The 288358-nt window shown below is 37.7% G+C and overlaps 1 protein-coding gene across 9 annotated transcripts; it reads left to right on the top strand.

Moving 5' to 3' along the window:
- Positions 1–117492: 117492 nt before the first annotated feature.
- SNAP91 (synaptosome associated protein 91) lies at positions 117493–287530 on the top strand. 9 transcript variants are annotated; one of them, XM_049896484.1, is made up of 29 exons: positions 117493–117577; positions 118633–118792; positions 175011–175153; positions 176369–176444; positions 177254–177356; positions 180531–180624; positions 182289–182400; positions 191917–192023; positions 209480–209521; positions 215376–215446; positions 222363–222390; positions 225015–225124; positions 227614–227732; positions 238497–238511; positions 238660–238827; positions 247217–247324; positions 247958–248212; positions 248451–248531; positions 248693–248764; positions 249179–249262; positions 250484–250567; positions 260438–260572; positions 262057–262206; positions 270565–270595; positions 271401–271512; positions 278938–279021; positions 279885–279989; positions 283291–283393; positions 286113–287530. In XM_049896484.1, exons 2-28 carry the CDS (start codon positions 118663–118665, stop codon positions 283381–283383), a joined length of 2712 nt encoding a protein of 903 aa, XP_049752441.1. In that variant the 5' UTR covers positions 117493–117577; positions 118633–118662; the 3' UTR covers positions 283384–283393; positions 286113–287530. The 9 variants fall into 9 exon arrangements, with proteins under 9 accessions (XP_049752441.1, XP_049752431.1, XP_049752459.1 ...); XM_049896474.1 differs by lacking the exon at positions 117493–117577 and adding an exon at positions 117683–117769; XM_049896492.1 differs by lacking the exon at positions 117493–117577 and adding an exon at positions 118159–118171.
- Positions 287531–288358: the final 828 nt, after the last annotated feature.

Here is a 288358-nt window from a genome sequence, read left to right as displayed (position 1 = left end):
CTGGTGGTGGGAGCTTATGTAATCACACTGGCACATTCATTCAGAACAGTAAGGGCAAAATATATTAAAAAAGGTTTAAAAAAGTTAATAAGCTTTTACTCAATTCCAATTCCAAAACCTATCCGAAGGAAATAATCATAGATATGATCAAAAATTTATGTATCATAAATCTCATCACTATGTCATTCATGAGAACAAAAAAGTGAAAACAATCTACATGCCCCCAAATACTGAAATTGTTAAAATTTCAGTATTTAAAATCTTATACTCAAAGAATATTTAATGACACGTTAAAATCTCTTTTAATAAATGATCAGCGAAGCCAAGGGGCAAAGAGTACTTAAAGTATGAGTTCAATTTTGAAAATAAGTAAACATCTAGATATTATACACACATGTTCACATGAACATAGAAAATAGACTGGAAGAGACTAAAATATTAAAATTTAATATGTCAGGAGTAGAATTTCTTTACAATTTTCTACACTTTCCCTTTTTTCAACAACATTACTATATTACATTTATAATCAGAAAAAACAGTAAAGTTGATCTAAGATAATATCAAAAGGGAAAGGGAAAAAACTTACTGTATCTCTTTTGACTAGCGTCCAACAGATAAAGCTATTAAGACAAAAAAAAAAAGAGAGAAACAAAACCCATTGCTGTGGAGTCAATTCCAACCCATAGCGACCCTACAGGACAGAGTAGAACTGCCCCACAGAGTTTCCAAGGACTGCCTGGAGGATTCGAACTGCTGACCTTTTGGTTAGCAGCCATAGCACTTAACCGCTACACCACCAGGGTTTCCAAATAAAGCTGTTAGTCAGGTATATATGGTATGCTACTCTTCCAACAATGTCTACTTGTAATTTTCCATAAGAATATATGTGTGTGTCTATTAACTTGGAATTGCATCGTTCAAATATGCATACAACTGCTTCGAAAGGTCTGTTATTTTGACAACATCCTGGGAGTTCACACAGATTCAGCTGGCTTGTACCTTCCAAATGGCAGACAGTCGTTGATATAAAGACCTTGTTTTGAAAGACCTGTGCTTTCGTGGTCGGGTTCTATCTCTGATTAAACCCTGCACTGGGACAGGGCTTTAAAGCATCTGTATTTCAGATCCAGAGGATAAAAGAGCTCACTCTATCTCGCCACACTCTCCAGGAAACAAATGCTGCAGATATCAGACCTGACACCAGCAAATGCTCCCCAGTTGTTTCCACTAATGCTTCATCTTTACGTAAATATTACCTTTCCCGGTGGTTTTTTAAAATTTAATACAAGAAGAGAAAAATTTTTTAATTATTTATTTGCTTTTAAAAGTATTTCTTAAAAACGTAACCCTGTATACTTTACACAGGTGACATTACATAGATATCATCCCTCATGTATAAATTCCTGCAAATTTCCTCATCTTTCTTTGGGAAACCCAAATAATAGGAAAAAAGACATCCAAGTGAATCTTGCTATCTTATGTCTAGAATTGCTCTGTCCATACTGAAACACATTTAATAAAACAATAAAAACCACAATCAAACTCATTTGGAGACCAGGCAGCCTAGTTCAGATTTCGTAAACATTTATATTTTGCACTTCTTTTAAAGTAAACAGAAGGATCTGGTGTTGGCTGGGGATCTGCTTCTGCGTGCTAATGAAAACACCCCACATGGCCCCGGTGGTATGTGGCAGGGGAGTGTTACTCACACGTGTACCTGGGAAAATGCAGTGCTCCCACATGGTACGGGCAGCAAGCTTTGTCCCTTAACGTGGTTTGTCAAAATATTTTGAAGTTACCCAACACTTAAACCTCTGGTTTCTCTAACTAGTCTTAGTGTGTATTTGATTCTCTTTGTTTCTGATTTACAACGTCATAGCATATATCACATTAATATCATAGAGGGTGGAATATCATAGAGGGTGGAAGATTATTCATTATTTGAAGGCATGTGGGAGGCAACTCACCTGTAAGGGCAGGTCACTCCCAGAGGATGACCTATACACAGGTGGGTCTCACCCCGTTGTTAAATGTGTTGGCCTGAGGGGTTTAGCTTTCACACAGGAAGATATTGGGAACCTCTGTAGGCCACTAAAGGATTTTTCTTCTTCTTTTTTTTTTTTTAACCACGGAGGGCTCCTCCTACTACCACCACCAGCTTCTGTAGAGTGGATTTTGACTCATGGCAACCCCATGTGTAGAACAGTGCTCTGTAGGGTTTTCAGTGGGTAATTTTTTTTTTTCAAGACTAGATCATTATTTTTTTTTAGATTATAGGTCTTTCTTTCAAGGTATCTCTGGCTGGACTTGAACCGCTGACCTTTTGGTTTGCAGTCAAGGATGTTAACCATTTGCACCACTCAGGGAAGAAACTACTATATCTAAGGCTTTTTGTAGGAACTTTGCACATTATTTATCATAATCTCAAATCATGGAATCAATGGCAGAATAATCTGAAGAGGAGGCAGAATAGTTAACCAAGATATGTGTAAAGTCCAATTCCTGACGCTCTGTGGCATGCCTTGTGTGATATGTGCCAGCAAAGACATTCTTATCAGGTCTGTCAAATCAGTCAGTCTGTGGGTTAGGAAAGTACTGACCTTGGGGCATGTGTCTTCTATTCGCTTGTCCTATTCCAAAGCTCTTTGAAACACAGTCTGGATTCTGCTCCTATTGGGTTATGTAAGTCTGATGTCTTCATCTTTTATATTCTGGTTGCAATGTTCCATAGTTAATCAAATAAAATGGCATTTTATAAAACAAATTAGATCTTGATGCAATTATGACAGGCTACTATTATTTATTTATTTTTTTAATGTTGAGAGGCAAAATGGAAATAAAGGCTTCAGTCACATAGAGACCTAGCTGTGTGTGGGTCATCCTCTGGAACTGACCTACCCATACAGGTGAGTTGCCCCCCCACATGTCTTATTTGTAACTGCACAGTCCTTCAAAGTTTTTCTTACCTCAGTTTTTCCAGGCTCTCTTCAGTAACCCAAGTTCATCACTTCCCAGGCTCGTTTCCCCTAGATTCAGAGTGTGAAACCTGTAGATTCGAACCTGACTCTGCCACAACTTTGGACAATTTACTTAACCTTCCTTCTAATGTGTCAGTTTATTTTGCTATAAAATACCTGTCAGGTCTATGATGTCTAAAATGCATCAGTCTACCTATGCGTTTCCAAATTGCGTATATGCTGTATGCACAAATTAATATGCATATACACTATTTGGGAACACATAGGTAGGCTGATCCATTTAGCTACTTATTTTTCTTTTGCTATATATCATCTGTTCAACCTCACAAACCCACCTCACCGTGTCTTTTCATCTAAAATTGCGATTATTTCTTTGATTTGTAGAATTTTACTTTCATAGCTGAGGATTTGCTGGGCTACAGCTTTTCATCTGAATATTTATAAGGCATTTATCTCATCCACCCTGTGATGCTCTTCAGAGGTACTGAGCAGAGAATGTACCAGAGTTTAAACCCAAGGATGGTGTGACCAGGAGCAGCTGTCCTTTTCTTGAGCAGAGGAAATGGCATGGTTGGGTACATGTTAAAAATGCACCCATGCACATGTGGTAACGTGTTACTCCAAACACCCGACAGTCCTGCCCCCAACACCCCCTCACTACACACACAAACCCACATGCTGGCAAATGGCAAACTCAATGCAACCAGATGGGTGAGTGGCCTGAGAGTAACTGAGACCATATGATGCAATTAGAGATTTTACTCGATGGAGATGTTAATTACTTTGTGTTCAGATAAATACTATAATGTGTGGGGAAAGGGACTATTATTTGGAGCTGATTCCTGTTTTAAAGAAGCACGGGGCTTTCAGGAGGCTGCTTTGGTTGGTAGCTTTAGGATCTATACTCAGCAAGGTTTCCTGAAAAGATAATTAAAGGACTCTTAGCTCAGCTGAGCATATTATGTTTATGTCAGGCAGATTGTTAGTAATAAAAAATTTCTCAAAATTTGGATTTGGCTCCCTCTGAGGAACCCTGGTGGCGCAGTGGTTAAGCACTTGGCTGCTAACTGAAAGGTCGGCAGTTTGAACTCACCAGTTGCTCCATGGGAGAAAGATATGGCAGCTGCTTCTGTAAAGATTTATAGCCTTTGAAATCCTATGGGGCAGTTCTACTCTGTCCTATAGAGTTAGAATCAACTCCATTGCAGTTTTTTTTTTTTTTTTTAAAGCTTCTGTAGGCACATATAAAGCACATTAAATTTAAGTGTCTGCTAGCCTGCAGGGAGCCCTGGCAGTGCAGCAAAGTGCTTGGCTGCTAACCGAAAGTTGGGAGTTCAAACCCACCAGCCTCTCTGCTGGAGAAAGATATGACAGCCTGCTTTCATAAAGATTATCAAACCAAAAAAAAAAAAAAAAAAAAAACCATTATTATGAGCGTCTCGATCCTTTCATTTTTTTCTCCCACCATTGATCCCAGCTAAACAAGAAATGAAACACAATCATATTATTGAAGCACAACAAGAAAACCAAAACCCCATTACTGTCAAGTCAATTTCAACTTATCTTGACCCTATAGGACAGAATGGAACTGCCCCATATGGTTTTAAAGGAGTGGCTGGTGGATTCGAACTGCCGATCTTTTGGTTAGAAGCCAAATTCTTAACCACTGCACAACCAGGGCAATTCTACTCTGTCGTATAGATAGGGTCACTATAAGTCAAGGTCAACTCGACACCAATGGATTTGATTTTGTTTTCCTGCGGTGTGCTTGTTGGACCTTTCTTGTTTTCAAAATAGGTAGCTGTTTGTAACTTTGAAATGGACCTAAAATCAAGAGACAAGGTAAGAGCATAGGGAATTCTCCAGGCAGCAGTTAAGATTCAAACAAACACTCAAACGAGCCCACATATATTTTCAAGATTGTTTTGTATATTCCGGAGGCAAAGATCTCATCCCTCCCATCAAGGTGACTATGGTTGACAGTAAAAATGTAAAAGAATGGCTGGTGCGCCCCAAGGTGCCTACCTTAGAGCCTTTTCTCTCTTTTTTCCCCAACAGAATTCCAGTTTTATTTGGGTAGCAATGTGCCCAACCCCAAGTGATGAACTGTCTAAGTCAATCATGGCATCCTTTTTTTTTTTTTTTTTCCCTCAGACACTTCTTTTCCCAGCTTCTCTAGCTAAGATGATACACTTGCCATTAATACTACTTTTCACCTTGGGACACTTATGTGAGGATGTAATGCCTGGAGCTACAGTAGCCATCTTGTGACAGTGAGGTAAAAAACACACTTACAAAAATACAACAGGCTGAGGATGGTGAAACTAAAGGGTAAAAAGACATTTTTGAGCTGTTGAGTAAACCTTAGAAGCACACAATGAATGTCCCTAGGATTTAAACTGCCATTAATGTGGTCTTTTGTGACAAGTAACTGAACAAAAAAAAAAAAAGGCCGTCTTAATTAATACAACACATATTCATAAAGTAATTATTAATCAAACAACAGATAGTGCTAATATCTGTAATGCTGAATCCCAGAGAAAAAAAAACTAAGACTGAAATGTTTTATCAAATACTTCTACGTCCAGGCATTATGCTTGATGTTATAAGATATACACATTGGGAAAACATGACAGACACTACATCTGCTATAGTAGAAGAGGTCAAACTTGAGCTAGGCCCCGAAAAGTAGTTATGATTCAAACAGGTAGAAAGTCATAAAGGGGATTGTTCTAGGCAAGAAGAGCTACATAAGCAAAGATGAGGTGCTATGAAAGTCTTGACTTCTGCAGGAGGCAGAGGGTACTAGGTTGTGCTGAAAGGAGGAGAAATTGAAGTGTTATCAAACAAAAAGAAGTCAAGTCGAGTGGGTAGGGTTTGATGGCTGAAGGTCACGCTAGTCAGCTGGCAGAATTTGGACCTCATCAGCAGGAATTTGGGGACGACTAAAGGCTGAAGAAGATGATTACAAAGTTAAATGCAGGATGGAATGGAGTCTATAGATAGGAAGACCAATTAAAGGACTGTTACAGAAACAATAATACTAAGATGATACTATAATAACAATAGTTAATGTTTACATAGCATTACTGTGTGCCAGCCACTGTTTTAAGTGCTCTACATGTATTAACACATTTAATGCTCGTAGTGACTCTATGAAATAGGTATGAATACTTATTCCTATTTTATAGATGAGGATGTGAGGTACTGAGAGCTTAGGTAACTTGCTGAAGGTAACACAACTAAAACAAAGCGGTGATAAAGTGAGTAGTAACAAGGAAATGGAAGTTTACATTAGGATGATGGATCAGAGAAAAGAAAAAAGTTACTTTAGTGCCCTCAGCAGCTCCCTTGCTTTCCCTAAATTCATCAACCAGAAACTCATAAAAGTTTCTTTGCCCTGCATTTAGTTGCTTCTCAAACTCTTTCTGGACCTTGCCTCTCAAACCTGCTTACTCCATCTTTCTGGCTCTACACTACAAAATCTTCCCCTTACTTCCCATTGTTCGCAAACCTCTCCCACAGACCTGCGGCTTTGACTTCTCACTGATTCATGGAAAGTGATCCCCAGGTCCCTGTGCTCTGATATCACAGCTATAGCCAGCCCTCTTCACCCTCCCATACCCAGCCTGCCTCAGCTCCAGCGACCCCAGGTTTGAGCTTGCTCCGTGGGTAAGGCACACAGAGTGAATATAAAAGATGTTTTTCAGAGGAAGTATTGGTTTGTTGTGATTGCAACAGTAGGCTCAAACATACCTACTATTTTAAGGATAGCATAGGACCGGGCTGCGTTTTACTCTGTTAAACTATGGTTTGGAACTGACCTGACAACACCTAATAAGAACAACATTAGTTTGTTGTTGAATTGCTTTGCTGTCAAATTGCTTTCAATGTATGTATAAAAGGATAACATTACAAACACCATTCTTAGTTTCAAGAGTGAAAGAAGAATATTGCCACCTACAGAAATGAGAAGTGGACAAAGACGATGATAAGATCCGTTTCAATGTAAAACAATAGAACTGTAGCCTAACAGTATCAGAAGGTATTAGAAATTACCTAGCCAAATCCTTTGATGCTGAGTTTGAGGTGAGTGTGGACCATTCAGGCAGAACGGTCCTAGGAAGTTATAGCACAGTATGACGTTTATGGCTCAAGGTGCTAGCTTGGGAATCGAAAGCATAGAGGCTATAGTTACAGGAGTGAAGAGTGAACTCACAGACTCAGTGGTGCAAACAGATTATCTTCAATGGAAGAGTCTTAATACTCAGGGCTCAAGGAACAAAACCCCAAATGGAAGGCACTTGAATAAAGATCCAGAGAACCAGCAATGGAGACTGAGAAAGATTGGAGACTAGGAGGAGAATCTGGAAGTCAGTGCCAAAGCAGCCCAGAGAGGAGAGAGTTTCAAGGAGTTTTTAGCTGAGCCAAAAGTCTCCAAGACATCGAAGCTGGTTTGAAAAAATATTTTCCTAAAAGGGCCTCCAAACTTTTAGAGTTAGAGCCTACTTTAAAATGTAATATTTTCCTAGGATTTGTCCACTGACTTTAAAACCTCTAATTTTATCTTATTCCTACCACTATAACTTTTCTTTTGTGGTCACAAATGGAGTTTGTTTGCTTTTTTCCTCTAGAATGGTGCTGGGCAATATGGTAGCTATTAGCCACATGTGGGTATTTAAATTTAAATTAAATAAAATCTAAATTTCAGTTCCTCAGTTGCATTAGCTACATTCCAAATACCACATGTAGCTAGTGGCTACTGTAATGGACAACACAGATAGAGAACACTTTCCTCATTACAAAAAGTTCTATTGGAAAGTGTTGGTCTATAGACTCAGGGCAATACACTTTTATATGGTAAGAACATGCTCTATTTTCTATCCGCAGATCATAGTGTCCCTACACAATGGCAGAATAATCTGATGATTTTGTTCTTTTGCTCCTGTCATTAATTCACATTTCTACCTAAATGGATAATTGTGAGAAATATTTAAAATAATTTGCCACTATTCCCAGACGTTTCTGGAAATTATGCATGTCTATAAAGTTGCTATTAAAAAAAAAAAAAAAAAAACCCTTGCCATAGATTAGATTTCAACTCATAGCAACCCTACAGGACAGAGCAGAACTGCCCCCTAGGGTTTCCAAGGAGCAGCTGGTGGATTCAAACTGCTGATCTTTTGGTTAGCAGCTGAATGCTTTACCACTGCACCACCAGGGCGCCAACCTTTTCATAATTTTTGTTCATTTTTAATGGTCTGTATTCTCTATGTACTTTTCGAGTCTCAAGCCCTAGTTTGTGATATAAAAGGAGAGCTTGAGTGCTCACAAGGAAATCAAGACCTGGTTCTCATCCTTTTGTCTGATTTGATTGTTTAAGCATGCCATTGAGTCGATTCTGACTCATAGTGAACCTATAGGACAGAGTAGAACTGCCTCATAGGATTTCCAAGGAGCAGCTGGTGGATTTGAACTGCTGACCTTTTGGTTAGCAGTACAGCTCTTAGATGCCTGAATATAAACAGAATAGAGCCTTTGTCTTAAGTACACACCTAGGAGCAAGTGTCTATTGGACCACAGGCAAAATGACATGTAACCAAAAAACCAAGTCGTTTCCATCTGGTTGCCATCAAGTCTATTCCAACTCAAAGCAACCCTGTAGGACAAAGTGGAACTGGCCCATAGGATTTCCAAGGCTATAAATCATTATGGAATCAGACTGCCACATCTTTCTCCAGCAGAGCAGCTGGCAGGTTCAAACTCCAAATAGCAGTCAGGCGCTTAACCACTGCACCACCAGTGATAGGTGGTACAGATCAAATTAACAACAGCATTAAATAAATAATTGAATCGACCTCAATTAACTAACCAAGCAAATAAATAAACCCTAAATTGGAAATATATTCTTGGCAATCCTAAATCCAATCAATGTTTGCTGATTAACAGTATTCTTGATACAGATAAAACAAATTTGTGCATACGTTGTAGCCTAATTTTTTATAGGAATGCATACTATTCTGCCAAGGATGTTTTAGTGTAATGCTTGAATGATACCAAGTTGCAGAGTGCAACATTGATAGCTTTGCTGTAGTTTGCTCTTCTATTGTAATCATCATCTATGTGTTTACATGCTTCACTCCTTTATGATGTTTCTCTCTAAAGATATAAAAGAAGAATATATAACAGGAAGACTAGTTATAAGTACAAGTTTTGTTTTCCTAGTACCATGTCCATACCTTTGTTGTTGTTTTCGTACACTCATACATTCACACAGGCACACACACCCTGGAGTTATAGCTGGTAAGAAAACCTCCCACCACATCCATTTACAATGTTACAGCATCATTTCACATTTCCTAATGAAAAATGTCTGTATTTCCACACTCTTCAGAACATGATGAGGATTATTGAGTGGTAACTGTAGAAAGACATTTTCCACATTCCTCTTATCTCCCTATCTTTCAGGATGCTCAGAAAAAGAGTGCTATGCTTATCTTTCTGTTTAAAAATCACCCAGTGTTTCCTGTGAGTCATCAGCTGGAGGAGTAAAGTGATTCCATCTTATGGCTGAGTAAACACAGACATCTGATTTCAGGCTAGGGACAAATTTCAAAGTGCAAATACAAATCACATAGTTGATCCTTTTTCTTCTTCTTCCAAACAATCCTGCCAGGCATCCAACAAGAGGGTGAAAATCACACTTTTTACTTGAGCACGGGATTTCCCGCTTTTCATCACCTTTTCTTGTTAAAAGCATATTTCTTTTTTTTTTAATGTTTTCTTTTCTCCCTACTTGAGGAATCTTTATAAGTAATGTTTTTAAGCTAACTAATTTTTATTATTAGTGTTTGGATAATGAGTGAGGATGTTTCAGGACAAAGGATCAAGGTGCATTCTAAGGAAAATTTTAATATGGGAATAATTAGGGCAAATTACAAGATACACAACTATATCCACTTTTCTATCTATTCTATTGTATGTGGGTGAATGGCTGAGAGACAGATGAATAAAAACAGGGTACAAGGGCAGGTAGGAACGGTTGAAATGTTCTTTGCATCTTCTAATCCCTTAAGGGTTTATCTCATTACATCATTCACTCCTGAAAAGGGGAATATAACTCATTACCTATAGCTGCAATGGAGCAAAAACCCTAGAGAAGAAAAACATCTATCTGAATTTTGGGCCATTAGGTAAACTTGGGAACTTTTACATGAAAAGAAGGAAAGAACGAGACAAATTCAATGGCAGATAGGAATGGAAATATGTACAATTTAGAGGAGAGTCAGCGAGATAGAGTAGATTTTTTTTTTTTTCCCCAAATCCTGCCATCTTCTTGATGGTGTGGAATCAGTTCTGACCCCAGTTGGGTCGTTAACAGAGTTTATGACCAAGGATAAGCCGCTTGATCTCTCTCTGGACTGCAAATTTCCTTGTCTCAGAAACGAAGGATTTGGAGGCCCAGGGACTTTAGGGTCCCGTATATAGATAAAGTAAAAAGGATAAATGCCTTCCTTAGATGATAATGAGACTCAACACAGGAACAATCATTTTACTTCTTGGGCTAGAAGGGAGGGAGACTTCCCAGAGGGCATATTGATATTCTAGATAAGTGACATACTCTCAGTGTATTTTGCTTCTTGCACACATCTTCTTCCCCCCAACACAAATCCACTATTCCATGCAAGACACTATGTGTTCAATCACTCTTGGCAGCTTCATATGGAGCCTGGATTCTTTAACTGGGCATTGCTTCTGGGGAGCCTTCACACAAACCAACATGATGAAGGAGTCTATTTGTATGATAATATCATCTTTATTTTATAATTTCCAAGAGTAAATGCTGTTTGAATGTAAAGATTTACAGGAAAAACAATGTCCATTAGAGTGAAAGGTAGAATGGAGGAGAGATGCAGCAGATACTGTTGGTACCAGCACACTGGCTGGACTTCCAGCAGCCAGCATCTGCACCGAGGGCTTTCTCTGCCACCGGAGCCCATGCACTCTGTCTCACGTACAGCAGGCCTGACACATGGCAGAATTGTTGTCCCTCTCCAGAGCAGCCCTCATTCAATGACTGAAGCAGTGACTGATGGAAGTTGATGTATAAGTGTCTCAGCTCCCTTACCTTTCAGGGGTACATCGTCTTCATTGGTTTTCTGGGTTTCCTCAGGGGGATTAGGTTCCACTCACTCATGGTTATAAAAAAAAATAGCTGGTTTAATTACATTCCCTTCATTGGCTGCCTTTCCTCATTGCCTCAGTTTCCCACTCTCCTTTGGTGATATCCTTCTCCTCCCAAACAAACAATTTGCCCTTGAATCCTTATCCTAGGTCTGTTTCTGTGGGAGCCCAAACTAAGATAGGAGGTTATTGGAAATTTAGCTTATTATACCTTAGTTTTATTTAAAACGAAGACTTTGAAACATACCATGTGCCAGGTGCTTCCAAGCATTTAACAGACGTAAATCTCACACATCCTTTCAAAACCTTGTGACTTAAGGTATTAAATAAAATTTGTGTATTTGAGGTTTTTTTTAACAGTAGAATATAAATACTTTCGATTTTTTTTCTTTTTCAACAATGAGTTAAATTTATAAAATAGATGAGACACCTTTATATTAAGATACTTAACTTGTAAAACCATATACAATCTGGGATCATTTGGAAGATGTAAATATGTATATGCTGTATTCTTAAGTATGCCAATATTTTACATCAAATCCGAGTTATAGTTCTTTTATGCCTCAGTGTCTTTTATTGAAACTGAAGTGATTGCAATAGTTACCACTCACTTTTCTTGAATTTTAAGTTTTATTGATATCTTAATAAAACGAAATCATATGATTTTGTTTGTGTAGTAACAAAATGACCCAAAATGCATCAACATATAATAAGAATGAAAAGTTCCTTCATTAAGTCATTTTCTCTGGAATCAGGTTGTATGGGTTCAGATGCTGGTTCTGATACTTTCAAGCTGTGTAACCTTGGACAAATTAATTAACCCCTCTCTGTCTTAGTTTCCTTACATGTGCAATCAGGATAATAATTGTTCCTAGTTGACTGGGTTTCTGTGTGGGTCCATGAAAAGATAACTGTATAGCACGTAGAGGTGCCTAACATGTAGTAAGAACTCAATAAATGATAGCTCTTCCTTTCATTGTTATTATTTCCCAGTTTGGGTTATGCGATGTCAGTCCCCAGTTCTTTTCAATACTATGTTTCTTGTTCAAGGCTGAGTTATGCCCTGAGAAAATGTGAACAACCATGGATCAGGGTGTTTCTATTAAGGTATAACCATATTTCTGTGAGTAAATTAGGGATTCTCAATCCTTTCATTTTTTCCTCCACCACTGATCCCAGATAGTCAAGAAACAAAACACAATCACATTATTGAAGAACAACAAGAAAACCAAAAACCCATTGCCGTCGAGTCAATTCTGACTCATAGCAACTCTAAAGGACAGAGTAGAACTGCCCTGTAGGGTTTCCAAGGAGCTGCTGGTGGATTTGAACTGCCCATCTTTTGGTTAGCAGCCGAACGCTTAACTACCATGCCACCAGGGCTCCTATTGAAGCACAACAAGAAGTCTTCCTGAAAATAAACATTTCCTTGACTCTCAGCAACAGTAGGCTGCTGATGATGAGGGAAGAGCATAGTTAGTTTAGTCATCTTCCCCTACATCTTCTTGTCTCGAGCTTGGCAGTGACATGGCAACTGGATAATCACCGCCTGTCCTCCTACTCTCTCTTCTCTTTCTCTCTTCCCCTCCTTCTCCATTCTCACTGCTCTGCCATTGTTTCAGGCTTTATTACTCATTATATAATGTGTTGCCTTTCAGGCTTGTATCCCTTTTGTGAGTCATCAATTGACTTAAGTTTTTTTTTTTTCAATCTTACAGTTCTCCAGATGGCAATGGAAGTGTTTGACAATTTTCCTCATCTTAATGAAGGACCAAACAATTGGAGTATTCTACATATGTCATTGTCTTCATAAACTTTAGAGGTTTTCCCCTTATTTCCTCATGTTTCAAGGTTTCCTGAAAGCTATTAAAATTGTAAAGTCAATTTAAGCAAAATAGGCTGAACATAATTTATTTCCTTATAAGAACTAAATGTATAGAATTTTTTGCAATGTTCTAAAAATATACTTTAATTTTTTAATTTGCATATTTTTAGTGAGTATCATGCAGCAGCATTGTTCTGGAAATTTTAAAGAATGAAGAAGAACAAGACACAGTGCTAATCCTTCATAAGTTTATAGTCTTTGGGTAATACATAATTACCAAAACCAAACCAGTTGCCATGGAGTCATTGCCGACTCATGGCAACCTCATGTGTGTCAGAATAAGAGTGTGCTCCATAGGGTTTTTAATGGTTGACTTTCAGAAGTAGATTGACAGGCCTTTCTTCCAAGGCACCTTTGGAAGGACTCAAACCTTCAACCTTTTGGTTAGTAGCCAATTGCATTAACTATCTGTGCCACCCAGATACTCCAAATACATAGTTAGAGATCAGTAAACAACTAGGTACTACATAATACATTAACTAAATCCCTTCCGCCATTAAGGTTTTGGACTCTAATTATTAAAAGGGTTCCTGCCTTTCCTCAGTTTGTGAGCAGATGCATGAGATCTCCATTAAAAAATCAACTCTCAAAATTCTGATTCTGGTGCTAAATCCCTGGGAAATACCAGGAATCATAACTACTTCTCCTCCTACATTCACATCCTCTCATCTTCAAAAAGTACAGATTAGAAGTGGAGTAGAAATTCTGAAAAGAGTGGTATAACTGAGTTCTATAAGATCCGTGGGCAAGTTCTCCTACATGGGCCTGAAGCCCATGCTAACCAACCAAACAACTGATGATTTTTCCTCTCTGGTGGGAAATGAATGGAATATTAGCCTATTGTTCTTTATGGTACTAAGGATTTCTGGGGGTCTTTCTAGGAAGATAAATTTCAAAAACTGCAATAAATGGAACTAGCAGTATGTGACCCCTGTTTTATTGTCAGAGAATAGAAGGGACCTACAAGGAGCCCTGGCAGCACAGTAGTTAAGTGCTCAGCTGCTAACCGAAAGGACAGCAATTCAAACGTACCAGCTGCTTCACGGGTGAAGATGTGGTCTGTAAAAAGACTACAGCTTTGGAAGCCCTATGAGGCAGTTCTACTCTGTCCTATAGCGTTGCTATGAGTTGGAATTGACTCAATTCCAACAGTTTTTTAAACCATGGGACCACCTCAAATGAGGAAATGGAGTAATACTTGTAGTATAATGGCCTATCATTTTTGTCACATGAGAGATAAGAAAGATAGAATACCTCCCTGTGTGAAGCAGTCAGCTGGGTGTGCATATAGTTCTATGTCCTCGCTCCCCAAGCAGAGGTTCAGATCTACTTGGGCACCTAAAAAAAAAAATCTTACCAACAGAGAAACCAAAAATCTATATGGATAATATCAAAATGTTGTATAATACTGCTCTTAGTAGAGAATAAATAAAAGGATAGTAGAGAAATTGACTAGTCTGGAGGTTTCTTGGCATCCTCAAACTTTTGTCTCAGTGTTTAATTTACAAGAGCCAAAATCAGGCCCAGTTCAGGGAAGGGAGCTGTTCGTGATTTTGGCAAGTAGATAAAGTAAATGTTAATAGGAATATTCAGGAAGGCTTCATGGAAGATGTGGATCATGAGCTAAACTCTGAAGGATGGGTAAGATTTGGGTACTCAAAGGAGAGATAAAAGCATTCTAAGTTACTTTCAGAGCCTACAAAGAGGGGGAAATGGGAATTTATGCAACCAGAGATAAGGAAACATTTTCAAATGAATTTCCTTGGAGACAGCCTGGGATATAAAGTATGACCAAGAGGATCTCATCAAAAGTGACTCCAAAATTTATAGCCTTGAGACCACCGTGGGGTCAGTTTAGGAAGGGTGAGAGAATGAGGTAGGTTTTGAACTTGTGATTTCACTTCATTCTGAGGTAGTGTTGTGGCTTTGAAGAGGACTGTCCTCCAGATGAATGGAAAAATAAAATGGGAGCATGTTAAAAGGTTACGATGGGAGGTAGGAATTTAGAAATCGTTCCTGTAGGGGTCATAGCTAGAACCATGAGAGCAAAGAGTTCCCTCTGAAGTTCACAGGAAGATAAGTATAGAAGGCAGAGAGGAGGGCTTTGGGGATCCATGCAAAGCCAGAGATGGAGGAATAAGATAGCCAGGAAAGGGCAGAAAAAGAACAAACTGAAGGCTAAAGAACAAACCAGGAACTAAGGAGCCACCAAAAAAAAAAAAAAAAAAGAAGGGGGACTTTCAAGGAGTGTGTGATCAATAGCCTAAAATATTATAAGAAGATCAAGTAGCATGAGAATTGAGTGAAAGCTATTGATGATCACAACATTCAAGACAGCAATTGAGTATTATGATGGAGCTGGAAGTCAGCATGTAGAGTTAAAGCAATGAGAGGATAAAAAGCAAGGTGATCAGAGTTTGAATGGAAAAGGAAGGGAAAAGGTGAAAAGAGATAAGAAGCTAAGGCAAATTTACAGTAAAGCCAATGAAGTTTAAACTTAGGACCCTTCACTTACATGGGCCCCTTTCTAGAGCCTGGGAAGGGCTCTAATGGGTTGCCTTCAAGTTGACTCTGACTCACGGTGGCCCCATGGCTGTAAGTGTAAAACTGTGCTCCATAGGGTTTTCTTTCTTCTTATTATTATTTTTTTAATTGTGATTTAGGTCAAAGTTTACAAAGCAAATTAGTTTCTCATTAAAAATTTATACACAAATTGTTTCATGGCCTTGGTGTCAATCCCGCATTATGTCAGCAATCTCCCCCTTTCCCTTTCCACCCTGGGTTCACCATGTCCATTCGTCCAGTTTTCCTGTCCCTTCCTTCCTTCTCATCTTTGTTCCTGGACAGGTATTGCCCATTTGATCTCATATACTTGATTAATCTAAGAAGCATGTTCCTCATGTGTGTTATTGTTTCTCTTACAAGCCTTCCTAATTTGTGGCTGAAAGGTAAACCTCAGGAGTGGCATCAAGTCTGAGTCAGAATAGTGTGGTGGGGGAGAGGGGGCATAGTCTCAAGTGTACCTTCAGTCTCAGACTAGTAAATCTGGTTTTTGTGTTTGTGTGTGTGTGTGTGTGTGTGTGTGAATTTGATCACTTGTTTACATGTTTTCCCCACTCTGTCCAGGAACCCTCTGTTGTAATCCCAATCAGAGCGGTTTGTAGTGGTAGCTGGGCATCATCTAGTTCTTCTGGTCTTGGGGTTCTGTAGGCTGTGGTTCATGTGGTCCTTTTGTCCTTTGGACTAAGTTCTCCCTTGAGTCTTTAATTTTATTCCCTCTCCTTTGCTCCAGACTAGAAGAGACTGACAGTTGTATCTTAGATGGCTGCTTACAAGCTTTTGAGACCACAGACAGTACTCACCAAAGTAGAATGTAGAATATTGTTTTTAGAACTATGCTGTGCCAATTGATGTAGATGTCCTTCAAGTCTATGATCCTTTGCCTTTGAGCCTGGGAACTTCATCCCATGAGATGTTTAGTTATGTCTAGAAGGTTTCCCTAACTGTGCCACTTACGTGCTCTATTGTCTATATTAATATATGAGGAGCACTTACAGTCATGTATTTAGATTTCCACCTCCAAACCTGTATCTGTTGGTGGGTGTGTTCTCTTACCCCCTCCTTCACCCCTTGGCATATCTATCTATCTGTGAATCAATTCATAGATGATTGTCTATAGGGTTTTCAATGGCTGATTTTTCAGAAGTAGATCACCAGGCTTTTCCTCCAAGGTGTCCCAGGTGGACTTGAACCTCCAACCTTTCAGTTAGCAGCCAAACACATTGAGTGTTTGCACCATCCAGGGACCCCAGGAGTGGCCCTACCAATGTGTTATATAGTCATTTGTTTTGTAAAATTTACAAAAGGAAGGCAGTTTAAGTGTAATTGGTTAAAAGACTGTTCTGTTTTCACTTTAACTTCCCCACCTTAGCATGGAGTATAATTAAGGGGAAGTTGAACTGGAGATACATTTAATTGGATTTACTGGACTCATGGTGTATAAAATCACATTAGGGTGTAGTTAAATTACCACTGGCTGACCAGAAGCAGGAACAGCTTCCAAAATACTACTCCTTACTCTATGAAGCATCACGACATGAGGACATCAACAAAAGACTTGTGTGTTTTCAATTATAAGGATATTTAAGATTTGTCATTTAAAGAAAACTTGATATTCCCCCAAATCATGCAATTTCTGTATGAGAAAAACTGGATAAAAGCTTTCCTAAATTTGGCAACAATCCTAAAATTTTACATGCCATTGTTAATAATGTGTTGTGACCGTTAAAAAAAAAAAAACCACAACTTTCCCAGACTATCGAGTATAAAAAATAAAGTTCAGTCAACCACGCTAGGAGAAAATCTGAATTACTTTTCTTGATAGAGAAAGTGCTATTATAAAGTTGTTACGTGAGGAGATGATCAAAGGGTATAATACTTTATTTGGATTTTTTCCAGATTTTTAAAATTTAATAATTTGTTGTCACTTATTTATTCTCCTTTTTAAGTATATGTTACTTTTAAGTAAGTAGTGGTTAACATATACTTAACCACTTAAGTATTTTGCATTCTTAAGTTTCTCATCAGCCAAACTATGATCCAATCATGATGGATTCAACTTTTGTTGTTTTCACAGTGGAGGGTAGGTATGAAGGGAAATAGCAGCTATGGAACACCCACCTAGTCACTAAGTAGGCAAAGATTTTATTTCCTGGTTTCATCCTCATAACAACCATTCCAATTAATTATTATATGTATTGTATAGAAGATGGAACTGAAGCTCGGTTTCCCAGGTCACTCTGCTTGTAAGTGGTGGAGCTGGATTTAAAGGCAGATCTGTCAAATTTCAGATCCTGTGCCCTTTCCATCATAACACACAGTAAACTGAAAACATGTTGATAATTAGAGCAAGAATAAAAAACAAAACCCGTTGCAGGTGAGTTGATTCTGACTCATAGCAACCCTATAGGACAGAGCAGTTCTGCTTGCTCCATAGCATTTTCAGGGAGCAACTGATAGATTTGAACTGCCAATCTTTTAGTTAACAGCTGCGCTCTTAACCACTGCACCACTAGGGTTCCAGAACAAGATTAGGAGTTTTGAACACACAATAAGAAGTAGTGTTGCAGGGGAATGATTATGTACAGAAATGATTATTTCTTTTTTACTAAACCAAAGTCTTAATGATAACTCCCATGCAAGCACACAGGTTTCCCATTCCATCTGAAAAGCAATAGCGTGTGCTTGTAATATTGAAATATTTAGTATTTCTGGCCATATACTATATTGGAGTTCATTTATTGGTATATAATAAAAAAAGATTCTGCATTTATGTAAAAATTACGATTAAGAAATCTCAGAGAAGTGAGCAATAAAATGTGTTAATAAAGTCATAAGGCCTATGTCAAAACTGAAAAATTAGCTGAAAATCTTTTATTTGAGCACATGTTCTGTCTATAGGCATATGAAGTGTGCCAATGTGGACTTCCTGGCTTGTTTCTACTTTTACTTCATAGGCATCTGTCAATTCTCGGTGGTAAGATGTCCATTGGCTGACACCCAGGCTCTTATGTAACAGGAAGAAAACCACACAAGTAAATGCTTGCTCTATTAGAATGAGAATTTCTGTTGCATATAAATATATTTTCCTCCAAGGTCTCCCATTATATTAAATGCATTCACCTCTAGAACGGTACTTTTAGCATTTCATGCATCTGATATTATAACATTTCATTAAAGTGAAGGTGATTATCCTCCCTGGATTGTTTAGTGCTTATAGAAAGAATTAGTTAAAAATCTATGATTAAATTCTATTGTTTTAGCCCGGCCAAATGGCAATAAGCATGCCATAGTGTGCCATTTCTATCTGTGGTTTTATTTATAGAGTCTGAACAAACCTAGATGACAGGAAATGACCTATGACAGATAAGAATTTTATAGGAGGTAATTGTTATTGGATTGTGACCAAGTCTTTCCTGAGATGGACTTCATGTGAATTTCTGGGGAATTGAATCCTCTTATATTATTTTATGCTTCCTGTAGCTAATCTATATAGTATCCATTTTTAGCATAAGTTTGGCAAGTAAGGGTATTTTTGAAAGTTTATCAGCTTTCAAATGATTCATTTCCAACAATATTTTTTATAAGATAGAGGTAATAACTGAAGTACTTCTCTGAGAAATGATCTATATATAGTGTCAATTTGTAGCTAATTAAATGCAGAAATTTTATATGGGTGTGTCTATATGGCAAATTCTTCCACTGCTCTTGGCTTGTAGAACTGTAATGCAGATGATTAAAGCTTCTGTAGTAAACCGAGTGCTGCGTATCTTGACTAAAAAAAAAACTTTTTTTTTCTTTTTTTTCAGGGACATGCATCTTACCAATCTTAGTAGAGTAATACTTCGACAATTTTTTTCATTTGTTTTTTGTGTATAAGAGAAACTGAGGAAATTATACAATGCTATAGCCATGTAAGAAACCCCGGTGCCACAGTGGTTAAGTGCTTGGCTGCTAACCAAAAGGTCATCTGTTCATGAACCTACCAGCTGCCCCATGGGAGAAAGGTGTGGCAATCTGCCTCTGTAAAGATTAAAGCCTTGAACACAACAGAGAATCCCTGATGGTGCAGGGGAAAAGTGGGATGCAGACCTCAAATTCTAGAAAAAAGACGAGGCTTAATGGTCTGACTGAGACTGGAACGACCCCAGAGGTCATGATCCCCGGACTCTCTGTTAGCCCAAAACTAAAACCATTCCCAAAGCCAACTCTTCAAACAAAGATTAGACTGGAGTATAAGACATAAAATGATATTAGTGAGGAGTTTGCTTCTTAGCTCAAGTTAACACACGAGGCTAAATGGGTAGCTTCCGTCTGGAGGCGAGATGAGAAGGCAGAGGAAGACAGGAGCGAGTTGAATGGACACATGAAATACAAGGTGGAGAGAAGGAGTGTGCTGTCACATTGTAAGGAGAGCAACTAGGGTCATAGAACAATGTGTGTGTAAGTTTTTGTATGAGAAACTGACTTGAATTGTAAACTTTCACTTAAAGCACAATAAAAAATATAACAAAATATAAAGCAATATCACAAAAGCAAGCAGGGGAGAAACGAAAATGTACTACTGTAAGATTATTATACTGTATGTGAAACGAAATAATATCATTTGAAGGTTAAAAAAGAAAAAAAGATTACAGCCTTGGAAACCCTACGGGGCAGTTCTACCCCGTTCTATAGGGGTCACCCTGGGTTGGAATCGACCCAACGGCAATGGGTAGTATAGTAATATGCTCGGTTAGGTGTGGTCCAAAATTAGTTTTGATGGTGTTCTTCTGTTTTTCCTTAACTAACTTTGTGCTCAAATTGAATTTTATTTAAATTTTGATTACATGGCATCAGGCAGTAAATTGACTGAATCAAGTGGTTACTTTGGGATCAAGTAGTTAACCACAGAGTTCATTTTGTGAAGTTAGGAGCATTAATAAAACAAAAGCGAGCAAATTTAAGTCTTAAAATAATCACTAGACTGTATCCTTAGTATTTATATGGTGTCCAGCACCTACTAGGCACGCTGTTAGGTGCTGTGGAGTCAGTTCTGACTCATGGCCACCCCATGTGTGCGGAGTAGAACTGTTGCACAGAGTTCTCAGGGCTGTGACCTTTCAGAAGCAGATCACCAGACCTATCTTCCAAGGAGCCTCTGGGTGGGTTTGAACCACAAACCTTTTGGCTAGTAGTTGAGGGCTTAATCGTTTGTATCACCAGGGACTCCTACTAGGCACTAATAACTTATTTAAACAAATGACTAAATGGTGATTACTCAACTACATCTACTTGATAATCATGGTGAGGTAAAAACAGAGAATAAATGGAAATAATACGTATATGGAATCATGATTTTTTTAGCGTAATTTATGTATCCTATGTTACTGAATTTTTCATCCTTTAAGCCCTCATGTTATTAATTCTGGTCCCGACTTTTGCTTCATTTACTAGAATATATGTCTCTTTAATGAGTTTTTAGCAATAACTGAAATTGTCACTCAGAATTCACATACATTTTCAGATGGCTTAACAAAAAATCTCAGGCGTATATAGATATTTAAAATTATATGTTTATTTAATAACAATAATAAATTTAAAAAAACCATTGCCGTCAAGTCAATTCTAAACAAGACTTTTTCTGTCTCTCAGTTAAATGCTCTGACCTGTAAAACTACTGTTATATGGAGTGGTTTGTTAGTACAATTTCATGTACACAAGCCATGCTCTGTAAATATTTGATGATAATGTTTAACATCTATTTGAAACCTTTCCAAAGTAAACACATACATCATTATGTTGCCTGATTCACTTCTCTCCTTCAGATGTACACTAAGTATTGTATATAGTAGAGCTGATTAGAGGCAAAGAATGAGCTGAATAGCTCTGCATTCTTTCTAGATCTATGATTCTTTTGTCAAAAAAAAAAAAATGCTCTCCAGCTTTTTTATCATGAATATTATGCCATAGTATATTCTTAGCTATTTCTCCTTCTCCAAGTCATACCCTACCCTCCCGAAAATGGTAGGTGGGTGCAGGGGAACAGGGTTATTTGTAATTCAAGTAGACCCCATTAGAGCACACCATATGAAACAAAAAGCTAATTTAGCAAGTTTTTAAGTTTCAGAATGGAATGATTTAATCATAACCACATCTAGATGATGGAAACATGTCCCTAATCATCAAAGAACTATTTCTGAGCATTTACCCAAATAAACCCCCAAAAAACCCAAACCCACTGCCGTCAAGTCGATACCAACTCATAGCGACCCTATAGGACAGAGTAGAACTGCCACGTAGAGTTTCCAAGGAGCGCCTGGCGGATTTGAACTGTCGACCTTTTGCTTAGCAGCTGTAGCACTTAACCACTGTGCCACCAGGGTTCCGTTTACCCAAATATGTACATTGAAAAACACTGGCTTGGCTTGTAAAGAATAAGGACACAGAATTTACATTTACTGAACTTTTAAGTATTCTGTGCCATGAGAGTTGGCCTCCAGGGAACTCTAATGTCACCTTTTTCAAAGGTAAAAATCATTTTAATGTTACTGTGACATAATAAACAAGCACAGGCTACTTGCTTGAATGTGACATGCTATAGAATTTTACACTAAGACTTTAATAATGGACATCGGTTTTATGTTCTGATAGAATGGTGACGAGAAGAACATCCATGTTTCAGGCAAAAGAGAAAACAGAATTAAATCCCAGAAAACTTTAGCACTGAAACAGAAATCATGGAAGGCTAAAGCTGGCTGACAAAACACAGCACTAAAGCTCTGTTTGTTGAGTATTGTTATTATTAAACTCATTGCCGTTGAGTCAATTTCAACTGAACAGCCTCATAGGGCTTCCAAGGAGCAGGTGGTGGATTTGAACTGCCAGCCTTGCACTTAGCAGCTGAATGCTTAACCACTGTGACACCATAGTTCCATTGTTGTTATTAGCTGCCATCAAGTCAGTTTCTGATTCATGGTGACCACATACATAATAGAACAAAATTGCAGGAAGAAAATCACCAGGCCTTTCTTCCTAGTTAATCTTAGTCTGGAAGCTCCGCTGAAACCTGTTCAGCACCATAGCAATACACAAGCCTCCAATGACAGACAGGTAATGACTGCACGTGAGTTGCACTGGCCAGTAATCAAACTCATGTCCCCTGCATGGACAGTAAGAATTCTACCACTGAACCGCCAATGTCTCATATTTTGGATATTTTGTTGTTAATTGCCATCGAGTTGATTAACACTCATGGTGACCTCATTGTGCAGAGTAGAACTGCTCCACAAGAAATGAGATCACCAGACCTGTCTTCTGAGGCACCCCTGAGTGGGTTTTAACCACCAACCTTTCAGCTAGTAGCTGAGTTCTTAACCATTCTGTGCCACCCAAGATGGCCTTAAATAAGAAGATAAATACTCCCAGGGCCCTTGGAGGAAAAGAAAAGGAAAATGAAAAACCCATCTGAGCAGACTCTATAGGGAATGTGAGTGATGGCAGGACTCAGGAGGAGCAGGATGACCCTGGATAAAGATGCTGCCCTATGGGCTCTTGGAGCTCTGGTGGTGCAGTGGTTAAGAGCGACAGCTGCTAACTAAAAGGTCAGCAGTTTGAATCCACTAGCTGCTCCTTAAAAACCCTATGGGGCAGTTCTACTCTGTTCTGTCCTATTGGGTCACTATGAAGAAGAATGTATTTGATGGCAATGAGTTTGATTTTCATTTTTTAATGGGCTCTTAGAAACCTGGTGTGGTTCTCAATGTCAACAAAAACTAGAGTTGATATTGGGAAACACATTAGAGTAGGAAAAGGGAGAGAGATTGCTGAGCTTTTAAAGCAAGAAAAGAACTGGCTGCTAAAAAGCCCAACTGAAGAAGTCTTTGCACTGCCCATTCCTATACCAAATCACTGCAATCCTGCTCAGGAGGCAAATCATACATGTCAGGAAGAGATACACTGTGGTCAAGCCTCAGGGGGAGAAAAAGGTGAACTGGGAGCAATGACCCCCTGCCACATCACTCTGAGAAGTATTAGAGAGAACTACGAATGATTCCGTAAATAATTCTTCTCCAATTACGTGGAGTCAACAACTGAATATATAATATGTGGGCAAAATAACAAGAAGGACTTACGAAGAGGATTAGAGAAATCGGAAAGATGAAGATCAAAAGTGTACACCATTATAAAAGAAGTAGCGTGAATGCAGCAGCCATAAACTCCCCTACAAGTTTTAAATTAATTCTTTTTTGTTGTTTTTATTTATTTGCTTTTATTGTGCTTTAGGTGAAAGTTTACAGAGCAAATTAGTTTCTTATTCAACAATTTATACACAGATTGTTTTGTGACGTTGGTTGCAATCCCCACAATGTGTCAACACTCTCCCTTCCGCACCTCAATTCCCCGTTTCTATCTGTCCATTTTTCCTGTCCCTTCCTGTCTTCTTGTCTTTGCTTTTGGGCAGGTGTTACCCTTTTGGTTTCGTATATATGACTGAACTAAGAAGTACGTTCCTTATGTGTCTTATTTTTGTTTTACAGACCTGTCTAATCTTTGACTAAAGGGTGAAATTTAGGAGTGGCTTTGGTTCTGAGTTAAAAGCGTGCCTGGGGGCCGTAGTATCAGGGGTTCTTCCAGTATCTGTCAGACCAGTAAGTCTTGTCTTTTTAATTAGTTCTTGAAGATGGCGGAATAGACAGATGCTTCCGTCATGCCCTCTTTACAAAAAAGACCGAAAAAACAAGTGAAACGAGTATATTTGTGACAAGCTGGGAGCCCTGAGCATCAAAGGCTAGCTTAGACAACGAACTGAGGCGTAGTGGGAGGAAGAGGCCATTCAGAAGTGGAGAAGTGTTCCAGACCTGAATTGCGGGGAGCTCAGGCACCATTCCCGGAGCAGCGGCGGCGGGCTGGTACTAGCGTTCGGCCGCAGTTTTCTCAAGGAAAACCAGCCAACTGCACAGCCTACTCACACCTCTGGAACCTGAGGAGAATGGCGTGCTTGGCAAAAGCTAAGTACTTGCGTATATTTTACCACGCCCCCCCCAAGCCAGCCTCAGCGGCTGAATCCCTGGGCCTGAGATAGACCTTGGTGAGCACCTAGAGCCATCCTTCCAGCCTTGGGGAAGGAAAAAATTTGCAACTGGGGGGAGAAGATAACTTGCTAGCTCCATTAACTGGGGGAGCTCAGGACAGAAGCGGCTCCTGTCTAAGCATAAACCATCTGTGGACCTTGAGCACCTTTCCCTTTTGCATGGAGCTGTGTGGGCCTATTTCAGGAGAATAGGCTCTTGTTGGCAAACTCCAACCATTTCAGCTGTGCGGTGGAGAGGTGGGTGTTTGACATTTGACATTGCTTTGCCTCTTAAACAAGGCCCTCACCTACCCACATCAGGGACTGAAGGACTGGAAGCTCCACTCAGGTCACCCAGCCACATGCGACAGGGGTCCAAAGATAACTGGTACCTCCCAGTCCTTATAACCAAAAACTTTGGGTGCCCATGGTCCCTCTGCAGAACCCACCCACCAGCATGCTCTAGGGAACAGAGACGTGTTTTCTTTAGAGACACTTGGGGGTCAGTTCCCAGGCCCCTGCCTTGTTCAGAGCGTGACCCACTGCTGCAATCAGATACTGGCATATACGCCAATCACCCCTGCCCCTCTAAGACCGTAGGACAGAACCTGTACCACACACTTGATATCACCTACCTGGAAACCTGAGCTGAATTCATACAAGAAAGCTGAATGGACTCCTAGACTGATATACCTGATAACTGCTCTAGCCAGGTGGGAACAGGACACCAGAGCTCCAAAGGTGAAAATAATCAAGCTAGCTCACTCAAGCAACCCATAGGGGTATACCAAAACAAAACAAAGCAAGCAGCTACAATACAGTAAGCAAGCATAAACTAATACAATAACTTACAGATGACGCGGAGACAACAGTCAATATCAAGCCACATAAAGAAAGAGACCATGATCACCTCAACAGGTTCTCAAAACAAAGAATCCAGGGATCTTCTAGATGAAAGTGCATTCCTGGAATTACCAGATGCAGAATATAAAAGTTTAATAAACAGAACCCTTTAAGACAACAGGAAAGAAATGAGGCAATACGCAGAACAAGCCAAGGAACACACAGATAAAACAACTGAAGAAATTAGAAAGATTATTCAGAAACATAATGAAAAGTTTAATAAGTTGGAAAAATCCATAGACAGACAGCAATCAGAAATTCAGAAGATTAACAATAAAATTACAGAATTAGATAACTCAGTAGAAAGTCAGAGGAGCAGAATTGAGCAAGTAGAAGCTAGAATTTCTGAATTTGAAGATAAATCATTTGGCACTAATGTATTTGAAGAAAAATCAGATAAAAGAATTAAAAAAATGAAGAAACCTTAAGAATCATGTGGGACTTTATCAAGTGAAATAACCCACGAGTGATTGGAGTACCAGAACAGGGAGGGATAACAGAAAATACAGAGAAAATTGTTGAAGATTTGCCGGCAGAAAACTTCCCTGATATTGTGAAAGATGAGAAGATATCTATCAAAGATGTTTATCGAACTCCACATAAGGTAGATCTTAAAAGAAAGTCACCAAGACATATTGTAATCAAGCTTGTCAAAACGAAAGTTAAAGAGAGAATTAAAAGAGCAGTGAGGGATAAATAAAAAGTCACCTACAAAGGAGAGCCAATAAGAATAAGCTCGGACTACTTGGCAGAAACCATGCATGCAAAAAGGCAATGGGATGACATATTTTAAATATTGAAGGAAAAAAATTGTCTGCCAAGAATCATATATCCATCAATACTGTCTCTTAAATATGAAGGTGAAATTAAGACCTTTCCAGATAAACACAAGTTGAGGGAATTCATAAAAACCAAACCAAAACTATAAGAAATACTAAAGGGAGTTCTTTAGTTAGAAAATCAATAATATCAGGTATCAACCCAAGACTAGAACACTGGGCACAGCAACCAGAAGTCAACCCAAACAGGGAAATCCAAAAAAACAAAGCAAGACTATTAAAAAAAAAAAAAAAAAAAAAGCCCAAAACAGGGTAACAGCAATGTTATTACATAAGAGGAGACAACATTAAAAAAATAAAGAGGGACTAAGAAATGTAATCATACACCTTCCATATGAAGAGGAAGATACGGGGACACAAAGAAATAAACGTTAGTTTTAAATTTAGAAAAATAGGGGTAAGTAATAAGGTAACCACAAAGGAGACAAACTATCCTATTCATCAAAATAAAATACAAGGGAAAAATACAGACTCAGCAGAAACAAAATCAACAACAACAAATACGAGGAAAGGACGATATATAAAGAAAATCTACTCAGTACATAAAATCAAGTGGGAAAAAGAAACTGTCAACACACAAAAAGAGACATCAAAACGATAGCACTAAACTCATAAAAAAAAAATACCTACCCATAATTATGCTGAATGTAAATGGACTGAATGCACCAATAAAGAGACAGAGTGGCAGGATGGGTAAAAGAACACGATCTGCCTATATGCTGCCTACAAGAGATAAACCTTAGACTTAAAGACACAAACAAACTAAAACTCAAAGGATGGAAAAAAATATATCAAGCACACAGCAATCAGAAAAGAACAAGAGTGGCAATATTAATTTCTGACAAAATAGACTTTAAAGTAAAAACCACCACAAAGGATAAGGAAGGACACTATATAATGATTAAAGGGACAATATACCAGGAGGATATAACCATATTAAATATTTATGCACCAATGACAGGGCTGCAAGATACATAAAACAAACTCTAACGGCACTGAAAAGTGAGATAGACAGCTCCACAATTATAGTAGGAGACTTCAACACACCACTTTCGGTAAAGGACAGAACATCCAGAAAGAAGCTCAATAAAGACATGGAAGATCTAAATGCCACAGTCAACCAACTTGACCTCATAGACATATACAGAACACTCCACCCGACAGCGGCCAAGTATACTTTCTTTTCTAGTGCACATGGAACATTCTCTAGAATAGACCACATATCAGGTCATAAAGCAAGCCTTAGCAGAATCCAAAACATTGAAATATTACAAAGCATCTTCTCTGACCATAAGGCCATAAAAGTGGAAATCAATAACAAGAAAAGCAGGGAAAAGAAATCAAACACTTGGAAACTGAACAATACCCTGCTCAAAAAAGACTGGATTATAGAAGACATTAAGGGTGGAATGAAGAAATTCAGAGAATCCAATGAAAATGAAAACACTTCCTATCGGAACCTTTGGGACACGGCAAAAGCGGTGCTCAGAGGCCAATTTATATCAAATGCACACATACAAAAAGAAGAAAGGGACCAAATCAAAGAATTTTCCCTACAACTTGAATAAATAGAAAGAGAGCAACAAAAGAAACCCACAGGCACCAGAAGAAAACAAATAATCAAAATTAGAGCAGAACTAAATGAAATAGAGAATAGAAAAACTATTGAAAGAATTAACAAGACCAAAAGCTGGTTCTTTGAAAAAATCAACAAAAGTGATAAACCACTGGCTAAACCAACAAAAGAAAAACAGGAGAGGAAGCAAATAACCCCAATAAGAAATGAGAGGGGCAATATTATGACACAACTGAAATTAAAAGAATCATATCAGATTACTGGGAAAAACTATACTCAAACAAATTTGAAAACCTAGAAGAAATGGGTGAATTCCTAGAAACACACTACCTACCTAAACTAGCACAAACAGAGGTAGAACAACTAAATAGACCCATAACAAAAGAAGAGATTGAAAAGGTAATCAAAAAACTCCAAATAAAAAAAAGCCCTGGTCCGGATGGCTTCACTGCAGAGTTCTACCAAACTTTCAGAGAAGAGTTAACACCACTACTACTAAAGGTCTTCCAGAGCATAGAAAAGGATGGAATACTCCCAAACTCATTCTATGAAGCCACCATATCCCTGATACCAAAACCAGGTAAAGACACTGCAAGAAAATAAAATTATAGACCTATATCCCTCATGAATGTAGATGTAAAAATCCTCAACAAAATTCCAGCCAATAGAATCCAACAACATATCAAAAAAATTATTCACCATGACCCAGTGAGATTCATACCAGGTATGCAGGGATGGTTCAACACTAGAAAAACAATTAATGCAATCCACCACATAAATAAAACAAAAGACGAGAATCACATGATTTTATTAATTGATGCAGAAAAGGCATTTGACAAAGTTCAACACTCATTCGCGATAAAAATTCTCAGCAAAATAGGAATAGAAGGAAAATTCCTCAACATAATAAAGGGCATTTATACAAAGCCAACAGCCAACATCACCCTAAATGGAGACAGCAGGGGGGCTAGGGACCATGGTTTCAGGGGACATCTAAGTCAATTGACATGATAAAATCTATTAAGAAAACCTTCTGCATCCCACTTTGAAGAGTGGCGTCTGGGGTCTTAAACGCTAGCAAGCAGCCATCTAAGATGCATCAATTGGTCTCAACCCACCTGGATCAAAGACGAATGAAGAACACCAAGGACACAAGGTGATTACGAGCCCAAGAGACAGAAAGGGCCACATGAACCAGAGACTACATCATCCTAAGTCCAGAACAACTAGATGGTGCCCGGCTACAACCGATGACTGCCCTGACAGGGAACACAACAGAGAACCCCTGAGGGAGCAGGAGAGCAGGAGATGCAGACCGCAAATTCTCATAGGACCAGACTTAATGGTCTGACTGAGACTAGAAGGACCCCAGTGGTCATGGCCCCCAGACCTTCTGTTGGCCCAGGACAGGAACCATTCCCAAAGACAACTCATCAGACATGGATTGGACTGGACAATGGGTTGGAGAGGGATGCTGGTGAGGAGTGAGCTTCTTGGATCAGGTGGACACTTGAGACTATGTTGTCATCTCATGCCTGGAGGTGAGATGAGAGGGTGGGGGGGTTAGAAGCTGGCGAAATGGACACAAAGAGAGAGTGTCAGGAGAGAGTAATTGGGAGTGCGTAGCAAGGTGTATATGGGTTTTTGTGTGAGAGACTGACTTGATTTGTAAACTTTCACCTAAAGCACAATAAAAATTATTAAAAAAAACATTAATTCTTATAAAAAAATTATCTTTGGATGGCTGAACAACATAATTTGTATGACCAAAAGTAATGGCAAATAATAAAATCCTTCTGTTTATTTTTTTAAATAAGATACAGTACTTCACTGCAAGGGAGCTAGGATCAGACATATAAATAAAAAATGAATGTTGTTATCAGGTTTTAACAAGTTGGTTCCAACTCATAGTGACCCTATGTACAACAGAACAAAACACTGCCTGGTCCTGCACCATCCTCATGATCTTTATTGTATTTGAGCCCATTGTTGCAGCCACTATGTCAATTCATCTCCTGAGGGTCTTCCTCTTTTTCACTGACCCTCTATTTTTTCATCATGTCCTTCTTCAGGGAATGGTTCCTCCTGATAACGTGTCCAAAGTACGTAAGACAAAGTCTCGCCATCCTGCATTCGGGCTGTACTTCCTCAAGATAGATTTGTTCGTTCTTTTGGCAGTCCATGATGTATTCACTATTCTTCACTGACGCCACAGTTCGAAGGCAGCAATTTTTCTTTCCACAGTTCGAAGGCAGCAATTTTTCTTCCGTCTTCCTTGTTCATTGTTCAGCTTTCATATGCATATGAGGCGACTGAAAACACCATGGCTTGGTCAGGTGCACCTTAGTCCTCAAGGTGATGTCTTTGCTTTTTAATACTTTAATGAAATGAATAGCCCAGTTTAAATCCTGTAAAGGCAGTAAAGTGATGTGTCACCACTGTTCAATGTGGTCAATCAGCCAGACCAGTCTGGAAACATGGAAACGAAGTTTACATTATGCAAAGAAAACATTTATTTTTTGATAGCTGAAGGATAACTCCCTACATAATAATAAAAAGATAATTTATACAGGAATCTAAACATTCTGGCAATATTTAGGCAGGTGTTAATAGAATTACTAAGAAGCTATAGACATCACATCTATTAGGAAAAGCAATAATGGCATACTGGAAGGTGGGAGGTCTCATGGTCAGGACAGACATCTCCAGAAAAAGGCAAAAAAATAGAAAGGAGGGAGGGAGGTAGAAAGAGAGAAAGAGGGAGGGAGGGAAAAAAGGAGGGAGGAAGGAAAGAAAGAGTGAAAAACTCAGCTCAAGAGGCCTTTTGGTTGGAAACATCTGCAGAGAAACCTCAGAGTAGTGCACCCAACAGAAGGAGACTGACCACATTCAATTGGACTTCATTGCCCTGGAAAAACCAAGAAGTTTAGAATCACATAGTGATTTTGAGAATCACCCTGAGTTACATTACCTGGGCCTGTATTTTCACAGGGTAGATCACCTTCTAGACACTTAGTGCATGTTCCACCCACCGAATGTAATTACAATAGCAATTTATGAACAACAAGTTGAATAAAAATATAAGTTGCAAAAAGTCTGATACAATTTGGGAATTAGGGTGGTTTGTTTTTATTTAAAAATCAGAAAAAAATTGGAGATATATTAAATATTTTGTTTCACTACTACTCTAGTCTTTCAGTTGAAATTCTTTATAAACCAATTGGACTTATCACGAAGCTGTTCAAAACATTCTTTAAAAAAAATCTGTGTCAGATAATTCAGAGGTACTGAATGTATAAAATGAAACAGCTGTCAGATCATTCTAGAAAGGAAAAAAGGGCTTATCTTTAACAGAATCACTTTCTTCTTTAAAAGAAAAATTTGAAAGTGATTCTGTTAAGGATATCCACGACATATTGTTACATGAAAAAAAAGCAAATTGCCAGCAGTATATTCAGCACGACCCCATTAAAAAAGAGATAGGTAGATAGATAGGCACACACATTACATACACATGTATACAGGCCCACGGAGTAAGGCATAGAAAGACATACCAGAATTATTTTATATTAATAATACTTATATATGAGTGGTATGTTTGTAGATAATACTTGCTTTCCTCTTGTTACTTATTTGTATTTTCCTAATTTTCTACAATTACTGTGTATGTTACTTTAAAACAAGAAAATATTTTTAGAAAAGTATTTAAAGAGAAAACAATTCATTTTCATTTAAGTGCCCATTGTTTGGGATGTCAGAATTGATGACTCAGAAGGGTAGCATTGGATCTGACTGCTGTAATTTGAGTTTTTTTTTTTTAAGTGAGTCACAGCAGTTTACGCATAACGAAATAGCGCAGAAGACAAAGGGCAGGCACTTGCTAGTGGAGGTCATCACGTTAGGCTCTTTCCTCACCCTACCCGGATCTTCAAGAGTTCACCAAATCTGTTTAAAGGGGGCCTATTGGCCTGAGTCTCTCATCAGTATGATGTATTTGTGCAGACCCCGTGGTGTGTAAAAATGGAGTGGGGGAGGCGTCAGACCTCTGACTTCGCAAGGGAGAAGGAGAATCAAGATCAACAGCCAAAGGCTGATTTTTCTGAGGTGGAGGTCAAACATACCTCCACCCTCCAACCAATTCTGACACTGGCTGTCATTCCCATGGCACCCTCTAGTTCTCTGCTAGGTTCGATAACTTGTTGCAGTGGCTACACAGAACTCACAAACCGTACTTACAGTTATGGGGTTTATTAGGGAAGAAACAGGTTACAATTTAGGATCAGGGATGACTCAGGATACAGTTCTTCAGTCAGGACAGCCTCTTCTCAGCCATGCCTGCAGGCAGGCCTCTCTCTAGCCCTAGGCCTCTCTCTAGCCCTAGGCCTCTGGGCCCCTTGGCCCCTTGGCCCCTTGGCCTGACCTCTGCCATGCTCAGGTGTTACAAAGCTCTTTAGCTCTGCCAGTAAGTGCCCAGGGGCACCCTACTCTGCCAGCAAGCCTCAGCCTGAAGGCACTCAGCTCTCATGCTCTGTGGGGTGGCACACCCACTGTAAATGCCTTACTCCGTGGGCCAGGAAGCTTACTGTGCCGTCTCATGCTAGTCTCCCGGTTCTGCTGCCGCTGCTTCTCTACCACTGGTTCTCACCATCTTGCACTATCTCTGGTGTTACAGCTCTTTCTCTCTCGCTCTCCTCAGTCTAGGAGGTTATCAGCTCAGGGATCCTGGGGCCAAAGGATGCATCCACTATAAGCTCTTCTTTCTTGGTGATAGTGAGGTTCCCCCTGGCCGCCTCTAGGATGGCTCATTTAAAAGCCTAGTAGGATGGCAAAACTGACTAATCCCCTCATTAGGGTTCTGTACACCTTATTTGCATGGTCCCACCCCCACAAGAGTGTTGCGCACCTTATTTGCATTATTAGCAAGGTATACAATCCCCTTGGTGGGCCACAAGTACCTTATTTGCGTAGTCCTACTCAATCATTTGGTGGAGTTACAAGACCATGGCAAGAAAAGCCATATAAAAGTGATCTATCACACCACACTGTGCGAACAGACCTTGCTCTCCTGTGCCTAATTTGTGTTGACCCCACTTTGTCTAACCGGTTCCCTTTTTCATTCATATCTCTCGCCTAGGCACTCAGTGGCATCACTAAGGTTGTCAACACCCAGTGTGGTAACTCATGGTGTCACCCCCCACCCCCACCTCATGAACTTCCTCCTGTACCAGACCATACAGAATCCTTAATAATATTTTTTTGTGCTAATGTTAACCATAAATTGTAATTCCCATATATTATTAAATGTAATGGCAATAGTAGTGACATAAACAACAAGCAAAATAAAAATTACACCTTTAAATTACAATGTCATATGCACAGCCTAAATGTATTTACCTTTACATAGTTTCATGTGGCTAAAGTGAAAATTCAGTAAAACAATAGAATTTGAAGTAAAAATGTTTAAGAACGACATCAAAATTATGTTCATTTTAACACTAAACTTTACCATTACATGAAATACATTAATGGATTAGGTTTGCATAATCAATAGTGGCCCAAATAATGTAGAAGTTGTAGACAAATGCATATGGAAATACAGTCATAAATGAAATAATATCATAAAAATAAACAAGAATAAATACACCAGCATTTCAGCACTTAGTGAACATCTCGACTAAATCAGAACTTTCCTTTCCTGGCTTTCAAAGCTGCAAACTTGTGAATGACTTCATCGAAATCAATGCCTTTCACCAACTCATTTTTTAATGTGTCACTACTTTTTAAAACCATAATTCAAACTTAAACCCTGAAAATTTAATTAAAGTCAGATATTTATCTGTAAAACTGTGATTTTTTAAAAGGAAATTTAAAAGATTAAAGTAAAAAAAAACCTGAATTGAAGATAGAAGTTATATTTCTGTTCACATATCAAGAAACGGCATTTCCCTTACTTCATGTTTTAAATTTCAATTTCTCTACTTATCGAAGAGTTACATAATCAATAATTGTTTTTATATGTTTATTATCAGTTTTAATCATAGAATAAGAGTTGATAAATATAGTTATAAATTGCTTAAATGTAATATTTCTTAGAGTTTATGAATACTAACAACAAAATTGTTTTATAAAATCTTTCTACATTGAATTACATTATTAGTAACTGAGTAGAAGCTTTTTTTATTTTCTCTTGCTTTTCCTTTAATTACTCCTTCATTCTCAAAAAAGTTATTGATATAGATTCACAAATACTAACTACTACAATATTGCAGCTAAAACTTCAGAAAATTTGACAAAATCAGTGACTACATAAACTGGCAACAACAAAAATAGTAGCGTGTGCTTGTAGTGTGTGCAGAAGAAACCATGTGGCTTAAAGCATCGTTGTAATTGGGTAATAACGACAGTGCTGACTTGAGCACAATAGAAGGTTGAAAAAGTGACTTAGCTTAGAGTTTCAGCCTTGCAAGTCTACTGATGCATATAAGCTGGACTTATGAAAAAAAATTTTTGTTGCTATGACTAACTACAGGGATTTTTTAATGAAAAATAATAAATTTCTGCTGAAACACTGCACAAAAGTTTTTTAGAAAGTCAATTTGGTGTCACCTTTCTGACAGTGTTACCTGGTATGGTCCGCACCCCCTGCACCTGCCTAGTGATGCCACTGTTGGCACCTCCATCTTTGTCTCTCAGGTCATGACTTGTGTCCCTCTGGCTGGCTTGAGCATGATCTGACTGAACACTGTATCCGATATTCCTCTTCTTCTGAAGATTTCTTGAAGGGTCTTTAATGTGGAGAGGGAGTAGGAGTTCAGTTCTTGGCTTGGTTGACCCATTCAGCTCTATTCAGAATTCAAGAACAGTAAGCACTGGGTGGAGGAATATTTTTAGGCTGATTATCCTCAAAGAGGATCTCCCTAACTACCTAGCAATTTATAAATTGTTTAAAAAGTAGTAGGTCTTTTGTACCCATGTCGAATGACCTTTGATAAGGAGTCTTATTATTCCTCCCCCTGGAAAGCTTGTTTGTCATCTTAGAAATGACCTTGCTGAGCATAATGTGCTGGGTTACCCAACAGGCAGCCGTTAGTTTACAGCTTCCAAGAAAGCAGAGGCTCCAAAGATAACAATAAAAAAATTTTTTGAAAGCATTTAATATTGATATTAAAACCAACTCAAAACTCACCAAGAGAACAACCAAAACTCTGTTGAATTTCCTTCTGTTTATTTTATAGTTTAATATTGTTTTTACTATAAATTGGAAGGAAGGAAAGGAAATATAATCTCAATATTTAGAGCCTTGATGATCTAAGTTTGAAAACAGGTGAGTGGTGTTATGATATGATGTCACGATGATCCATATAAGCCCCCTTTCTGCAATATACATACACGCAACCAAATTAAATTGAGAATACAGTTGGGTAAAATTGTATCCATTTAGTTTAACCCTTTCAAGACCCAACTATTTTCTACTTTGAATTTTTTGTTGATGCCATATGTTTTCATTAATGGCAGCATGCTGAATCATTGAGTGTTGTTGAATTTTTGGTAGGCAGTATGGATTTTTTTGTTGTTGTTGTTCTCACCAACAACCCTAACCTCTGAGTCCCAAGGGATATACTTTGTCCCACTAATTCTATCCCTGGAAACCTCCTAGAGTTCTGAGGGTCATACTGTGTCCCAAAGAAAAACTTTCAAAATTTCTGTTTCCTACCAAAAATGCACACACCTCATACAACACCCTGTAGGAACAGTAATTTGAAACACATGCCCTATTTTTTCAGTTCCAGACAATCATAAAGGCCCCTGTCTTGTGGCAGCATGCACTGTCAATGGCCAAACAGCTCCCCAATGATCCTGAGAGGCAGAAGAAGTGGGTGGGCAACCACATATTTCCAACTGTCATGTTAAATATTTGGTCCTTGTAAAAATACAAATACTTGCTAGGATGGATGATAGCATAAAGCCTTGCCCACCATGGATAATGGGAAGTGAGCATAAGGATGCTGGGAAAGAAACTAGGAGGAAGGGGGTGGCTTTCAGGATGAAGTAAGCCCAGAGTCAGGATGTGAGGCCGCAAAGGCAAACATGACCATCTTCATGATTTGTCTGTGACCAATACTGCATCTTTACAGTGAGCTGTATGCTTTCTGCAATCCCTTTTACAAAAAAATGTGCAAATAATTTCACTGGTTTCCCTATGGTTTTCAAAATAATTTTCTCTCAGAGGAAATTAAAATGGATGATAATAAGCACATGATGAACAGTTTCTTGCTGTCTGCAGAAAGAATTATGAGAATTTCCCGTTAGTCATTTAGAAGGATTAAAAAAAATAAGAAGTGCAAATGGGAATATTGCAAGAAGAAAATGATGGAGAACTGGAAAGATAACTGAAATTCAGCATTTTTATATTCAGTTTCCTAATGAAAATCAAGGTTTGTGTGAGTAAGAGCATTCCAGATTTTTTTCCTTCAAGGTTAAATTAATTTAACATATATTAATTAACTAAGAACTATAACTCATTAACAACCTGTTATCAGGAGGGATCAGTCCCCGGAGAAAGACATCATGCTTGGTAAAGTAGAAGGTCAGCGAAAAAGAGGAAGACCTTCAACGAGATGGATTGACACAATCGGCTCAAGCACAGCAACAATTGTGATGATGGCGCAGGACTGGCCAGTGTTTCATTCTGTTGTGTACAGGGTCACTATGAGTTAGAACCAGCTCAATGGTAGCTAACAACAACAACAACAACAATGTATAACTTAGATTTAAATTTCTCTGTATTTTCATTACTTCGAATTAAGGAGTCTCAGCATATTCTAGTCAAATGCAATAAATATTAATAGTTATTGTGGCAGTAAAGGGCCTTGAATGTAAAACATCACTATGAAATTTAGAAAGGGCATCCAACTTTAAAAAGTGTTGAAAGTCACTTTTAGCCAAATATAGATCCTTCAAGGGTAATCGGGAAACACCGTTATTCTTGTAGAACCACCACTAGTAACTGTCAGCTACAACCTCAGACTTTTTGTGAAGGAAACTGGCTTCCTCAAATTCTTGTCCTGCTTTTCAAATTTAAGTACAGGAATTTTGAAGGAGCATATTTTCCAAATGTGTTCAAATGACACAAATTCACAGGAACAAAAGTACACTTTTACTATTTACTCAAGAACAAAAGACTATCTTTCAAATATCTTTTTCAGATGCCAACTTTAAACTCCAACACACCTCTGTGGATATCTTTTCTACAAAATATACATGCCCTTCCACATATTTTTCACCTTGAAAGTTACCACATTCCTCCTACCAGTGTCCTTAGCTCCCTTAACAATTAAAATGGAAACCGTGGTGGCATAGTGGTTAAGAGCTACGGGTGCTAACCAAAAGGTCAGCAGTTCGAATCCACCAGGTACTCCTTGGCAACCCTATGGGGCATTTCTACTCTGTCATATAAAAAATACCTACTCACAGGACTCTCATGAAGATTAACTGAAATTAAATAATATGAAGAAATTAATATCAACTCTTGAACATAATAAAGCTATGTTAGTATTTGCTCTGTAACAAACCACTTCAACACTTAGTGGCTTAAAGCAATCACCATTTATTTAGCTCATAGCTCTGATGGCCAGTAAGTTGTACTGGGCACACCTGGGTATTTATCTGGACCTGGACAAATCTCCATTGGGTTTCCCGCATTCTGCAGCTGGCCACTGGGACAGCTGAGGGCCAACTGTTGGCTGTGGTGCTTGAGTTCTCCTTCACGGGGCCTCTCATCCTCCAGTAGGCTAGACCAGATTTGTTTATACAGCAGTCATAGAGTCCCAAGACAGCATTTGGAAGCAAGCCAAGCCTATTAAAACCAGGCTTGAAACTCACACAATGTTGCATCTGTACCATATTCTATTGGCGAAAGCAAGTCACGAAGTCAGCCTATGTTTAACCTCTTGATGGGAGGAAGTGTAAAGAATTGTGGCCGTTTTTGCAACCTATCACAGCTTTCAATCCATTTCCTTTCATTTTCCTATACCCTACCATGACCACTAAATTATCAAATTGATAAACTAATTTAAAATTTCTTTTCAATTTTATTTCTTTGAAACAGTGCACATTTCTCCAGACCTCTTCCTTTTCCTTCCCACATTAAAAAAAAAAAAAGTTATATTTATATATCACTTTAGTAATTACAAAGTTCTTTCACCATATGGATCACTTCATGTACTTCTCACAATAATCAGTAAGTAGGGAAAGAAGACATTTTAATTGCCATTTTTATGATAAGGAATCTGTGACTCAAATAGGTTAAGTGGGGTGCTGGAGTTGACTCCTGAGAGCCCATTGTTAAATTTTCAGGAACATTGTGAGCTGGCCAAAAACTGAATTTTGTACGGCCCCTAGCCTTGTTCTGATTCATGATATTGAGCTTTTCCACCATCTCTTTCCACAGATGTAGTCAGTTTGATTCCTGTGTATTCCATCTGGTGAGGTGTATAGTCCCGTTTTTGTTGTGGTGAAAAGGTATTTGCAATGAAGAAGTCATTGGTCTTGCAAAATTCTATCATGCGATCTCCAGTGTTTCTATCACCAAGGCCATATTTTCCAACTACCAATCTTTCTTTGTTTCCAACTTCCACATTCCAATCACCATTAATTATCAATGCATCTTGATTGCATGCTTGGTCAAATTTCAGACCACAGAAGTTGGTAAAAATCTTCAATTTCCTCATTTTGGCCTTAGTAGTTGATGTGTAAAATTGAATAATGGTCGTATTAACTGGTCTTCCTTGTAGGTGTATGTGTATCATCCTATCACTGACAGCATTGTACTTCAGGATAGATCTTGAAATGTTCTTTTAGATGATAAATGTGATGCCATTCTTCTTCAAGTTGTCATTTCCAGAATAGTAGACCATATGATTATAAAATTGAAAATGGCCCATACCAGTCCATTTCAGCTCACTAATGCCTAGGATATTGGTTTTTTTTACAATTTCCAATTTTCCTAGACTCATACTTTGTAGATTCCACATTCCAACTATTAATGGATGTTTGCAGCTGTTTCTTCTCATTTTGAGTCACATCACATGAGCAAATGAAGGTCCCAAAAGCTTGACTCCATCCATGTCATTAAAGTCCATTCTACTTTGAGGAGACAGCTCTTCCCTAGTCATCTTTTGAGTGCCTTCCAACCTGAGGGGCTCATCATCCAGCACTATATCAGACAATGTTCTGCTGCTATTCACAAGGTTTTCACTGGCTAGTTCTTTTTCCAAAGTAGACTACAAGGTCCTTCCTAGTCTGTCTTAGTCTGGAAGCTCAGCTGAAACCTATCCACCATGAATGACCCTGATGGCACTTTAATACCAGTGTCATAGTTTCCAGCATCACAGCAACATGCAAGCCACCACGGTACAACAAACTGATAGACTCATGGGGTGAGGATATTTATGTCTGCATTATATCTGTATGGTAGAAATACTACATACTGGTCTACTACTGCAGCCCTGGTGGCGCAGTGATTCAGAGCTATGGTTGTTAACCAAAAGGTCGGCAGTTCAAATTCACCAGCTGCTCCTTGGAAACCCTATGGGGCAGTTCTGTGGGGTTGCTATGAGTGGGGATTGACTTGATGGCAACGAGTTTTGGTCTTCTACTGCACATCTCTTTGCAATTCCATATTCAGTGATATCGTGTTGGTAGGTTTAAATTAGCCATTGTTGGAGTACTTGTAGAAAATGCTACAAATCAATCTTTATGATTTACTGTTTTGTTGATTTCTAGACTTAAGCAAGCGATAGAGAAAATGTTAATAAAACAGATTAAACATAAAAATGTGTCATGTGTATAGACGCTACATTGTAAATAGCAAAAAAATTAAGAAAATATTCTTCTAGAATTCAAAACCTACTATCTGATTTAGCAAACAGTAACATCATTGATGAACAAGTAAAGTTCCAACCTACACCTTCATTGTTTCACTTGGTAATATAAATGAAAACATAAATCAAAATTCATGTCAGAACTACACTTAGAGAACCAGATGTCAAACATTTACCAGACCACGGTCACAAAACTAAGGAGTGTTAAAGTTGAGATGCAAACTCGGGTCATGCACCTCAGACTTATTATTCTTTTCCTCAATTCTCTTGGCCCTCCTCTTCCACCATCACCATTTTCTTTGCTTCTGTTTTCCTCTCAAAGGGAAGTAGGGTAGAGGGATAGCACTATAATTGCTGATTGTAGATAAATGTCTAGTTGCTTTTTTTCCTTTCTTATAGGTTCATTTTTGCTAAAAAAAATTGGGTATCATGGAGTCGGGATGCATTAACATGCAAGACTTTTACATTTTTGTTTTTAGGAGAGAAAGAATCTCAGTCTACTTTTCATCTGTAACTCAAAGAGGCCAGATTGCTTGTTATTAACATCATGGGCTTTAGAGTTGACAAACTGTGGCCTCTGCCACTCATTAGCTGTGTAATCTTATGCTCTATAAACCTCTCTTTTCTCAACTTTAAAATGAGAATAATAATAATAGCAATAATGATTATTGCATGAAGTTTTATTGGGTAAATGAAATAATGCATATAATGCAGTTAGTATCATGTGTGGCATGTACTGAACACTTAAAATATTTAGGAATCAGTATAGCTACTATTTTGCTAAGCTATAGAATGCAGTAGGAGGAAACAAATAAGAGTGGCAGGTGACATCGCTTGGCTAACCCAACTCCTATCCATGCTCCTTCTAACTATTGGTTTGAGAATGTCCATGTAACCCTGTTAGAGCCAATGATATGTTAGTAACTTTTTTTTTTTTTTTTTAAATGATAGACTTAGCTAGCATGGTCCTTTGGCCTTGTACCATTTTCTCCTTCTCTATTGCTTCCTGAAATGGACCAGGCATGAAAAAATCATCACGTAAGAGTAGAAGCTAACATGCTAAAAAAGGTGGTATGTGAAAAACAGAAAGAGCGTGGATCCTCGATGATATCATTGAGCTGCTGGATGCCCTGTGCTTCTAAACTCTGGACTTTTGATATCTGAAAAAAATAAGCTCCTTTCTGCTTAAGCCGCTACAGGAGTATTTTCTATTATTTGCCTCTAAAAATATTTTAATAAAATGTGTCAGAATTCAAGAAGAGGGTCAGGAAGGAGGAAGAGAGAGAGGGAGAATGAAGAGAGAGAAAGAATGAAAGAAATTGAGTTAATGAAAGACAGCTGCTTGTTTTACTTCTGGAGAATAAGCCCTTTCTGACCATCACATATTTATCAATTATTAATCACATAGTCAGGAAGTTAATAAAATAGTATAAAATACCAAAGAAGAAGTTTTATGATTCAAGGGGTTTCTTGTGGAGAAAAAGAAACCCATTTTAGCTCTCACTCTGAACATTGTCAAGGAAGAGAAAAATACATGAGAGTAGACAAGAAATTTAATTTGAGGAAAAGCTACTTAAAAACAGAATGGACCATATAACTTTCAGAAGCAAAAATAGTCATAATAATAATTACTATTATAATTTATAGCCCTCTCTGTGTGTGTATGTGTGTATTTCCTATTATATATTATTGGGGATGACATCAGCAGAAATGGTGAAGAATCTCCAAAAATTCTTTCTTCTATAAAAACAACAAGAAAACTGGAAAAATTATCAGAATCAACTTTTTCAGAACTTTGGAAATTAACTAAGGGCTTGCAGCAATCCAGGGAGCATTTATTCAAGAAGAATGACTGCATTTCAGTAAGAACAGCTAGCTTTGTGGCATTTTAACATGCTCCAGTCCATCCATCCACCACTCTCCAAATCCACAGTAGCTTTGAGAAATAACAACCCACATTTACAGTGAAAACTAACCAGGCAGCCACCTGAGGGAGCAAAATGAGGCTGGAGGTCTTTCAAAGCATCATTCCCAGAGAAATGCCATTATTTGACCTGTCGTGGGAGACCTCCCTTGTAAGACTGTCCATATTTGATCTTACTTGGAGCTCTCATACTGCAAAAAGCCTTTCCCTAGGGGCATTTGTCAAGAACAATTACACATTTAATTAACTTCATGGCTTCCAGAGATGGTGGATAACAGCTGGAGCAAACAATATTCTAACCAGAAAGCTTAAAAGGAAAAGATGGAGAATGAGATTTCCATAGGTACTTTGAAAGCCTCCAACATCATCATGGAAATCTAGCAGGCCATGTGCATGCCAGGGCCTATGCACATGCTTAGAAAAGACCTGAGAAGGCTCTAAGCTCTCACCTCTAGCTGATCTTGAGGTTCTGTGCAAACAAGAAGTGAAGGCTATGACAGAACTGTCAACTTCTTGGAGTCCCAGAAGGAGAGAAAAGAAAGAACCAGGAAGAATATTTGAAGAAATAATGGTCAAACACTCCCGAAATATGATGAAAAACATTAATCTACATATACAGAAAGCTCTACAAACCAATCAGGATAAACTCAGAGATCCACGCCAAGACACACTGTAGTCAAATTATCAAAGCCAAAGAGAATATTTTGAAAGTAGCAAGAGATAAGTGACTCTTTGTGCACAAGAGATACTTAATAAGACTAACAGATTTCTCATCAAAAGCCATGGAAGCCAGAAGGCAGTGCAATGACATATTCAAAGTCATGAAAGAAAAAAATACTGTCAACCAAGAATTCTATGTCCAGCAAAACTATCCTTCAAAAATGAAGAAGAAATTAAGACATTCCTAAACTAGACCAAACCCACTGCTTTTGAGTCAATTCTGACTCATAGTGACCCTATAGGACAGAGTAGAACTGCCCCATCAGGTTTGCAAGGAGCACTTGGTGAATTCAAACTGCTGACTTTTCCATTAGCAGCCAAGTTCTTAATCACCATGCCACCAGGCTTTCCCAGACATTCCTAGGTAAATAAAATCTGAGAGAATTTGTAGCTAGGAGATCTGCCCTACAAATAATTGACATGCTAGAAGATCTGCCCTAAAGTAACTCAAACCCACATTAAGAAATAAACAGCACTGGTATATTTACAGAGGTAATAAATATTTACATCGGTAAATATAAAAGTCAGTTTAAATATTTTTTTTGTTTGTAACTTTTTTTGTTCACCTGATTTAAAAGACCATTGCATAAAGCAATAATTATAAATAGTTGTTGACGGACATACAATGTGTAAAGATACATAACAATAACAAAGGAAAGGGAAGGAATAAAGCTATACAGGAGCAAACTTTTTGTATAATGTTGAAATTAAGTTAATATTAATTCATACTATATTGTTATAAGTTAAGATGTTAATTGTTAATTCCCAGGGCAACACTAAGAAAATAACTCAAAAACAGATAGTAAAAGAAATGACAAGGGAATTAAAACACTACACTAGGAAATATTTAACACAAAAGGAGACTGATGGAGGAATAGAGGAACAAAAAGACGTAAGACATATAGAAAACAAATAAAATGGCAGATGTAAATTCTTTATTATCCTTAATTATAGTAAATATAAATAAATAAAATATTATAATGAAAAGCAGAGATTGGCAGAATAAATAAAAAATACAATCAAACTGTAAGCTCTCTATGAGAGATACAACTCAGATTCAAATGCATAAATAAATTTACAATAAAAGGATGGAAAAATGTGGCATGTAAGCAGTAATCAAAGGAGTGCTAGAGCGCTATACTAATTGAATGCATTACTATACTTCTTACAAAGAATTGATTGAACATAGCAATCGCTATAAGTTGATGTGGTCTTGCTAAGGTAGCTGATTTGGGGCAAGTTATCATCTTTAAAAAAATGCTGCTGAAAATAAATGGTATTCATTGCAACTGACTAAAGAAAACATGCTATTTTGTTTCTTTCCTTAAGCTCTTAATTCAAGTTACAGGAAAAGACAGCATTTAGCCAGCCGGGACTTCCTCTGCAACACTCATTTTCTGCCTACAATAATGTTTAGTAAAGAAAAAAGACATCAACAGAAGTGTTTTTTCCTTTATAAATGCTGAATGCTTTGTGACTTGGAAAAACTTGGGGCTTTCCTAAGGCAGCATCTTAAACCATTCACAGTATAAGATTAGGATGTCTCTCTTCAAAATATGATTTTTTTTTTTTTTTTTTTTGGTACACCAAGGAATGAAAGCATCTGGGAGATGCTCTGAAGTTGGAGGAGGCTTGGGAGCACTAGTTCCCAAGGATCTGGTCCTTTAAAGGGTATATGGTCCCAGGCAGCCCAGATGCAGCACTGCGTCAAAGCTTCCAAATGCAACAAACCAGTGAAGAGATGGTTCAGCCCTAGCAAAACCTACCTCAGCTTGCCAAAATTAAATTGTGTCATTTCCAGTGGCCTTGGCCTAACTCCAGTATCTTTCTAGCCTTATTTCTGCCTCTTGCTGTCTATGGCTGCAACCCTCCCAGTTCTTTCGTTACTGTTCATTTGGTTTGTATCCTATTTTCCATTCTAGCCCTTTGTCAGAACGATTTTCTGACACTTTCTATGTATTAGCTTCTTTTTATCAGGTGTGTTATTCAGAATAGCTCCTTATGCCCTTCAGCCTACCCTGTGCTCCTCTTCCTTCTGCTGTCAATATTCTAGATAACAGTGTCCAGGTGACAAAATTTCCTAAGTGCTCACTATCCAACTACTTAATAACCTATGCTAGAATTTTGCCAGGCATTTCCAGACACTACCCTTTGAAATCTGACTTTTTAAAATCGGTGGGAACATTTTCCTACTTCTGGCAACTGAACTCTGCACTACGAACCTCAAAGCTTACCCACAAAGGTGCTTGCTTTGACCACATCTGTATGAATCTTGATGTATGCCCTGTCTGACATACAGAGCACTGGCATCAACCATTTTATGTTGCCACATTCATTTGTGATTGAGCTGGAAACATGAGACATTCACACAGTGTTGGCAAGGTGAAAGCCATTATTATTATTTATAGAAAGCAAACAGTAAAAAATAACAGATTCTCAAAGGGGAAACACTTCCCCTTCCCCTAATTACCCATGTCCCTTCTTATATTGCTGGGCAAGCATGCCATGGTCCAGGACAGATGTCAGATGCTGTCTTCATGTCACTGCTGCCTTGGACTATCACATTGCTGGGGGGCCTGATGGCTCCTGAGGCCTCTGTTCTGCCTCTGGGCCTCCCTGGTCTTTGGTTCCTTCATTGTGCTGCTGGGCCCTTCTAAAATCTCTGCTGCCAACTCTCACCATGCTACCTGTGCCTGCGGGGCTTTCTTGCCGCCACACTTTCTGGGTCCCTGCTGCCCAGGGTGAAAGGCGCACAACCCCTGCAACGGGCACACTCTGACCTCTCTTGCCCTGCACAAGCATTACCACTCTTTTAGCTCCGCCGGCAAGCCTCATGCCCAGAGGCATCCAGCTCTGCCCTGCTGTAGGAAGACCTGTGCACGGATCCTCTGAAGCAGCCCCTGCGGGAGCACACTCAGGCCTCTGCCTGCATGGGCAAGTGTTAACAGCTCTTTCTTCTGGGTCTGGGAGGTTCTCAGTGCAGGGATCTCAGGTCCTTGGCTAAAGGACACTCTCTAATTCCAGATTCTACTTGATGGGAGTGAGGTCCCTGTGAACTCTGAGGGATTGGCCCTTATATGAGCAAATTCCTTGTCAATTTCAAGGCATGGACCTCCCATCGGGACCATGCATTGATCAATCCCCTCAGTAGACTGCAAGTCACTCAATTTGCAGAGTAAATTGACCAATCCCTTCTAAGACTGTGGCCTAACCTATCATTTTCGGGAAGTTAGAAGACCACGACCAGAAAGGCCATATAAAAGCAATTTATTGCGTCTCGCTTGGGTATAATTTGTGTGGACCTGGAATTTTGAAGACATTTAAAGAAGCAAGAGATTTTTAATGACTGCCTCACTTAAGCTGGCCTTTCATGCTATCTTAACGTTTACTTTATGAATCCAGTTTAAATATCATTTTTTTAATAGAGAAACAGAAAGAGAGTTGAAAAGTTTTGTTTTTTCTCTACCATCTGTTAATATTACACCATCTGCCCCAAGCATTGGCCATGTCTCTTTTTTGTTTTCATTGCTCTGAACTTAGCTTAAGAAAAAGGTCACTCAAAACTCTTTTGAAAATATTCGTAGCAATTCCACAAAACTCAGCACATCCTCCACTTGAGCCTTTCTAATATTATTCTGCCAAGTTTATGTCACTCTCACTTTGAAATCTGAGGTCCCTTTTTCATCTATTGAAGTCCCTGGGTAGTGCAAACAATTAAGTACTCAGTACTAACTGAAAGCTTGGCAGTTCAAGCCCACCCAGAAGCACCTCAGAAGAAAGGCCTGGCAATATGATTCTGAAAGGTCACAGCCAAGAAAATCCTATGGAGCACAGTTCTTTCTACTCTGCAACATATGGGGCTGCTATGAGTTGGAATCAACTAAATAGCAACTGGTTGGGTGTCATCTATTGTGCATTTCCTTTGAAAATGTCTGTTAATCAAACTGCACACTGGGTAGAGGAAATAGCAGGAAGCATGAAAGGGGATCAGCTTTTTAAAAACATAAACCTAGGTATATGTCTAACAATTCCCAGGGCTCTCCTCTTGGATATTAAAAACGGTAATATAACTTTCTCCCAAGGTTTCTTTCACTTCCATTTAACCAAGAAGTGTTTGTTATAGGTTAACGATAAACGTATATTAGAAATTTCTCTAGTTTTCCCAAAATTTTGAGAGATGAAATTGTAAACAATAACAGAATTATCAAATGTTTTTCTTTTTATTAGAATGAGGCTTTCTGTAGGTGACTAGAAAGCTGTGGTGTTCCATTACCATTATGCTGCCTCTGCCTGTGTGTGTGTGTGTGTGTGTGTGTGTGTGTGTGTGTGTGTGTGTGTGTGTTGTGAGTTTCATGAGGGAAGAAGTCTTCCATCTTCTTCATCTAACTGGGCAGAGTGTGGTATACATAATATCACTTCTATTTTCTTCCATTTCTCTAAAAATCTGTTGTATCTGAGCCAGGCCTGCCTTTCCATTGATTGACTTTAGCCTCACATGCTACTCTGACATGTTGAGTTATAACTCTAAAATCATGTTTACCTTCCAAGGCTAAAATTGCAAATTCCTTTGCTCCATTCTTCATGTCTTTATAGACATCCCGGGCTATATTTATTCTTCTTTTCTTCCTTTCTCTTACCCTTCCTTTATAAAATTTTTATTGAGTTTTTACTACATGCCAAGTGCACAAGGATACGAGAGTGAACAAGAACTTGTAGTCTTAAGAGTTTATATATGTTACTCTCAAGTGCAAATTTTGAGAGCATTTAAAGTACTTATTTACACAACAATCAGTAATTTTTTTTTTTCATAACTAGCATATGCAGGACCCAAGCCATGATATTTCCAATTACCTCGCATGCATACAAAAGCTGGACAATGAATAAGGAACACCAAAGAAGAATTGACGTCTCTGAATTACGGTGTTAGCAAAGAATATTGAATATACCATAGACTGCTAAAAGAATCAACAAATCTGTCTTGGAAGAAGTACAGCCAGAATCTTCCTTAATAGCAAGGATGGTGAGACTTTGTCTCATATACTTTGGACATGTTATCAAGAGGGACCAATCCCTGGAAAAGGACATCATGCTTGGTAAAGTAGAGGGTCAGAAAAAAAGAGGATGACCTTTAACAAGATGGATTGACACAATGGCTGCAACAACGGGCTCTTGTATAACAATGATTGTGAGGATGGTGTGGGACTGGGCAGTGTTTTGTTTTGCTGTACATAGGGTCGCTATGAGTTCAAGCCGACTGGGCAGCACCTAACAACAACAACAAAATTGACATATGGGTTTCTCAGTCTAATATCCCATAGGAGGAATCATCAGGTCTTGGGTTTGACTACTCTACCATTGACTATTGTCATTTGTTTCAACTAAGAAAATTTTTATCCAAGATGTCTGACTTTATTTTTTGAAGCACTTAATGTTGCGTTGTCCTTTTTTACCTCATGGACAAGAATCCAAACCCAAAAAAACCAAACCCACTGCCGTCGAGTTGATTCCGACTCATAGAGACCCTACAGGACAGAGTAGAACTGCCCCATAGAGTTTCCAAGGAGCAACTGGCGGATTCGAACTGCTGACCTTTTGGTTAGCAGCCGTAGCACTTAACCACTACACCACCAGGGTTTCCTGGACAAGAATCACATATAGGCAAAAGTGGTATGATTTTAATATCGATTTAAAGCTCTTAAGGTTCCCTTAGAATTTTTATTGAAACACTACCACATGAATTAGTGTGGGTAGAAAAGCCTTTTTGTCATTAGTGTGTTTCTTTAAAACTGGCATTAAATGGATATTACCCAAACCCCTCTCATGTTTTCAATGTGTGCCTCATTATTGGGTCAGTTTTCAGAAAACAAGGCTGCTTCCTTCATGTTTTCCCTACACTCCACTTGACTCTGTTTCTGTAACAGACATGCCTCCATTCTGTAGGTCCACAAAGACAAGCCCCTGTCATCAATCCCGTTATGCCTGTGTTCATCATCATTAGCCCTCCTTGTCTTCTCCCATCTGCTTCTCTTTCTGGCCTTTGCCTACATCAATTTGTCTACTTCTACTCCTGAGACTTGTGAGTTTCTGGACAAAACCTTGACTCCCCTTCAATGATTCTGGCTTGCATTTGTACTAATAGCTCTCTTCAGTGGGGTTTTCTTAGCATTTGGGTATTTGGTCACTCAATAAGTATTTATTGTTGTAGTCGTTGTTGTTGCTAGCTGCTGTCATGTCAGCTCTGACACATGGAAACCCCATGCACAATGGAACACAATGTTGCCCAGTCCTGTGCCATCCCCATAACTGGTTGCAGATCTGACCATTGTGATCCATAGGATTTTCACTGGCTGATTTTTGGAATTTTATTGCCAAGCATTTCTTCCTAGTCTTTCTTAATGTGGAGGCTCTGCTGAAATGTGTTCCACATCATAACAACATGCAAGCCTCCACTGACAGAAGTGGAGGCTGCACAATGGCCAGAAATCAAACCTGGGTCTCCCACATGGAAGATGAGAATTCCACCAGTGAACAACCAATGCCTCACTAAGTATTTATTAAACACCTAATATGTGTCAAGCATCCTGTTTTGAGAGCCATTTCTCAAGTTTTGTCTCTATTCCCCCAAAGAGAGACACGTATACAACTCTTTTGCCAGCCACTTTTATCTGTAGTTACTATGATGTCTTCCACCTGTTACTCAGTTCCACCCAGATCTTGAGCCGATACTAACAATAAGGAGATGTAGTCCTAATGGTGACTTGAATCTGTAATTAGTCTTTCTGCTGTGGGTCCAGGGCACCTGGGATGAGCCCCCACATTGTGGATTTCTCTTACGTCCTGCTGTATTGGCCCATCCACACAATTAGGTCTTTTTCTCAGTTTTCTTAACTAGCATCCCAGTCTCCCTCCCAGGGTCTTGAGCTCTGCTGTTAAGTCAGTTCACTTTTGGGGGCCTTGACTCACCCACCTCCTGCCAGAACATCTCTATCATCACTATAACAACCAACTGTTCCGTGCAGTCACTCATGTGGAGTCTTGTCCTAAGCAGAGCCGGACCATGTGCCTGGTTTTGAAAGTTGTCTATTGCTGGTCCCAACCACCAGATTGTATATTGTGTAACAGCCTCTGGAACCAGGACACACCACTTTGGACCTCCTTCATCTAGCTACAGTTTATCAAGACACTTCTACTCTCATCTGCATTCCCATCCAGTTGAGATTTTCTTCTTAAACCCCAACTTCAGCCATACTGTTTAGTCACAGCATGTCTCATGCCTGAGCCTGACAGAATTATGGACGGAATTATGGTATACCAGTACCAGGATAATCACATGTTTTTATCCAAAGCAGGATAATTTGGAAAGTATGATGGTGTCCTACTGAATCCATATACTGAGCAAATAATCTGAGAAACTGGACTATGTGAAGAAGAATGCAGTATCAGGACTGGAGGAAGATGCATTAACAGCCTGCAATATGCAGATGACACAACCTTGCTTGGTGAAAGTGAAGAGGACTTGAAGCACTTACTGATGAAGATCAAAGACTACAGCCTTCAGTATGACTTGCCCCTCAACATAAAACAAAAACCCTCAATAAACAACATCATGATAAATGAAGAAAATATTGTAGTTGTCAAGAGTTTCATTTTACTTGGATTCACAATCAGCATCCTTGGAAGCAGCAGTCAAGAAATCAAAGGACGTGTTGCATTGGGCAAATCTGCTGCAAAAGATCTCTTTAAAGTGTTAAAAAGCAAAGATGTCACTTTAAGGACTAAGGTGTGCCTGATCCAAGCCATGATATTTTTAATTGTCTCATATGCTTTTGAAAGCTGGACAATGAATAAGGAAGACCAAAGAATTTATGCCTTTGAATTATTGTGTTGGTGAAGAATATTGAATATACCATGGACTGCCAGAAGTACAGCCAGAATGCTCCTCAGAAGCGAGGGTGGCAAAACTTCATCTCACGCACTTTTGACCTTTTATCAGAAGGGACCAGATCCTGGACAAGGACATTATGGTTGATAAAGTGGAGGGTCATCGAAAAAGAGGAAGACTCTAAATGAGATGGATTGACACAGTGGCTGCAGCAATGGGCTCAAGCACCACAAAGATTGTGAGGATGGCACACAACCAGGCAGTGTTTCGTTCTGTTGTACACAGGGTCGCTATGAGTTGGAACTCAGTCAACAGCACCTAACAACAACATTAATAACTACCAGGGAGCCCTGGAGGCACAGTGGTTAAGCACTCAACTGCTAACCAATAGGTCAGTAATTTGAACTCACCAGTCACTCCGTGGGAGAAAGACGTGGCAGTCTGCTTTTGTAAAGATTCCAGCCTTGGAAATCCTATGAGGCAGTTCTTCTCTGTCCTATAGGGTTGCTATGAGTCAAAATCGACTCGATGGTAGTGGGATTTATTAATAACTACACCAGGGCAATAGGTATCAACAGGAACTATCCCAGGCAAACCAGGTGATCCTTGTCATAGCAAACATGATGATAACCAAAAAAACCCACTGCTGTCGAGTCAATTCTGACTCATAGCAACCCTAGAGAACAGAGTAGAACTCCCCCATAGAGTTTCCAAGGAGCGCCTGGAGGATTTGAACTGCTGACCTCTTGGTTAGCAGCTGTAGCACTTAACCACTATGCCACCAGGGTTTCCAAACATGATGATAGATAACCTAAATGCTGATATTATGACTCTTTCTTCTAGCACTAGAAATGGCCTAGTCGAAGCCTAATATATTAAAGGGTCCAAGTATTAACATCCAAACTGTCAAATTTTTTGTTGTGGTTAAATGTGCTTTAACATACTGATGAATTATATCAAGCAATTGTACGTAACACATCAGCTCACTTATTTGCTTAGGGTCTATTTTGTAGCTCAGGTTATGTGGCACAGATGATAGTACAAATGTCTATTGAATCTAGCAGGTTTGTAAAGTTATAGTTCTGCACAAAATAAATACACAAGGGGAGCTTTGTTAAGATTTAACCACATGAGTAAGGCTATTTCATAGCTCCAGTCTTCAAAATCTTCTAAGTCAACGCCTACATTTTACGATGCAGAAATTTGGGCTTAAAACAGGTACCTATTTTTGACCTTGAAGAGCCATGGGATTTAGAGGTGTGGTCAGAGAAAATTTTCTCCCTGCCTGGAGATAGTTCATTTTCATTTTTCTTGTGAAGTTAGGGTGCACCCACATTAATGCAGAACTACACATTAGTACCTTGGCCAAATTTTACTATAGAAAACTATCTTTGTCAACCAGTGAGCATATCAATCTTCTTTTTCTCAATAACATACCTATTTATCAACCTTAACATGAGTATTGTTTATTTTATTAATGGCCTGATATACTTTCTCACAAGAAGAGATTAGCTATTTTCATGCAGTATAGAGTTAGGTTAGGGAAAAGTCATTATGTTTTCTTCATTGCATGAGGTTACTTCTTTTCAGAAAAGGTTTGGAAACAGAATCCATACTGTATACAACAAAAAATATAACCACAGTCTAATATAATCACATCTGAGGTATACATTTCATTTGAGAAATCTTCTCTCTTTTCTCCTTGTAACAGAATTCTGCTTTGTCAAATATACTAATAATAAGTGAAGTACATTTTTGCACTCTCTGTAAGTTTTTGGGGGTGTGCTGATGTCTGCTGCCAAATTAATGAGACATAGGCCCTGCTGTAGTGAGACTTTTTTTCTCCTTTTTTAAAAATTGTGGTGAAAATATACATAACAAAAAGTATGCCAACTCAACAATTTCTACGCGTACGATTTGGTGACATTAATTACATTCTTTAAGTTGTGCAGCCATTTGTGCTGCCCTTTTCCAAATCATTCCTCCTTCATCAACACAAACTCCTTACTGAGCCTTTCAGTAAAGAAGCAGGTACATTTAATGCAAAAACAGTTGTCAGATAATATCATGGCTAGTCTTCTCTGGGAAAAAGGGAAGTAACAGCAATGAAATCTATAAGCCCACAGTCTCCTTAAATTTCCAAATTTACACACTTTAAAGACACATATCTTAGAGACATGCCATTTCAAATTCATTTACGGGGAGGAGCCAGAGTCCCCCGCCCATACTGGTCAGTTTATCATTTTAAGGAAAGGCAGATGGCAGAGTGTGTGAGAGTCTTCGTATTCTTGTGAATTTTTTGTTGTTGTTATTAGAGAGACATAAGATACTTCTTGGTGAATATATCTGGGCAGTATAACATTGCGGTAGGCATATAACATTTGCCCTGGGAAGTGACTGCCTGAGCTTGAATCCCAGATCAGCTGCTAAATACAAATGCAACATTGAATAAGTTGTTTAATATCTCTGGGCATCAGTTTTCTCATTTAAGATGATGATAAGAATTTTACTTAGCTGGGTAAGGATATTATTGAGAGGGTCAAATAAACTACAGTGCTTTGTAGGGGTGTCTGCTAAGGCCCATGGATGGTACCAACAGTTTGCTCTTCTACTAACTGAAAGGTTATTGGTCTGAATCCACTCAGGGGTGCCACAGAAGAAAAACCTGGTGATCTACTTTTGTACGATCACAGTCACTGAAAACTTTATGGAGTGCAGTTCTGCGGCGCATGTGGTCGCCATGAGTCAGAATCTTTGGGCACAATCGGTGCTTGTATTAGACATTATTAATATTAAACATACCCAACAGAGAGGGCAAAGCCTTGCCATTTTACTTGCATATCCTGTACCAACAGTACATCCTTCTATGGAGCTCAGACTTAGGCTTGGAATCCTTGTAAACCTGGACTTCAGCTTGCTGCTAGATGAAAATGATATCATGAGGAATGAACAAGTAGAAACAGTGCTCATTCAAGAGCACCACCGAAAAATTCATTAAGCATATAGCATGTACTGGAATCTGTGCTGGTTTCCATGCTGTGGGAGGCGAGCTGCATGACAGAAGTAGGGAAGGAAGGCCCCATTTGGCAGACTCTGACATGCGTAACTCCCGTTTCAGTGGGAGTTCCATGTGCATACATTTAAACTTTGGCAGTGATCTTGTACAATATCTACCTTGAATGATACTGCTGCTGATTCTCTACAGAAGTCTTGCCTGTAAGTTATCCTTTGCACCTTGCTCCTCAGTCTCACTTCCTTACACAAAGCTTATTTTAAATCAGAAGTGGGGGTGCAGGACCCTTTAAAAACCCACATACCAGGCTTTCTACCCAGGGCCTTAAACTAGTCAAGACAGACCTCGTGAGAATTGAGAAATACTCATAAGACCTTAGATGCACAGATTGGTTAAATGTGTTCATCAGCTCAAGCTCTTTTAGCACTTATTTTGTGTCTGTAACTGGGCTATGCACAAGTGATGGACACGTGTACGATCAGGTTGTTATCTTTAAGGAGAATACTGTTTAATTAGAAACCCTGGTGGTGTAGTGGTTAAGAGATACAGCTGCTAGCCATAAAGGTCGGCAGTTGGAATCTTTTGGAAGCCGTATGGGGCAGTTCTGCTCTGTCCTATAGGTTATGAGTCAGAATTGACTCAATGGCAATAGGTTTTTCTTTTTTTTATAGCTTAATAGGTGAGAAAAAAATACACACACAAATAATAATAATATAACATGATAGGTGTGGTATTAGACTACTGTTCTAAGTGATAGAAGCACAGGACAAAAAAAAAATAATTAAATGATCTGCCCAGAATGTTGTAAGTGGTTAGTGCAGGACTGAGTCTAGAAATAAAGATGCCTACCCTCCAGTCCACTGGCTTTTCCTCAACAACACCTAGTAACAATTTAATGCCTCAGATTTACATTTTACACTATCTCGTGCTATACGCACAAATCACTGTCCCATGAATTATCTAACTTTTCATAAAACAACTGTGCCCCCCTTTCTGGTTTGGTTTGCTAGGTAATGAGTGCTGTGCACAATCTTGGTGTAGCCGCTTTCGGCGTGCATCAGCTTGCTCATTGTGAGTGATAAGGAGAAGTGGTAGGGTAATCAGGAGAGTCTGTAAGAAGGAGACATTGTACACTTTAAGAATGGTCAATCGATACACCGTTTCTGCCACCGGAAGGTTTTTCAGAGTTATTTGCATGGCTGGTATAAACTCTTCCCAGCTATGTGTGAAGAAGACAAATGATGGAAATGAGCAAAATCTCAGGCAACAATCAGATAATTCAGCAATACAAGGGACTGTGAAGCAGGACAATAATGCTTTCATATTTCATCACGAGTGACAAAAGGAATTTTAAAAATTAACACAGGATTTCTGAGATGTGATAACACACTTTTGGAATGCTAATATTAGCTTAAATCAAAATAAAAAATAAGTGGAGGAAAAAAAAATCAATACCCTGTTTGCTTGTACGACTCCATGGTATTAGTATTAAAATTAAGGCTCTTTCCAATCGAGGAGTTGTCGGGGGAAAGTTAAAAAATTAGAATAGCTGTTTGAGTGCAGGGCAAGAGGAAGAAAAGGCACACTGGGATATTCCAAATATTTTAATAAAATTCAAGGTGGGAGCCTTCAGCCTTGCTTTTGGAAAGAAACCTAAAAACACCTTAAGAAAATTTCAATTCTCTTTGTTACAAAAAACAAGGTGGGGATTAAATAATGAGTTGAGTGAACTGAACGAAACAATCAAACATGTTCATTCTTTAACTTGAAGGAAGAGTCAACTTAGAGAAGAGACACACTGGAAAGCCCAAATAAGGGCAATAATTTCTGCTTTTGTCGACTCTGGCAGAGATATATTCTATCTGTGAAAACTGATTTATGCACTGATAAAAATGTTTCTCTTCTTTGGGACCACAAAGAATTGATTATTTTGTTCCTCTGCTCACACCACTAACAATTTTGACATGGTCTGTGTTACATACCAAATGGAATATAATGTACCAAATAGAATCATCACTCAAGGCAAACAAATACGGCCTTCAGATTGTGGTTTAGGAGAAGCCACAGAGCACCGTATCATTAACTATTCAGCATATTTCCTCACTTCTCTTCGTCAGGAACTGAATACTCCACTGGACTGTACTCAAAGTAAAAACTCTGTGTTTTCTCTAATAACACACCTGTTCTCTAAATAGAGCCGGCTTCTATTTTAAGGAGAGACCAAACTGAAGTCATACCCTGCTATAAACTCTTTGTGTTATAGCGCATCATTACTGCAAGCAAAAAACATAGAGTCTAAAAAGTTTTGAGTTGATACATTGACTCTTGTTGGTCAATTTAGCAATTCATATCACTCGAAATTTTGACTGGTAAAAAACATAAGTCTACAAATATTCTCCCATTCTCCTTTTGAGACCAATACTTTGTTTTCTGTCGACTCAGAGCTCTTAATTTATGGAGTCAGAAGAACTGGGTTCTAGTCTCAGCTTTGCTGCTAATTAGCTATAACACCTTGATCAGGTCACGAAGTTCACTGACTCAGTTTCCTAATCTGTAAAATTGTTCCTAAAATATTTCCTAGTTCTAGAATTCTCACTAAATTCATAAAACTATAATAGAACACATTCTCTCAGCCTTTCTGTGACCACATAAGCAATAATCAAATGATGGTAAATTAGAAATATTTTTAGGTCTTGTAAGACATGAGAACTCTATAGTTGTATAAGCAAATCATGATTTAGAATTGGATCTGGATCAAGATTATTTATCTATACGTTACAGGAGAAAATAAATTTTGACTAGATTTGAAGACTGCAATGATGCTAAAACAATAAGTCGTGGCCTGGCTTGTTGAACAGTTGAATTCCATCTGGCCCTGTGGAGGTTTTCTAGTTAAGAGTCTCTGAAGAATAACAGTTTCCTGTTATTAATATCAGCAGAACAATTGTGTGTCTTTTGTAAAATCTCATTTCCAAAGTTTCTTAGGATTTTTCTCCCAATTCCTTCTATTAAACCCAGGGCAGGAATAAACAGTGAAAGAAGTTTTGGAAGTTAGGGTCTTAAAAATGGAGCAAGCAGAAGAATCTGGTGATCATGCCAGTGCTATGTCTTCCTGAACTGGTTGTAACATATAATAGGAATAATGTGCTATGTCTTGCGAATGAGTTGACCATTTCTTGTTTCCCTTGAAAGAAATCAAGTGGTTGCTTTTTATTTTTAAATGAACCACAGCTGGATAACTTTTAGATATTAGTGGCCCTTGATAGAAAAACAGGTTCTCAACTTACACTTCTTGTAAGCAGTATAATCTGATTTGTATACATTAGCCATAGGTCATTTAATAAGGAATAATACAGCTAAAATGGTCCTGTGAAAAATAATCTATCCCCTTAGTATGTTTCTTTGCTAATATAAGGAACTGTTTAGAAAATATATGGACTTCCTCAAAGGATAATTTAGATTTTCACACTGCTCACTCATCCATCTTGCTTCTACTTTTCATAAAGAAGGAACTCAAGAATTAAATGTGAGAAAAGGGAAGGGGCCCCGGGTAAACAAAGAATTCTTGAAGAAAAAGAACAAAGTAGGAGTCCTTATACGACCTGATCTCAGAACTTACTTTACAGCTTTGGTACTCAAAACACACTGGTACTGGTATGATGACACATAGACCAATGGAACAAAATCGAGAACCCAGATGTAAATTCATCCACCTGTGGTCAGCTGATCTTTGACAAATGACCAAAGTCTATGAAATGAGAAAAAGACAGTCTTTAACAACTGGTACTCACAAAACTGGATGTCTATCCGTAAAAAATTGAAATAGGGCCCGTACCTCACACCATACACAAGTACTAACTCAAAGTGGATCAAAGACCTAAATATAAAGTCTAAAATGATAAACATTATGGAAGAAAAAATACAGACAATGCTAGGGCCCTAATTCATGGCATAAATACAATACAAACCATAATTAACAATGCACAAATATCAGAAGATAAACTAGATAACAGGGATCTTCTAAAAATTAAACACTTATGCTCATCAAAAGACTTCACCGAAAGAGTAAAAAGAGAACCTATAGTCTATAAAAAACTAGACTGGGAAAAAAAATTTGGGCTATGACATGTCCAACAAGAATACTTCAACAAAAAGACAGATAATCCAATTTAAAAAAGAGCAAAAGATATGAACAGACACTTCACCAAAGAAGACATTCAGATGGCTAACTGACACATGAGGAAATGCTTGGGTGCCGTTGTTGTTGTTTTTGTTAGGTGCCATTGAGTCGGTTTCCGACTCATAGCAACCCTACGCACAACAGAAACACTACCCAGTTCTGCGCCATCCTTACACTCGTTGTTATGCTTGAGCTCATTGTTGCAGCCACTGTGTCAATCCACCTCGTTGAGGGTCTTCCTCTTTTCCGCTGACCCTGTACTCTGCCAAGCATGATGTCCTTCTCCAGGACTCATCCCTCCTGACAACATGTCCAAAGTATGTAAGACGCAGTCTCACCATCCTTGCTTCTAAGGAGCATTCTGGTTGTACTTCTAAGACAGATTTGTTCGTTCTTTTGGCAGTCCATGGTATATTCAATATTCTTTGCCAATACCACAATTCAAAGGTGTCAATTCTTCTTCAGTCTTCCTTATTCCTTGTCCAGCTTTCACATGCATATGATGTGATTGAAAATACCATGGCTTGGGTCAGGCGCACCTTAGTCTTCAAGGTGACATCTTTGCTCTTCAACACTTTGAAGAGGTCCTTTGCAGCAGATTTACCCAATGCAACGCATCTTTTGATTTCTTTACTGCTGCTTCCATGGCTGTTGATTGTGGATCCAAGTAAAACGAAATCCTTGACAACTTCAATCTTTTCTCCGTTTATCATGATGTTGCTCATTGGTCCAGTTGTGAGGATTTTTGTTTTCTCTGTGTTGAGATGTAATCCATACTGAAGGCTGTGGTCTTTGATCTTCATTAGTAAGTGCTTCAAGTCCTCCAAGAAAGCCGTTAGAAAGCTCCAAATCAAAACTACATTGAGATACCATCTCACCCTGACATTTAAAAAATAATAATTTTTATACATTACTGGCACCAAGTTAAAAAAATAAAAAGAACAAATGTTGGAGAGGTTGCAGGGAGATTAGAACTCTTATGTGCTGCTGGTGAGAATGGAAAATGGTACAATCACTGTGGAAAACAATATAGTGCCTCCTTAAAAAGCTAGAAATAAAAACACTATATGATCCAGCAATCCCACTACTAGGAATATATCCTAGAGAAATAAGTGCCATCACATAAATAGACATATACATGCCCATGTTCATTACAGCATTATTCACAATAGCAAAAAGATGGAAACAACCTAAGTGCCCAACAACAGATGAAATGAATGGATAAACAAATTATGGTACATAGTGGAATACTATGCAATGATAAAGAACAATGGTGAATCCACAAAACATCTCACAACATGGATGGATCTGGAGGGCATTATGCTGAGTAAAATAAGTTAATCACAAAAGCACAAATATTGTATGAGGCCATTATTATAAAAACCCAAGAAAAGGTTTACACGCAGAAAAAAAAATCTTTGATGGTTACGGGTGAAGGGAGGGGTGAGGAGGGGAAATCACTAATTAAACAGTAGACAAGTTAACTTTAGTGAAGGGAAAGACAACACAATATCGGTTAAGTCAGAACAATTTGACCAAAGCAAAGTCATAGAAGCTTCCTAGACACATCCAAACACCTTGAGGGACCAAGTTCCTGGGGCTGAGGGCTGGGGACCATAATCTCCAGGGACATCTAGGTCAATTGGACTAACATAGTTAATAAAGAAATTGTTCTACATTCTACTTTGATGAGTAGCATCTGGAGTCTTAAATGCTTGCCAGTGGCCATCTAAGATAAATCTATTGGTCCTACCACATTTGGAGCAAAGGAGAATGAAGAAAATCAAATACAAAACACAAGGAAAATTATTAGTCCAAAAGAGTAATGGACCACATGAACCACAGCCTCCACCAGCCTGAGCCCAGAAGAACTAGTCTGGTGCCCGGCTACCACCACCAACTGCTCTGACAGGGATCACAATAGGGGGTCCTGGACAGAGTGGGAGAAAAATATGGAATAAAATTTACAAAAAAAGACCAGACTTACTGGTCTGACAGAGACGGGAGGAATTCCTGAGACCATGGCCCCTGGACACCCTGCTAACTCAGAAGTGAAGTCACTCCCGAAGTCCACCTTTCAGCCAAAGATTAGACAGGCCTATAAAACAAACAATAACACACGTGAGGAACATGCTTCTTAGTTCAATGACATATACAAGACCAAAAGGGCAACACCTGCCCAAAAGCAAAGACAAGAAGGCAGGAAGGGACAGGAAAACTGAACAAATGGACATGGAGAACCCAAGGTGGAAAGGGAAAGTGGGAGAGCACTGACACATTGCGGGGATTACAACCAATGTCACAAAACAATTTGTGTATAAATATTTGAATGAGAAACTCATTTGCATTGTAAATGTTCACCTAAAACACAATAAAATTAAAAAAAAAATGTGAGTCTGCCTTTTATTTCACAATGCATCAAAAACCACCCTCTTGGAAATTTTGGTCCTTTCCACACAAACCTGCTTTGGAAACTTTTTTTTTTCCCGAAGAAAATCTTTCTATGACCACTACCATATATAGCTAATGAGTTTATGCCAACATCTAACACTTTAGGATCAGAAATTCTCAATTTCCTACAAATTTATTAAAATATTAGCCATGCTTCCAACAACAAGTGAATCACTATTTACTTAAATCAGGGTTTTTTTTTTTTTGGAGTCTCACATAATTACATTATTCCTTCTTTACTAACAAGTATCTGAAAATATTTTTGGTACACAGGAAACAGTAAATGTGAGTCCTATTTTTTTGGCATTATAAGTCCTAATGTCAATTTTTCATAATAAAATATTAAGTTTTAACCACACAAGCAACCGATTAAATAATTTTTCAGACATGGAATAAGAAATAATTATTTCTTTGTTTTTTTACTTGTTATTTTACAACTTTTCTCTTAAAGCATTTCTATTTAATCCATGCATCTTTATAATGCACTTAGTAATCAATTTGCTAAAGCCAGAAATATTTCTTTGACCACATTTATTTTTTGCATTTAGCTTTTATGAGTTACACATGGAATTCAATGCAGTATTTAATGTTTTTTTAACTTTCTTAATTAATTTCTTCATGCTAGCACCAGGGATTTACAGTGTTCTCTTCAGGGCTTCAAACCAGTTCTTCCCTGTTTAGTCATGACCATGGAAGCCAAAACCAGAACAGACCCAGATTTTTAAAATCTGGTTAAACCAGAACAATAACTGAAATGGGAAAAATTACAGGTTGAAGCCCTGCTAGAAATCTAAATCTCCCTTTTAGAAAACAAGGGCAATGTATGTATTGCATAGTAACCAAAACTCTTGGCCTTTGGATTTTGAGTAGAGTTGGAAACAGTGGTGCCCACTCAAAGATGGTGACCATCAGCATCTCTTTGAACATGTGTCCTCTCTCCACAGTCTTGCTAATAATCCAGTCTCATACATCAGGCACCTGAAAGGGCTTACCATGCCTCTACCGAGTCTCCCATTCCAGTGCTTTGACCCATAATTACTCCCATTCCAGTTATGGTTCTGGATCACTTAAATTGTAAAAATTTGGGTCTGTTCCAGTTTTGCTTCATTGGGCATGAATGAGCCAGTTCAAACTGGTTCAAAGTTGTGGTTCTTTGGACTTCTATTCCTTTGTACATAACTCAAATATTATTATTCTACAAATGACAAGAAATGGAGCCATGAGCAGGATGAAGTCACAGGAGGGAGGAGATGGGTATATCTGACCCTGGGGGACTTCCTACTGATTAGGGCTAGAGGAGAGGGGAGGGGTTTCCTTGCTCCTTTCTGGCATGGTGTAAATCTCAAAGCAAGCAGAAAAGCCAAGGGAAGACTGAAGTTGTCTTATTTGCTCTTTTCTTTTCTTTTTCTCCTCCCCTGCTCTCCCCTCCCCTCCAATTCTCTCTCTCTTTCTCTCATTTTCTCAGTTTAGACTTCTTTACTTACAAGAAACAGAAATTCACTCAGGAAGAATACAGAGATTTCACAGGAAACCACCCTAGAGTTGGGATACTAGAAGTGATAGGAACCAGAGAAAACCCTTTCTCTGGTTTAGGGCTTCTCTCTCAAGCTATCTTTGTTTTTCATTGTGCATCTGCTCCACTGACATCTATCAACTTATTTCTTCCCCTTACTGTAATTTCTGCTTCCACCAAGGCCTCTGTGTGACTGACTCTATGTCATATTTTGATCAGTTTCTCACTACCCAATTCCAAATACTGAAGAAGAAAATCTGGTTGGTTCAGCTCATCCTTCTCTAGCCAGACCATGACAGTCCTAATCCTCCTGGCTAAGGTATAGTATAATGTGGTACAGAAGGGGCTATAAGCAGGGCAGGTAATGAGCAAAATCTTTAGTATAGGCCCCATCTATCTGAATATTCACTATGTGCCAGTTACTGTTCTAGGCAACAGGGCCTCAGTCCCTGCTTTCAAGAAGCTAATTTTCTGGAGGGAGAGACAAACAAGCTAGTAACTACAGGCTATAAGGTATAGTCATAGCTGCTACAGCTAAGAGTGCTAAAGATGCACACAGAAAGGGCACCTGGATAGATGGGGATGTTGGGAAGGCTTCCCAGGTAAGATGATACCTGGGCTGAGTCTATGAGTCACCTAGGTGATGAGAGTAGGAGGCTGGTGAAGGGGAACAGCACAGGAAATTCCTGGCAGAGAGAGTCACTTGTGCAAAGGTCCCTGAGAGACACTGTAAATCCCTGGAGCTACAATGGTTCAATAGGGTTGGAGGTCTGGAAAGAGACAGGCTGAAGAGTTAGGCAAGGCCTAGGTCACAAAATGCCTTGTAGACCCTCAGTTTGGAGGGCAATCAGATCACTGAAGCATATCTAGCAAGACAGTTCTACAATGAGATTTGTATTTTATAAAGACCCCTATGGAAATAGTGGATTGGACAGGTGTTACTGGATGCTGGGAAATAAGTTAGAAGCCAGTGTAGGCTTCAAAGCAGGAAATGATGTGAGGGCTGGAATTAAGGCATGGCATTGGGGTGGAAAGGAAGGGATGGGTTGGAGAGGTCTTAAGGAACTAGAATAAATACATGTACACAAAGAACCAAAAGGAAGAGGACCAAGGGGCTTGTGGCTTTACTTCCTCAAATATTCTCCAGACCTACCCCCTAATGTAGGTCCTTGTCAACCATCCAGTTCTGTCTGTCCATGTCCTATCCTTGGTGTGCACAAGTGGATGAAAAGAATCAGGGAGAGGATAAAGCTTCATCTTTAGAGTCTAAGGAAATATCTTAAGAATGCTTCAACTATCCCTTTCAAAACCTTATCCACTTTCATCCCTCAGCCTCTTGCTCACCAGCCAGGTCTCCCAAACTCTCTTTTCCTTCTTAGCTGCTCTGCTTTCCCACCCACCTGTCCCCCTCCCCTGACCTACAATGGCCAGAAGTGCCTAATATTTCCTCATTCATCTGTTCAGTCAATGTTTACTAATATTCTGCTATGGTCAGAGAGAAGAGAGTGATCAATGAGCAATCTCTCCATTACCACATGACCACTTCTTGTAGTTTCCATGGAGAGGACAGTCTGAGAGTACGTGAATGCAGTGGGATTAGCAATCAATTAACCAGTCAGCACGGCAATGGACTCAGTGTGGGTTCACTTGCATTGGATCTCACTCTGTACGAACCGAAGGAGGGTTGATATAATTTCCAGGTTTCACCATCTATGAACTATAGCAAGCATAAGAACACATATAATTTGGGGTTGCTTCCTTTTGGTGGCCCCTTTGTGCTCCCTGACCTGCATAATCTAGATCTGCTGTGACTTGCCAGCATGTTAGCAATAAAGCAAATTCCTGTTTAGGTTAAATATATATATATGTCATATACATATACATATAAGACATCCTTGGAGAATCATTAGCAGTTACCTCCCACACCTAGAAAAATGGTTATTATACTCTTCAAGTGTAGCTTGATCTTCAGACTTAACAACTACCTGCCAACTGGCTTCTTGTCTCCAGCATGAACTCTAACCCAAGACCATTAAGAGGAGGTTTCCTTTGACCTCAAGGGTCAAGGGAAGCATGTGTGTGTGTGTGTGGGTGGGTGGGTAGGTATTGGGTCAAACCAAACCAATTGCCATCGACTTGATTCCAACTCATGGTAACTGCATGTGTGTCAGAGGAGAACTTTGCTCCATAGGGTTTTCAGCGGCTGATTTTTCAGAAGTATATCACCAGGCCTTTGTTTTGAGGTGCCTCTGGGTAGACTTGAACTAACAACCTTTCAGTTAGCAGTCAAGCCCTTACCCATTTGTGCCACCCAGAGGAGCCTGTGTGTTGGGAGGGCACCCTTATTTTGAATTTTATCTTAGAATAGCTTCAAGGGCCACGATCAACACTGGGATCAAGCCAGCTACACCCCTCTCTCTCATAAGGCACTTCACTTCTGAGTGAAGGTGGCTTTGCAAAGTATTTCTAATTTATTTCTGGAAGAGAAGCAAAGCTATGGGTGAATTTAGGTCAACTAATGAGGAAGGTGCAGGAGGAAGAACAAAAGCAGAGTACATCAGCATCTGCTTCACAGTGACTGGCAAGCAGGGCAGGGCAGGGTATCAGTAGATCTAACAGTCTGATGAAAGGCTTCAAGGTTGCACTGAAGTGCAGTAGGGAACAATTTAACATGGTTGTTAACAGCTGAGAAACACTAACATCTGACAGAAAACCCCAGAGTGCTGTTATCAGGACCCAGGAGTTTCTATTTGGGCTGAAGCAATGCAAAGGCTACAGACCAGAAGGCAAAGCTATAAATCTTACCCATAGAGGTCAAGTCATTGACATAAGTTTGTAGATGGAATTCTTGCAGCTAGCCAAATTAGATTCCCTTAGAAATTTAGTTAACAATCTCTGTCTTGGCCACTATGTTAATACAATACAAGGTGGCCAATAACAGTTATAAAAAAAGGATTTGTTTTGTTTCGTTTTCAGTTATGAAAGGGCTTTCTGCAGTTTCCTTCAGGCTACCTACCACCTCTAACACCCAGAAGACCTGAAGAGACCACACCACTTGGATCATTATCCCTCCAGCTCTATCATGGCCCTCATTTGTCCCCATTTGTTCAATCAGCTGTATAAAATATACATTTTACTACAGAGGGCTGTAGTCTACACATAAAGCAGATGAATTACAGCTACATGAATAGGTAGCAATACATTCCATTTGGCACAAATTGTCACACATGATAGCATCTTATGGCAGTTTGGGGACCCTCTGCTAATCAGTACCTCCATCTTCTTTGCAAACCAGAGCTATTTCTCTCAGCTTCCTCGGTTAATGAGAAAGTGAAATCCCTGCTCTTTGAGCTACAGGTTCAGTCCGATTTCCAGGGCACATTCTATTTAATTGCATCCACTTGAACTGTAACTGAATTTGCTTATGAAAGGATCTCCAATTACATATCATTGGGTCAGAAACTCCAGGTGACCTATGCTGTAAGCACTTATTCTTGTTTTAAAATCTTCTCTAAAAGTTCCCAAGTTTTCCTTTAATTTTTCCACTGATTTATTCTGCTTCCTAGGGTCTCCCCAGTCTCCAGGGAGTCTCCTCTCCAAGGCCTGCATTTGGTCTGTACTCTACTCAACACCACATGAAGCATCACTGTAGCACTTCTTCAGAATGACTGCCTTGGTTTTATTTTCTGCCTGTTTGAATCTTTTTCTGACTGGTCTTCATTTGATTCAAGGAACTGATGCATTCTGGGTAGAAAAAGTCCATTGTGCTTAGTTAACGGGGCTGTCATTCTTCCTGTCCTCCTAAAGCAGATGGTAATATTTTGTTACAACGTGGACAACCTACTTATTTATTCTCTATCCATCCCCTAAGCAGGACTACAGCCATCTTTGTCTAAAACAAAACTCGCACAGTTCAGCAGAGCCATGTCATTTCATTTGTTTAATTACAATGCTTATTTTTACCAATGCCCAGCAGCCTATTAGTGAAGCACATTTTTAGAAATCTAACAAATAAGCAAATACATCCTTAGATCACAGACACCACTCTCCTGCTTCGTTTTATACAAAGATGAAGGAACACATCATATCTACACACTATATTTCCCCCCCATTTCTATCCACTTAAATGTATTTTCTCAAGAAATGACATGATTCCCAGTTTTTTAAACCATTACTAGAATTTCCTTCTCAGGCATTAATGTGAATACCCTCTAAAAAGCTACTGTAATTGTATCTAATTCCTCTTTGTGCTTTAAAATGGCTTCGTAATTGTGGGGAGATAAGCAAAAATGGGGTGGGCACATGCAGGTTACAGAATAACTGGAAGGCTATAACAGTAACTCAGCAAAGGCTTTGATTTAAGACAATTGTCCAGAAGGCTTCATTAGTGAATCCTTCCAATCATTTAAAGAAAATAATACTAACCTTACACAAACTTTTTCAGATTAGAGAGAAACAGGGAACATTTCTCAACTCTTTCACTGAGGCAAACATAACCCCAATGATAAAACCTGACAAAAACATTGTAAGAAAAGTGAAATGCAAAAAAACCTTTTTAATACATTGTCCTGAGTCAATTCGATATTCATATGGAAAAAAAAAAAAAAAAGAAACTTGGCCTCTAACTCACACCAATTCCAGATGGATTGTATACCTAAATGTAAAAGAAAAAACTAATATAGCTTCAAAGAGGAAATATGGAATATTTAATGATCATGGGATAGGCAAAGATTTCTTAAATAAAACATAAAAAAAGCACTAATCATAAACAACGTTAATTAGACTTCATTAAATTAAAAAAAAAACTCTCAAAAACAACATTAAGAAAATGAAATGGCAAGTTACAGAGTGGGAAAAGATTTTTCAATACATAAATCCAACAAAGAACTTGGATCCAGAATATATTAAAAAAAAAAAAAAAAAAAAACTACTACACGTGAAAAAGGAAAAGGCAGACAATCTAATTTTTAAATGGGCAAAAGCCTTGAACAAGCGCTTCACAAAATAGGAAACCCAAATGCTTCGTAAAAGCTTGAAAGATCATGCTCAACCTCAATAGCTAGTAGGGAAGTACAAATTTAAACTACAATGAGACATCATGACGCATCTGCCAAAATGGCCAAATTTTTTTTAAATGATAGTACCAAGAGTCAGTAAGGATGTGAAGCAACTAGAATTTTCATGTACTGCTGTTAAGAAAGTAATGTGGAACAACTGCTTTGGAAAATTGATTGGCACCATCTACTAAAGCCATGGCCCAACAATTCTAGGTACACACCCAAAAGAAATGAGAACATATGCATACTACAAGGCACATATCAGAGCTGTCATAGCAGCATTACATAGAATAGCCACCTACTGGAAACAACTCAAATGACAATCAACAGAAGAATGGGTAAATAATTTAGGACATATTTATACAATGAAATCCTCACAGTAACTGAAAAGACAGAATTACCAGTGTATGTAACAACAAGGATAATGTTGAAGAAATAATGTTGAAAAGCTGGCATAAAACAATACATTCTATATTCTTCCATTATGAAAAGTTAAAAAGAAAGACAAAATTGATCTATTATGATAGAAGTTTGTTTTCAAAATGCTTCTGAAGGACTTTAATGTGATCTAGGCTTTAGAACTGTATGTATAGATGAGGTAACAGAGGTCCCTAGAGGCGAGGTGACTTGACCAAGTTCTCATGATTTCTAGCTTTGTTTTACTTCTCTGCCATTAGGACAAAAAGATTCCATCAGAATTTAGTTACATGTGCTACACATGGAATCCTAATCATTAAGCTATTTATACTGTCCCCAACAATCCCACTCAATGTAGATTACATGAGCTGCCTGAGAGGTCTCTTTCCTTAAAGAGTAAGTGAACATTTTTGCCTCTTTTCTCATGGAAACTTGCTTACACAATTTCTATCATTTTAAAATGGCAAGGGCATAGGAGTATCATTACTGAAGAAAGTAATACATATTTCTCTTAGGTGTCATTTCACATCCTTATCTGACACTAGTTAGACCAATGTTCTAATATCCTCAGTGTTTATCTTCCCGATTTTTTGTTGTTTTAATTTTCAAAATTACTTCTAAAGATTCTCAGAATGCTAGGGAAAAAAAAAAAGAGTTTCTCCATCCAGAGATTTGGGAACATGTTTTTTGGTTCATTAAAAAATGCTGATTATGTCCATTCAGCGCATTAATCCCACATGATGGAATGCTAAAGGTAGAAAAATATTTTCTGGTGTTTAACTGAGCAATGTGGAATCATTCAGTAAAATTCAACAGTATCTCCAATAAAAACAAAACATATATATTATCACTTTGCACACCTATCTCATTAACAAGACAAATAGCTCCATGAAGGAAAGTCAATTTACACATTTATACATGAAAACAATTTAATATTCATAGCTGAAATTCACAAATATGGGTATTGATAATCCCTGGAAAACCACAAGGAAAAGTAAGAATGCAAGAAAAACTAGTGAGAAAAAGAAGAACCAACAATACTTTAATCAACTTTATTGCAACAAGTTTTATTGGTACAGAGAACTTCCCACATTTTTTGCCTTTCTGAAATCTTTATTCTACTCTAAATTCTTCCTAATTTATTTTGATTTATTTTATTTGGACTTGCAGTGAGTTGTCACCTATACAAAATGCTTTGTAGGTCTAAAAATGTGTTTCCTAATGAGTACATCTCAATCTCCATATATTTTCTATTGGAGGAAACACTGGTTCTTAACCTGTAGCTTTTCTTTATCTTCAAATATATCAGTGATGTTAAACGATAGCTATCCAAAGTCAGTGTCATTATAGTTACTATTTCCATGTACTTCTCAACATGCCTGATAAATCACAACTGCTAGAGAGTTCCCTTCCACCAGTATCCCAATTCAAGGCCAGAGCCACTGTGACAGGGTACTCATCGCCCGCTGAACAGAGTGATTCAGCTGTAAAGTTACATGTAATCATCTGTGTTTCCAGACCACTTCTAGTATTATTTGTTGCAGGTTGATTTCTCTGGGTATAGAGATCAGCACTTGTGTAAGGGAGGGGCAGAGGCAGAATTGGGAAAAGTCAAACTGAGGCAGGACAACAAAGCCTTGGGCAATCCCCTGTGGACCTGGAACAGGTACTGTTCATTGGAGTGGAGAAGTGGTAGACCTTCATAACCTTGCTGCCATCAGTTATTGAATGTTGGCCACCCCAAGAAAGGAGTGCCCTTGAGGTAAAGCTGAGGCAAACTCAGGATCTGACAGCTGGGGGATCAAATCCTTCCTGCAGTGGGAATTGTTTCCACCACATAGACGCATGAGGACAGAACGCAGGTCAGGTTAGGTCTGAAAAGGATCTAAATCCTCCAACATGACCCCCAATTTCACTTTCAAGACTATATAGTTTCATTTAAACAATGAGTACAAAAATGAACTCAAACATACTAACAATCATGAAGATGGCACAGGACCTGCAACATTTCATTCTGTTGTACATAAGGTCGCCATGAGCCAGAGCTGACTCAACCGCAACTAACAACAAGAAGGTTCATTCAGGCCTGATCTTAATTTGCAGCCCAGAGGGTGAGCCAAAACACCCTCGTTTACTTTGAAAAATACTCCAAAATCTCACTGAATTAAATGGTGTAATGTAAGGTCACTATGAATAGCTTTTTAAAAAGTATTTTTGAAAGACTTCTAGTTTGGCTTTCAAGAAAGATTACATATGAAAAAGGGTTTGGAGGAAAATAATGTAACTCTAAAAGTGGTTTAATATCAGCAGGAAAAAAGGGGTGGAAGGAAATTCATACGTCATGGAAATATGTTTGACCTTAGGTCCTGCTTTAGATATTAATTTCTGAGCCTTTTGAGGTTCGCCCAGATTTTAAGGGTCTAGGGACCATCTTAGGAGCCCTAGCGATACTTTGTTTTTTAGTGATACTTTGGACATGTTGTCAGGAGGGATCAGTCTCTGGAGAAGGACATCATGCTTGGCAAAGTACAGGGTCAGCAGAAAGGAAGAAGACCCTCTATGAGGTAGATTGACACAGTAGCTACAACAATGGGCTCAAGCATAACAACGATTGTAAGGATGGCACAGGACCAGGTAGTGTTTCGTTGTGTTGTGCATAGGGTCGCTATGAGTCGGAACCAACTTGACAGCACCTAACAACAACAGTGGTACGGTGGTTAACAGCTCAGCTGCTAAACAAAAGGTCAGCACTTCAAATCCACCAGCTGTTCCTTGGGAACCCCACGGGGCAGTTCTACTCTGTCCTATAGGGTCACTATGAGTTGGAATTGATTTGATGGCAGTAGGTTTGTTTTGTTTTTAGGGACCATTTTATAAAAACCTGTCTTTAGCCTTTTTCTATCTGTCTGAACCTGTGAATGTGTCCTTACTCGCCAATAAGGTCTTTGCAGATACGATCAAGTTAAAAAGAAGTCACATTGGATTACAGTGGGCTCCAATCCAATCATAGGTGTCTTTATAAGAAGAAGGAAATTTGGACACAGCCACACACAGAAGGAACACAGCCACGTAAAGACAGAAGGCAGAGATTGGAGTTATGCTGCCACAAACCAAAATATGCCAGGGATTGCCAACAAACACCTTAAGCTAGAAGATGAAAGAAAGGATTCTTCCCTAGAGCCTTCCAAGGGAGCACGGCCCTACCAACACCTTGATTTCAGACCTCTCATCTCTAGAAGTGTGAGAGAATACATTTCTGTTGTTTTAAGCTAACCATTTTGTGGTAATTTGTTATGGCAGCCCTAGTTTGTGGTAATTTGTTACGGTAGCCCTAGTGTAGGGTAATGCTATTCAGCTATATGCATCCCCTTCTAATGGAGTCAGCTTTCCTCTTCCCTGCAGCATGCTGGGGATGAACTCGGGGTGGACTTGGTTTAAGGTACAAGGCCAGGGGTGGCACGACCAGCTGGTGGCCAAGGCCAAGGAATGCTTTAGCAACAAGAAGAAAAACATCTGGTCCTGGATGTGAAGTCCCTGGAAACGCTGACTGCCCAAGGACTTGGCAGAAAAACAATGAGCCTTGGCCCCCACTGGAACAGTATATAAGCTTGTGCCCCCTCCTACACAGTTGTGGAGTGCTAAACTGGCCCAGCCTCCACCCTGGACTGATTGTCCCATAAGTAAGCTCACCAACAAACCGTATGTCATGATCGCTGGTTCTGGAGTCCTTCTTCAGTCTCTTGGAGATGTGGCTGATCTGGGGTTCAGGTGCTGCTGAGTTGTTACACAACACCTAGGAAACTAATAATACAGGGGGCATTAATCCTTTTCTCTCTTGAGAGTTTTCTTTGTTCTGCCTCACCATAAAACAGCGCCATGGTACACTATGTTTTCTCTTCTTGAAACAGCTGCCATTAACCAGCAGAGCAGCCTAAAGAAGAAAAAGGCCCACTGGGCAGAGCATGGATATTATCTAATGAGACCAGAGCTTTGCTGTGAACCAGTTTGAAATCAGTTTCCTATGCATTAGCCTTCACAAAGTTAAACTGTGCACTTCTGCTGTCAGGCCAATAAAAGTATTTTCATTAAAAATTTCAACAACATAATAGCAAAAAGATGGAAACAACCTAGATGCCCATCAACAGATGAATGGATAAACAAACTGTGGTATACACACAGAATGGAGAATTATGTAACAATAAAGAACAACAGTGAATCTGTGAAGCATCTTATAACATGGATGAATCTGGAGGGCATCATGCTGAGTGAAATAAATCAATCACCAAAGGACAAATGTTGTATGAGACCACTACTATAAAAACTCATGAAAAGGTTTACATACAAAAAGAAACAATCTTTGATGGTTATGAGGGAGGGGAGGGGTGGAGATAGAAAAACACTTAATAGACAAAAGATAAGTGGACACTTTGGTGAAGGGTAAGACAGTACACAATACTGGGGGAGCCAGCACAACATGTACAAGGCAAAGTCATGGTAGCTCCATAGACACATCCAAACTCCCCGAAGGACTGAATTGCTGGGCTGAGGGCTGTGGAGGCCATGATCTCAGGGAACATCTAGCTAAACCGGCATAACTGAGTTTATAAAGAAAACATTCTACATTCTACTTTGGTGAGTAGCATCTGGGGTCTTAAAAGCCTGTGAGTGGCCATCTAGGATATTCCATTGGTCTCACTCCTTCAGGAGCAAGGAAGAATGAAGAAAACTAAAGACACAAGGGAAAGATTAGTCCAAAGGACTAATGGGCCACATCTACCACAGCCTCCACCAGACTGAGTCCAGTACTACTAGATGGTGCCTGGCTACCACCACTGATTGTTCTGACAGTGATCACAGTAGAGGTTACCAGACAGAGCTGGAGAAAAATGTAGAACAAAATTCTAACTCAGAAAGACCAGACTTGCTGGCCTGCAGAGATTGGAGAAACCCTGAAAGTATGGCCCCCGGACACCCTTTCAGCTCAGTAATGAGGTCACTCCTGAATTTCACCCTTCAGTCAAAGATTGTACAAACCCATGGAACAAAACAAGACTTAAGGGGCACACCAGGCCTGGGGCAGGAACTGGGAGGCAGGAGGGAAGAGGTAAAAGAGAATCCAAGGATGAGAATGGAGAGCGTTGACATGTTGTGGGGTTGTTAATCAGTGCCATAGAACAATGTGCATACTGTCTGATTAGAAACTAGTTTGTTCTGTAAAACTGCATCTAAAGTACAATAAAAAATAAATTCAAATAAAAATTTCAACAAAAGGAATGCTAAAACCAATGGTAAAACCAATTCCTTTGTTTCTCTGGTGGCCAATAATAATTGTGTTAAATATTTGTCTTGAAATAAATGCCAAAATTAATTTGGTATTGTAGGTTTAGAACTTGTATCATTGGCTAATAATCCAAATACTATGGTTTGATCCTATTAATAATGCCAAACTGGAATATCAACTTTATTTAAGGGTTCGTGTTTCATTCAAGGAGGGTATGGAGGGTTTCTTAGGGTCTATGCCTTAAAAAAAAAAAAAAAACCAAACTCACTGCCATGGAGTCAATTCTGACTCATAGCAACCATACAGGACAAAGTAGAACTGCCCCATAGAGTTTCCAAGGAGCGCCTGGCAGATTCAAATCGACAACCTCTTGGTTAGCAGCCACAGCACTTAACCACTACGCCACCAAGGTTTCCAGGGCCTGTGCCTTACAATGAAAATAAATGTTCTCCTTTAGTACTAAAGGTATTCTTGGAACTCTTCCGTTTGTTCAATTAACTTGATTAGGGACAATCCAGATGAAATGTTTCTTCTCATTAAATTCATACCACCCAAAACTTTCCTCAGACAAAACAAAGCTAACATGTCTTCAGTACATGGAATAAGTGATAATATCTAAATTCTTCTAGTGTTTTCTTACTGCTTCTTCAGCCTCTTTCCTGCCTCCTCAACCAAAGTGTAATTCCTCCAGAGAAGAAATCAAGCCTTGTTTTTTTTTTTTTATTGAGTCAGTGCCTGGCATGATTCCAGATGGTAAAACAATCCCTGAAGGCCTGGAGTAGTGGGACAATTGGATATAATTTTACAATTTGGTGGGGTTGAAGCCATGTCACTTATCAGACTGACGGTTCTGTTTAAATAGTTCCAGTCAGAAGACAGTAAAAGAATGCAATGTCAAGACTGCACAATGCAGCCGGCAAAGGCAACTAATGTCAGTGTGTGAGGCCCCTCCTCCTTTTTCCACTGTCACCAATTCAACCCCCTCTTCCAGACTGACAGACACAATCTGACAGCACTTCTCTCTACCCCTGCTCTCCTGCCAACTCAAGTTGAGAAAAATGTTGGTAGGGAGAGAATGAGGATACGGGCCTTTGCATCATGATTAGCCTAAGCCCCACACTTGTAGGAATCATGTTAATTGGGGATGAAATCGTAGACTTTTGAAGCTGCTTGAGGCCTTAGGGAAACCCTGATAGCATAGTGGTTAAGTGCTATGGCTGCTAACCAAAAGGTCAGCAGTGTGAATCCACCAGGCGCTCCTTGGTAAACCCTATGGGGTAGTTCTATCCAGTCCTATAGGGTCGCTATGAGTCGGAATCAACGCATTGGCAACAGGTTTGGTTTTTGGTTTAGGACCTTAGAGGAATCTCTGGATAGTGCAAAAGGTTAAGAGCTCAACTACTAGCTGAAACGTTGGAGATTTGAACCCACCCAGAGGTGCCTCAGATAAAAGGCCTGGCAATCTGCTTCTGAAACTTCACAGCCTGGAAAACCCTGTAGAGTGCATTTCTACTCTGCAACACATGGGATTGGCATGAGTTGGAATTGACTTGATGGCAATTGGCGTGGTTGTTTTTTGGTTTAGGGTCCTTAGAGTGCTTTAGAACTCTGCTACTAAAAATAAGTATTAAATAGAAACACAGACTCTCAGGCCTCACTCTTTGCCTAGCGAATCTGAATCTGTGGTTTAACAAGATCCCTAAGTCATTCATATGCACAGTAAAATTGAAAAAGTACTGGAACACCCTTTATTATATATACCAGAAAACTGAATCCAAGAGAAGCTAGATACCTAAACAAAGTGTGTCAGCAGGGATTTGTTGATCAATTAATTCCTTGACCCTGGAGAAATGATAACACCAAAATGTATAATAAACTTTAGTAAGAGCATGGCTTTTGCTACTAACAAATAAAAATTACCAGTGATTCCATGCAAAATACTCACAGTTAAGATGTTCATGTTTTTCTTTCCAATTTTTTAATGTCGTTGAAATGATACTGTATTTATAGTTGGAATCATGATAAGAACATATTTCCATGTTATTACCTGGAATATAATCATAAATTCATATAACCATACTCTATAATCACATTCTTTATAATCGTAATATTAATGACTGCATACTATTTTATTATAAAACCACCACATATACTATAGTAATTTAATCATTCCTTCATTGCCAGACACTTAAATTATTGGTAATTTTTACTTTTCAGATAAAGAAGTAAAAAACATCATTGTAAATAAGGTGTTGTTCATACTTTGGGCTAGACGGAAAGCATTACGAAGGCCCTCAGGAACCAGTACCAGCTGCTGTCAAGTCGATTCCAATCCATGGCGACCCCATATGTGTCAGAGTAGAACTGTGCTCTCCAGGGGTTTCTACTGCTGATTTTTCGGAAGTAGATTTTTTTTAGATCTTCAGGCCTGTCTTCTGAAGTGCCCCTGGGTGGTATCAAATCACCAGTGGTTAGCAGCTGACCATCACATCAGAGCCCCACAAATCTTTAAAATACTTACTAATTTGACTAGGGAAAATAGAATCTCGTTGTTTAAATAGAAAATTCAAAATTTATATTGTATTTCTTTTTTTGTGAATAATCCATTTTTGTACCAATGCTCATGTATCTACTGAAGTTCTTGGTGTTTTTCTCTTTGATTTGTATATAATATTTATAGTCATAGATATTGTCTTTATTTGAATCTATGTTGCAAATGGATTTTGATTTAGTACCAAGTATTTTAATGTAAAAAAAAAATTTTTTTTATTTTAATGTACAGAAAGTTTTTTTAAAAAAGTTACACAGACAAATCAAGCTTTTATTTACTCAATCTTTTGTTTCTAGGCTTAAAAAATACTTTCTTACCCAGGGATATACTATTTATTTCTATTGTTTTCTAGATTTTCTGTCTTGATTTAGATTTAACTCCTTAGTCCATCTGGAGCTGATTTTGGTGTATAATATGAAATGAGGATGCGAAGTGATTTTTTAAAAAATCAAGCCTGTTATTTCATTGTTAAGATCTTCTATATCTTTATTAATTTTATGCCTGCCTTATGAATTTTTTGAAAGCAATTATGATTGTGGGTTTGTCAAATTTGTTCATTTTCTTAGTCATTGCTTTTCAAGGCTATGTTGCTAAGTACTTAAAAGTTCATGATCTGTGTTCTTGATGAATTTCTCTTTCATTCCTCTTGATCCCTATTATCACTTTTGTCTCAAATTCTATTTGTGACATTAATATTGCTATTAGAGTAGTGATGGTATATGTATCATTTTTGATTCTTTTGAGCTTTCAAAATTTCTGTGCGCTTTTACTTAAATTGTGTCCGTGAAAAGTAGTATATTGCTGGATTTAAAAAAAATAACTAGATTATTGTTTTTCTTTCAGTTTATGAATTTGATCCATTGATATTTGTTATAATTACTGATATATTTGGACATACTTATATACTTTATTTGGGGCTTTCTTTTCATAACCTTTTTAATTTACGTCTTTTTTCCTCCTTTAGTGCCTTTTTTTACATTCCTTTCTTTCTTTGCCCTCTGCTCTTTTGGAAAATATTGATTGTATTTCTACTCTTTTGGTGGTAACTCTTAGGTACTTATTTACATACATGTAAATTGCCACAAATGATTAAGCACTCAACTATTAGCTGAAAGGTTGGTGGTTAGAACCCGCCCAGAGGCATCTTGGAAGACAGGCCTGGTGATCTGCTTCCAAAAAGTCACAGCCTTGAAAACCCAACGGAACAGTTCTGCTCTGCACATATGGGGTTGCCGTGAGTCGGAATCGACTGACCAACAACATGTAAATTTTTCTAATAAAGCTTACTTTTTTTTAGTACTTCTATCTTTATCTTTCTTTCAAATACAACAAAGACCTTATTGCGATTTACCTATTTGGCTACCACACCTACAATCTTGTTACTGTTACCTAGAATTTTATTTTTCCTTTTTAATGCAAAAATTATTAATTTTTTAAATAGTTACATTTACTAGTCCATTTTATCATTTTTCTAAACTCACAATTGTATTTTGGATTCCATTCCTTTGCTCTCAATTCAGTTTTTTAAAATAACAGTGCCATCGAGAATTTTAAATGAGTATGTGATTTTATGTTTTTCAATTTTACTCCACTCTTGTTTAATAATTTAGCAATGTATACAATTTAAATCTGGCAGGTTCCTTCAGCCCTTCAAAGATATTACCCCACTGTCTTCTAGCATCCATGGTTGCTAGGGAGAAATTTGTGACCAGTTTCAAAGTGCTTCGTTTTAAGGCAATCGACCTTGTCTCCTTGGTAGCTTTCACAATTTTATATTTTCTTTGATGTTGCAGTTTCACTCTACTATGTCTGGTTTGAATTTATTTATCTGGCTTGATATTCATAGTGTACTTCTATTATGAGAACTCACGTCTTTCTTCAGTTCAATTATTATTTCTTCAAATATTGTTTCTTCTCCACTCTCTTTTGGAACTTCTGTTAGACATATGTTGGTGCTACTCTATTTTCCTTGTGCCAGCTGCTCTTACATATTTTTATTCCTTGGTCACTCTGAGTTAACCCTTTAATGCCTTCTTTCAATTTTCTGATTCTCTCTTTGACTATGTCCAATGTACAGTATATTCTATTTTTAGAGTTTTAAATTTCAATAACTTTTTTATTTTCAAAACTTCTAAATGTTTATTTTTTACATCATAGCTATTTATTTTTGCTGTCTTATATCAGAATTTTTTTGTGTTATTCTGATTCCTTCATTTAGCTCTTTGAGTAGTCTATATATATTTATTTTAAAGTCTTTGTCAAATTGTTCTATAATGTTTGAATTGGAAGTCAATCTATGTCCAATTGTTGATTTTGTTGAATGGCTTTCTGAGATTAAATTTCTTCACATAATGTGGAATTGTTGTTGTATTACCTAATTAAATTTCTTCACATATAGAAGAATTTTGGTATATAGGCTCATTTTGAATGCAAGATCTTTGGAGCTTTTTTGTCTTTTTTTCTCATTCTCTCCTTTTAGCTATTTACTTGATTTTTTTAAATTACATTTTATCTATAAATTATATGATTTTGAAATGGATAGCACAGGGAAATAGATCCTCACAAGTTAATTTTTCATATGTCATCTCTCTGTTTATCTATATTAATACTGTATTTTTACGCAAATAATGTGCACCTTCTACATTTGTTTGCTAACTGTGAGCCTGCTGTACTAATTTTTTTTCACAGCAACATGTAAAAAATTAGCATAGCAATGCTTATGAAAATATCTCGTGGGGGGAGGGCACAGTTGGCAAACAAACGTAGAAGGCATGTGTTATCTGCATGAAAATATGGTACTGGTTTATATTCCTCCAAATGTCATTGAGATTGTGTTAGACCCTTAAATTAATTTGGGAAGAAGTGATATCACTCTTTAGACTTTTCAGCTAGGAACATGGACTGTGTGAATTTCCATTTAATCAGGTCTTTTCTTTCTCTCAGTAAGCTTTTGTACTTAAATGCCTTCTAGAGTAGTTAAACCCATGGTACTCAAAACAGAGTTGTTTAATATTACTCAAAATTCCTAGACTACAGGCAGGGTGCAGGAATGTTCAGACTCGATGCAATACTCTTCAGTTCCTACAAGGTCTCATCTATCAATTAATGCCATTCTCAATTTGCTACTTGCTATCGAAGGATGCCATGAGTAGTGCTACAGGCCCTATAAGGACACAAGTGCTTTTCTCTCCCTGGTATTGCTGGCTATTTTGATCATTTAGACCTACATCTTCTTGGACCAATTTTCCACAGTCATCTGTTTCCTTTTTTAAGGACAATGGCAAGGCCTAAGGCCAGAAACACATGGCCAAAAGCCAAGGACAGAAAAAAGAGCAGCAGAAATTGTTGATGGAGGGCATGAGTGGGTGTGTGTTTTTGTGTGCCTTTGTGCGTGCTAGGGACACCTGCTTGTAAGTCTTTGAAGAAAGGAATATTCTTAATAATTTTTAAGCTTTTTTTCTCCCTAACTTGAAGCCCTGGTGGTGCAGTAGTTAAGAGCTCGGTTGCTAATCAAAAGGTCAGCAGTTCGAATTCACCAGTTGTTCCTTGAAAACCCTACAGGGCAATCCTACTTTGTCATATAGGGTCTCCATGAGTTGGAATCAACTCAATGGCAAAGGGTTTTGTTTTGTTTTGTTTGTTTGTTTGTTTTGTCCCCTACCTTGTATCTTATTAATTATAAAGTGACTGACAGCTAATTATCTGGAAGGGAAACTATAGCAATTGATAAATAAATATGCCATTATGTTCACACTTAATCCATTTAATAAATTTCTGAATCTGAGCATTAAAGCTGAATATGATAAAGGTAGAAACCCGTAGAATCATAAGCCTGTTGTATTTGACTATTGTGTTTATTCAGCAGGGGGAGCCTTCAAATGTTCATGGGTGCAAATAAAGGTACTAGTGTATTACATGCTTGAACCTAATTAACTAATTTACATATTAATTTAATATCTGCTATCTTCAAAAGAAATGTCACTTGGCCTACCAATCACTAAGGAAAAGTAGATTTAAAATAGAAACAATTTGTTCTGATATTTGTCAAAAGTAGGTGTTTGCAAAATGGAATCATTTCTTAACTTTCTCGAAATGATGAATAATGTGTACCTATTTTTTTATGTAAGATGCAGAGCTCTGGTGGCGTAGTGGTCAAGTATTCGGCTGCTAACCGAAAGGTCAGCAGTTCAAATCTACCAGTTGCTCCTTGGAAACCCTATAGGGCAGTTCTACTCTGTCCTATAGGGTGGCTAGGAGATGGAATTGACTCAACAGCAAAGAGTTTTTTTGTTTTTAATTTGTGAGATATATGTATATATGTAGATCTACATATAACATGATATTTTCTTTCAAAATAGGGATAATAAGCTTTAAACTGAATCAAATTTTAAGATGAATAAAATTCCTGATGACAGCAATAAAACAGAAACCAAATCAAAACAAATCAGAATCTCATTAGACAGGAAGGACATAGACAAATTGTCTTGAAATGAAATTTGTGCTTATATGGGTCATTTCTTTTATAGCTACGAAAACAATCTGCCACAAGATAAAATAGTTTCAATCAAGCGTTTTTAACTAAATTAGTTTACTACAGTTTAACTAAAGAATTAAATACAGTATTTATAGATGCTTCTTAAGAACTTTAAAAATGGATATCAAAATTATACTTAAAATTCCATATTAAAACAAAATCCTAAAATCCAATAAAGTGAGTTACTGTAAGAAAGAAATTCTGAAATGTTATTCATTGCTTGGTAATTGCACTGCACCACACTTCAAAGGTCATAGGAAGACAAACGAAGGGAGATTCAAAGCATTCCTTTGGCTAAATTATGTCCTTGTAGTTTGCCACAAATCATTCAGTTAAAACAGAAAACCTTAAATTATTACCATAGTAATCTGAATTTTTGGCTATGTACTATTACTCTGAAGAAATTAATGCTGTCCTATGAAAATCATTGAAGCAGAAAGAAATAAGTTACTGTATTGAACACTGGGGAGAGACAAGCCTTTACTAAACAATCACAGAAAATTCCTATTCAGAAATCAGCTTTCAAGAATGAAAAGAATTCACTTTAAACATATATTTTAAGTACATCTTTCATTCTCAAAGACCAGAAACTATGTGAGTCCATAGCCATTTTTCCAGGTTCTGAATGTTCCTTCAACATTTCTCCTGAGGATTTAAGTGGATTTAATTTTTTACTGGAATGAAATTTAATAAAACAGTTCCTCATAGCAAAATGTCAGCAACTGGGATAGTTACTGTAACACAAGCTTTCTGCTTTCACCCAACTTTTCATTACCAAAGGATTTGATACTAGCACTTTCTTCAAGTTACTTCTTTCATCCTTAAGTATCAACTTTCTTTATTTCACCTGTCCGTCTAACATGTTACCCAGACCTTCTTTATTACTAATCATAGAAGCCCTATTAACATAAGCATGATGCAAAAGAAAAGTAACAGTAGGTTCTACAGGTTTGGGAAATCACACTAAACTGTAGATTCCTTGAAAGGACACATTTGAGTTATTAACTTTCAATATAGGAATAGATGTTAGCGGACACTTAGTCTAAAGTTTAAGTGCTCGATTACTAACCAACAAGTTGGCAGTTCAAATCCACCCAGAGGTGCCTTGGAAGACAGGCCTGGTGATCTGCTTCCAAAAGATCACAGCTTTGAAAACCCTATAAAGCAAATCTACACTGCACACATGGGGTTGCCATGAGTTGGAGTAGGCTGGATGGCAACGATCAACAATCTAAACTCAGCCTTTCTGCAATATCCCTAACAGATTGTATGCAGCATCTAGCTAACCCAGTTTAATTCAAAGGAATTGATTGTCTTGCATGACAGGCCATTTTAAGTAGTACTCAAGTGTATTATAAACTATGTTAATTCTCTAAACTTAGATCTGACTTCCTATAATGTCCACTGATTGGGAAACCTGGATTTACATAAAGAAAATCTATTGTCTCTTCTCTAAGACAACACTTAAAATGTTTGAAGATAGCTATAGCATCTACCCATCTCATGTTGCCTTCCCCTTCCCAAGTTAAACATTGGCCACATTCTTCAACTTCATTCTCTCACCCTTTCTTATCTGAATGCACTCCGGTTTGGGATGTCTGACCAATGACCAGTGAGAAGGGGCTGCCACTTTCCTATTGTAAATCCTGTTTTTGTGTTTTCTCTTCTTAAAGTGGAATTTGCTTTTTGTCAGCTATTCAAAATGTTATTTCATTTTGAGTTACAGTTGATTAAAATCTCTGGGCCTTTTCATTGGATGTGTTGGCAAGACAGTCTCCTCAATCCTCTATTTGCCTTTTTTGCCCTATATGAAGAAGTTTTCATTTACACTTTCACACTCAATAATAGAATTGGAAAAATAAGTCTCCACAATTCCACCAATCTAAGCATGTCAACTATTTTAACTTTTCCCTTAAGTTTTTCCCATATGCTTATAATAATAATCATATTATAGATACCATTTTGGTTTCATTTTATACTGTCATAAGTGTTTTTCCCTATTTCTAGACAGATTCTAAATTTGTCATCTTTTGTAAATCTTCTGCATAATATTCCAACAAGTTGATATACCATGGTATCATCAAGCATTTCCAGTTTTTGTTATTCTAAATAATTCTACTTATTTCCTTGAAATAAACTCCCAGGATTATAAGATTACGTGAAGCCATTTAGGGCTCTAGAGTCCTGTTGACAAACTGTCTCCAAAATGGAAGGAGATGCTTGTGCTAGGTTTTTCCCAATTTTCCAAGAATGGTGATCCAAAGAACTATCCTCCAGGCATTTCAGAACGTCTTTGTTTTCCTCAGGCCAAGATATGGACATTACAGATAATGGGTTTAACTTCTTAATGTTAGAAAATAAGACCAGTTGTGATTCTTTTTGACTTTATGCCAAATTCCCTGGCAACTGTATCTAAAAGTCTGTTATAATCTGACCTCTAATTACCTTTCCTAGATCATTTTCTCCTGTCCTCTTCCTCCAGGCAGAGTTAATAGCTTTCACCTTGTGTTCTAGTGGAGCCCTGACGGTGTAATGGTTAAGAGCTCAGCTGCTAGCCACAAGGATAGCAGTTTGAATCCACCAACCGCTCTTTGGAAATCCTATGGGGCAGCTCTACTATGTCCACTGTAGGGTCACTATGAGTCAGAATCATCTCAACAGCAATGGGTTTGGTTTTTTGGGGGGTTGTGCTCTAACAGTCTTTTGTACATGTGCATGAGTAAGAAGGCATAAGTCAGCATGAGTAAGATATACAATTCACTACATTATTTCATAATCATTGTCTGCATGTTTCTCTCTCACCTAGACTGTGAAGTTTTCAAGGAAAAGATGAGATCTTCGTCTTTGTATCACCTCTATTTAGAAGTGCACCTAACAGTGTTTTTTTGAAAGACTAGAGAAACATACCCATTCCACCTTGTCTACATTGGGTACTACCTTTACAAAGGTAGCTTGTGATTGTTTTTACATGCATTCCATTGGTAATTATTAAGGTGGACCATTTTTCCATGCTTGCTTAATCATCAAATCACCTGTTGTGTGATTGTCTCTTTATGTTCTATGCCCGTTTAAATAGACCCTGGTGTTTCTTTCATCAAACTGAATGTTCACTTAATTGATTTTTATTTAGCAAACACTTATATTGTTTTTGCTGTGTGCTGTCAAGTCGATTCTGACTCATACTGACCATATAGGACAGAGCAGAAATGTCCTACTGGGTTTTTAGGCTGTAATCTTCATGGGAGCAGATCATCAGATCTTTTCTCCCTCGGAGCAACCAGTGAGTTTGAACAGCTCACCTTTTGGTTTGCAGCTGAGTGCTTTAACCATTGCACCACGTGTACTTAACAAATATTAACTCATTTTATCTTTGCAATAACCATTTGAGATAAGTGCTACCAGGCACAGAAAGGTTAAGTAACTTCTCCAAAGTCATACAGCTAGTAAGTAGCAGAGCCAAGATATGAACCTAGGAACTTGAGTCCATGCTTCTAATCCCTGTTTTATGCTGTTCCTATTTATATTTTAACAAAAACTTTTTATAATATTTGCCATGATCAATCAACTAGTCTGTAGTTGTACTTTTATTTCAGTTAATTCTTAATTTAGTTGAGTTAATTTAATTAAAATTTTGAAAATAATTTCAGTGTCTAGGACAATCCAGAGCAAAGCTGGCAGGGTCCTCAGGGTCCTGCTCCTTCAAATGGGTTGGTTTTGTTTAATCTCGATTTTCCCAGCCTGGTACCTGATACCCTGAAGTAGGCTCCAGGCGTACTCATGTTCACTGACTTCTTTTTTTTTCCTCCTTGCAATCCTGATAATGGAGATTTTACCTTCGTTTCCAGAATGTAATTCACATTTCCTGCTGCAACTGAGGTTCATTTATCTACAGGACTGACTTACTTTATAGCGTTTGCCAACCTCACTTCTTCCCTAAGGATTGTACCTGCTGAACATATTGCTTATCTCAGACAGGCCACCTGGACACTACTAGGCAAAGCACATCTTCCACTGAGAAACTGCCACTGACTTGCCTCAACGGTCAGACAGAACCCTTAGCGATAATAAAAGGTTTCCTTTGAGCCTGAGCTCACCACACATTTTGGGTGTCATGTTTACACTCACAGAGACCATATCATCTCTTAGAGTTTTAATTCAGTTCACCGTCCTCCAAAGTACACCACAGATACTAACCTATACCCTCATCTTCAGCATCATGCCAATTCTTGACTTATTTTCTGTCGGCTAATGACCCTCTGTAGGGATCTCAGCCTGCCTTATTGCATATGGGAGAATTTACTGTTTTGTTTTTTTACCTTCATGATTTGTTCTCTTATTTCGAGGTTTATAAAATTGTCAAATCTTGGAAGATATGTGGTACTGGGATACTACGGCTATGTTCTTCCTTTAAATTTAATCTGACAAGTTTTGACTCATTAATCCTGCCTTTCAGGATTGTTTTGAATATAAATTGTTATTCAATATATTTACATGAGCAGACTTATCATCTAATGCTTGATAAGAAAGTCCTTTGTGTTTTCATCCAATTAATAAATTAAAACTATTGCCAGATACAAAATCATTGACATACATTTGGGGTCTCCTCTCATTTAAAAACACCTAGCCATCCATGCATGTGATATTAATCCATGCATTGTTTGATAATTTCCACATTCTGTTGGATCACATTTCTTTGGAATGGGCCCAAATATGTATCTCTTCCAGTTGGTTGGCCAGGTAGCTCTCTTCCAAATTTCTTGGCATAGTTGAGTGAACGCTTCCGGCATTGCATCCTTTTGTTGAAACACCTCAGTTGGTATTCTGTCAATTCCTGGAGCCTTTTTTGCCAATGACTTCTGTGCAGCTTGGACCTCTTCCTTCAGTACCATCGGTTCCTGATCATACGCTACCTCCTGAAATGGTTGAATATTGACCAACTTTTTGGTCCAGTGACTCTGTGTATTCTTTCCATCCTCTTTTCATGCCTCCCATGTCATTCAGTTTTGTTGCTCATCGAATCCTTCAATATTGTAACTCTCAAGGCTTGAGTTTTTTCTTCAGTTCTTTCAGCTTGAGAAATGTTAAGTGTGCTCTTCCCTTTTGGTTTTCTAACTCCAGGTCTTTGCACATTTCATTATAATACGTTAAAATGAAAAATTATGTAGTAAAATTATGTTGAAGATAATTAAAAAATGGTTGCAGCAGTACATTGACAGGGAACTGCCAGAAATTCAAGAAGAGGGCATGGAATGAGGGATATCATTGCTGATATCAGAGGGATCTTGGATGAGAGCAGAGAATACCAGAAAGATGTTTACCTGTGTTTTATTGACTATGCAAAGGCATTTGACTGTGTGGATCATAACAAATTATGGATAACATATCAAAGAATGAGAATTTCAGAACACTCACTGTGCTCATGCAGAGCCTGTACATGGGCCAAGAAGCAGTCGTTCAAACAGAACAAATGGGTACTGCACAGTTTAACCCTTTAAAGAATGAATTATTTTATGTTTGTAATTTTTTAATGACGTAATGTTTCTTCACTAATGGGATGCATGCCGAATCACTGAGTGTTGGTAATCTTTTGTTATGTAATATGGTTTCTTATTAATATTATGTGGTAAACATATATACCAGTAAAGTCTGGAGATAAGATAGGTGGAATGAGACAGGGAAAAAAAATTTCTTTCCTTATCAATTTTTTGTTGTTGTTGTTGAGTGAAACTTTTGAAAACATGGAGTAACACATAAAGGCATCCTACAACTTTGCATAACTGCCCTTACCATTGATTGGGTGATCACATCATTGAGGATGATTACATCATTACATAACTGCCAAACTATATATTATATAAATGCCAAACTACATCATTACTTAACTGCTAAGCCACTGTGAATAATGGCTCAGCAAAGTAGACACACATCCTGAGCCATCACAACAGGGTAATACAAATACCCTACCTCCAAACCAATGTGAGAATACACAAGGGGACACATCGCCTAATTCCAGCCTCCTATATAAAACTAAGGCCCCAAAAAGACGTGCTGTCATGGGAACATTACTACTCCAATAAGTTACCTCTTACTGCAAAACAAGTACTTACAGCTCAGAGAATGGAAGAGGTTTATGATGATTAAATGAAACATACATGCAGTAAGTCAAGAATGCTACAACATGTCTTTACACTGTATTTCTCCTAAAAATAAGTTTTTCACATGAATATTACCTAATCCTGAAAACCACACCTAACAGATAACACAAAGAAAACTGTAAATAGTCATACAAGTTTATCTCACTGTTCAGAATTCCAAATAGCCAGAAAATGTAAGTGGTACTTAGTTGTACCCGTGTACACAAAGTACATCAAAGATGTGTGTTTTCAGTGTTTTCTGCCTGAAAATAACTTATGCATTTAAATATTGTCTAATGCCAAATAGTGCACCCTCCCAATAACACAAATGAAACAGTAAATGTATTTGCAACACTTATCTTGCTGTACAGAAGGAAAAAGAAAGAGAAGTAATTCACAGTAAGCCCTCCCAGATGCAGCACCTCCTGCAATAACCTCTCAGTACAACAATATGGTGCCAATGAACTTCCGGTTTATGCAGTTACAGAAGTCCCTGTCCTAACACCAGCACCTAGAAAAAACGGTACAAAAGCATACCTATAAACTCCAAAGGCAGAAAATGTGAATGTCAGTAGCATATGTCTATACCAATATACATGAAAGGTATGCATCTGAGTTGTATCCTTTTATTCTACTTATTCAATCTGTATGCTTAGCAAATAATCCTAGAAGCTGGACTACATGAAGAAGAACAAGGCATCAGGATTGGAGGAAGGCTCATTAACAACCTGTGATATGTAGGTGACACACCTTGCTTGCTGAAAGTGAAGAGGACTTGAAGCACTTACTGATGAAGATCAAAGACCACAGCCTTCAGTATGGGTTTAACTCAACATAGAGAAAACAAAAATCCTCACAACTGGATCAATAAGCAACATCATGATAAATGGAGATCAAAGTTTTACTTGGATCCATAATCAATGCCCATGGAACACAGCAGTCAAGAAATCAAAGGACATATCGCACTGGGTAAATCTGCTGCAAAAGACCTCTTTAAAGTATTAAAAAGCAAAGATGTCACTTTGAGGACTAAGGCATGCCTGACACAAGCTATGGTGTTTTCAATCGTCTCAAATGCATGTGAAAGCTGGACAATGAACAAGGAACACTGAAGAAGAATTGATGCATTTGAATTATAGTGTTGGTGAAGAATACTGAGTTTACCATGGACCGCCAGAAGTATGAACAAATCTGTTTTGGAAGAAGTACAGTCAGAATGCTCCTTAGAAGCAAGGACGGCAAGACTTTGTCTTAAGTACTTTGGACATGTTATTAGTCCCTAGAGAAAGACATTATGCTTGGTAAAGTAGACAGGAAAAAAGAAGAAGGCCCTTAACAAAATAGATTGACACAGTGGCTGCAACAACGGGTTCAAACAAGCAATGATTGTGAGGGTGGTGCAGGACTGGGCAGTGTTTCGTTCTGTGGTATATAAGGGTAGCTACGGGTTGGAACTGACTCTGCGGCGCCTAACAATAACAACAGGGATCCATAGACCTGTACTATAATCCAGCCCACATTTCTCTCTCTTGTCCACTATGTTGCCATAAGAGACTTTGGAAAATGCCTTCCTGAAATTCAGGTAAATTGTTTATACAGATTTGCCTGATAAAACAGTATTTTCATGTTAGGGAAGAAAAAGACGTCCCTAGGGATTTTTTGACATAATGTTTCATTTTTATCTTAATTGTATTTCTCTTCCACGTTCAGAAGTTGTAAAGTTGATGTTGGACATTTCTAAATGGCTATTGATCTTCATTCCACCCTAAGAGTCCTTTTAGGCTTCAGAAGTAAGGCTACCTACTACCAAGGTTCCTAGTTTTATAGTTTCCCAAGGTTCGCCTGAGTTGGACAAATTTTCTCAGGAGAACCATAAATATTTCATAAGGTAGAATTGATGGTTACTTTATTTGGCTAATCAGACATTTCTTGATCACTAGATTTGCATAAAAATAGCTTGCCAGTTTTGTATTGTCATGTAAGTAAGCAATTTTTTTTTTTTTACAATTATCGAGAAATACTAGGAATTATTTTGAGAATACAGTGGAGAATTTTCTTTCTCAAAACAAACAATTCTGTTGATTTCACAGTTGTTATTTTGGTTGTTTATAAAGATATATCTCTTTCTCCTTTATCCCAGAGGACTTCTGTTTTCACATGAAGGACCGTTGCCCCATCTATCCCATCATTTTATTGACCTGCTTAAAACAGATTTCAGGTGAAACCATAAGCACAAAGTTCGAGGTATATTTAACTTAGAATTCAAATTGTGCCTTAGACATTATTTTGTATTACAAAATAATTCTTCAATGGTTCAGATTTAGGAAAATATTTTCATAGCCACAATCTTAAAATTTAGAATATAAGTCCTGAAATGATGACATTAAAAAACTGTATCCTGTTCAATGTTAACCTATCAACAGGGAACACATAATAGAAACGAAAACCTTTCACCTCTGCTATGAAATTCTTAACATTTTCCCATTGCTACGGGGATTTTCTTAGCAGAATGTATACACATGACTTTAAATTCATGCTTTCCTTTAGCAAGCTCCCATGATATTTTTCTCTAAAGTTCCAGAGCTAGAACTGTTAGTTTAAAGCTTCACAATGTAGAAAACAAAATGTAATGCAGAGTTCTATTTTTAAGTTGATGTGTTTTCAGGGCAATGTTTATCTTATTTCTTGGTCATGACTTTTGGTAATCTTTCCTGCAAGTAAGACTGAAAGAAACGTGCATTTTGTAATTAGGACGTTCAATAACTACCCTCATTGAATACTAAAAAAAAAAAAAAAAAATTTTTTTTTTTTTTTTACTAGAAAGCTAAAAATAAAAAACCTAGCGCTGTTTTGGTTCCTCAGTGATTCACTGGCAACATCAATGAAGCAAAGGTTTCCTGGTATGAAAGGCATCTTTTTACTTTAACATGTTACCCAGAGTAACAAGTTCAAAACATACATTCTCAGCTTTAGTCGTCAAATACCATTCTGTATTGTGAGGAATTTTTGGCCATTTTCCTTTAAAATCTAATCACAAAAATAAACTAGCAACATATATGACTCCCTCTGTAGTCACACATTTGTGTTAAGTTTAATAAAGCTTATAAAAGGGCAATTTAACACCTCTGCGTACTTAAAGAGCCAGTTTAATTATGATTTAATGGTATTTTTTTTTGCCACAATTCATTTTATTTCAATGTCAGCATCAAACAAAGAAATTGTGACTCTATAAGCATTAATGGTTTCATTTATATGCATTCAAAAAAAAAAACAGTGCTATCGATTATAGAGTGGTAAAGTGTAATGGAAAATGTTAAATCCCCACTTGCAGTGATGAGTAAATTTTGCCCTGCGGTAATATAAATAGATAAGAAAACAAATTTGTCCTTTATGGTGTGCTAACAGCACCGCCACATATTCATACACCATAATTCGTTACTTTCCACATTCCCAGGAATCTTAGTTTGTAGAAAGCAAGTGGACAAAGAGTATTACTAATGCACCAACAATTCAAATGGACACAGGATAAAATGGTTGCTTTTAGCACAGCATGCATGGAATGAGGTCTTAGGCATGTCTCAGTAGCAGGTGTTGGATATATATATACACAGCCAGATATGCATACATTGGGCCTCTTTCGATTTCTTTCCCCTTCTCTGTTGCTCTTCTTTTTTAAGCCATTGACTTCATCGCTTATTCCAGAACAAGCTACCTGAAGTGATTGTCATGTTCTTCAGATTAAAATAACAAATATATATTGTGATTTTGTGCTACTATGAAATCCATCTAGCACACCGTTTTTAAGATGGAGGAATTGTTCATTCTAAAATAGATGCTTTTTGTTTGCTATAAGAGCTACATCTATTTAATTATTTTGGAAATAGAATTGATTGCCTAGTACACAATCTTCTGATTTGAAAGCTCTATGAGAGATACATTTTGTATAGTATACTTTTTGGTGAAATTACTTCCTGACTACTTCTGAGGATCACCATCTGCTCTTAAACAGGGTAACTACATGGCTTTATTTTCTCTAACCCATCTGTAAATGTCATTCCTTACTCACCTGATTTGAAAAATGACATATGCCAGATAATCAGGCAGATATTTCTTCCTTCTTTTATTTTGGAGAATTGAAATATTGCTTTAAAATCTGTATTGCTCTGCTATATACTTACTGATTGATAGAACTCACCTCAGTGGTTTAACACTACACAAAATCTTCCAAATAAAATTTAAATAACAGGCTCAGCTAAAGTGTAAGCGCCACGAGGGCAGGGTCATGCACAGCATCTAGAATGAATTTAGGCATATAATAGGATATCAAGACAGGTTTCTGGTTTATGTCTACTTAGGGCAACTAGATGTGAGAATAAGCTGTAGTTATACTTGAACCAAACAACCCTTTCATCATTAGAGGCTCTTCCAGTAACAATGAGGGGTTTCATTTGCCTATAAAGCCATGAACCAAGGGTTCTCCCTCAGATTTCACCTTAGATGGGAGTCAAACCATATGTTTTGCTTTGTGCTTTTCACTGGTTTCTGAATGCTCCATTATTCTATTATTGATATGGGAAGTTAAACTGAATTATAATAGCGCCTTCAGTTCTGACAAGACCATTGGGTCTATGTTGACTTATTCAAACTTGGCTTATAACTAACCTCAGAAACTAAAAAGGTCACACGAGCCAGGCTCAACAACAGTACTATTTTGTGATCAAAATAATTCTTACACAATATTTTGAATGACATAGGAAAATAGTTTTATTTCAAACAACATGAAATAATAAGGATGTAGTTTTTTTTTTCTTTTTATGATCACAGCTATTCTTGAATTCTTAGAAAAATGCACTGGAAGGTGAAAACCAAAAGACCTGTTGCCATCAAGTCGATTCTGACTCATAGCGACACTATAGGACAAAGTAGAACTGCCCCCATAGGGTTTCCAAGGAGCAGCTGGTAGATTCGAACTGCTGACCTTTTAGTTAGCAGCTGAGCTCTTAACCACTGCACCACCAGGGCTCCACTGGAAGGCAAGACACCAAAATTACAAGTGATTATCTTTGGGTGGTAGGATTATTGGTGATCATTTTTCCTCTTTCTATGTTCTTATACCTTCCATTTTTTTTTTTACAATAAATAGTTATTTACATAACTAAAAATTTTTATGTTCAAAATGTTATCAAATCACTATTTATTTTCCATTTCTAGACAATTACTTATAAAACTGTGCAGTTTATTTAAGATCTAAGACTTCACAAAAGACTAAGATGAGAACATAATTTTATTTGCATGAATAATATTGTTACCGCATGTCAATATTGTTCTGAAAATAGAAAGGTTATCCTGCACTAGAACTTGCCACTACAAAAATGATTATACACTTAGAAATGTCCATCTGTTTCTTCAAGTTATTCCTTTAAAAGAAAGGCATGTGAATAACTTATCCTTTTTCTGTGTTTCCTTATGTTAACTTGAATTCATGGTAGAAATTAACCGTAACTTTATGTGGCACCTAGTGAAGAATCCTAAGAATTGTTTTTATTATTATTTTTAGAAAAGGGACTGCCATTTGAGGTTGCTGGAAGTTTTAGTTCCTGGAGTTGAAAATACCAATTTGCTTTTGGAATAAATTCCCTTTATTTTGGGGAATTAATTAGGATGGAACTTTCGGTTACATAAAAATACCTACCATTATTCCTAGAGGAAATTATAAAGGCACCATAAATCTGAATGCAGTTCTGTTAAAACCAAAATCCAAACCTGCTACCATCAAATCGATTCTGTCTCATAGCGACCCTATGCGACAGAGTAGAACTATCCCATTAGGTTTCCAAAGAGCGCCTGGTAAACTCGAACCGCCAACCTTTTGGTTAGCAGCCATAGCTCTTAACCACTATGCCACCAGGGTCTCCCTTGTTCTGTTAGGTAATGTAAATGACTATTTTCAGAGAGACAGTGCCCTTACAGAATTAGAGAATGGTTTTCCCAAATTTACACTGAATTGTTGGTGCCCTCCACATATTAAGATTAAATTACCTGACAATACTACTCAAAGCAATCTACAAATTCAATGCAGTCTCCATAAAAATTCCAACAGTCTTCTTTAAACAAATAAAAAGAATCAATCCTCAAGTTTATATGAAAGGGCAAGGGACCCTCAATAGCTAAAACAATCTTGAAGAAGAAGAATAAAGTAGGAAGACTCATACTTCCTAATTTCAAAACATACTAATTTCAAAACATACTATAAAGCCACAGTAATTAAAACAGCCTGGTACTGGTACAATAACAGAGATATAGAACAATGGAATAGAATTGAAAGCCTAGAAATAAATCTATGCATCTATGGTCAACTGATTTTCCATGAGGGTGCTAAGTCCACTAAATGGAGAAAGAACAGTCCCTTCAGTAAATGGTGCTGGAAAATTGGATTTCCACATGTAGAAGAATGAATTAGGATCCGTGCCTCACACCATACACAAAATCCAATTCAAAATGTATCAAGGACCTAAATGTGAAAACTAAAACCATAAAATTCTTATGAGAAAATGTAGAGGAGAGGCTGTGAGACATGGCTTTTAATGATGCAGTATCAGATATTACAACAAAAGCACCAGCACCGAAAGACAAAATAGATAAACGAGACCTCATACGAACTAAATACTTTTGTTCGTCAAAGGACTTCATCAACAAAATGAAGAGATAACTTACAGATTAGGAGAAAAAATTCAGGAACCATATAGCCAATAAAGGTCTAATGTAAAAATATATATATATATATATATATATATATAAACTTCTACAATTTAACAGAAAGACAAACAACCCAATTAAAAAAAATGGAAAAAGGACTTGTCTTAGTTATCTAGTGCTGTCATAACAGAAATACAAGTAGATGGCTTTAACCAACAGAGATTTATTCTCTCACAGTCTAGTAGGCTAGCAGTCTGAATTCAGGATGTCAGCCCCAGGGGATGGCTTTCTCTCTCTGTCAGCTCTGGGGCAAGGTCATTATCATCAATCTTCCCCTGAACTAGGAGCTTCTCAGCACAGGGACGCTAGGTCCAAAGGATGCACTCTTCTCCTGGCTTTTGTTTCTTGGTGGCATAAGGTCCCCAAGAAATCAATATGAATTGATGGAATATCAATAGCGATGTTTCAACAAATAGGTGTGCTGGAGGTGCTCACTCGTCTATGCCAAGAAATATGGAAGACAGCTTCCTGGGCAACTGACTGGAAAAGACCCATATTTATGCCTATTCCCAAGAAAGGTGATCCAACCAAATATGGAAATTATAGAACAATATCATTAATATCACATGCAAGCAAAATTTTGCTGAAGATCATTCAAAAACGGCTATAGCAGTAAATCGACAGGGAACTGCCAGAAATTCAGGCCGGTTTCAGAAGAGGACGTGGAACCAGGGATATCATTGCTGATGTCAGATGGACCCTGGCTGAAAGTAGAGAATATCAGAAGGATGTTTATCTGTGTTTTATTGACTATGCAAAGGCATTCGACTGTGTGGATCATAACAAATTATGGAAACATTGCAAAGGATGGGAATTCCAGAATGCTTAATTGTGCTCATGAGGAACCTTCACATAGATCAAGAGGCAGTTGTTCAGACAGAACAAGGGGATACTGATAGGTTTAAAGTCAGGAAAGGTGTATGTCAGGGTTGTATCCTTTCACCATACCTATTTAACCTGTATGCTGAGCAAATAATCCAAGAAGTTGGACTATATGAAGAAGAACGGGACATCAGGATTAGAGGAAGACTCATTAACAACCTGTGTTATGCAGATGACACAACCTTGCTTACTGGAAGTGAAAAGGGCTTGAAGCACTTACTAATGAAGATCAAGGACCACAGCCTTCAGTATGGATTGCACCTCAACATAAAGAAAACAAAAATCCTCACAACTGGGTCAATGAGCAACATCATGACAAATGGAGAAAAGATTGAAGTTGTCAAGGATTTCATTTTACTTGGATCCACAATCAACAGCCATGGAAGCAGCAGTCAAGAAATCAAGAGACGCATTGCGTTGGATAAATCAGCAGCAAAGGACCTCTTCAAAGTGTTGAAGAGCAAAGATGTCGCCTTGAAGACTAAGGTGTGCCTGACCCATGCCACAGTATTTTCAATCACATCATATGCATGTGAAAGCTGGTCAATGAATAAGGAAGACCAAAGAAGAATTGATGCCTTTGAATTGTGGTGTTGGTGAAGAATATTGAATATACCATGAACTGCCAAAAGAATGAACAAATATGTCTTAGAAGTGCAACCAGAATGCTCCTTAGAAGCAAGGATGGCGAGACTGCATCTTACATACTTTGGGCATGTTGTCAGGAGGGATCAGTCCCTGGAGAAGGACATCATGGCAAAGTACAGGGTCAGCAGAAAAGAGGAGGACCTTCAATGAGGTGGACTGACACAGTGGCTGCAACAATGAACTCAAGCATAACAACGATTGTAAGGGTGGCGCAGGACCAGGCAGTGTTTCATTCTGTTGTGCATAGGGTCGCTATGAGTCCAAACCGACTCGATGGCACCTAACAACAACAAGGACAATGAGGTCCCTATGTCTCTCTGCTCACTTCTCTCTTTTATATCTCAAAAGAGAACGGCTTAAGACACAACCTAATCTTGTTGACTGAGTCCTGCCTTATTAACATAACTGCCCCTAATCTTTCCTCATTAACATCACAGAGGCAGGATTTATAACACATAGGATAATCACATCAGATAACAAAATGGTGGACAATCACAGAACACTGGAAATCATGGCCTAGCCAAGTTGACACATATTTGGGGGGGAGGGGGTACAATTCAATCCATAACAGGACTTGAACAGACATTTCACCAAAGAGGGTATCTAAATGGTTAACAAGCACGTGAGAAGATATCAATGTCACTAACCATTGTTGTTGTTAGTTACCGCTGAGTCAATTTCGACTCACGGAGACCCTATGTGTGCAGAGTAGAACTGCTCCATAGGGTTTTCAAGGCTGTGACCTTTTGGAAGTGGATTGAGGTAACTCTCAGTGGGCTCCAACTCCCATCCTTTTGGTTAGTAGCTGAGCGCTTAACCACTTGTACCACCCAGGGTCTCCGGGACTCCACAAGCCATTAGGGAGATTAAAAAAAAAAAAAAAGTCACAGAGATACTACCTCATCCCCACTAGAATATGCAGTGATCAAAAAAACAGAAAACAACGGGTGTGTCAAGGTTGTGGAGAAATTGGAACTCTCATCCATTTGATGGTGGGAATGTAAAAAGGTGCAGTCACTATGGAAAACTGTTAGGCAGTTCCTCAAGTTGAACAAGAACCACCACAGGACCTAGCAATCCCAGTCCTGCAGGTTTCCTGGGAGATAACCCAAGCAAAAGAGCTGTGGAAAAATTTATTACATAAAATATTTTATTTATAGCACCTGCTATAAATAAGATAAACTTTTCATTTTTTGTTGGTAGTGATTTTGTAAGAAGCTACAACCATGGTTATCCTCAACATTTTCATATATTTAAAAATAGGCATTCATTTAATATTATGTTTTTTAAAATAAAACAAACTAGAAAGAAAATAGAATCTTTTCCTACTGAGAAAAATGAATTTTATAATCTTATTTATTACAAAGTAAAAAATTTTATCTCTACTTTTAACCACCAAATGTGATCTATATTTTTTAAAATTCTGTAAATATATATGCCTGATCTTTGTATCACTTTTTCCTGAAAAATAAAAGAATGCATTTTTTTAAAAATATAGATTCACCCAACTATATGAACTATATTGAGCCCTGGTGGTGCAGTGGTTAAGTGTTCAGCTGCTAACCAAAAGGTTGGCGGTTTGAATCCACCATCCGCTTCTTGGAAACCATGTGGAGCAGTTCTACTCCATCCTATAGGGTCATTATGAGTTAAAATTGACTCGAAGGCAACAGGTTTTAACTATATGAAAGCTAGTATTTACACTTGACAAAAGATGACTGTGAAATACAAGTAATTGAGTAAGATTACGAAAATTAAAGATTCAAATGTAGGCCAAAACCTAAGATAAAAACAGGAATTAGAAAGCAGGTAAAACGTTGAGACAGAAGTTTGGGATCACCAAGGGATCCCAGCAGAATTAACAATCAAGAGAGCTTATGGAACTCACTACAGAAACAGCAGATTGCCTGTAAGGAACAAGAGAGGAAGGAGTCCAGAACAGAGGGAGCCACTGTGCTTTGGACAACTGGTTTCCTTTTCCTTTGGGGCTGTGGTCTTGTGGAGGTACCAGTTCTGGAGGAGAGATGAGTTCAGTTTTCCATCTCAGGTCTGGTCACCTGAAAATGTATTTTCACAACTAAGTCTCAACCCCCCCTGATTCTATGTCAGTCTGAATAGGTTATTCTGTGAAAACAAATCACCCATTTCCATAGCTTCAATAAAATAAGGGTTAATTACTCATTCATGTTATATGTCCTTCATAAGTCAGCTGGGGCTCCACATTGTCCCAATTCAGGGACTAGGCTAACAGTCTAGCTGCCACCTGATATACTGCCGATTGCTGTGACAAAAAGAAAGAGAAATGCACCTGATTGTGCAGTAGCTGTTAAAGCTTCTGCCCAGACATGACATATTCAATATTCATTCATAGTTCATGAGCCAAAACACGTCACATGACCATTCTCAGCTTCAATAGAGGGTAGGAAAGTATACTCCTACCACATGCCTGGAGGGGGAGAGAACCGGAATGTTTGGGGAACAACACTAATGACTACATTTCCTAATCCATAATCATCACCTAAGGAGACTCATTGCCAGCTTCGTGTGGTTCCATAAGAATATACCCTAAAAGAGTTTCCTGAAGATTAAGGAGTCCCTGGGTGGTACAAACAGGTACGATGCTAACCAAAAGGTTAGATGATCAAGTTCACCTTCAGAAGACAAGCATGGTGATCTACTTCTGAAAAATAAGCCATTTAAAATCCTGTAGTGCACAGTTCTACTCTCACACACACAGGGTCACGATGAGTCAGAGTGGGCTTGACGACAACTGGTTTTAAAGTCATTAAAGATCTTTCAGTCTTGGCCATTTAACTTAATTGAATATTAAGTTCAGTCAGGGAAAGAATACTCTTCATTTTTATTTTCCCACCCTAATCTGAGCTCATTCTTTCTCCCCAGTCCAATTGCATGGATCCCACTCTATTTCATGCATTCATTAATTTCATTCATTCAACAAATATTGAGCATCTACCATGTGGCAGTCACTAGGAATATAGTAATGAACAAGTCAGACATCAAACAACATCCCTATCATCAAAGAGCTTAAGGTCTAACAGGAAAAATAGACATTAAACAACTAATTGCACAATTATTTACTTAGGATTCTGATAAGGACTAGGAAGGCAAATGCAGTATGCAATGAGAATGTAAGAACAGGGGGGGTTGGCTACTTGGGAAGTTAGTCAGGTGAAAGGCTGGGGAACGAATACAGAGAGAAAAGCTTGTGTGAAGGCCACAAGATAGGAAAGCCATGGGTACTTAAGAGGAAAGTGAAATAAACCCAGTGTGGCGGATGCACAGTGAACAAAAGAAAGAGGAAGGGACCTGGAGGCCAAGGTAGGGGTGAGATCACAGAAGTGAAATTAACATAGAACAAATTTAGGAGATTATACATTATGCTAAAAGCCATAGGGAGTCATTGAAGAGTTTTAGGCGAATGACACCATCCATACAGACATATAAGGGCTGTTCAAGAGGAAATTTACAAGAGTAATTATCAATATATTATATACAACAGTGGCTCATTTCTTCACCTCCTTCAAGTCTTTATTCAAATGTCCCTCCTCAGTAAACCCCTACCTTCAACCACCGTAACTAAAATTTTGCATTCCAATTCCTACTATAACAGCCTCAAGGTTTCATTTCCTCTTCTCTTTTTCTATAGCATTAGTGACTTTCTAACATTTTAGATCATATACTTATTAGTTTAATATCAGTCATTTCTTGCTAGAATATAAGATTCTCTAGGGCAGGAATTTTTTTTCTAAAAAGTGCCTAGCACATGGGTACTCAGTAAATATTTCCTGAGTTAATGGCACATTATGAGTCGGAATCGACTCGATGGCACTGGGTTTAGTTTTGGTTTTGGTTTACATTATTACTTCAATAAGTGGTCATGATTTAACACACTCAGTTTAAAATAGCTATTTTCTGACTGTGATCCCAAGGCAAAGCATATACTGGGTTTAATTCTTAAATATGAAAATTGTTCTAGCAGCAGAAATTCATCACCTACTATTAAAGTTTATGGAAAAAAATGGCTTTGGTTGAGGAAATATCAAAGCTTTGAGCAAATTTTAGGAAGAAAAGATTATAAGACTTGGTCAGAAATCATGAGTCATGGGGACAGTTTTTCTATTTTACAGTGTTTTTACATAAAAAAAGAAACCAAACCTGTTGCCATCCAGTTGATTCTGACGCACGGCAACCCCGTGTGTCAGAGTAGAACTGCGTTCCACAGGGTTTTCAATGGCTGTAAACTTTGGGAAGTAGATTGTTAGGTCTTTCTCCTGGGGTACCACTGGGCAGGTTCAAACTGCCAACCTTTCTATTAGTGACCGAGCACTTAACCCTTTGCACCTATGTCTGTCAAAGTGTACTGCTGTACTAACAAAATTATAATGTTTTCACAACACAGCAGTGATTAAACTTTCAAACCTACTTTTGAACCATTGTAGTCTAACTCAAAAGTGTTTTAAGGACTAATATTCAGTTGGCAAATCATAGCTTGTGACTATGTCTAGAATTCCTTGAAGGAAAGCCATTCAATATGGTTGATTTGTAAAAAATGCCAGGTAGTCTCCCTTTAATTTCCCTGTGTAGCTGACCTCATGTAATCAGAGGGGCCTTAGGAAGCTCCTAGTTTATTTCAGAAATTTAAATCTCCAGAAAAATTCATTCTCAGTAGCTGATGTCCTTACTACCCATGAATTCACATTTGTTAACTTATTGAACTCATTTATTGAGCATCTACTAATTTTTTCCTCTTTTTCTTGTACTTTAGATGAAGGTTTACAGAACAAACGAGTTTCTCAGCAAACAATACACACGTTGTACTATGACACTGGTTAACAACCTCATGATGTGTCAACACTCTCCCATCTCAACCTTGAGTTCCCTATTATCAGCTTTTCTGTTCCCTCCTGCCTTCCAGTCTCTGCCCCAGGGCTGGTGTACCCCGTTAGTCTTGTTTTGTTCCACGGGCCTGCTCAATCTTTGGCTGAAGGGTGAACCTCAGGGGTGACCTCATTACTGAGCTAAAAGGGTGTCCGGGGGCCATACTCTCAGGGTTTGAGTATCTACTAATTTTTGAAGCACTTACTGATGAAGATGAAAGACTACAGCCTTCAGTATGGATTACACCTCAACATAAAGAAAACAAAAATCCTTACAACTGGATCAATAAGCAATATCATGACAAATGGAGAAAAGACTGAAGTTGTCAAGGATTTCATTTTACTTGGATCCTCAATCAACACCTACGGAAGCAGCAGTCAAGAAATCAAACAGGGCATTGCAATGGGCAAATCTGCTGCATAAGATCTCTTTAAAGTGTTAAAAAGCAAAGATGTCACCTTGAAGACTAAGGTGCACCTGACCCAAGCCAGGGTGTTTTCAATCGCTTCATATGTATGTGAAAGCTGGACAATGAATAAGGAAGACTGAAGAAGAATTGATATCTTGGAATTATGGTGTTGGTGGAGAGAACTGAATACACCATGGACTGCCAAAAGAATGAACAAATCAGTCTTGGAAGAAATAGAGCCAGAATGCTCCTTAGAAGCAAGGATGGCAGGACTGTGTTTCACATACTTTGGACATGTTATCAGGAGGGATCAGTCCCTAGAGAAGAACATCACACCTGGTAAAGTAGAAGGTCAGTGAAAAAGAGGAAGAGCCTCAGTGAGATGGATTAACGCAATAATGGGCTCAAGCATAACAACGATTTTGAGGATGATGCAGGATGGGGAAGTGTTTCGTTCTGTTTTACAAAGGATCACTATGAGTCAGAGCTGAATCCGTGGCACCTAACAACAGCAACTAACTAATTTTTAGGTGCTGCACTAGATATTGATTGATTCATTCATTAGTTCACTTGTCAAATATTTATTTATCTGTATTGAGGAGAGGCAAAATGATATAGTTTCATACTCAGGAAATAAATTTATCTGTAAAAAATTGATAAGATCCAGGTAGATAAAGGAAAAGATATTTGATTTTTATAAAAAGAAAATATATTCAATTAGCACAAATTTTTTTAAGTTATTTTGACTGTAAGGCTGAAAGCAAGGAGAGGAGTTTATTATTGAAAATGGTTTTATTAAACATATGCAGATACATTAAATCAAGTATAAACACTAAAATGTAGTATTTCAATTACATGTCTAGCACTATCAGGAAATCTATTGGCCTTATTATTATATATAATAGTAGCCTACTTTCTAAATCACTTGATGACAGCTTAAACATGAAACTATAGTGCAAGATAATAAGACTGTAAAACAGGACAGAGTTCTCAGTGAACTTGATTTCTTGCCCCTGTACTTCTTAGTGATGAGGATACTTTATCTATATTTGCAGAATCAGTACTATTCCAAGCTTGACGTGAGCCAGGTAGTATTTAAGAATGACCTTTGATCCATACTCTGGATTTGCTCTTACTAGCCTTCCTTCCAAAGGCTGGAGTCCTGCCCCTACCCCTAGCCTGCTGAGTAGGCTCTGCTTCCTGATGACAGACTAGCCTGAATAGCCAGGTAATGACTGCTTGATCATCTGGTTGCCATATCTAATGAACACGAAGCATCTTGAGATTTCTCAAGAATGTAGAATATTTGACTCTTTGAGCATAAAGCACTTCATTCACCAGCTTGTGTTTGAACATGATTGCTAAACATTTGCCCTTAAACTCTCATTTTGTCTTCCTGTCAGAGTTTCACTTCCTAATTATTTATACATATTCCTTTGATGCAAGGTGATCCCTAAGATTCCCAATGTGTTTTCAAACTATGGATAAATTTACAGATTAAAAAGTTATCTGATCCTCTGTTCTCCTTACAATTTTCTTTGTGTCATTGGAAAAGATTTTTGGCTAGTTGGACCACTAGTTTTAACCAGGAACAGCATTTCTTATTTTTTCAAAGTCCTTTCAAATATAACCAAAACACCATGAAATCAGTATTTAGTTATACATTTGTGTAAGAACCTGTACGAAAAACAGATTCATGTACATTATCTTTCGGAGTCATTTGCCTCTGTTAAATGGTGTCTTTCTTCTTTCCTACCCAGATTGTAAACTCTTTGTGGGATGCAGCCCTAGCTTATACTCCTCTATCCCTCAGTGAAAAACTGAAAACATTGAATAACTGGGGAGAGAAAAGATCAATTGTTTGATGATAGATACTTCAGTTTCCCTAACCAAGAAAGCTAAGAAGAAGCTGGCAAAGTTTAGAAATCAGTGAGGTATCAAGCTCACTGTATCTATCCAACCAGGGCAGGATTACCCAATAAGCAAGGTACACACAGGCCCAATTGTGCCTTCCCACCAATAAGCAGTGCACAATTTCACCTATCCCCACCACATCAAAGATGTGGTGAAACCCATGAGAAATCACTCACCACAGATTAGCAAGTAAATACAATTAAACCTGTGCATACCTTGCTCAATGCAAGCTGGTGCATACTGTTTACTGGCTAATCCATTCCTATACCCAACCTTCCAAATGACAGTGACAATTAGACCCAGGGGCAGATTAAACAACAAGCACAGTATATATCAGCTTACATTAAGGAGGTATGCGTGGATTTCTTTGTGTTTACTTACTGATCTGTAGTAAACAATTTCTCTAAAACACAGGTGGAATTGTTTATTACAGATTAGTAATCTGTAATACACACACAAGTAATCACATGTGTACCTTGCTTATTGGGTAATCCAGCCCTGCTTAGACCTAGCATAAATCACATCCAGCATTTGAGATGGTATCTATGGAAAACAAAGTGGCAACACAGACACTTCAGCAATAAGATCCTTGACTGTGCCAGGCCTTTGTCGTTAAAATGATTCCATGTATACACAGCTGTATGAAATGAAGTGGATGAAGATGTTGAAATGCCTCCATGATGGCCAGCTGAAGCTCAGACAACTGCAACTAGAGAAAGCACAAGAGATATTTTAAGGACTTAGTGATGTATAGAAAGTGCCATGGCTGTAGGTTGCTGAAAGATGATATACTTAAGCAGATACAATCATCACTAAGGCCTTCAAGCACAAACCATTACCATAGATGGAAATCAATCAATAATATTTACATACACAGTTCAGAATGGGTTATGGCTCTCTAATAGGGACAACGTAGTAATGACAATCAACAGTATCTCCAAATGCAAAGGACAGCAATCAGCAATAAACCTTGCAGCTGCCAAATAACGTCCATCACTGGATTGCACCAGGCTAAGAGATAAAACCCCCCAAAAAACTTCAAAGATATGAGCAACAGTACTTGTAACCTCAGATATATTTACATCTTTAAGATTTTGAGGAATATTGATGAGAAATGCTTTGTTCTCAGGAAATGACGCTGAGTAATACTAAATTCACCAGGGAACTTATTTGATCCATATTTCATTATTCTTGCCCATGAGTTGGAAGCTTTGGAATTTCCTTGTAATGTCAATGCCCATTCTTTCTTGTCAGCAAAATCCTGAGTGAACTTCACAGAGGCTGTAGAATAAGGTCAGTAACAATGGAAACAAATTGGCTGTCTCTCCACATCTACCAGATAGATATAAGAGATGTGCCATTAACACTGACACAGGTGTCATTAAATCAAATGCACACTCTGATAATGCCCATCTAGAGGCACCCGATACAGAGACATAACAGGGATCCAAGTTCACAAGTGATGAGCAATGACACCAAAGAATTTCTTGAGTTTTGTTTTTATGCGTACACTTAAGGTCATTCACAGCGACAGTAAAGTTAACCCAATTTTAGACTGAGTAAGACAAACTTTACAGTGAAGACATCCACTGATCATATCAATAAGAGCCATAAATTTGAGAAAATACAACAATCAACTCACTCTTAAATCTCTCCATGGGAAATAACTCCCAGCCAAGGCACCTCAGGGACAGCTACCATCTGTCCATCAGTGGAGGCTTGTGTGTTGCTATGATGCTGAACAGGATTCAGGGTACCTTCCAGATTATGACTAGGAAAAAGGCCTGACAATCTAATTAAGAAAAAATCAGCTAATGAAAACCCTATAGATCACAACAGTCTGATCCTACTGTGTATGGAGTGTTCATGAGTCAGGGCCTGACTTGATGGCTGCTAGCAACAATTCCATTTATTCTACCCATTTTCCTACTTAAAAGTAAAAATCTGATCCTCAGTTAAAAACTTGGGTCTCCAAATTAACACTTAAAAGAAAGGAAAGTATATACTTGGTTTCATTATACTTTTATTTGGGAGTTAACTTGAAAATTTATGATATGAGGCCGGCATAAGTATTTGAATAAACTATAAATGTAAACCAAAAGAACCAGTTGCTGTGAAACCAATTCCAACTCATAGAGACCACATGTGTGTCAGAGTAAAATTGTGCTCCATAACGTTCTTAATGGCTGAATTTTTAGAAGTAGATCGCCAGGCTTTTCTTCCCAGGGACCTCTCAGTAAAGTTGAACCTCTAGCCTTTTGATCAGTAGCCAAGCACATTAATGTTTGTACCACCCAGGGACTCCAAGATATGTTGTTGCGGCATCTAGTCAATTCTGACTCATGTTGTTGTCAGCTGCTGTTGAATCGGTTCATACTCATAGCTACCCTGTGTACAACTCAATGAAACACTGCCCAGTCCTGCGCCATTCTCACAATCATTGTTATGTTTGAGCCCATTATTGTAGCCACTGTGTTAATCCATTTCACTGAGGGTCTTCCTCTTTTTCACTGACCCTCTACTTTCCTCCAGGCACTGATCCCTCCTGATAACATGTCCAAAGTATGTGAGATGAAGTCTCACCGTCATTGCTTCTAATGAGCATTCTGAATGTGTTTCTTCTAAGACAGATTCGTTCGTTCTTTTGGCAGTCCGTGGTATATTCAACATTCTTCACCAACACCATAATTCAAAGGTGTCAATTCTTCTTCTGACTCATACTGATCCTGTATGTAGAGTCTGCTAATTTTCTGAACTTTCCCAGGATGACACTCTGCCCTATGTAATGACTCCTGAATGTCTGAAGCATAAGTCCTTGGACAAAGGATAGTACTCAAGCAAGTAGCAAAGAAATTCAATACTGTTAAATGCATTATGCTCCAGAAAGAGTACAGCCTTACTTGTTCCAGCCTAAATTAGTTTAAACAGTAACAAAGCAGTTCATTTTCACTTGGTTATACTGAATGTCAAAAAGCCTAAACTTTCCATTTCTCTTCAGTATTTTCTCTATTGGAGAAACAAACGGTTGACTGATATAAGGTCCAATATGTATATAATTATTTTTTGCACAAGAATGTTTTGAACTGACCGGTAGTGTGCACACATTTTAGGTACATAATGTGATGGAGTGTTAGACGCAGCAGGTCTTTTTCTAGTACACTGCTGTGTTCCTGGACCTGGACAAAGACGAATGTACATCCTTTCTATACTACCCGTGCAGTGAATTGCCAAGTGGAGTTAAAGTTACTCCCCTAAGCAGCTCAGAATATAGGTTGAGCCATAGACAGAAACAAACAACACAGGATAGAGAAGGTAAAACAACAACAGGAAAACTGAAAGAAATATATACTTTAAGGTGAGGAACCCTGGCTCAGCTCTCACATGGTCTTAAGATAGAAGTTAACTTGGGAAACTTCCTGCTTCAGACAGGTTCTCCTGAGTAAACTGCTCCTTTCTGAAAGAAAAAAAAAATCCTCCCTCTCAAGAATTCCCTTTCAATCAACTCTTTAGATTTGAAAAAAGGAAAGAATGAATCGATGTTCATAATGGCATTACTATACAATAACTATTTGCTTCTGCATATGTTTTCTACTCTAGTTACCTCTGGGAGTACAGCTTTCTCTCTAAAGCTTCTTCACAAGAGTTTACTTTTGTGTATTGTTGTGGTGCTTGGTTCCCCCATGAACCTCCCAGTAATAGTCTCCTTCCCTTGAATCTGGGCTATCTTTCTAACTTGCTTTTGACCGATGGAATACAACAGAATAAATGCTGCATGACCTTGCATGCTAGTTTATAAGAAACCTTATAGCTGAGTTCCATCTAGGTTTCTTGGAACACTCCACCTTTGGATACTCCCTCTTGAGAGCTTGCCACCATGTAAGAAATGTGACCACTCTGCCATGAGGAGCCCAAGCCACAAAGGGATGCCCTACGTAGATTCTCTGGTCAAAGCCCAAGTTAAGCTCTCAGTCAACAGCCAGCAACAACTAGTAGACATGTGAATAATCTTGGCAGCCCAGTAGAGATTTCCAATGATTCCAGCCCCAGGTGTCAACTAATTGCAACCACATTAAAGACCCTAAATGTGAATCTCCCAGCTGAGCCACATTAACTCACAGAACTGTGAAAGATAATCGAAAATTGTTGTTTTAAGGAGGGCTTTGAACAGATTCCAACCACGGCCGATGACGCGAAACGGGAAGAGACCTGAATTGTTACAATTTGGGGGCTCTGGAAAGGAAAAAATTACAGTTGAAGCTCTGGAATGGGTGTCTTGGAAGAGGAGGAGTGAAGCTTTTCAGGGGCCTGATGCGTGAGCTTGGATTATTGGTAGAACTGCTGTGGGAAATGACACATTCAATGCAGCGTGGTCGGCCGCCATCTTTGAGCAGGACACAGCTTTTCCTGACTCTGCTCAAAATCAGGGGGGTAAGAGATTTGGTTGCTACTTAAGGTGTATGCTGCCCTGCCCTTGTTTACTAAGAAGGGCAGTAAGTTTTTAGCAGGGCTTTGAACCATAATTTTTCCCGTTCCAGTTATCGTTCTAGTTCACCCAAATTTTAAAAATTTGAGTCCGTTTCCGTTTCACTTCCTTGGCTATGACTGAACTGGATGGAACTGGTTCGAAGCCCTGATTTTAAGCCACTAACTTTTAGGATAGTTTGTTATGCAACAATAGATAACCAGATACAGGTCACATTACAGTAGATTTAAAACAGAGAAGCAAAATGAAAATACTGTATTAAAAAATGTTTTCATTGCTATCAAGCATGTCAAATGTACATGTTCCTCCAAATATGCCAGTTGCCATGGTGAATTCATTTCTAGTGTGAATGTTAAAGCTCACTAATGCCTAGGATATCGATGTTTATGTGTTCCATTTCATAAAAATTATGACCATTAAGCAGAACAAAAGTTAATAGATATGTTTGTCCTGTCTTGGAATATACTGTGTCTTCATTAACTTTCATCCTTACATAACTTGAAGAGTTTCATGGATGAAATGTTATACTTCCCTACAATGATCTAGTTGTTTGACTCTCAATCTTGCCAGTATTTTGTGCCTACCCAGCATTTTTTTTTTTTTCCATCAGGAATTCTCATCAGTTTTATGGTCTCTTTCATTTTACAAAAGAGAAGCAGTCCTTTTGTATCTATTCAGTGGCATTCAGGATATAAAAATTTGCTTTTTGGTGTCAGTTGCTTTTGACTTTGTGTGAAGATAACCACATTTGCATGTAGGGGTAGATATATACCAGTATGGTTGTTTTGACAATTTGTGTTTTTTCTACTTCGACAGAAAATTATTCTTGGAATAAAATTGCCCTATAATTTTTATAGTTTTATCTTAAGAATGACATTATACTTTTTAAATATATATATGAATTTTCCAACTCCATGCAGATTGTTGCTTGAGGCAATCAGATTGCCCTAAGCTTGATTTCTATCTGTTTCTTGTACTCATTTGTGTCTTACAAATAAACCAAGAGCTTGAAGATCTCTGCCCTCATGTGTTGATGTAGACTGTCAATCTATGTATAATTATTGCAGGCTTGGTTTTCTGTAGTAAATCAGACTCAGAAGAAAACGTGTATTAAATCAGAGACTTAGGAAAAAAAACCTGTATGGTCACATGTATGTATATTGGCTCAGAAAAAAGTTCAACATATTAAAAAATACAAAACATGTTTTGGGTGTCTACTGCATTAATTCTCTTTACTGAGCACTGGGTGAGATAAAAAAAATAAACAGAAAATGAGTTTCAATTTGTAAAAATGTCAAATACCAACGCTTATTCATGCTTAAGATTTATTGACTATTGTTTATTATGTGTTTGGGTTTTCAAAGAAAATGTTTATGGGGAATAATTTTTCTTTCTATATATTTCTTTCTTTTAATAATTGTTATTTATTTCAACTTAGTATGTGTAACATTCATGGCTGTATTTCTAGGTTTTCCTGGCTTTAAGACTGGCATTTCTTAATCCTTGCCACTAGAAATGTTCTACTGTTTTCAAAGCTACTATGCCTCTATTTCAAAGCTACCGTACCATCCACCCTTTCTGCTCCCAGCCATCACAAAAGGAAGTCCACATGTGGGATATTATCCCATGCATAGTACCAAAGAGATGAGTAGCATACAGAAGACAGGCTATGGTTTCATATACTTCCCAGTGCACTATAGATAATTTTACACTGTTACAGGGTTGACCTCCCATCTGCACCAATTTTTTCGAAGTAAATAATTCATATTTTATTATTTTGACCATTATTGGAAACATGTTACTTGCCTGAAACCTCTTAACAAATGGCAACTATTGGACTGTTGGAGACCCACTATTTATACTATCTCCTTATTTCACCTAAGTTGTCTAATTTTTTGGAATAATGTTCATAACACTCCCTTATCCTTTTAATATCCATAGGCTCTATCTGCTCTTAGATCCCTAACACTGGAAATTTATGTCATATTTTTACCATGATCAATCTGGCTAGGGGTGTATAAATTTTATCGACCATTTGGTTTTACTGACTTTTTCTATTACTTGTCTATTTTCTCTTTCATTGATTTTCATTCTTTATTATTTCCTTTTTTCTGCTTATGTCAAGTTTAATTTTTTCTTTTTCTGGTTTCTTAAGTTTGAAACTTATACAGTTGTTTTTAGGCCTTTCTTTACTGATATAAGTATTCTTTATTTTATTCTTTACTGATATAAAGTATTCACCATATTTTTACACAAATAACATGTGTCTTCCACTCCCTCCCCCAGCGAGGTATTTTTGTTAATATTGTTTTTAAAACATGTAAAAAAACAATTGGCATAGCAGCATTTATGAAAATACCTCTTGAGAGGTGGGCAAGGTTGGCAGACAAACGTAGAAGTTGAGCGTTATGTGCATAAAATATAGTTAAAAACAAACCCATTGCCATCAAGTGGATTCCAAATCACAGTGACCCCATAGGATAGGGAAGAACTGCTCCCATAGGATTTACAAGGAGTGGCTGGTGGATTTGAACTGCTGACCTTTTGGTTAGCAGCCATAGCTCTTAACTGTTCCACCACCAACTGTTCCAAAAAAAAAAAAAGCCTTAAAGCTATTAATTCCCTCTAATCACTGCTTTAGTTCCATCTCACAAATTTTGATATGTTGTGTTTTCTTTATCATTCAGTTCAAAATAATTTCTAATTTTCCTTATTATTACTTCTAAATAACCCATGAGTTATTTAGAATGTGTTAATTACCAAATATTCAGAGATTTTCAGATATCTTTCTGTTAACGAGTTTTTATTTAAGTTAAACTGTGCTAAAAGAATACTGTTTATATGATTGTAATTCTTTTAAAATTATAGAGACTAGCTTTATGGCCCTGAATATGGTCTATCCTCGTGAAATGTTCCATGTGCTCTTGAAAAGAATGTGCATTCTATTGTTGGGTGGAAAAATGTATGAATGTCAGTTAGGTCAAATTTGTCAATTGTTGTTGTTAGTGGCCATCCAGCCATTTCTGACTCATGGAGACCCCATATGTGCAGAGTAGAACTATACCATAGGGTTTTCAAGCTATGAACTTTTGGAAGCAGATCTCCAGACCTGTCTTCCAAGGCGCCTCTGAGTGGGTTCAAACTGCCAACATTTTGGCTAATAGTCGAGATCTTAACCATTTGCATTATTTAAGTTGTCTATAACCTTGCTGGAAACCCTGGTGGCATAGTGGTTAAGTGCTACGGCTGCTAACCAAAGGGTCGGCAATTCGAATCTGCCAGGAGCTCCTTGGAAATTCTATGGGGCAGTTCTACTCTGTCCTGTAGGGTCGATATGAGTCGGAATCAACTCACTGGCACTGGGTTTTGGTTTTTGGTTATAACCCTGCTGGCATAGTGGTTAACAGCTACAGCTGCTGATCAAAAGGTTGGCAGTTCAAATCCACCAGGCACTCCTTGGAAACTCTATGGGCAGTTCTGCTCTGCCCTATAGGGTCACTATGAGTTGGAAGCAACCCCATGGCAACAGGTGTGGTTTGGTTTTATACCCTTAGTGGTTTTCTGTCTACTTGTCTTTTCAATTAGCAATTATTAAAAAAAAAAATTAGGAGTGTTAAAATCCTCAAATAGAATTGTAGATCTATTTCTCTTTTTAATGCTATCAGTTTTTTTTTTTCACTCTATTTGGAAGCTCTGTTCTTAGATACATAAACGCATAGGATTGTTACATACTCGGCAAATTTAGCCCTTTATCAATATAAAATGTGCTTCTTTATCACTATTAATTCCTTATTGGAAATCTACTTTGATATTAATAGTGCCATTCCAGCTTTCTTTTTATCAGATTTACTGAGTCATTGTCTTAGTTATCTAGTGCTGTGTGCTGTGATCCTACCACCACCAAGGAAGAACATCCAGGAGCAGAGAGAGCACATCCTTTTGACCCAGGATTCCTGTGCTAAGAAACTCCTGGAAGCAGAAGACCAAGAGAAAGAGAGCAAGCTGTAACTCTGAAGATGGTAAGAAGCAGTGGCAGGAATGAACTGGCAGCAGTAGACAGCATGGTGGGCTTCCCGGCCCAGGGAGAGAGAAAACTGAGTGTCTTTTGGGGGGAGGCCCAGGGCCACGGAGAGGTGTACCTGTGAGCACAGTTGGGAAGTGGCTGTCCTGATGGAAGAAATGTATCCCAAGTGTTCCAGAGCCTGAATTGTAACCTGTTACTTCCCTAATAAACCCCATAATTGTACGTATGGTCTGCGAGTTCCTGTGTGCCCACTGCAATGAATTATTGAACCCAGCAGAGGTTGCTGGGTTCTGTATGAGGGGCAGTTGGTGTCAGAATTGGTAAAGATGGCAGAGACAGGAGGCATGTCTGACCGTTGCCTCATAGGAATCAGCCTTGGGCTGTTGATCTTGAGTCTCTTTCCCCCTTGTGAATTTAGGGGAGGTTAGACACTAAAAAAAAAAAAAAAAAAAAATTTTTTTTTTTTTAGACGTCTAAGCCATTTTTTTTACATGCTACTATAACAGAAATACCATTAATGGGTGACTTTAACAAACAGCCCTAGTGGCACATGGTTATGAGCTCAGCTGCTAACCAAAAGGTTGGCAGTTCGAATCCAGCAGCCACTCCTTGGAAATGCTATGGGGCAGTTCTGCTCTGCCCTATAGAGTTGCTATGAGTTGAAATTGACTTGATGGCAACAGGTTTTGGTCAACAAACAAATTTATTTTCTCATAGTTCAGGGGGATACCACCCAGAACCCAGTGCCGTTGAGTCGATTCTGACTCATAGCGACCCTATAGGACAGAGTAGAACTGCCCCATGGAGTTTCCAAGGAGTGCCTGGCGGATTCAAACTGCCGACTCTTTGGTTAGCAGCTGTAGCACTTAACCACTACGTCACCAGGGTTTCCTTCAGGAGGATAGAAGTCCACATTCAAAGCACTGGCTCGAGGGGAAGGCTTTGTCTTTCTGTCAGCTCTAGAGGAAGGTCCTTGTCTCTTCAGAGCTTCTGCTTCTGGGCAATCTTCATGTGGCTTGGCATCTCTCTTCCCCCATCTCTGATTGCTAGCTTGTGTTTAATCTCTTTTATATCTCAAGAGAGATTGACTCAAGATAAACCCTACACTAATTCTGTCAAAGACAACTCATTCCCAAATGGAATTATAACTCCAGGCTTAGAGGTTAGGAGTTATAACACATATTTTTTGGGGACACAATTCAATCCATAACAGTTATATTTACTTAAAATAAAATTCACCAAAGAAGACATTCAGGCGCCTAACAGATAAATGAGGAAATGCTCACTATCATTAGCCATTAGAGAAATGCAAATCAAAACTACAATGAGATACCACCTCACCCCAACAAGGCTGGCACTAATCCAAAAAACACAAAATAATAAATGTTGGAGAGGTTGTGGAGACTGGAATATTATACACTGCTGGTGGGAATGTAAAATGGTACAAGCGCTTTGGAAGTCGATTTGGCACATCCTTAAGAAGTTAGAAATAGAACTACCATATGATCCAGCAGTTCCACTCCTTGGAATATGTCCTAGAGAAATAAGAGCCATCACACAAATAGATACATGCACACCTGTGTTCATTGCAGCACTGTTCACAATAGCAAAAAGGTGGAAACAACCTAGGTGCCCATCAACAGATGAATGGATAACAAATTATGGCACATACACACAATGGAATACTACACAAAGATAAAGAACAACGATGAATCCGCGACATGGGTGAATCTGGAGAGCATTATGCTGAGTGAAATTAGTCACGAAAGGATAAATATTGTATAAGACCACTATTACAAGAACTCAAGAAAAGGTTGAAACACAGAAGAAAACATTCTTTGATGGTTATGAGGGTGGGGAGGGAAGGAGAGGGAAATTCACTAACTAGATAGTAGGCAAGAATCATCTTCGGTGAAGGGAAGGACAATACACAATACAAGGGAAGTCAGCACAACTGGACTAAAGCAAAACCTAAGAAGTTTCCTGAACATAACCAAACACTTCGAGGGGCAGAGTAGCTGAGGCTGGGGTCTAGGGACCACAATTTTGGGGGACATCTAGGTCAACTGGCATAACAAAGTTTATTAAGAAAATGTTCTGCACCCCACTTTGGCGAGTGGCATCTGGGGTCTTAAAAGCTTGTGAGCAGCCATCTAAAATGCATCAATTGGTCCCAGCCCACGTGGAACAAAGGAGAATAAAGAACACCAAAGACACAAGGAAAATATTAGCCCAAGAGACAAAAGGGGCACGTAAACCAGAGACTCCCATCAGCCTGAGACCAGAAGAACTAGATGGTGCCTGGCTACCATCAATGACAGCCCTGACAGGGAACACAACAGAGAGTCCCTGACAGTGCAGGAGAAAAGTATGGAGTAGAACTCAAATTCATATAAAAAGACCAGACTTAACAGTCTGACTGACACTGGGGGAACCCCTGAAGCCATGGTCCTCGGATGCTCAATTAACCCAGAACTAAAATCATTCCTAAAGCCCACGCTTCAGACAAAGATTAGACTGGACTATAAAACATAATACTCGTGAAGAGTGTGCTTCTTAGTTCAAGCAGATGCATAAGACCAAATCAGTGGCTCCTGTCTGGAGACAGGATGAGAAGGCAGGATGGGACAAGAACTAGTTGAATGAACACAAGACACCCAGGGTAGAAAGGGGGTGTGCTGTCACATTACAGGGATTGCAACTAATGTCACATAACAATATGTGTATAAATTTTGGTATGAGAAATTAACTTGAGCTGTAACTTTCACCTAAAGCACAATTAAAAAAAAGCTATATTCTTAAAAATTCACCAGTTTTAAGTGTACAACTGATAAGTTTTGAGGTATATATAAGTGGTATAACCACCATCGTAATCATGACATAGAACATTTCCATGACTCCAAAAAGCTCCCTCCTGCCCCTCTGTAGTCAATCCCCTCTCCCCACCCCTGCCATTTGATGTGCTTTCTATCCATGTAATTTTGCCTTTTCCAGAATGTCATATAAATAGAATCAAAACAGTAAGTGTTTGGGGTCAGACTTCTTTCACTTAACATAATGCACTTGAGATTCATCCATGTTGTTGTGCATATCAAGAATTTGTTCTTTGTTTTTGCTGAATAGTATTCCATTGTGTGGATATACTACATTTTATTTATCCATTTACCAGTACAGTGGCATTATATAAAGCTGCTATAAAATTCAAGTACAAGTTTTTGAGTGGAAATGCGTTTTTATTTCTCCTGGGTAAATTCGTAGGAGTGGGATTGCTGGGTCATTTGGTAAGACTAGATAGTAGACAAGAAACCTGACAATGGTGGTCTTGGGTTGTTTCTTTTGTTATCACCCTTCTAATTAGTGCTGTAATCAGTCCCAACAGTTATGAAATTATGACTGCATTTTGAGCACTGTACCAGGAAAAGAGAGGTGTTCATAATAAAACCTAGATATCTATAAATAGATATATTATGACCTTAAGACCAACAGAGGCCCACTGTAGCCAGGAAAAATGTCATGAAAATTCACAAATGAATTCTGATCTTGATTTTACTGTGAGAATTTTGAAAATTTTAGGTTAAGATAAACAACAATCTTTGATGACATCAATACATGAAGCTATTAACCAGTTCAAATCCCTGATTAGAAACTCAGGTATATAATTCAAATATACTTAAGCAAAGGCATCTGACAAACTTCAACACCTCTTTCCTGATAAAAAACCTCAGAAAAATAGGAATAGAAGGGAAATTTCTCAACATAATTAAGGGCATAGACACAAAACCAACAGCCAAGATCATACTCAATGGAGAAAGGCTGAGGGCCTTCCCTTTGAGAACAGGAATGAGACAAGGATGCCCATTATCACTGCTCTTATTCAATATTGTACTGGAAGTCCTAGCCAAAGCCATAAGGCAAGAAAGAGAAGTAAAAGGTATCCAAATTGGAAAGGAAGAAGTAAAACCGTTTCTATTTGCAGATGATATGATCCTGTACATACCCACCCCCCCAAAAAAACAAACCCACTGCTATTGAGTAGATTCTGACTTATAGCGACCTATGGGGTCGCTATGAGATCCTATACATAGAAGATCCTAAAAATTTTACAAGAAAACTGCTGTAACTAATACAGGAATTTAGCAATGTTGCAGGGTACATGATCAACACACAAAAATCAGTTGGGTTCCTCTACACTAACAAAGACTACCATGAAAGAGGAATCAAGAAAACAATACCATTTACGATAGCCCCCAAAACAATAAAGTAACTAGGAATTAACCTAACCAGAGACATAAAAGACTTATACAATGAAAGTTATAAAACACTACTACAAGAGACTAAAAGAGACCTACAAAAATGGAAAGACATTCCGTGCTCATGGATTGGAAGACTTAATATAGTTAAAATATCAATTCTACCTAAAGCAATCTACAGCTACAATGCAATCATGGTATAATCTCAACAACAGTCTTTACTAAAGTGGAAAAACTAATGACCAACCTCATGGAAATAAAGAAACCCCAAATAGCCAAAGCAATATTGAAGAAAAAGAACAAAGCAGTAGGTCTCACACTCCCTTATATCAAAACATATTACAGTCACTGTAACAAAACAGCCTGGTATTGGTTCAATGATAGTCACATAGACCAGTGGAATGGAATTGAGAACTCAGAATGAAACCCAGCCATTTACGGATAACTGATTTTCACCAAGTCCATTCAATGGGACAGAAACAGTCTCTTTAATAAATGGTGCTGGCAAAACTGGATATCCATTTGCAGAAAAATGAAATAAGACCCATACCTTACACCATATGCAAAAACTAACTCAAAATGGATCGAAGACCTAAATGTTAAAACTAAAACTATAAAATTCTTGGAAGAAAACTATGGGGCCTAATCTTTTGTAAAAATAGGATAACAAACATAACAAGAAATGCACAAACAGAGGAAAACAAAATAGAATATTATATAACCATGAAGAACGATGATGAGTCCGTGGAACATATTATAACTTGGATGGACCTGGAAGGCATAATGCTAAGTGAAATAAGTCAAGCATAAAGGACAAATATTGTATGATCTCTCTTTTATAAGAAAACAAGAAGAGATACATATAGAGAGACCAGCATTTAGTAGTGGTTACCAGGGAGAGGAGGAAAGCGGGGAAACATGCTTTAGATTGCAGATACTTTTTGTTTTCAGTGATGGAAAAAGTGGCACCGAATGTGAGTATAGTGAGCACAGCATAACCAAAGTAAATGATGTCAATGAGAAGCACTCAAGGGAAAAGGATGCCTGTAATAAAGAATTTAACATACATAAGATGGCAATGACTCCAATAAAGACCCAAAAACAAGTGTTGGTTCACATATGGATGAGTATAGGCATATAAGTATACTAATAGGTGCAGCTGTATACAAAGGTGAGAACAGACAGAAGTATCTACCCTATTTTTATGCAAATAATGAGCTCCCTCTGCGCTTATTTGCTGGCTGCACCCTTACAAGTGCTGCTATGCCAATCCTCTTCTACATGCTGCTGTAAAAAAAAAAAAAAAATTAGCATAGCGTGCTTATGAAAACACATGGAGAGGTAGGGGTAGGCGAGCAAACAAATGCATAAGTCCCACATTATTTGTGTAAAACTACAGTATATATACATGTAAATACAAGTATGTGTGTGCAGGCATATATAATCATTGAAAGTACAAATACGGATGCTTCTCAGACATAAGCAAACACCTTCCAAGCAGTCGCATCACTAGGGAGGTGTGAGGGATGTGGACCACACTGTGTGACTGGTCAGACGGGGTGAGACCAAAATGATTGTCTATCAAGTTTTGTGCAATGTTTCAGCAGAAATTTATTATTTTTTTATAAAAAATCCCTGTCGTTAGTTATAAAAACAAAAAAAATTTTTTCATAAAACATCTTACATGTATCAATATACCTACAAGGCTAAAACTTTATATTAAGTTAATTTTTGAACCTTCTAATGTAATCCAGTCAGCCAGTCAGTGCTGTCATTATTGCCCAATTACAAGTAAGCTTCAAATCACATGGTTTCATCCGCAGGCACTACAAGCATGCACTGTTGTTTTCATTGCTGCTGGTGTTTTTATAGTTGCTGATTTTGTCAAATTATCTGGTGTTTTAGCTACAATATTGTGATCATTAGTAATTATGAATCTATATCAATAACTTTTTTGAGAATGAAGTAGTAATTAAAGGAAAAGGAGTGATATATGGGAATTACAAATATCATTAGTACAAAAATATTCCTAAGGGTTCTGTATGGTCTGGTACAGCAGGAAGTCCATGGGGGGAGGGGAGACCACAAGTTACCATACTGGATGACACAACCCTAGTGATGCCACTGCTTCCAAGACTCGTGTTCTGAGTTTGAAGGCTTAGGACCACAGTTTCATAGGACAAGTCAACTGGCATAACATAGTTCACAAAATTCATGTTCTGCATCCTAGCGTAACGAGTAGCGTCTGGGGTCTCAAAAGCTTGTCAGCGCCATCTAATACATAACCATTCATCTCTATTTCCGGGAGAAAAAAGAGTAAGAAGGTAGTCAAAACCTTAGAGAAGAAACAAGTCTACAAGGCTGATAGCCTACACAAGCCAAGGGTTTATCTACCCTGAGACCAGAAGAACTATATGGTGCCTGGCTACCACCACTGACCATTCTGACCGGGGTTACAATGGATGGTCCTGGATAGAAAGGGAGAAAAATGTAGTACACAACTCAGATTCTTAAAAAATAAAATAAAAAACACCAGACTAACTGGACCAGTAGAGACTAGAAGACTCCCTGAGACTATCGCCCCGAGACACGCTTTAAACCTTGAACTGAGTCTATACCGAGATCACCTGTTAGTGAAACAGCAGAGCGGCACACAAAATAAAGGATATTACCTATAAGATCTGTACTCTACTTAAAAACCATCTGTTTGAGACCAAAAGGTCAACATTTACTCTAAAGCAAAAATGAGAGGATAAGGGGGCTGGAAAACTAGCGTACTAGAAACAGAACAATCAGGACACAATTAAACAGAATGTCAACGCATTTTGAAAAATATAACTAATGTCACAGAAGTTTGTGTGGAAATTGTCAAACGGGAAACTAACTTGCTGTGTGAACTTTCACCAAAAACACAATAAAATATAATTTTAAAAGATGATACACTTAAGACATTCAAACACTATATATCATTGGCAGAAATTACTTTTTATGGGTATAAAAGAGTTTTCCCCAAATACCTATAAATGATTACTGTCAAATGTAATCTGGGACTTAACGACTTTGCTAATTATACGTCCCTTCAGCAGACCTTAGTATTCCTTTAAGACTAAAATAGTATTACTTGCCCACCCCAGTTCCCAGCTGTAAGTGAGAAGAGTAACCCAGAAGAGTAACCCAGAGGAGCTGAGGACGCACAGGTAACGCCCTGCCCATCGGGGCCGCGGAAGCCTTTGACAAGCAGGCGTGTCAGAGACGGTGTAAGGGGGAGAGAAGAGGCTGGGTTCTGCCAGGCAACGCGCCACGACGCCCTTGCCTTGGCCTTCACGGAATAGAACCCAAGGAGCCCACTCGCCCGGCGGCGCCAACGCCTCCGCTGCCCTCCCCACCGCACCCCCCCCCCCCAGCATCTCTCAGTTCGGGGGCAGGTGTGCGCGGTGTGCACGCCAGATAGAGCCAGCGGGCGTAGTGGCTGCGGGGCGCCTCGCGGGGGGTGGCTGGCTGGGTGGATGTCTGTCTCTCCACCTCCTTCTTCTCTCCCTTGTGCCTGCCAGCGGTGCTTACGCGCGGCGCACCCTCGCCTCTAAACTCCCGGCCCTGGGGGGCGGCGTGTGTGAGTAGTTGGGAGGGGGCCGCGAGGCGCTCCGCGGAGGGTTTGCCCGGGTTCGTCCGCCGCCGTCACCTGACTCGTCGGAGGAGCCACAGCTGAGGTGGGGGCGGGGATGAGGACGCATCGCGGAGCGCTAGAGAGACGCGGCGGCGCTGGCGGAGGAGGAGGCGGCGGCGACGGCGGCGGGCGGGTACTGACTCCTGGGGCCACGGGCGGCGGGCGCAGGGACCGCGAAGCTGAGGGCGGGGGCCGGGCCGGGGCTGGAGGCGTCGCGCCCGGGGGTACCGGGTCCGCGCGGCCGCACACATCCACCCCGCGCGGCTTCCCTCGGCGGGCCAGGGTCCGCTCGTCCTGCGGCGGGCGGCGTCGCTCCAGGGGTGGGGTGCGTACCAGCGGCCCCGGCTTGCCCTCTTCCCCAGCGCCAGGGCCGCTCAGGGATCCGGAGAGGATAATCCTAGGGCGCGGAGAAGGGCAGCGGCCGGGTGACAGCTCCGCGGCGCGCTCGGGGGCGGGCGGGGGGCTGGGCTGGGCTGTCAGCGGTCTCTGCTCCACCACCGGGAAGGGTGAGGCGCTTAGAGAACCTCCAAGCAGCCCCTGCGGCGGGAATTTGGGTGCGAGCTGTAGACTGAGGCGAGGGGGCCTGGGCGCAGGGCCTCGGCGAGAAAAGAAGGGAAGGCGAGGGCATAACATGGCGCAACGCTAGGATAATCTCCACCGCGACCCAGGGAGGACGAACCTTTTGCTGCAGCAGCGCGAGGAGGAGGAGGGAGGCGGCCAGGACTGGGTATCCGATTCATTCTCCAAAGCCTGCGGGGCTTCCTGGAGGAACGCTGCGGCAGTGGCCGCGGGGAGGTGGGAGGTGAGCTCCCGGTGGGCGCGGCGCCGGGGGGGATAACCCCGACGTTCGCTGGAGCTTCTCGGTCACCCGGGGGTCAGGTTGCAGGGCAAGTGCTGATTGACAGGGGGGCGCCGACGAGCTGAGACGGGAGGCTTGGGGGGCGGGGGCACGGTGTCAAGATATTAGGACCGGTGCCCGAGCCGAGGCCCCGTGACGGCCCCACTCCCGCCCAAGACCCCGTGAACCACGTCGTCTGAGCTGGGCTAGCGCGTTGCTGGCTCCGGGAGGTGGTCCCAGGGCGGAGACGGAGAAGAGAGCCGCCGTGCGGCTACAGGAGGCAAGGCCTAGGTTTTTGGAGGGTAGGGTCTGCGGGTTAAAGCAGGACCATCTCCTCTTCTTTTCTGCAGAAGAGGAGGCGGTAGACACTGCCGGAGAAGATGTCGGGCCAAACGCTCACAGATCGGATCGCCGCCGCTCAGTACAGCGTGACAGGCTCCGCTGTGGCGAGAGCGGTCTGCAAAGCCACCACTCATGAAGTGATGGGCCCCAAGAAAAAGCACCTGGACTGTAAGCATCTTTTTATATAAGCAGGACATGAGCACCGCAGAGGCGCCCGGGCTACCGGCGTCGCGGCCTGGGCTCTGTGTTGTTAATGCTGCAGCCTTCGGAACTCCCAGGCTGCTCCTGAGCTTGAAATTTCCAACCAGGGAGGTGTTGCCTGGGGCCATCCCTGAAACCTTGTCTTTTGAGACTCCCCCCCGCCCGGCCCCCTACTGACCTCCAAGCTCTTGGTGGAGAAAAAAATATATGTTAATACTATAAGCTACTAAGAAATTGTACACGCTGGATTATACACTTTCCCCTTTCTTTCTCCATCCTCTCTCCCTCAACTCAGATTTAAGAAAATCAGGGGTGGCATAGTCATAACCTAGAAAAAGATAAATTCATGGAAGGTCGTATTTGTCACCCTAGTTGTTTCCCAAATGCATTTTGGATAGTTCTAAAATAATGTCCTTTTTCCGTGTGGCTGCAGAGAAGGTTTTGTGTCTGAGTGTGGGTGTGGGTAGGTGTCTGTGTGTAAGTGTGGGTGTTATGTCATCACACCAAACTGAAATAAATCCCAGCTCTTGAAGGAGGAAATCGAACTTCATAAATAATGGCAATTTCATTTTACACATCCTGGCACACTTCTTTGTCCCATTCTCAGAAAATGCTGGGCGGAATGACTATGCTGTGGTGACAACATGGATGTGCTTTCCCAGTGTTTGAGATGGTGCAATTTTATATGAAAACATTTGATTCATATATTTTTTTCCCCACATTTGTGATTTGATGGAAAAAAAGACTGCTCTGGTTTGGGATCTGTATTTTTCTGAAATAAATGTCTCATTTGATTAATGTGAATATTTTGTTATTGCAGAGTGAATAGGGACACTTCAAAAATAGATTTCACCTGTTTTGGGTAGAGAGGCTTTCTATAAGTAAGGCTACATTAGAATATATTCTGCAGTTACTGTTCTTCAGTCTTTTTGATCTGCTTAGGATCTTCTGCCTGGTTAGGACACTTTGCTGGTGAAGGTCAGTGTTGGCCTGAGGGACACAGGCATAGCCATACCCATTTCCCCATCTGGCTTTCTTTGCCCGTTTTCTAGTTTTCTTTTGCTCTGGGACCTCCCCATTGTCTGCCTAGTGCAGCTGAGCAAATGGCACCCGTGTTAGCACTGACTCCAGACCTAAGAAAAGCTTGATGAAGCTTATGACTGGTCATTGTAAGGTTGTCCAGCCATTGAGTCTGCTGTCTCATAGAATGGAATAATTTTGCTTCTAGAAACTTATCTGAGGGGAAAACATTGCCCCTTTTTTTTGAGTGAGTTTTTAACAAAATTCGTTGGTTAGAGTATCACGTGTTATGTATGTAGTACAGGATGAGAAAAGCTACTAGGGCCAGGGCACCTAACAGAACTGGAAATTATAAATTCATGGCCAGCTCATTTTGCTGCAGCATGCTGAATCATTTAGTCATCTTTCCATCAGTTTCCCCAACTCTGGAAATATGACTCATGTCTTAAAGGTATGTACCAGCCTAACTTGTCATAGTTGTTAGGTGCTGTCAAGTCAGTTCCAACTCATAGCAACCCTATGTTCGGCAGAACGAAACACCACCAGGTTCTGCGCCATCCTCACAATCGTTGCTGTGTTTGAGCCCATTATTGCAGCCACTGTGTAAACCTAACTTGTTGATGGTCTTCGTCTTTTTCACTGACCCTCTGCCTTACCAAGCGTGATGACCTTCTTCTGGGACTGGTCCTCCTGATAACATGTCCAAAGTATGTGAGACAGAGTCTCACCATCCTTGCTTCCAAGGAGCATTCTGGCTGTATGTTTTCCAGAACAGCCTAGCAAATACTTATAATGAAGAAGCTATAGATTATGGATTTATTAAATGCCATGAAAATGATGAATCAATATATCATTGTATTTCAGAGAATGTTCACAGGTTTGAGCCTTTCCTTAAAACATAATTCATATAAAGACTGACTTCTGTGGATGTAAATAATTATTCACCTTAGTCTTTTAGATCAGGAAATGTTTTTTAAAATTCTGTAGTTTGGAAAAAATTTTCAATATCTCCAGCAAATATTCATGAGTGGGGTGAATTTAAAGATATGAAATATAAGGGAAAGATTCCATATTAAAATAATTCAGCTCAAATAGAAACTGGTGTTGAATTATTAATATGAATAATCATAATAGATAAATATTATTGAGTAGTTATTATATGCCAGGCACAGGGCTTTACATTATTAATTTATGGCCACTTAACAGGTAGGTGAAGGAACCATTGTTCGGGGAAGGTAATTAACTTTCATAGCTTTTAACCACTGCACTTAACTGCCAATTATGGTTTATTTAGTAATATTCTGTATTGGAAGGGGGAAAAAGGAACTATATTAGCCTGAATGGTCTAATTTCCAAACAATCCCATTTGTGTAGCTTTGTGTGGAATTGAGCATCACATTGTAATCTCTGTGATAAGCATGAGAAGTTTTAAATTCTGTCGTTTAAAAAATGAGCAAAATACCACACACTGAGAAGTGTTGGTTAAGAGTTTTTCTTTCAACATTTTGCTGTCCAGCAAGTCAGAAAATAAATTATCTTTCACTTAAAACCAACCTTTGAGTGGAATTTGGAAAGATGGGTATCATGTTACTGATACATCTCATTCTAAGAGAAGGTGATCTGGGAAGTCTGAGTACATAATTTTATATTTATTTACATTGTAAAAGAGCACCTTTGCTCAGAATTCTTCGCAAAGATCCCTTAAATAACAGTAATTTATTCACAGGTTTTCAGTAACCTGCTAGTTATAAAAGTGAGTTATACCAGTTATTAAAACATGCAAACACATAACTAAGTTTCCCTGTAAGCACTGGAGCAGTCTTATGTAGTTAGTGTTTTGGTTTTGAAAATATTAATTTCTAGTTGGGAGGAAAAAGAGTCTAAAATGTGGAGTCGATGATTTGAAACGTAAAAAGAAAATTAACTTTACAGTTAATTTGATTTATATGTAACTTTTTATTTTGAAATTTAGATTGGAAGATTATAAGAATAGAGTTAGTGGTTCTGTGATTCTTTTTTCTAGAAATCAGATTAATGGACTCCGAATCTTTATAAAATATATATTTAATATTACTATTTAAAGTATTGGCTAAAAAGATAAATTTTTTAACTTTAGGTGAATAGGCCAAGAAAAGTATTGTTTTTTATTACAGTGATTTATGAAATGATGCTCAATGTTATGTAATTTATACACTTGAAAAAACCATTTGTTAATATCTAGGGGCAGAATTACATATGGTAAGAAGGTGGAGATAAATTCTAGACATATATTCCCAGATTTTTTTCTTTTTTTTCAGCAGCAGTGTGTTTCTTGGAGGAAAAACATTCAGAAAAGCGTCACCATAGTCAGCAGATACATACTAAATTTAAAGGATCAACCTTAGTAATCTAAATAAAGATTGTATATTTCAAGGTACTTTTGGATTAGGTAAAACCTTTATTCCATCCCTTACCCTTCTGTATGGAATCGGCTCCACGACAACCCCTTCTGTAATAATGCTGCCCTTTCACAAGCAGATTAAACAGCCAATGTTGGTTTTACGTTAGTTTTTCTGGGTACTTCTGTATATCCTCCCCTCCTTTCCCTTGTAACTTTTAGTACATACATTACAGCGCGGAAAACATTCAGGACTCAGTGAACATTCATCTTCTTGGTTGCAATTGTCTTACACTTAAAGTGAGTTTTCTATTTTTTTTTTTTTTTTGTAGTTGGTAGCCTAAAGGATAGCCCAGGTCAGATAATAAAGTAGCAAGATCCGATAGTTCCTTGTCTACACTCAGATACTGAGGGCACCCAATACCTACTCAAGTGCTGTGTCAAGGTTAAAAAAAAAAAAAAGAATAGGATTGGCTCAAAGTAACACCTGCAGAGGGAAATTTGGAAAGTTTTACAGCTCTGGTATGAGATTTGTTTCAGCGAACAGCTATTAGGAACAATTTCTATGTATGCTACACTGTTTGCTCTATTTAAGACCATCAAAACTCAAACTTACACATTTCTAGTGACACCAAATCAAAAAGTATAAAAACCAAATTGGTTATCAGTAATCCTATTTTTTTTCTGTATTCTAAAGTATCTTGAGGGTTTTTAATAATAAACTTACCCCATATAATAAACAGGGGCTCTGGTGGCACACTGGTTAAGCTTTTGGCTGCTCACCAAAAGGTCCACAGTTTGAATTCATCAGCTGCTCCTTGGGAACTCTGTGGGGCAGTTCTGCATTATCCTGTAGAGTCACTATGAGTCAGAATCGACTGGACGGCAACGGGTACATAATAAGCTCTGAGGAATATAAAATCAGGAAACCAAACCGGTTGCTGTCTAGTCAATTCTGACTCATGGCAACCCCATGTGTTATAGGATAGAACTGCCTCTTAGGGTTTTCTTGGCTATAAGCATTATGGAAACAGGTTGCCAGGCCTTTCTTCCATGGTGCCACTGGGCAGGTTAAAGTCACCAACTTTAGGTTAGTAGTCAAGTACAAACCATTTGCACCATCCAGGGTCCTTGTTTGAGGGATACTATCATTTTAATAATGATTACTTTCCTCCCAGATTAAGAAAAACTAAGATTGTGTTTCTTAGAAGAATATCTGGTAAAGGGAGTAGGAGGTATGGGCTGTGCTTATTTTGCTGAACTAAATTGTTAAACACTGTTAATGCTATAGAGGTTTTGATTCAAAGCGAATAATTGGCAAATTACCACAAAATTCCTGATGCTTTAATTTTATTAAAAAAAAACAACAAAAAAGTAAAAATTTTAGGTATAAACATGGAATGAAAATTTAAACCTAGAAGTTAATTTGCTTTATGTAAGCTTGTTTAGTACATATAAAGCATACTTGGGTTTATAGAAATACTATTTGCACACTAATTCAGTGGATAAGATATATTTGTGATAATATGGCTTTATGTTTTATTATATATATATATAATATATTTTACATATAATGGGAGCCCTGGTGGTACCCCTGGTGGTGCAGTAAGGAGCCCTGGTGGCACAGTGGTTAAAGCGATCGATTGCTAACCAAAAGGTCAGCAGTTTGAAACCACCAGGGGCTCTGAGGGAGAAAGATGTGGCAGTCTGCTCGTGTAGAGATTTACAGCCTTGGAAACCCTATGGGGCAGGTCTGTCCTATAGGGTCATTATAAGTCAGAATCGACTCAATGGCAGTGGGTTTGGTTTTTCTGTTATTATTTATGTTTTATCAAAGAATAAGCAAAGCTCATTGCATAAGATTAAGTGGAACAATGTGTAAACTTTACAGAACATTACGGTAGCTTTCAATATGAGAAGTATACTAACTTGCTATAAATATTTTTTACATTGACTTCACTTGTGCTGATGTAACTACTTGTTATTGTGTCAGTACACCCTTTCATCTTTCTATACCAAGGCACGCTCTGTTCCTTCTCTTGGATGTCCGATCCTCTCTCTTCAACGACAAGTAGAATTTCATCAGAAAGACCCAGTCTGAATGTAGAGATAGTTCAGAACACATTATATTATCTTTTCGGCAGTCAGCAGGAGATAGGAAAAATATTCTTATGAGAAAAATGCATTTAAGCCAATTAGCATTGATACCATAAATCTGTAAGGGATCCAATCTGGGTGGCCCTGTGACTTTCTCAGACAACAATCAGTATTCCAGGAGTGCAGAAAAGAGATCATGTGAAGTTTATAGGTAGCAGGATCAGGGGAACCAGACAGAGGAAGGGCAAAGGGTCCTAGGTGATAGGACAGAGCCTGCTTTAGAAATGCCTTAAAAGTAATTAAACAGGCTTTACCTCAGCCAATGGAATAGTCAAAATTTTCTTCTGGACCTTTTCACTTGGCAGAATGTTCAATGTACTGTATTTGGATCGCTTTAGATGTTTTTTCCCCTTATAGCAATCAGTGTGGTTAGTAGATGCCTAGAACCAGTATGAAATGGGTAATTCAAATTGATTTTTTTTTAATTGCCTTAGTGTTTTTTTTTTTTTTTGAAAAAAGTATATATGGAATATATATGTATATATGTATATGGAGTCCTGGTGGCACAGTGGTTAAGAGCTACAGCTGCTAACCAAAAGGTCAGCACTTCAGATCTACCAGCTGCTCCTTGGAAACCTTATGGGGCAGTTCTACTGTGTCTTGTAGGGTCGTTACAGGTCAGAATCAACTTGACGACAATGGTTTTATGTATGTGTATGTATATATGTGTGTGTGTATTTAGCAGATAAATTCATATCTTAATTGCAGTATTAACTTGCAACATTTTGGATTAAAATTACATTTTTTGTATGTTGCCATATTACTTCCAATGTTTAATAAATGTCTGCTGCAGACTTGTTTGTAATTTAATCTATGCACTTAGTTACCATGGATCTCTCTTAGCTTTTCATGAATAAATACCCTTTAAATATCCTACCTTCGCCCTTCAAATTGATTGAGATACTGGGATAGGGTGTTCTTTGAAGCTTATCTGGGTATCAGTAACTTGGTAAAGAAGGTCAGAAGTAACATATGACCCTATTCCCTCAGGGCAGATGGTGCTTTCCTTTCAGAATTGCCTTTTAGGTGACTAAACTCGTGAGCCATCATCTACTGAGAGAGCCATTGAATGTAATCAGAGTTCATTTAAACAATTTGAAAGGCCACATTTCTTGCCATTAAAAATATTCTTCAGTTTTCCTTCATTTCATAAATTTCTTTCACTTCCTTAGAGAAATACGTTTTGCTTGTGAAGGGGAGTGTTGGCTGTATGTTTTTCTTTAGGCATGTATGTAATTTGGGGTTTGTGCTGTGTTTTCTCATAAAGGGGAGAGTAGTTGAATAGCATACCTAGTGTCAATTGCACATTGACCTGTGAGCAAAAAATGCTGGACTTTTCCTTGGAACAATTAACAAGAAGCACAAACCAGAGAGAAAATTGTACTCTGAACCTCAAAGCCTTTCTATAGCTGTTTTCCTTCTATCTTGTCATTTGTCCTGTGTGTGTGAAGATACCCACTGTGTGTACATACTGTTTAATGAGGATTTAGTATCTTTTATGGAGTCAAGTCACTGGGTGGTGCAAATGATCTGTGCTTGACTACTAACCGAAAGGCTGGCAATTTGAACCCGCCCAGAGGCACCTTGGAAGAAGGGCTTGGCAGTCTGCTTCTGTAAGGTCACGGCCTTGAAAATCCTATGGAGTTCAGTTCTATTGTGAAACACATGGGCTCGCCATGAGGTGAAATTGACTCCCCCACAGCTGGATTGGTTTTTGGTTTAGTATCTTGTGATGTACAATTCCTGGCTAACTCAGAGGAGAGAGCAAAAGTTAGATCTTTGCTTGCTTGGCATAGTTTTGGTTTTTGGCTTGGTCATTTGACTTGGGGTTATTGCTTTGGTTTTAAATCATAACTCTCCCCCTTTTTACATCAGTTATTCTTTCTACCACCCATATCTTTAACCACTTTTCCTAGCTCTCCTCCTCATTTTCAAGTATCTTCATTCAAAGTACACAAACAAAAACACCTGCACACAATTCTCCTCGGACTCTGTGACCTCTTCTAACAACCAGCTTTTCATTTCTTGCTTTTCTTTGACAATGAGGCTTCTTGAAATAGTGACATACTCATACTCCCCAACTCACAATTCCAAAGAAAACAGAAACAACTCTACCCCTTTTTAGATATTCTGTTTTTGATTGACTTCCATCATGCATGAAATATTAGAATTGCTATTAGGTGTCAGGCATTGGACACCCAGTTGTCCAAGCCACTAACCTGAAAGTTATTCTCATCTCTCATATCCAGTAGGTCATCAGTTAATCTAATTTCGGAACAATTAAATCTTTGATACGGAAAGTTGGTACAATGAGCTAGTTGGTCAATTGGGGAAAAAAAATCAGATTTTTAACAGTTATATCTATAATGCTTTTGGTTATGGATTTAAAGCATATGTATACTTCTCTTAGTATATGCCAGTAATGATTACATATTAGATGATTAGATACTGATACTAGAGAAAATATTTCACCATCAGTTTGTATGTGTATATTTGTGTACTCATTTTCTTTAGTTTGTTTTAAGTTGGATGCAGTTGGGGACCATTGCTTTTCAATATCCATGTTTAAATTCATAAATACATTATGAATGGTAAAAAGTTACAGAAGAAAATTATCATTTTAAAAGTGGCTGCATACTCTGTTTTTACTAAAAAGGTATTATTCCTAACTTTTACCATTAACAACTTGAGGGTTTTAGAAAAACACTGAGAAAAGGGGACAAGCTTAAGCTAAAACTTGGGATTCTTTTGCTTTTGTAAAGAGAGCAATAAATGTTAGTGTATTTAATCTGGCTTTCAGTGACCTATTTGGGGGAAGTGTATTTAATCTGGCTTTCAGTGACCTATTTGGGGGAAGTTAGAAATTGCTTTCAGTGTTGAGGCTTTCAGTAGCTTATTTAGCACAATCCCATTATTTATTCATTTAACAAATATTTGGGTATTTAACAAATGCCAGGAATTGTTCCAAGAGCCAGGGATACCATGGTGAACGAAGTACACACAGCCCCTGGCATCAGAGAACTTGCAGCTTAGTAGGGGACAGAGAAAATGAAAGAAATAATTACAGGTGATTCAGAAAGAATTAAGTTTAACAAGGGAGGTGACAACTACAATGGCAAGGAATTGCAGAGAAAGCCATGTTTTAAGCCCAGGCTTGAAGAACGAGTGGGACTTATATAGGGAAAGTATGGGCATGGATTGACGAAGGGCTCAGAGAGAACTAGGTACCATTTAGGAACTTAACAGAAGTTGAGGGTGACTGGAAAACTGAGTTTAAGAAGTCAGAGAATGTTAATAGATGAGACCTGAGCCGTGAATAACAGCCAGATCTGGAGGGCCTTATAGGCTAGAGGGAATCTTACTTGTCCATCCTCTTCGTTTTTACGTGTAAGGCAACTGAGTTTCAAAGGGGCAAAATCACACATTCTATATCTGTTAATAGGCATGGTGGTTCACTGGTAGAATCTTCGCTTTCTATTGTGGGAGGCCTGCGTTCGATACTTAGTCGATGCATCTCATATGCAGCCATCACCCATCTATCAGTGGAAGCTTGCGTGTTGCTATGATGCTTAAAAGGTTTCAGCAGAGCTTTCAGACTAAGACAGGCCAGGAAGTAAGGCCTGACGACCTACTTCCAAAAATCAGCCAGAGAAAACCTATGGATCACAAGTGCCTGATTTCCACCTAATCATGGGGATGGTGCAGGACTTGGCAGTGTTTAATTCCTTTGTGCATCGAGTCGCCATGAGTCGTGGATCAACTTGAGCGCAGCTAACAACGGTATATATGTTAATGCTAAACAGTTCTTACCTGTCTGCCTTGAGCTGGTGCCCTAATGTGTCATGACTTTGCTCACCCAGTTCTGATTACTGTATCTAAGCTAGAAAATAGTCTGTGTAGATCACGTGGGAAATGTGCAAACATCCAAATGTATGTGTGTATATGAGGAGCCCTGGTGGTGCAGTGGTTTAAGTCCTCAGCTGCTAACCAAAAGATTGGTGGTTGAACCCACCCAGCAGCTTTGCAGGAGAAAGACCTGGCAGTCTGCTCCCATAAAAATTGTTGTTAGGTGCTGTTGACTCAATTCTAACTCGTAATGACCCTATGTAAAACAGTATGAAACACTCTCTGGTCCTGTGCCATCCTTAAAATTATTGCTATGTTTAAGCCCATTGTTAAAGCCACTGTGTCAAGATTACAACCCAGAAAACCCTATGGGACCGCTCTACTCTGTCACATGGGGTTGCTATGAGTTGAAATTAACTTAATGGTGCCTAACAACACCACATGGGTATGTATGTATGTGTATATATACTTTTATATAAGTCTGAATTCAAATTCATAAGTGCGTACATAATGCAGGGAACTTCCGACACAGTAGACAGTTGTGAAGCAGTCCCTGATGGTGTTACGGTACTTATCCTACTAAACTTACCTCTTGCCGTCTTTTCACCAGAGAATGCTACCTACGCTTTTGGTGACAATGAAGACTAAAAAGATTACCAAAACCACTAGGCCACCAGGGTTTCCAAGAAGATTACAGGCTTCTGTTATTTAGTTGAAAGTCTTCTGAAAACTACATAGAAAAGCAAACTTTAAAGGCCATTTAGCTTGGCATTATTATTGTGATGACGTAATTTATTACATTGCTGAATAATCACCACTGAAAAAATGGGATTTTGTGAATATCAACTATTAAAAATTCAAACCAAAAATATCGTTGTTGTGATTAGGTGCAACCCTACATACAGCAGAAGGAAGCGCTGCCCAGTCCTGTGCCATCCTTGCAATCATTGCTATGTTTGAGCCTATTGTTGTAGCCACTGTGTCAGTCCATCTCATTGAGGGTCTTCCTCTCTTTCACTGACCCTCCACTTTGCCAAGGATGATATCGTTCTCCAGGACTGGGCACTCCTGATAACATGTCCAAAGTACATGCAACAAAGTCTCACCATTCTCATTTCTAAGGAGCATTCTGGCTATACTTCTTCCAAGACAAATTTGTTTGTTCTCTGGCAGTTCGTAATATATTCAGTATTCTTTGTCAGCATCATAATTCAAAAGCATCAGTTCTTCTTTGGTCTTTCTTATTTATTGTCCAGCTATCGCATACCTATGAGGTGACTGAAAATACCATGGCTTGGGTCAGACGCACCTTAGTCCGCAAAGTAACATCTTTGTTTTTTAACACTTTAAAGACGTCCTTTGCAGCAGATTTGCCTAGTGCAATACATCATTTGATTTCTTTTTGCTGTTTCCATGAACATTGATTGTGGATCCAAGTAAAATGAAATCCTTGACAACTTCAGAAGCTTTTCCCTGTTTATTGTGATGTTGCTTATTGGTCCCATTGTGAGAATTTTTATTTATGTTGAGGTGTAATCCACACTAAAGGTTGTAGTTTCTGATCTTCATCCATAAGTGCTTTAAGTTGTCCTCACTTTCTGCAAGCAAGGTTGCGTCTTTTAGCAAATTGCAGGTTGGTAATGAGTCTTCCTCCTGTCCTGATGCTGCGTTCTTCATATAGTCCAGCTTCCAGATAATTTGCTCAGGATATAGATTAAGTATGGTGGAAGGATACAGCCCTGATTTTAAACCATGCAGTATCCCCTTGTTCTGTTCAAATGACTGCCTTTTGGTCTATGTCCAGGTTCCATATGAGCACAGTTTAGTGTTCTGGAATTCCCATTCCTCACAGTGTTATCCATAATTAGTTATGATACACACAGTCGAATGCCTTTGCACAGTCAGTAGTACACAGATATACATCTTTCTGGTATTCTCTGCTCTCAGCCAAGCTCCATCTGACATCAAAAATGATATCCCTTCTTTCATGTGCTCTTCTGAATCTGGCTTGAATTTTGGGCAGTTCCCTGTTAATATAGTGCTGCAACCGTTTTTAAATGATCTTTGACAAAATTTTACTTGTGTGTGATATTAATGATACTGTTTGATAATTTCCACATTCTGTTGGATTACCTTTCTTTGGAATGGGTGCAGATATGAAGCTCTTCCTATCGATTGGCCAAGTAGTTGTCGTCCACGTTTCTTGACAGAGAAGAGTGAGCGCTTCCAGCAAAACATCTCAATTGGTATTCCGTCAATTCCTGGAACCTTGTTTTTTGCCAATGCTGCTTGGACTTCTTCCTTCAGTACCATCAGTTCTTGATCACATGCTACCTTCTGAAATGGTTGAATGTCAACCAATTCTTTTTGATACGGTGACTCTTTGTATTCCTTCCATCTTCTTTTGATGCTTCCTGTGTCATTTAGTATTTTGTCCATAGAATACTTCAGTATTACAGCTCGAAGCTTGAAGTTTTTCTTCATTTGTTCTTTCAGCTTGAGAAACACTGAGCGTGTTCTTCCGTTTTGGTTTTCTAACTCCAGGCCTTTGCGCATGTCAGTATAATACTTCGTCTTCTCGAACCACCCTTTGAAATCTTCTATTCAGCTCTTTTCTTCATCATTTCATTCGTTCGCTTTAGCTACTCTATATTCAAGAGTAAGTTTTAGAGTCTCTTCTGACATCCATTTTGGTCTTTTCTTTCTTTCCTGTGTTTTTAATGACCTTTTGCTTTCTTCATGCATTATGTCTTTGATGTCATCCCACAACTTGTCTGTTCTTAATGTCCAGTGCATCAGATCTGTTTTTCAGATGGTCTCTAAATTCAGGTGGGATGTATTCAGGGTCATACTTTGGCTCCTGTGGACTTGTTTTAATTTTCTTCATCTTGAACTTGCATATGAGCAATTGATGGTCTCTTCTGCAGTTGGCCCCTGGCCTTGTTCTGACTGATGATATTGAGCTTCTCCATCGTCTCTTTCCACAGATATAGGTGATTTGATTCCTGTGTATTCCATCTGGTGAGGTCCACATGTATAGTTGCCATTTATGTTGTTGAAAAAACATATTTGCAATGAATAGGTTGTTGATCTTGCAAAATTCTCTCATGCGGTCTCCAGCAGCATTTCTGTCACTAAGGCCATATTTCCAACAACTGATCCTTCTTCCTTTTTTCCGACTTTCACATTCCAATCACCAGCAATTATCAATGCATCTTGATTGCGAGTCTGATCAATTTCAGATTGCAGAAGTTGGTAAAAATCTTCAATTTCTTCATCTTTGGCATTCATGATTGGTAGGTTAATTTGAATAAGAGTCGTATTAACTGGTCTCCCATGTATGAATATGGATATTATCCCATCACTGACAGCATTGTACTTCAGGACAGATCTTGAAATGTTATTTTTGACGATGAACGTAATGCCATTCCTCTTCAATTTGTCATTCCTGGCACATTAGACCCTATGATTTTCTGAATCACAATGACCAGCACCAGCCAGCCCACTAATGCCTAGAATATTGATCTTTATGCATGCCATTTCATTTCTGACAGCTTCCAATTTTCCTAGATCCATACTTCGTACATTCCACATTCTAATTATTAATGTGTGTTTGTAGCTGTTTCTTCTCATTTCAAGTTATGCCACATAAGCAAATGAAGGTGCCGAAAGCTTGACTCCACATCATTAAGGTCCACTCTACTTTGAGGAGGCAGCTCTTTCCCAGTCATATTTTGAGTGCATTCCAACCTGAGGGGCTCATATTCTGGCACCATAACAGACAATGATTCAATACTATCCATAAGGTTTTCACTAGCTAATTCCTTCAGAAGTAGACTGCCAGGTCCTTCTTCCTATCCTGTCTTAGTCAGGAAGTTGCACTGAAACCTGTCTACCATGGGTGACCCTGCTGGTGTTTGAAATACTGGTGACATAGCTTCCAGCATCACAGCATCATGTGAGCCACCACAGTACAACAAACTGACAGACAAGTAGTGGAAAAACAAAAATACCCCCCCAAAATTACCATACATATTAAAGAAAAAAAAATTGCTGTTGAGTTGATTCCGACTCATAACGACCCTAGAGATCAGAGTAGAATTGCCCGTAGGGTTTCCAAGAAGCAGCTGGTGGATTCAAACTGCTGACCTTTTGGTTAGCAGCCAAACTCTTAGCTAGTACCACCAGGGATCCATCCATACATATTAGATATGTCCAAGTATGTTGATACCACTCCTTGTTGGGTTTGTCAACATCAAAGAAAAAACCAAAGTTATTAAAATTTAATTTAACAGATTATCCAAGTGAAGACTTTTACCTTTTTCTATTCTTTCCAAAGCCATGTGTTATCACATCACCATTCCTCTTGATATTTTCCTCAAAATAAATATTTTAAAAAATCAGTAAATATTATATTGATTTTTCCTTAAGAACGGAAATAAAAAGAATTATAAAAAAAAACTTTCCTATAATCTCACTATTAACCCAATTAGTGTCAAACTGTAGTTTAGAGCCATTCCATCACATCTAACTAGGTAACTCAGACCATGCTTTAACATAGTTTTGTTGTTTTTTTCCCCCTAACTTAGCAGGGTTTGCAGTGTGTTCATGTATTTCTAGTCTCTTCATTAAGTATTTTAACACGTAACCCTCCAGTTTTGGCCACCCATGAAGCAGCCTGAGCACACCCACGGAATGTTCCATGGGAGGCTGGTTTGAGTGTGTGCTATTGAGTGGACCTGGCTGATTGTTTAACAGCTACATCTTCTCATTGCTCACAGTAATTCCCCTTTTGGTTCCAAAGGACTCTCTTAATTTTCGGTTACACTTTATTGCATTTTAAGAAGAATTGTGGGCTGCGAGTACACAGTTGTGTAAAGGGTCTGATACATATCTCAGTGGGATACAGATTTTACTTTGGCCCTTGTAGATCCTACTAAATATCTCCTGCAGTAGTGCTTTGCGTTCAGAAAAATGTGCTTCCTCAGTGTGGTTCAGAGTTACTTTTTTAGGTAGAAAAGGAAGAGTATGAATTGAGCACTCAGCTGGTGGAGAGTATAAATTGGTACATATATTTGGGAGAGTGGATTGACAATATTAATCAAAGCTTTGAAAGTTCTTTGACCTGACAATTGGACTTACAGAAATTATCTCAGAGAAAAAATTGGAAAAATAGAGAAATTTATGCATTCAAAAGTGTTTACTCCAGCAGTGTATGTAGGAACAAAACATCGAATGCATGTAAATGCCCGATTGAAAAATGGTGTGTGTCTAAACAATAAGATACTGGAAAGCCTTGAAAAATGTCAGCATATATTTGACATGGAAAGATAATTTGTGAAGTATGATCTAGTTCTTAATTTTTTAAAAAAAGTTTGTAAGGTCCCTGGGTGGCACAAATTGTTTGCTCTCTGTTACGAACCAAGAGGTTGGCAATTTGAACCCAGCAAGTGGTGTCATGGAAGAAGGCCTGGCGATCTGATTCCATAAAGATTATAGCTAAAAAAAAAAACCATGGGGAGCAGTCCTACTCTGTAACGCATGGGGTCACCATGAGTCACAATTGACTCAACAGCAGCGGGTTTGGGGTGTGTGTGTCTGTGTATATGTTTGGCTTATATGCCTGTAATACATGTTTAGAATAACATACGCCAAAATGTCTGGAGGTTGAAGGATTTTTATTTCTACTTTATACCCATATTTATCATGACTGTTTTGTTTGCAGGCTACAGGAATGTAGATCAAACTAGTTAGGGCAAAGAAGAGAACATTTTGGCTCTTGTAACTACCTGAGGAAAAGGCAGGATGAAGCTGGGCCTCTCTGATAATTGCTCCGGAATCTCCCTTCACTTCTGTTTCTTATCTCTCTTTCACATGATCGTGTAGAGCATCTGCCTTTATTCTGTCAGGCTAACTTTCTCAGTGTCTGCGAAAGCATGGTGGACTAAAACTCCAGGCTTACATCATCACAGCTTCATTGAAAGAAAGGAACTCCTCCTAGAGCTAAAGTTTTACAAAATCATAGGGAAGAATTCTGACTTGCTTAGCTTAAGTTATGGTTGACCTCTGTGATTATGTGGTGTGATGCTATGATTGTTAGTCTCAACCAGAATTACCTGGCTGAGAATCCCCAAAGCTTAGTGGCTTGATAAAAGTTGTATTTCTTACTCCTATTCCAGTCCACTGTGGATGGCGCCTTTCAGCTAGAAGCTCCTTCCATCTAGGGGTTCCATCAGCTAGGGCTGTTATGCATCTGGCTGACAGAGGAAGGGTACACTGCAGGGGAAGATTTAGATCCTGGCCTAGATGTGGCATATAGGAAGTCAGCCTGAGAGAGTAAGGCAGATATTCTACCACTGGCTAGAACTCAGTGGCCTCACCAAAATGTGGGAGAGGGTGGGAAATTAAATCTAGCTGTGAGCCCAAGAAGAGAAGAAAATGGAATATGAACACACAGCACTGAGCCTGCCACACCCTTGGAAAAAGAACCTAGATTATATTTTATCTGCTATGTCTTAAAAAAAAAAAATACTTTATTTCACCAAGATCTTCAGAGGTTTCACTTCTATAGTAGTGTGATGATTAATCTCTAGCAGTAAGCTTGTAACTGTTAATTTTTTTTTTTTTTAGTGAGGCCAGATGATTCTGAGCATGGATGGCTAATGGCTGACTGCACATTACTCTGTCCTTGTCAGACATTGTAGATGGTCCTGGCACTCTTTTCTACAAAGCTTTGATTTGGCCTCGTAGTGCATTCACATACAGAGCTTTGGATTTCTACTATCAGCAGTAGTCGACACTTAAGATATAATAGATTTGCCATCCCTTGTCTAGCAGTTTATCCATTCTGGACACTAAGGCAAACTGCTCACCGGATTTACCTACACACCCAGAATTGGAATTCATCTTGGATACTTCCAAGACTGGCATTCATCTGCCAGTGACCTTATCTTTAGAAGCTAGTAATTCAATGACTTGTGTGGTTAGGACTTGTAGAGAAGTCCTAACTCGCTGCATTTGATAGCAGAAGGGGTTATTCTTGATTTTGTATTTTGCATTAATGAAGGCAGTTGCAGCGTTATGGGACCTGGAAAGGATATTTTCAATTCTGTACTTAAAATTTAAACTTTGACTAGGCATCAAGTCTGGTGTTCATCAATTGCCTTTAAATATGAATAATGCAAGGCATATTTGAATTTTAGTACCCAAGATATTTTCTTTGAGTTGCTACTTAAATATCCATAGGGATATGGTTTCTTTTTTAATGTAAGATGATTTTTTATTTACTTGTTGGATGTATAATACATCAGCAGTTTGTCTTTCCCTGTAAGATTTTAGTGAATAAAAACAAAGGGGATCTGTAGGAGCGCCCAAGTAGTGCAAACAGTTAACACATTTGGCTGCTAACCAAAAGGTTGGACATTTGAGTCCACTCAGAGGTGCCTCAGAAGAAAGGCCTGGCAGTCTGCTTCCAAAAAATCAGCCGTTGAAAACTCTATGGAGCACAGTTCTACTCTGCCACATGTGGGTCCCCACGTTGGAGTCGACTGGATGGCAGCTGGTTTACTAGTTGTGAGGGAGAGGCTAACTGGTGAGCACTGTGCCCAGCACATGTACACACCCTCTGTCAGCCTCATAAACCCCTTTGAGGAAATACTTTTGTCTCCACTTACGGAGGAGGAAAACAAGGTCCAAGAGGTTAGGTAGGTTAGGCTCCACAGCTAATGAGGGGAGGAGTCAGGATTTTGTCAGAGGTCTAAGCACAAGACTCAAGTTTTTTGTTTTTGTCTGCATCGTGTTTATCGCTTCTTGTCTGTGTCTCCAGTGTCTAAAGTAGCAATAATCAAAAGCAAAAACAGTTAAAACAGTTTTCTTTTTCCTGATTGTTTTAGGAAGAAGAAAAAGTGGATGAAATCTAAAGGCAACCAGTTAGCTAATAAGCTAGTTGGAGAAAACCTAATGGGGAGAAAAGGCCAAGGGGTGAGCTCAAGTGACTGCTCTTGAGCCAATCTCACTCCTTATCATTCACTTCTTTTGATGATTTCTGTGATTACCGAAGCACTTATTTTAACATACTTGTTAATTAAAGACCTTGGGAGATGGCGAAGGTACAGCAGAGGACCTAGTGTGTGTCCAGACTTCATCACTTTGGGCTGTGACCTTGGCCAGGTTAAGCGTAATTTCTGTTGGCCTCAGTTTCTTTTTTAAAACATCGTGGAGTTATGGTAACATTTAAATGAATACGTTTGTTTTAAAAAAACAGCAATGGCAGAAACAATAAGCTTCAACCCTAAATTACGGTACAAAGAATTATTATTAGAGGAAAAAAATCTTTTTGGGTCCCAACAGGTACCTTCCTGGATGTCTTTGAGGTGCTGCGTGCATCAATAAATATGTTCCAGCTGCTTCGTACATATTTTTGGCATCGACTGAAGAAATGATAGTCTATTCCTAGAAGACACAAAAAGAGAATGGGGGAATAAACTTTTACTATATATGGTTGCATGATCTTGTTATGTTAACAAATGCTAATATTATCAAAATATAAGTATATACTTAAGTTTGATTAAAGTCATCTCAAATAAAATACAAATGATTTTAGAGTGTCAATTATAGCTTACCTTTATTAGTATAGATTATTGAGATTTGGTGGTACAGATTTTGACTTTTCGACATTTTAAACTTCTAAAGTATAGAGGTTTTAATGAAAGAGTGTTCTTGCTTTTTTAAGAAAAACAATGGTAGCTGTCACTCAAATGTTTACATCATTTAGGAAGTGATAGAGTTGAAATAGATGGAGTGACTTTCTGTTTTGGGATCTGGCTTCCTAATAGTTACCATTTTGTACTGATCTGATGATGACATAAATGGAAATAAATATATTATTTTGCATTAAGCACTAATGAATTTCCGTTAAAGGAAGGATTTTTTTTTAATTAATTTTTATTGTGCTTTAAGTGAAAGTTTACAAATCAGGTCAGTCTCTCATATGAAAATTTACATACACCTTGCTATATACTCCTAATTGCTCTCCCCTTAATGAGATAGCACAGTCCTTCTCTCTACTCTCTCTCTTCATGTCCGTTCGGGCAGCTTCTGGCCTCCTCTGCCCTCTCATCTCCCCTCCAAATAGGAAATGCTAACATAGTCTCATTTGTCTACTTGATCCAAGAAGCTCGTTCTTCACGAGTATCATTTTCTGTCCCATATGCCAGTCCAATCCCTGTCTGAAGAGTTGGCTTTGGGAATGGTTCCTGACTTGGGCTAACAGAATGTCTGGGGATCATGGCCTACAGGGTCCTTCTCGTCTTAATCAGACCATTAAGTCTGGTCTTTTTAGGAGAATTCGGAGTCTGCATCCCACGGCTGTCCTGCTCCCTCACAAGTTCTCTGTTGTATTCCCTGTCAGGGCAGTCATCGGTGGTAGCCTGGCTCCATCTAGTTCTTCTGGTCTCAGGCTGCTGTAGTCTCTGGTTTATGTGTTCTTTTCTGTCTCTTGGGCTCATAATTACCTTGTGTCTTTGGTGTTCTTCATTCTTTGCTCCAGGTCGGTTGAGATCCATTGATGCTTCTTAGATGGCTGCTTGCTAATGTTTAAGACCCCAGAAGCCACTCTCCAAAGTGGAATGCAGAATGTTTTTTTTAATAGATTTTATTATGCCAATTGATCTAGATGTCCCCTGAAACCATGGTCCCCAAACCCCTGCCCCTGCTACGCTGGCCTTCGAAGCATTCAGTTTGTTAAGGAAACTTTTTTGCTTTTTGGTTTAGTCCAGTTGTGCTGACCTCTCCTGTATTATGTGTTGTCTTTCTCTTCATCTAAAATAGTGCTTATCTACTATCTAATTAGTGAAAACCCCCTCCCTCACTCCCCCCCTTCTTGTCCATAGAAGAATATTTTCTTTTCTGTTTTAACTATTTCTCCAGTTGCTATAATAGTGGTCTTATACAATATTTGTCCTTTTGCAACTGACTAATTTCACTCAGCATAATGCATTCTAGAATTCTCCATGTTATGACATGTTTCATGGATTCAACATTGTTCTTTATCAATGTGTGGTATTCCATTGTGTGAATATACCATAATTTATTTATCCGTTCATCCGTTGATGGGCACCTTGGTTGGGTCCATCTTTTTGCTGTTGTAAACAGTGCTGCAGTGAACATGGGTGTGCGTGTATCTGTTCGTGTAAAGGCTCTTATTTCTCTAGGATATATTCCAAGGAGTGGGATTGCTGGATCATATGGTAGTTCTATTTCTAGCTTTTTAAGGAAGCGCCAAATCGATTTCCAAAGTATTTGTACCATTTTACATTCCCACCAGCAGCGTAGAAGTGTTCCAGTTTCTCCACAGCCTCTGCAACAATTATTATTTTGTGTTTTTTGGATTAATGCCAGCCTTGTTGGAGTGAGATGGAATCTCATTGTAGTTTTGATTTGCATTTCTCTAATGGCTAATGATCATGAGCATTTCTTCATGTATTTGTTAGCTACCTGAATGTCTTCTTTAGTGAAGTGCCTGTTCATATCTTTTGCCCATTTTTTAATGGATTATTTGTCTTTTTGTAGTTGAGTTTTTGCTGTATCATGTAGACTTTAGAATTGAGGCGCTGATTGGAAATGTCATAGGTAAAAACTTTTTCCCAGTCCGTAGGTAATCTTTTTACTCTTTTGGCGAAGTCTTTGGATGAGCATAGGTGTTTGATTTTTAGGAGCTCCCAGTTATCTGGTTTCTCTTCTGCATTTTTAGCAATGTTTTGTATACTGTTTATGCCATGTAGTAGGGCTTCTAGCATTGTCCCTGTTTTTTCTTTCATGATCTTTGTCGTTCTAGATTTTATATTTAGGTCTTTGATCCATTTTGAGTTAGTTTTTGTGCATGGTGTGAGGCCTGGGTCTTGTTTCATTTTTTTGCAGATGGATATCCAGTTATGCCAGCACCATTTGTTAAAGAGACTGTCTTTTCCCAACTTAACTGCCTTTGGGCCCTTGTCAAATATCAGCTGTTCATATGTGGATGGATTTATGTCTGGCTTCTCAATTCTGTTCCATTGGTCTTTGTATCTGCTGTTGTACCATTACCAGGCTGTTTTGACTACTGTGGCAGTATAATAGGTTCTGAAATCAGGTAGAGTGAGGCCTCCAACTTTGTTCTTCTTTTTCAGTAATGCTTTGCTTATCCAGGGCCTCTTTCCCTTCCATGTGAATTTGGTGATTTGTTTCTCCATCTCATTAAAAAATGTCATTGGAATTTGGATCGGAATTGCATGGTATCTATAGATCACTTTTGGTAAAATAGGCATTTTTACAATGTTAAGTTTTTCTATCCATGAGCAAGGTATGTTTTTCCACTTATGTAGGTCTCTTTTGGTTTCTTGCGGTAGTGTCTTGTAGTTTTCTTTGTATAGGTCTTTTACATCTCTGGTAAGATTTATTCCTACATATTTTATCTTCTTGGGGGCTACTGTAAATGGTATTGATTTGGTGAATTCCTCTTTGATGTTCTTTTTGTTGGTGTAGAGGAATCCAAGTGATTTTTGTATGTTTATCTTGTATCCTGATACTCTGCTAAACTCTTCTATTAGTTTCAGTAGTTTTCTTGAAGATTCTTTAGGGTTTTCTGTGTATAAGATCATGTCATCTGCAAATAGAGATACTTTTACTTCCTTTACCAATCTTCTTTTACCAATCTGGATGCCCTTTATTTCTTTATCTAGCCGAATTGCTCTGGCTAGGTCCTCCAGCACTTTGTTGAATAAGAGTGGTGATAAAGGGTATCCTGGTACCAGATCTCAAGGGGAATGCTTTCAAACTCTCTCCGTTTAGAGTGATGTTGGCTGTTGGCTTTGCATAAATGCCATTTATTATGTTGAGGAATTTTCCTTCTATTCCTATTTTGCTGAGAGTTTTTATCATGAATGAATGTTGAACTTTGTCAAATGCCTTTTGTGCATCAGTTGATAAAATCATGTGGTTCCTGTCTTTTGTTTTATTTCTATGATGGATTACATTAACTGTTTTTCTAATGTTGAACCATCCCTGCATACCTGGTATGAATTCCACTTGGTCATGGTGAATTATTTTTTTTGATATGTTGTTGAATTCTATTGGCTAGAATTTTGTTGATTTTTGCATCTAAGTTCCTGAGGGATATAGGTCTGTAATTTTCTTTTTTTGTGGTGTCTTTACCTGGTTTTGGCATCAGGGATATGCTGGCTTCACAGAATGAGTTTGGGAGTATTCTGTCCTTTTCTATGTCCTTAAATACCTTTAGTAGTACTGGTGTTAACTCTTCTCTGAAAGTTTGGCAGAATTCTGCAGTGATGCTGTCTCGGTCAGGGGTTTTTTTGTTGGGAGTTTTTGGTTACCTTTTCAATCTCCTCTTTTGTTATGGGTCTATTTAGTTGTTCTACCTCTGTTTGTGTTAGCTTAGGTAGGTAGTGTGTTTCTAGGAATTCATTTCATCTAGGTTTTCAAATTTTTTAGAATACAATTTTTCATGGTAATCTGATGTGATTCTTTTAATTTCATTTGGGTCTGTTGTAATATCACCCATCTTATTTCTTATTTGGGTTCTTTGGTTCCTCTCCGGTTTTTCTTTTGTCAGTTTGGCCAGTGGTTCATCAATTTTGTTAATTTTTTCAAAGAGCCATCTTTTGGTCTTGTTAACTCTCTCAGTGGTTTTTCTTTTATTTCATTTAATTCTGCTCTAATTTTTTATTTTTTGCTTTCTTCTGGTGCCTTACGGCTTCTTTCATTGTTCTCTTTCTATTTGTTCAAGTTGTAGGGATAATTCTTTGATTTTGACCCTTTCTTCTTTTTGGATATTTATTGATATTGGTACGTTTATTGATATAAATTGACCTCTGAGCACTGCTTTCACTGTGTCCCGACGGTTCTCATAGGAAGTGTTTTTCATTCTCATTGGATTCTATGAATTTCTTTATTCCGTCCTTTATGTCTTCTATAATGCAGTCTTTTTTGAGCAGGGTATTGTTCAGTTTCCAAGTGTTTGATTTCTTTTCCTGTTATTGATTTCCACTTTTATGTCCTTATGGTCAGAGAAGATGCTTTGTAATATTTCAATGTTTTGGATTCTTTTAAGGCTTGCTTTATGACCTAATATGTGGTCTATTCTAGAGAATGTTCCATGTGCACTAGAAAAGAAAGTATACTTGGCTGCTGTTGGGTGGAGTGTTCTGTATATGTCTATGAGGTCAAGTTGGTTGACTGTGGCATTTAGATCTTCCATGTCTTTATTGAGCTTATTTCTGGATGTCCTGTCCTTTACTGAAAGTGGTGTGTTGAAGTCTCCTACTATAATTGTGGAGCTGTCTATCTCACTTTTAAATGCCATTAGAGTTTGTTTTATGTATCTTGCAGCCCTGTCGTTGGTGCATGAATGTTTAATATGGTTATATCCTCCTGGTATATTGTCCCTTTAATCATTATACAGTGTCCTTCCTTATCCTTTGTGGTGGTTTTTACTTTAAAGTCTATTTTGTCAGAAATTAATATTACCACTCTTGTTCTTTTTTGATTGTTGTGTGCTTGATATATTTTTTTTCCATCCATTGAGTTTTAGTTTGTTTGTGTCTTTAAATCTAAGGTTTGTCTCTTGTAGGCAGCATATAGGTGGATCGTGTTCTTTTACCCATCCTGCCACTCTGTCTCTTTATTGGTGCATTTAGTCCATTTACATTCAGCATAATTATGGGTAGGTATGAGTTTAGTGCTATCATTTTGATGTCTTTTTTTGTGTGTTTGTTGACAGTTTCTTTTTCCCACTTAATTTTTTGTGATGAGTAGTTTATCTTTTATATTGTCTTTTCCTCTTATTCATTGTCGTTGATTTTGTTTTTGCTGAGTCTCTATTTTTTTCTTGTATTTTATTTTGATGAGTAGGATTGTTAGTCACCTTTGTGGTTACCTTAATATTTACCCCTATTTTTCTAAGTTTAAACCTAGCTTTTATTACTTTATATCGCCTTGCCTTCCTCTCCATATGAAAGATCTATGACCACATTTCCTAATTGCTCTTTATTGTTTTAATGTTGTCTTCTTTTACATAATAATATCACTGTTTCCTTGTTTTTAGTGTTTTTTTTTTAAATCTTGATTTATTTTTGTGATTTCCCTGTCTGAGTTGACATCTGATTGCTCTGTCCAGTGTTCTAGTCTTGGATTAATACCTGATGTTATTGATTTTCTGACCAAAGAACTCCCTTTAGTATTTCTTGTAGTTTTGGTTTGGTTTTTACGAACTCTCTAAACTTCTATTTATCTGGAAATGTCCTAATTTCACCTTTCTATCTGAGAGAGTTTTGCTGGATATATGATTCTTGGCTGGCAGTTTTTTTTCCTTCAATGCTTTATACAAGTCATTCCATTGCTTTCTTGCCTGCATGGTTTCTGCCGAGTAGCCTGAGCTTAATTTTTTGACTCTCTTTTGTAGGTGACTTTTTGTTTATCCCTAAAAAAAAAAAAAAAAGTGTATATATATATATTTTTTTTTAGCTGCTATTAAAATTCTCTTTTTATCTTTGGTTTGGGCAAGTTTGGTTTTAATGTGTCTTGGTGACTTTATTTTAAAATCTACCTTATGTGGAATTTGATGAGCATCTTGGATAGATATCTTCTTCTCTTTCACAGTGTCAGGGAAGTTTTCTGCCAACAAATCTTCAACAATTCTCTATGTGTTTTCTGTTATCCCTCCCTGTCCTGATATTCCAGTCAGCTGTAGGTTATTTCTCTTGATAGAGTCCCACATGACTCTTAAGTTTTCTTCATTTTTTTAAATTCTTTTATCTGATTTTTCTTCAAATATATTGGTGCCAAGTACTTTATCTTTGAGCTCACTCATTCTGCCTTCCACTTGCTCAATTCTGCTCCTCTGAATTTCTATTGAGTTGTCTAATTCTGTAATTTTATTGTTAATCTTTGAACTTCTGATTGTTGTCTCTCTATGGATTCTTGTAGCTCATTAAATTTTTCATTATTGAACATAACTTACTCTTAAAGCGAGGCACTAAAAATGTCTAAGTGGGCTTTCATGCCCATTAACAAAAATGATGTCATTTTTAATTAGAAAAACCATGCAGTTATCAATACACTGGGAAGAATTCCTCTAGTTTTTTCTTATAAGCTCTGTAGAAGCCTGCATTCATTTCGTTCTTACTCAGCCTTACCCCTATGGGAAACAGTAATGAAGAAAAGTTTGATTAAGCTCTACTAATTGAAATTAGAATTGGTAAATTTAGTGTCAACCATTGAGTCCTTCCATTAATCCAAATGGGTGTAGCCATTGGCCTAAAGGATGTTTATTTAAGCTGCAGTATTTTTTCATATTTTTATATGTACTTGAAATTCATTTGCAATGCACTAGATAATATAAAAAAAGTAACCTATAAAAATGATTTTATTCCTATGTAATTGCCTAGTCCTATATGGAGCTCTAATTTTAAGTAATTATTAGCCAAATTAGTCACCAAAGACTACAACTAGCCCATATTGGAAACACAAAGCTTTGTCAGTTGTTTGAGCAAGAGTCTGTTCTTTAATATTTATGTTCTGATAAAGCTCGTTATACTCTACCCCTTGTTAGTTGCTACTGCTCTCATGGTCAGTAACTCTTAAAAAGCTAAATGGTAAATTTTGTTATGACATATAAACATGATCAGTTTATTAAGAAGAACATCCTAATATAATTAAAATAAAAAAGTGCTTAACAAGGTAGCCAATTTACACCTGAGAGACTTCATCAAATTTCATCTGTTTTGAGCAGGCCTGGTTTTTGGTATAGGAAAAACCTAGTAAAAGACATAAAAACCCATTGCTGAGTATAAGATTTGAAGGAGGGATAGTATCTAGGCAACGGAGGTAAAGTTAGGGTACATTCCATGTTCACAGCACATACTTAATAAATGTCTACTGTGCATCATGCACTGTTCTAGATGTTTGGCATACATCAGTGAACATATAAATTAAAATAGTGCGCTTGTGGCACTTACCCTTGGAATGGGGGAAAGATAGTCAATAAGCAATGAACATAATAAATAAATCGTATACTATGTTAAAGGCAAATAGTGATATAGGAAAAAATAGAGTGGGAAAGTGATGGAAGCACAGATACAGGAATTTTTTAGGTGGGGCCGTGCACAATGGAATGAAATGCTGCCCAGCCCTTAGGTATACCCATGATCAGTTGCTCATTAGACTGTTGTGAGCCATAGGTTTTTTTTTTGTTTGTATAATATTTTAATTTTTCTTAGTGAAAATATACACAGCAAAACATACACCAATTCAGCAGTTCCTACGCGTACAATTCAGTGACATTAATTACTTGCTTCAAGTTGTACCACCATTTTTGCTATCCTTTCCCAAATTACTCATCATCATTAATATAAACTTGCTTCCCCCTAAGCTTCTCATCTAACCTTTTGAGTTGCCATTGTCAATTTGATCACATATAAATAATTTTTTAAAAGAGCACAGTGTTTAAAGCAAACATTCTTTACTAATTAAGCTAAACATTGTTTGGTTTAAAGATGACTTCAGAATAGTTTTGGTTTAAGGTTTAAGGATTACCTCAGGGAAGTAGTTTCAGGGCAGTCTTCTAGCCTTACTGGTGCCAGAAAGTCTGGATTCCATGAGAATTGGAAATTTTGTTCCACATTTTTCTCCCTTTTGATCAGGATTCATCTATAGAATCTTTAATCCAAACGTTCAGCAATGTTGGTTAGGTACCATCCAGTTCTTGTCTCAGGGCAAAGGAGGAAGTTGCTTATGGAGGCAGTTAGATATGCATTCCAGTTCCTCATCTGATTCCTGACTCTCCTTCCTCTGTTGCTCCAGCACAGGGTTTTCATTAGCTGATTTTTAGAAGTAGATCACCAAGCCTTTCTTCTTAGGCTGTCTTGGTCTGGAAAGCTCTACTGAACCCTGTTCAGTATCATAGTAACTCAAAGCCTCCACTGACAGATGAGTAGTGATTGTTCATTAGGTGCACTGGCCAGGAATTGAATCTGAGTCTCCCACATGTAAGGTGAGAATTCTACCGTTGAACCACCAATGCCTACATGTGATACCTCTTAGAACCTGTTAAAATTAGGGATGACTCCTCTTAGTGTTGGGCCTTACTTTGATTCTTTTTAATAACAATAGGGTGGATGTTTTCAAATAGGGACAAAGTGTTTATGTTTTTCTTTATTCTGTCTGTTACTCTGTGCCAAGCAGCACATTAGGCATTGCTTGTGCTACTTGTAGCCCTCTTGCAAAAATGGGATTTCTTCCAATGTGAAAGGAGGCCTGGACTTCCAAGCTGCTGTGGCCGACTGTGGGGATGGCACAGAGGGGTTTTCTCCAAGCCAGTAGTCACACTCTGAGGGCACAACCAGGCAACTGTGTCAATGTGGGAATATGTTCTTACTTTTATGATAAGTTTTTCTGAAGCATAAATGTGGAGCCTGTGGTATCCAGTCATAGTTCTTTCATTGTTTAGACACTGAGGGACAAGTTTCATTTCATTTTCTAACAGGAACTTAAAGCAGCAAGCAAGTATGATCTTTAAGAGAATTTTTAAAAGACCTGGGCAGGTATTACATGTCCTCCTCTTTTTTTTTTTTTTTGCTACATGTTATCTCCTGAGAAAGGGTCACATTGGTGTAACTCATTTTGAAAATTGTCATGTTTTTTTCTCTCTGTTCCTTAGAGAAAGAGGGAGTTATTCCATGATGATTGTGGGGTTTCTTGTAACTGATTTATGTCAATGTGATATTAAATATTTTAAGATGGTTTTTCCAAAAATGAATGGAATTCCAAGAGCTGGAGTTACTTTTGCAGGCTTTAGAAATAAGGAGAAAGGAGCATCTATTATGGCTTTCTCAAAAACGTTTCATTTTATATGCACAATTTTCTAGGAATTTCACTGGTTACGCGGAGCTCACATACTAGTAAGGTACCCAGATATGTGAGTAAATCTGCGTGATATTGTGAGATGGGCCCTAAATGTATGTACAGAGAGCCATGGAATGGGCTCTGTTTGGCAGAGTCCAGGGAGGCTCACATGGGAAGCATTGTCTGAGCATCCAGGATGAATAGGAGCCCCCAAGTGGACAAGTGGAAGAGAGAGCCAGGCCAGGGGAACAGCATCTACAGAATCATGCGGGTATGAAGAAGCACGGGCTGTTCCTGTGTGAAGACAGGCTGTGTATGAAGAAGTGGCAGGAAGTGATGGAGGCATGTATCAGCCTTTCTCAACTAGCCTTCCTCACTTCAACCACGGAATGCAAAGCATGATTAAAGTGAGCATTTTCTCCCAATATTAGTATGTAAAGCCCACTGCCATTGAGTCGATTCCAACTCACAGCAACCCTGTAGGACAGAGTAGAACTGCCTCAGAGGGTTCTCAGGGCTATAAATTTTCTCAGAAGCAGACTACCATGTCTTTCTCCCTTGGAGTAGCTGGTGGGTTTGAACTGCCAACCTTTGGTTAGCAGCTGAGCACTTAACCACTGTGCACCCAGGACTCCCTAATAGTAATATAACTAATACCATTCCAGAGACATGAAAGAGAATTTATTACATACGATGGCTGCTTTAGGGTTTTGGAGAATCCAGATTGAGAAGGACTGGATGATGTAAAAGTTTATTTCTTTAGTAGACGAACATGATCACGTTTGTATTTAGACATTTACTTTTGAGATTTGATTAAACATAGGAGAAAAGGCAGGGAAGCAAGTATGAGACAATTGTGATAGTGATCCAAGTGGGTGACAGTATAAAGATTAAGGCAGAGCAGAGAAACAGCTTCAGAGATATGTAGGAGGCAGAATCTGTATAACTTGGTAACTGACTATGGAGGATAAGAGAGGAGACAAGGTTGATGCTGAACAAGAAAGCTGGGATGCCTTTGTGAATGGTGTCACCATCTTCTGAGCTAAGCAAATTAAAAGTTTGAAAAGAAGGTAATGATTTCCATTTTTGTCTTGCTGGGTGTGAATTTCTAGGAATCATCCAAATTTGGTAGAAGTATAGGCATGGAAGAGATTAATAAGAGTCCTGGCTGAGAGCAGGACAGAGGAAGTGATCTTGGGGATACCCAATGTTTAGGGATTGGAGAAAGAAGAGAGACCAGTAATAAAGACTGAGAAGGAAAGTCAGAGAGAAGATAAGGGCCTCAAAAGCATGATTTTCCCAAATCCCAGGAAACAATGACTTTAAAAACTAGGTCAGCATTGTCCAATGACATGAAATGGAATAGGACAGGAACTAGAAAATATCCATTTGTTTTGGTAGTTGAGAGGCCACTGATGACCCCAGAGCAGATTCAGTGGCATGGCGGGATGATTGTAATATTGCAGATGCTCCCTGAGCCTGGCTGGGGTATGTGGGTTCCAGAGCTTTGACCGAAGAAGAGAAGAAAGAGGCATGAGTTTAGGGAGTCTAGAGTGTAACACAGGGTCAGGAGAGGAATTTGGTGTTCTGTTTTGCTATGGGCTGTATTGAAAATGTAGTTAGGCTTAAGGAAGACACAGAGCACGAGGGTATAATGGAGAGATTACAGATGTAGACAGAGTAGGCTGAGGGACTGAGAGCTCAGACTTGGCATGGCCTTGGGAAGAAGGAGAGGACTATTCTTTCTCCAGTGTTGAGGAGAGAAAACAGTTGGCTGTCATATCACCAAATTGAAAGGAAGTCTAGAAGGTATCAGCAGAATTCAAGGGAGGTTTTATTACCCTATAACTTAAAAGAACATTGCCATGTGCATTATACTCCCCCTTAGTTATTTGATAATGGGAGCTCTGTGACCCCTAGAGTTTCAGATGTAAACTCCATATCTCAACTGATTTTAAGTCCAGGATATCTGCCACCACTCTCCCCCAAACCCCACCATCACCCACCATGGAAGCAGATGTTTTCCATTCAGAACACTCAGGGGAAATTTTGGATAATAATTGGTCATCTTTTGTACAGGTTATTGTTCCCCGAATTGACTGCTGATAGTTATCCGCCCAATCCACCTCACCATCCTAGCATGTTCATCTGTGTTAGAGAATTTCTGTTCAAAGTGTACACACCTTCAGATACCGATATTCTCTAGTATTCTGCACTTTCAAGCGCAATTCTCCTTTCATTTGTTTTTCCCCTAATGTTTTCCTTTTTTTTTTTTTTTCCTGAGCTGGATAGCAATCTTTATTATATTGTAAACTGTAGATGAATCTGACTGCAGGATTTTATATATGCAGTGACCCATCCATTTTCTTTATCTTGGAGATTCAAATAAATGAGAGAAAGAGCTGAAGAGAGACATAAGAAATAGACATTTCTCTCTTTGGACTGCAGGGTCTTAGAAAGTTATAAGGCTGAATGTTGTTGCACAGGGCTGGAGAGGTGGGGAAGCCTCATCAGAAGCAATGACTGATCTTGGTGAAAAGGAAAATGCAGGCCAGTAGTACCTGGGGATTTCAGGAGGAAAAGGGGGTGCCAGGGATAGAATATTTCAGTGGGATTTTGTGTGAACCTACAGAGAAGTTATTAGGTTGAACTACATGAAATTGCAGATGTTGTTAAACCATTTTTGACTGACAAAAATGGTAATTCCATATGGTTCACCCTGATGTGCTCTTGATTCTAAATAAATTTGTAAACTTTTGGATCATAACCACTTTAAAATATGGGGACTACTTTATCCTTGATTGTGTGTGAGAGTCCATTTTCCATAAATTTTATTTGGCTACAACAGCAAGTGCTATATGCGTATATTCAGTCTTCATAGACTGTCACTCCTATAGCATGGTCGTTGTCCCACAATCAAAACTGCAGAAAATACTGCTCACAAACTGGGATAGCTTCCCTGAGATTGAACTCCAGTCAAATTTCAGCCTCTAAACTCTTACTCTAGATAAATGGTTCTCAACCAGGGACAATTTTGCCCCCCTGCACGTGGGAAACATTTGAAAATGTCTAGAAATGTTTTTGACTATCTTCATTCTGGGCAGAAGGGTACAGGGAGTGATACTGGCATGTAGTCAGAAGAAACCAGAGATGCTGCTAAACATCCCACAATGCACAGGACAGTCCCCGACAACAAAAAATTATTTGGCTCAAAATGTCAATAGTGCTAAGCCTGAGAAACCCTTTTCTAGAATGAATACTAGGGAACTTATGAAAACTTCTACAAAGTTGTTCATCAGAGACTGTTTACTATCTTAATATCATACTACTTAGTGATGATCATGGAAAGTTTGGGAAGAACTAACTTTGGAGAGAATATAATGGAGCAAAACAATGGCCTGATGAGCACACTCAGAGCATATTCAGAGCATTTAGACAAGGACAATTTTAAAGAAGAGTTGGATAGCCAAAGAGAAAGGTTTGAATGGGATGTAACAGTGCCAGATTTCCTTCTACCATTTAGAGGTTATAGAGGATGATAAGAAGGAAGTAGCCACAACAAACTCTGTGAAAGCTTAAAACCTTACCATACTTTTTCCTTTTGAATTGTATAGTTGCTAAGGGTCTACTAGTATGAGTACTAATATGAATAAAGTTTTAAGCACAGATAATATACAGGTGGAAACCCTGGTGGCATAGTGGTTAAGAGCTGTGGCTGCTAGCCAAATGGTTGGCAGTTCAAATCCAGCAAATGGTCCTTGGAAACTCTATGGGGCAGTTCTACTCCGTCCTTTAGGGTTGCTATGAGTTGGAATAGACTTGACAGCAACGGGTTAGGTTACAGGTTAGGGTACAGGTATGAATGGAAAAAAAGTTGTGATATGATAAAGTCTTTAGTCCTAAATTTTTCAACTTTATTAATACACATGAGAGAGGTTTAGCCTTTTCTTTGACGTTGATTAGCAGCCCGATCTGGAAGGTTTTGTAACTATGTTTGACTGAGTTGCTCTTAGCTGTAAGATCTATGAAGAGTTCTTAAGAGGTATCCTTATAAAGTGGTGTCCTTAAAAGGAGGTGGTAAGGATTGAATATAAGAAGCATTATCCGTGTTATGGGCAAGATAGTAATATTTTGATTTAGCTTAATTTTATGGAAAAAATGTAGTAAATGGAATGTATAATATGTAACTTTGTGTTGACAGTTATGAATATTGAAGCCTTTTAAATCTGAGAAATCATTTTGGTCTAGAACAATGTTCTTATTAATATTTAAGTTCCCTGGGCTGTTTTTGTTTTTTGGGCATCTCACTATTATTATCATCAATTACCTGAAGTATAGTGAAGCATATAGGACTGAACTGCTGAAGAAACTAATCATTGTCACAGTGTTTCTAGGACTGAAGTATATTGAGTTCCATTTTGGGACATCAGAAAGATGTTTGCCCCTTCTCATTCCCACAGACTACAGTGGAACTAGGAACTTCATTTTTTTTTCTACCTGCTGGATGGAAGACAGTGGTGTGGGGCAGCCAAGTAAACATTCTAGCTATGGGCCTGGAGACAAAGAAGAGATAGGAATGGGGCCTGGGGCCACAGGAGGTAGCCTGCTTGTTTACTCTCTGCTGCTACAATCTGGTATTTCCTACTAGTCTGTTTTCCCACATTCACACATTGGTAAATATAGTCTCAAAAACTTCTCTTCTGTGTCTCTAAAGAGAGTATAAAACACTTTTTGAGTTGTTCCTTTTAAATTTTCCTTTTTTCCCCTTCTAGCAATTAAGGGCATGCATATGGAGCCACCAGGCGCTCCTTGAAAACCCTATGAGGCAGTTCTACCCTGTTGTCTGTCCTCTAGGGTCACTATGAATCAGAATTTACTCGACGGCAGCTGGTTGTTTTTTGTTTTGTTTTATGGAGACCTAAATATTCTTGTCATTCACTCTTTCTCTCTTGTGCTGAAACCCTGAAGTAAAAAGTTATACATGTAAAAAGGTAAAATTAAGAACTAAAGTTGTATCCCTTGGCAGTTAAGAAAAGAAAATAGACTTGGGTCTTTTCTGTACATTTCCTCCTAGGAAGTAAGGTGAGGGTTCCGAAGAATAAAAACAGTAAGGCTTTGGGTAAGGCCAAGGAGATTGAATTAATGCTGAGAGGTGTTGCCAAGGATTCTTGCCTATGGGAAGAACAGGAGTAGAAAGTCGATCACATCAGCCCTTTGGTAGCCTTGGAGTGAGAAATGGATATAGAATTTGGGAAACATCCTAGAGATTAGCCTGTAGATAAAGGAAAGGGAAAAAAGTCCCAAATGCTTCAAGAGGAGTTGCCATGTCTGGATTCTATTTAATTTTAAGAAACATAAATTTCACATGGGTGAATAGGGAACTTGATTGGAACAGAAAACTGAAGCCTTGTTTCTGGTGCTTTTTTTCTTTAGGATATAAGTGCACTCTTAAAGTTGGTGTTGAATATAAAAAGTTAACTGAAGTTGAAACAGCTATATTTTTCAGATAATAGAACAGAAAGAGATGGGCTGTGGCTAGAGCATGAAAGACTGACAAAAAACCAAACCCATTGCCATCAAGTCAATTCTGACTTATAGCGACCCTATAAAAAAAACGTAGGACAGAGTAAAACTGCCTCCCAGGGTTTCCAAGGAATGGCTGGTGGATTTGAACTGCCGACCTTTTGGTTAGCAGACGAGCTCTTAACCAGTATGCCACTAGGGCATTTAAAAGGACATGCAGGGTTGATTAGTGCCGGGATATGGTAAATTTATCATCATGGTAAATTCTTCTTCAGAGATGCCTACAATACTGTTGCTGGGATAATTTAAATGTAAACCCCTTAAGGTTACTTTTAGTCCAGGGTTTTTGTATGTATATATACATACACATACATACATACAAAAACTTAAGACTGTAATATAAGTACGACATGTATTAATTTATATGATACACATGAAGGCTGGACATATGTGGTTGATCATCATGTATCGGTAGCAGGAAGTCAGAAACCCAAGCCGCACATATCTTCTAAAATCTCCCTAGCAACCCAGTCAGCAAAGGCCATCCTTCCAGCAATTACTGCCAGCTTAGAGAACCTGGCTTGAGATTGATAGTGGATTGCCCAGAACACCAAGATCTTCTGTTTCAGTGGTCTGTTACAAATGATCATCATCTACTTTTACAGTACTATTTATTTTTTTTAACTTAACCTTCTAAAATTCTGTTTGTATAAATTGTTATCTGATTCTTTTGAGAACCCTATGATAATTTATAAGAAAACACTTGGGAAAGGATAAATTTAAAAGCAATACAGTATTATGGATGGTAGACAAATGTGATTATTTCCATCTCATAGTTGAAGACTCTAAGGCTGAAAGAAATCTAATGACTTCTTCTTTATCTAATTGCCTAAAGTCACATTGTTAATGCCCGAATCAACTGTGTACAGGTTCTAAAAAACAAAACTATAAATCTTCTCATTTTTGTTCTAAATGGTATTCTACCACCCAGGGATCGACAATGTTTGGCGTATGGGCTGCTTTTTTTTTTCTGCCACTCCCAAGCAAAAGTGGCACATGGCCTTGGTTTTAGAGTTATGCAAGTGGGTTGGCACCTATGCTGGCTCCTTGAAACTCTCCGAGGCATGGTGCTGCAGCAGCATGGTCAATATCTCCACTACTCCAGTTGGCTAGAGGAGTCATGGTCAGTAATTTATAGTGTTCACTTTGTAAAGCTACTGGTGTTTGTACCTCACACTGACCCATTGGGGGTATAGCTTGCCAGTGATGTTTAAAAAAAAAGTGACTGACAAAACTCTAAGAGCACCTGTCATGTGCTCCATAGACAGACCTGCCTTTGGGTGTAACTCAAACATTGCAAGGGCAATGTAGTTGGAACCGCCAGTAGTTGGAAGTGGAATCAAAGGAGAGTGAGAGTGGGTGAAGGTGGGCAGAAAGACAAACAAGAACTGTAAGTACAAGCGCATGCCTCAACTCAATTGTTTCTTTTTCCCTTTCCCAAAGAGGGCACAAGAGAAGAGGCAATGCAATTCAACCAGTTGTTCAGGCACTACAAGCTTATCATTCTTGATTCTGCTTTGTATCTCACATACCCCCCCATCAAATTCATCACCTCTGCCCCTGCATATGAAATACATCCCAAATTCTACTTTTTGTTTCCCTGCTTTTGTACACACTGGAAGCTCATCATCACCTCTCACCTGAACTATTAAAATAGCCTCTTTTATTGTGCTCCCTGAAGGGGCAGTTGCGGTTCAGTGATAGAATTCTCACCTTCCATGTGGGAGACCTGGATTCTTGGTTCCTGGCCAGTGCACCTCATGCACAGCTACCACCAGTTTGTCATTGAAGGCTTATGTGTAGCCATGATGCCGAACAGGTTTTAGCGGAGCTTCCAGACTAAGACAGACTAGGAAGAAAGACCTGGTGATTTACTTCTGAAAAATCAGACAATGAAAACCCTGTGAATCACAACAATCAGATCTCATTGTATATAGGGTTGCCATGACTTAGAGACTGACTAGACAGTAAACAACAATATTGGTCTTCCTAACACCATTCCCTGTGCCCAGCCTGTGCTCCATATTAAACCAAAAAAAAAACAAACCCATTGTCATTTGGTTGATTCCAACTCATAGCGACCCTGTGTACAACAGAATGAAACACTGCCCGATCCTGTGCCAGCCTCATGATTTTTCTTATGCTTGAGCCCATTGTTGAAGTCACTGTGTCAGTCCATCTTGTTGAGGGTCTTCTTTTTCGCTGACCCTTTACTCTACCAAACATAACGTCCTCTATGGACAAGTCCTTCCTGATAACATGTCCAAAGTGTTTGAGATGAAGTCTCGCCATCTTCGCTTCTAAGGAGCATTCTGGCTGAACTTCTTCCAAGACAGATTTGTTCATTCTTTTGGCAGTCCATGGTATATTCAGTATTCTTCGCCAACATGATAATTCAAAACATCGATTCTTCTTCGATCATTCTTATTCATTGTCCAGCTTTCACATGCATGTAAGGCGATTAAAAACACTGTGGCTTCGGTCAGGTGCACCTTAGTCCTTAAAGTAACATCTTTACTTTTTAACACTTTAAAGAGGTCTTTTGCTGCAGATTTGCCTGTGTCTTTTGATTTCTTGACTGCTGCTTCCATGTGCATTGATTGTGGATCCAAGCAAAATGAAATTCTTAACAACTTCAGTCTTTTCTCCGTTTATCATGATGTTGCTTAGGTCCATTTGTAAGGATTTTTGTTTGCTTTACATTGAGGTATAACCCATACTGAAAGCTGTGGTCTTTGATCTTCACCAGTAAATGCTTCAAGTCCTCTTTACTTTCAGCCAGCAAGGTTGAAAGTGATGCCATGTTCTTCTTCATATAGTCCGGTTTCTTGATTTATTTGCTCAGCATACAGATTGAATAGGTATGGTTGGTGAAAGGATACAACCTGAGGCAAACCTTTCCTGACGTTAAACCATGCAGTATCCAATTGTTCTACCTCTTGGTCTAAGTACAGGTTCCTCATGAGCACAATTAAGTGTTCTGGAATTCCCATTCTTTGTAACGTTATCCATAATTTGTTATGATCCACACAGTCATATGCTTTGCATAGTCAATAAAACACAGGTCAACATCTTTCTGGTATTCTCCGCTTTCAGCCAAGATCCATCTGACATCAGCTTTGATATCCCTTGTTCCAAGTCCTCTTCTGAATCTAGCTTGAATTTCTGGCAGTTCTGTTGATGTACTGCTGCAACTGTTTTTGAATGATCTTCAGCGAAATTTTACTTGTGTGTGATACTAATGATATTGTTCAATAATTTCCTCATTCTGTTGGATCACCTTCCTTTGGAGTGAGTACAAATATGGATCTCTTCTAGTCGGTTGGCCAGGTAACTCTTTTCCAAATTTCTTGGCATAGACGAGTGAGCATTTCCAGCGCTACATCCGTTTGTTGAAACATCTCATTTGGTATTCCGTCAGTTCCTGGAGTGTTGTTTTTCACCGGTGCCTTCAGTTTAGATTGAACATCTTCCTTTAGTACCATTGGTTCATGGTCATGTGCTACCTCTTGAAATAATTAACTGGCAACTGGTTCTTTTGGGTACAGTGACTCTGTGTGTTTCTTCCATCTTTTATTGATGCTTTCTGCATTGTTTAGCATTTTACTCATAGAATCCTTCAATATTGCAACTCAAAGGCTTGAATTTTTTCTTTAGTTCTTTCAGCTTGAGAAACACTGAGCATGTTCTTCCCTTTTGGTTTTCTAGCTCCAGTTCTTTGCACATGTCATTTAACACTTTGTTTTCTCAAGCTGCCCTTTGAAATTTTCTTCTTGGCTCTTTTACTTCATCGTTTCTTCTTTTCTCTTTAGCTACTCTACGTTCAATAGCAAGTTTTGGAGTCTCTTCTGACATCCATTTTGTTCTCTTCTTTCTTTCCTGTCTTTGTAATGACCTTTTGGTTTCTTCATATGTAATATCCTTGATGTCATTCCACAACTCATCTGATCTTTAGTCATTGGTGTTCAATTTGTCAAATCTTTTCTTGAAATGGTCTCTAAATTCAGGTGGGATATACTCAAGGTTGTCCTTTTGTTCTCATGGACTTACTCTAATTTTCTTCAACTTTTTTTTCAACTTGAACTTGTATATGAGCAGTTGATGGTCTATTTCACAGTCAGCTCCTGGCCTTGTTCTGACTGATGATATTGAACTTCTCCATTGTCTCTTTCCACAGATGTAGTTGATTTGATTCCTGTGTATTCCATCTGGTGAGGTCCACATGTATAGTTGCCATTTGTTGTTGAAAAAGGTATTTGCAATGAAGAAGTCATTGGTCTTGCAAAATTCTATCATGCAATCTCAGGCATAGTTTCTGTCACCAAGGCCATGTTTTCCAACTACCAATCCTTCTTTGTTTCCAACTTTCACATTCCAATTGCCAGTTATTATCAATGCATCTTGATTGCATGTTTGATCAATTTCAGACTGCAGAAATTGGTAAAAATCTTCAATTTCTTCGTCTTTGGCCTTAGAGGTTTTCAAAAAATACGAATAATAATCATATTAACTGGTCTTCCTTGTGGGCATATGGATATTATCCTATCACTGACAGCACTGTACTTCAGCATAGATCTTGAAATGTTCTTTTTGACGATGAAGGTGATGCCATTTGTCTTCAGTTTGTCATTCCCGGCATAGTAGACGATGTGATTGTCTAATTCAAAATGGTGAATACCAGTCCATTTCAGCAGATTAATGCCTAGGATAACAGTGTTTTTGTGTTCCATTTCATTTTTGACAACCTTTGAGTTTTCCTAGATTCACACTTTGAACGTTCCATGTTCCTATTACTGATGAGTGTAGCTGTTTCTTCTCATTTGGAGTCGTGTTTGCTATAGTAGTATATATTATCATTTAGATTCACTCTAATTAATATGTGTGTTTGTGTGTATCCCTCATAGTGTGTTAGACTCTGTGCTAAATACTTTGCTTGCATTACTGACTTCAGTAAAATAGCTATCAGATAGGTGCTATTATCTACATTATAATAATGATGAAACGGTGGTTTAGAGAGTCATATTTGCTAACGGTTACACAACTATTAAACAGCAGAAGGTAATTCAACTAAGTCTGGTCTGCAAAACATCAACTCTTATGACTATAACTATGCCATATACTGCATCTTCTAATTTTGAATCTGCCAAAATCCTGTCAGAGAACAAGTAACATAAAAAGGAGATTTTTGTAGTCTATTGTCCTACATTAAAAAAAAAAACCTGTTGAGGTCGAGTCAATTCTGACTCATAGCAACCTTACAGGACAGAGTAGAACTGCCCCATAGGGTTTCCAAGGAGCTGCCAGTGGATTTGATCTGCCAACCTTTTGGTTAACAGCCATAGCTCTTAACCACTGCACCACCAGGACTTTAAAAATTTACAAATGTAAATATTATTTATTTTTCTTTGAAATTAAAAAAATTACCTAAAGAGTTTAGAAATTCGGTTAAAGTTCATTTGTAATATATAAAAATGCAAAAAAGTATTGATTCAGCTACATTGACCAAGTGAGAATTTTAAAAGCTCATGTTTTTCACCTTTCTGTTTAAAAAAGAATTTATTTGAGGTCATGTACCTCTGGTGGTTGTGAAGTTCACCAAATAAAAGTCATCATCTTAGACACATTTTCAGCCTGCTTCCCTCATCTCTGTAAGCCCACAGGTTTTCTTCTCTTTTCTTGTCCCGTTCATCACTTCTAGGTCATACTTATCACCCCTACCTTTGCTTTTTACTTTTTTAGCTCTCAGCACCTCCCCTTCAGGCATCACTCCCACCAAAACCCTCACTGTTGCTGTTGTTGTTAGATATCATTGAGTCAATTTCAACTCATAACAATCCCATGTGTCAGAGTAGAACTGCCCCATAGGGTATTCTGAAGAAGACCTGGTGGTGCAATGCTTAAGCACTTGCCTGCTAACCAAAAGGTTGTTGGTTGGAACTCACCCAGTGGCTGCATGGGCAAAAAGACCTGACAATCTGTTCCTGTAAAGATTTCAGCCTAGGAAACCCTGTGGGGTGATTCTACTCTGTCCTACAGGGTCACTATGAGTCAGAATTGATTCGGTGGCACACAGCAACAGTAAGGTTTTCTAGGCTATAATATTTACGAGAGCAGATGGCCAGATTTTTGTCTCATGTAGCTGCAGGGTGAGTTAGCAGCCAAAAGCTTAACTGTTGTGCCACCAGGACTCCTTGATAAAACTCTTGCTAGGCCCTTTCATTTTTACATGGGAGCACCCCTACAGCCTCAGCCTCACCTGGACTTGCCACAGTTCTCCCAACACCTCTGCTCAACTTCTCTTCTTTTGGAATGTTTGTGTGAATTAAATCCATCTTCAGATTCTCTTTCTGATTATTTCCCATTCTTTCCCATGCTACCTCAAAACTTCTACATGCAGAATTTATTTTTTATAAAATTGTTTTACATTATTAGGTCTTCCTTCATGGGAGAAAGATTATTTCCTTTCTCCTTCCCGAAATGTAATCCTTTCAGTTGTACCCCCTATTCTGGTTCCTATAACCAGCTCACCTGAAATGGAGCTTTCTCAAAGGAGGGTATTACATAGGGTTGTTGAACTCTTGAAAGCACAAAAGCAGTGTGATTTTGAGAAACACTGAGCTACTGAAAGGATATTGAGAGCTGGAAGACACTTTAGAGGTCATGGGCCTGGTTCCATTTGTTTCCTTATGTTTTACTGTAGGTTATATTACTTAGGATGCCTGTGCTGCAAGTAACTGAATATTCCCACTAAGAGCTTAACAGTAAGATAATTTACCATCTCCCTTAACGAGAAGTCTAGAGATTGGGCAGTTCCAGGGTTTGATTAGTAGTTCAGCAATATCACCACAGACCCAGCTTCCTTCCATATTTCCATTCTGCCATCTTCAGCTTGTTGGTGAAGTCTATCCACCTGTTTCAAGATGGCTGTGATGTCACATCCGTATACAACTTCATGCATTGAAGGAGAGGAGACACATTTCCTTTCTGTGATTGTACCTCTCCGTTTATTAAAGAAGAGAAAATTTTCCCAGGAGAGCTCAGAAGACTGTCACTCATACATCCATTCCTAGCTACAAGGGAAGCAGGGATCACATGTATTTGGCATTCTTTTTCCTTATAATAGGAGGAGGGATTCTGTCAGTAGGGAAGAAGAGGGATGGAAATAGTTATTGGTGTAACCAATTAAACCAATTGCCATTGAGTCCATTCAACTCTTGGTAACCCCACGTGTGTCAGAGTAGAACTGTGCCCCATAGAGTTCTCAGTGGCTGATTTTTTCGAAGTAGATTTCCAGGCCTTTCTTCCAAGTCACCTCTGGATAGACTGGAACTGCCAGGTTTTCTGTTAGCAGCTGAGTGTGTTAACTGTTTGCACCACCCAGGGACTCCAGCTATTGGTGAGGAAACCATTAGTGTCTGTCATGCTAAACCCAAGAAGAAAAATTGAACTTCTGAATTCTCTGCATAATTATTTTTTTTATATTACTCAAATTTAAAGGATTCAATTTTATTTACACGCATTTGCAGTTATTAGCTCCCTGATGTTGTTAACTGCCAGAAAGGAAAAGACGGAAAGAGAAGATATAAATTTAAAATAACTACACTTAATAATAGTTTTGTATGTATGTACCACTTAGTTCCTTGGATTACACCTCAACATAAAGAAAGCAAAAATCCTCGCAACTGGACCAGTAAGCAACATCATGGTAAGTGGTGAAAAGAGTGATGTCAAGGATTTCATTTTACGTGGATCCACAACACCTGTGGAAGCAGCAGTCAGGAAATCAAATGGTGTATTGCATTGGACAAGTCTGCTCCAAAAGACCTCTTTAAAGTATTAAAAGCAAGGATGTCCCTTTGAGAACTAAGGTGCCCGTGACCCAAGCCATGGTGTTTTCAGTTGCCTAATATGCATGTGAAAGCTGGACAGTGAATAAGAAAAGCTGAAGAAGAGTTGGTACCTTTGAATTACAGTGTTGGTGAAGAATATTGAATATTCTTGGACTCCCGGAAGTACTGACAAGTCTGTCTTGGAAGAAAAACAATTAGAGTACTCCTTGGATGGTGAAACTCAGTCTCACTCACTTTGGACATGTTGTCAAGAGGGACCAGTTCCTGGAGAAGACATCATGCTTGGTAAAGTAGAGGGTCAGCAAAAAAGAGGGAGACCCTTGACGAGATGGACTGACACAGTGGCTGCAACACTGAGCTGAAACATAACGATTGTGAGGATGGTGTAGGACCAGGTGGTGTTTCGTTCTGTTGTGCATAGAGTCACTATGAGTCAGCACCAATTCTACGGTACCTAACAACAACGACAACATCATTTAGTTCATGTAGCAAATACTCTGAGCTATTACGATGTGTCAGGAATGTTTAAAAATTGTGTATTAGTATGTCTCTGACTTTGGCCTATAGCTTCTTCTCATCTTCGTTTTATGGAAGCTCAATTTTAGATAAATGATTATAACATAAAATAATGACCAATCTTTGTTCCTCTTTGCTGGCATTCAGTCTAAGGAAAATTGCTGTCCTAGTAGGGTTTGGCAGAATCATGTAATTATACTTAAGTAGAGATCTAAAAAATGGAATCGAGGATGTCTTTCTAAATTTAGACTGCTGATAAAATATACACAACAATAAAATAGAAATTAACTCTGTTTAATTTGGTGATTCAGTTGTGTCCAGTAAAAATTATAGGAAAAAAAAAAGAGAACTAAAATACCTACCATCAATTTTAGTATGAAAGTATTTTTAGTTTGAGACTGATAAAGCTATGCAAATCATTACTATCTACTGTTTATTAAATGTCTTTTGTATGTCAGGTCCTATGTTAAGTACCAGGCATCCAAAGATATGGATATGATTTTATTCCAACCTACTGGGTGTTGAGCTCCAGCAGGGAAGAGTGATAGGTATGTGAGGTAAGGATTAATACAAATGACAGTGTCTATTCTGTAAGGACTGTAGTAGAGGTGTGTGAGGTAAGGATTAACACAAATGACAATATTCTGTAAGGTAGCTAATATTACCCTCATATCTAGATGAAGAACTGAACCTTCAGACTACCTATTTGAGGGCAATATTAGAAAAAGACTTCATGGAGAATATAGTATTTGAGATGGGACCTGAAAGATGAGCTCTTAATAGGCAGAGGAAGGAGATGCAGGACATTCTAGAAAAAAAAAAAAAAAACTTCATTGCCGTTGAGTCTATTCGAACTCATAGTGACCCTATGGGACAGAGTAGGACTGCCCCATAGGGTTTCCAAGGAGCAACTGGTAGGTTCGAACTGTCGACCTTTTCGGTTAGCAGCCAAGCTCTTAACCATTGTGCTATCAGGGCTCCGCAGGACATTCTAGGCAGTGAGAGTAGCTCAAGTAGTTTTGTTTGAGCATAGTTTGTAGTGGAGAAAAGATTAGAAAGTTAACCAAGTCTTCTGATGAATGATCTTATATTCAAGGTTGAGGTATTTGTATTTAATTCAATGGGTAGTAGGAGGCCCCAGGGGATTTATGAGCAGATGACTGCTGTGCTCAGAAGGGTACATTTGGGAAGTTACTTTTCAACTATTATGTCTTGTTGGGATCAAGGTGATCCAGAGGAGAGACTATAGAGCAGTCCGAGCAAGAGGTAACACCAGCCCTGTCATGTGCTACCTTTTCAAGTGGTTCAAGTGGTTAAGAGTGTCACATAGTGATGGAAAGAGAAGTAGGTGAACCGGGATTCAAGAGCTAGTTAGTTAGGTTTGTTGCTATTCTTTTGTTTTAATGAACAATTATTTATGATTCCTGCAAGTTAAAGTTGTATCCCGCTTATATGAATTTCTGTTATTCTCTTGTTGATAATAGGTTGCCTCAGAGAGGTTTTCTAATATGAATTTTTAATTGCTTAAAGCTACAAAAAAGAAGTGTTCTTTGTGGCAGGATGGAGTAACAGGGTATGTTTTTACCTCCCTGCCTGAAACAACTGAGAAACTGGACAAAGTATATTAAATAATTATTTCAGTATTGGACATCAGCAGTGAAGGACACTGATCTCTGAAAGACAGAAAGGAAGCAGAGTGAATGCTTTGATTGTCCCCGCTCAGTGCCATGAGAGTTTCCAGGCCACAGCACAGGGAGTATCAACCCAGCTAGAGCTGAGTGATCTCCCTCAGTTGTGGAGATGGAGCTGGTTCTTTGAAAAAACTGATAAGGTTGGTAAGTCTTTTACCAGACTGACCAGAAAAAAAAGAGAGAAGACACAAATTACAAATATCAGGAATGAGAGAGGTGACATCACTACTGATTCTAGATGTTAAAAGGACAATAAGCAAATACTGCTAACAACCTGATGCCAGTAAATGCAGCTAACAACTTGATGCCAGTGAATGCAGCAACCTATATGAAAGGGCAAATCCTTTGAAAGACACAAACTAATAAAGCTCACTCAGAAAGAGTTAGATAACCTGAGTAGCCCTATATCTATTAAAGAAATTGAATTTGTGATTAAAAAAAACTCCCCACAAGGAAAGCTCCAGGGTCAGATGGCTTTGTTGGAAAATTATACCAAACATTTAAGAAAGAAATAATATCAATTCTGTACAAACTCTTCCAGAAAATTAAAAGAGAGAATGCTTCTCAAATTATCCTATGGGGCAACATTATTCTGCTATCAAAACCAAGAACATTACAAGAAAAGAAAATTATAAACCAGTATCCCTATGATTCACCCTAAATTGATCTATAGACTCAACAATACATCAGTAAAAATCCCAGCAGTCTTTCTTGTTGAAATTGACTCTAGTACATTATAAAACTCATATGAAAATACAAAGGACCTAGAAGAACCAAAACAACTTAGAGAGCTAACAGTATCTGATTTTTTAAAAAATAATTTACAGTAGTAAAAGTGGCTGGGGTATTGATAGATAAATAGACCAATGATACAGAATAGAGTCCTGAAATAGATTCCAAAGTATATAGTCAGTTGATTCTTGACAAAAGTGCAAAGGCAATTTAGTGGAGAGAGAAAAGTCTTTTCGACAAGTGGTGTTGAAACAGTGCGATATATGTATGCAAAAAAAATGAACTTATATCTATCCCTCATATCATTTATAAAAAATAACTAACCCCTAATGTTTTGTAGACCTAAATGTACCACCTTAAAACTATAGAACTTTTAGAAAAAATCTTCGTGACCCAACCAAAAAAAAAAAAAAAATTGGCAAAAATTTCTTAGATACACACCAGACATGACTAAAAAGAAAAACTTGATACATAGGACTTCATCAAAATTAAGAATTTCTGTTCTTTGAAAGATGCTGTTAAGTAACTGAAAAGAGAAGCCACAGATAAGGAGAAAATATTTGCAAATCACATATCTGATAGAGGACTTGTATCCCGAATAGCTCAATAATAAGAAAACAGGATTCCTCTACACCAACAAAAAGAACATTGAAGAGGAAATCACCAAATCAATACCGTTTACAGTAGCCCCCAAGAAGATGAAATACTTAGGAATAAATCTTACCAGAGTTGTAAAAGACTTATACAAAGAAAACTATAAAACACTACTGCAAGAAATCAAAAAAAGATACCTTGCTCATGGGTAGGAAGGCTTAACATTGTAAAAAAGTCTATTTTACCAAAAGGAATCTATAGATACAATGCAATTCTGATCCAAATTCCAAAGACATTTTTTAATGAGGTAGACAAACAAATCACCAACTTCATATGGAAGGGAAAGAGGCCCCAGATAAGTAAAGTATTACTAAAAAAGAACAAAGTGGGAGGCCTCACTCTACCTGATTTTAGAATCTATTATACTGCCACAGTAGTCAAAACAGCCTGGTACTGGTATAACAACAGATACCTAGACCAATGGAACAGAATTGAGAATCCAGACATAAATCCATCCACATATGAGTAGCTGATATTTGATGAAGGCCCCAAATCAGTTAAATGGGGAAAAGACAGTCTTTTTAACAAAATGCTGCTGGCATAACTGGGTATCCGTCTGCAAAAAAAAATGAAACAAGACCCATACCTCACACCATGCACAAAAACGAACTCAAAATGGATCAAAGAAATAGGGACAATGGTAGGAGCCCTAATACATGGCATAAACAGTCTACAAAACATTACTAATAATGCAGAAGAAAAAGTAGATAATTAAGAGCTCCTAAAAATCAAATACCTATGCACATCCAAAGACTTCACCAAAAGAGTAAAAAGAAATGGATCAAAGAAATAGGGACAATGGTAGGAGCCCTAATACATGGCATAAACAGTCTACAAAACATTACTAATAATGCAGAAGAAAAAGTAGATAATTAGGAGCTCCTAAAAATCAAATACCTATGCACATCCAAAGACTTCACCAAAAGAGTAAAAAGATTACCTACAGACTAGGAAAAAGTTTTTAGTTATGACATTTCCAGTCAGCACCTTATCTCTAAAATCTACATGATACTGCAAGAACTCAACTGCAAAAAGACAAATAACCCATTTAAAAAATGGGCAAAAGATATGAATAGACACTTCACTAAAGAAGACATTCAGGTAGCTAAACAGATACATGAGGAAATGTTCACGATCATTAGCCATTAGATAAATGCAAATCAAAACTACAATGAGATTCCATCTCACTCCAACAAGGCTGGCATTAATCCAAAAAACACTAATAAATGTTGGAGAGGTTGGGTAGAGACTGGAACACTTATACACTGCTGGTGGGAATGTAAAATGGTACAACCACTTTGGAAATCGATTTGGCACTTCCTTAAAAAGCTAGGAATAGAACTACCATACAATCCAGCAATCCCACTCCTTGGACTATATCCTAGAGAAATAAGAGCCTTTACATGAACAGATATATGCACATGCATGTTCACTGCAGCACTGTTTACAATAGGAAAAAAGATGGAAGCAACCAAGGTGCCCATCAATGGAAGAATGGATAAATAAATTATGGTCTATTCACACAATGGAACACTACGCATAGATAAAGAACAGTGATGAATCTGTGAAACATTTCATAACATGGAGGAATCTGGAAGGCATTATGCTGAGTGAAATTAGTTGCAAAAGGACAAATATTGTATAAGACCACTATTATAAGAACTCAGGAAATAGTTTAAACAGAGAAAAAAATATTCTTTGATGGTTACTAGAGGGGAGAGGGAGGAAAAGAGGGAGAGGAGTATTAGCTAATTAGATATTAGATAAGAACTACTTTAGGTGAAGGGAAAGACAACACACAATACAAGAGAAATCAGCACAACAGACTAAACCAAAAGCAAAGAAGTTTCCTGAATAAACTGAATGCTTCAAAGGCCAGCATAGCAGGGGTTGGGGTTTGGGGACCATGGTTTCAGGGGACATCTAGATCAATTGGCATAATAAAATCTATTAAAACATTCTGCATCCCACTTTGGAGAGTGGTGTCTGGGGTCTTAAACGCTAGCAAGCAGCCATCTAAGGTGCATCAATTGGTTTCAACCCACCTGGAGCAAAGGAGAATGAAGAACACCAAGGACACAAGGTAATTATGAGCCCAAGAGACAGAAAGGGCCACATAAACCAGGGACTACATCAGCTTGAAATCAGAAGAACTAGGTAGTGCCCAGCTACAACCCATGACTGCCCTGACAGGGAACACAAGAGAGAACCCCTGAGGGAGCAGGAGAGCAGTGAGATGCAGGCCCCAAATTCTCCTAAAAAGAGCAGACTTAATGGTTTGACTGAGCCTAGAAGGACCCCCACAGCCATGGCCCCCAGACCTTCTCTTAGCCCAAGACAGGAACCATTCCCGAAGCCAGTTCTTGGGACAGGGATTGGACTGGACAATGGAATAGAAAGAGATGCTGATGAAGAATAAGCTTCTTGGATCAAGTAGACACTTGAGACTATGTTGGCATCTCCTATCTGGAGGGGAGATGAGAGGGCAGAGGGGGTCAGAAGCTGGCAGAATAGACATGAAAAGAGAGTGGAGGGAAGGAACGGGCTGTCTTATTAGGGAGAGAGCAATTAGGAGTATATAGCAAGGCATATATAAATTTTTGTATGAGAGACTTGATTTGTAAACTTTCACTTAAAGCACAGTAAAAATTTAAAAAATAATAAAACAAAAATGTGCAAAGAATATATACAAATGACTAATAAGCTAATGAAAAATAGCATCAACAGTCATTAAAGAAATGCAAATAAAAACCCCAATGAGAGACCACTACAAACCTGATAGAATGGCAAAAAATAAAGAAAAATACTGACCACCATATCAAGTGATAGCAAGAATATAGAGCAACTGGAACTTTCAGACACTGCTGGTGAAAACGTAACATGATACAACCACTTCGGAAGTGGTTTGGCAGTTTCTTAAACATTCATTTCCAAATGACTGAACCTTTCCACTCCTAGTGATTACCCAAGAGAAATTAAAGCATTTTCCATGCAAATACTTGTACACAAATATTCGTAGCAGCTTTGTGTGTAATAGCCAAAAACTGGGGGAAATATGTCTATCAACGATTCTGGTATATTGGTATAATGAAATTCACCTTAGCAATAAAAAAGGAATGAATTTTCAATGCCTGCAGCAACATACGTGATTTCAAAGTAATTATACTGACTGAAAGAAGCCAGATTACCCCAGAAGAGGTTATGATTCAATTTTATATAAAAATTTAGAAAATGCAATTTATGTTTCATTTATATTGACTGAAAGCAAACCAGTGGCTGCTAAGGGAAACTGGGGGAGAAGAATGGGCAGGGGAAGGAAGGAAGAATTATGAAAGGGCATGAGGAAACCTTTGGAGGTGATGGACGTGTTTGATTTTGGTGATAGTTTCATGGATGCATACGTTGTCAAAATTTGTCAAATAGTATACTTGAAATATGTGCAGATTTTTGTGTGTCAGTTATACTTCAGTAAAACTGTGCTTAAAACTACCAAGAAGATACCAAATCTACTTTCCCAAGTTCAACTAAAACTTTGAATTCTAAGGAATCATATTTAGCACTTAGATTCCCACAGTTGCCAAGAATGCTTTTTTCTGCAAGTTTATGGCTATACTTTGTTTTAATTTTTTTTTTAATTCTTAAAATGCAAGTCCTTTATTTGATGAGGAAGTAGAGCAGCAGAAAAATCACGTAAACTACTAGTGTGAATATAAATAGGTGTAATCACTATGTAATAATTTTTATGCATACCCTACAACACAGCAATTTTCATTCTAGGTATATAACAAGAATAGCAGTTTTCAGATTGTTTTGTCTCAGGATGCCTTTGTATTCTTAAATTATTGAGGAACTCAGAGAGCTTTTGTTCATGTGGGTCATATCTGTAGTTACTATATTAGAAATTAAAATTGAGGAAGTTTTAAAATATTTATTAATTTTTAAATAATAATAAACCTATTAACATGTTTATACAAATTATACTTTTAGGGAAAATATCTATTTTCTAAAAAAAATGGTATTGTGTTACATTTTTGCAAATCTGTTTAATGTGTTACTCAATAGGTGACAGATGGACTGTCATAATTTTCTGTATTTGATATGTTGGGGTGTATTTTTCAGGTTGAAATACATATGAAAATAATCTGGCCTACACAGATGTGTAGTTGGAAAAGGAAAGAACTATTTTAATAGCCTTTTCATAAAAATTGTGAATATTCTTTTTTGATATTACACTAAAACTTTCTAAGAGGTATTCATAAATTTAAGTTAGAATATCAAATTGAAACCACATCAGTGAAATTTTTGTACTCTGTTACATTAAAATCCATTGGTGTATCTTGTACTTTGAATCTTTTAGCCATGCATGATTTTGTAACATTATCCATTAGTCATTTGAAAAATATTGGTTCACTGAGTTATTCACCTCTTCCAAATATTAACACATTTCATTATACAGTATAACATATGATCTTCATTCATGTTACCAATGATCTTATCAGGAAAGTTTCAAAGAACTGGGAAGCTTACTGGGGCAGACACAGTTTTCTAAAATTCTCATTTTTACTTGAAAGCTCAAATTTTATCATTGGCAACCAATACTGTTGTTTGCTTTGAAGTAACATGTTTACTTTCTTTAATTTTGAAAAAAATACCTGCTGAATACAAAATCTGAATTGCTATGGCTTGAAGTCTGCCAATTGTTCTTTCAAATACAGATGATGTTCTATAAAAAAAAAGTGGTTTGTTTGTCTCACATTTCGAACAATCGCACAATTGCTTTTCCTTGAGACAACCATGTATCTTTGTTTTTCATCAGAAATGCTTTATGTGTACCTTCCATTTAGTCACATAAAAGAAAGTTAACAAACATTTTCTATAAAACCCCCTAAAAAAAAACCAGAACTTTTTAAGCCATTCTATAATGGCTTTGTGGACCATTGAGTTGAATTTGAGTTAAGCATTGCAGATACTCAACTATGTAAGTATAATGCAAAAGCAGCCATAGGCAGTATGTAAACAAATGGACATGGATGTGTTCCAATAAAACTTTGTTTACAAAAACAGGAAGCAGGTCAACTTTGCCTAACAGGTGGCGTTTGCTGAGCCCTGACACAGAGCATTAAAAAAATATGTACTTTACGGCCAAGATTTAATACAGTCAACAGCTTTTACTGCTTCATCAAGAATATTCTTAGGTAAAACTGGTGAGTTTGTGGTGAGTGCATGAATTGTACAATGATTGTGAGTACAATTTGGTGCCAATGTCTTGACATCAGAACTTTTAACCTCCATTGCTTTTACATTAGGTGACGTGTAAAAGAGTGTTTGTGATAGCACTGTTTCTAATAACAGAAATCTGGAAACTGTTCAAACAGCTGACAGGAGGACAGATAAATATTTTAGATTGTAATATCAGAGAAAATGAATGAAATACAGCCACAAGTGACAGTATGGATAAAACTTGCAGATATTTAATGAATGAAGCAAATTGCAGAAGATAATATACTTTGTGATACTATTAGTACAAAGATGAAAAAGCAGGCAAAACTAAATAATATTACTTAGGGAAATTTAAACATATGGTAAGATTGTTTTGTTTAAAGGCAAAATTTATCAACAACAGTTACGTATTTACTAACCTCTATACTACAAATGTGCTTTTACATAAATAAAACATACTCTACTTTTTTACTCCACAGTATACCGCACAGAATTGCCATGGTACTCTGGTATCTTTCACTCAACATTACGTGAGAATCATCCTCATCCAGGTCCTTGTATGTAGTAGTAGCTTGTAGTTTGTACCTTTTCATTGCTGTGCATATATTTCATTGTTATAACATGGTTATTACCCATTCTACTATAGATGGACATTTGGATTGTTTTCTTTTTGGAACTATTGTAAATAAAGCTGCAATGAACATTCTTGCACGTGAGCTTTGGTGGACATAGCGCTCATTTTCGTTGAGTATATGCCCAGAATGGAATTTGTGGGCCATAGAGCTTTAGCTTTAGTTCATCTGGCATTTTCTAAAGTGGCTTTTCAACTCATACACCCACCAGCAATCTATGGGAATTTCATTTACTCCACATACTTGCTTTTAATTATAGCCATTCTGTTGGGGCAGGGGATATCTCATTGTTGGTTTAATTTGCCTTTTCCTGATAACTGTTGATGTTGAACAGCTTTTAGTGGTTATTTGGATACTCTCTGTTAAAACGCTTATTAAGCTATTTTTGGGCATCTTGTTTCATTCAGTCTCATCAAGTATGTCCCCAGGTCCCATTAATTCTGTCTTCTAAGTAGCCCTCATATTTGCCCTCTTCTTTCTCCATCAGTATCCTGGTTCAAGCAAGTTACTTGCATGTCCTTCCTGGATTCCCGTAGCAACCTTCTAACTGACTCTAGTTCTGCCTTCCCTTCCCCCAGTCCATTCTCTACCTAGTAGACACAGACTTCAATTTTTAAAATGGTCCTGAAGTCAAGTTTTATTCCCTAATGTGACCTTTGAATACTTGTGTGATCTAATTCCTGCCTGCAGTTACAGCTTCTTTCCCCCTGTTCCTGGAACGAGTATTCCCGATAAACCATACTGCTTGTTGTTCCCCCCAGACACCAAGTGCTGTCTTTCCTCTGTGCCTTTGCACACATTTTTTACTGTCTGGTGCAGTTTTTCTATCCTCCTCCCACAGCTCTTTACCCTAATAACAACGAGCGCTTGTGCACACATACACACACCAGTTCCTCTCTGCCTGACTTACCTTATTCCTGAATGTTTGATGCCCTTCCTCATGTGTTTCTATAATACTGTGTACCTTCTTCTCCACGTTGTCTATTATATTGTATGTGATAAATGTAATTGACTTAATTTTTTAGCATATCCCACTGGACTTTAAGTTTTTTTTTAGGGCATAAAATTTCCTTTCACTGTTGTTTCTTTTAACTATTCCAGTACCTGGAATATGGTAGGCTCTCAAATATTTGTTGAATGAGTAAATGAAAATACATGTACATTTTAGGGTCTTTACCCTGTACTGTCAAATTACCTTTCAGAAAAATTATATTGGTACACACTCTAACCAACAGTGTGCTGGAGTACTCATTGCCCTTACTTGTCTTACGTAGTATTTTTAAGTTATTTACTAAGTCAGTGAAAAATGGTATCCCATAATTTTATTTTTGCATTTTTTTATTAGTGAAGGTGAACTCTTTATGTTGTCTTGATCATTTGTATATTTTCATTTTTGAATTGTTTGTGTTCTTTGCCCAGTTTTCTGTTACGGCATTTATCTCTCACTTTTTTTTTTTTTTCCTGTATCCCGTATTAGCAGAAGAATTAGACTATTATGGACCTGCCCCTAAGGATGTGTGTGTGTGGGTGTGCGTGTGTTCTACAGCATTCAGAGATAGATAGCTATCTCTGGTTAGATAGCTCTAAGGAATCTACATTTTAAAAGAATTGAATTAAGCATTAGAAAAGTATTACATTGAAATCATTTCTTAAAAGCTAATTATCCCGTTAAACAATGGAGTATTTTCCAAGTGTTTTAAGAGTAAATGTACATTAAGAACTTAGTACATTAAAAACACAAATATTTAATGGGTGGAGAATAACTTCTGAACCCAACTCATTGCCATCAAGTTGATTTCAACTCATGGTGACCCTACAGGATGGAGTAGAACTGCTCCATGGAGTTTCTAAGGAACAGCTGGTAGATTCAAACTGCCCATCTTTTGTTTAGCAGCCATAGCTCTTAAGCACTGCACCACCAGGGCTCCCACTAACATATATAAATAGCTAATTGTATTGGGAAGTATCTGGTTTTTATCAAAATTCAAGATAATAGCTGAAAGAAAGGAGCAAGGTTGGCTAAATATTGGTTAATTACACGTGTTAGTAGTTTCTGTGTAGATGGACTTATGTGCATAAATTGATACCTCTATTTAAAACTATTTGTATTTTGAATGCTTCTCAGAAATGAATATGTATTGAGAAGTTTATGATAAATATGTTTTGGAAAACATTCTAGAAGTGCTTAATGAAATTTAAATTTCAGTTCCTCAGTCACACTAGCCACATTCAGGTACTCAATAGCCACATTCAGGTACTCAATAGGCACATGTAACTAGTGGCCACCATATTGGACAGTGGAAATATAGAACATTTCCCTTATCACAAAAAGTTCTATATAGCACCATGTATACTGTGCAGTAGTTATGTGGCTGTTTTGAGTGGTAATGACTGCAAACTACCACACAACTGTAAATGCTATCACATGATTACAGTATTTACTGTAGATGAAAATTCAGTGGAAGTCCCCCTTTGGCCATAGTCTAGTTATTTAAGTATTTGAAGGCTTTTCTGCACAGTTTAGCAGGCCCTTTACTTGCCCCTCCAGCTTTCTGTTATTTCACCATCCTTCTCAAACTAGTAAGTACCATCTTCTCACTCTTGGATGGTCTTACTCCATACTTCTCAGTAGCTTTATATCTGTCAGCATTCTTCCACCTCTACTTAAGAACACCCATTCTTACCTCCACGATGCTCCTTTCTGAGGCTAACACTGGTATCTGACCCCTGGATCCTAGATCTCGTTCTGTTTCTAAAATTGCCCATAAATTATCTCTACTGTTTTCAACCTCACCTCTTTTTGGGTTTTTCTACTTGGCCTCAAACACGCTTAAATGTTTCCCATCTTTAAACAATAAAATGCCTTTCATTTGACCTTCTCCTCACATCCGATTTATGCCTGATCTTTATTTCCTTCACTGCCAAACACAGCAGCAGTTTCCTTTGCACGTTCCCTTCTTGGGCGTCTATCTTACTAGGACCTTCTGCAGTATTCGACAGTGGTGACCGCCCCCCCATTGCTTTTTGAAACTTTTGAAGCTGTCTTCTTAATTGCCTCCCAGAATTTCACTTTCCTGAGCCTCTCTTTACCACTCTGTTCTTTTACTTTTCTTCAGGTCATCTCTTAAATGTTGGTCTTAACCTTGAGTCTTGTTTCTGTTCCTAATTATACATGTAGTTTTCATTGTTGTCTCTATGATCTTTGAGTCACCTTCTACTTACATGGTTTCAGTTCCTATTTAATTGCTGATGACTCCCAAATTTGCATCTAGTTCAAATGTTTCTTCTGAGCTTTAGAACATGTTTCTAGTCCACTATCAGACAACTCAACTTAGATCTCCAACAGCTACTTCAAATCTGTCATATCCAAAATAGTTTGTTATATTTCACCTGAAATCAACTTTCCTCCTTTTTCAGTAAATAGCATTTACTGGATCCCAGACCAGAAATCTGGAACTGCTCAAGGTTCTTTTTCCCCTCAACTCCAATATCTATTTACTAACCAGCAAATATTGTCAGTTATACTTCCTGTATCTCTCAGCTCCATTCATTATCTCCCAGTCTCCACTGCCTTTTTGTTAATTCAGGGTCAGCTCATCTCTGATTCTCAACTGTGCTTTCTAACTTCAGTTCTCCCATCTCTTAGTATACCTTTCCAGGTGAGGTGATTACTGCTTATCCTACCACTGCTGTACCTTGCAGTTGATATTTAATAGTTGCTGAATAATGTGGTTGACTGTAAAAACGAAATCATATTGATACTTTTCTGCTAAAGAAAACTTCCAGTAGCTTCCCTTTGTTCATCGAGTGAAGTCTGAACTCTTTAGTGTCATATGTGAGACTCCTTACTGACCATTCCCTACCTCCTTAGCTGAAGTTTCTCCCCCACCACCTACCTACGCATACCTAGCACCCAGACCATCACAGTGCTGCAAGGACACAGTACCTTCTACAGCTGCACGCTTTGTACATCTGCTACAAATGTCCTTCTCACTCCTCTCCCATCTTATGCTTCAGGATATCCTTTCAGATTTCACTCAGATGTGTCCAGTTCCCCACGGAGTACCTAATCCCCTACTGTATTCTCTTAATGCAGTGTATATAAAACAGTGTTTACAAACATTTATTTTAAGCACCTTCTCTGCTCAGATGGCTTGTGATCCTTATAATAGCCCTGTAAGGTAGTAATTATTACCTTCATTTAAAAGCTAAGGGTGAGGTGAACAGAGGTTAAGTAATTTGCCCATGGGTATATACTTACCCAGGGGTGGAGCTAGGCTTTGGACCTGGGCTCTTCCTGCTCTATCACATTGCCTCTCTCTATGCCTCTCTTATAGGGATTTCTCTATTATCTGAACACACACATGCCTCCTCTGACTACCAATGCATTTCTATATCCCCAGAGCCCATTTCAATAAATAAATAAAGAGAAGAATTTGTGACTGACAGAATTTTAAGTATAATGTAGTCCTGTGATAGAGACTCAGAAAACAGTGTTATAGTGTGATTTTTCATTTTCAAAGAACTGTTCACATTTTTTGGCTAAAATATGTTTTTGTTGTACCTTTTGCTCAACATGTGTTTATTGTACATGGTGAAGCACTGCACATTGGCATGGCCATTTCATCTTCAAGAAGCATTGGTGTGGTAGGAAGTTAAGACATGTACACATCTGATCTGAACACCCAGTAGGGACAGAATCCTCAGGTTTTAAGGCAGAGAGAGGTCACATGGGACTGCATTTGAAAGGGACCAGGAAAGATTTCCTGAAGGATGAGTAGAATCCAAAAGAGGAAAATATTGGAGTGGAAGGCAGTGTGGGTTCAGGAAAATGGGGATGATGACTGGAATTTAAAAAAAACCTGTAAAGTGAGATATAAGCCTGGTTTGGCCCATTTATAATTCAGAGCAGTTTTTGACAGCCTTTATTCTAGAAGTGCTGTTTCAGTGATAGAGTATCAGTTTTTTAAAACCTTATTTATTATGAAATGTAGAAGCAGAGAAATGCGTAAAACAAATGTATAACTAGATGATTATTCAGTGTGGAGTATAAGTAGGGAAAAAGTAGGTTTGTCTCTGCATTTGTTGCACGGGACTTCCTAGGTAGGAACTGGGCATCACATACAGTTCTCTGCAGGGTGGGTGTGGCCTGTAATAGAAGCCATGCTATCTGTTGTCCTGAAGAGGTCATCCCATGTTGTTGAAAGTACTTTGAAGTCACACTGTCGCATCGTAGCTTAGCTGTTGCTTCTTAGCACACAATCTTTGGTTGCCTTAGCTAATTTTTTGACAGCACTAACCTAATTTTCTGATTGCTGGGCACCCCCTATTGGCCACTATATATTTTTTTTATCTAAGGTGCACTTGGAATCACACCAATAATATGTAGATTTAGACAGTGAATTTATTAAAAAGGTTTCCTCTCTTGTAAACTTAGGTCAAATTTAATTTATGCCTGCATGATGTTTTATGAAAGCTTACATGGACATAGTAGAATTGTCTTCTACTATTGTTCTATTCTGCCCTCAAGTGACAAGTGTATTTATCAGCACCTGTCAAAATTATAAAGTCCAAGTGAAGGATGCTTTTAGCTATAGTGTTTCAAAAAATGCATGTATGTCATTGGCTCAAATGGTATATAGAATAAGTGTCCACATGTCTGAGGCATTGTGCTAGAAGAAATGAAAAAGATTAATGTGAGGCTTAGCTCTCCTGGCATTTATAATTTTAAAAATGTTGCTTATACCAGCAAAGAAAATTCAGAAGGGGGCACAAAAGAGAATTTAGCAGAAAAATTTAAGCTCAAGCAAAAATAATAAGTTTGGTAAACAATATATTTATGAGTCCCTGTGTAAGAACATTACAGCTTAATATATTTTAAAATTTTGTTATCAGCTATTGTCACAGTCATTTTGAAGTCATTTTAGTAAACAGGTTTCAGTGCTTAAATTTTGAAATGAATCTTTGTATGCAATGATTAATATCATTGATTGTTATCTTCTATTTTCATAGATTTGATCCAGGCTACCAATGAGACCAATGTTAATATTCCTCAGATGGCCGACACGCTCTTTGAGCGAGCAACAAACAGTAGCTGGGTGGTTGTATTTAAAGCTTTAGTGACAACACATCATCTCATGGTGCATGGAAATGAGGTAAGCTAGTAAACTTTTTTTTTCTTTTGGTGGAGGAGGGAGGCCTTCACTGAAGAGTATGGTGATGATTTAAGGCTCTTTGAGTTTTTACCAATTAGTAGAAAAAGAAGAGGAAATCTAAGGGGCAAAATGATCTACAGTACAATTCTAATCTTCCATTTTGATACTTTTCAAAAACATTTAAATTAGGCATTACATTAGAAATTTTAAAGTATTAACTATTACTGGTCCCGAAAATGTATATGCATGTTAGTGGGCAAAAACATTGTTTGAAGAAAGGAATAATATAATTGTTTTTTTTCTATAAGAAATTTTCCTTTGTGTCTTTGTATAAAAATTACTTTCATAGAAATGTTTAATTTTGAAAAGTATGGATAAAATAAAAATTACTTATTTTATGTGGGATGCCTACTGAATCCTATTAAATTGCTGTGTTTTCATTTTATACAGAAATGAAAGATCATATAATTTAATTCTAACTCAGCGAATATTATTCAAAGTCCTTCCCCCCCCCCACCCCAGAGAAGCTCAGCTGACTAGGAAGCTTATAACTGAATTAAAGAGATCTCAGTGAGAATTTGTAATAAAATTTCCTTTGTTGTTGTTGTTAGGTACCAAGTCACTACAACAGAATGAAACACTACCTGGTCCTGCACCATCCTCACAATCATTGCTATGTTTGAGCACATTGTTGCAGCCACTGTGTCAGTCCATCTCATTGAGGGTCTTCCTCGTTTTTGCTGACCCTCCACTTTACCAAGCATGATGTCCTCCAGGGACTGGTCCCTCCTGATAACATGCCCAAAGTACATGAGACAAAGTCTCGCCATCCTTGCTTCTAAGAAGCATTCTGGCTGTATAAGGCAGACTTGTTAGTTCTTTTGGCAGACCATGGTGTATTCAGTTTTTTTTGCCAGCACCATAATTCAAAGGGGTCAGTTTTCTTCAATCCTCCTTATCCATTGTCCATATGAAGCAATTGAAATTACTGCAGCTTGGGTCAGGTGCACCTTAGTCCTCAAAGTGACATCTTTGCTTTTTAACACTTTAAAGAGTTTTTTTCAGATTCGCCCAATGCAATATGTCATTTGATTTCTTGACTGCTGCTTCCATGGGCTTTGACTATGGGTCCAAGTAAAATTTCCTTTAGTATCACAAATTATTTAAAGGTGTAATTTGAGAATATGATTCTTAATTATAATTTTTATTTTTCAGAGATTTATTCAGTATTTGGCCTCTAGAAATACACTCTTCAATCTCAGCAATTTTTTGGATAAAAGTGGATCCCATGGTGAGACTTTTTCTGTGATGTTTTAAGTAATGAGAATTATAGACATAGTCAGATTTAAGTTTTATAAATTTTAGCTAATGCTTTTGATGTAGAATTTTTTAATTTTTGAAATGCTGTCAGAAATCCAAAATCTTGGAACTGATAGTGCCACTGGGTATTTAAGAAAAATATAAAAATAACTATATAAAAGTAACTTTAAAATATTTAAACCCAGGTCGTAAAATATTTAATTTTATTTTCGTCATCTTCTGTGTTTACCTTCAAGAGTAACAGTGGCTATGCTAGACCACAGTTGTTTATTTATGAAAGTATAAGAGACATGGAATGAAAGATGCTTTCCCAAGTTGGAAAAAAAAAAAAAGGCAATACCAATCTTAAAGAAATTTTGTTTGTAAATTAATAGGGTTTGAACTGCAATCATTTGTTCATCCACCACTTTTACTGGTTGCCTACTATGTGTAAGGCAAGCACGTCAAGCAAGTAGATAATTACCAGATAGATAAAAGCATTAAGTCTATAACAGGCTTTTATTTGAAACAGTAAACAAAAAGTGTGAAGAAAAAAGTTAAAAAGGGCTTTCTGTACAGGATAGTAGTGTAACTGACTTGAATAGTCTCGGAAAGTCTCATGTCAAAAGTGTTTTGGCCTGGAAACAGCATAGATTTTAAGTGAGGCCTGCATCTGATGCACCTATTGACCACGTTCTAAAACTGTCTACATTTAGAGAGTTAAAAAATTTTATACCTAAGTAAATCACAGCTGAAGATATTTCATTAATCAGTTTTATTCCCTCCCCCCCACACTCACAGGTTATGATATGTCTACCTTCATAAGGCGCTACAGTAGATATTTAAATGAAAAGGCTTTCTCTTACAGACAGATGGCATTTGATTTTGCCAGAGTGAAGAAAGGGTATGTTTTTTCTTTCTCATATTTATTTGAGTAGAATGAGTACTTGATTTATTTTAACTAAGTTTAAATGCCAACTAATTTTGATCATGAAAACTCAGTTTACAAAGAAACTCAAAAAATAACCTTGTAGAAGTTACCATTGAGGTTGCAATATGCATTTCTTTATTTCTGTCTTCATGCAGAAAATCTGATTTGCTGCTTAGAATTGATGTGGTATACTATTTTATTTGTTTAAATTGATTCAAAATTCTTAAACATATATTTACCAAATCCATTGCCAGTGGATCGATTCTGACTCATAGTGACCCTGTAGAACAGAGTAGACTTCCCCATAGGGTTTCCAAGGCGTAGCTAGTGGATTCAAGCTGCCGACCTTTTGGTAAGCAGCTAAGCTCTGGACCACTATCCTAATCCTAGTGGCAATAAAACATTAAAAATCCAGAAGTAACCCTCTAATAAATGTGTAGGGCCTGTATGAATTGAGTAATAGAATTTACTTGGAGTTATAGCATATTTTAAAACACATGAAGGTATGCCATATTCTTGCAAGGGAAGATTGAATAATTTGGGTTCTATTCTAAATTCACTTATTTTACAGTCCTAATTAATCCTAATGATTTGTTTTTGTCTTTAAACTTAATAAAAGGCTCCAAAATTTATCTGGACTGTAAATGTGTGCTCAAAACACAAAAATTTATTGAAAGGAAGATGTTCTAGAGTTGAAGGGTTGGTGAGGACTTTCCCTGTCAGATACTAAAACAAACAATAATTGAAACAGTATAGTTTAAGAATTGAAATCTAACAGCAAATTAGTGGGACAGGATAGCACTTACATGATCTCTTTTTGCACATAACTTATTGAGCACCTATTATGTTCAAGGAGCCCTGGTGACGGATTGGTTAAGAGTTCGGCTACTAGCCAAAAAGTCAGCAGTTGGAATCCACCAGCTGCTCCTTGGAAACCCCTTGGGGCAGTTCTACTCTGTTCTCTAGGGTCACTCTGAGTTGGAATCAACTCGACGGTGATGGGTTTGGTTTGGTTTTTTTTCAATATGATGTTCAAGGCATTGGTAGGAGCTGGGATTCAATGTTGATAAAACAGCACAAACCAAAGAATGAGGGACAGATTACTTATCAGATACCAAAATTAGATTCTCTGCAGGAAAAAAAAAAAGCATCAAGTAAACCTTTGTCATAAAATGAAATAAATTTCAGGTGTTTAAAGAGTTCCATATAAAACCTGCAAAAAACTAACGCATTTGGCTGCTAACCAAATGGTTGAAGGTTCAAGTCACCCAGAGATGCCTAAGGAAAAAAGGCCTGGCAAGTACTTCGGAAAAATCAGTCATTGAAAACTCCATGAAGCTCAGTTCTACTCTGACATAAGTGGGGTTGCCATCAGTCAGAATCGACTTGATGGCAACTGGTGGTAGTGTAGGAAGACTTGGCCAAAGGATGTAAAGAGTCATTTCATGAATGCAGAAATACAAATGATCAATAAACATGAAAAAATATTCACTAATTAGTCATCAGGAAATATAAGTTAGTGCCATATATGCTGTTTTTACTTATCAAATTTGCTCAACATTTTAAAATGTAATAATATTGGCAAAGGTATAGTTAACACAGATGTGCACTCCCAACACTGTTAGTAGAAGTGTAAATGGGAGTAGCCCCATTTTCCTCAAGTCCACAACCCGTTGGTCCTTATATTGTATCTAGTCTTAAATGCTGGAAGGAGCTAAAGGAATCAGCTTTCTCTGTCTATAGAGTTCCTAGTTTGCAGCTGCTGCCCCAGACCATGAGCTCAAGCTCTGAACTCACTTGGAACCAGGTGGCTTCCGTAAGACATGATTTTTTGTTTTAGGAATCTTTCATTTTTTAATTTAGAGGAGGAAGATTGTTACAAGAATTTAGGCTATGGTTCTGTTCATCTTAAATATATAAGAATTATATCTACCTTTGTGGGGGGGAGGGGGTTGGCTGGTATAAACTAAATTGGGCCTTCAAGTTAAATTAAGATCAGAATATTTTCCCCAAACGTAAATATTCCCCAGGCATATTAAATGCCTGGTGGTGAAGTGGTTAAAGAGCTTGGCTGCTAACCAAAAGGTCAGCAGTTTGAATCCATCAACAGCTACTTGGAAACCCTGTGGGGCAGTTCAACTCTGTTCTGTAAGGTCACTATGAGTTGAAATCAACTTGATGGCAGTGGATCTTATCCTCATTTACAAATGGTTTTTACAGTCATGTGGATCTTTTAACAAGAATGCTAATTTTTCCACACCAAATATTCTATTTAGAATTTCTTTCTCACTCCCAAACATACCACTTTTTGGATGATAAACCTCATATTTGATTCATCATTGCTTCTTTGAATGGTTAGCTGGTTGATAATACCACAATTGAAGTATTTACTAATAGTGCCTATTGATTAATAAAACTTCATGAAATGGAAACATTTGAATTTTAATTGAAAATTCCCATTTATTTCCCTCTAAATAGATGTTTGAATCTAGTCAGAAGTTACCAGCCAGAAATTTGTGCAAATCTTGTATCTATTCCTAACTTGAAATAATGGCAAGGTATTGTAGATGGTTTAATATTTAGTCTAAAGAACTTACACAAAAAGATATAACTCTCTATTTTCTAATAGCTGACCTAACCTTAACTTTGAACTACTTTTTTTATCCTGGTGGTAAGAAGTATAAAACTGCCCATTCAAAATTACTCAGTTTGTCATGAGTAAATACTTTATAAAATTAGGGTTTTCCCTTTACTCTGTTCTCTTATGTCCTTATTATTCCTGTGAGTCAGAAGTCCAGGCACAGCTTAGCTGGGTCCTCTGGCTGACAGGAAACCTATATTTTTCATACTGTTGTTTCTATCACAGCTTTATAAATACCCATTCAGAAATTCAACTGGCCTCTTTCTTCTAGGCTGCATTGCTTTCCTCCTTGTGGCAGTGCAAATAGAAAGATAGCATTGCCTGTATGGTTAAAGAAGGAGAATGAATAAGAGGAAATAGTATAGATAGAGAAGGAAAACAGTTTCTTAAAGTTGCAAAACCATTCTAGAAGATGAATGAGGATATGGTGGGGTCGGGGCGCAGAGAGGGGTGGAGAACAGCTCCACCATATACCAGGAAGTTTTATGCTTTTCTTTAAATTGCAGGGCTGATGGTGTAATGAGGACAATGGTTCCTGAAAAGCTACTAAAGAGTATGCCAATACTGCAGGGACAAATTGACGCATTGCTTGAATTTGATGTATGTATCTCCCCAGATTCTTAATACTTTCTTTCATTTGATGGTGGGCTACAGGTAAAGCTGAGATCTCCTTGAGAAGCAGCTTTAGATTTCTCCTATTTAGATGAATTAGGAGAATACTTAATGTAGGCTGTAAAGTAGAGTAGAGGTGATTTGGGTTTCCCAGATTTTCCAAGCAGCTTACCAGGTGTTTACTTAAGTCATGGAGAACTGTGAGTGGTGCATTCTTGGAACTCGTGTCCTGAGCAGCATGGTGGCCTCCTGTTGTGCTCGACAGGATGGAGTAATTGCAAAACGTACCTTCAGGCAGCTAAATTACTTGACCTGTTGTTAAGAACAATTTTATATAACCTGCTTAAATAGCTGGCACTATCCACCAAAGAGAGTTATTTTTGCTTTATCATAGATGACATTGGTCTCTCTTACTGGCAATGCCAATATGATTTGTTTCTTAAAACCATACCTGCATCTAGACTGTGGTGGTGGATACACTAACCTGATAAAATTGTGTAGAACTAAACACACACACATACACAAATGAGTACAAGTAAACTGGGGAAATCAGAATAAAATTGTTGGATTGTATTACTGTTAATATCCTGGTTGTGATATTGTACTATGGTTATGCAAGATGTTACCATTGGTAGAAACTGGGTAAGCGGTACAAGGCATATTTCTGTATTACTTCTTAAAATTGCATGTGAGTTTAAAGTTACCTCAAATAAAAAATTAATTAAAGAAAACCACCTGATTCATGAAAATAAAATATTTTGACATGTGGGAAGGTTCTTAATGTACTTTGTCAGCTTTCTGCTTTCTAGTGGTTGCCTAAAACAAAGATTTTCCTTAAACAATAGTAATTTAAAAATCTCTGTTAATATTAGTATACTGCAGACTATTAATATAGTTTAGACTGTTAATATAGTTTAGAGTCCTAGCCACAGTGCCCTACTCCTGTGAAATTTCAGTAAAAGCAGCAAACCATTTTATTTGACAGATTTTACAGTAAGAACTTCATTTCATACCTATAGAATTAATTCTCTTAACTTTTTCTTTTTGTTCATTTCGTTTTCTTTGTTTTCCTTGGCTTTAACAAGGGTACCGTCTTAAAGGGAAAAAAAAAGATATAAAGAGAAAAAGGATAGAACCCAAGGAGTTTGTGAACAAAGGTTGGGTATCTGGGTAGATATTATACCTCTTCGTGTTGGTCCTTTTAGTATTTGGTGGATGGGTGAATGGCTGTGACTGTAAAATTATTTTAAGGGTAGCTCGCTGAGATATCCCTCCCCTATGCGATGTGTTTCCTCACCGACCATTGCAGGCCTTTGGAGCCCTTCCACAGACACCATTAGATAAGGAAAAGTGGAAGAAATATAATACAGCATAATAAAAGCAATAAAAGACCAGATGTTTAGAAGTTGGATTTAATTGATAGAAAGTATAAATGTCTTATAAGTGGCAAAACTAACTTCATTAACTTAAATAGGAGCAAAAATGTATGCCACCCATCTTTAAATATTGGTAGGGTTACTAAAAGAGTTACTCAAAATTTGTAGAATATGAGTGAATTTCTTAGTGATCATTTGCAACATTTTAATGTGCTTTGAGGAAAATTGTGATTTGATGATATGCAGTTAACTCATTAAATTTTTATCTTTTCATAGGTGCATCCAAATGAACTAACAAATGGTGTCATAAATGCTGCATTTATGCTTCTTTTCAAAGATCTTATCAAACTTTTTGCTTGCTACAATGATGGAGTTATTAATTTACTCGGTAAGTAGAACTACTGAAATGTGTATTGAGTAAACACTGTATATGAATGCAAAGAGTTGAATACTGACAACTTGATATTTAAAAATCTAAATACATGATGCATTTACGTCGCATTTCTCTGCATATCCTTGTGTTAATCAAGATTGAGTGGAAGAAACAGAAAACTCTCTGGACATTTTAAGCAGGAAGAGATTTCATACAGACACTTTAGAAAGGTTGAGGGAGGAGGTTCTAAACTTTGTCTCTTGGAACAAGTCTCATAACAATAAATAAGTGGTCCACTATGCTGACATCTACCTTTGAGGCCAAACCTGGAGATACATAGGAGACAAGAAGTCACTGCCACCTCACTAGGTATAATAGAGAGAGGGAGTACCCACTCCTTGGTTTCTGGATCCGTGTTCTCTGGCAGTGGTAGATAAGGCACCATGTACTTGATCTATACCCATTGCCACTGAGTCAATTCCAACTCATAGTAACCCTATAGAAAGAGTAGAGCTGCGCCATAGCGTTTCCAAGGAGCAGCTGGTGAATTTGAACTGCCAACTTTAGTAGCCGTAGCTCGTAACCACTGTGCCACCACGGCTCTGTACTGATCTGTAATTCAGAGCGTATACTGGAGTCCCTAACTTCTCAAGGTATTTTCTGAGAGCTGATACCCAATCAGAGTCATCTATAGGCCTTTCCACCATTACATAAGGCCAGCTACTTCTGGAGTGGTGGGATATGTGATAAGACCATGAATCCTGTGGATTGAGTTCAATGTCTCACCTCTTATGTGGTAAAGTGAGTGCCTTGGCTGTGTTGTGTGGGGTATCATGATGAAGGTGACGCTGGCAGAGCAGTGTGGGCAGAGGTGATAAGTCCATATCTAGGATAACTGTCTATTATGGTGTAAATAGATTGCTGCTCTACCCTCTAATAAAAGGGGTTAATCCTCAATCTGTTACTTGATGAGTGGCTGGTCTCCCTAGACTCTGGTGCTATGATGGAAGCTCAGTGATGCCCTTGGCAGTTGACAGATGGAGGGCTCAGCAGTGATGGTAAACACATCAGCCTTGGTGATGGGAAGTCCATGTTGTTGAGCCTATTCATAACCTCTATGTCTGATATCATAGCCCCTTCGTGCATCAATCTTTGGAATCCTCTTTTTCCCCTGATTATTGAGAGCCTTTGTGTACATGTATGGTTTATGCCCTTTGATCTGTATTCTCCTGGGATGAAAATAACCTCATGCTCTTTATCCGTTCTGAGGGTCCATCTACTACTTTTTCCCCAGACCTTCTTGTCATGAATCCTCCAATTATTATTGCCCATAATTAGGTTCAGTTCCATATTTCTTGCCATCTCACCTTTGATATAAACTGGAAAATCAGAAAGATAAACTGCTTCATGATTGGCCCACTGTGGAGATTTCTCTTTCTACTGTCAAGGTCATCCGTCTGTGGGTATGTAATGATTCAACAGAGTATTTCCAGCTGGTGCCAACATTTGGAACCTTCACTAAGCCAAGCTTGAATTTTTTTCTTCCTCAGTAAGCTAGTCCTAGGGAATTACTCAGAGGGCATAGGTGTTATTAGAGGGAGAAGTAGCAGTGCAGAAGAGTAAGCACCCTGGGAGCATGAGTCATCTGGTCATACAGCCTCCATGGACATTCAGGACCTGCTTGAAGCTGGTCTCTTATATATCACTTCCATTTGATAGTGGAGTGTTCTTGTACTGGTCCAACTTTATGGTTTAGTAGATCAGATAACACCCCCTTTAGGTCTATGTTCACTTGGTGATCTATGGCCATGTTCTCAGTCTCTAGAAACAAGCCAAGGGCAGTTTTCCCAAAGGTGAATAGTTACTGTCTGAAGAAGACAAGGCTATTTTTCAAAACACTAGGAGCCTATGCTGTGATTTTCCTATTGGAGCTTACAGAGGCATTCTGTAACATTTGGACCTGCCTCAGACACTTTGGATACCTTTAAAACCAAAAAAACCAAACCCGTTGCCATCAAGTCTGGCTCATAGCGACCCTATAGGACAGAGTAGAACTGCCTCATAGAGATTCCAAGGAGCACTTTGTGGATTCAAACTGCCAACCTTTTGGTTAACAGATGTAGCTCTTAACCACTGTGCCACGAGGGTTTCTTGAGTACCTTTAAATGTGATGGAATAAGGGCCCATGTGACTCCAGTGTAGAGCTGTTATAGAGCCTCCCTTTGTTCTGGGTCCTACACATATCTGACAGCTATACCAGATACTCTGTTAAGACCAGTACACAGAGATTGCCTCCAAAACCAAAGAATCTCAGTAAACTTTTGCCTCCGTTTTAATTAAAAGGGGTCAAAGTGCAGCAACTTGTCTTTCAATGTAAGTATTTCTCTAAAATTCTCAGACCTTTAGACTCTCAGAAATTTTACTGAGGTGGCAGATCCCTGCATTTCCGTGCATTCTGTCTCCTACCTTTTGACACGCATGTGTCTTCTCATGGCATCTAACATAGCTGTACTTGTTGCCCAGGAGCTATAATCAGTCTGATGTCATCAAAGTGAAAGCCCACAGGTTTAGGACAGCCAGAGAGGTTCATGTTCCTAAAATAAGATAGCTAGGGTTTACTGGCATCTCTGCCAGATGAAACCAAACCACTTCTGATGGTCTCTGCTTATTGGGATAGAGATAAAAAACATTTGCCATTTCAATAGCTACCTACCAGTGCCAGGAGCTGTGTTGATCTTTTTCTGATAAAAGAAGACACAGTCTAGATCTCTGCAGTTAGGAGTTATCACTGAATTAAGTTTACAGTAATCCACTGTTAACCTCTAAAATTCATTCATCTTTTGCACAGATCAGTTATGCAAGTTAAATGGGAATGTGATGGAATTGCAACACCCGTATCTTTGCAGAGATCAGGAAACCACTGTCGGGGATTTTGCAAGTTTTGAAGTATGTCTATTCCAACTACATATTCAGGAAACTAGGGAGATAACCACAGTTATTTTCATGTATCCACTGGATCTAATTTTCTTTTATATTCTTAGTTCACTCCACTGAGTAGAACATATTGTTAGAACAAATAGCAATGTTTTGAGACCCCAGAAAGTAGCAACAGCTTGAGTCAGTGTCCAATAATCCTTGAAAAGTCTGGGTATATCCCTTTCCCTTGTGCTTAGTCACTCTGGTAAATGTCCTTTTGCAGAAGACTAGGAGGGCCCTTCCTCAAAATTATATAGAGTGCTTATTAAAACTCACTTTACTAGGCCTCAACACAAAGTTTCTGATTTAATAGGTCTTGGATAGGGACAGAGAGCCCTGGTGGCACAGTGGTTAAGAGCTCAGGCTGCTAACCAAAAGGTTGGTAGTTTGAATCCACCAGCCACTCCTTGAAAACTATGGGGGAGTTCTACCCTGTCCTGTAGGGTCACTGTGAGTCAGAATCTACTTGATAACAACAGGTTTGGTGTTTGTCTTTTTTCCTTGTTTTGGATGGGGCCTGAGAACTTGCATTCCTAATAGTTCCTGAGTGATGTTGTCTTGGGACAGTTTTGCTGGATATATGATTCTTGTCTGGCAGTTTTTTTCCTTCAATGCTTTATATAAGTCATCCCATTGATTTCTTGCTTACATGGTTTCTGCCAAGTAGTCCAAGCTTATTCTTATTGACTCTTCTTTGTAGGTGACTTTTCGTTTATCCCTATCCACTCTTAAAATTCTCTCTTTATCTTTGATTTTGGCAAGTATGATTATAATATGCCTTGGTGACTTTCTTTTAAGACCTATCTTATATGGAGTTTGATGAGCATCTTGGATAGATGTCTTCTCATCTTTCACGATATCAGGGAATTTTTCTGCTAACAAACCTTCAACAGTTCTGTTTGTATTTTCTGTTATCCCTCCCTGTTCTGGTACTCCAATTACTTGTAGGTTATTTCTTTTGATAAAGTCCCACGTGATTCTTAGGGTTTCTTCATTTTTTTAAATTATTTTGTCTGATTTTTCTTCAAATATATTAGGGCCAAGTGCTTTATCTTGAGTCTCACCAATTCTGCCTTCCACTTGCTCAATGCTGCTCCTCTTACTTTCTATGGAGTTGTCTAATTGTGTAATTTTATTGTTGATCTTCTGAATTTCTGGTTGCTGTGTCTATGGATTCTTGCAGCTTATATTTTTCATTATGCTCCCGAATAACCTTTTTAATTTCTTCAACTGCTTTATCTGTGTGTTCCTCGGCTTGTTCTGCATATTGCCTGATCTCCTCCCTGATCTCGTTCCTGGTGTCTTGAAGAGTTCTGTATATTAATCTTTTGTATTCTGCATCTGGTAATTCCAGGAAGGCACCTTCATCCAGAAGATCCCTTGATTCTTTGTTTTGAGAGCTACTTGAAGTGATCATGGTCTGCTTCTTTATGTGATTTGATATTGACTGTTGTCTCCGAGCCATCTATAAGTTATTGTATTAGTTTATTTTATGTTTGCATACTGTATCCTAGCCACTTGCTTTGTTTTTTTTTGATATGCCCAGATAAGTTGCTTGAGTGAGCTAGCTTGATTATTTTCACCTTTGAAGCTCTAACGTCCTGCCACCAGATAGCTAGAGCTGTTATCAGGTATGTAAGCCTAGGAGTCCATTCGCTTTTCTTGTATGGATTCACTCAGATGTCCAGGTAGTTGGTCATCAAGTATGTGGTCCAGACTCTGTTCTGTGGTCTTAGAGGGACAGGGTGATTGGTGTAGGTACCGGTATCTGGTTGCAGCAGGGTGTCATACTCTGAACAAGGTAGGGGGCTGACAACCATCCCCCATGAATAACTTTTTGTATATAAACATGTTCCAAGCAATATTTGGGACACATTTAAACTAAGAACTTACTTGTTGTTTATCTACAATTTTAATTTAACTTGGAGTCCTGTATTTTATCTGGCAACCCTGCTGCCAAAATAAATTTGCAAAATCTTGCACTTCTTTGACTTGGGCTAGACTTTGTACATACCTCCCTAGAAAAAAAAGCATGCTAGAATTTAAATCTTATTCTAGGTATTGAGGAAATTGGCAGGGGGGAAGGAGGAAGAAGTGGGACGATAGGGCTTGAGGAGAGCTTTCAAACCCCTTCTCAGGTAAGTTGATTACAGGACCTCTGCGCAAAGCAGAACCAGCTTGCTCAGACTGAGGAGGAAAAGCTTTTGCTGGCAAGGGAGGTTCATTTTGCCTTGAATCTACTAAAGTGCTCTCTTTTTCAGTTTTCGGTCCCCACTCTTTCTCAATAAGTGTTCTAACTTTCACAAAGGACACCTAGTGAGGCTCCTTTAAACATATGTTACATAATTGTTCAACTCACAAGATTAGACCCTTTATCTGAGTTTTAGCTGTAACTGCCATGTGGCTACAAGAAGATAAGATTATTATAGGGCAGTCTTGGAGTGACCTGGTCCTCTGTGCCTTGAGCCAATAATTTAAAATCCCATGTGCAGTTTTCTTTTTTAAGCTCTCCAGTAGAGTCAGAAGCAGTCTTCCATCCCACGGTTCTATTTGCCTTGTTTCCATCATGGTGGTTTTTCCCAGCATGATGAACTTTCAATCCAGGTGCTTATTCCAGAAAACAGTAGGTGATAATTTAAGTAACTGTTCTTCTCTTATAATAGCATATACCATTAGAATTCTATTTTCCAAGTTGCAGGTGGTCATCTAGATCAGGTTATATGTCTAATCCCAGATTCCCATTTAGCCAAGTCTAAAACCATTTCAGGTACTAAATACTGCATGCAAGAAACAGAAACCACTCTACATATTCTAAATGGAAAGAGGTTTAATACAGGGAATTAGTGCTTACATAATTTTTGGAGGCCTGCAACAATTGGTTTGAGGTTTACCTCCTGAAAGGACTTTCAGAATAATAGGTACTCTTTTACTGACTAGGGAAGTTACTACTTTTGAGGCCACCACTAAGGTATTATAAAAATAAGAAGCTGCTGACACCACCACAGTTGCTTTGCAACACTAGAAAGCTACAGAACAGGCACTTGAAACTACAATCTAGGAATTAGGGGGTCAAATGAAGAAGCTGGGACTACAGCCTTACTCCTCAAAACCCAGGAAGCTGGAGCATGGACAGTGGAATGTTGCCAAAGGATAATCTCACATTTCTATGGACTTGCCAGCCATGAGAAACAGCCAAAAAACCCACCTTGCATATCCCCCATGGGTGTGTCTAATTTGCAGAGCTGAATTTGCATCTAGAATCCTGACTTTGCAGGAATGTAGAAAAGAGTAGAATGGAGTTTGGATGCACTAGTCACCAACATCAAACACAGTGCTCTTGGAGGTTTTGACTTTAGTGGAAGAAGATTCCTGCCCTCAATATTATAGTCCAAAACCAGAAATACCTTTATTTCTGGTCTGTTTTGCTGGCTGATCTTATACTTTCTTACCATTCATAAATGTGAACATTTACTAAAGTTCGTTTCCACCTTTCTACTTTTCTGCTGCTTTTGTATTTTCTTCCTTGGAAAATTTATCATCTCCATTAAGATGAGTTCTAAAATTTATTTTTTCCGAGCTTCAGTTTTGCATGGATTATTTCTTGTATATGTTTAAATGTAGGTATTGTATTTTCTTCTAAAACTTGGAATCTCTAAAACTGAACTCTTGAACTTACCTTTTTCTAATCTCCTTATTTCTGTTTATATAAAATTAATCTTTTAAACCTAAAATAACCATTATATTGCTCATCTTCCTCAAATCATTATCCAGTCAGAAATGAAGTTCTTTTGATTCATCCTCATACTCTCTCACCAGTGTACCCCCGTTTCCATTCCCACTGTTGGCTCAAGAACGTTGAATTTATCGCCTTAACAATTCATTTAGCAGTTGAATATATCCAGCCATTTGATTCTCCCCTACTGTTATCTTGAACAGCTTCTTAAATGCTGCTGTACTTAACTTTCTCCTTATGTTGACTACACAGATTGTAATAAGAGCATATTTTCTCTTTATAATAAAATAATAGCCATTTAGCACATATTTTTATTTCATTTAATTTGAAAAAAAAGATAGCCTATTGGCTAAGATTTAGGAGCAGAAAGAAAGAATTATCCCTTGTTATATTAAGAATCTGAACTTTTTTTCTGCAGAAGTGGTGGAAATGTATAGTTTTGTCTAATAACATTCTGGTGTCGAGTGGCCTTCATTCAGCATTGTTGCCTGCACTGCTCTTGTTAAAGTAAGCATAGAAAATAGGTGTGTAAGGCAGTATTCTGAGTGTTGTGAGCAGGTACATTTTTTGTTTACCAGATAGTATCAGGAGTTAACCTTATTGTCAGGGTTAATTTTAATCAAGAACTTCATGAGCTCTTATTCTGGAATTAATACTGCTGCTACGAATGTTTAGAAATGTTTTATGGCTGCAATGAAGCTCTGACTTGCACTTAAGAAGATACTTCCCTTACTAACTAGTGGTCATTACTAATAGTTTACATGGAAAGTCTCAGTTTGTCTCTCAGGGATGAGGTATCTTTTCATTTGGTGCCTTTCCTAGGACAATTATCCTCTGAAGGTTAATACTAACATGACAAGGGGAATTTACCAAAGTTTTACAAAGATTCATGTTGCAAATGTTAAATTTGATCATTTCAAATAATGAAACCCAACGTATATTATTTTTAGTATGAAAGAAAGGCAGAGAGGCTGTTTTCTGGGAGACGTGTTCCCCTCAGTAACAGTGTTAATTTCTCTGGGTCATGCCCTGGTCTCTAAGAGAACATAGGGCAAGGGAACCTCACAGCTTTGTATTTATCAGTATATGTTGCCTTTCTGAGTCATTACCACTGTTATAAAAATAATTACAAGGTTGTAACATAAACCTATAATTTTTTGAATGTCTTTTGTTGATTCCTGAATTACCATGAAGGATACAAGCAATTTAAAAAGAATCCAGACGAGAGAGAGAAAAATTGCTCAGAATTTTGATGCATCTCTTCAAAAGAGAAATTGAGATTATCCAGTTTTATTTCTCTTTTTGAATTATTGTTAAAGATTTGATGCGTAGGAATAAACATCGATTATAGAAAAGAGAAGTAATTTAGATGTTTGGAAGAAATTTTTTATGTCCTGTAAAATATAATTGTTTAAGAAGAAACAATTATATTTTACAGAATAAATCCTTATTTTCAAATTTTTAAACTAAAGAATATTTGTTCTCTTATGGTAGCACCATGATTCTATCTGTAGTGATAGAAAACCGGGTAACGTGGAGAAAGAAAGTATCATTAGATTTGACCGTTGTTTAAAATACTTGCTTCCCTCTCAAATCTTAACAAGTAGAAAACAGTATGAGTTTGTTTTCTTGAACTTTTTGCTTCCCTTGAATACTCTACAGGGGAGGTCTATGTTAAAAGTAAACTTACCAAAAGACTGTCAACAGAAGGTAATGAGTAGCTACCCTTGATAATTAGTTCTTTGTGTAATAATATATTATTAAATCTTTGTTGAAAAAAATAAAAATACTTGAGTTAGTAAAATTGCATGCTGAATGAAATCAAGAACTTTCAAGTATGAGAGAATATAAAAAATAGCATGTGTTTAATCATGTGAAAATATAAAATAATGAAATTAAAGAAGATGCTGGGTTGGCAGTTATGATGCAGAGTTGCCTGGAAGCTATTATAGACACTGGTCTGCTGTATCTCCATCTGCAATGTTAATAACTATTGACTGAATGAATCAAAGAATAACTGATGAAGTCCAACAAAAACAATGATAAAATGCTGGTTTTCTTTAAAACGTGTATTGGGGGAAATGCATTCTCATGTTGCAATTATAACAATGCTACAGTGCCTTAGAGACTATGAATTCTGAGCCTTAGGAGTGCAAAAGAGAGAAGCAAATTGACCCTCTGTCCCTCTGTCTAGAAAGCTAAAGGGTGAGGAAGAGGGTATGATTATAAACTACAAGTCATGAAGGGTTTGGGAAACCAAATTTTTTTTTAACTAAACTCTACTATTTTGTAATTAAAAGACACATTATAATGTGACCAATAAAGAAAATATTTATGACCAATAAAAAATCAATTTATACTGAATGTAGAAAATTTAAAGAATTCTTTAATTCAGGAAGGTTCATAGATTATTGATGTATAATATTTAGATTATTAGTTTATAGTAGCCTAGTAAGAAAACAAAGATGCTGTAGAATGCAGTCATAATTTTTTAGATTGTTATCAGGAAGGATTTGCTGGGGTTTTCCAAAACAATACAGATCATGAATTTAATTTGTTGTGATAGTTCATATATCCTTCTGCTTTAATTCTGTTTTTATTATTTAATTGTTTTATGTGAGATAGATCATTATCTTAGAACATAGCACCCTCCTTAAGGTGTTTGGGTCACCTTTGTTTAGGTGCTTTAATACCTCATATATGTTTTAGTGCCAAGTGTTTTGATTAAACATTAGGTTTTTAAATAGTAATCTTAACATCAGCTTAGAATAAAATGGGATATGATACCCTTGATTTTCAAGTTACGTATTTATTTTTTCTAGAAAAGTTCTTTGAAATGAAGAAGGGACAATGTAAAGATGCGCTAGAAATTTACAAACGATTTCTAACTAGAATGACACGTGTGTCTGAATTTCTCAAAGTTGCAGAGGTAAGTAATATTAAGCTTTGCTGGGAAAATAATGTTTAAAATATTAGCTCATGTATGTAATAGAACTGACAATCTGGCAAGACATTCTGCCACAGAGTATGTTAGGGATGGAAGTGACCTTAGAGGTTATCTCGTCCAGCTTCTCACTAACAACTGTACTCTTTGGTCCTACATTCCAGTCAGATGATCATTCTCCATTCAAATGAAAGTTTTGTGGATCATGAGCTCATTACTGCTTTGTAAGCATTTGTTCCTCCACTCCACCTAATGGCTATCTTTGTAAGAAATTGCCTTCTTTTTATTGAACCCTGTATTTGCCGTATGAAAAGTTTTTCTCCATAATTTTTAGTGTGTAAACCATATATCATAATATCTAATCTTTCTTATTTTGTCAATGAAAGAATAAAACAGAAAAATATAATTCATTTTATAAAGTTTATAAATTCTTAAGAACATTTCTTTATACTTAATCTCAATAACTGTGTAGCTGTAGAGTTAGTAGTGTTCCTGAGGTTATCTGTAAGTTGGTGTTTTCTTTTACTAAATCCATTTTTTAATTCATACTGTTACTGGAATGATGGCATTCTTATGATACTCATTTGGCAGGATGACAAATGGGTTCTAATCTTACATGTCCGCTAACTGATTGCTAGGGACCGATTGGAGTGCTTGGCCAGAGGGATTCTGAGGCTCAACAGCAAAGCTACAATGTGGGTGTGGAACATTCATGCTATGTTTTTGCCATTTTGAGAATGCAGTGTGAGAACAAACATTTCATACACACAATTTCAAATGGGCCCTAGTCCATGCATTTATCTTAAGCTTATTTATTCACAGGAGTAAATTCTCACATTCACATTGTAAGACCAAAATAATTGCAAATGCTAACCTTTGAGCTTTGATCCATACAACATGTAATCAGAATAAAGACCTTTTTTGTGTAGGATGGATAATAAAAGATAAAGATTTGTTTATATAAATTACATATATACTAAAGCATGTTCACCTGTATCTCCTCATGGATTTATCAGTGTTGATGGTCTTTAGGGAAGAATAGAATTGCTTGAAACTTTGGCTTTTGCTGCTACCTTCTAATCACAGGTTTTGTTTTTTTGTATTTGAAATATTATTTTGCCGTGGTTTATCAATAATTACCAGTGTAATCTAGTAAAATTTACCTAATTTCTTTCTCTGAAAAGATCATTATGCCTAGGACCCAAAGCAGAAGCTTGTTTCTTTGTTGCATTACACTTAGGTTCAGGTACTTCCCAGTTTTTTCATGTGTTACTATGTTTATCATATAAATAAGGGACTGGACACATGATGGACTGGGGTGTACATTTCTCTAGTTAGCATAATAGGGCTGGGCTGAAGGGCATCATGAGAAAAGGAGTGTGTTATTTATTTGTTAACTTCTATTTTACACATAAAATTTTACTACTTTACATCTTCTAAAAAAACCACCTTGTTTCTCTTGATAACTCCATGTTAGTGCAAACCTAATTCAGGCAGTTGAGTATATGTCTTTAAATAGCTGAATAATAAATATTTTTTTAAAATTAAGACTTTTTATAGAAGGATAGTGATTTGGAAAATTAATTTTCAATAGAATAAACATTAAAGCACAATGTGATAACCACAACCATTTGTGTTTCCTTTCACATTTAAATTGCATTGTTCACATTTTAGATGGTAATTAAGTACCAGTGCTGAGTGCTTTGGTTAATTTAGAATTTTTTTTTTTTTAATAAATGTACAAGGCTTCTCTCTTCTCTCTGCCAAGCAGTATTTATGTGTATATGTGTATGGACTCTGTGGTAGTACCATTTTCCTGAAGAGTCTGTGAAAGACTTCTAGACTGTCATTTTAAAAATATAGATACACACATATACACGTGCTCTTTGGCAAATGTTAACAATAAGTTGTCCATCATATTAAAAGAAATGTAGGGTAGTTGAACAGTATCTACAGAAAAATTTAAATCTCCCAATCTCCCAGAGGGATTACGTGGCATGTAGGGAACTTCCCATGTGTTGGAGTCTTACACTGAAGTCTACTAAGGCAGACAACTGAAACGTTGGTGGTAAAATGGTTGTTTTATAGGTAATAGGCATTTCTGCTAAACACTCTCCCCTTTAATAACCAAAAAACCAAACCCAGTGCCATTGAGTTGATTCCGACTCATAGCGACCCTATGGGGCAGAGTATAACTGCCCCGTTGAGTTTCCAAGGAGTGCCTGGAAGATTTGAATTGCCGACCTTTTGGCTTGCAGCCATAGCACTTAACCACTACGCCACCAGGGTTTCCCTGTCCTTTAATAGAACCAAGTTATTCTTCATTTGCTATGCGAGAATTGTAGGAATTATATCTCCCAGAATAATTGCAGACAGAAAGTAATGAGACGTCTATAATATAGTAACACTTTAGCCCAACCCTCCAGTTACACTGTGGTTCAAAAATCATTAAAAAAAAAGCAATGTCAAGGGCTTTTCCTAAATTCTTTCTGTGTCATTAACAGAATTATCCATTTAAGAGAATCATATCACTTTTTACCAAAGTGATTCCAGAAGCACCTATTATACTTTTTAAATGGCTCATCTAAAGAAGTAAACTTGATGAATTTGCTTTCATTTATAATTTCCATAATTTATAATAATGTGAGTTTGGGGAAGCATTAGTGGTTTCCCTAAAGCCAAGGTTCAGTCATTAACAGGTAAAGTCTATATTTAATGGGAGAAATCTCCAGCATAACTTGATCTAGAGGGTTGAGGGCTAGTGCTGTAGACCAGTGGCTCTCAACAGCAGGGAATTTTGCCACACATCACAGCACCCCTACCCCCAATAACGTCTGGAGTCATGCTTTGTTGTCACAACTGCAGGGGATAGAGGTGTCTGCTGGCATCCAAGGGATAGAGACTGGGCATGCTACTTAACACCCTACAGTGGATGGACAGAACAGACCCCTCAACAAACAATTACCCATCCCAAATATCAGTAGTGCCGAGGCTGAGAACCCTGCTCTTGAAATAAAGAAGGGAAATTAAACCTTGTGGCTCAGCATTTCTAGTTTGCCTTATAGTTTGCCTTACTGTCTTTTTAGGAGCCCAGCACCTTCACTCTGTGTATTTGTTTCTATATTTTTATCAGCATAATCAAAGGACCTGATTTCATAAGGAGAGAGACCTTGATTTCAGTTTCATTCTTTATATAAAAAGATATAATTGGTCTTATAACACATTTTCTCCCAACTTTTTGTTTTGATAAAATTTCAAACCTAGAAAAAGGTGTTAAAACCCGAGTAGTATAATGAACACCTGTGTGCTGTCTATTTGAAATGATTCACCTTTATTAATATTTTGCCATATTTGCTTTATATCTCTGTCTCTCATATTCGTAAAATACATACACACCACACACTCACACTTTTTTTTTTTGCTCAACTATTTTAAAGTATGTATAGTGATACTTCTTTCCTAAATACTTCAGCATCTTTCTCCTAAGAAAAAGATTTTCATGTAGAAGCATGATACTATTGTTGTTGAATGTCATAGTCTATTCCAACTCATAATGACCCCATGGGACAGAATAGAACCGCCCCATAAGGTTTTCTAGGCTGTAATCTTTATGGAAGCAGATCTCTAGGTCTATCTCCTGCAGAGCCACTGGATGGGTTCAAACCACCAACCTTTTGGTTAGCAGCCAAGCACTTAGCTGTTGAGCCACCAGGTCTCCTTATGATAGCATTAGTACACTTAAAAAAAACTTAATTATAATAACAATGTGATCTATAATTTACTTCAATACTATCTAATATTCAGTCCATATGCATTTCCCCAGTCGTCCCTGTAATTTCCTTTATAGCTGTTTAATTAGCTCCTAGACTTTAAAAATTACACATTGCATTTGGTTGTACTTCCCTTTTTTTGTTTTCAGTTTAGAACAAGCCTCTCATTTTTTTTTTTTTTAAAATCTTTCATGATATTGACATCTTTAAGTTTTAAGTATTTCAAACCAGTTTTCTGGTAGAGTGTCCCAGATTTGTTTGATTAATTCCTTATGATTAGATTCAGGTCAAATATTTTGGCAAGAATGCTATATAGATAATGTTGGTACTTCCTATTGGGAAAGTATAAATTGTCAGTTTGTGCAGTTATTGGTGATGTTAAGTTTGGCCATACAGTTAAGGTGGTATCTGCCAGGTTTCTCCAAGTAAAGTTGCCATTTTTCATTTGTAATTAGTAAGTCATTTATGGGGTAATATATTGAGACTATATGAATTTCTTGCTCTCCAACAACTTTTCATCTAATAGTTTTAGCATTCATTAATGAGACTTGCCAAAATTGAATATTTCTTGCTGGTTTCAAAATCATGATTTTAAAATTCAGTGTTTCTTCCACTTTTCTTTTGTCTGTAAAAACAAAACCAAATAAACCAAAAATTAATACTCTTTCTCCCAGCCTTTTTTGTTTTCTCTTTTGATTTTTAGTTTCACTGCAGACTCAGATTTTGTTGTTGAGTAGAGCATGTATGTCTTAACCAATTCAACCATAAAATTCTAGAGGTTGGGATTGTAAAAAATCGTCTGCAACAGGAGAATTTACATATCCAGCTCTGTTTTCCCATTGATATTTTCTTTTGCCTTGGGAGACATCTACAGTCCTCAAGATACTAAAATATAATACCATCATGCTTTTTATTTTCCTTTTCTTATCTGTATTTGCCATGAGTTTGTCTGCCTTTTCCGTGAATTTGTCTAATTTTTTTTTCCTCATGTTTGTCTGCTTTTTGCTTCAACTCTTGAGTAGCTCTGAATATTAGAGATTTGAATTCCCTATTAGGTAGTTTTAGTGCCTTTTCTTATACTAGAAAGTCATCTGGTGTTCTATTCTGGATACCTACTGGAACCATTCTGTCCTGTTTTTTTTTTAATATGTTTTGATATTGTCTGCTATTTTGGGGACGTTCAGTAGTTATTTTCTTCATTTATTGATTGTAGATTTGTTTGTTTCATCCTGCTTTTTTGTTTTATTTGGTTATGGCTGAGCAGGTGGCTGTGTGTTCTTTGTTGTTGCTCGTCTGTGGGCACTATGCTTTTCACCTTCTTGTCCAAAGGGCAGGGCCAGTCACTTAGGTATGGTGCAGCAGGGCAGGTCCAGCTGAAGTAGAGGGGCTGGGATGGGTTGTTTGTGGCATTTGCTGGGGCTGACAGGGCGGTTCGGGGGTCCGTGCAGGGCAGGTTCCAGTAGGCCGTGCCTGTGCTGCTCAGGGATGTGATGTGCAGCACACGGTGCAGGTAGGCAGGAGGGAGGGGAGCGGTTGTGATGTGTGGAGCTAAGATGGATATGGGAAAGAAGAAAGAGAGAGGAGAGAAAAACAGGAGCCAAAGAAACAAGCAAAAAAAAAAAAAAAAAAGTGCCAAGGAAGCTTGCTGTTGGAGTGGAGAGACGAGAAACCGAGAAATGAAGAAAAACAAAAAGCAAAAGAGAAAAAAATAAATAAAAATTTAGAAAAGAGAAGGAAATGCCCCCAGGGGTCCCATTGATGACTGGGGAAGTGGCTCCCAGGCCTTGAGGCACAACCCATCTGGAAGGAGTGGAGATGGCACACAGCGCCAGGTATTCAGGAGACAGGAAAAGGAGGAAAGCAGAGAGAGATAAGAAACAGAAATGAAGAAAAACAAAAAGAGAAAAGAATAAATAAATAAATAAAAGAGAGGCTCACAGTGATCCCACTGGGGCAGCTGTGCAGACTGGGGAAGTGGCTCCCAAGCCACACAGTACAGCCCACCTCTAAGGGGTAGAGACGGCACACAGCACCAGGTATGCAGAAGACAGGAAAAGAAGGTAAGTAGAGATGAAACTGAGAACTGAAGAAAGAGAAAAGGAGAAAAGAAAAAGTCCCCAGGGATCCCACCAGCGCAGCTATATAGACTGGGGAAGTGGCTCCCAAGCCACACAGTACAGCCTGGCTAGAAGGTGGTTCCGAGACGTGAAAAGAAACAAACAAAAAAGGCCCCAGGGATACCACCAGCATAGCAGCATGGACCTGGGAAGCAGTTCCCCTGCCAAATGGCGCTTCACAGCCTGTCAAGAAGCAGCAAAGATGGCACACCGAGCCAGGTGTTCAATAGAAAGGAGCAGGGAGGAGGTGAGAGGCAGGGAAGAAACCAGAAGGAACCCAAAAAAGCAACATCAGCAAATGAAAGGGCACTGAAGGAGCTGGCCTGTGTGAGTGGGGCGAATCCAAGCAGCATGGAGCCAGTACCTCCCAGGCCGCAGTCACTCTGCCTGCTGGGAAGCAGTGAATGCCAGGCAGGGGAAAGAAGGGTGTGGGGTGGGAAAGCATATATCACTGCTCTGTCTCCTGCCTGGAGCTCCGTAAAGCTGCTTTCCCATACTCCCTGTCTGCTGATCTCCAGCAGGAGTCCAAGATGGCGAATCCATGCTGCATTAGTTAATAGGAGACCTCAGCTGATATCTCCTTGCTCTCTGTTCTCTGTCAGTGTCTTATTCCACTCGGTGCTTGGTTGAGTTCTTTATCACTTCATTTAACACTTAGGGTTCCAGGATTGACATTCGTCTCTGTCTTACTTAGTTTTTCGAGTCTTTGCTGTGGAAGGATGGCATGGTGCTTCTGTCTATAATGCCTTGTTGTCTTCTCATGCTTCTTTATTTTGAGGAGCGTTTTCCTTTTGTCATCATGCAGCTGTTTATAAGGAAAGTTAGCTTACTTAACTGTCACATGCTCATGGAAGGCAGATGTGTTAAAGTTGTTAATGTTCCATGCTATCAATTTGAAATATTTGACAGGTAACACTTGTACATTTGTAAATATCTATAAATTATATTTGCATTATATATGTATTTTCAGTTCTGTTGCTAAAGCTGTATATATTTTTGTGCTATTAACCAAATTAGATGAAGTTTCCATAAGCTAACACTATTTCTGGTGCCAGCCAGTAATAAAAATTGAAAGGATCTGGTGTACAGTATAGCCCATTTTTAACATTCTTCAACTTGTATATCATTTTATGTAAATAATGAAGACTGTCAACGTAATTAAATTATTTTATTCATCTGTGCACCTTCCCTGTGCAGGCGCTGTCCTAAGAGCTGGCATGTAGAGCAGAATGAGACAGCCTTGCATTAAAGAAGCTCATGATCCAAGGTGCACTTACAGCCAAGCATATTACCTGACTTTATATGTGCATATTTATTACTTACTCAGATTGTCTCGTTTTTGATACTCTGTATTATGCTGATTAATTCCTTCACTTGATTTTCTTTTATTTCCCACCGCATATTCCCAATGGCAGAAAACTTTCCTTGTGTTCCAGTTTTGCTTTCATGCTTTTTTTCTTTGTACTTCTCTAGTCCTTAGACTTGTGGTGCAGTGGTGAAGAGCTACAGCTGCTAACCAAAAGGTCAGCAGTTGCAATACCAACCACTCCTTGGAAACCCTGTGGGGTAGTTCTGCTCTGTCCTATAGGGCTGCTATGAGTTGGAATTGACTCGAGGGCAACGGGTTTGGTTTGGTTTAGTTTTAGTCCTTAGACTTAGTAATTCAAGAATGGAGTTGTATCTACTTGAAAAAAAAATTGAAACTGATTTCTTCTAAAAGCAGAGATTATTTTGTACTGTTCTCTACAGTGTTTAATAAATATAATAACATTCCATATTAAAATTTCATAAAATTCAAACAAACTTTTTAAAAATGTTATTATCTTCCTTATAGAGGAGAGTTGGTCAGAAGCCAGCCTGTCTGGCATTTAAGTGCCTCTTGAGCTGATTTTTAAAGAATCCACACTTCCTAGATATATTTGTAAATTTGCAGACAGTGTATTTAGACTGGTCTTTCTCTCTTCTAAGGATAACACATATATGTAAGAAATTCTACAAGCATCCGAGATGTGGTAAGAAGACTTCAGAGACTTTTTCTGTTCCTTTATGCTTCATTTAAGTGCCAACTGGCATGTTCTTTGGCAGTTCTATTCTGTCCTGTAGGGTCAGTATGAGTCAGAACTGATGCAACAGCAATGAGTTTGATTGGATTTTGATTTAGTATAACCTAAAACTCTTTTAAGGTATCTGTGTATAAATACATTTCAAATTTACTTTTTGTTTAATAAATTTAGTAAAAAAGTACATACCACATTATACTACTAATAATGAATGTATTTTTAAATAAAGCAAGCTAAAAAAAAACAAACATTTCAAAAGTAACTAATTCCACTTGAAAAAGAATTGATATCTTTGAATTATGATGTTGGCAAAGAATATTGACTATATCACGGACTGCCAAAAGAGTGAACAAATCTGTCTTGGAAGAAGTACAGCCAGAGTGCTCCTTAGAAGCAAGGATGGCTAGACTTTGTCTCACATACTTTGAACATGTTATCAGGAGGGACCTGTCCCTAGAGAACAACATCATGCTTGATAAAGTAGATGGTCAACAAAAAAGAGGAAGACCATCAATGAGATGAATTGATACAATGGCTGCAACAATGGGCTCAAACACAACAACGATTATGAGGATGGTGCAGGACTGGGAAGTGTTTCATTCCATTGTACATCGGGTCGCTATGAATCGGAACTGACTTGACAGCACCTAACAACAACAACAACAACAATTTCACTGATGTCTGTTAGCTATAAGATTAAATATTTGAACAGTTGCATTGGTCATTCCAATACTGAAAAGTACTTCACTGCTGGTAGAAACATTTGAAAAATATTTAATTTAAAAAATAGTATACATTTCCCACCATGAGTCAGAGCCAACTTGATGATAACTGGTTGGTACGTTTTCCAGACTCCAAGTCTGTATACCTAACCTACTTAAGAATCTAATAGTCACTGCAAACTTAACACACCCAGGATGAACTATCTTCCTTCTCTGGTCCCAATCCCTCCCACCCACCCCCAACATTTTTCAAACCTTGATCTCCTATAATTTCCCCCTTTTTAGTTAATGATAACTCCATCCTTTCAGTTAGTTAGTCCAGAAGCCTTAGGGTTAATTTTGATTTCTCTCTTTCACATACAAGTTTCTATCTGTCAGAAGGTCATATTGACTCTAACTTCAAAATATATCGATGCCACTTCTCACCATCGCCACTGCTGCCCTGTCTCTCCCCATCTGAGCTACCATTCTTTATCCCTCACCTGGATTATTGCACTAACCTTCTGACTGGCCTCCTTGCTTGCTCCCCTGCTCCAACAGGTTTTATTTCATCATTGCAGCCTGAATGTCACAGTCAAAACATGAGTCGGGTCATGTTACTCCTCTGCTCCAGACCCTCCAGTGATTTCCCGTCTTGGTCAGAGAAAAGATCAAATCCCCTGGCTCCTTCTACTCTCTCCCCATCATTTGCTGTGTTCCAGCTACACTGGCTCCTTACTGTTTCTTGAATTTGTCTGGAACACTCTTGCCTTAGGGACTTGTTATTGTTTGGTACATTGCCCAAATAATTCATTCATTACCTTACAGTTTTTGCTCAGATTTCACTTTCTCAGGGAAACCTACACTGACCACCCTGTTTCAAATTGTTACTTCTACATCACCACCTCCTATCCTGCCTTATTTCCATAGCATCCATCACCTTCTAACATACCATATATACTGGTTTATTAAGTTTATTTTCTGTTGCTCTCCGTACTTAATAAAAGCTCCATAACAGTAGACTTTTTGTTTTGTTCATTGATATATCCTTAACACCTATAACAGTCATAAAAAAAAAAAATTTTTTTTTTTTTTGGCTTGAGTTAATGGGTTATAAAAGTAATACATGTTCAACATAGAAAAATTGGAAAATACAGAAAGGTAGAAATAAAAGGAAAGACCATTCCTATTTGTACTATCCCCAAACCAATCCTGTTACATCTTACTGTATATCCTGCTAATTGCTTTCTAATCTCTTTTTCTATAAATAGATTTTTACTTTATTTTGTTTTAAATATATTTTGGGACTTCTAGGGAGAACTTGGCTGTGTACATAAATGTTTCCACTTTTCTTCTTGGATATTATCCAAAAGCAGCAAAGAGAATGAGAAAAATCCACAAATTCCATTTTTTAGCAAAACTAGCATAAAGATATAAACTACAGATTCCAGAACAGCTGTGATCCAGCAGAATTCTGGAGGGAGCTAATGAAGAGATGAAAACAAAGTGAAAAGAGGACCAAATGGTGGTTGATCTCCAATAAACAGCAAGAAATGCATTTTCTAAATGTCCATGTCACACCTGAAGCACAAGTGTTTTATTCCTTATTTTGCAAATGGGTATGAGATTTTTCAGTGAACTGTACTGGAATCCTAAAATTTAGTTGAGAGAAGCAAAGGGAGGAGATCTACACAGAGAATTATGGTCATGTCTCATATATATGAGAATCATCTCTTTAAGAGCAGAAGAGAAAGTCTGTGGGTTATCAGAAATAGCTTCCTTTCAAGACCATCATGACCCCTCACTCCACACAGGAACCTCATGCAAATAGTTGTTTTAGGATAATACCGGACATGTTGCCATCAAGTCAGTTCCCACTCATGATGATCGCATGTGTTACAGAGTAGAACTGCTGCAGAGGGTTTTCTTGACTATAATCTTTATGGAAGCAGATCACTAGGTCTTTCTTCTGTGGTGCCTTTTGGTGGATTCAAACTGCCAACCTTTAGATTAGTAGTCGAGTGCAAACCATTTATGCCATCCAGGAAATTTTCTCCAGGATAATACAGCTCATTTATTATTGAATGGAGCCCTGGTTGCACAGTGATTAAGAGCTAGGCTATTAACCAAAAGGTCGGCAGTTTGAATCCACCAGCTGCTCCTTGGAAACTATATGAGGCAGTTCTACTCTGTCCTGTAGGTCGCTGTGAGTCGAAATTGACTTGCTGGCAACAGGTTTGGTTTTTTTATTATTATTGAATAAAAAGGAATTAAGACAGCATTGATATAAATATGCTATAGGGAAAATGGAAAAGAGCAGCAAAATGGTCTGTCAGAAAAAGGACTCTCATAGTAAATGTTGCAAGAGGTCAGGTAAGACTTGTGATCAAATATTTCACCATTAATTTTAAAACCTTGCAAAGCAGTTTTTGCTTTTAAAGTAAAAGGGCAAGGCAAAAATTCAGGCAGAACTTGGGAGAAATGAAATGAAATCTGAGCTGGGAGAACTCAAGAAAGAAAAGTCATCAGGAAAAGGCAAAATTGTTAGGATACAGAGGAGAATAAATATCATGGAAAGTACAATGAAAGACACGTCAGATAGAAATGAGAAAATAATCAAGAGGAAATGATAAAGAGTTTAAAAGAATGGAGAAGAAATAGAAGGTAGGCCAAAAGTACCCAGCATAGTCATAATTGTATTCCCCAAAGAAGAAAACCAAAACAATGGAATAGAACAAACATTTTATTATAAAATTCAAGAAGACTTTCCTAAAATAATAGAAGACGGGGATCTTTATATTATCTGCCAGAATATTCATTGCCAAGATATTTACCAGTAAAATGAGGAAAAAATCTTTTAGGAAATAAGGTGAAAATATCAAGACACTTAAGAGGAAGAGGCAGGGGGAATCAGGCTGGCTCTAGTTTTCTCCACATTATGTTTTCATACTAGAAGGAAAATCTACAAGCTCTCATGTAAACAAAGTGTATCACAGAATTTGTTTTTAATCCAGTCAAACTGTCTTTTAGAGATAGTTTCACAGCTTGGACATGCAAGACTCTGGGAGTATTTTTCCCATTGCCCTTTCCTGAATAAATTACTACAGGACAAGCTTCAGCCAGTCAAGGTATGATCAGGGCAACTGCAGCAGTGGTGGTCAACATTGAACTTGTGGGGAAACTAAAAAGAAATGTGAGGTTGAATAACAAAATACAGTGCAAACCTGGAATTAATAAGCAATTATAGCAAGATAGCAGGATACAAGGTCAATTAATTTCCTGTATACCAGCAGTAAACAATTGGAATTTGAAATTAAAATTTCAGTGCCTTTCATAGTAGTACCAAAAAATACATACTTAGATATAAATTAACAAAATGTATGTGAGATATATATGAGGACAACTACTAAACTCTGATGAAAGAAGTCAAAGATCTAGATAAATGATGAGCTATTTCATGCTCATGGGTACCAAAAAACCCAAAGCCAAACCCTTTGCCATCAAGTCAGTTCATATTCTAGTGACCCTATAACTTGTTGCTGCCAAGTCGATTGCCCATAGGGTTTCCAAGGCTGTAATCTTTATGGAAACAGACTGGCACATCTGTCTCCCATGGAGCAGCTGGTAGGTTGGAACTGCTGACCTTTTGGTTAGCAGCCGAGCACTATGGATAGGAAGACTTAATATTAGTAAGATGTAAATTCTCCCCAACTTGGTCTATAGATTCAGCGCAATCCCAATCAAAATCCCAGCAAGTTATTTTGTCGATATCGACAAACTGATTCTAAAGTTTATATGGAAAGATAAAATACCCAGAATAGTCAACACAATATTGAAGAGGAGCAAAGTTGGAGGACTTACAGTACTTAAAAACTTAAAAACAGCTATAAAGCTGCAGTGATCAAGACAGTGCAGTACTGGTGAAGGAATACTCAGATGGGTCAATGGGACAGAGTAGAGAGCCCAGAAATAGATCCACACTACCTAGGCAACCGATCTTTGAAAAAGGAGCTAAGGTAATACAATAGAGAAATGATAGCCTTTTCAACAAATGGTGCTGGAACAACAGAACATCCACATGCAAAAAAAAAAAAAAAAAGGAATTAGATACATAGATAACATCTTTCATAAAATATAAAATGGATGATAGACCTAACTATGATACCCAAAACTACACAGTTTCTCATAGATAATATAGGAGAAAATCTAGGTGACCTTGGATTTGGCAATGACTTTTTAGATATAATACCAAAAGCATGATTCATAAGAGAAAAAAATGATAAGTTGGGCTTCATTAAAATTTAAAACTGCTCTCCCAGACACTGTTAAAAGAATGAGATGTTTTCTCCACAGTCTGGGAGAAAATATCTGCAAAACACATATCTGATAAAGGGCTTGTATCCAAAATATACTAAGAACTTTTTAAAAAAAAACAACAATAAGAAAACAAACAGCCCATTTACAAAATGGGCAAAATATCTGAGCAGATACCCTGTCTTAGGCTGGGTTCTCTAGAGAAGTAAAACCATTAAAGTATATAAATATATAGAGAGAGATTTATATCAAGGAATGGATCACCATATTGTAGAAGCTGGAATGTCCCAAGTGTGTGGATCAAGATAGAGGCTTCTCCTGATTCACTTAACCATAAAACCATAGGGGCTGGCAAATCCAAGATTGACAGGGCAGAGAGCAGGGCTTCTGCCCACAGGCTGTGAAGATCGGCTAATCCCAAGATCGTCAGGCAAGACCTCAAGGCTTCTCCTGATTCACGTAGCTGAAGTGGCTGGCGAACCCAAGATAGGCAGGTTGGAGAGCAGGGCTGTAGCTCACCGACTGTGAAGATCAACAAATCTCAAGATCAGCAGGTAAGCTGCTAGCTCAAGTCCCAAGAACTGGTGGTCAGAAGAAGAGGAGCCAGCTGCAGGATCCAGTGCAGGCAAAAGCCAGAACGTCTGCTTATGTTCAGATGCAGGCCATCCACCCAAGGAAACTCCCTTTCAACTGATTGGCTACTCATAGCAGATCCCATTGTGGGGGTGATCACATATAAATACTGAGAATCATGGCCTAGCCAAGTTGACACACAATTTTACCCGTCACATACCCCATCAAAGAAGATGTGTTACTATTGTTTGTTGCTATTGAGTCAATTACAACTGATGGTGACCTTTTATGTAAAACAGAATGAAACATTGCCCAGTCCTGTGCCATCTCCATAATCTTTGTTATGTTTGAGCCCATGGTTGAGGCTATCATGGTAACCCACCTTATGAAGGGTTTTCACTGACCCTCTGCTTTACCAAACATGATGTCCTTTTCTAGCAATTTGGTCTTTCCTGATAATATGTCCAAAGTAAGCAAGATGAAATTTCACCATTCTTGCTTCTAAGAAGCATCCTGGTTATATTACATATTCAAATAAGCATACGAAAAGATGATCAACATCATATGTCATTAGGGATTTGCAAATTAAAGCAGCTAGAGACCACTGCATACCTATTAGAATGGCTAAAATCCAAAACACTGACAACACCAAGAGCTGTCGAGGATATGGAGCAACAGAAACTCTCATTCATTGCTGAATGGTAAGCCAATTTGGAAGATAGTCTGGCAGTTTCTTACAAAACTAAACATAGATTTATCATACAGCCTAGCAGTGGCACTCCTAAGTATTTACCCAGATCAGATGAAAGCATATGTCCACATAAAAATCTGCACACAAATGTTTTATAGCAGCTTTATTCATATTGCCAAAAATTGGAAGCAGCAAACAAGAAGTCCTTCAATAGGTGAATGGATAAACTGTGGTACATCCATAAACCATATCCCATTGCTGTCAAGTTGATGCTGACTCAGCGACCCTATAGAATGGAGTAGAGCTGCCCCATGGGGTTTCCAAGGCTGAAATATTTATAGAAGCAGACTGCCACATATTTTTCCTGCAGAGCATCTGGTCAGTCTGAACCACAGACTTCTTGGTTAGCAGTTGAGTGCTTAACCACTGTACCACCAGGGCTCCTTTGGTACATCCATACAGCGGAATATTATTCAGCAATAAAAAGAAATAAGCTATTAAGCCACAAAAAGACATGGAAGAATCTAAACTGCATATTGCTAAGTGAAAGAAGCAATCTGAAAAAGCTACATACTGTATGATTCCAACTGCAGGTAGTCCCCGACTTAAGATGTGTCTGAGTTATGATGAACCATGCTTACAGCTTTCCATTTTGTTTGTTTTTTGGTACATGTCTTAGTCATCTAGTGCTGCCATAACAGAAATACCTCAAGTGGATGGCTTTAACAAAGAGAAATTTATTTTCTCATGGCCTAGTAGGTTACAAGTCCAAATTCAGGGCATCAGCTCCAGGGGCAGGCTTTCCCTCTCTGTCGGTTCTGGGGGAAGAACCTTGTCATCAGTCTTCCCTGGGTTGAGGAGAGTCTCAGGCACACAGGCCCCGTGTCCAAAGGATGCACTCTGTTCCTGGTGCTGCTTTCTTGGTGCTATGAGGTCCTCAACTCTTTACTTGCTGCCCGTTTATCTTTTGAGAGATAAAAGGTGGTGCAGGCCACACCCCAGGGAAACTCCCTTTACCTTGGATCAGGGAGGTGACCTGGATGAGGGTGGTGTTACAATCCTACCCTAATCCTCTCAACATGGAATTACAATCACAAAATGGAGAACAACCACACAATACCGGAAATCACAACCTAACCAAGTTGATACACACATTTTTGGGGGGACATAAGTCAATCTATGACAGTACATCTTATCAATAGTAATGTGTACTACATGTGGTGTTGCAGCACTTAGTTTGCTGATGTTGTTATTCTCATGCCAACCCCAAAGACAAAGAACAAATTTATAAAAAAGATACTAATAATAAAAGGCAATAAAAAAAAAAAATGAGGTAAGTGACTTACATCAGAATTGACTTACAATGGAAACATCAGAACAAAACCCCGTCATAAGCCAGGGACTACCCATATATGACATTCTGGAAAAGGCAAAGCTATAGAGACAGAAGATCATTGGTTGCCAGGGGTCCAGAACGAGGCAGGAGGGATGAATAGATGGTACACAGGGCATTTGTAGAGCAATGAAACGGCTCTCTCTGATACTGTAATGGTGGACACATGACATTATACACTTGTCAAAACCCATAGGACTGTACAATGCAAACGGTAAACCCTAATATAAACTGTGGACTTTAGTTAATAATAATGTTCAGTCTTAACTCATCAGTTGTAACAAATATACCACATCAATGCAAGATGTTAATAATAGGAGAAACAGAGAGCAGAGGGGAGGAGGGTATATGAGAACTCTGTACTTTCTGCACAATTTTTCTGTAAACCTAAAACTGCTCTAAAAATAATGTTTATAAAAACATAATGTAGATTTGATGCAACTAACAAAAATTAGGAAGGGGGGAAAACTGGAAGGCAAGAGTAAGGTTGATTGCCACATCTGTGAAGCATAGAATGAAAGGATATTGTATAGAGCTGAAAAATCATATTAAAAATCATACTAAAGCAATTTATTTAATAAAACAAGGATAAATGCTAAGAAATGTATTGACTAAAATTGAATGTTACAGAAAAGAGGAAATATGCTAAATTTATAGCTGCTTATTAATACCATATTTTTACGCAAATAATGCACGCCTTCTGCATTTGTTTGCAGGCCGTGCCCTCCCCCAGCAAGACACCCTTACAAGTGCTGCTGTGCCAGTCCTCTTCCACATGTTGCTGTTAAAAAAAAAAAAAAAATTAGCTTAGTGTACTAAGAAAATACCCAACGGGGTGAGGGCAAACAAATGCAGAAGTTACACATTATTTGTGTAATACAGTAGATACTCTAAGGAAATAGAAGACTAAGGCTTCTATATAGTTATAATTATAAAGACGTAATTACTAAATCAAAATATATTCTGTCCTAATGGCACAGTGGTTAAAAGCTCTGCTGCTAGCCAAAAGGTCTGCCATACCAATCCACCAGACACTGCTTGGAAACCCTACGGGGCAGTTCTATTCTGCCGTATAGGGTCACTATGAGTTGGAACTGACTAGACAGCAAAGGGTTTGGTTTGGTTTGGGTAAGTACCAGAAATACTAAAACTTTTTTAACTTAAACTATTAAAAATAAGAAATAAGATGGAGAACTAAGACATCAATACACATGAAGGCTTGACTCACCTATTAAAAGAAAAATTGTTAGATTATATCATAAAGCAAAACTCAACTGTGTTTTTTATACAGAAGCACACCTAAAACAAAGTGTTTCATATTTCCTTGAATATACATTATAAAACTCTGGGAGAATATATAAGAAACTAACAAAGTGCTTCTTTCTGTGGGAAGGATGGTAGAAACTGAAGAAACTGATAGTCATTTATCAGTTCATGCACCCTGACCAAATTTTTAAAACTAAATGAATTCCCTGTCTGGAGGACTTACTGGGCATTATCAGCAATTTAAATCTAAGCAGTTTCCTAGCTTTTTAGCTGCTGTTAACTGGGAGGAAGCCTGTGAATTTTACTCTTTTTTTTTTTTTGGCAAAATTCTGTATATTTGTTATATCTAATTTTATTAATTCAATTATTGCTCTATTGAATAGAAAACCACACAAAGAGCATATACTCAAAAGTGAGATTGATCTACATAATAATTCTTATATACCACGATTGAGCTGTAGTTTTAACTAATACCATGATGATCTTCCATTAAATGCAAATAAATTAATAAAAAAAAATTCCCCACTAAATAACAACTTCTTTTTTTAATCCACAGCAAGTTGGTATTGATAAAGGTGACATTCCTGACCTCACACAGGTAAGCTATTTTCTAGCAGAAGATTTGTCGTGCGTGAAATTATTGCTCTGTATTTTCCTATAAGTAGTCTCACCTAGGGCATAGTTGTGTAAGCGTTGAATGCGTTTTGAACTTAGGCTAAGCAACTTTCTTGGGAATTATTCTCTTATTTTTTCTAGTTGTTGAACATAATTCTGGGAATCATATGAAGATGTTTCCTGCCCTTGTAACATAGTTTCTGCTTTAAAGACAACTGAATTTACTTCAGCTCATCTTTTCATGCTTGAATCAAAAAGAAGTCTTGAATAATCTTGATAAAAATGCATTATCTATGAAAGGTGACTGTTCATAGGCATGATAATCAGAACATTTTTGCCTCTTTGTTCTCCTAGTTTTCAACATGACCAGGGTGAGAATAAAAAAAAGGGGGAGGTAAATGGCGAGAACTCTGATGGCATAGCTCTACTACTCTGATTCTTGTCTCCTCTATGAAGTAGAGGAATTTCTATACCTAAAAGATCCTTTTTTTAGAGATATTAGTAATGATAGATGTGTGATTTTTCTGGGGACCATCTATTAGATAAAACAAATAATAAGGACCTTCTTATCAATCCTTTCTGTGTCTAGAGGTTACCATATACGGCTCCTAGGGCGCAGAATCAAAGTCATTGACGTGCAGAATTTTTGTATGATCTTTCTCATAATTGGAACTGTTTTTATTTAATTAACTCAAGTCACTCTGATAGGTAAACATGTCCTTAAACAATGTTAATCAGATGTTGGAAGAGAACGTAGAGCTGCTGTCTCATACCTAGTAATCTATGAGTTTTCTGTCTTTGTAAATACAATGAGGCATTATAGTAAAACTTCATAAAGAAAAATTACCTAGTTATTAATAATATCAAAGTTTATATAATTGTATCCTTATAATACCTTCTAATGTTTCTATATTTTAAATATTGTTAATCCTTAAGTATTTATTAAAAATTAGAGAAGTCCAAAGAAATTATTCTTATTAAAATTCTAATTAAATACTAAGAATACTCCACAAATAAAATTCACAGAGCACTTCAAGAACATGATGGCATTGTATTTTTTAGTTTAAAAGTTGGGAAATAGCTCCTTCTAGCAGACAGAATATTAGTATAAAATATTTTTGCTAGCAGGAGGAGATAGTGTTCTTTGACCAGGCACATACCTGAATAAGATGTGCCTGGACATGGCTAAAATTAATTGTGTATAAAGTACCATTAAACATCTTTATTATATATAGATTGATGAACTTTGTAACACTGTGGTAAAAAGCAAAGAAAATCAGCATCTTTTCATTTTAAATGACTTAATTATAATAAAAAAATGTATATTGCATTTTTAATAAAATAATACACATAAATAGTGCATATTAACCTAAAACATGTGGACATTAAAATATTTAACTCCATGAATAGCTTTTAAAAGTGGTAATCACCTTTATTTCAACTCTATACACAACCTTCACTGTAGAATAAAAGAAACACTAGATATGTTGTTTAAGGGAGATTCTCAGTATGAAGGGGCCCTGGTAGTGCAATGGTTAAGAGCTATGGCTGCTAACCAAAACCAAAAGGTTGGCAGTTCATATCCACCAGCCACTCCTCGGAAACCGTATGGGGCAATTCTACTCTGTCCTATCGGGTCTCTATAAGTTGGAATCAACTTGACAGCAACAGATTTTGGGTTTTTTCAGTAAGAAGAAAATAGGTCCTCATTTGTCTCAGTTTTGTAGAGTCCAAATGAAGACAGAAAAGGTTTACAAGAATACTAAAAATACTTTTTTGTTTTTAAAAATATAAAATGATAGTATATCATTGAAAGGGTTCACATACTTTGGAATTTTTAATGGTATTGTAATACTCATTATAATTTATATAATCTGCTTTTCTCAAGACGTCAGCAGAGATAGTATTTTATTTAATGATATAAGGTATATCTTTTATAGTTTGGGGAACAGAGACCCCACCTCCAAAGAAGATAAAACCTTACCCTGGGTCTAGTAGAAAGCTACTCCATGGTAGAGATTCATAGGAATCTGGTAGCACTCTGTTCTCTGCTTTCATTAGGACCCTGACAGCCATGTTTCTTAGTATAGTAATATTTAGTTTTAAGTTATAGTCTCACAAGAAAAATTCCTTTAGTTAAATGCTCTAGTGAATATTTAGATTCCAATATAAGAGTATGGTGTTCTTCTGAAAGTAACCTAATTATGTCTTCGGTTGGTATTGTTATCAGTATGGAGCTAAATACTCTCCCTGTCTCTTATTCTGAGTCCCTTCCATAGGTCTGGTGGACTAAATGAACTAAGAATTTAGGTCTACTATGACAGTGTGGGGACAGTGTGGGGAAACCCTAGTGGAGTAGTGGTTAAGTGCTACAGCTGCTTAACCAAAAAGGTCTGCAGTTCGAATCCACAAGGTGCTCCTTGGAAACTCTGTGGGGCAGTTCTACTCTGTCCTTATAGGGTCGCTATGAGTCAGAATCAACTCTCTGGCAATGGATTTGGTTTATGACAGTGTGATTAGTCCTTTAGATGGTGTTTTGAGATTAGTCCTTTAGATGGTGTTAGATCAGGATTAACCTATTGAATAAGGATCAGAAATACTGGTTTATGTGGACTCAGTTTAACTCCTCTGCTATTAGGTTCTGCTCTCTGGCAGGCTTTTCTGGGGCCACCAGGTGGCCACTGAATCCAGCCGTGGCAATGAACAAAAATACCTGTTGGAAGAGCGTTGAAGAAGAGATGGACTTCAGAAGTGCTTTCTGTTGACTAGGAGTGGGATTCTTATAACTAAAAAGGACTAAATTCCTCGTACACCAAAATGGAACAGAGGCGTACGTTTAATGCATATCTTTTAGGTTAGAGAATCCATATCTGCAGCCCTTTTTATTTGTGTATATAATAACTGCATTAAATGAGTCAGGCATATCAATGAAATTTTTAAAAAAGACTTTCAAAAGCACTGTTTTGGATAAGAAGTGAATATGGACATTTCAGATAAGTGATCCTTTGGTCACTTTTTTTTTCCTTTTGGTGTGTTTTTTTGGTTTATTTTTATTTTTTTGATGCCTTAGAATTTAAAGCATTTGAAGTTTAGATACATGTTTACCTTCGATCCTGGGCTCACAATCAGCTATGAATTTATTCCAAGAAAAGGATTTTTAAAATATTGATTTCTTGTCTAGTGTGTATATGTTCCAAACTGTAAATATTTCCATTTATGAAAAATATCTTAGGTTTTGATATCAGGAGTTCTGATTGATCTGAAAACTACTGGTAAAGAAAAGTCTCCTTTTAAAGACTGTACCATCACTGAATCGGTAACTGTGATGTTATATTGCTGTCATATCTCCTAGCTTTCACAGGCTGACTCTTGTTCTTTGGATTGGTGTTTCCATCTGATTGGTCTGCTGACTTTGCCACTAAGCAACTAAAAAATACTGCTAATTATATTTTGTTATCTTAAGTTCCTTTTACAACAGCAGAGGCGTTTTCAAAGGTTTGTTCCTTAGAGATTTAAGAGACAGTTTTCATTTACTGTCTACTACATGCCAGGAATGCGCTCCGTGCAGTAGATACAGCTGCAAGTGATACAGACATTCCTGTACTTCTGCACATTACTATCAAAGTACTTTTTTTCCCTTCCCAAGAAATATTTGAAGAATTTATTTCTGTTAGATTTCATACCTCCTTAGAAGAAAATATAAATGAGGAATAACTTTTAAATCTCTGAGATAAAGTGTTCTAAATGTAAACAGTTTGATTACAGTGTATTGCTAAATAACTCCCCTTTCAAAAGAAAGTCAGTTTTATAGTCTTATGATCCTCGGCCTCTTTTTTATGGTCTCTTTCAACTACTGTGATTTTTGTTACTAGTTTTTCTTATTTGATTTCCCCTTTAAATTTATTAAGAAAGTTTACCAAAAGAATAAAATTAAAAGCTACTTTCTTGGGTTTGGTTTTGTTTATCTTTTTTACTTGTGTCTTTAGATAACTAAGAAACTTCAAAGGAGACAGTACTACCTCCTTTTTTGTTATCCCATGTTTGTCTTTCTCCATTTTGTGATTATAAATAGCATGTGTTTTTTCAAACGGTTTTTAATCTAGGTTTACCAAAGAATCACATTTCCTTTAAATTGCATTTAACATTCAGAAGACCTAAGTGTTCTAACCAGACAGAGGTTCGGTGACTTGGTATATTTTTAATTTATTGTTATCCCAGTGAAAAATGGAAATATGAACATTTGAAAGTTTTATCCCCAGGTCTCTTAGTTTCCATAATGATAATCTTGAAGCTCTCAGGTGTGAATGCACTTAAAATTTTGGAAGCCGTTTATATTTTTCCCTTTTATGTTTACAAAATACAGTCTATTTATTCAATGAGCATTTCCTCATAGTTTACTGTTTTATAGAGCAAAGTTTCCTTTATCTCTCTTAAAAAATCATTTTTTTAAACCTAGAGATATTTCCCTACTTGTGGTTTCCCAGAATTTGTAGTCCATGTTCACCTGAGTTATCTCCTAAAATTCTAACTTTTATAAATTTTTAGATTTATTATATCTCCTGCAGGCCATTGTCTTTTTACTCTGTAGTCCGAATTTTTTCAGATAGGCTCATAGGATTGTCTCTTTCTACCCTAACTTTATCACTTCGATCAAGCTAATATTTTGGTTTACTTAATAATTTACATTTTTAATAATTACAGAATTGTTAAGAGACTTTATAAGTCTATTAGCTAAATGAAAATGAATATTAAATAAATATCCTGAACTTTCAAAATTAAAAAATTTTAATAAGTGTTTCATCCTAATATGTCATTAGTTAAATGTACAATGTAAAAGGTATAATTATATGAATTTCCTTGAATGTTGTGAACTATTTTAGCAATTAATATAAAGTCTTTCAAAATTAATTTCACATTAATCAAAGAATAATTATCACGTCTAAATGTATAATGTATTTATATGTTTCATTCATGAAACGCTATTCTTTGAATGCCTATGCTGCTGTTAAGGCCTGGCTTGCATTAAAATTATTTGAGAAAGATGAAATTAAATCTCTAATGCTTAAGGGATAGATTGAGTAGAATATATGTATGAATCTATTATTTCTCCTTCTAATATACAGTAAAATGCCATCACTTTATATTGCCTAAAATGTTATTTAGAAATAAGCATTTAGGTACTTTTTAATAAGAGAATTGAAGTATGTCATATTGAATCTTCTAATACACTGTACTCTATTATAACATTATTATTTTGCTAAAGTCACTTTATATAAATTATATAACTTAATAATAAGAATATGCTAATTGCCATTGATCATTAAAGTTGTATTCTTTCGCCCACTCATTTACCCTCTTTTTTAAAATATAGTAGCAATTTTTCCTAGTATTTCAGTCAAACATGGATAAGTGAAATTTTACTGTATCTTAAAATTTCTTTAAGTTTGTGTTTGGGCAGTTATATATTTTTTTCTTTATTACAAATACCTCTTCCTTTTTCAGTGTGGTCTTATTGGAAGGTATTGGTGAACTTGATTTAACAGAGTTTACTGCATATAAGTAATATCTCAGTAAAAGTCTGTCCAGTGTAATCTCTACACTGAAACCATACTGTAATACTATCTGTTATGCAGTGGAATTAAGTGTATCTAAGATAGGTCTGTTTGGATTCCATGGAATTTAAATATTTCAATGCCAAAATAACTTGTAATGAAATTGTCTCACATAAGTATTGAGGTCACACATGGATCTCCATCATACAGAGTTACAGTGATGTTCCAGTGTATTTACTTTGAAAGAAAACAATGCAGACATTTATTTTTACTTTCTTATTATAGGCTCCCAGCAGTCTTATGGAGACCCTTGAACAGCATCTAAATACATTAGAAGGAAAGAAACCTGGAAACAAGTATGTGTTAATTATATATTCTAAATAAGATGAAAACTACCAGAGTTGTGCTTTATAAAAATGAAATTTACCATGGTGTAATTTCTACCACTACAGTTTTAGGGTATGCCTTATCGTAATTCTTCTGGGTTGCCTTAAACCCCTGCCCTTCCCATTAACTTATGATAGTGTGACCTGTGTAGGCAATCTATCTACAGGCTAATACAGTAAATCAATAGATTATACCTGTGTTAGCTAAACGTGTTGATTTATATATTTGCCCTTAGAATGGATTCACAATATACAGAAAAAGAGTTGTCCATTTTTAAAAACCAAAGGTATTATCACTGGAAATAAGTAAACACAAGTACAGTTCACCCACCAGCCTTGGATACTCTGTCATGTTAGCAACCCCATTGTGAAGAAAGTGAAGCTCTCAAATATAGTTTTCTGGACTCCAGTGTCTCTGCACTTGAACCGTTAGGCATAGCATGCTGCTGTGAAATAACTCAGGGGTCTTTTTTATGAACTATAGTAGCAATTAAACAGGGAGAAAGTGCAGTTTTACTAGATTTTCATACATTTGTGTTTGGGCACTTACATTTTTGACTATGTTTTCTCATAGCATGCAGAAAACTTCAAGGTTCCATTTTTTTCTTCTCTCCAGTGGGTGTCATACTTGTCTGTTCACAAGATCCCATGCTTTTCAGCCTTCTTCGTGCCTTATTCAGAGCCTAATTCTGCCAGTTTTGGATGCCTGTTCCCCTTGTTTCTGTCCTCGTGGGAGGGCTATCTTCAGTCCTACCTTCTCATGAAGCCTTCCTTGATCATGCACTCCCTTGTATTGTGGCCACCCCTGCGCATAATATAGTTTATCTCACCAGATAGAGTTTGTGATTCTGAAGGGGAGTGACTATTTTATACTTCATCTCCTCCTAAACGCCTAATGTAGTCTCTCAGCAGAGTCAGCTTGAAATATGTCTTTGTTGGTGATGCCAGCTTTATGTTTATTCCATTAGATTGACAGCAGAGCTCAGTTGAAACAGCCTGTAAGTAGATCATCGCAGGCCTATAGGCTGATGATGAACTTTACGTATGATACAGCCATCAAAATACAACCCCTTTCTGACATTTTTCTCTCTGAGCATTCTTTCAGAATCCAGAGTTGTGTCTTGGTACCACATTCTGTTGGTTATTTCATTAGCTATGTGTTGTTTCTGTTATATTTTCTAATTTAGTATAGAAATCATCGTGTTTTAAATTTTCAATGATAAGTAACAGTCTAGGAGTCTCAGCAATGATGACAGAGCTGTCTGGAATGACGGGTGTCAGGATCTCTTAGGGGCTGTATCAAGGTGGTTACTGCAGTGCAGGGTCTGCCCCTAGCTTCAGCATGGCCATGGATGACCAGACTTTTGTGAATAAATTGATGTCAAGTCAGAATGACCTGAGAGTACATTAACTCACAATAGAAGGTGCCCACTTCCAGTTATTAAAATAGGTGTGTCATCTGGCACTCCTTTACCTGTATTACGGTATCTGAAAAACCAAATGAGTTGCCTAGGATTTAAGCAAAAGGAGGCAAGAATCCTGTGGCTGGGGGACCTCTTCAGCTAAGAAAGTATGCATATCCAGTGGAGTTAAAGTCCCTCCATTGCACAGTGCTGGATGCACGCTGCAAAAAGGCTTCTCTGCATGCTTTTCCCCTCAGGGTCCCCCACACCCTGCATGCAGCCACACTTTTTCCTCGTTAAATCTACCAGTGCTGCAGTTACTGAAGAAGCCTCCTTCCCAATTAAAAAAAAAAAAAAGAGTGGCTTAATTTCAATTCTCGAGTCCCTGGGTGGAACAAATGATTAGCATGCTCTGTTGCTAACTTAGAGATTGGGGTCCACCCAAAGACACCTTGGAAGAAAGGCCTGGCACTCCACTTCTGAAAAATCTGCCATTGAAATCCCAATGGAGCACAGTTTACTCTCACACACATGGATTGCCATGAGTTGGAATTGACTTGAGGTCAACTGGTTAACTTCAAACCTAAATTCACCCCATTGGGGCCACTGCAAACTTTTCAGAAAAATTAGCTCTAGATATTTAGTTACATTTTATAAAAGTGAAATGAAAACTTAATAGTCTTCTGTTTAGAGTTACCTTTTGGTTAGCATAATTTTCTCTCTCTCCTTTAAAATCATTTTATGCTTGTCATTATTTTCTGAATTGGCTGAGACCACAAAGAACTTGTCTTTTGTATAGTCCCTATTTTTAAAATAAATGAACTATAGTAGTTAACTATTTTTTTCTTTGTATGTTTGTGCTTACCTGGGAACTTAAGTGAAGGGTGAGTACTATATCGAGTGACTTTTTTGCATTTGGTCATTACTAAAAATGCAAAAACACTCCTAAGATTCCACATTTGATATTGAGAACATTTTCAAACTAATTTCTATCAATTTTACACACCTGTGTTTTTTGTAATTACACCCTTTTTTTTTCCTTTGTTTCTCAAGGTGACTAGCATAAATGGTTTTACTTTCATTTGGTCTTTTTGGATCACACTTAACAATCTCACTTACATTTTAGAAATCAGAGATTTCTACTTGTTTAATAAACAGAAGATTTTCCCATAGCATATGATAGAAGTGCCGAAAGACAATTTTTTAATGGAAATTGATTACCTTTTTTTCTTCTATCTTCCACTAGCAGAATAAAACTGTTCTAACTTCTAAGTCAAGTAAATCTTTAAAATGAAGCATTTATAAATGTCTGCTCTGAAAAATAGGTATGCCATTTATAGTTAATGGTTTATGTCCACTGATACTTAGTTTGAAAATTTTGTAATACTTTGTATATGGCCTGCTTCTATTGTTCTAGAGAACAAAAGAGAGAAATTGATTTTATGTAGGTTTACTAGGCATGTGTATAGAGGAGTAAGGAAACACAAAATAAGTCTTTTGTAATTAAAATTATTTGGAAAACATAGATTTTTCACAGCTTTTTTTTTTTCTTTTTTCTGGCCAACGCTTATACCTGAAATGATACAGGAATTACTGTTATTGTGAATAGAATAAGAAATAACAAAATTTCTTCTTTTAACAGCTTACTATTAACATCTTCGAAAGAAACTGTGGCATTGGCAATGTTCATAATAAAAATCCATGCATTTTTTAAATATTTTACAGAACTTAGAGTAGACTACTATATGGGTCATTCGTTCTCTTTTAAAATTGTGTTAGTGCCTGATTTTTTTCCCAACAAGGTTCATCGTATACTAGATTTCTCAAAATTAAATGATTACAATAAGTATTGGTCTTTATAAATGTGTGTGTGTGTGTGTGTGTGTGTGTGTAAGGAGCCCTGGTGGCACTGTAGTTTGCTAAACAAAAGGTTGGTGGTTTGATCCCACCCAGCAGCTCTGTGGGAGAAAGACCTGGCGATCTGCTCCCATAAAGATTACAGCCTATCACATAAGCCACAGACTACATGACCCCAAAACCAGAAGAACTAGATGGTGCCCAGCTACCACTACCAACTGCTGTGCCTGGGATTACGACCAGTGATCACGAGAGAGTCCTGGACAGGGCCAGAGAAAAACTGTAGAACAAAAACCAAATTCACAAAAAGACCAAACTTACTGGTCTGACAGAGACTGGAAGAACCTGAGACTGTGTCTCTAAGACACCCTTCTGAACTCGAACTGAAGCAATTTCCGGAGACTACCTTTCAGCCAAACCACAGACAGGCCCATAAAATAAACAGTAACACCTGAGAGAACCATGTTCCTTAGAACAATTAATTATAAGAGATCAAAACAGCAACATTTGCCCAAAAGCAAAGATGAGAAGGCAGGAAGGGGTAGAAAATCAGTATGAAAGGAATCAGTGAACCTAGGACAGAAATGGAGAGAGTGCTGACACACTGTGGGGAATGCAGCCAATGTCACGGAATACTTTATGTACAAACTATCGAATGGGAAACTAATTTACTCTGTAAACTTCCACCTAATGCACAATAAAAATTTTAAAAAAGAATAGCATGCGCTGCCCACCTGTGAGAAGTTTAGAGTCTGGGTTCCACAAATTTTTTTCTGTAAAAGGCCAGAGTAAATATCTTAGGCTTTACAGACCATACAGTCTCTGTCACAACTACTCAACTTTGTGGTTGTAGCAGGAAAGCAGCCACAGATAATATGTAAACAAACAGGTGTTACTGTATTCCAATTAAACCTTATTTATGGATATTGGAGGGGGAAAAAAAAAAAGATTACAGCCTAGAAAACCTTATGGGGCAGTTCTACTCTGTCACATGTGGTTGCTGTGAGTCAAAATTGACCCTATGGCACCTAACAATATATACCTGTGTATAGATAGATGATTTATAGATAGATGATAGGTAGGTAGGTAAGTAGTAGCATTTCCTATAAAAGTCAAATGGCTTATACTAGAGTGAAAAATCAACTGAGGAACATATAAAAAAGAAACTGTGTGTGTGTTGAGCAACAAGCATGTGAGACTCATGTGTGGTTTTGGCTGAGCAGGCTGGAATGTGGACTGAGCATAGGCTTTGGGCATCAAACAGACTAGAATGGGTACTTGAGTCCACCTTTAAAGAATGCCTTGACTTTGGCAAGCAAGTTATTCTTTGAGCTTCAGGACCTTCAGATTTTAATCAGTGATTGGCATTGCTTTTTAAAGCTATGACATCCTGGGAGCACCTCTAGTTCTTACCTTTTGATGAAATTATGGCAAAGGTTGGATCTGGTCCATGGGAACATCAGTCACGTATTCTAAGAGTTCAGTTTCACAAAAATAATTTTTAAGACTTTTGTCAACTTATTAATATAAAGAAAATACATGAATATATTCTTGTTTTAAAATTCAAATAACACAGAAATATATTGACATACCAAAAAAAAAAGCCAGTTGCTATGTAACATGCTGGGGATATAAAACAATTACATGAGTTCCCTCCCTTCAGAGAAGTTAGCGTTTGGTGGAGAGGAGAGGTAATTAAACTGATAGTCGAGATGCAATGTGGTAAGTGGGATGATAGCTCAACAGAAGCATTAGAGATTTTCATTTGTTTGCTTAATCCAGGGGGTACTAACCACAAGTACCATTTAGTAATGGCGTTCATATAGAAGCTTGGCAAACTGATTCTTGTGCCAGTGAGGATTTTTCGTACTTACCTTTGAGTATGATTTCCTTTAATAACAGGTAGGGCTGTTCTGTCATTATTACTATATTTTTATTCTTGCTATGGTGTATATTCTCTATTATGAATTATTATGTGTGTTTGGAAATATATGTCAAAAATTGTTGCTTATCCTCAATTCTTCTTTCTGTATTAATATTTCTCATATCAGTACCACTGAGATCAGTTCATGAAAATTGCTTCTGAGATTAACAAAATAATTTCAATTAATTCATTCTTAGAAAGTAGCCGTGTCAAATGGTTTGTTTTCATTGCAGAGGTCAAGATATTATTTTCCTGGGTGCATTTTTATTTAGATTTAACTCCCTTTTCTATATGAAGAAATACAGAATGAGGTAGAAGGATTATTAGCCAAAAAGTCTTCAGAGAATTTTCAACCTTGTCCTTTACTAGATTTTTAGGTTCCTAAGTAACTTTCTGTAGGCACCGAGAATACTGTGAATCCATATATTTCTGTAGACCCTTTGAAATGACTAATATAGATAAATGTGTATCTTTTTCTTCATAGGATTTGTTATGTTTAGAAAACATTAGCCAAACTACATTTAACCAAATTTAAAAAAAAATTTTTTTTATTGTCGTTATACAGCAGAAATCTCTACGTGCCCTTGCTTTATGTTACTTGTGTTCATTTTAATTAACAACTAAATTTAAACAGGAATGGCAGGCATGTATTACAAATGAAGTTGATCTAAAAAAGTATTAACCGAACATATAATACTCCTAAATTTCTTCAGCTATGTCCAAGAAAACAAAAATTGATACTGTACAAAATTCCAGTTACAAAATCTCTGCTAATTTTGCTTTGCTACTGCTATATGTGATATTTTCACTCTATCTCAGTAGAAAGCGATTCCTGCCATCCTGTAAGATCCAGACAATAAGGCATCCTTATTTTGTTTTGTTATCAGTTCACCAGTTCAGGTAGGAAAACGTGAGCTGTTCAGGCAGTTGTTTCTGAATGGTGTTTATGATTTGCTAGAAATGGTATATGATAGGCAATGCTACCAGTGCTCTGACTAAAAAAGCTACTCCTTCCTGAGTTTCACTCACTCCTTCAGAAGCAAGTACGGAGGTTACTAGGCATTTTTGTTTGTTTGCATTTTGCAGGCAGCCACTAATAATAACAGAACAATGGGAATTTTTTTCCTAGAGAGTTTTCATTGTAACTGTGTAAAAAACCAGCCAAACTTCGGGAATAGAAATATGGAAATTGGGACATATTTCAGGCACAGGGCTCATAGGGATCGTTTTTTTTAATTTTAGTACTTCTTTTATGCATAACAATTATAATTAAATGAATCACGATGTGCTTTAGCCTTAAAGGGTTTTCTAACTTTAAAAAATAATAAACCAAAGGGTTTTTTATTCTATAAAGCATAACTTTTTTCCTAAATCTTGGCAAAACTTAAAAAAAAACTTAGTTTATTTTTGTTAAACATAGAAAATGGGAATAGATTTGAAGAAGAATTGTATTGCTAGGGATATGAAAAATAATTCTGAATTTAAGAATTTATAGTACTTGAAATCATATGGGTAGAAGATTGGAAGAAGATGCCATATCTGAGTAAAAGATAAAAAGTAAAGTTTTAAAATAGTTTAGCCATTACTAAAAGTGTCTATGCAAAAAAAGTTAATGCCTGACCAGATGATATTATCAAATTTAAATGCATCCAGAAATGTATTTGTGTATATTCAATTTTAATTTTTTTGTATTACCTTTTAGATCTGGTGCTCCCTCTCCCTTAAGTAAGGTAAGGTTCTATGTATTCACCTTCATATTAGTTTCTTAGTGCAAGGTAACATAACAAAGCCCTCATTCATTCATAGTATGACTGAAAGTGAATGTATTAGTATGATGTTTTCCTGGTGTCAAAGCACTTTAACGTACACTGAACCTTAGCCCTATGAGATAAGGAGGGATGGTGATATTATGCATGTCATATTGGTAGAGCATTCAATTGTTGTTAGGTGTCTATCAACAAGCATGTTCTTTAGACAGTCTTCTATCATAATTTTAATAACTCCATCACCTTCCTGTTGAAGGAACAGGATTAGAGCTATCGTGAGAAGAGTATTTACTTCTGTAGATCTGTAACTTACATGTATCATTATATTTTCCAGGCCAAACTGTAATAAATGTGCTTTTTCCTCTTTGACCAATTTCCATCATTTAATTGCTGTCATTACATTCAGGATATCATTATGACTGCACTCATGGTTCCCAGACACCCATGCACTGTGCCACTGCCTGGCCGGCTGCATGAGATTCCCTCAGGGAGCTCAAAAAGCAATGAAATCAAATCAAATCAAACCAACAGCTCCCCAGTGATTCTGACACAAAACCAGCTCTTAAAACCCATTACATCTATGTGAAATTCCAACATATGACTGTTGAGTAGACTGTGACAAAATTGTGGCATCTTTAGTGTATTTCTACATTGTAGCCAAATCAAATTTTACGGAATTTTTGTTTCTGTAATAACAAAATTATGTTGGTTCTGTTTTCCTAGCTCTCACATCTCCTCAGAGCTTGTTACAAGGCAGTTTTCCTTTTTTTATTTTTTTGTGGTAAAATAATATGCAACAAAATATTTGCCATTTTAACCATTTATAAGTGTGCAATTCAGTGATGTTAATTACATTCACCATGTTGTGCAACCGTTTCAACTATCCATTTCCAAATGTTTTTCATCATCCTAAACAGAAACTCAGTGCCCCTTAAGTAATAACTTCCCATTACTCCCACTCCTCAGCCCCAGTAAACACGAATAAACTTTATGCGTTTGTACAAGGCAGTTTTTAATGGGCTTTTGTAGACTTTCATGTCTGCTTTTTTGTTGGTAGTATTTATTACTGCCGTTAAGTTCTCAGTGTTGTTTCATCAACATCATTTTGTAAGCATATTTAGGTACATTAGTTAAAAACAGAAAAAAAAAAACTAAGTGAAGTTGTATGTCCAGAGATGACATGCAGATTAATTAGTTACCATTTCTATTCATTCCGTAAATAATCTTCAGTTTTCCAGCTGGAAAATTTGAATTTTTAGTTGAAGAGACAGGCTTCAGTTGACATTTTCTGAGCAGTAATATCTATAATAGGAGCCTTGGCTGTACAATGGTTGAGCACTTGGCTGCTAACTGAAAGGTTAGAGGTTCAAACCCACCAGCCTCTCCTCAGGAGAAAGGTCCTGGTGTACCGCTCCCGTAAAGATTACAGCCTAGGAAACTCTATGAGGCAGTTCTACCCTGTCCTGTAGGGTTGCTGTGAGTTGGAATCGGCTCAAATTAGCCAGAACAATATCCATATTATTCATGTGTTTTTCTTTATTGAAGTGCTCAATGCTTGGCACTTGTGTAGCTACTGAATTTTGACTTCTTGATTAGTTATATTCTTGGACAAGTGTACATTAGACAAATACTACTTAAATCTGAAAATTCTTATAAATTTCTTATGTCCTCAGCCCTTTTTCTTAAATTATTCTTTGAAAACTTCCTTTTGGTCTATTTGAAGTTAGATGTCCATATGACAGTATTTCATAGCTCTTGCTTGGCCTTGGTCTTCGTGTATTTTATTGCTGATATATGTCATTTTCACTTAGAGAGCTATATATTGGTAGACTCTTGAGATATTTTATCAGTAGTTCTCATGAATACATGGTGAATAAAGGCACCAGATAAAGCATAATTGGATAGTTAATAAATAAAATGCTTATTTTTTTAATATATTAGCTGATTATTAACACCTCTTCTTAAAAATAAGCCAGTCCATGAAAATAAATATATAGACTATATTCCTTTTTTTTTTAAGTTTGATCTATGTTATATTAGTGATAGAATATATTCATGATATCCTCAAGCTTTCAGTGACTTGTATCTTGTTTGTAAATAGTTCTTCGCTGTTTGCCAACTATTTTGTAAGTTAGAGTTCTGGAGTTTTAAAGGCATCTGAGAAGACTTCATATAAGTCTGTTTAGGATGAGTAGAAAAAAGAATGGCCTGGGTTTTCCTGCAATTATTAAAATTGATAACGTTGAAAAATTTTTACAACTCAGAAAATCTTTCCCACTAATTTTACATTTAGAGAATAAATTTAGCTTTGATTTTAAATATATGATTAGAAGTTGTTAAAATGTTAGGCCAAATATTTTTTATCATAATGTTATATAAATTACATTTAACTTTTAAAATCTGAGACATGTTTTATCCAATATTGATTATTAAAATTTTCAATTCCGAATTTTCTTGAGTTTTTCCTCCCACGAGGAGTTAGCAGACAGTTGCTGGAAATGTCACAGGCCTGAAAAATGGAAGTCCTGTTGATCTGTGTCCTGTAGAGTCGTATTTGACTAGAACGTGTTGTGCATCTTCACTTTCAGTCTTCTCCAGCCACAACTGTTACGTCTCCTAATTCTACACCAGCTAAAACTGTTGACACATCCCCACCGGTTGATTTATTTGCAACTGCATCTGCGGCTGCCCCAGTCAGGTTAGTTAAAGAGTGTTCAGTGAACTGTTTATTAATATTTTGATTAGGCCTTTATTTTATTCTCATTTATTGTACCCAAATGATTACAAAACAAAACCTAGTCTTAGTAACCTATGATATTTGGGGTTATTTTTGGTACACAGAGTAAGTTCTTTCACACCATATGCAGATACTTAGGGCTGTACCTGTCGAAGCATTCAAAAGACCTAAGCGGTGCAAATCACCCTGCTGCTTGCAAAAGGAAGTGGAAGAGTGATGCACACACTTGAGATTCTGTTGGAAGTGGCTGCTATGGAAAATGTTTTCTAAAATTAATTTCTTGTGGGAAACTTAAAAGGTGTCTTGAAGTGCTTTAAGGAAAAAAAAAGTTGCAGCTGTAGGCCAATTAGCTGATATGTGTGAGGAACTCAGACTCTGCTGGTAAGAAGAAACGTCCGGGGTGTTCCTAATCTTTTCTTATAGCACCTAGAGGTTGAGGGCGGTGGTGGTCCAGTGGTAGAATTCTCACCTTATGTGTGGGAGACCTGGGTTTGATTCCTAGCCAATGCTTGGTTTGCATGTAGCTGTGATGCTGAACAGGTCTCAACAGAGCTTCCAGACTAAGACAGACTGGGAAGGAAAGGCCTGCTGATCAACGTAAAGTCCTGTGGATCACAGTCCCATTGTGCATGGGGGTTTCTGTGAGTCACTAGATGACAGCAGGAATGACAACATACTGTAAAATCTCAGGGCTTCCTAAAAGGGAAGCCCTAACTCATAGGGTCACTTCCTTAAATAGTAATTTTGAGTCAATTCCATGGTTCTTTTGCCTTGAGAGGATTCTAGTATCATTTTGTCATATTTGTTGCTCTGATTATAAATGTCCTATATTTGGATGATTGAGTTTTGACATACGCACCAAATCTAAGTATCGTACCCTTGTTAACTGTGTGCATTACCCTCTGCTTACTTATTTCTGCTTTTTATAATAGCATGCTTGGTAAAACCAAATCCTTTTTGCTGCTATACTAAGATAAATTGCTTCTTATAAAAGCTTTGATTCCAGACTTAATAATAAGTGTGTCTTCATATTCTCTTACTCAGACTAGTTGTAGTGATAAACGGACATCAAAACTAGGCAATGCTTTCAGGGGTTATCAGACTTTCAAAAAAAGCAACAAAATCCATTCTTCCAAAGAGTTACTTGGAAACCCAATAAAAAAATAAAATAAAGATGGAACTGCTGTTTATGAGGAGGGTTGAGGAACCTGGGACCCTAATGACTTGATACCTGATCTATTAACCTTTAGGCCACTGCCTCTCAAACCTGAGTGTACATATGAAACATCTGGGGGTTTTGTTAAAATTAAGATTCTGATTTAGTCGATATAGGGTAGGCCTGAGATTCTGCATGTCAAATAAGGTCCCAGGATGCTGCTGGTTTGGGGACCACACTTTGAGTAACTGTTGTTTGGGGGACCACATTTTGAAGGCTCTAGGCCCCTCCTTGGAACTTCTGTAAATGAAGACATTTACAAAAGCACAACCCCAACTGAATAAGAATAAAAAAATACAGAACTTATTTTTGCAAGACTTCTTGCAGGCAAATGTGATATATTGTAATCTGATTTATATAAAGGATAAATTAGTGATTAAGTATTTATTTTAGAAAAGTGTTCTCTGATTTATAAATAAAATCATCTCATGACATGAATTTTTTCCATATAAAATAAATTTAGAAAATATAAAAAAGGAAAAAAATTACCCATAATCCTCTTACACTAATACCTTTAATAAAACTCATTGCCATCAAGTCGATTCTGACTCATAGCAACCCTGTAGGTCAGAGCAGAAGTGCCCCATTGAGTTTCCAGGGAGCAGCTGGTGGATCCAAACTGCCAACCTTTTGATTAGCAGTAGAGTTCTTAACCACCGTGCCACCAGGGCTTCGATACCTTTCTTCATAACCTGCATTTTAAAAGCTACCCAAAATAAAAGATACAGCATATTTAATGAAATATCCCCTTCCTTTGTAGTATTTAAGTTTTCCCTTTTAATTTCTGCTGTATGATTTGTTGAGTGACCCATTCCTTGAAGTGTAATTTAACTTCATTATTGTCTATAGAGCGGCGGTCAGCAAACTGCAGCCCATGGGCCAAATCTTGCCCTCTGTTTTTGCAAATAAAGTTTAATTAGAACAAAGGCATGTGCATTTGCTTACATGTTATCTATGTCTGATTTTGTGTTACAGTAGCAGAGTCAGGTGATGATAGAGACCTCTAGCCCATAAAGCCTGAAATATTTACCATCTGACTCTGTACAAAAAAGTTTTCGGTATACAAGTACATTTGGTTACTTGGTGCCATACTTTCTGAAATATTATTCTTTTATTTGATTTTAAATATCCAAAATCCTTGCCTTTTTTTTTTTCTACGTAAGTCATTATTTTAATGCATCATTACATTATAAAATTTCAAAAATCTGATTTTGAGGCTGTACTTTCCTTTCAGCACTTCTAAACCATCTAGTGATCTCCTTGACCTCCAGCCAGACTTTTCCCCTGGAGGGGCAGCAGCAGCCGCAGCACCAGCACCACCGCCACCTTCTGGAGGAGCCACTGCATGGGGAGGTGAGCGCAATTAGACAGTGGTGCTACTTTTTTTCTATTCATTTTATTTAAATTGTAATCTAATTTAGAAAAAAGGATGACTTAGTGATTACTCATTCATTGTAGTGTAAGTATTCTCTGGTGTATAAATAAATTCATCTCAACATAGAAAATTTTGTCCATACAAAAAATTTAGAAAATAGAAGAAAAGAAAAAAATTTCCCATAAATGTTTTTTATTCAGGTTTTGTTATCTTGACCTTCCTGATTACTCAAAATAGTGTTAAACACTTGGAGGGAAAGTATTAAGTAGAGCACCTATTGACTGAAACATATGTTGAGAGAGAGAAACAGAAAGAGAGACCAACAGAGAAAGTACCTATAATACAGTCAGAATTCACAACTTTGAAAACCCTATGGAGCAGTTCTACCCTGCACACATGGGATCCCTGTAAGTTGGAATCAACTTGACAGCAACTAACAATATAGTTTTTATTTGGAAAGTTGGAACAAAGGAAGCATTTTCCTTTACTATCCTAAAATTCTGATTATTTTTAGTAATTGCTCTCCAGAGATTCAGTTCTTAGAACATTGAGTGTGCTCGTGAACTTACATTGTACTCAGGCAGCATTTCTGATTTACTCAGACATTGCCCACTCAATGGATTCCTTTAGACCTGAATTGGCTTTATTGACTTTGTATTTGGCTTTAAGCAATTAAAATCCTGTATAGATTCTTAATTGTGTCAGAAAGAATCCATATTAAACTGATTGAGAGGAGTCAAATCTAAGGATTTGATTCCCATTTGATTTATGAATCTCAAAAAAATCAAACTTTTATAAATATTTCATTATAAAAAGCATATTTAATACTGATATATAAATTAATTGCTGCGTAATTCTTATAGCTGCACAAGAGTTGGTTCTAAACACCTTGCCCTACTGCATCAGAGTATCAAAATGAAAATTTCAGTAAGTTAAAAACATACTTACTGAAAGTTCTTACAACTTTAGAAGCGGCAAAGATAAAAGACTTAGTAGCTCTTTAATGAGGAAGCCAGTAAGATGCTCAAGCTGGTTCAAAGAGCATCTTGAGGAATGGAGTATTTTTATAGACGTTTGAAAAGGGGTGTTAGCGCAAGATGTCTAGGTTAGACACAAAACTGATCAATGCCCTGCAGGGCAATAAAAATCATAATCTCCCAGGCAGAAATTATTTTCATCTCTAGAAGATAAAATCTATAACTTAATTATTTCAAAATCTGAGTCCTTCAGTAGCAGTAAACAGCAAAGTTAAATGATGCTGCATTCCCCTAGATAGTAATCCGTGGGTGGACTTGTTAAACAACATGTCAGGATGACATCCAGAGTACGTGCTGTAACCTCTTGATTTTATTTTCAAGGTTTTTGTTGTTGTTGTTAACAAAATGAACAGAAAGATAACAAGTTCTGAAAAAAAGCTGCTAACAACAAACATAAGCATTTAAAATTTTGGTGCTTTTCTGTTTTAAGTATTTAACCCATTCTATTTTTTTTTTTTACTATGTTGAAATGGTCAACCCTTAAAACTACAACTATGAATTTATAAAAATAAAATTGTTCTTTCAGCTTCATCTAACTTTGTTAAGTTTCAGTTGTTAAAGGAAGAGATTTCATAAGGGCATTCTTATGGTTCTTGTGTTTTTGTTCTGAGCTTCATCTTTTTAAAATGTTTGATTATTTCAGTTTGCTAATAATTTATTTTTATTACCACAGTACTTTATATAACGTATTTTTTTTTCTATCTTATTTAAAGGTGTTTCAAGTCCATATCCTTAAATAAGACTTTCTCAGTCATTAATATAAATGACTTTTATAGAACTTTTGTTATTTAAAATTTAGTTTTAATTGTAAATTTGCAGGGTTATACAAAACAAATTTTTTCCATTTTATAAGAATGTATTAACTCCTTAGGTCTCTTCAAGTATTTAAATCAGCTTTATTTCACACTTTATAATTTTTAAAACTCATCAAACATTGAGTGATTTAGTTAGAACTTTAATGAATAAACAGTAAAATGTCCTCTCTCATCTTATTCCCTGGTGTGAAATTGTAGAAAAATTTTGTCTTCATCTTTTTTTTTTTTTTTAAACTTCTGCCACAAAAAGAATGCCAAATGAATAAAAAGAAAAAAAGCTAGGTGAAATCCTTTTTTTAAATTGCAGTTTAACATTGTTATTCAATTTTATCTCTAAGTACTTCTTGCTAATCCCATAATGTTGTAAAGAATAGGTTATAATAACCAATTTTCTTAGTATACATGTCAGTCTTGTTAGATATAAGTAACTGCTGATGATTGAAACATTGATATATTATTAGTTATAAAAGAAATACTGCAGTTTTAGCCAGGGCTGTCCAGTATGGATATACAGTTTGTACATTGCTCAAAGGCAGGTGAGAGGGGCTCAACTCTAGCCTGAATTCTGCTAGCCAAGCTGAGAGCTCTTCTTTTTATCCTCGAGGAAGAAGTGCTTTTTTCGTTCGAATTTGTCCACTCAGAGGAAGCACTTTTTAAAATAATTATCACAAAGGCACCTTACAGGCTAGTGAAAGCTTTGACTGAAGACCTGATGGTTGCCTTCTAATGATTATATAGCGTTAGTCTTCTGTCTCAACAAAATATCTACAACTGCAGAATTTCATAGCAATGGGAATGTCAGTTTGGGGAAAAATTAATACTAACAAATAAATTCTTCAGTTCCTAAAGCAAAATAGTAAAAATTGTAAACCTTAAGTAGTTAAAGTAAGTGTTCACAATATGAAATTGGAAACTCTTAATGTAATAGTTACCTTCTGTTTACACTTATTCTGTAGATACGCAGTGGTGGTTGAAGATAATGCCAAATTGTATCAAATACATTTTGGCTCATTTGATTGAAAAAAAAAAAAATCACTTTCTCAGTTTTGTTTGATAAAATCAAATCACTTCTATTAAAGCATATTTGAATTTGGTATAACTAGATAGAAAAATGCAAGCTCTAAAAGTCTTTAAACTTATTTACTGTAGATGTTTTTATTTGGCCATATTGATAATTTAAAAAAGGCTTTCATTATCTAGGGACTATGGCCACTTTATGTTTCTCTTGGGGATTACAGGTTCTGATAAATATTTCCATTTTAAGAGACATAGTGTAAATGACTGGGTTAGTGTAAATGACAGTTTGTTTTCCTGTTGGTGTAAAGCAGCAAATTTTAGCAAATTCATGTTTTAGTAACTTAAACTTAAGTGATACATATAAGATTTGGTATTTCTGTGGGCTAATAATGAGCTCATTTGACTAAAAGAGCATAGGGCATTTTTTAAATCCCCACCTGTGGCCCCACGAAAGAGAAGATGTTCTTTATTTCATAATAAATTCATCTTTCAGAAGCACAAATACGTGAGTCTCTGTGTGCCCTGTATATCTTGTTAATTGTTGTTAGATGCTGTAGAGTCGGTTCTGACTCATAGCGACCACACGTACAACAAAACGGTAAGCTGCCCCATCCTGGGCCATCCCCACAATCATTGCTATGTTTGAGCCCATTGCTGCAGCCACTGTGTCAATCCATCTCATTGAGGTTCTTCCTCTTTTTCACTGACCCTCTACTTTACCTAGCATGATGTCCTTCTCCAGGGACTGGTCCCTTCAGATAACATGTCTAAAGTATGCAAAATGAAGTCTGGCCAACCTTGCTTCTAAGAAGGAGCATCCTGGCTGTACTTCTTCCGAGAAAGATTTGTTCATTCTTCTGGGAATCCATGGTACATTCAATATTCTTCACCAACACCATAATTCAAAGGCATCAGTTCTTCTTTGGTCTTCCTTCTTCATTGTCCAGCCTATTAGGCGTTTGAAAATACCTTGACTTGGGTCAGGTGTACCTTAGCTCTCAAGGTGACATCTTTGGTTTTTGATGCTTGAAGGAGGACTTTTTTTTCGGCAGATTTGCCCAATGCAGCACATCATTTGATTTCTTGACTGCTGCTTCCATGGGCATGAATTGTGGATCCAAATGAAATGAAATCCTTGACAACTTCAATCTTTTCTCCATTTTCATGATGTTGCCTATTAGTCCATTTGTGAGAATTCTTGTTTTCTTTATGTTGAGGTGTAATCCATATTGAAAGCTGTAGTTTTGGTCTTTAATCAAAGTATGTATTTTAGGAGTGGGAAAATGCAACTTTTTTAAAAAAACGCTTGATCTGAATAGTCTACTTTTTCAGAAACACAAAGTTTCTACTAGGGTTTTATTAGAATTGAAATTAATTGCTAATATGCATTTGAAATGTAATTAATATTATGTTGTTATATGACTCTAATAGTTTCCATTTAGTATATTACCTACGACGCAAACTGTTTTTGTGGCTCATGTCACCATTTGCTTATTAATAAAATCTGGGGGGTGTATCTATAGGCTGTTTTAGTATATGTGTTTGTATATGTGCATGCATACATACACATAGGGAGATTTTGAAAGCTTTGAAATTCACAGTCCTGTAATGAAATCACAACTTGACTTAGATGTCAAGCTATTATTATTAGCTCTCATTATGGAACATTTCTACCACTTGTCTGTCATTTTGTTGTACTGTGGTGGCTTGTATGTTGCTGTGATACTGGAAGTTATTCCACCAGTATTTCAAATACCCATGGTGGACAGCTTTCAGCAAAGCTCCCAGACTAAGACAGACTAGGAAGAAAGGCCTGGTGATCTATTTCTAAAAAAAAAATAGCTGGTGAAAACTTTATGGATAGCAGCAGAACATTGTTATAGTGTTGGAAGGTGAGCCCCTCAGGTTGAAAAGCACTCAAAATATGACTGAGGAAGAGCTACCTCCTCAAAGTAGAGTCAATCTTAATGACATGGATGGAGTCAAGCTTTCGAGACCTTCCTTTGCTGATGTAGCACAAGTCAAAATGAGAAGAAATAGCTGCAAACATCCATTAATAATTGGAATGTGGAGTGTACAAAGTATGAATCTAGGAAAATTGGAAGATGTCAAAAATAAAATGGAATGCTTAAAGATAGACATCATTAGGGATTAGTGAGTTGAAATGAAGTAGCATTGACCATTTTGAATCTGACAATCATACAGCCTACAATGCTGGGAATGATGGATTGAATAGGAATGGCATCACATTCATCATCAAAAAGACATTTCAAGATCTATCCTGAAGTACAGCACTGTCAGTAATAGGATAATATCCATACACCTACAAGGAAAACCAGTTAATGTGACTATTATTCAGGTTTACACACTAACCACTAAGGCCAAAGATGAAGAAATTGAAGACTTCTGCAGTCTGAAATTGATCAAACAGGCAATCAAGATGCAGAGATAATTACTGGTGATTAGGATGCAGAAGTTGGAAATGAAGAAGGATCAGTAATTGGAAAACATGGCCTTGGTGATAGAAATGATACTGGAGATTGCATGATAGAATTTTGCAAGACCCACGACTTCTTCATTGCAAATACCTTTTTTCAGCAACGTAAACGGTGACTATTTTATACACGTGGACTTCACCAGATGGAATACACAGGAATCAAACCGACTACATCTGTGGAAAGAAAAGATGGAGAAGCTCAATATCATCAGTCCAAACAAGGCCAGGGGCTGACTTCAGGACAGACCATCAATTGCTCGAATGCAAGTTCAAGCTGAAGCTGAAGAATATTAAAATGAATCCACGGGAGCCAAAGTGCAACCTTAAGTATATCCCACCTGAATTCAGAGACTATCTCAAGAATAGATTTGATGCATTAACACTAATGACCAAAGACCAGATGAGTTGGGGGATGACATCAAGGACATCATACATGAAGAAAGCAAAAGCTCATTAAAAAAGACAGGAAAGAAAGAAAAGACCAAAACAAATGTCAGAAGAGACTCTGAAACTTGCTCTTGAATGTAGAGTAGCTAAGGTGAAAAAAAGAAATGATCATGTAAAAGAACTGAACAGAATATTTCTAAGGGCAGCTCAAGAAGACAAAGTATTACAGTGATATGTGCAAAGACCTGAAATAGAAAACCAAAAGGGAATAACATGCTTGACATTTCTCGGGCTGAAAGAACTAAAGAAAAAATTCAAGCCTGGAGTCGCGGTAGCGAAAGATTCTATGCACAAATTATTGGAACAACTCAGGAAGCATCAACAGGAGATGTAAAAAATACACACAGTCACTGTGCCAAAAAGAATTGGGCAATGTTCAGTCATTTTCAGGAGGTAGCATATGATCAAGAACTGATAGTACTGAATGAAGTCCAAGATGCTCTGAAGGCATTGGCAAAAAACAAGGCTCCGAGAATTAACAGAATACCAACTGAGATGTTTCAAAAATTGATGCAACACTGGAAGCAGTCACTAGTTGACTGGAATAGATCTATATTTGTGCCTGTTCCAAAGGTGATCCAATGGCACACGGAAATTATTGAACAGTATCATTAAATCACATGCAAGTGGAATTTTACTGAAGATAATTCAAAACCAGTTGCAGTAGTACATCAACAGAGAACTGCCAGAAATTCAAGCTGGATTCAGAGGAGGATGTGGAGTAACTGATATCATGCTGATGTCAGATGAATCTTGGCTGAAAACAGAGAATACCAGAAAGATGTTTACTTGTGTTTTATTAACTATGCAAAGGCATTCAACTGTGTGGATCATAACAAATTATGGATAACATTGAGAGAAATGGGAATTCCAGGACCCTTAATTGTGCTCGTGTGGAACCTGTACACAGACCAAGAGGCAGTCGTTGGAACAGAGCAAGGGGATACTGACAGGTTTAAAATCAGAAAAGGCGTGCATCAGGGTTGTATCCATTCACCATATTCAATCTGTATGCTGAGAGCAAATAATCTGAGAAGCTGGACTACATGACAAACATGGCATCAGGATTGGAGGAACACTCATTAACAAGGTGTGATAGGCAGATGACACAACCTTGCTTGCTGAAAGTGAAGAGGACTTGAAGCACTTATTGATGAGATCAAAGACTACAGCCTTCGGTATGGATTACTCCTCAACATAAAGAAAACAAAAACCCTCACAAGTGGATCAATAAGCAACATCACGGTAAACAGAGAAAAGATTGAAGTTGTCAAGGATTTCATTTTACTTGGATCCACAGTCAACACCCATGGAAGCAGCCGTCAAGAAATCAAACGACATATTGCATGGGGCAAATCTGCTGAAAAAAAAAAAATCTCTTTCTAGTGTTAAAAAGCAAAGATGTCACTTTGAGGACTAAGGTGCACCTGACCCAAGCCATGGTGTTTTCACTTGCCTAATATGCATCGTTAAATCCTGGTGTTGTAGTGGTTAAGTGCTATAGCTGCTAACCAAAAGGTCAGTAGTTTGAATCCACCAGGTGCTCCTTGGAAACTGGGGGGCAGTTCTACTCTGTCCTACAAGGTCGATATGAGTCTGAATTAACTCAGTGGCAATGGGTTTTGGGTTTAATATGCATGCAAAAGCTGGACAATGAATAAGGAAGACTGAAGAAGAATTGATTTATTTGAATTATTGTGTTGGTGAAGAATATTGAATATACCATGGATTCCCAGAAGAACAGACAAATCTGTTTTGGAAGAAGTATAGCCAGAATGTTCTCTTTAGAAGTGAGGGTGGCGAGACTCCACCTCACGTACTTTGGACCTGTTATCATATGAGACCAATCCAAGGAGAAGGACGTCATGCTTGGTAGAGGGTCAGCAAAAAAAAAAGGTAGATTCTTAATGAAATGGGTTGACACAGTGGCTGCAATAATGGGCTCAAAACATAGCAGTAATTGTGAGGATGGTGGAGGATTGGGCAGTGTTTCATTCTGTTGTACGTTGGGTCACTATGAGGCTGGACCAACTCGAAAGCCTCTAACAACAACAACAACAACAATGGAACATTTGATATGTTCCAGGTATGGGTGAGTACTTTAGTGTGTTAACACATTTAGTCTTCGTAATAACCTAAAAATTCTAGTCATGTTTCAGTGAACTATATGGATTTCTTTGTTAATTTGGTTGTAGTTTCATTTCCTCAGTTACAGTGAAATATCGTGTTGTTGTTAGTTGCCATTGAATCGATTCAGACTCTACTGTCTAGCAATTTCTAAAAATCTCCAATTATGTGCTACTTGTAAATGACTTGAACTCTGCTGCTGTCGTTTTTTTTTTCAAGTGGTTTTATCTCTTTTTTAAAGTGGCAGTTTTGAGTATATTTAATAAATGATCTCCCCATCCTAAAGAGAAACTTTTAAAAAATTTTTTTACATAGAGAAAATTTTGCTTATAACAAGGAAGAGGTGACATAAACTTTATTTCATCAGGAACACTGAGATTTTGGAGACTAAACCCTCGTAGTAGCCAGGAATGGAAAAAGCTTTCCAATATCAGTTACCCATGAATAGACTTAAACATTGTGCATTTTCCTAGAAAACCCCATTTTCCATTATATTGTAGGATGTCTCATCACTCTCCATATGAACAAAATGGCTAGGTCAAAAGCAAGGAGGTAATATTTTAATCATTTATACTTCTTTCTTTTTAAAATCTTTTTATTTGTTTCTTCCCAGTGCACCTAAAGTCTTCTCCTTTCCCACTTACCAGATTATGAAATAAATTTCCCATTCACTTTCACGGACAAGAACAGGTCTGGAAACTGTTAAATCATACAACTCTTAATCCTTCTGCTAAGTTACATTGCAGCTTGAACTAGCCACTGATTAGGGCAGGGCTAGTGAGAGTTCCACCACTACTGATGCCAGGAGAAGAGATGAACCAAGTCCTTTTGGCTTCTGAAGACCCTCTTGGTTTCTAATTAACATTTGTAGTATTCACGGCTGTAGAGTAACAGTGGTATTAGGCAAATGCTGTTGGTTTGGGGAATTACTTGAAGTGCCTTAGGTTTTGCCTCAGGAGTTTAGAACTGAGCACCTAACAACAGAAAATACTGTGCTCTCAAGTTAACATAGGCCGTTATTTTTTACTTTCTTACCTGCTAGTCATTAGGTATACATTCTAAAATCTAGAAAACGTTAAGTACTCCATATGCTGTAATTTTCTAGTGTTGCTAAGAAACGTGTAATATTTGGTTAGGAAGAGACTTGGTTATTTTAGAGTATCTATAGAGTGATTATCTCTCCCTCTCTCTCTCTCTGGTAGCATAGTGGTTAAGCGCTATAGCTGCTAACCAACAGGTTGGCAGTTCCAATCTGCCAGGCACTCCTTGGAAACTCTATGAGGCAGTTCTACTCTGTCCTGTAGGGCTGCTATGAGTCGGAATCAACTCAACAGCAGTGGGTTAGCTTTGGTTTTTTATAGAGTGTTTGTAAGCCCTGGTGACGTAGTGGTTAAAAGCTACGGGTCCTAACCAAAAGGCCGGCAGTTAGAATCCATCAGGTGCTCCTTGGAAATCCTATGGGGCAGTTCTACCCTGTCCTTTAGGGTCGCTATGAGTCGGAATCGACTCAATGGCAATGGGTTTTGTTTTGTTTTGGATAGAGTGCTTTATATAACATTTATTGGATTTGAAAATTATATGGTTAAATGATTGTTATTATTTTCATTGTCAAACTTATATTCCTCGGTTTTTAAATGTTTTCTACAATGTTTGGTTTTACTGAGTTCTTATATTGTTTTAAAGGCCCTGAAAAAATATCTCCCTAATTCCAGTAAAATATTTCCATTGTTAAAATAAATTTCCAATGACATCCCTGAATTTAAATATGAATCCAGAGTTATATCACAGGACTGAGAATAGAGAATGCCATTGGACACTCTGAAATGTTTTATCTAAAGTCATTGTATTGCTAAGAATAACCCTCTAAGCTTTTTATTTAGAATGCCACTTGTGACTCCACTGATGTATGCTAAGAAAGTATGAACCTCCCAATGGTATACTGACTTCAGAAGGGCTGAAAAATTTTGATGCTGCATAATCTCTCACATTCATCTTAAAAATAACTCTCTCCTATGTTGTAACATAATGTTTATACTTGTGAAGGTTATATGTTATATTGGAAAACTCTGCTAACGTGAAACACAGGAAAAGAACAGTTTAGTTTAGGTTATTCTCTTTGTAACTCCTAAACTACGTTTAATTCTTTGACTATTATTTAGTATGTTTTATAATCTAAACTACAATTATTATAAAGCCTCCATTTATTCTCTGGTATTCCTGCATCCTGACTTGGAGTCCTTGTGGCGCAGTGGTTAATAGCTCAGAAGCTAACCAAAAGGTCGGCAGTTCAAATCTACCCACTGCTCCTTGGAAACCCTATGGGGCAGTTCTACTCTGTCCTGTAGAGTCACTATGAGTCAGAATCAACCCAATGGTGAGGTTTTTTTTGTTTTATTCCGGACTTAAGTGGCACATCAAATAAAGAAAATAAAGTTCAGTTAAAGACAGTTTCTTCAGAATTGGCATTTACAGTATAGTGAAATCAATCAAAGCAGATGAAATGGTGAATTTGCCAAGAAGTTAATTGCTTGTCAAAGCTGTTCAGGCATGCCTCACCCTCAGTTTTCCCATCTGTAAATTAGAAGCTTGGTCTAGAAGATCCCTAAGATGTCTTCCAGCTCAAAAGTTCCATGGTAATAATAAATAATGCATGTATTTTTTAAATTACAAATGATCTAGAAATGTACATAAAAATTAAAATGTCTTCAGTTAGTGCTTCACCCTGCTTGGACATTGTATGGTTAAATGTTTCAGCTTTAGCTCTTATTTCTTCAAATGCTGCCACATAATGGACATCGATAGACCTTTTGGGAGAGGGTGAGTAAAGCTTTATTTTTAAACTTCAGTTTTGAGAGATTTCCATATCTTAATAACTGCCCTTATGTTGATCTTTTGGAGTCTGGTGTAGCTATTGTTCTTTCCTTTTCTTCTCTTCCATTTGCTCTCCGTCTCTGGTGAAATATAGATTCTTTGGCCGCACTTCCCCCTGTTCCCTCTGAAGCACAGATCTCAGATCCGTTTGCACCAGAACCTACCCCTCCCACTACAACTGCTGAAACTGCAACTGCTTCAGCTTCTGCCTCAACTACTACAACTATTACTGCTGTCACTGCTGAAGTGGATCTCTTTGGAGGTTAGTTAGTCCAATCGCCATTCTTTAATTTCCCTTTCAGGATTGCTAAAATAACCTGTGAGTGAAGGTCTTTAAAATATTTATATTATGTAACAGCTATGAGTCGGAATCAACAGCATGTCACATCGTTTAAGCACTTTTAAAATGTATATTCATATATATTTATCTTCATTAAACATCACTTTATCTTAATTTTAGCCTTTTTAGAGCAGAGATTGCAATGTTTTAAGCCCAGCTGATTTTCTTCTTTTTTTTTTTTGAGTTAGAATTTAAACTGCTACTAGAACTCCTGTTTCAGGGATTCTCCTGCCCTTCAGTACATACATAGAAGTGGTATTGGACTTCTCTCTCATATTTAGGTTTAGTTTTTGACCAGATTAGAACTAGCCTGGAGAATACTATTTGGGGAATATGAGAGGGGAATTCTAGCCTAAATTACTTCTTAAGATTTAGGACTAAAAATCATTTAAGAGCAGTTCAAATTTGGAGGTGTTTGAAGAGAGTTTAGGGTTCTGCTTGGTTTTCAACTTTAAGGTTACCCTGTTCTTTTACTTGACCTGTCTTTGACTTTGGAACTTTAAGAGAACATTTGAATCAGCAGTTGAAATTCTGATTGGAAGCAGGTTTAGGTCAGTCTTTGACTGACTGTCTAAAAATATGCTTTCCATGAATATGTAAATTCTGGCACAGCGTTGATTTACAGCTGTGGACTTGAGTAAAATACCCTAGACTCTGCCAGTACAATATGCCTGGACCTGATGAGCCGTTTGAAGCCATTTTATTTATGTATTCCCCTTGGAATGGCTGCTAATGTTCAAACATAGAGATGTGGTAATATCAAATACATGCTTGGAACAGTGTTATAAAAAAATAGTCATCATAATTTTACGTTTCCTCATTATAACATCTTTCCCAGGAAATTTTAAGAATATGGTGAAGAAATTGGAGAAAGCAAACAATGGAGAGGGAAGGGGAAACTTGGCAGGCCCTGGTGGAGTTACTACATTCCCATAGGAACATACACTTGTGTCCTGTCACACACCACCATGCTATGTGCCATACCCATCTCAGGTTTGCCAACATTGTCTAAGACGCGGAGCAGTCAACTAGACAGTATCACTGACACTGTTTCACTCATGGAATTTGCTGCTGCTGTGCTGCACTGCCATTCATTTTACAGGAGAGTCCTGTAAAAAAGTGGGGGAGGGGTGTGGTTTTCAAACCCTGAAATACTTTATTATAAAGACTCACCCATTCTAGGAAGCTAGTTTTTCACTTATACTATATTTTTTGAAGCCAAAAATTAAAGTTTTAGTTTTAGCTTAAATTTATGAAATCCATTTCTTCCTCATCCCCTCCTTTTTTGTTATTATTGTTTTGTTTGTTTTTGGTGTTGGATGTACACAGCTTCTTAAAGGCTTGTGTTAACAGAATTGCAAGGAAAATGGAAAACTTGGATAGTGACAATTGTGTGCTGAAGTATTTTTATACTTGTAACTATCTAGATTTTTGTTTTTTAGTCCGTTTGTAAGCAGATTAATTAGAAATTAATCAATGCCTTCTTGCTTCCCTCATGGCCTAAGATTTTCTTCCTTGAAATATTCTTTGTGCCATTGTGCTGTTCGTGTTTATCATTTACTAGTGCTTTGACTGACTACCTTTGTCAAGCAGAAAAATCTGCATGTTTGGAAATATTTTCATAATGGCATTCTTTTTTACCTTTAAATGCAAGTTTAAAGGACTAGTATTGCAGAGAATCAGGGTAACGTAATATCAGAGAGTGAGGCTGTCCTTGTGATTTCACCAGTAGCCTCTCTAGTCATCTTGCTGGAAGATGAGCAAAGGTGAGCTTGTCTGTGAATCTGAGGACACTTGTTTTTATTGGTCTGTATTTTTCTGTAAAATATCTCTGGCCTCCGACAGCTATAAAATCTATATCCTCTACGCTCCATAGTCTACGTGCATCATTATCTGTTTTATGGCTTTCAATGATTTTCCCTAATTCCTTATTTTATAAGAAATAACTTAGAAATATGATTTTAAATAAAAACCTAAACTTATGGAACTGATAGAAGGGTTCAGCAAAGTGGCAGGGTATAAAATCAACATACAAAAATCAGTTGGATTCCTCTGCACTAATGAGAAGAACTCCAAAAAGATATCAAGAAGATAGTACCATTTACAATAGGTCCCAAAAGGATAAAATACCTACAAATAAATCTAACGAGGGATGTAAAAGACTTATACAAGGAAAACTACAAAACACTACTGCAAATAACCAAAAGAGACCTACATAAATGGAAAAACATAACCATCTTCATGGATTGGAAGACTTAACATTGTAAAAGTATCAGTACCACCCAAAGCAACCTATGGGTATAATGCAATCCTGATCCAAATCCGAACAACATTCTTCAATGAAATGGAAAAACTAATTACGAACTTTGTATGGAAAGAAAAGAGGCCCCAAATAGCTAAAGCATTATTGAACAAGAAGAACAAAGTAGGAGACCTCATACTTCCTGATCTCAGAACTTCCTAGCTACCGTAGTCACAACAGCCTGGTACTGGTACAACAACAGACACAGTGACCACTGGAACAGAATTGAGAACCCAGAGGTAAATCTATCCAGCTATGGACAGCTGATCTTTGACAAAGGGTCAAAATACATTCAATGGGGAAGAGATAGTCTCTTTAATAAATGGTGCTGGCAAAACTGGATATCCATTTTCAGGAAAATGAAACAGTATCCATACTTCACACCATACACAAAAACTAACTCGAAATGGATCAAAGACCTAAACGTTAAGCCTAAAACTGTGAAGTTCCTGAAAGATAACATAAGGACAAAGCTAGGAGTCCTAATCTGTGGCATAAATACACTATCAATCATAACTAAAAATGCACAAACAACAGTAGATAAACTAGATAACTGGGACCTCCTAAAAAATGGAATACTTAAGCTCAAAAGAGTAACAGCAGAACCTGCAGACTGGGAAAAAAATTTGGCAACGGCATACCTGACAAGGGTCTAATCTCTAAAACATATAGAAAACTTCAATACCTCAAAACAAAAAGACAATCCAATCAAAAAGTGGGCAAAGGACATGAACAGACACTTCACCAAAGAAGACATTCAGGTGGCTAACATACATGAAGAGGTGCCCATGATCATTAGCCATTAAAAAAAAAAAAATTTTTTTTTAGAGGGATGCGAATTAAAACTACAATGAGATACCAATTCACCCATGCAAAAATGGCACTGATCAAAAAAAAAAAAAACAGAAAACAAATACTGACAAGGTTGTGGGGAGATTGAAACTCATACACTGTTGGTGGGATTGTAAAATAGTACAACCACTATGGAAAATGGCATGGTACTTCCTCAAAAAGCTAACAATAGAAATACACATAATCCAACAATCCCACTCCTAGGTATATATCCTAAATAAATAAGAGCAGTGACACAAATAAACATAGGCACACCCATGTTCCTTTCAGCATTATTCACAATAGCAAATAGATGGAAACAACCTAAGTGTCCATCAACAGATGAATGGGTAAACAAAATGTGGTACATACATACAATGGACTACTACTCCACAAAGAATAATGATGAGTCCATTAAACATCTTATAACATGGATGAATCTGGAGAACATTATGTTGAGTAAAAGGACAAATATTGTATGATACCACTTTTATAAAAAGTCAAGAACAGATTTACATACAGAAACCAGCATTCTTTGATGGTTACCAGAGATGGGAGGGGGATGGAGGGAGAAACACTTACCAGATAGTAAAAAAAAAAAAAATAAAAACCAGATAATAGACACATGTTAATTCTGGTGAAGGGAAAGGCAGTACACAATATGGGGGAAGTCAACACAATATGACCAAGGTAAATGAAGACACTGAGGGATACATAAGAATTAAGAACAACTGTAGTAAATGCTGTAACATATGCAACAACAGAAATAGCAACCGAAAATTTGTGAGTGGTTACATAGGTAGATATGTATGCTATATAGGTGTGGAAGGACGTATAGGAGTACTTGCACATGCATATAAAGGTATAGCTGTGGGCATTTGTATATACATATTTGTGCTACATGTGTATTCATATATATAATAGAGCACATGGGCATAACACAGTTCATAAAGATAACGTTCTACACCTTAGTTTGAAAAGTAGAGTCTGGGCTCTTAAAAGCTTGTGAGTGACCATCTCAGTTACCAGTATTGGTCTCTTCTCATCTGGAGCAAAGGAGAGTGAAGGAAACTAAAAACTCAAGAAGGACAAATGGCCTACATAAACTACAGCCTCCTCTAGACTGAGAACAGAAGAACTAGATGGTGCCTAGCTAGCACTAACAACTGCTCTGACAAAGGCCACAATAGAAGGTCCCAGTTAGAATGGAAGAAAAATATAGAACAAAACTCAAATTAGTAACCCAGACTTACTGGACTGGTAGAGACTGGAGGAACCCCCGAGACTGTCACTCTCAGGCACATTTTTAGCCTGGAACTGAAGCCTCTCCCAGAGGTCACCTTTCAGCCAAATAATAGATTGGCCTATAAAATAACCAATAACACCCGTGACGAATGTGCTACTTAGAACAATCAACTATACAAGACCAGACAGGCAACATTTGCCCAAAAGCAAAAATGAGAAGGCAAGGAGGGCAGGGAAACTGGAGAGATGGAAACTAGAAAGGCAGAGTGGAAATGGGGAGAGTGCTGACACATTGTGGGGATAGCCACCAATGTCATGGGAAGAAATTATGTATAAATTGTTGAATGAGAAACTAACTTGCTTTGTGAGCTTTCACCTAAAACACAATAAAATGTTAAAAAAAAAAAATTAAAAAATCCTACATCTCTTTGGCTATTTCATGTGGCCATTTTTTATATTTTTCTCTCTAAAATGTGGCAAGTGGTAGAATTCTAGAATGACTTCAGTTATATTTTGTTTATACTGCTTTAAATATATACTTTTTTGAGGTTCTGTGTAGCATGTTCAGCAGTACGAAGTACATTTCTTTAGAAATAAGCTTAAAGAATTTCAATTTCAGAAAAAGGGCTTATTGTTTTATTTCATGAATGTCAATCACGAATGTGAAATATTTTATTAAATTTTTCTTGCTATTTTAGTACTATGCACTACAGATCTAGAGAACAGGAAATTTCATTTGTTTCTAAATATTCAGATTGATATGCATATAATATTTTAGTCATTTCCATGTAAGTCATCAAAATTCATTTCAGATATATTTACTACTTTTAAGAAATAAAAACTGATTTCTTTGTTCATGCAGAACAGGACTGGGAGATAGTGTTATGCATTTAAAAAGTTAGTAAAACTTAAAAATACTAATAAAAATTAAAGACCCAAACCCAAAATAAACCCACAGCCATTGAGCCAATTCCAACCCATAACAACCCTTTAGGACAGAACTGCCCTTGTAGGGTTCCCTATGCCGTAAATCTTTATGGAAGCAGACTGCCACATCTTTCCCCCAAGGGGTGGGTGGTGAGCTGGAACCACCAAATTTTTGGTTAGAAGATGAGCGCTTTGACCACTGCACCACCCAGGCTTCTAAAATAAAAGACAAAATCCTTAAAATAACCTTTTTTTCATTTAAGAAAACTTTACTAACAATAGCACACTGGCTTGTGACAACACAGGGTTTTCTACACTAGAATGCTAAATTGGTGCTAATTCCTCTACATGCTTACCAGGGCACCCTTTTGATCAACTGTGTGAATCTGTGAACAAGCCGTCATGAGAATAATAATCTATGAGCATGAAACTAAGTGGCTTGAGAACTTAACTCACAAGCTTGACTTTATATTATGTTATCAAGCCAAGTTAATCATCCTTCCTTACAACAATCCTTAAGAGCCTTATAATCAGGGACCTCTGGGGAGAAAAGGAATTGGATACGTGACTCTTGGGCTGTTGAGACCAATTGAAACTTCTGTGCAGAGTTTGTAATTTTAAATGGCTTTTATGGCTGGGCAAGGCTGAAAAAAGTGTCACCTGTTAAGAGTTGTAAAAAGACAATCACGTGACAAAAAATTTAAAAGGCAAATTCTCCTTAGAGTGCTAGGGGGAAGAAAAGACTGGTCTGCAGCAAAGTTGGAGAACAGTTGGGTGACTTTAGTTAAGGCCTGGACTAAGTGCACAACTGTAGAACAGTAGGAACATGCATTTCCAGGCCAAAAAAGGGGCAGGATGTAGAAATGAGCTACAATTAGGTGACAAAGGAAAGAGAACTGGATCAGAAATAGCTTCAGTTTTTAATAAAAAAAAAAATACTGGGTGGATAATACTGCCATTGATAATGAAAGAAAACTAAGTATTCAGACAAGCTTTGAAGGGAATAGACAGCCAAGTTGATAATGTTTAATTTTAACTTACAGGAGAAGCATTTAAAAATGTCTTGCTGACAGAAAAAAAAAAAACTCTCCTGAGGATGAAATTATAAATACAAGTTTACCTACTTGTTGTTGTTAGGTGCTGAGTCAATTCTGACTCATAGTGACCCTACAGGACAGTATAGAACTGCCTGATAGGGTTTCCCAGGCTGAGCTGTCATCTTTACAGGAGCAGATCTCCAGGCCTTTCTCTTGCGGAGCGGGTGGTGGGTTCCAACTGCCAACCTTTTGGTTGTCAGCAGACAGCTTAACCATTGCACCACCAGAGCTCCTTCACCTACTTACATATAGGTGGTAATTACCCAACCTCTTCTACTTTTCCTTTGTTCTTCCGTCCCAGCTTCTAGGGTTTTCAAGTTCTAAGTCCTACGTTGTAGTATCCTTAACATGGCATCTGGGGAAGTAGGCCTGACCTATCCCTGATACATTTTTTCATATTCTGGCATTGTTTCTTTGACCTCTCTCCTGACCTCTACTCAGAACATATATTCCTTCAATGTAGCTGAGGGAAACAATCAGATCAAATAAATCTGTGAGATACGAATAACTGATTGTTCCATTACTCCTTCTAGGGATACTTCTATCCTTGTAAAGGACTTGTTAACCCAAATGAGTCTCTGATTTGATAGTTGTTATTCCATATAACACTGCCCCTCGGGATGTTACTAAAGTGTGTTTCGTACACAGTATCAGTTTGGGACATGCTGGGTTAAACTAGCAAACAAGAGTCCTGAACGTAGGACTTCCTAGGGAGTAAACTTCCAGGTAGGGGGGATACACTGTGTAGCATTTCCCAAGCATATGTGATGAATTCTCATTAATGGCTGGAGGAACAGTGTTCCAGGGAATACCAGTAGAGACTATGGAAGACAGTATTTTGGGTGAGGCCTATCAGATAAGTGGCAGGTTCTAAATGGGGGTTGATCCCTAGTCTCCAGGAGTTTCTTCTCTCAAGCCGGTCATGCTTATGATGGCGTTATTCTTTTTCTAGTTTTGAAACCATGGAATGTCTCTGCAAGTTCCAGAATTTTATTTTTTACCATAATTAACATGGTTTTTTGGTAGAAACACATTACGAGCCATTTGTACACATCAGCCATTTATAAGTTGGGTGTTTATAAACTGGGGATGCCTGTATATTAGTGGATGTTACCATTATAGCATCATATATAGCTTTATAAATAGTAATGTATTTGTAATCTTCAACCATGAAACTGTATTTTAATCTGTTGAAAATAGATTATTTTTCAAATAGTTAGAATAATACAGTAATATTTGAAAGCAATTTAAGTAGATAAAAAGGCATTATAGTGTCATTTCTTAATTTCTTTATTTAAAACAGGTTGATTTTATCTGCAGATGCTTTTCAAGGATAGTGAAGGCTTATGAATAATCAATAAGCTTTTGTTGTTAACTGTGTTATTTTGCCTATATTAAACTATAAAAAAATTTAAATTAGAATTATTTGTTTATATTACTACCATATATTTAATTTTATTGGCAATAAAGAAGACATTCATATTTCCTGGAAGCCATTAGTCAGAGATGCCATAACAAGATGGTGAATTAGTATTACCTGGACATCAAAGTTTATTGTCTTAAATTACATAGTAAAGTTATTTTTGTGCTTTAATTTTGACATCCATTAATTTCTAATAATACATAAAACATGCTTCTCAGAGCCCTTATACAATGAGAATCTTGTTACCTTTTGGATCCTCATAGGCCTCAGCAGTATCAACACCATACTACATGCATGTAACTAACACAAAGGAGCGCAAAGAATAATTGTTTTGTGACCACCAACAGTTCATGGGCCATAAAAATGCCTTTTGAAAAATTCATGTTGTATAAGGGAGCCTCCTTCGCAATTTAACTTGGTTCTTTTACTATATTTTCTTCTCTTTTTATTCTTTTAATTTCTGTTATTTTAAAAACTGCGCCCAAGATGCCTTTGCAGCTTCTCCTGGGGAGGCCCCTGCAGCATCCGAAGGGGCCGCCGCACCAGCCCCCCCAACCCCCGTAGCAGCAGCACTTGATGCATGTTCAGGAAATGGTGGGTTGAAAGTCATGAGCCAGTCTGTTATGTTTCTGTCCTAACATGAAACCCCTATAGTTAGATGTGACCATGTGTTTTTCTAACTTTAATTTCTTCTGAGTATAAAGTGTCATTCATCTTAACTGAACAATAATGCCAGCCCTTAAAACATTAAGACAACCATGTGCATACTTATCAAAATTGACAATTTCTCAGGATTGACAATTTTTGTCAGTGCAAGTATGCTCTCTTAATGTTTTTTTTCTTTTCCCCCTCTAATGCTATATTGCACTCTCACTGAGTTCAAATATATCGGCATGTTGAAATGAATTTTCAAAGCTACCAAACTGACCACATTAAGTAAAGATTTGAAGAATAAGAACCTCTGATCCTAGCCTCTAGGCTAATCTTACAATACTTTGAAGTCTTTCAGTTTCATAACTTGTGGTACCTACTCAGTTTACTTTTTCTTTAGAAAAACATTCCAATCACTGACCCCTGGCTAATGGGATAGTGGTTAAATCAAGCAGTCTAATGCCTAAGTAGTTTGTCACTGTCTGTGTAAGGTGTCTCTTACCTGTAGTTATGGCAACTCTCTCTTGTCTCTTTCCTTACCGTTGCTGTATGTGTTTCCACTTTCCTTTCCAAAAGACCCCTTTGCCCCATCTGAAGGTAGTGCAGAGGCTGCACCTGAGCTGGACCTCTTTGCAATGAAGCCTCCCGAGACCAGTGTTCCTGTAGTTACCCCTACAGCTAGCGCAGCCCCTCCGGTTCCAGCAACTGCTCCTTCTCCTGCTCCCGCCGTTGCAGCTGCCTCTGCTGCCACTACTGCTGCCACCGCCGCCGCCACCACTGCCACCGCCACCACAACCACCACCGCTCCTCCTGCTCTAGATATCTTTGGTGGTAATTTTTTGTTGTTGTTGTTTAAATCTTTCCCTCTGGTAGATTGAATTCTGGTACTGCAGATTTACAGCTTACACAACGATTACTGCATGAATACTGTGTAATTAAATGGTTCTCTAGAAACCATTTGCTGCTTAATTCAGAATTCTCCAGAGTACCAATTCCAAGTGCTAAAGAGCAATGCTATTTCGGGCTTGTTTGTCAAGTTGAGTAAAGGCATGTGTGTTCTTGGTCTTAGATTTATTTGAGTCTGCTCCTGAAGCCGCTGCAGCGCCCAAACCGGATGCTGCTGCTCCTAGCATAGACCTGTTCGGTACAGGTAAAACTAAAGCAACCCTGTCTTTTACTTTAGTGTCCTTAGGTGTTTTCATGACTAAGCTCCTTATACTCACCTGTGATAATGCATTTGTTAGATTTTTGACTTTGATTTCAGCTTGCTACTTACTTCTGCTTGGTTTTGGTTTGTTTCACTTTTGGAAGATGCTTTCTCCTCTCCACCACAAGGGGCCTCTCCTGTGCCTGAGAGTTCTCTCACTGCTGACCTCTTTTCCGGTGAGTGCCTTTGCTATGCGCAGGTGAGCCTTTGGAGGTGTCTTGCGGGGGTATGCATGGAGAGGCAGAGGTGAAAATATGCGTGTTTGTCTTGAGTTCTTTGAAACTCTACCTTTTATTTTTAAAAACCTCATTCTTTGGCCCATCACCAGCTGTTGAGGATAAATATTTCTGCTGTAAGCTATGGCTGATGAAATTTCTGCTTCATACTAAAACCTCTGACCGCAAGAAGTCAAATTTTATTTTCTTCTGGAAAGTATGTATTTTAAAATGTATTTGCTTTTCCTTAACTGTCAAGATTGTCTGCATCCTTCCTATTAGGAACACGGAATCTAAAGATGCCATTTGTCAAGGCTCATGGTTCCGTCTTGTTTTGGGTGACATGCTGTTTTCCTGTTCTGTGCTTCACTGCAGTGGACGCATTTGCAGCTCCGTCTCCTGCAACCACTGCCTCTCCCGCAAAGGTGGACTCTTCAGGTGTGATAGACCTTTTTGGGGGTGCGTATCTCTCCTCCTGCACCACTAAAGGCATCTTTTTTTTCCCCCTTCTGAACAGTTTTTAGATCTTCTATTTCATCATACTTCTTCATTTTTTCTTTTGACTATGTGAAGTTATTTTCATCTCTTAAATGTAAACTTAAGTTTGAAGATTTTTTCCATTTCTTTGCCATCACCGTCTTCATCCTCATCACCTCATCGTAGTGGTCAGTGCATGGCCTCACCAAACCAGATCTTTTTTCATTTGAAATCTTTGTGTTTTCAATGTTGCGTTCATTCTACTATAGAAGACACTGTTCTTGGTGATCCTGGTCTGCTGGCTAAATCCATGTTTCTGAATTCTTCAGAGCAGTATACACACCAACTATAATTCAGAGCTGAAAAGAAATAAGCCAATCAAAACTGAAAGTGTAAGCTGTAGATGTCATACGTTATTCTGTAAGGTTTAACTATATACGATGAGTTTAATGTTTTAAAATCCTTCCAGAAAAGTAGGAGATGTTTCGCTGATTTAAATATATTCTTCTCCTCCTTTATGTATTATACGAAGACAGGGAGATGTCCTGGATTAACCCTTGGAACTACTCATTTGGATGATACATATAAAATCTTCCATAAGCAGTAAATTTATAGGAAAAAGTATAGGTCTGAAGTGATTTCTTCATGAATATCTATAATGTCTCTGGCTTTTGGGTAAAATATTATTCTTGGCAAATTATACTTACATTGAATATTTACTGGACATTGAGGCATAGAGGGGCTACAAAGATATCACAGTCTGAAACGCTAGGATGTTTAAAACTTGTGGCAAATAAACAATAAACTTGGCATATAGGTACAAGTAGGGCTGCTGCTGCTACTTGAATTAAGTTCGTTCATTTTTTTAAAAGTTTAATAGAGTTCTATATTTTGACAAAAATTTTAAAACCTTGATTCTGTGTTGATAGATGACAGGATTTAGTCCAGGAGTTTTATTCTTAAAAGAATAAGAATTCTCTTAATCTTACAAAGAAGCATTCTTAAATATCTTAGTTTTTTTTTTTTTATTGTTAAGAGAATAAACTGATCAGAGCATAATTTAATTCATTCAGTTGTTTCACTTATTCACAGGAGACAAGTTCACCATGCAAAGTGTCATTTCTCTGCATAACACTTAAATTACTTTTTGTATTTCCTGTTTACACTCTCTCACTTTTTTGCTGCATGACGGATAATGGATAGATGCATTTGGAAGTAGTGCTTCTGAACCCCAACCTGCACCTCAGGCTGCTTCTAGCTCCTCAGCATCGGCAGACCTACTAGCTGGTAATTAATTAAATTAACATAAAATGATATTTTGTGGATGTTAAGTTTGGATCTATTTTTATAATAACAGGTATAACAAATTGTAGGATACATGTTTTCTTTCCCTTTCAAGACAGAAAATTGAAAAATAAGACATTGTATAATAGAAGTTTGATTATGTCACCCCTGTAGTTCCTTGGATGTTGCTTATCTCCCTCCCTTTCAGTTAGCAAGTTTCTTATTGTTTGTTTACTAAAAAGGTAGTAGCCTTATATAGCAATTTTTATTGCCCATGCCTGTCTTTTTTTTTTTTTTAAAGGAATGTCGGGGGAAATGTACCTTGATGTTTGACAGTTGGTTCTATAATATATGAATCACTGTAGGAGAAACTGCTATAAATTTCTACCGTTGAGTTGGAGTTGCTGCTACATATGCCTCTTTTTTAACAGGCTGATCATTTTTCTAACTGAAAATTCAAAGGGTTTTCAGTTTAACAGGACCATAGTGTGGAATAGATTGGCACAACATGCCTGGGATTATTGCTTATTGCCAGGAGAATACAGATAGAATAAAAGGAAGTATTTCAAGGACTAAATATAGTAAAAGCCAAATATTGGTCTTACTTTGGAACAAGGCAAAGTGTGCTTAGTAATAGCCAGGCCTAGAAATTATCATTTTTCCCAGGAATGCATCTGCCAGTGACAAGACCACAGTCATGAGTTTCAGGCTCAGGTTATGAATCAGGTTTACAATACACTGTTGGGCTACCCAGCTCTGAGTCTAGTTAGAAGGGTACATAATAGGGGGCACAGCAGTAGTATCATGGAGGCGTCAGACACTTGGATGAAGCTTCCAGTGTCCACAGTCACTTCAAGGGATGCATTTTTGTCAGGAAGTTAACAAGGGCCTGATGGGAGTGCAGGTTACATCAGGACAGGGAAGCCACCATGTCTAGGATCTCGCAGCTTAAGTGCTCTGCTAGGCATGTGACCTCTGTTAGAAAAAATGACTAGTTTCCATTTTTTAATGTAGCTGTAGTTCATAAGGAAACCCTGGTGGCATAGTGGTTAAGTGCTACGGCTGCTACCCAAGAAGTTGGCAGTTCGAATCTGCCAGGCGCTCCTTGGAAACTATCGGGCAGTTCTACTCTGTCCTATAGGGTCACTATAAGTTGGAATCGACTTGACGGCAGTGGGTTTGGTGGTTTTGGTAGTTCATAAATTACAAGTTGTACGATGAGCAATCCTTACATCAGGTATAGCAGGCCCTGAAAAATCCTCATCGACCTTCAGAATTGCAGGAAGTTCAACTTGAGGTCAAATCGTTCCTCAAGAGAAGGGAGAAGGAGCCACAGTCCAGCTATTACCTTTCCTTCTTCTACTAATTCAAACTGGTTATCTTTCCCAGAAGCCCTGGGTGGCACTCGTCTACTTACCTAAAGGTTGGCAGTTTCAACCTACCAAGCAGCACCATGGAAGAAAGGTTTGGTGATCTGCCAAGGAAACCCTATCCAACAGTTCTACTCTGAAACGCATTGTGCTGCTATGAGTCAGAATTTACTTGACGGCAGTAGGGTTTTTCTTTTTTTCTTCCCAGTGGCAATTGCAGTTCTTTTGTGTCTTTCCTGCCATCTCCAGACTACCTTGCTCTATCATGATTGTCTTGTTTGCTGAATCCACTTCATACCAGTGACTACCAGGTAATATTCTCCTGCCTGCTGATGCACCAGGGCCCCACAGTGATGTTGTTGTGGATTTCTGAAATTGCAAATATGATCAGAGACAGTGGCACCCAACACAAACCATACTTAGTCACTTGGGGACAGACTGCCAGCTTGCCTAGCTGTTCTCCTGGCCTAGATACTCTTCATAGTGATTGCATGTTGGCTACAGAAACATTTAAGCTCTTACTAAACCAATGAAAAGCTTAATTCAGATTTTCAAGGTTCCACAATAAGATTTTAGCAGGCCACTGAAATAGCATAGTTTTAAATGGTTATTTGGGGGAAATAATCTTTTGAATTTTTAAATGAGATTACTAATTAGAAACCTTTTGCTTTGTAATTATAATTCAGGTTTTAATGGCAAATGAAATCAAATGCTCTTGCCTTTTACAGAATTCTAAAAAACCTGTCTTTCTTTCCTGGGTTCCCCCTCTCTAGCCCAGGGTCCCAGAGTGGGGTTTGAAGCCTACCAGCTAGGAGTCTGGGCAAGTGGTCAGCCACTACTGGCCACTTGTAGTCTGTGAAGCCACATTGTCTTCCCCAGCACCCTCAATCCTCTTTGTACGCTCCAGGGCTGGAACCTGAATAGAGAGTTATCCTTCTAAAAGAGCCCAGGGCTCTCAGAACTGGAGCAGACAGCCCAGTCAGAGCCAGTGAGGAAAGGGAACATTCCCATCCACTTCCAAGTCAGACAGCAGTTGTAGAACCAAGAGATAGAATCCAAAACACATCTGGAATAAGCAGGAGGGTTTTCTCAATGCTGAGTACAAGAGTGGGTACTTGAGCCCCCAACATCACAGCTGTACAGACGGATCTCTCTGGCGTAAAAGGGGGAAATATACGAAGAGCTGCAAACCACACTCATTACCATCAAGTTGACTCATAACAACCCTATAGGACAGAGTAGAACTGCTGCATAGGGTTTCCAAGGCTGTAATCTTTATGGGAGCAGACTACCACATCTTTGTCTCACAGAGTGGCTGGTGGGTTTGAACCTCTGACCTTTTGGTTAGCAGCCAAGCACTTTAACCACTGAGCTACCAGGGCTCCTTATTTCACTGAAAGGAAGCCTAAATTATCCAGTTGTGTTGTCTGTTCTGAAATCTTAGTAAGAATGAGTTGGAAGGAGAAAAAAAAGTGATGAAAGTGACAATATCATTTACATAGGTTTTATTTACTGTGCACTTCCCTTTCTCTTACTGCATCTTGTGTGACCGTTTAGTGAAAACACTTTCTTCTTTGTTTTTTTTTTTCTATTTAAATAAATTAGCATTTAATGTAAATAGGTATAAACCCCAAAACCAAACCTGTTGCCATGGAGTCGATTCTGACTTATAGGGACCCTAATTTTTTTTTTTTTTTATAGGACAGAGTAGAACTAACTGCCCTATCGAGTTTCCAAGGAGCACCTGGTGGATTTGAACTGCCGACCTTTTGTTTAGCAGCCAAAGCACTTAAGCACTACACCACCAGGGTTTCCATAAATAGATATAGATGAGTTTTAATGTCTCATTTTTTTTTCCAAAACAATTCTTATAATTTATTTCATACATATGTAAGAGTCTGATTTATGTGGTCCAAGGCCAACTATTTTTTTTTACCTTATTTCATGATATAAGGAAAGTTTTTGATTTTGATAAGTCTTAATTATTTAGACCAGTTTCTCATACTACCCTCTGTTTTGCTTATAAAACAACATTTTTCATATTTGTTCAGTAATAAAGCACCAAGAAGCCATGTTCTCTCTGAAGAACATCATGTAATAATGATACAATTCTATCCTCTGAATTAGGAACAAATTTTCTAGCAAAATACCTTGCTCATTTTACATAATATAAGATCACAGTTTCATACTTTTTCAGGTAATGAAGCACCAGGAAGCCATGTTCTCTCTGAAGAACACCATGTAATAATGATACAATTCTATTGTATGGACTAGGAGCAAATTTTCTAGCAATATCCTTTGCTCATTTTACATAATTATAAGATAACAGTCATATGGATATATGTAATCTATCGGAATAACTAAATACAATTGAGTATTTCTGAGTTTTCACATATATTTTTTTAAATTAATATAAACAGTAGAACACATATTTGGCGCACTTGCTGTTTTGGAGCCTGTGGTATAGTGGTTAAGAGTTCAGCTGCTAACTAAAACGTTGGCAGTTCAAATCCACCAGCCACTCCTTGGAAACCCTGTGGGGAACTCTACTCTGTCCTACAGGGTCACTATGAGTCAGAATCCACTCAATGGCAACAGGTTTGGTTTTTGTGTTGTTTTAATATGCAGTGAACCAAACACTTGTGTGTTTGCATGTGTGTGTCTATGGGGCAAGGCTCTGCTGATTCCACAGGCTATGGAAATAAAAAGGAAGATTAAAAAAAAGATAAATGCAGCACATCATGGATAACATGATCAGGTTTAAAGTAGAAATTTGAACCAAAAAGAGAGGGAGAAAAACAAACAGAGAAAGAGTTATTGTCTGTAAAGGAGTCTCTGGAATTGTCTATTATTGGTTTTTAGTAGTAGGACTATTTTGTGAAAGAATAAAAAAGAAAGGCAACCCACAGACTCAGTTACGGGAGGTTTAGATGGTCCAGAAGGTTAGTCACTAGACTGCAGACTCTCCCCCAATGCCTGACTAAGGTCAGATTTCTTTTGAGGGAGTAAATTTATATATAAATAACAAGGGGAAGGCACTGCACATTATCTTAGTCATCTAGTGCTGCTATAACAGAAATACTACAAGTGGATGGCTTTAACAAAGAGAAATTTATTTTCTCACAGTCTAGTAGGCTAGAAGTCCAAATTCAGGGCATTAGCACCAGAGGAAGGCTTTCTCTGTTGGCTCTGGAGGAAGGTCCTTGTCATCAATCTTCCCCTGGACTAGGAGCTTCTCTGCGCAGGAACCTTGGGTCCAAAAGATGCACTCTGCTTCTAGTGCTTCTGTCTTGGTGGTATGACGTCCCCCACTCTCTGCTTGCTTCCCTTTCCTTTAATCTCTTATAACATAAAAGGTGGTACAGGCCACACCCCAGGGAAACTGCCTTTACATTGATCAGGGGTGTGACCTGAGCAAGCGTGTTACATCCCACCCTAATTCTCTTTAACCACAGGCAGAGATGATTTATAACACATAGGAAAATTACAAAATTGAGGACAGACACACAATACTGGGAATCATGGCCTAACCAAGTTGACATATATTTTGGGGGGACACAATCCAATCCATGACGCATATGTAGTATATAAATGTTTGAAATGAATTTTAGAAATTATAAACCAAAAATTAAGAATTACCTTAAAAATGGGGAGAAAGAACCCTGAGAGTGGCCCCAGGACCCCCTTTTAGCTCAGTAATGAAGTCACTCCTGAGATTTACCCTTCAGCCAAAGATTAGACAAACCCATAAAACAAAATGAGACTAAATGGACACACCAGCCCAGGGGCAAGGTGAGAAGGCAGGAGGGGACAGGAAAGCTAGTCATAGGGAAACCAAGGTCAAGAAGGGTAGAGTGTTAATATGTCGTGGGGTAGGTGACCAGTGTCACAAAACAATGTGTATACTAATTGTTTAATGAGAAGCTTGTTTGTTCTGTAAACCTTCATCTAAAGTACACTTAAAAAATAGTAATTAAAAAAGGAGAAAGTTTTATCAAAAAATGGTGTGTAATTTAATATCAGAAAACAAATGAATAGCCTCTTAAGAATGGATGTATCTCCCTTAAAAACCAGTTATTCTTCATTCAAATTTAGTTCTAGAACTGTCAAACTGAATTCTGCATGAAATGTCTTCTTATTTTCCTTCCACCCCTCAAGTTAAAATTTCAAGCTGTTTGGTGTGCACAGTGTAGTGAAACTAGAGAAGGTTCTGGAGAAGGCAACCGTTGTGGCCAGTGAGGACAGACTAAAAGAATAAATCTCTCCAGGTCATGAGATTACTGCTAGGACACAGATATCATCCATATCCCAGATGGAGTCTGGCTGGAAATTTGAAAGTTAGGCTTTTAACAGATACAAGGAAATATCATTTTATATGGTGGAAAGTTACCAATCTCCTCTCAAGATATACCATCTGAAAAGACAGACGTTAGAAAAATATAAAAAGATTCCTAGATGGATGTATTTTTAAAGGAAATTAGATGAGAGATATTCCTAACTTCTCAGATTGACATGAAGCAGGATACCTTTGTCATGCTGTAGTAGACATAACTGGCATGATCGAACCCAGAATTTACCACATCCTATCCTGAAGAGGATCCCTGGAGGTTAAGCATTTGACTGCTAACCAAAAGGTCAGCAGTTCAAATCCACCAGCCTGTCCTTGGAAACCCTATGGAGCGGTTCTACTCTGTCCTACAGGGTCACTATGAGTCGGAATCCACTTGACAGCAACCGGTGTGTATGTGGCGTATCCTTAAATCCAAGGGATGGGAAGGATATGGGCAGGCCCCATGAGGCCCTCTGTAGTTTTGCATTCTTTGTTAACCACATTATACAGGTGACTTTTTTAGCAGAGCCACAAAAGTCCTTGGACTGGATTTAAAATACAAAAATGTTCACTGTAGAATTAGTAACTGAAAACTTCCACCTAAATAGGAAGGTCTGCAGTAAACAATTCTACTCATCCTATACAAGGGTGGGAAACAGTCTGAAAACTGTCAGACAAAAGGCTTTTCCTAGATATATTGACTATTTGATTTATCTTAGCAAATGGAATATATTAACAACTGATTATACCACTGAAAATGATGGAAATGACATCATCTTTAGGTCTTTGGCATAATAGAGCAAATGTGAGTGTTGGGGGCAGTGTGTGGGAGTGTGTTTTTCTACCAACAGTTTTAAAACCTGATTCTTCCGACCCACTATGACTTGATATGTAGACTATGACTGTCAGTTTTGATAGAACTTCACAAGTGTGTAGGCTGTTTCCCTTTAGATACATTCCCAAGACTAAGCGTTTATGAGAAAAAGCAGTGTGTCTGTAGATGGATTATCACCCCGAGAGTGGCAATTCAGTTGTAGTGTAGGACAGTTCACATACACCCGAAGGAGAGTGAAAAGTCTACTGATTATTACCTTATTTTCAATTCCATAAAATATCTTTCTTAATAAAATTTAGAACCATAGAGAAGGGTGAAGGGTATAGGTTTTCTTATTACTTACCTTTACTCCAGGTTCTAAAACTTTTCAGTTACTTAACAGGAGGGGTACCCCAGACTCTCCACTAATGGCTGTAATTTGCCTGTTTAGTTCTTCATTTGGAGTAAAGCAGTAGATTCTTTTTTTCTTTAAGGTAATCATTTGCTCGTTTTATATCACTTTATAGTTTTTATTAGTCTAGATTTGTGAGAGCAGCTACTCTATAAGAATTTAGTGCAATGGAAAAAAGTCATCTTGCCAGGTCTCTTTCATGTTTGTAACCTATAAAAAGGGTGAAACTCAGTTATTACTCTTGGCTACGGGGAAGAGGCCACACAATATAGTGAGAAGAGCCTAGGTTCTGGAATATTTAAGTATAGAATCTTGGCTCTGTTATTCGCCATCATTGTAACCTTGGGAAAGTAATTTAACCTCTCTGGCCCTCAGTTTCCTCAACTATGAAAACTCATGGGATTGTTGTGAGGATTAAATGAGATAATATATGTTTTAGATTGAACCATATAAAATTACTGGTTTTGTAGGTCCACATGGTCAAATACTGGCAATTCATGTAGTTCACTCGATTCAGCCTAATAAATACTTAGAACAGTGCCTGACACTGTTAGCTTTACCCTTTCGTTTTTTTAGAGAAGACCCTAATTTGTTTTCAGTGAATAGTGTTATTTATTCTTACGTTACCATAAAGTGAAATTTAGTGGCACTAAACAGATGAGCCCTGTGTAAATGCAGACATTTTTCTCTTCCTACTACTGAGTCTTAGCTAGGTGTTTTAACTTCTCTTTGAATTACTTCCTCCAGCCATGGGATGATAGGATTGAATCAGATGATCCCAAGGCCTTTTCCAACACTAATATGCTGTGATTCTAGAATAAATTTTCTCCTTGGCCATGTTTTAAGAAACCAGCAGTCATGTTCAGTCCAATCAAGTTCAAATGACTTTTTTTCCATTATACACAGTTCTTAGGGAGTAGGTGTTCTCACAAACCTAGGTTGATAAAAACTGTAAAGTGATATAAAATGACCAACTGATTATCTTAAAGAAAAAAGCTATTGCTGTCCTCTAAAGGAGAACCAAACTTTATTCACGTTCATTCAGTTCAAGTTCAATGTCCATATTCACCTATAATAAAGAGAACCGCACCATAGAACAATTGCCTGAATTAACCACAGCCGTATTCCAACTTGAAGTGTAGAAGAAAATTAAAATAAAATGCATTAACAGGCATCAGTCTTCACTCCCTAAAACCAAAACAGTTACATCCACAAAAATAAATTACTTTTGGTCTATCTTTGCTTCATAATAATAGTAAAGATTTGGAGAATGTCTTTTCTGTAGAAGGAAAGTTACATGATAGTTGTCATTCAAATACTAAAACCACTTATAGTAATTATCCTGAACTTTTTAAAGGTACCATCTGATAAGTAATAATTTTTCCAAATTGTAATATTTTCATACATAACAAGGATAACCTAAACCCTAGTCACTGTCAGTTTCCAGGAACAGCTTGACTTGAATATTATTGCCTGCTTTTAGAAAATAGTAACTGGAAATTTTTAGTGGAAGTCATTTTCAAAATTATAAACTGGTGTTATGGAATGTAAGCCTAAGAATTTTTTCAAAACATTCTTTATGGTTTTGCAAGCAGTTTGTAAAAGAGAGAAGTTGTGCCTAGATTTGAAAGGACTATGTACCCAAATTAAGTATAGGAAAGACTTCTGATAATAATACATTCTCATTTAGTGCCTTATTAAGAAATCTCTTCCTTCAGAGGTTGCATATTTTTGTACAGTAGCAAGTATAGAGTGACCTGCACTTCTGCTTCTGTCTGTTGATTGAGAGAAATTATTCCAGCCTTCAAGATATAAATATTTAAAGTTTGGTTACTTAACAGTAGTTTGATTTGTTCTCAACTTTTTATTCAAAATTGACCTTCGTTCACTAAACATTAATTAATTCAGTGTTTTAGGCACTGTGCTGAATATTAGTGGAAAAGAGTAATAAAAGATGTGATTCCTGACCCCAAAAAGTCATCCCTGGGCAGGTTGAAGTGGGATGGGAGTAGGATGGAGATATGTACCAGGTGCTGAGGATGTGGAGACAGGACACCTAACTCACTGGGTGAGGGGTGTCTTGGTGGCAATAGTGTGTGGCAGCATGAGGACAAGAAAGTCCTCCCTGAGCAGGCAGCTGACACACTGGAAGTGGTGGATCATGGCTGCAGCCTAGTTTTCAGGTGTGGGGAGGGGCCCACTGGGCAAAAACAGAGGGCTTGAATGCTATACAAGGGAATTTAAACTGTACAAATCTAAAAGTATGCTGAGCCGATGGAGGATTTTAGAGAAGTGACTTCACCAACATTTTGCACTCAGATCACTCTGGCTCCACTGCGGAGAATAGACTAGGAAAGGTCCAGGCTAGAGGCAGGACCACCCCTCCACCCAGTGGCTGTTTATGTAATCCTGACAACAGTGTTGGGGGCCTGAATTTGGGGGTAACGATGGGGCTAGAACATGTATGAAGGTTAGTAAGGAAGATTTGGTAGCAGAAAGCATGTGTATTTTTCTAATTTGTATGTTATTACTGTACTGAGCCAATGTGTGCAAGTAAACATTTCTACTACTGGGTATTTGCTTTGAAGGAACAGACTTTAAATGTAATAAAAACAATTATCTGAATTCTAGCCCTGGCAGTACCTTCTTAGCTTTACGTACTACATGGTAATAAAAGATTTGGTTGCCACAGGTTCTCTTAGTAAAGGTATATATTCTTAAATGCTATCTTATTTCTAATTAACTTAAATATCTTTCATTAAAGCATGACAGATGTCAAGATCTTGAATAGCTTTTAAAAGCTAACTTCCCAGGTTTTCATATTGACTTCTTATCTGTATGCATTCAATTCCTTTTAGGTTTTCTATAACTTTTTCTGACTGTTTTTATGGGCCTTTCCCCATCTTTAATTGTTTCAGTTTATATTTTTCTGGAATTTTTTTTTCAGGATTTGGGGGTACTTTCATGGCCCCTTCTCCATCACCAGTGACCCCAGCTCAGAATAACTTGCTACAGCCCAATTTTGAGGCAGCTTTTGGAACAACGCCTTCAACTTCCAGCAGCAGCTCCTTTGATCCATCAGGTGAGGCAGTGACTGTCAAACATTCTTTCCATTTGTTCTGATAATAAAATGCACCACCTCAGGTTAGTAAGGGGTCAAGAAATTTACAGCAAATGTTGAGTGATAACCTGATTTTTAAACGTTTTAAATATCTCTGTCATTCTATAACAAATATTTTCAGTAAATTTTGGCAGCTGTAAGGATAGGCTGCAATCCTTTCTGTGTTTCTCTTTTCAGTTTTTAGCAGAAATATTACTTAACTCACACACCATTTGTTTGCATGAGCTTATATGCACATGGTTTAAATATGGTTAAGGGAAAACAAATACTTTGTACTAATGTGTATAGTATCTGAATGTGTGGACACTCCCTCTGCTGTTGCTTCCACCCCTCGGGAGCTTGCATGGCCCTCAGTTTTATAAAGTTGAGAAGCAATTAGTATTCTTTGCCTGCCTTTAACCTTTCATCACTGCTGTCATTTTGTTTGTATTCTCTTCCATTCTACTCTTCCCATGCTGGCTTCTTACTACAAATTTTCAATTGGTGAGTTCTTGGCAATTAAATGTGTTTCAGAAACACCCTAAATATATCCCCTGCCTGACAATTTGGTTGCTTCTATTGCCAGTGCCTCATTGAATGCTGTCCTTTTTTTCAATGTAAACTTATTGTATGGTAGTATTTCTGGTAGATACGTGTAGTTTTTTAGGTAAAATTTAATAACACAAACTTTTGACCTATTTAAGATCTCAGCAGCATCCTACGCACTTTGTGTGAGTCTGCATTTTGAATGGTCTTTCTGTATTCTAGGAACTGGACTTTAACAAGTGAGGATTTGCCATGTGGTGATCAGGCACTGGATTCCTAATGCATAAAATAGGATTAGCTTTACCTATATGCCCTTAAAGGTGGAACCAAGGTGATTTGCTGTAATGAAACAAAAAAATCAAAATTCTTATTTCTAAAATATAGTCAGCTGTGTTTCAAACATTTATAAAGCACCACCATTTTGACTATAAAGTCCTTTAGTGGTTGTTTTTAAAAAAGTACCATTTATTGAGTGCCTGTATAGGGCAAGCATTAGGATAAACACATGGCATATGTTATCTAAGTTAACCTTGACAACAAAGCCATGTGTTAGTGGTATTCTCCCCATTTACAGGTGAGAAGATGAAAGCTCAGAGAGTAACTTTATCAAAGTCACACAGCTAGTGAAGCATGTGACTAAATTGGAGCCCAATTCTGACTCCAAAGTCTCTACTCTTTCCATACATTCCACAGAACTTTTTTCTGTCTTTGTCCACATTCATTAGTATTTCCATACTTTATGGGTATACATGTATAGACATGTTCTTCTTGGTGTTATGCAAAGTGTGAATTTTATGCCTTCTTTTATAAGATTATATATTCATTTATTTCCATGATTTTCCAAAAGACAACTTCACTTTAATTTTGCCTGCAGCCTTTTGTTTTTCACTTGTTCTGAACATGGTCTATTTGCTTTCCAGTGTTTGACGGCCTAGGTGACCTTCTGATGCCAACTGTGGCACCAACCGGGCAGCCTACACCTGTATCAGTGGTACCACCCAGTCCTGCGATGGCAGCGAGCAAAGCCCTTGGAAGTGATCTTGATTCATCTCTTGCCAGCTTAGTAGGCAGTGAGTAATAGAGTTTTCATTAACTTAAATATTTGAATTGTTTCTCTATCTTTTCTTAAGTTTTGTTCCTGGATTTGGAAACAAGTCTTAGGAGTAAGTGTATCAAGAAGTGGATAGAGATTCTTAGTACTTACCCAGAGCAATTCTTGGAAAATTAACAATCCCTATGCCATTGTCTCACAAATAGTATTAATGCCATTTTTAGTCTAAATGGCCAAAGGTATAATTAGGGGAGCATATAAGACTCATGAGCATTGTGTGTAATAAGTACCTAATTTTTTATTTCATTTGGAAATAAGAACATAGAGTAATTTACATTGGTTAATTTTACCAATTAGCATCCAGTTGAGCATTCAGGTGGGTTTTAGTTATTTATTCAACAAATATTTATCAAGTACCACACACACTTCTCGGCTCTAGAGATAAGTCAGTGGACAAAACAGATAAAAATCCCTGTCCTTATAAAGCTAGGGAAGGGCACAAACATAAAACTCAATAAAATAAGTAAATTCTATAATATATTAGGTCATAAGTGCTAGTGCTCTGAGGAAAAAATAGAACAGGGCAAAGGCGATTAGGAGTGCTGAAGAGCAGTAATCAGAGTAAGCATCACTGAAAAGGAAAAATTTGAGTAAAGACTTGAAGATAAATGAATGAACCATGTGGATAATCAGAAGGAAAACCTTTGCCGTTGAAAAGGCACTGGAGCAGAAGCTTGCCCAGCATGTTCAAGAAATATAAAGGAATCTAGCGGTTGGAGCTGAATAAGCAAGTAGCAGAGTCCTAGGAGATAAGAAGGAGTTAGGGGGTGCAACAGAAATGTAGGACCTTGTGGCCTTTTTTAAAGATTGGCCTTTGCTTTTAACTCTGAACTTGATTTTCTATTATAGAGAATGGAGCCCTATTATAGAGAAGGGCACAATGGTTAAGAGATTGGCTGCTAACCAAAGGTCAGCAGTTCGAATCCACCAGTCACTCCTTGGAGACCCTATGGTGCAGTTCTACCCTGTCCTATAGGGTCGCTATGAGTTGGAATCAACTCAATGGGTATTACAGAGAATGAGTTTAGCATTCAGACACCTTTCTTTTTATTCAAGACTATTGTTTTAGTTATCTATTGCTGCTATAACAGAAATGCCACAAGTGGAGGCTTTAACAAAGAGAACTTTATTCTCTCACATTCTAGTAGGCTAGAAGTCCAAATTCAGGGCATCAGCTCCAGGGTAAAGCTTCCTGTCAGCTCTGGAAGAAGGTACTTGTCAGTCTTCCTCTGGACTAGGAGCTTCTCAGCACAGGAAACTTGGGTCCAAAGGATGCACTGCTTTCTTGGTGGTATGAGGTACCCCCATCTGCTTACTTCCCTTTCCTTTCATCTCTTTTAAGATAAAAGGCAGTGCAGGCCACACCCCAGGGAAACTCCCTTTACGTTGAATGAGGGATGTGACCTTAGTAAGGGTGTTACAATTCCACCCTAATCCTCTTTAACATAACCTAATCTTGCCTCATTAATGACAGGCAGAGATTAGGATTTACAACACATAGGAAAATGACAATCACAAAATGAAGGACAACCACGCGATACTGGGAATCATGGCCTAACCAAGTTGACACATATTTTGGGGGGACACAATTCAATCCATGACAGCTATATCTAAACTTTTAGCAAATTACTGACACAGACTTCTTTTTCTACTCATTTTCCTATAGAGAAACTTTTTCTTTCCTATTCATTGTACTGGGTCTGACATCCGTGAAAGTACTTTCATGAAACCTGTGGAGAGTTTCTTTGAATGTTTCTGCCCACTGTGAAATTTCGTCTCACTGATGGATAGTCTGCAGTGATGACTGGCTATAGTGGACTTTATGATGTACTACCTAGATCCCCCTTCAGAAGTACAGGATTTATACCCCCAGATGCTGAGAGTGCCACCAACAGATAGCCCTCAGCTGTCAGCACCGCCTGAGAATTGTCCCAGCTAAAGAAAACTGCCTCACTGGAGTACATACCACCTTCCCAGATCAGTGACTCAGGACGGCTCTAACAAATGAACTGATCTTCAAATCTCTTCAGAGGAAAGCTCACATTCAGGAATGGAGGAGTGTGGCACGCTCTCTTGCCAATGAACAACCATTTAACTGATGAAAAATAATTTTTTAATCATTTACAGTTCCTAGAAATTGTGTCCTAAGGGTGTATAGAAAATGGAAAAATATTTATTCAAGAAAAGAAGATTATAAATGCATACCGCATTTTTACTCAAATAATGTGCATGTTATACGTTTTTTTTTGCCAACTGTGTCCTCCCCCTTGAGGCATTTTCATAAGCACATAGCAGCATGTAAAAAACATGAGCATAACACACAAAAATACCTCACAGGGAGAGGGTGCAGTTGGCAAAAAAAAGAAAAGTGTGTTATTTGCATTAAAAATACAGTATTTATCAATGAGCTGTTAGATATAATTATGAAATTGACAAAAATATTTTTAAAAAGGAAATAATAATAGCAAGAGGCAATAAAAGGAGGAATAGAGGAACAAAAGGGATATGATATATAAAAAACAAAAATGGCAAATGTAAATGCAGCAATATCAATAACAACATGAAATGTGTGTGGATTAAACAATCCCAACAAAAAACAGAAATTTTCAGGTTGGATTAAAAAAAACAAGATCCAACTGCATGCTGTCTACTGAGACAAACTTTAGATTCAAAGATTGAAACAGACTGAAAGCAAAAAGACAGAAAAAGGTATACCATGCAAACAGTGAGTATAAGAGAGCTGGAGTGGCTATACTAAAATCAGAAAGAATATACTTTAAGAAAAAAAATACTAGAGATGAAGGACATTTTATAATGGTAAGATGGTCAACCCATCAGGAAGACATTCATGTATCTAACAACAGATCCCAAAAATTCATGAAGCTAAAACTAACAGGGCTGAAATAAAAAATACTATGTACAAAATTTATGGAATGCATCTAGAGTAGTACTTAGAGGGAAATCTATAACCTATATTTAAAAAGAAGACAAATATCAAATGAGTAACCTAATCTTGCACCCTAAGAAACTAGAAAATATAGACCAAACTAAGCCAAAAGTAAGCAGAATGAAGGAAATGATAAAGATTAGAGTGGAAATAAATAAAAGAGAGAATAGAAAAAAATAGAGGAGATCAATGAAATTATAAGTTAGTTCTTTGAAAAACTGACAAACCTTTAGCTAGGCTGACCAAGAAAGAAATGAAAGAAAATGTGAATTACTAAAATCAGGAACGAAAGCAGGGATATTACGACCAACTTTAAAGAAAGAAAAAAGATTATAAGGAAATACCATGAATAAATTATCTGCCAAAAAATTAGATAACCTAGCTGAAATGGACAAATTCCCATTTAGAAAGACGAAATTGTCAAAACTAACTCAAGAAGAAATGTTGTTGATAGGTGCTGTGAAGTCAGTTTCCACTCATAGTGACCTTATGCACAACAGAATGAAACACTGCCCGGTCCTGCACCATCTTCACAATTGTTGCTATGCTCAAACCCATTGTTGCAGCCACTGCGTCAATCCATCTCGTTGAGGGTCTTCCTCTTTTTTGCTGACCCTCTACTTTACCAAGCATGATGTCCTTCTCCAGGGACTGCCCCCTCCTGATAACATGTCCAAAGTATGTGAGACGTAGTCTTGCCATCCTTGCTTCTAAGGAGAATTCTGGTTGTACTTCCTCCAAGACAGATTTGTTCATTCTTTTTGCAGTCCATGGTGTATTCAGTATTCTTCACCACAATTCAAAAGCCTCGATTCTTCAGTCTTCCTTGTTCATCGTCCAGCTTTTGCATGAATATGAGGCAATTGAAAACACCATGGCTTGGGTCAGGTGCACCTTAGTCCTCAAGGTGACATCCTTGCTTTTCAACACTTTGAAGAGATCGTTTGCAGCTGATTTGCTCAATGCAGTGCGCCTTTTGATTTCTTGACTGCTGCTTCCATGGGTGTTGATTGTGGATCCAAGTAAAATGAAATCCTTGACAGTCTCAGCCTCCTCTCCCTTTATAATGATATTGCTTATTGGTCCAGTTGTGAGGATTTTTGTTTTCTTTATGTTGGGGGGAATCAGTAAGTGCTTCAATTCCTCTTCACTTTCAGCAAGCAAGGTTGTGTTATCTGCATAATGCAGGTTGCTAATGAGTCTTCCTCCAATTCTGTTGCCCCATTCTTCTTCATATAGTCCAGCTTCTCAGATTATTTGCTCAGTATAGGTATGGTGGAAGAATACAACCCTGATGCACACCTTTCCTGAGTTTAAACCAGCCCCTTGTTCTGTTGGAACGACTGTCTCCTGATCCTTGTACAAATTTCTCATGAGCACAATTAAGTGTTCTGGAATTCCCATTCTTTGCAATGTTGTCCATAATTTGTTATGATCCACACAGTCAGATGCCTTAGCGTAGTCAATAAAACACAAGTAAACATCTTTCCGGTATTCTCTGCTTTTATCCAGGTTCCGTCTGATATCAGCAATGATATCCCTGGTTACACATCCTCTTCTAAATCCAGCTTGAATATCTGGCAGTTCCCTGTCTATATACTGCTGCAGCCACTTTTGAATGATCTTCAGCAAAATTTTGCTTGTATGTAATATTAGTGATATTGTTCTATAATTTCCATATTCGTTTGGATCACCTTTCTTGGGAACAGGCATAAATATGGATCTCTTCCAGTCAGTTGGCCAGGTAGCTGTCTTCCAAATTTCTTGGCATAGTTACGTGAGCACTTCCAGTGCTGCATCCATTAGTGGAAACATCTCTGTTGGTATTCTGTCAATTCCTGGAGCCTTGTTTTTCACCAGTATTTTCAGTGCAGCTTGGACTTTTTTCCTTCAGGACCATCAGTTCCTAATCACATGTCACCTCCTGAAATGGTTGAACATCAACCAATTCTTTTTGGTATAGTGACTCTGTGTATCCTTTCCATCTTCTTTTTATGCTTCCTGAGTTGTTTAATATTTTCCGCATAGAATCCTTCAGTATTGCAACTCGAGTCTTGAATTTTTTCTTCAAGTCTTTCAGCTTGAGAAATGCTGAGTGTGTTCTTCCCTTTTGGTTTTCTAACTCCAGGTCTTTGCACATGTCATCATAATACTTCACTTTGTCTTCTCAAGCCACCTTTTGAAATCTTCTGTTCAGTTCTTTTACTTCATCATTTTTACCTATTGCTTTAGTTACTCAACATTCAGGAGCAAGTTTTAGAGTATCTTCTGACATCCATTTAGGTCTTTTCTTTTTCTCTTGTCTTTTTAATGACCTCTTGCTCTCTTCTTGTATAACGTCCTTGAGGTCAATTCCACAACTCATCTAGTTTTTGGTCATTAGTCAACGCATCAAATCTATTCCTGAGACGGTTTCTAAATTCAGGTGGGATATACTCAAGATCATACTTTGGCTCTCGTAGACTTGTTCTAATTTTCTTCAGTTTCAGCTTGAACTTGCATATGAGTAATTGATGGTCACATCTGCAGTTGGCCCTGGGCCTTGTTCTGACTGATGATATTGAGCTTTTCCATCATCTCTTTCCACAGATATGGTCAGTTTGATTCCTATGTATTCCATCTGGTGAGGTCCACGTGTATAAAAAAAAAAAAACTTTTTTTTTTTTTTTTTAAACGTGTGTAGTCACTGTTTATGTTGGTGAAAAAAGGTTTTTGTGATGAAGAAGTCGTTGGTCTTGCAAAATTCAGTCATGCAATCTCCGGTATCATTTCTATCACCAAGGCTATATTTTCCAACTTCCAATCCTTCTTGTTTCAACTTTCGCATTCCGATCACCAGTAATTATCAGCACATCCTGACTGCATGTTCAGCCAATTTCAGACTGGAGAAGTTGGTAAAAATCTTCAGTTTCTTCATCTTTGGCCTTAGTGGTTGATAAATAAATTTGAATAATAGTCATATTAACTGGTCTTCCTTGTAGGCATATGAATATTATCCTATCACTGAGAGCATCGTACTTCAGGATAAATCTTGAAATGTTCTTTTTGATGATGACTACAATGCCATTCCTCTTCAAGTTGTCATTGCTGGCATAGTAGACCATAAACCAAGAAACCAAACCCACTGCCGTTGAGTCAATTCTGACTCATGGCAACCCTACAGGACAGAGTAGAACTGCACCATAGAGTTTCCAAGGAGCGCCTGGCAGATTCGAACTACCGACCTCTTGATTAGCAGCTGTAGCACTTAACCACTACACCAGCAGGGTTTCCTAGTAGACCATACGATTTTCCAATTCAAAATGACCAATACCCGTCCATTTCAGCTCACTAATGCCTAGGATATTGATGTTTATGCATTCCATTTCATTTTTGACAATTTCCAATTTTCCTAGATTCATACTTTGTACATTCCAGGTTCCGATAATTAATGGATGTTTGAAACTGTTTCATCTCATTTTGAGTCATGCCACATGATCAGATGAAGGTGCCAAAAGCTTGACTCTGTTCACATCATTAAGGTTGACTTTAGTTGGAGGAGGCAGCTCTTCCCCAGTCGCATTTTGAGTGCCTTCCAATCTGAAGGGCTCACCTTCAGGCACTATATCAGAAAATGTTCCGCTGCTTTTCATAAGATTTTTCACTGGCTAATTCTTTTCAGAAGTAGACTGCCAGGTCTGGAAGCTCAGCTGAAACCTGTCCACCGTGGGTGACCCTCCCAGTGTTTGAATACCAGTGGTATAGCTTCGACCATCACAGCAACACACAAGCCCCCATGGCACGACAAACTGACAGACTCATGGGGGACACACCATGACCAAATGTATTTATCCAAAGGATGCAACGTCCAACATACAAAAATAAATCAAAGAAATACCCATATTAATAGAGTAAAGAACAAAACTACATAACTGTGTACATGTAAACATTGTCGTTGAATTGGCAAATGTTTTGTTATATATATTTTTAAGCACAAAAAAAACTACATGATCGTTGCAATAGAGAAAAGTATTTGACAAAATCCAACACCCTTTAATCATATAAGCAGTCAGCAAACTATGAATAGAAGGGAACTTCATCAACATATGAAAGGCATCTACAAAGAACCTACAGCAAACATCATACTTAATGGTCAAAGACTGAAATCTTTTCCCTAAGATAAGGTACAAGACAAGGATGTCCTCTCTTACTGCTTCTAATGAACATTGTATCGGAGGTTCTAGCCGGGACAATTACGCAAGGAATCGAACTAAATGGCATCTAGATTAGAAAAGAAAAAGTAAAACGACCTCTTTTTACAGATTAAACTCTCATATAGATATATGAGAGTTTAATCTATAGATAAATGGAACAGAGTTGAGAGTCCATAAATAAACCTATACGTCTATGGTCAAAGTATTTTTGACAGGGATGCCAAAACAGTTCAGTGGGGAAAGAATAGTCTTTTCAACAAATGGTGCTGGGACAATTGGATAGCCACATGCAAAAGAATGAAGTTGAATCCGTACTTCACACCATATACAAAAATTAAACTAAAAATGTACCAAAGACCTAGATGTTAGAAATATATCTATACAACTCATAAAAGAAGACCTACATGTAAGTCTTTGGATTAGGCAATAGTTTTTTAGGTATAAAACTTAAAACATAAGCAACCAAACAAAAATAGATTAGCAGTATTGCTGTTGTTGGGTGGCGTCGAGTCAGTTCTGACTCATAGCGACTGTATGTACAACAGAACTACGACGGAACAAATCATTGCCCTCTCCTGTGCCATCCTCACAATCATTGGTATGCTTAAACCCATTGTTGCAGCCACAGTGTCGTCCATCTCGTTGAGGGTCTTCCTCTTTTCCTCTGACCCTCTACTTTGCCAAGCATGATATCCTTCTCCAGGGACTGATCCCTCCTGACAACCTGTCCAAAGCATGTGAGATGTAGCCTCGCCATCCTTGCCTCTAAGGAACATTCTGGTTGTACTTTTTCCGGTATAGTGTGAGCTACTCTTAACACTAAGGAAAGTTTTATATCAGTATAGAGAACTGTTTGTTTACCAGCCAAGTTCTTAGATACTAGTCAAGGGCCAGCCTTGCTTTTCTAAGATACCAGCCCCAAGCCTGCTCTGTTAACTCTTTCCTTCACACTGTTGACATTAAAATGTGATCCTAAACTCTGAAGTGAAGTGAAGGTTTACGTTTGTGTGTATGTTTTCTAATACTGTTTCTTTTTTGTATACCTGAATGCAGTCATTTCTAGGCAAAAAAAAAAGGGCTTGTTCTAGATCTGTGATTCTTTGATCTTTTACATGTCAAATTGTATGATATGCTGAATATAAAGGTTTAAATTATTTTTTCCTTTATCCATTTGCAGATCTTGGAATTTCTGGTACCACATCGAAAAAGTAAGTGTTTTAAAATTATATGTCAAACATTACCCAGTGGAGTAATTACTCATTCTCAAGTTAGGCAATTGCAGAAGTGATTTTTGTTTTGTTTTACATTGTTCATTTATTCTTCTAGAGTCCTCAAACTCTTGCTCTTTGAGAATTATGGTTTAAATATTTTTATACCTTTAAATATTTTTATAGCTTTAAATTCTAAAGCCATTACAATATTCCTAGGTAACATTGGTTAAAAGTCTTTCACGGAGTATCAATTTCAAGGAAGGGTGTTAATAACGATACATAGCGTACCCTTTTTTAGATGCATATTTTAACATCTTTGAAAATGAGATGTGTTTTACCATATATGGTGTCTTATAATCACTGTAAGCCAGGTTGTAGTCATGGCTTTTATGTGGAAAATCTTCTGTTGAACTGTCTAAGATCAAGAAAGGGCCGTTACCAATGCATCTTAAATTCAATAAAATATAGGTGTACAGTATTTATGATATACTTATTTAGAATATTTTATAACCAGTGAGAAATAGGATCATTCCACTGACTTTTCTGGCACATTTTTCTATTAGAGATTATAGAAACTTCCTGTTATCATTGAGGTCCAAACCCTAAATGATTTTTTCAGACTTTTAAACTCTCGGGCACAATATGGTAAGATTCCTCTATAAGTTTGAACGTGTTCTCTTGATTACCACTTGACTCAAACAAACTCTTCCAAAGTAAAAGAATCTAAGGAGCCACACACCATTCTTTTCTAATTTGTGTGGTTTTTGTTTTGCTTTTGCTTTGTTTACATGCCTAATTTTAGGGGAGATCTTCAATGGAATGCCGGAGAGAAAAAACTGACTGGCGGAGCCAACTGGCAGCCGAAAGTAGCTCCTGCAACATGGTCAGCAGGTGTTCCACCAAGTGCTCCATTGGTATGTAACCCCCAGAGGCCAGTGTGGTGAGGGCACTTTGCTGATTTCCAAATATATAGGGCAGGGTGCATTTTGCTTAACACTGCTGCTGACGTTGAACCTTTTTCATCCCTACTGAAGAAATATAACCAAGATGCAGTGCTTACCAAAATCTAAATTCCTTTCACTTTACGCTTAATAAAAGGTTATGGCCTATGTTTTATTTTTAATTAAAGTGATTTTTTTCAAAAGCATTTAATGTCATCGATTATTACCTGTACTTTATCATATTTCTCCCCAGAATTTCCTGGTTTATATTAATAGTAAAAAAAAAAGAACTTTTATCTTACCAGAAAGATTAGGCAATATTCTATTGTGTAAGTGAACTTTCATTTTAAAACCCTATTAATTTTGCTCACCATTTTTTTTAACTGAAACTACTAGCACCATCTTTTCTATAAGGTTTAAATAGTTTTATTTCTATTTATTAAATTTCTGTTAATACACTAATACCACCATTCCACTCTTTGAAAGAATATATCACTGGAAATAAAGACTAATTCTTGTTCCATGGTATCTGCCAGCATAAGAAGCACACGTTTTAGGGGAGCAGGATTTACATTTTTGTGTGTGTGTGTATGCCCCTTTGCTCATCACCTCCAGCTATCTAAATCTTATCCACCCAGAAAGCTCTCCCAGTACCATCCTTTCCTTTTCCTTGAATTAACTCCTAGCCATAACCCACCACCCCCAGCCTAACAAACATGCATGGAAGTAAATTAATATAAATTGGAATATAAAGGTTTTAGAAAGACTCCATTAAAATATATTGTGTTCCAGCAATTAATTTAGACATCTGAGTTTTGAAATTTAGAGTATTTCCTTTTAAACAGCTTTATAAATAATACATTTGAACCAGTTTGAAAAGGGTCTTTTGAATCCAGAATTTACTACTAAACAGTGCTAATAGAATTAATTAAATTAGACTTTGTGCCATAGTTTCTACAGGAAAAAATTCCTGAAACCCATTTCCTCTGTCCCCCTCCCCATTCACCCCATGGTATTAGAGAGAGAACAGGAAAACCACGCACTAAGATTCTCTGTTATGGGTGAGTTCATCATCTGAGGAGAGAACTTAATTTTAAGTGATTTCTAACAGATAACAATGAGAAAGTTACCTGTTAATGCCAAGGCCTTTATCCCTTTAAATCTTTCTTTGCATTACATAAAAACAGTGCTTAAGAGAATAGTTTTTGTATTTAGCTATAAGATAAAGACATCTGTTTAATTTTTACAAAGGATACTTAGAAGACCACAAATCTCTTTTAAACTGAACTGTGCTTAGGAAAGGTCCCTGGGTGGTGCAAACAATTTGCTCACAGGTACTAACTGTAAGGTTGGCAGTTTGAACCCACCCAACTGTACCACGGAAGACAGGCCTGAGGATTCATAAAGATGACAGCCAAGAAAACCCTATGGATCTCAGTTCTACTCCATAACACATGGGGTCACTTTGAGTTAGACTCAAATGCATTTGCATAGCCAATAAAACACAGGTAAACATCTTTCTGGTATTCTCTGCTTTCAGCCAGGATCCACCTGACATCAGCAATGATATCCCCAATTCCACGTCCTCTTCTCAATCTGGCTTGAATTTCTGGCGACTTCCTGTCGATGTACTGCTGCAGCCTTTTTTGAACGATCTTCAGCAAAATTTTACTTGCATGTGATATTCATGATATTGGTTAATAATTTTCCGAGTTCAGTTGGATCACCTTTCTTGGGAATAGGCATAAATATGGATCTCTTCCAGTTGGTTGGCCAGGTAGCTGTGTTCCAAATTTCTTGGCGTAAACCAGTGAGCACTTCCATCACTGCTTCTGTTTGTTGAAACATCTCAATTGGTATTTTGTCAATATCTGGAGCCTTGTTTTTCGCCAGTGCCTTCAGTGCAGCTTGGACCTCTTCTTTCAGTGTTGTCGGTTCCTGATCATATGCTACCTCCTGAAATGGTTGAATATCAACCAGTTGTTTTTGATATAACCAAAAAAACCAAACCCAGTGCAGTGAAGTCAATTCCGACTCATAGCGACCCTATAGGACCGAGTAGAACTATCCGGTAGAGTTTCCAAGGAGCACCTGGCGGATTCAAACTGCCGACCCTTTGGTTAGCAACCATAGTGCTTAACCACTAAGCCACCAGGGTTTCCACCCTTTTTGATATAGTGACTGTGTATTCCTTCCATCTTCTTTTGATGCTTCCTGTGCCGTTTGATACTTCCTTCCATAGAATCTTCAGTATTGCAACTCAAGGCCTGATTTTTTTTCTTCCATTCTTTCAGCTTGAGCCATGCCGAGCATGTTCTTCCCTTTTAGTTTTCTAACTCCAGGTCTTTCCACATGTCATTATAATACTTTACTTTGTCTTCTAGGGCTACCTTTGAATTCTTCTGTTCAGCTCTTTTACTTCATCATTTCTTCCTTTTGTTGTAGCTACTTAATGTTCAAGAGCAACTTTCAGAGTCTCTTCTGACATCCATTTTGGTCTTTTCTTTCTTTCCTGTGTTTTCACTGACCTCTTGCTTTCTTCATGTATGATGTCCTTGATGTTATTCCACAACTCATCTGGTCTTCAGTCATTAGCGTTCAATGCATCGAATCTACTCTTGAGATAGTGTCTACATTCAGGTGGGATATACTCAAGTTCATACTTTGGCGATCGTGGACTTGTTCTAATTTTCTTCAACTTCAGCTTGAACTTGCATAAAAGCAGTTGATGGTCTGTTCTGTAGTCAGCCCCTGGGCCTTGTTCTGACTGATGATATTGAGGTTTTCCCTCATTTCTTTCCACAGATATGGTCAATTTGATTTCTGTGTATTCCATCTGGGGAGGTCCACATGTATAGTTGCCGTTTATGTTGTTGAAAAGAGGTATTTGCAATGAAGTCATTGGTCTTGCAAAATTCTATCATGTGATCTCCAGCATCATTTCTATCATCAATGCCATATTTTCCAACTGCTGATCCTTCTTCATTTCCAACTTTTGCATTCCAATCACTGGTAATTATCAATACATCCTGACTACATGTTTGATCAATTTTAGAATGTAGAAGTTGGTAAAAATCCTCAACTTCATCTCTCGCCTTGGTGGTTGGTGCATAAATTTGAGTAATAGCTGTATTAACTGGTCTTACCTTGTAGGCATATGAATATTATCCTATCACTGAGAGCATTGTACTTCAGGGTAGATCTTGAAAATTTTTTTTTTTTTTTTTGATGATGAGCGCAACGCCATTCCTCTGCAAGCTGTCATTCTCGGCATAGTAGACCATGTGATTTTCTGATTCAGAATGGCTCATACCAGTCCCTTTCAGCTTACTAATGCCTAGGATATTGGTGTTTTTGTGTTCTGATTCATTTTTGATGATTTCCAATTTTTCTATATTCATGCTTCATACATTCCACATTTCAATTATTAATGGATGCTTGCAGCTGTTTCTCCTCATTTTGAGTTGTGCCACATGAGCAAATGAAGGTCCCAAAAGCTTGAATACATCCACTCTACTTTGAGAAGGCAGCTCTTCCCCAGTCGTCTTTTGAGTGCCTTCCAACCTGAGGGGCTCATCTTCTGGCATGATATCAGACAGGTTTCCTCTGCTATTTGTAAGGTTTTCACTGGCTAATTCTTTTCAGAAGTAGACTGCCAGGGCTTTCTTTCTAGACTGTCTTAATCTGGAAGCTCTGCTGAAACCTGTCCACCATGGGTGACCCTGCTGGTATTTGAATACCGGTGGCATGGCTTCCAGCATCACAGCAGCACGCAAGCCCCCACAGTAGGACAAACTGACAGGCAGCAGCTGTAAAAGAAAAATCATAACAACAGAAATAATTTGTTAGGGTGGAAGGGTTTGCTTTTACTTAAAAAATCATGCTGATGCACTCTGCCTGTCTCAGACCTTCCCCCTACACACACACCCAGTTATCTCATAAAATGTCTCTTCCATCTCCCTGTTTCTTAAAACATATTCACCTTCCTTTTCCTAGGAAAATTCAGGAAAAAGAAGTGAGCCCCAGAAACTTGTGCTTCAGAAACAGCAAAGTAGTGTTTCTATATTTTCCTGGTAATCTATAGGTCTTTAACTCTTGAATGGAGGTGAAGAGGATGGGATGGGGTAGGGGGATCCTTTTGCTGCCTTTTTAAGTTTTTATTTGATAGATGAGAGCTAAGGTTACTTTTTCCCATCCTGTTTCAAATTTCCCTTAATTGCTGTTTGGAGGTACAGCTATAAAACTTTTCAGATCACAGAATCTAATTTAAATCTCAAAAACGTTAACAGGACTAAAACATTCAAAATATGTCTGCTGGCAGGGCTCTATCATCATGGCCATCAGGAGCCCTGTGTTTCCAGGGTCAGTTAATCCTAGTCTCCAAGGCCTAGCAGATCTGTTAAGTTTCTTTCATACAAACTGGGAAGTTACTCACAATTCAGAAATGGGCACATTTCCCAGGAAAGCACACAGAATCCACAGTTCTCTCCCTAGATACAGCTTATCTTTATATACCTATACATAAAACATGAAGTTGAGTATTGAGAAAGAAAATGTCAAAAACTTTAACATAAATAATAGGCTTTCCAAGGAGCAGCTGGTGGATTCAAACCGCAGACCTTTTGGTTAGCAGCCAAGCTCTTAACCACTGCACCACCAGGAATCCAAATAATATTCAAGAGGTTAGTTATTACAGTTAGTCTACCATTTGAGCAGAATAGCAAATATGAAACACACTGGGTGCTCTTTAAATTATTTGACTTATTTATTTGATCAGGAGTTTCAGCAAGTTTATTTTGTCTTAATAACTAATAGAAAGTTTTTTATTCTCATAACCTTAAATCCTAATGATATAATTCATGTTCTGGTAAATAGCTTACCCACTAACTGCTTGAAATAGTAGGTAAAGACTGAATCTGAAATGTAATCTTTCTTAGTCTTTTTTTAGTTTTTTTATTGAAATAAAATACACAATTTGTTGAGAGTAAATTCCCCATTTTAATGTGTACAATTCAGTGTTGTTTTTTTTTTTTTTTAGCATATTTGTGATGTTGTGTAACCATCCTGAGTATCTAATCCCAGAACATTTCCAAATCTGGTGTGTCCTAATTCCCTCCTTCCCCTGTAGATTAGGCAACCACTAGTCTGCTCTCTGTCTCCATGGATTTGATTATTCTGGACATTTACTATAAATCTGTCATACAATATGTGACCTTTTGGCCTGGTGTCTTTTATTTAGCATAATGTTTTCAATATATATCTATGTCGCATGAATCAGTACTTCATTCTTTTATGGCTGAGTAATATTGCATTGTATGGATATAGTACATTCTGTGTTATGTTGGTTTTTTGTAGTGAGCCATTTTGAGTCCCTTCTCCTTTCCTTTTGTCTGTATTTTTTAGATAAATCTTTAGTGGTTACTGTGAATATTACATTTAACATTTTGCATGTATAATATCCTAGATGTTGCTCAAGTTTTATATTTCCTTGTCAATCTTTAGCCTAGTTATACTCTATTCATATTGAAAGTGGGGATTTAAGTCACCAACTGTTGTTGAAATGTCTGTTTCTCCTTTCAGTTCTGTCAGTTTTTATATCATGTATTTTGGGGCTCTGTTCTTAGGTGCATATGTTTATAGTTGTAAACAGCTTCTTAATGGATTGACCTTTTCGTCATTATATAATGTCCTTTTTCTCTCATAAAATTTTTATGTTAAAGTCTATTTGGTCTAATATTAGTATAGCCACTCCATTCTCTTTTTGGTTACTGTTTGCGTGAAATATATTTTTCCACCCTTTTACTTTCAGCCTCTCTTTGAGTCTAAAGTGATTCTTTTGTACCCATTCTGCCAATGTCTACCTTTTAATTTGAGAGTTTAGTCCAGTTATATTTAATGTACTTACTCATAAGGAATCTTTTCTATGTTTTCTGCACGCCCTATATCTTTCCTCACTCAGTTCTTAAATTACTGCCTCCTTTGTGTTAAATATTTCCTAATGTATCATTTTAATTACCTTATTATTTCTTTTACTATAAATATTTGAGTTATTTTCTTAGTGGTTGCCCTAGGGGTTACAGTTAACATCTTAACAAACAATATAGTTTGACTTAATACTGGTTTAAATTTGCTACTATACATCTATGTCCCCTTTCCCTTCGTACTCTTATTGTCACATATTACACCTTTATACGTTGTGTACCCATCAACATGTGTATAGAATTACTGCTTTATGCAGTTTTCTTTTAAATAAGATAGTAAAAAAGAATAGTTACAAGCAAAAAATACATTAATACTGTCTTTTACATTCATTTATATAGTTATCTTTACCGTTGCACACATCCTCGAGATCACACAGAGGTGATAGCTTGGTCTCTTCTCAAATCTTTCCTTAGCATGCACACAGCCCTGGACATGTGCGTGGCCTTACAGAGATCCAAGAATATGTCCAAGCATTGCAAAGCTCTTGTTCCCCAAAGCATCTCATTCCCCAGCTTTTCCCCCTAAGCTTTTTGGTGCCTGTATTGTTTCTTACCTATATTCAGTTGTTCTTTTTTGTTTTTGTTTGTTTTCAAAAAAGCACTCTTCAAGTTCTAAGAGCGCTTGGTTAGTTTTCCATAGTCCCAAAAAAGTTGATTCTGATATTTTTGACCAGTATTTTCTGTTGCTATTATGGATGGGTGCACTTTTGAAATTTCTTACTCCACTATTTTAGGTGATATTACTCCTGTATTTTCTTTTTTAATTAGGATTTTGTTCTAATGGTTAATTTAAATTAAAGGATTGCAGATGGGTTAATTTTAAATATAAGGGCAATATTAGGGGATTTTGATGTATAACTGAAACCTTTGGCCCTGTACCTTAGCTGTGATGCACGTGCTGTATTACATTCACCCTTCTAAATACTTTTTAACACTGGGAATTAATTTTGGTCCTTATGCAAATGTATAATAGTAATACTTCACCATGAAGCAAGGAAAAGAATAATATAAAAAAGGGAACCAAGCTTTGAAAAAATTTGTGAAAACATCATCCCCAAATGTCTAACCCAGTACCTGGATATGATGGTAGGAAGACATAAGCTTAGAGAAGTTTGAATCATTATCGGTGGGGTGAGTATAAGGAGGTAGAGAGGAAGCCCAGTGCTGTCAGTGAGCTGCAAGCCTGTGAGCCCAAATATTACCACAACAGCAACCATCAATTTAGTAACCTTGTTTATATCAGTGGCATGGTGCTAAAGCCATTTTTTTTAATTTAGAACTGAAATTTGAGACTTCTTTACAACTTGACATACTTGAAGTACATGCATTTTAAAACAACATTTTGACATTTAAAAGCAGTTATGTTGGTTTCACTTGTTTTGTGTGTGCACGTGCTTTGTATGTGTTCTTTTGGTAGCAAGGAGCTGTACCTCCAACCAGTTCAGTTCCTCCTGTGGCCGGAGCCTCATCTGTTGGACAACCTGGAACAGGATTTGGAATGGTGAGGGGCAGCCTGTATTAAAAATTTTAATGTACAAAAATATCTTGACATTTCTCAAGCATTTGCCAAATTCCTAATTAACAAGTACTGCTGTAGTATAAAGGAGCCCTGGTGACACAATGGTTAAGTGCTTGACTGCTAACTGAAAGGTTGGCAGATCAAACCCACCAGCTGCTCCATGGGAGAAAAGACCTGGCAATCTGCTCCTGCAAAGATTATAGCCTAGGAAATCCTATGGGGCAGTTCTACTTTGTCATATAAGGTCATTATGAGTCAAAATCGACTCCAGGGCATACAACAACAGCTGTAGCATATTAAAAAAAAAAAAGTAGCATATTACCCTTTCCAAAATGCAATAAAGTAATACTTTAAAAGTTGCATCATCTGCTTTAGACCTTAAGGAAACTATACATGAAGTGATAAAGTCAGTTATAAAATACTTAAAGTAAGTTCTGTCATCAAACTAAGTTCTACAGTACAGTACCCTGTTATATCATTATTGGAATAAGATTTATTAAGTATAATCTTACTGAATCGTCAAAATCAACCCTTAATCACTATATTAAGGCCTCTCAATTATCACTTCTATCACCAGCAAATTTTAGGGCTATTTTCCATAAAGAAAGTAGTTTTTTAAAACTCTTTCAAGAGTCAGTGCTTACATAAGGCAAACAACAACAAAGTCTATTTGGGATGAGCATGCGTGTGGCCAGCCAGGCAAAAACCCCACATCAGTGACTTCTTTCCCAGCTGCTAGCCTCCCAGCACATAATTCAGAGTTACAAATTATACTGTAAAAATTGTCAGAAACATATTAAACCCAGTGAATTCCACTCATGCCCTGAACTACTCTTCCTTTTCAGCCTCCTGCTGGGACGGGCATGCCCATGATGCCTCAGCAGCCAGTCATGTTTGCACAGCCCATGATGAGGCCACCCTTTGGGGCTGCAGCTGTACCTGGCACACAGGTCAGTTTTTCAGTGTTGTCCACAAAACAGTGACACTAATTTATAAGTGAAACACTGTCATGTGGCAAACTGTTTTATAAGTGCTTTTACCTCATGTAATATTCATATCCGTTGGTTCAGAAGTAAAGGGGACGTGGAAGCAAGATTAGCAATAGTGTAAGGTGCGGAGAAAAATTGTAAAAATAATTCAGTATCCTTGGGCCCTTCCTTTCTTCTGTTTAATTCAGAGTGGTACCCAAGAACAACCAGACATTTAAAACATCTAGGGCATTTGTCCCAGAGAAATGAGTACTTCTGATCTGTAGTTTATTATGTACTACATTCATTAACAAAGATGTCAAAATACGTGTATTTTATTGAACTTTTTTCTGCTAATAATGATAGTTATACTAATCAGTCACCCTTTCTTAACATCTCTAAATTGCCTGGCCAAGGTGGAAGTGTATATGGAACATAAGGGTTTTTTACCATGGAACATTGACTTGGATGAGTCGGAACATCATGTTACAAATTTATTAACATCATAATGAGTAAACCAGACCAAAGAGCTCAAATATATTTTAATGATATCTGTAAATGGCTTCATTCCTATACTACTTACCAAATGGGTATTTATATTGTCTTATATGTAGGATACCTACTATGAATTTCCTGAGCATACTTTAATCCCTTCTGCTTCCTTGGTACATCTCTAAATCTGTCCTTTACCTGTCCCCTAAATTTGCTTTCATCTTCTTCACTTTTAGTCCCTCAATAAACATGAGAATGTTTACTGTACAATAAACATGAGAATGACCGGGAGAGAAAATGGTACATGTTGAAAGACATAAACTCAGAATGTGAGAAGTCCTAGCCTTCAAGCCATAACCAATGCACTAGCTTCATGAGAACTTTTCTAGTCTGCTCTGAACAAATGGACCCTGTCTAGATATTTTTTTCAGGGAGTTGAGGGAAGTTTGCGGGATGGGGGGAAATAGGACTAAGTTTAACCTAGATGTATTTAAACTATGAGAAGGCTCTCATTTATTATGCATGCTTCCTTGATGGTATCCATGACTATTTACCACCTTTTTGAAAAAAGAAAGGATAATTCTGTTTTTATGAACATGGAAGAATGCTATTGAGATTTTGTAACTTTATTGTATCTTGCATGCCGAAAGCTTTAGAAATAAATCAATACAATTTTGTTACTTAAAGCAATTGTTTTTCCTCACACAATACCTGTGTTAGATGTTGTCGTGTTGTTGTTAGGTGCCATTGAGTCAGTTCCAACTCATAGTGACCCCATACGCAACAGAACAAAACACTGCCTGATCTTGCACCATCTGCACAACCATTGCTATGTTTGAGCCCATTGTTGTAGCCACTGTGTCAATCCATCTTGTTGAGGCTCTTTTTCACTGACTCTCTACTTTAACCAAGCATGATATCCTTCTCCAGGGACTGATCCCTCTTGACAACACATCCAAAGAAAGCAAGACAAAGTCTCACTGTCTTTTCTTCTAAGGAGCACTCTGGCTGTACTTCTTCCAAGACAGATTTGCTCATTCTTCTCGCAGTCCATGGTATATTCAGTATTCTTCACCAACACCATAATTCAAATATACCAATTCTTCTTTGGTCTTCCTTAGTTATTGTCCAGCTTCCACAGGCATATGAGTTGACTGAAAATACCACAGCCTAGGTCAGGCACACCTTAGTCCTCAAGGTGACATATTTGCTTTCTAACACTTTAAAGAGGTCTTTTGCTGTAGATTTGCTCAGTGCAATACATCGTTTGACTTCGCAACTGCTGCTTCCATGGTCATGGATTGTGAATCCAAGTAAAATGAAATCCTTCACAACTTCAATATTTTCTCCATTTATCATGATGTTGCTTATTGGTCCTGTTGTGAGAATTTTTGTTTTCTTTATGTTTAGGTGTAATCCAGTGCTAGATAACACCAGCTTATTTATTTAATTTGAAGAATGAAAATGAAAACTAGATATGTTAAAAACAATGTTTTAATCAGTAATTGAATTTATAGTAAGTTGGGGAATGGTATGCCATATTTACACAATTTTTAGATTGTATTTCCTATTTCAGAAAAGCATAGATAATTATACTGTAAACATGAGTTTGCAGTTTCAGATAACAAAACAGTTTTGAATTACTGATGACTGAACTGTCCAATCATTCTTTGTTTGGTTTGGTATTCTTTGTTTGATACTGTCATCTCATCTAATTATTACTTTGGATCAATTCCTTGAGTTTCTTACCTTCCAGGCAACTTCAAACCTTACCTTTATTTTTTCCTGAGATTTCTACAAAGTATTATTTCAGTTTTTGAAATGGAAATTTGGGTGGTAGGTAATGCATATCAATTAATGGATTCTGGGTTTAGGAACACATATAAAAACCCTCACTTCTGAACCTCTGCTTAGTGACCAATAAAAACATACATCCCTGCCCAACACATCCAGATTTTGAGATTTTTGTTGTATTATAAACATAAGAAATGTATTACACTCAAAGGCTGATGCCACCTGTCAACTCTATATAGATTACATGAAATTTTTAAGGCCTAGTACCCCAGGTATTGGTTAAACAGCACAAGGTAAGGTAATTCTTTGTTACTTTTGCTGCAAATTCAGTACAATTCTTAGCTATAGTATTTGATAACCAGACTTAGCCTTCTCTTTGAGCTGAACAGGTGATTTGGAATTCAGTCACATTCATGACTAGGAGACTGTTTGCTCAGCTCAAAGAAACATTTCCCCAAAACTTGACTGGTTTTCACTTGAAATAATTTGTATGAAATTCTAGTGTATTTAACTAATCATTTTAAGTGATTTCTCAAGTAGCTTTTTGCAAACTTTCTCCTTTCCATTTTTCCTTCAAACCTATTCCCACTATAAGAAAAGCCATTTAAATTCCTTTTTTAGTGATACTAATAACTCAAAGTAAAAATGCTTTCATATAGAGAAATTGTTTTTTACTATGTAGTCATAATATGTTTACGTGACTAGTTTTCCACGTCTTCCCTAACATCCATGTTGTTCTACCAGAGTCTCCAGATTTTTCTTAAGCTAAATCTGATCTCAAAGCATTTTCAAGAAAGTCAGACATCATTGATCTGTATTTTACCAGTCCAAAATTAAATACAACACTATGACTAAGTAGAACAAAGTAGATTTTATAAACCTTTAGCAACCTAATCTTCTGCATGTTTGTTTTCTGTGGTATGTGTTCTGCCTAATGCTTGTATATCTCTGTTTGCTTTCTATTTCCACTATCTTGTGCTGGCATTTCCCCCGTTAGCTTTCTCCAAGCCCTACACCTGCCACTCAGAGTCCCAAGAAACCTCCAGCAAAGGACCCATTAGCGGATCTTAACATCAAGGATTTCTTGTAAACAGTTTAAGGTATCTAATATTGAACTTTTCCTCTGGGCTTGTAATAATCAGCTGTATAAAAAAAATTTTTTTTTTCTTATAATACTTAGCTATTTCAGGTATAGTATGTTTATTTATGTGCTGTAAGTAGATGCCTTGAATAATGTTGAATTTTTTAAATCAGTGTTAAATGCTATCTTTATGAATGAATTTATAAAACTAAGAGGGAGAGAAACTTCCAAATTGTCCTTATGCTGGTAAAGCACATAGATTATATGGGTAAAGCAGAAAGTTGCCATGTTGCTTGGGCAAATTAGAAAATGATCACTATATTACATGATGGCTGGTGTGTACAAAAAGTTAGCATTTATAATATTGCATTTAGAAATTTTCTAATAATACACTTGCTACATAACTGCATTTTTATTTTGTTTATCCTTATTTTGCCTCATAAAGTAAAGCTTAGATTATTGACCTTTGTGTTTCTGCATTCAGGCTGAATTTTAAATTTCTAATAGTCTAGTTTTAATTTTCTAATGCTCTAGTTTTAAATTTCTAATATTTATGAAGTGATCAATGGTGAACTTAGAGAAGGAAACTGATGAATGAAAAATGTTTACTATTAACCTCAACACCTAGCGTGATGGGTAGATGCTTAACAAGTAATTACTGTGCATGAACAGTAATAATACTGCCTTTCATTTGCACAGTCCTTTTCATATCCACTTCCCAGTAATTAACTCATTTGATCTTCTCAGTGGGAGATCAGACCCCATGAGATATACTGGCCAGATACTTTTTGTCTCCATTTCACAGATAAAGAAACTGATCCTTAAGCATTAAAGTACCTTGACCAAGGTCACGCAGCCAGTAAGTGAAAGAGCAGGAAGAGTGTCCCAAGCTTTTGGACCACTGTCCAGTGTTGTTTTTATTATACATCTACTGCCTGCCTTTATTAAAAACTTTCTCCAGTACCTACTAAAATTTCTGTGAATTCCCATGTTATGATATTTTTCTTACACAAGAATAGTAATTTATCACCTTAACACCTTGACGTCTCAGCTAAGTAATTTCTCCCTGTGTCCAATATTTCTATTCCACTTTGGATTGGACTGGACTGATGAGGGCATAAGTAAAACACAGCAGTTAAAATTTCAGGTGTGGCCAGTACAGGGGAGGTCAGCACAATTGGACTAAACCAAAAGCAAAGAAGTTTCCTGAATAAACTGAATGCTTCGAAGGCTGGTGTAGCAGGGTCAGGGAGCTGGGGACCATGGTTTCAGGGGACATCTAAGTCAATTGGCATAATAAAATCTATTAAGAAAACATTCTGCATCCCACTTTGAAGAGTGGCATCTGGGGTCTTAAACACTAGTAAGCAGCCATCTAAGATGCATCAATTGGCCTCAGCTCACCTGGATCAAAGGAGAATGAAGAACACCAAGGACACAAGGCGATTGTGAGCCCAAAAGACAGTAAGGGCCACAAGAACCAGAGACTACATCATCCTGAGACCAGAAGAACTAGATGGTGCCCGGCTACAACTGATGACTCCCCTGACAGGGAACACAACAGAGAACCCCTGAGGGAGCAGGAGAGCAGTGGGATGCAGACCCCAGATTCTCATAAGACCAGACTTAATGGTCTAAGACTAGAAGGACCCCGGTGGTCATGGCCCCCAGACCTTCTGTTGGCCCAGGACAGGAACCATTCCCAAAGCCAACTCTTCAGACATGGACTGGACAATGGGTTGGAGAGGGATGCTGGTGAGGAATGAGCTTCTTGGATCAGGTGGACACTTGAGACTATGTTGGCATTTCCTGCCTGGAGGGGAGATGAGTGGGTGGAGGGGGTTAGAAGCTGGCAAAATGGACACAAAAAGAGAGAGTGGAGGGAGAGAGTAATTGGGAGTGTGTAGCAAGGTGTATATGGGTTTTTGTGTGAGAAACTACTTGATTTGTAAACTTTCACTTAGAGCACAATAAAAGTTATAAAAAAAAAAATTCAGGTGTGGCTAAGGAAACTGTATAGAGCAGCCTTATTCAGTAAATATCACCCTCATCATATGCCAGGAACTTTGCTCTACACAGTCCCTGCCCTCAGAGATTCAGTCAAGAAGGAGACAGATGCAGACTATTTGATGATCTCAGAGAAGGGGTGCCTACCTACCTCAGCCTTGAGACCCCAGGAAAGGTTCCCCAGCCAAGATGACTAGTGAAAGATGATTAAGCCAGGAAGAAAAGTAGGGAGTGGCATGAATGAAGGAGGCATTGAGACAGCAGGGATAGCTCACTCCTCTTCTAGTCTGTCACTTATCCACCTGTTGAGGAAGTGACTCTTAGAACAACATAACAGAACAGAAGCTAAAAATAATGGATGTCACCACTCCTTCCTTTTAATTCACTACCCTTTTTTAAAGGTTAAATCTTCTAAGTACTGAATATCTTACTACTAAGATTTCTAACAATGACCCAAATTTCAAAATTTTGCTGATAAAATTCTCATCTCCAATGAAACTGTACATTAAAAGTTTTTTTTTTTTTTTTTTTTAATTCCCCTGGCTCAAATTTTAAACTTGTTCTAAAGAATAGGGAAAAGTATATCAATGTGAGTTTGTTAATACAGAAACCTTTTGTGTTAAGGTTTTTTTTTTTCATAATAATTGTGAAGTAAAATTGCAAGGGAGGTGAAATATTTGTGGAGTATGTAATATTCTGTTTTCTAATTCAAGTGCTTTTTGTCTTTACAGCTGCAATTTTTGTGACTGAATAGGAAAAAAAATGAGTTTGGAGACTTCAAATAGGATTGATGCTCAGAGTTTCAAAGTGAGCCACCAGTACCAAACCCAATGCTTACTCATACCTTCTCTTCCAAAATGTGTAGCACAGCTGTGAAAGTGAACATTAGGAATGTGTACTACCTTAGCTGTTATCCCTACTCTCAAAATTGTAGTGTATTTGGGTTATTTGTGTGTTGTACGATGTGAACAATGAGTGGATGTTTCTGATGCCTTTAGTGCTTTTTCTGGACCTCACCCATGGGCGGATGATGCAGCTGTTTTGTGGTGAGCCATTTGGAAAGACGTGTCTGCGTTTTTTTTTTTTTTTTTTTTGAAGGTTTCAATGTATATATAACTTTTGGACAAAACCTAAACTCTCGCCATAAGTTATCTTTTTCTTCTGTATCTCTGTTACAAGCATAGTGTGATAATATTAAATAGTAAGGGAAAAAAAACTCTTAAATATACAAAACTTTTTTTGGTGTGGAGTACAATTTTCCAATCACAGGAACTTCAACTGTTGTGAGAAATGTTTATTTTTGTGGCACTGTATATGTTAAGAAATTTTATTTTAAAAAATATGAAGGTTAACGTCCATAATAAATACTTCTCCTTGAAGCTACCTTATCAAGAATGAAAAATCATATGGGAAGAATTCCATGTTTATCACTACTGTATTAAGATATATATTTTAATTATATTTGACATATTTTACATCTAAATTGACCTATTTATTCATTCTTGATTAAATGCACTGAAAAGTAAAGGGTCCATGTCTATCATGTCAGTGAAAAAGCAATTAGAAATGTGCTACTTCAAGTGATTATGAAGGCACCCTGAGGTACATCTGTAATTTAAAAAATATTGCAAATATTTTTATTTTACTGTAGATTTTATGTACATCTGTTGCTTTAGTATTTCTTGTGTGTTCTGTAGACTAGTGTTCTTCCATTCCTCAACTGAGCTCAAAGTAGGTTTTGTTGTACCATTGTGGTTAGGATTTAAACTAGTTCAGAGAACTGTATCCTTTACTGTACATACTGTATTCTTTAATTTTTAATTTGTTGTCATACTGTCTGTGCTGATGGCTTGGCTTAAGATTTTGATGCATAAATGAGGTCACTGTTGATCAGTGTTGCTAGCGGCTTGGCAGCTCTTCGTAAAAGCATATTGGGTTGGAAAGGTGTTTGCCTATTTTTCAAATTATTTAATAGATGTATGGTACCATTTAAAAAGTGGTTGTATCTGAATTTACTGTGGGGATAACATACATTGTAATGGGGGAAAATTACCTAAAACCAATTTCAAAATGGCTTTTCTTTGTAATTCAGTTTAAAAACCCAGTGCATGTACGCCCTCTGAGATGCAATAAACACCTTGAACAAAGAAAATGCAAACATGATCTTTCTCTCTTCGATTATTTTTTAGGGGAAAAGTGCATTTCAAATGACATACCTAGGATGTTCAAACTACTAAAATTTTTAAATATTCAGTAAGGACTTTCTTTTAAAATATGCAATTAAATTCTTTTAATAGTTTGGTGAGACTTCTCCATGGAAGTTGAACTAACTTTAGGCTAGTTTATGCACACACACACACACACACACTCTCACACAAAATCTAGGCTAGTTTCTTTTAATAAAATTGTGTGACTTTATGCATAATATTGGTGGTTGGAACCCACCCAGCAGCTCTGCGGGAGAAAGACCTAGCGATCTGCTTCCATAAAGATTACAGCCAAGAAAACACTACAGGACAGTTCTGCTTTTTCACACAGAAAGTCTGTAGTTCAAAATCAACTCAACAACGCTTAGCAACAACAACCTGCCTACAATAGATTAGCCTAATGATAATAGCATTTCAAAATGTTGTTGTTAGGTGCCATCGAGTCGGTTCTGATTCACAGCAACACTTTGTATAACAGAATGAAATACTGCCCGGTCCTGTGCCATCCTTACAATCTTTGTTATGTTTGAGCCCATTGTTGCAGCCACTGTGTCAATCCATCTCGTTGAGGGTCTTCCTCTTTTTGGTTGACCCTGTACTTTATCAAACATGATCTCCTTCTCCAGGACTGATCCCTCCTGACAACATGTCCAAAGTATGCAAGACATAGTCTTGCCATCCTTGCTTCCAAAGAGCATTCTGGTTGTACTTCTTCCAAGACAGATTTGTTCGTTCTTTTCGCAGTCCATGGTATATTCAATATTCTTCAC

This window comes from Elephas maximus, chromosome 1 (genome assembly GCF_024166365.1).
Source record: "Elephas maximus indicus isolate mEleMax1 chromosome 1, mEleMax1 primary haplotype, whole genome shotgun sequence".
In the NCBI taxonomy this organism is placed as follows: Eukaryota; Metazoa; Chordata; class Mammalia; order Proboscidea; family Elephantidae; genus Elephas; species Elephas maximus.
The sequence above is the reverse complement of the archived record's forward strand: the minus strand, read 5'-3'. Positions and strand labels throughout refer to the sequence as shown.

Bases quoted from the DNA above. Each gene is read 5' to 3' on its own strand.
- SNAP91 (XM_049896484.1), top strand. From the start codon at position 118,663: ATGTCGGGCCAAACGCTCACAGATCGGATCGCCGCCGCTCAGTACAGC. The intron at 175,154-176,368 runs GTAAGCTAGTAA...TTTATTTTTCAG, and splicing joins TCATGGTGCATGGAAATGAG to AGATTTATTCAGTATTTGGC. The intron at 176,445-177,253 runs GTGAGACTTTTT...CCACACTCACAG, and splicing joins GGATAAAAGTGGATCCCATG to GTTATGATATGTCTACCTTC.